Source organism: Ceratotherium simum, chromosome 39 (assembly GCF_057802395.1).
Source record: "Ceratotherium simum simum isolate JZ-2026a chromosome 39, ASM5780239v1, whole genome shotgun sequence".
NCBI classification, from domain to species: domain Eukaryota; kingdom Metazoa; phylum Chordata; class Mammalia; order Perissodactyla; family Rhinocerotidae; genus Ceratotherium; species Ceratotherium simum.
In genome coordinates, this window is record NC_141938.1 from 5,317,087 (window position 1) to 5,552,040 (window position 234,954).

The 234,954-nt window shown below is 54.6% G+C and overlaps 16 protein-coding genes, 1 long non-coding RNA gene and 2 pseudogenes across 38 annotated transcripts; 11 read left to right on the forward strand and 8 right to left on the reverse strand.

The window, feature by feature from the left end:
- The first annotated feature begins 3,613 nt into the window (after positions 1-3,613).
- LOC101398405 (large ribosomal subunit protein eL39-like) lies at positions 3,614-3,768 on the forward strand (annotated as a pseudogene).
- A 25,230-nt stretch (positions 3,769-28,998) lies between these two features.
- ACP5 (acid phosphatase 5, tartrate resistant) lies at positions 28,999-32,745 on the forward strand. 3 transcript variants are annotated; one of them, XM_004442667.3, is made up of 6 exons: positions 28,999-29,415; positions 30,471-30,557; positions 30,823-31,083; positions 31,273-31,400; positions 31,495-31,840; positions 32,233-32,745. In XM_004442667.3, the coding sequence occupies exons 3-6, from the start codon at positions 30,823-30,825 to the stop codon at positions 32,503-32,505; spliced, it is 1,008 nt and encodes a 335-aa protein (XP_004442724.1). In that variant the 5' UTR covers positions 28,999-29,415; positions 30,471-30,557; the 3' UTR covers positions 32,506-32,745. The 3 variants fall into 3 exon arrangements, with proteins under 3 accessions (XP_004442724.1, XP_087281535.1, XP_087281536.1); XM_087425409.1 differs by having other exon boundaries at positions 28,999-29,232; XM_087425410.1 differs by lacking the exon at positions 28,999-29,415 and adding an exon at positions 29,480-29,619.
- Positions 32,746-38,401: 5,656 nt separating this feature from the next.
- Positions 38,402-43,692, forward strand: ELOF1 (elongation factor 1). Its single transcript, XM_087425412.1, has 4 exons — positions 38,402-38,459; positions 42,403-42,536; positions 42,696-42,766; positions 43,059-43,692. Exons 2-4 carry the CDS (start codon positions 42,421-42,423, stop codon positions 43,121-43,123), a joined length of 252 nt encoding a protein of 83 aa, XP_087281538.1. The 5' UTR covers positions 38,402-38,459; positions 42,403-42,420; the 3' UTR covers positions 43,124-43,692.
- A 2,702-nt stretch (positions 43,693-46,394) lies between these two features.
- Positions 46,395-52,664, reverse strand: CNN1 (calponin 1). 2 transcript variants are annotated; one of them, XM_004442665.3, is made up of 7 exons: positions 52,526-52,664; positions 50,413-50,534; positions 48,369-48,435; positions 48,136-48,273; positions 47,843-47,953; positions 47,229-47,375; positions 46,395-47,147 (listed from the first exon to the last, which is right to left on the reverse strand). In XM_004442665.3, the coding sequence occupies exons 1-7, from the start codon at positions 52,586-52,588 to the stop codon at positions 46,902-46,904; spliced, it is 894 nt and encodes a 297-aa protein (XP_004442722.1). In that variant the 5' UTR covers positions 52,589-52,664; the 3' UTR covers positions 46,395-46,901. The 2 variants fall into 2 exon arrangements, with proteins under 2 accessions (XP_004442722.1, XP_087281537.1); XM_087425411.1 differs by lacking the exons at positions 50,413-50,534; positions 52,526-52,664 and adding an exon at positions 49,001-49,268.
- Positions 52,665-61,173: 8,509 nt separating this feature from the next.
- Positions 61,174-63,270, reverse strand: LOC147912125 (uncharacterized). The gene is made up of 3 exons (XR_015550188.1): positions 63,081-63,270; positions 61,797-62,069; positions 61,174-61,715 (listed from the first exon to the last, which is right to left on the reverse strand). It is a non-coding gene; the product is annotated as an uncharacterized LOC147912125 (long non-coding RNA).
- A 112-nt stretch (positions 63,271-63,382) lies between these two features.
- ECSIT (ECSIT signaling integrator) lies at positions 63,383-77,264 on the forward strand. Of its 3 annotated transcripts, none has more exons than XM_004442662.3 (8): positions 63,383-63,448; positions 68,771-68,889; positions 71,999-72,416; positions 72,721-72,944; positions 75,825-75,882; positions 75,976-76,124; positions 76,302-76,407; positions 76,918-77,264. In XM_004442662.3, the coding sequence occupies exons 2-8, from the start codon at positions 68,794-68,796 to the stop codon at positions 77,169-77,171; spliced, it is 1,305 nt and encodes a 434-aa protein (XP_004442719.1). In that variant the 5' UTR covers positions 63,383-63,448; positions 68,771-68,793; the 3' UTR covers positions 77,172-77,264. The 3 variants fall into 3 exon arrangements, with proteins under 3 accessions (XP_004442719.1, XP_087281541.1, XP_087281540.1); XM_087425415.1 differs by having other exon boundaries at positions 63,424-63,444; positions 76,350-76,407; XM_087425414.1 differs by having other exon boundaries at positions 63,425-63,444.
- Positions 77,265-77,742: 478 nt separating this feature from the next.
- Positions 77,743-94,220, forward strand: ZNF653 (zinc finger protein 653). Of its 2 annotated transcripts, XM_004442661.3 has the most exons (9): positions 77,743-78,041; positions 83,620-83,663; positions 85,461-85,676; positions 89,750-90,355; positions 90,478-90,655; positions 90,749-90,860; positions 91,862-91,976; positions 92,772-92,871; positions 93,019-94,220. In XM_004442661.3, exons 1-9 carry the CDS (start codon positions 77,743-77,745, stop codon positions 93,194-93,196), a joined length of 1,848 nt encoding a protein of 615 aa, XP_004442718.1. In that variant the 3' UTR covers positions 93,197-94,220. The 2 variants fall into 2 exon arrangements, with proteins under 2 accessions (XP_004442718.1, XP_087281539.1); XM_087425413.1 differs by lacking the exon at positions 93,019-94,220 and having other exon boundaries at positions 92,150-92,852.
- A 141-nt stretch (positions 94,221-94,361) lies between these two features.
- Positions 94,362-110,408, forward strand: ELAVL3 (ELAV like RNA binding protein 3). The gene is made up of 10 exons (XM_087425277.1): positions 94,362-94,707; positions 95,561-95,782; positions 96,082-96,303; positions 96,502-96,714; positions 102,305-102,547; positions 103,036-103,139; positions 106,778-106,931; positions 107,052-107,277; positions 108,076-108,114; positions 109,518-110,408. The coding sequence occupies exons 1-10, from the start codon at positions 94,362-94,364 to the stop codon at positions 109,867-109,869; spliced, it is 2,121 nt and encodes a 706-aa protein (XP_087281403.1). The 3' UTR covers positions 109,870-110,408.
- A 3,002-nt stretch (positions 110,409-113,410) lies between these two features.
- On the reverse strand, positions 113,411-127,810 carry PRKCSH (PRKCSH beta subunit of glucosidase II). 2 transcript variants are annotated; one of them, XM_087425416.1, is made up of 18 exons: positions 127,687-127,809; positions 127,186-127,293; positions 126,869-126,985; positions 126,307-126,402; positions 126,155-126,212; positions 125,182-125,299; positions 123,599-123,728; positions 117,680-117,764; positions 116,679-116,757; positions 116,011-116,097; positions 115,550-115,717; positions 115,383-115,479; positions 114,836-114,905; positions 114,499-114,588; positions 114,255-114,329; positions 114,069-114,168; positions 113,825-113,988; positions 113,411-113,742 (listed from the first exon to the last, which is right to left on the reverse strand). In XM_087425416.1, exons 2-17 carry the CDS (start codon positions 127,259-127,261, stop codon positions 113,842-113,844), a joined length of 1,593 nt encoding a protein of 530 aa, XP_087281542.1. In that variant the 5' UTR covers positions 127,262-127,293; positions 127,687-127,809; the 3' UTR covers positions 113,411-113,742; positions 113,825-113,841. The 2 variants fall into 2 exon arrangements, with proteins under 2 accessions (XP_087281542.1, XP_087281543.1); XM_087425417.1 differs by lacking the exon at positions 114,255-114,329 and having other exon boundaries at positions 127,687-127,810.
- Positions 127,811-128,308: 498 nt separating this feature from the next.
- On the forward strand, positions 128,309-135,966 carry ODAD3 (outer dynein arm docking complex subunit 3). The gene is made up of 13 exons (XM_014796963.2): positions 128,309-128,581; positions 129,600-129,721; positions 129,852-129,929; positions 131,328-131,498; positions 131,584-131,685; positions 131,784-131,909; positions 132,117-132,239; positions 132,775-132,927; positions 133,807-133,967; positions 134,052-134,277; positions 134,757-134,912; positions 135,354-135,438; positions 135,608-135,966. Exons 1-13 carry the CDS (start codon positions 128,341-128,343, stop codon positions 135,724-135,726), a joined length of 1,863 nt encoding a protein of 620 aa, XP_014652449.2. The 5' UTR covers positions 128,309-128,340; the 3' UTR covers positions 135,727-135,966.
- A 509-nt stretch (positions 135,967-136,475) lies between these two features.
- Positions 136,476-152,378, forward strand: RGL3 (ral guanine nucleotide dissociation stimulator like 3). Of its 5 annotated transcripts, none has more exons than XM_087425420.1 (19): positions 136,476-136,524; positions 136,919-137,032; positions 137,630-137,853; positions 137,971-138,024; positions 138,143-138,357; positions 142,583-142,725; positions 142,804-143,019; positions 143,726-143,829; positions 143,935-144,019; positions 145,401-145,481; positions 145,588-145,674; positions 145,844-145,876; positions 145,956-146,077; positions 146,713-146,808; positions 146,908-146,976; positions 147,065-147,161; positions 147,846-147,998; positions 148,078-148,192; positions 149,196-152,378. In XM_087425420.1, the coding sequence occupies exons 1-19, from the start codon at positions 136,492-136,494 to the stop codon at positions 149,312-149,314; spliced, it is 2,160 nt and encodes a 719-aa protein (XP_087281546.1). In that variant the 5' UTR covers positions 136,476-136,491; the 3' UTR covers positions 149,315-152,378. The 5 variants fall into 5 exon arrangements, with proteins under 5 accessions (XP_087281546.1, XP_004442712.2, XP_087281544.1 ...); XM_004442655.3 differs by having other exon boundaries at positions 145,425-145,481; positions 149,196-152,377; XM_087425418.1 differs by having other exon boundaries at positions 137,630-138,024.
- A 64-nt stretch (positions 152,379-152,442) lies between these two features.
- EPOR (erythropoietin receptor) lies at positions 152,443-158,796 on the forward strand. The gene is made up of 8 exons (XM_004442653.3): positions 152,443-153,577; positions 154,420-154,555; positions 154,884-155,062; positions 155,141-155,298; positions 155,799-155,952; positions 156,038-156,125; positions 157,393-157,480; positions 157,568-158,796. Exons 1-8 carry the CDS (start codon positions 153,463-153,465, stop codon positions 158,177-158,179), a joined length of 1,530 nt encoding a protein of 509 aa, XP_004442710.1. The 5' UTR covers positions 152,443-153,462; the 3' UTR covers positions 158,180-158,796.
- Positions 158,797-159,329: 533 nt separating this feature from the next.
- Positions 159,330-160,879, reverse strand: SWSAP1 (SWIM-type zinc finger 7 associated protein 1). Its single transcript, XM_004442652.2, has 2 exons — positions 160,634-160,879; positions 159,330-160,037 (listed from the first exon to the last, which is right to left on the reverse strand). The coding sequence occupies exons 1-2, from the start codon at positions 160,877-160,879 to the stop codon at positions 159,534-159,536; spliced, it is 750 nt and encodes a 249-aa protein (XP_004442709.1). The 3' UTR covers positions 159,330-159,533.
- Positions 160,880-160,960: 81 nt separating this feature from the next.
- Positions 160,961-165,931, reverse strand: LOC147912126 (uncharacterized; annotated as a pseudogene).
- PLPPR2 (phospholipid phosphatase related 2) lies at positions 165,222-173,574 on the reverse strand. Of its 6 annotated transcripts, none has more exons than XM_087425425.1 (11): positions 172,833-173,574; positions 171,583-171,745; positions 171,153-171,208; positions 170,803-170,882; positions 170,151-170,264; positions 169,889-170,024; positions 168,828-169,099; positions 167,733-167,909; positions 167,031-167,153; positions 166,676-166,727; positions 165,222-166,542 (listed from the first exon to the last, which is right to left on the reverse strand). In XM_087425425.1, the coding sequence occupies exons 4-11, from the start codon at positions 170,866-170,868 to the stop codon at positions 166,199-166,201; spliced, it is 1,284 nt and encodes a 427-aa protein (XP_087281551.1). In that variant the 5' UTR covers positions 170,869-170,882; positions 171,153-171,208; positions 171,583-171,745; positions 172,833-173,574; the 3' UTR covers positions 165,222-166,198. The 6 variants fall into 6 exon arrangements, with proteins under 6 accessions (XP_087281551.1, XP_087281549.1, XP_087281550.1 ...); XM_087425423.1 differs by having other exon boundaries at positions 170,151-170,339; XM_087425424.1 differs by lacking the exon at positions 171,153-171,208.
- On the reverse strand, positions 173,570-179,343 carry CCDC159 (coiled-coil domain containing 159). Its single transcript, XM_087425278.1, has 12 exons — positions 179,196-179,343; positions 177,585-177,703; positions 177,265-177,494; positions 176,505-176,538; positions 176,094-176,182; positions 175,930-176,011; positions 175,559-175,754; positions 175,030-175,097; positions 174,876-174,952; positions 174,464-174,585; positions 174,157-174,239; positions 173,570-173,850 (listed from the first exon to the last, which is right to left on the reverse strand). The coding sequence occupies exons 1-12, from the start codon at positions 179,339-179,341 to the stop codon at positions 173,570-173,572; spliced, it is 1,527 nt and encodes a 508-aa protein (XP_087281404.1). The 5' UTR covers positions 179,342-179,343.
- A 219-nt stretch (positions 179,344-179,562) lies between these two features.
- Positions 179,563-181,867, forward strand: TMEM205 (transmembrane protein 205). Of its 3 annotated transcripts, none has more exons than XM_087425427.1 (4): positions 179,563-179,681; positions 180,157-180,265; positions 180,369-180,532; positions 181,502-181,867. In XM_087425427.1, exons 1-4 carry the CDS (start codon positions 179,568-179,570, stop codon positions 181,805-181,807), a joined length of 693 nt encoding a protein of 230 aa, XP_087281553.1. In that variant the 5' UTR covers positions 179,563-179,567; the 3' UTR covers positions 181,808-181,867. The 3 variants fall into 3 exon arrangements, with proteins under 3 accessions (XP_087281553.1, XP_087281556.1, XP_087281554.1); XM_087425430.1 differs by having other exon boundaries at positions 179,572-179,706; XM_087425428.1 differs by lacking the exon at positions 179,563-179,681 and adding an exon at positions 179,688-179,831.
- A 1,382-nt stretch (positions 181,868-183,249) lies between these two features.
- RAB3D (RAB3D, member RAS oncogene family) lies at positions 183,250-193,917 on the forward strand. 2 transcript variants are annotated; one of them, XM_087425433.1, is made up of 5 exons: positions 183,250-183,401; positions 184,756-184,996; positions 185,606-185,724; positions 185,812-185,936; positions 191,045-193,917. In XM_087425433.1, the coding sequence occupies exons 2-5, from the start codon at positions 184,769-184,771 to the stop codon at positions 191,230-191,232; spliced, it is 660 nt and encodes a 219-aa protein (XP_087281559.1). In that variant the 5' UTR covers positions 183,250-183,401; positions 184,756-184,768; the 3' UTR covers positions 191,233-193,917. The 2 variants fall into 2 exon arrangements, with proteins under 2 accessions (XP_087281559.1, XP_087281560.1); XM_087425434.1 differs by having other exon boundaries at positions 183,326-183,350.
- A 4,264-nt stretch (positions 193,918-198,181) lies between these two features.
- TSPAN16 (tetraspanin 16) lies at positions 198,182-214,009 on the reverse strand. Of its 3 annotated transcripts, XM_004442681.3 has the most exons (7): positions 213,941-214,009; positions 211,663-211,860; positions 209,494-209,568; positions 207,735-207,842; positions 205,052-205,204; positions 203,042-203,125; positions 198,182-198,359 (listed from the first exon to the last, which is right to left on the reverse strand). In XM_004442681.3, exons 1-7 carry the CDS (start codon positions 214,007-214,009, stop codon positions 198,312-198,314), a joined length of 735 nt encoding a protein of 244 aa, XP_004442738.1. In that variant the 3' UTR covers positions 198,182-198,311. The 3 variants fall into 3 exon arrangements, with proteins under 3 accessions (XP_004442738.1, XP_087281557.1, XP_087281558.1); XM_087425431.1 differs by lacking the exon at positions 209,494-209,568; XM_087425432.1 differs by lacking the exon at positions 203,042-203,125.
- Positions 214,010-234,954: the final 20,945 nt, after the last annotated feature.

The following is a 234,954-nucleotide window of genomic DNA, read 5'->3' on the forward strand; positions in this document are numbered from 1 at the left end:
TCAATTCTCCCCAATTTGAACTGTAGATTCAACACAGTCCCAGTCAAAAGCCTAGCGTGCTATTTTGTGGATAATGACAACTGATTCTAAAGTGTATATGGAGAGACAAAAGACCCAGAATGGACGACACAACACTGAAGAAGAACAAATTCACATGATTGATACGACCCGACTTCAAGACTTACTACAAAGCTACAGTAATCAAGACAGTGTGGTTTTGTGAAAGAATAGACAAATAAATGAATGGAACAGAACAGAGAACCCAGAAATAAACTTTCACATATATAGTCAACTGATCCTTGACAAAGAAGCAAGGGCAACTCAAAGGAGAAAGACCTTTCAACAAATGCTCTTTTCAACAAGCAGTGATGGAAGACCTGGACATCTGTATGCAAAGAAGTTAATTAGACACAGACTTTACAACTTTCACAAAAATTAACTCAAAATGTAAGTCATAAACCTAATTGTAAAATGTGAAATTTAAAACTTCTGGAAGATAACATAAGAAAATCTAGACGACCTCGGGCTTAGCAATGAGGTTTTAAATACAACACCAAAAGCATGATTCATGAATGAGAAAAATAGTAAATTGAACTTCACTAAAATGAAAGTTTTCTATTTTTCAAAAGACACCATTGAGAGAATGAAAAGACAACTCACAGACAAAACATTGGACAAAACATTTGCAAAACACATATCTGATAGAGGATTGGCATCAAAAATTTACAAAGAACTCTTAAAACTAAGATAACAAACCATTTAAAAACGGTAGAAGATCTGAAAAGAAGCTCACCCAAGAAGATATACAGATAGCAAATAAACATATGACAAGATGCTCAACATCATGTGTCACTAGAGAATTGCAAAATAAAACAACGGTGAGGTACCACTGTACCCTAGAATAGTGACTAAAATCCAAAACACTGACAAAATCAAATGCTGGTGAAAATGTGGAACTCTCATTTATTGCTGGTATAAATGGAAAATAGTACGGCCACTTTGGAAGACAGTCTAGCATGCTCTTACAAAACTAAACACAGTCTTATCACACAACTCAGCAATCACAGCCCTAGGTATTTAACCAAATGAGTTGAAAACTTATATCCACACAAAAGTCTTCATCAAAGACTAGAAGTGCCTTTCAATAGATGGATAGATAAACAAACTGTGGTACATCCATACAATGGAATATTATTCAATGATAAAAATAAATGAGCTATCAAGCTAGAAAAAGACATGGAAATACCTTAAATGCATATTAATAAGTGAAAGAAGCCAGTATGAACTGGCTAGACACTGTACGATTCCACTTATATAACATTCTGGAAAAGGCAAAACTAGAGAAACAGTAAAAAGATCAGTGGTTTCAAGGGATTTGGCAGAGAGAGGTGGACGAGGAGAAGAGTGATGAATAAGTGAAACACAAGGGATTTTTAGGGTGGTGAAACTATTCTGTATGATACTGTGATGGTGCATCCATGATATCATGCATTTGTCAAAACATATAGAACTGTAAAACACAAAGAGTGAACCCTGTTGTAAACCATGGGCTTTAGTTAATAAAAATGTATTAGTTCATCAATTGTAATCATCATCAAATGTAATATATTGGTTCACCAATTGTAACAAATGCACTACACTAATGCAAGACATTAAAAACAGGGGAAACTGTGAGCTAGGAAGAAGGGGTACATGAGAATTCTGTGTAATATTTGCTCAATTTTTCTGTAAACCTAAAACTGTCCTTAAAAATAAAGTCTATTAACTAAAAGAAATGAATAGATTACCATTCTATGGAGGATTCATAACTGTATAAAAATGAAACATGACATACAATAGTACATACATTATGATGCCATTTGCATAAAAAACATGCAAAAATAAAATATATTGACATACGAATGCATACACAGGTTATAAAACTATACAGAAAAGCAAGGAAATTACTTCACAATTCACGATACTGCTCCATCTGAAGAGAGACGGAATGATTCTTCCTTTAGGCACCATTTCAAGTGGGATGGGTGGTATGAAGGCATCTTCCAAGTCTTGGCCAAGTTGTCATTACACAGATTCCTTTATAATATTTTGGTTGACTGTGCAATTGTTTTATGTATTTTCTGCATATGTAATATTTTTAGTAAGTTTCCAGAATGCAAACTCAATACAAAAATAAATCTCAATGCATTTCAAATTATTAGCAACAAGCCACTGAAAGCAAATTTTTAGAAGATAACATAGCCTATAAAACTAATTCTCTTGAAGTCCTAAAATATGTCTAATGAAGGATATTAAATGGTTATAATAGAAAAAGTATACATTGAGTGACATCAAAGTATCACGAAATAAATGTTAAGATGGCATATGTCCTTAGAAAGGAGACTGAATATCACTGTGATGTAATCATTCCCAACCAGATCTAGTGATTTACTAAATTCCATTATATTCACAACCAGGTTTTTGTTTTGTTTTTGAACTTAAGAAAAACTCCTTCTAAAAACTGAAATAGAAGACAAATGTCTATGAATAGCTGAGATTTTGTACAGAACACTGTTAGGGAGAGTAATGGACTGAATGTGTCCCTCAAAATTCATATGTTGGGGGCCAGCCCAGTGGTGCAAGCGGTTAAGTGCGCGCTCCACTGCAGTGGCCCCGGGTTCGCCGGTTTAGATCCTGGGCGCGCACCGACGCACCGCTTGTCAAGCCATGCTGTGGTGGCATCCCATATAAAGTGGAGGAATATGGGCACAGATGTTAGCTCGGGGCCAGTCTTCCTCAGAAAAAAGAGGAGGATTGGCATCAGATGTTAGCTCAGGGCTAATCTTCCTCACACACAAAAAAATAGTTAAAAAAAAAATTTCATATGTTGAAATCCTAACCCCTAATGTGATAGGATTAGGAGGTGGGGCCCTTGGGAGGTAATTAGGTCATGAGGGTGGAGCCCTCATGAATGAGATTAGTGCCCTTATAAGAAGAGACACTAGAGATCTTGCTTCCTCTCTCTGCTCTCCACCACATGAAGACACAATGAGGACACAGCCATCTGCAAACCAGGAATCAGGTCCTTACCAGACACCAGATCTTCCAGTACCTTGAACTTGGACTTCCCAGCTTCCAGAACTGTGAGATATAACTGTTTGTTGTTTAAGCCACACAGTCTAGGGTAATTTGTTATAGCAGCGGGAACTGACCAAGGTAGGGAGACACGTTCCCTGGCACATATCAAGACCTTTAAATCCACAGTATTCAGGATAATATGGTATTAGCAGAGATATGGACAAATAGACAAATGGAAAATAGGAATTTCTCAAAGAAGAGCATCTATTTAAGGTACAAGAGCCTATGGCAGGGCAGATAGTGATAGAAATAATGGACATTTTAACACTTGGAGCAGTGACAAGTGGTTATCTATAGTAGACTAATGAATCATCTATCATCTCCATATACAATAATCAATTATTGTAGAGTTACCTGTCAAAGACAAGAGTAGAACCCTTTCAGAAGTTACAGGCAAATGTTTTTTATGACTTCGCAGTAGGGAGAGTTTTCGTACATGATAAATTAGGCCCTTTCTCCACCATCATGGTATGTGTGGTTGACTCTGTTCTTCATCATGTCTTCTCACAAGACTTTTAGAATCAAGAGATTCCTGGCCAAGAAACAAAAACAGAATTGTCTCATTCCCCAATGGATTCAGATGAAAACTAGTAATAAAATCAGGTGCAACTCCAAGAGGAACATTGGAAATGAACCAAGTTGGGTCTATAAGGAATTGTACATGGGATGGCATATTTACACCATATCAAGATCACTAACATCTTACCATATCACGCTGAAAACATCACCACTATCCCTGGATGGTTGGAAGTGTTTTATTGGAAAAATGATTTTTCTCTTTGTTTCTATGTTTCTGCACTTGTAGCTTGGTTCAGTAATAAATATGTGAGACCTTGTGTTTGAAAAAAAAAAAAAAGGAAGAAAAGAAAGTAAGCCCAAAGGAAGAGATTGACAAATTCAACTCTATTAAAATTAACAAGAGTCCATTAAAATGTAGAATTGAGTGAAAAGATAAACCAGAATCTGGGAGAAAATATTTGTAATACCTATAAATGACAAAGGATTCGTGTGTAGAATAGTAAAAAAGAAAAAAAAGAGTAAGAAAGCAATAAACATACAAATAAATTAAACATGAGAAAATGAGGGAAAACTATTTCACAGATGAAAGACCACATAGGAAAAATATTCAACATCAATGGTAATCAATAAAAAGCAATATATAATCACAGAAAGATTCTGTTTAACACTGGATAGGCAAAAATAAATAAGTTAAATAATTCCAAGTGTTGACAAATCACAAGGAATTAATAAATGGAAGTGCATGAATGGTCAGATAGTTAATCCACACACTCCATCAGCATGTGCTAGTAAATTTGAATTTATCCATAATCTACAACCCAGTAATTTTTTTCCAACGTGTAGAAAATTTAATGATGCATTAGCTCTTGGAAACAAAGACAAGAATGACATTGTTAATAAGATCAAAAAATAAACTTCAAACAACCCTGTCTATAAGCAGTGAAATGGGTGAGTAAATTGCGGTGACCCACAGCCTCACACAGCAGCATGCATGAAAGAGACTGAGGCAAAGAAACCACCAAAAAAGCCTTTTCGGCATTCATTAATATGAATGGCATATTAATGGTAATGTTAACTATTTAAAATTCAAAAGAGGCAACACTTTACTTCATGATAAATAGATGGTCATTATATAAGGTTGAAAGGGTCAATTCAATAGGAACATATAACAAGTTTAAATATTTATGCACCTGACATCAGAGCACCTAAATACATATAGCAAAAATTAACACCTGAAAAGAGAAATTGACAGCAATATAACAATAGTAGGAGACTTCAATACCCCAGTTTCATTTTTTTTTTTTTTAAAGATTTTATTTATTCAGTTTTTTCCCCCCAAAGCCCCAGTAGATAGTTGTATGTCATAGGTTCACATCCTTCTAGTTGCTGTACGTGGGACTCGGCCTCACGTTGGACGGAGAAGTGGTGCCTCGGGGCGCTCCCGGGATCCGAACCCGGGCCGCCAGCATCAGAGCGCGCACACTTAACCGCTAAGCCACGGAGCCGGCCCCCCCAGTTTCATTAATGAATAGAACATCCAAACAGAATATCAATAAAGAAACAGTGACTTGAAAAACACTATAAATCAAATGGAACTAACTGACATATATATGCAAAGAACTTCCCACCCAACAGCAGAAGAATACACATTCTTCTCAAGTGCACAAAGAACGTTCTCCAGGAGAGATCACAGGTTAGGTCACAAATGAGACTTAACAAATTTAAGAAGATCAAAATCAATCCAAGTATCTTTTCACATGGTATGAGATGGTATGAAACTGGAAATCAATAACAGCAAGAAAAATGGGGAAAATCACAAATACTTGGAAACTAAACAACATATCTTGAACACCATTGGGTCAAAGAGGAAATCAAAAGGGAATTTTAAAAATATCTCAAGACAAGTGAAAATGAAAATACAACATACCAAAAACATATAGAATGCAGCAGAAGCAGTATAAGGAGGAACGTTTATAGTAATAAACACCTACACTAAAAAAAGAAGAAAGATCTCAAATAAACAACCTAACTTTACACCGTGAGGAACTAGAAAAAGAACAAACTAAGGCCAAAGTTAGCAAAAGGAAGGAAACAATAAAGATTAGAGCAGAAATAAATGAAATAGAGAAACAATTTTTAAAAAATCAACAAGTCTAAGAGTTGGATTTTTAAAAAAATAAACAAAGTTGACAGACCCTTAGCTAGACTAACTAGGAAAAAAAGAGAGAAGACAGAAACAAAATCAGAAAGGAAAGAGGAGACATTATAATGACATCTCAGAAGTAAAAAGGATCATAAGAGACTATTATGCACAATTATATGCTAATAAATTGGATAATCTAGAAGAAATGGATGAATTCCTAGAAACATACACTCTTAAAACTGAATCAAGAAGAAATAGAAAGCCTGATTGGACCAGTAATAAGTAAGGTGATTGAAGTAGTAATCAAAAACCTTCCAACAAAATGCAAATCAAAACAACACTAAGATATCACCTCATGCCCGTTAGAATGGCTATAATCACCAAGACAAAAAACTATAAATGTTGGAGAGGATGTGGAGAAACAGGAACCCTCACACACAACTGGTGGGAATGCAAACTGGTGCAGACTCTATGGAAAACGGTATGGAGATTCCTCAAAGAATTAAAAATAGAAATACTCTATAATCCAGCTATCCCACTACTGGGAATCTATCCAACAAACCTAAAGTCAACAATCCAAAGAGGCTTATGCACCCCTATGTTCATTGCAGCATTATTCACTATAGCCAAGAAGTGGAAGCAACCTAAGTGTCCCTCGACTGATGATTGGATCAAGAAGATGTGGTATATATATACCATGGAATACTACTCAGCCATAAAAAAGACAAAATCGTCCCATTTGCAACAACATGGATGAGCCTGGTGGGTATTATGTTAAGTGAAATAAGCCAGAAAGAGAAAGACAAACACTGTATGATCTCACTCATACCTGGAATATAAACCAACACATGGACAGAGAAAACTGTATTGTGGTTACCAGGAGCAATGGGGGTAGGGGGTGGGCACAAGGGGTGAAGGGAGACATATATATGGTGATGGACAGACAAAAATGTACAACCCAAAATTTCACAATGTTATAAACTATTAAAACATCAATAAAAAAAAAAAAGGATGAAAAAAAAACCTTCCAACAAAGAAAATCCCAGGAGCAGACAGCTTCACAGGCGAACTCTATCAAACATTCAAAGAATTTACACCAATCCTTCTTAAACTCTTCCAAAAAAATAGAAGAGGAAACACTTCCAAACTCATTTTACAAGGCCAGCATCACCCTGATACCAAAGCCAGACAAAGATACTACAAGCAAAGAAAACTTCAGGTCAATATCCCTGGTGAACATAGATGCAAAAATCCTCAATAAAATACTAGCAAAACAAATTCAACAGCACATGAAAAGGATTATACACGATGACTAATGGGTTTCATACCTGAGATGCAAGGTTAGCTCAGCATACACAAATTAATTAACGATATACACCACATGAACAGAAGATCATCCCAATAGATAAAGAAAAAGCTTTTGACAAAGTTCGACATTCATCCATGATTTTAAAAACTCTCAAAAAAATAGGTATAGAGGGAACTCACCTCAACACCATAAAGACCCTCAATGAAAAACTCACAGCTAACGTGATAACCAACTGAAAGCTTTTTCTCTAAGATCCAGTACAAGGCACGGATGCCCACTCTGGCCACTTCTATTCAACATACTACTGGAAGTCCTAGCCAGAGCAATTAGACAAGAAAACTATAATACATTGATGAAGGAAATTAAATATGACATAGATAAATGGAAAGACATCCTGTGTTCATGGATTGGAAGAATTAACATTGTTAAAATATCCATAATACCCAAAGTCATCTACAGATTCAATGCAATCCCTATCAAAATCTCAATGTCATTCTTTACAGAAGTTGAAAAAACAATTCTAAAATTCATGTGGAAACACAAAAGACCTAGAATAGCCAAAGCAACCTTAAACAAGAAAAACAAAGCTGGAGGAATCACATTGCCTAATTTCAAGATATACTACAAAGCTATAATAATCAAAACAGTATGGTACTGGCATAGAAACAGTCATATAGACCGATAGAACAGAATAGAGAGCCCAGAAATAAATCCACAAAATTTATGGCCAACTGATCTTCTACAAGGATGCAAAGAACACACATGGGGAAAGGGTAGTCTCTTCAATAAATGGTGTCAGGAAAACTGGATGTTCACATGCAGAAGAATGAAATTGGACCCTTGTCTCACACCATATACAAAAATAAACTCAAAACAAGTTAAAGACTTAAACATAACACCTGAAACTATAAAACTACTAGAAGAAAACAGAGGAAAAGATTCTTGATGTTGGTCTGGGAAATTATTTTTTTGGATATGACCCCAAAAGCACAGGCAACAAAAGCAAAAACAGACAAGTGAAATTGCATCAAATTAAAAATTTTCTGCACAACAAATAAAATTATTAACAGAGTGAGGTGACAAACTAAAGAATGGGAGAAAATATTTGCAAACCATACATCTAACAATGAGTAATATCTGGGCCGGCCCCGTGGCTTAGAGGTTAAGTGCGTGCACTCCACTGCTGGCGGCCCGGGTTCGGATCCCAGGCACGCACCAACGCACTGCTTCTCCAGCCATGCTGAGGCCGCGTCCCACATACAGCAACTAGAAGGATGTGCAGCTATGACATACAACTATCTACTGGGGCTTTGGGGGGAAAAAAAAAGGAGGAGGATTGGCAATAGATGTTAGCTCAGAGCTGGTCTTCCTCAGCAAAAAGAAGAGGATTAGCATGGATATTAGCTCAGAGCTGATCTTCCTCACAAAAAAAAAAAAAGAGTTAATATCCAAAATAAATAAGGAACTCAAAGAACCCAAATGCAAAAAAACAAAAAAATTTAAAAATGGGTAAAGGACCTAAATAGACATTTCTCAAAAAAAAGGCATACAGGGCCTGGCCCAGTGGCGTAGCAGTTAAGTTTGCATGCTCCGCTTCGGCAGCCCAGGGTTCGCAGGTTCGGATCCCGGGCTCAGACCAACAAACCACTTGTCAAGCCATGCTGTGGCAGCGTCCCATATAAAAGTAAAGGAAGATGGGCACGGATGTTAGCCCAGGGCCAGTCTTCCTCAGCAAAAAGAGGAGGATTGGCAACAGATGTTAGCTCAGGGCTGATCTTCCTCACACACACACACAAAAGGCATACAAATGGCCAACAGAAGTATGAAAAGATGCTCAACATCACTAATTATCAGAGAAATGCAAATCAAAACCACAATCAGATATCACCTCACATCTGTTAGAATGACTATTCTCAAAAAGACAAAAGAGGACCGGCCCCATGGTGTAGTGGTTAAGTTTGGCATGCTCCGCTTCAGTGGCCCAGGTTCACAGGTTCAGATCCCAGGTGTGGGATCCACTCATCAGCCATGCTGTGGTGGCATCCCACATACAAAATAGAGGAAGATTGGCACAGATGTTAGCTCAGGGCTAATCTTCTTCAGCAAAAATGAAAAAAAGACAAGATATAAGTGTTGGTAATAACGTGAAGAAAAGGGAACCCTTGTACACTGTTGGGAAGTAAATTGGTAGAACCATAACGGAAAACAGTATGGAGGTTCCTCAAAAAGTTAAAAATAGAGAGCCAGCCCTGGTGGCCGAGTGGTTAAATTCTGCATGCTCCACTTCAGTGGCCTGGGTTCAGTTCCCAAACACGGACCTACACCGCTTGTCTGCCAGTGGCCATGCTGTGGCAGCAGCTCACATACAAAAAGAGGAAGATTGGCAGCAGATCTTAGCTCAGGGCAAATCTTCCTCAGCAAAAACAGATAAATAAGTAAATAAGGAAACTTCCCCTTTAAAAAAAATTAAAAATAGAATTACCGCATGATCCAGTAATCCCATTTCTGGGTATGTATTCAAAGAAAATAAAATCAGTATCTTAAAGAGATATCTGTACTCCCATGTTCATTGCAGCATTATTCACAATAGCCAAAATATGGAAACAACCTGTCAACACATGAATGGATAAAGAAGATATTATGTAGAGATATAGAAATAGATACAGATACACACACAATGAAATATAATTCAGCCTTTAAAAAGAAGGAAATCCTGCCGTTTGTGACAAGATGGATGAACCCAGAGGACGTAAACCGAATGAAATAATCCAGACGTAGAAAGACAAATACTGCATGATCTCACTTATATGTGGCATCTAAAAATGTCAAACTCATAGAGGCAGAGAGTAGAATGTTGGTTGCCAGGCGTTGAGGGATGGGGAAATGGGGAGATATTGGTCAAAGTGTGGTAACAAGTTTCAGTTATACAGAATGAATAAGTTCTAGAGACATAATGTACAGCATTGTGACTATAGTTAATAATACTGAATTGTATACTTGAAATTTGCTAAGAGATTAGATTTTAAGGGTTCTCACCACACACACAAAAAAGGTAACTATGTGAGGTGATGGGTATGTTAATTAGCTTGCTCGTGGTAATCATTTCACGATGTATATATATATCAAAACATCATGATGTACACTTTAAATATGTACAGTTTTATTTGTCAATTATACCTCAACAAAGCTGGGGGAAGAAAGAGTCTTTGTCAACAGCAATATTCTGTAAAGGAATCAAAAGGGGAGAAAAGCAAACATTTGAACTAGCTCAGATAAGCACCCTGCTCCACCCACAGTGCACAACGGAAACCCACATTCAGAAGGTTAAACATGTTCCCCAGCTTGGGAGTGAGACTCTGCTGAAATGCAGTTCCAGAGTGGATCAAAGTTTTGTGTCGGTCTCAGCCTATTCATAGTGATGCTGTGGCGAGCCCCCACAGACATTTCCCAGACTGCAGCCAATGCTGTGGCTGGACCAGCCCTTGTGGCTCTTATTATGATTGCAAGATGCAACCATCAGGGAACTTTGGAAAACAAGGTTTATTAGTCACAGGTCCTAGAGGGTACACAGCACACCGAGGGCCACACAGCAAGGTCGCAGGGAGAGAGAAAGCACAGACCTGGCATTCTGCTTTTATTGGAGTCAAGGATGGGGTTGAAACCCAGGGCCAATGTGCTTTAACTAAGTTAGTTGTCTGTTTGCAAAAGTAGTTAGATAACGTATTACTAAAGCCCACCAGGTACATAACATCTCTGATGCTTGGGTCACCATGGTAATGGGTGGGGTGCTTAAGTTTTTCCGGAACTGGAAGTTGACTCCTTGTCCAGTTCAGGCCTATTGAGACCACCAGCTCATCAATGGTGCCGCATGGATGACTGATAAATGACCTTTTGACGTCAAGGAGCTGAAAACTCCACCCTCAGATGATGGTAACGCTGCCATTTTGTGAACATGAGTCCTTGAAGAGCCATGAAATTTGACTATGCTTGCACAGATCATCAATTACCTCACTTCTCCTCTCCGCCAATCATCTATTCCCACTTCAGACTGCCCAGCCCTTCATCCTGTAAATCTCCCTAATCCCCATTTTCAGGGAGGCAGATGTGAGATTGGTTCTCCTGCTTCCTTGCTTGGCTGCCTTGTGATTAAATCCTTTCTCTTTGCAAGCTCGTCGTCTAGGTGATTGGCATAATTGTGCGGTGGGCAAAACAAACCTGCTTCAGTAACAGGGTGCCTAGAGTTTCCGGTGTTCACTCTTTATTGGCAAATTCAAAATATAAAAGCAGAAATTAGGGCTTGGGAAGGGAAAAGCAGAGTCACTCAAACAGTCAGTTATCTAGGTCACCCAAGGATTTCTAAAAGAGGAACTTCATGAGGGGATGGCCTGGTTTCTTATTTAGTTGTTTTACTAGAAGCTATGTCATATGACTGGCAATATGTTTATTAGAGATGGATGTCTTTGAAGTGGATGCCTTCGCAATCAAAAGCTTAATCTTGAGCCAGCCCTCATGGCCTAGTGGTTAAAGTCTGGTGTGCTCCACTTTGGCAGCCCAGGTTCAATTCCCTGGCACGGACCTACGCCACTCACCACCATGCTGTGGTGGTGACCCACATACAAAATAGAGGAAGATGACCACACATGTTAGTTCAGGGCGAGTCTTCCTTAGCAAAAAAAAAAAAAAAAAAAAAGGAAGCCAACAGAGTCATGGCTTTCCTCCTGTGTTTATGTATATGGTAGAGGAGGAAAATTCTAAGATACTGTTTATGGATAAAAATACTGGCAAATATCTCTTTGAGACAACAAAGCTGCCAGTAAACTACTGTTTTCGCATTAACAAATTGCTATATAAAACAACTAATCAGGCCATCCCCGGTGGCCTAGTGGTTAAGTTTGGCGTGCTCCACTTCAGCGGCCCAGGTTCAGTTCCCAGGTGCAGACCTACACCTCTTGTCTGTCAGTGGCCGTGCTGTGGCAGCGGCTTACATACAAAAAGAGGAAGATTGGCAGTGGATGTTAGCTCAGGGCCAATCTTCCTTGGCAAAATAAATAAATAAATAAATAATCAAATTTGAACTCTCCCCTTTTTCCTCTGCTTTGATGTCACCAGGTGCTCTGTGCCTAGGGATTACCTGTCCCGTTTATCCATTTGAAACTCTCTCTTAACCCCACTCTCACCCCCATGGACCCATGCAATCATCTCTGTAGCTAAATCCAAAGCATTGCTTAAATAGCTTTCTCTGTCAAGCAATGTACCTGGCCCCAGGTTGAATCCACCTACAACTCTCTAGTTTCCCTCAATTTCACTTATTAATTTGAGGGCCAGCCCCGGTGGCCTAGTGGTTAAGTTCAGCGTGCTCCACTTCAGTGGCCTGGGTTCCGTTCCTGAGCGTGGACCTACACCACTCGGCCCTCGGTGGCCATGCTGTGGCGGTGGCTCACATACAAAAAAAAAAAGAGGAAGATCGGTAGCGGATGTTAGCTCAGGGCCAATCTTCCCCACCAAAAATAAATGAATAAATGACTATCTTGGATAAACACCACATCCACTTTATTTGCTTCTGTTCCCCCTACCCTCAACCTCCACCTGCTCACTGAGGGCACACACGGAATATTTTAAACTGACAGCCTCTGCTGTACCTGGAGGCGTGGGTGTTAATGCGGCCCTCACCACAAGAGGGAGCTTCACTCTTTCCCTTTCAGGAAAATAGTTCAAGCAGTTTTTCGGATGACTTTTATGTAAGGGTATACAGTTGATAGAAGTAAAAGTAACACTGTTCAATTTAGTTTCATTTACGTGATTTAATTTTGCATAGGTTGTTAAGGAAGCAATAAACCCTGTGAAGTTTGATTGGATTTTCTTATTTCTGAAAAGTACAGTGAAAAAACCTATAGCTACAAAGAAGCAGACGTAAAGGAGGTGGGAGGAGGGACACTCTCTGGGGAGGTGACATTAGGGATGAGACCTGAAGTAATTGATCAGCACAGTAACAGAGTACAAAAAGTCAGAGCAGAGCATTCTGGGAAGATGGCAGAGGAATCTGTCTCCCCACCTAGACAACAGTTTGCACCAGCAGAGTCTGTCTGATGTAACTATTTTGGAACTCTGGGGTCTATTGAAGGTTTGCAACGTCTAGCGGATGGTTTGGAAGGTAAATTGAGGGAAACTGCAGTTAATTTCAGTAAATTTCAGCTCTTGGCACAGTAGCAGCTACCCATTCTTCACCCCCTCGCCCTGTGGCAATAATCTGTGTACCTGTTCCTGGAGTATCTTGCACACAGCTTACGGGAGAAAGAGTGGACAAAAGGGAGCCTGTCCTCCAAATATTGGGCATCTGTGCCCTGAAGGCTGATTGCTGCTTCTGGTCATAGAGGTGCAGATAACAATACTGAATTATATACACAAAAACCTTTTACGAGGGTAGATCTCATGTTAATTGTTCTTACCACAATAAAATAAGATTTTTAAAATAATAATAATAGAATGAGACTACAGCAAATGTTGAGAAGGTAATTCTAAAAACAACAACAAAAAAAAACCTAAAGTTTGAGAAATGCTGCCCTAAACAAAGAAACTACAAAAGTTGACCATCCTTTATCAAAGACATGTCTTTCTCCACTCATCAATAATTAAAGAGAATTAAATACATTTTTCAAAATTAAATGGGACTAATACATTAAAAAAATATCAGTCTAAAAGCTAGTAGTATTGTAGCTTTGGTTTGTAACTCCACATTTTGTTTTTCACCTAATTTAAGAGACTAGTGCATTAAAAAATTGTTTATATTTTTGACACCAATGTATAAAGATGTAATTTTGTGACATCAAAAACTGAAAGGGGTGGGGATGGGGCTGTAAAAAAGCAGTTTTTGTATTTATTAAAATTAAGCTGGTATAATTTCAAATTAGAGTATTATAACTTTAGGATGTTAAATGTAATCCCCATGGCAACCAAAAAGAAAATAGCTATAGAATATACACAAAAGGAAATGAGAAAGGAATTTAAACATTTCACTACAAAAAAATCAAAAAATCAAGAAGACAGTAATGCAAGAAATGAGGGACAAAAAAGCTATAAGGCATATAGAAAACAATAGCACAATGACAATATTAAGTTTCTCCTTTATCAGTGCTTACTCTAAATGTAAATGTATTAAATGCTCCAAACTAAAGACAGAGTTTGGACTTTGACTTTGAAAATATTAGGGTTTCCCCATTGTTTTGTGAATTAGAAGTACTAGACATAAAAGCATTATATCTGGAAAACATCAGATGATCAGCAAAACATCAGATGATGATTAATTAAAATATCTTTAATCCACTTGTAAAAGCTGTCACATTTTCTGCCAGGGTAAATGGGCATGTTTGGAAAATGAGACAAGATGACTGAGTATAAGGAATGAATAGATGATCCTGTTTCCTTAGAAGACTAGACACAGAGAGAAAGAAAGAGAGAGAGAGAGAGAGAGAGAATCTAATATTGGAGGGCACAGTGCCATTCCTGAAGGATAAAATACCACGCTGGAAGATGTTCCTTCCTTCACCCTTCATGTTAACTGCCCCAGGAATAATGTTGTGTTTATTTGTTCCCAGAGAGCTGTTTAGAGAAAGGGCAGTGTATTCAACTAATGGAGGGGGGATGTTTATTTATGGCTTCTGTGTATTTTTACAGATTGCAGCAATTAAACAGTTAATTACTGTGTTGACTTAAATATTTATGAAAACTTTCAGATAAACTTTCACGTTTCCATGATGCAAAAAAAAAAAGAAAAAAAATTCAGGAATGATTATTCCTGTGAGAAATTATAAACTAAATCCAGGGAAAAGCTTAGAAACCTGTAGGTAGAGGGCTGGAGATGAGCTCTGAGAGGTTACATTTTGATGGGGAATTTTGGGACTGGACAACACACAGGCACCAAAATTTGCATGTAGCGGTTCGAACAACGGAGAGAACATCTGGGTTAGGTTCTTCACAGTCGACTCTGTGGCAGCAGCATGTGTTTTTGCCTTAAGGTGTTTCATTTTGATGTTCTTTAAAAAAAAGAAAAATCTGTCCCCACCCCCTCATTCACAAAGACATTCTCCAACATCCACTGCCAACTTTATATTTGTACTTTTCACCATTTCAGTGTGAGTTAATTGTAATGTATGGTGTGAGGTAGGGGTCTCAGTGCCTCTTTCTGCAGGTTAACACGCATTGTCCCGGCACCATGTTGAAAAGACTCTCACCATTGAGTTGTCTTGGCCCATTTGTCAAAAATCAATGGACCATGGCCCGGCCCCATGGCTTAGCGGTTAAGTGCGCGCGCTCCGCTGCTGGCGGCCCAGGTTCGGATCCCGGGCGCACACGGATGCACCATTTCTCTGGCCATGCTGAGGCCACGTCCCACATACAGCAACTAGAAGGATGTGCAGCTATGACATACAACTATCTACTGGGGCTTTGGGGGGAAATAAATAAATAAATAAAATCTTAAAAAAAAAAAAATCAATGGACCATAAGGTAGGGGATTATTTCTAGACTCACTTCTGTCCCATTGATCCATACATCTAACTTTATGCCAGTACCACACTGTCTTGGTTATTGTAGCTTTGTGATACGTTTTGAAACACACTACAGTTCACTTCCTCCTGCTCTAGACCCTATTCTTCTCCTCTGAAAGCCAGTGACTCTCCTCTTCCCTACTACTCCACCCGGCTGAGATCCTGCCCTTCCATCCTACATAACTCCTCCCACTCTGCTCTTCTACCCACTCATACCACAGGATTCAGCTGTTCCTCCCTCTGGAGCCCTATTCTTCCTTTCTCTGGAAATCCACTCTTTGCTTCAACATTCTATCTCTTCACTCTCATTCCCAGGACCTCCTCTCCCCCCTCAGGCTACCCAGTCTCCTCTTCCTGAGATGGTTCCCCTTCCTTGGGCAGAACTCTGCCCTGGGTCTCTCTGTCTGGGTCTGTGTACAGTGTTCCTGTCTTCACAGAGCCTCCCCCTGGGATGGGCACAGCAAGAACTGGCCCCAGGGGTGCACGGCTCACAAACATCTCCGGGGCTGTTGCCTCAACCCCTCCTTCCTTCTCCTGTCCATCACCTGGTATCCTGGGGCTAACTTGGGGACGGCCCCGAGAGTCTAGGAGAGGGGACCTTTTACCCGGGAAAGGAAAGGAGCTGGAAAGATCAGATGGATGCTCTTCGTAGAAAAGACAGTACACGTGTGAACTTTGACTAAATCACACAGTTCATTTGTAACACCAACTTTCACCAGCATCTAATCTGTGCCTCGTCGGGCTGTAGCCTTCAAGCAGAATGGGACACATATCACTTATTAAACTACCGTGTCTCAGGTTCGATGCCACCGCTATATCTTTTTGTGTGTGTTGCTGGAACCGGGCCTCAGCAAACCTTGCTTCTGCTTTCCGTCTGGCTCCACGCTAGTCGCCACCAGTGGAGGGTGACAGAGAGAGACCAGAAGGCTGTAGGTGGGAGAGGGGATTTGCTTCCTCCTGTTTCTTGTCACACCAGCTTATTCAGCTCGGCAGAGGCAGTTTCTCCCGGCATCAACTGCGGACCCCAGTTTGTAGTTTTCCCATCACTTACAAAGCCAGCCTCACTGAGAGTCCTAGGAGAAACCAGCACCCGTCAAGCTGCACCCCCTTCTGAAGACTCTGAGTTCTGTATCCCCCCTCTTCCAAGTTTCTAAGATCTAATATATCATCTTCTTCTATTTGATCCCCCAGTCCTAGAGAGAAGAAAATGCTTCCTTTCTACGGATGTTACCTCCTTCATACCTTTGAGTTTTCTGCTTTTCAGTTCTTCAATGACTGGTCGATAATTTTTATATTAAATTCTCCTTATTAGTGTAACTCACGTGGTTTCTTTCTTCTCACTGGACTGTGGATGAGATAAAGACCATCCTCCAACTCCCTCAAGTCTACACATGCCTCACCAGCCCCAGGTGCCAAGGGAGTTGGAGCTCAGAGGCAGACTCTGCCTCCACCGGGCCAGTCTCATGATGGGGCCTTTGATTCCGTGTGTTGGCTCTCAGAAGTTTCTTCTTCCTCTATTGTGGCCTCTGCCTCTCCTTGATCTTACACAGGATATTCCAAATTTGGGACCCTGGCCCTTGAACTGAAGAGCGGACCTCATTCACCAATCGTTGTGTAGGTCTGTTCTAACCTGTGTGGGGGATACCTGCAGGGCTGATGCAAGATGCCTGTCTCTCTTTAGCTTGACTCAGATCTCAAGCGGGAAACGCAGCAGACGCTGCTCATAGAAGCTGCATGGCCGACTATAGACCCACAAATGCCCGGGGCAAGAGATTATCGGGTTAAGACATAGAATAGACTGCCTGAATCCTGGAGCAGTGGAGTGAGATTCTTTGGGAAACTGGGACATTCAAAAGCAGCTGTGTGGGAAGTGATATCAGGGAAGAAAGTAGAGGAGAACGACCAGGTGCCTGTCTGTCGCCTAGACAACTGCACGGCCATGAACTGCTTGAAGTTAACTATTTTGAAATGATAAAGTCTATTTGAATTTTTTTTTTTTAAAGATTTTATTTATTTTATTTTTCCCCCCAAAGCCCCAGTAGATAGTTGTATGTCATAGCTGCACATCCTTCTAGTTGCTGTATGTGGGACTCGGCCTCAGGATGGACGGAGAAGTGGTGCCTCGATGCGCACCCGGGATCCGAACCCAGGCCACCAGCATCGCAGCGCGCGCACTTAACCACCAAGCCACAGGGCCGGCCCAAGTCTATTTGAATTTATGGCTTCCAGGAGAAAGCTTGGCTGCTAAATTGTGGTAATTTCAGTCCATTTCAGCCTTCAGAGCAGGAAGGACTACCCCTCCCCCATCATCTACCCCATGGCAGACAGCACTGGAGACAGCAGCCCATATTCCAGGAGCTGCTTGCTGGAACCAAGGTGGGACAAAGGGACCCGGTCCTCCAATTATCTGGGTTCATGTTCCAAGCGCTGATTACTGCTTTGATCACTGAGGTGCAGACACCGAGGCTGGCTGCCACTGTTTCCACCCCCACCAGCTGAAGTGGCTTCCAGGAGATTTTAAGGAACTGCATCTGTTTTTATTTTTTGTTGTTGTTGTTTTTTCTTTCTTTCTTTTTTCGCTTTTGGGAGGATTACAATACTCACCAGCAACAAGGTATATGGGGGAATTTGGCAAGCCACTGCACATGCCCAGGAAAAGACACAGAATCAGAAATCTTGCAAAGCTCTCAAGCTTCCACCTCAGGCTGATCCACAGCAGAGACACACTGCAACAATTTAAATAAAATTGTAGGCCGGCCCCGTGGCTTAGTGGTTAAGTGCGCACGCTCCGCTGCTGGCAGCCCGGGTTCGGATCCCGGGCGCGCACCCACTCACCGCTTGTCCGGCCATGCTGAGGCCGCGTCCCACATACAGCAACTAGAAGGATGTGCAACTATGACATACAACTATCTACTGGGGCTTTGGAGGAAAAAAATAAATAAATAAAATTAAAAATAAATAAATAAAATTGTAAAACAGCCAACCTTGGGGGAAGGGTGAGAATCTGATTTCCAGAGTTACCACATTGTAAGGTTCAAATTTCTAGTTTTCAACAAAATATTACAAGTTAGACAAAAAAAAAAAAAAAAAACAGGAAAGTATGGTCCATTCAAAGAAACAAAATGAATAAGCAAAAACAATTCCTGAGGAAGCCCAGATGTCGAAATCACTAGACAAAAAACTATAAAAGAATTATCTTAAATATGCTCAAAGAACTAAGGGGAAACATAGACAAAGATAGGACACAATGTGGGCCAGCCCCGTGGCTTAGCGGTTAAGAGCGCGCGCTCCGCTGCTGGCGGCCCGGGTTCAGATCCCAGGTGCGCACCGACGCACCACTTCTCCGGTCATGCTGAGGCTGCGTGCCACGTACAGCAACTAGAAGAATGTACAGCTATGACATACAACTATCTACTGGGGCTTTGGGGGAAAAAAATTTAAAAAAAAATTAAACAAAAAAGAAGAGGAAACTCGGTGCCTAGACTAGTCCGAGCCTCTTGGGGGAAAACAAAAAGATAGGACACAATGTATTGAAAAAAAATGAGAATACCAATATAGACAGAAATTATGAAAAAGAACAAATGGAAAGTGATGTCAGTATCATGGTGGCATAAGATGCCCCTCGTTATTGTCCCCCCCCAAAAAAACCAAAAATTTGGCATCCATCCACAGACAAAAGTGCCTTTGAGGGTTCTGTGGGATCCGGCACCATATGCCAAGGCACCTGGGAGGAGTCTTGCCCACTCATGCATCGAGCATCAGGTAATAGGCAGATGGACCTCATTCCCAGCTGTGGACCCTGCAGTGGCTGTAAACTGGCCCCAGCCCCTCTCAGCCATGGTCTGGGAGCCCCCGGAAAACAGTGACCCAGACAATCACCCATGGACGAGAGAGCCTTGTGGAACTCCAGGTTTCCAGAGAAGTTCCAGCACTCTGTTGGAGAAAAAGAAAATAAGAGTTTGGATGCATTGAAGAAGGTCAGAGGAACCGTTCGATTTTACCCAAATCACCATCCCCCAAGGCAGCACAGCTTAGGGCCAAGAGAGATCTTCTTGGCCTGTGATTTGTCCCGAGGGGGAAAGGAAGAGCATGAGAGTGAATATCTGGCTTCTCTAGCTGTGCAAGACACTACCAAAGGGGCTCATTTCTCTCTTGCCCCACCCAGAGCACTGAATTGTGAGCTACATGACTGGGGGTGGGAAGAGGTGGGGTAAGGGGAGACAGGACTCTTGGAGGACATTAAAGGGACATGGATCCTACTATCTGCCTCACAGGTTCCATCAAGAAGCCTGACCATGAGCTGCTGGGAATTCCTCACCCGTGGATCCTCCCAACCGGCCCACAGGCACCCCCAGGGCTCTGCATACCTCGCCCACACGCCCCCACCTTGTGGCCAGCTCTCCATGTGTGCTGTTGGCAGCAGCAAGAGAGGGCTTCAGCAGACGGCTAGTGAACACGTGCAAAAGTCAGCAGAATCTGTGAGCCAGGGAGAGACCACAAACTTGAGCGTTAGTGTCACCCTTGGGAAAACAAAAGAGCACTTAACCTAGTGTGTCACAGGATCCAGAGAAGGCTTACAAGCTCAAGAATTCTGCCACAGGGCCGGCCCTGTGGCTTGGTGGTTAAGTGCGCGCGCTGCGATGCTGGCGGCCCGGGTTCGGGTCCCGGGTGCGCATCGAGGCACCACTTCTCTGTCCATCCTGAGGCCGAGTCCCACATACAGCAACTAGAAGGGTGTGCAGCTATGACATACAACTATCTACTGGGGCTTTGGGGGCAAAAAATAAAATAAATAAAATCTTTAAAAAAAAAAAAAAGAATTCTGCCACAAGTTGCAGCAAGAAGCATGGAGCAGATGTACTCACAGAAGGTCTGAGATGCCTCAGAGTCTCTAGCAGGGCTGACAGAAGGTCTCTGTCTCCTGAAGGCAGTTAATAAAGAGGAGGAGGTGACCGCTACTTCAAATGCAGACAGCAATGAAAACCTCAAAGAACACGAAAAATCAAGGCAACATGACACCCCCAAAGGATCACAACAATCTTCCAGTAACCAAACCCAAAGACAAGGAGAGCTGCAGTTTACCAGATAAAGAATTCAAAATAGCCTTTCTAAGGAAACTCGATGAGCTACAAGAAAACACAGTAAGACAATTCAATGAAATCAGGAAAAGAACACACAAATAAAACAAGATGTTTTACAAAGAGATAGGAATCATTAAAAAGAATGAAACAGAACTTCTGGAGCTGAAGAATACAACGGATGAAATGCAAAAATGCAATAGAGAGCATCAACAGCAGACTTGATCGAGCAGAAGAAAAAATCTGTGAGATGGAAGACAGGAAGTTTGAAACTATCCAGGCAGAGGAGAATGAAGGAAAACAATGAAGAAGAGTGAACAAAGCCCACATGATCTATGGGAAACCATCAAAAGACCCAATTTGCAAATTCTTAGAGTTGCAGAAGGAGAAGGGGACAGAGAGCTGATTTAAAGAAATAACAGCCGAGAACTTCCCCACACACAACAGGAAGGTGGGCTTCTGCAAGCCAGGAAGAGAGCCCTCACCAGGAGCTGAAGTGGCCAGCCTCCAGAACTGCAAGAAATAAACGTCTGTTGTTCAAGCCACCCAGTCTATGGTATTCTGTTATAGCAGCCTGAGCTGACTAAGACAGAGGAACAGCAAGGAAATTAAGGCCATCACACCAGAAATTTGTCACAGAGGGGACAGATAGTCGGGGTTAAGCCTAAGCTTTGGCAAGAACTGAGTTCCCCTGTAGGCTGGTGGTCTTGGATAAGCCCCTTGAGTTCTCTGAACCTCAGCATGTCCTTCTGTAAAATGGGGATGATAGGCTGTTGTGAAGACACCTTCAAACTGCATGTAGGCCCTCAACAAATAAGGGTAGGTGCTGTTATTGTTATCATTATTGCTTGTGTAGTTGTTCATGCTAATGATTTGATGGGGCAAGCAGGCTGGGTCTTTCATGGCTTCAGGTGCCAGGCTGGAGGACTTGGACTTGCTCTCCAGAGCACTGGGGAGCCCTGGGAGGTGTGTGAGCAAGAGAGAGATTCCTTTGGGACTGGGGTGAGTGACTAGGAATTGAAGGCTGGGACAGGCGCCCAGGGGCTGGGTGTCTGGCCCTGGAGCGTGGCCATGGTGTGGTAGGAGGGAGAGGAAGAGAGGCGTTCAGGATGAGTACTGAGCATGGGGCTCAAACGGTGATCCCATGACCCAGGTTGGGAGGAGCAGTTAAGGGGGGTGAGGGATGTACCCGGAGTTCAGTTTTGACCTTGCTTTGCACATGCCCTTCCCTCTGCCTAGGCCCTTTTCTTATTGTGCCTTCCTGAAAAACTCCTACTGGTGCTTGAAGACGCCGCCCAAAGACGAGGACTCTGAGAATCTCTCTGGAGCAGATGCGGTTTGCAAATTCCTGAGAAGCCGGCTGCAAATGCCTAAATCCCTGCGCAGTTCACTCATCCATCCTCTGGGCGTTTCTCTGGGGCCGTCCTTCGCTCGATCCGTTCCTGGACCCTCCACGCCCCGCACAAGGCGGCTGGAAGAAGCCTTTGCTTACCAAGAAGGAAACACGGTCTGCAGGATGTTGCTGCAGTTCAGGCTGTGGCCACGCGGGGGCAGCAGTAGACAGGCCAAGGATCTGAGACAGGCACCCAGGCGTTCTGGTCCCTGCTGGCGTCCCCGCAGCTTCCCAAGCTAAGCCCTGGGCCTTTTTTTTTTTTTTTTTTTTAATAAGTAGGGGGGAAACCCCCAAGACTCGGTTTTTCCCACCTGCCTTACCTACCCAGGGGCCGTGTCCGGCAGCCCAACACCTGGTGGAAATTATGCAAAATCTAAGCTAAAGTCCCTCCACTGCTGAGAATTCTCCATAGCACTCACCTCGCCACCTCGCTGGGGATAAAGACCCCTTCCCCTCAGCCCCCGCAGTCCCCCCCCCCTCGCCCAGTCTGCCCCACACACCCCCTCCTCACCTCCCTGCCTCCGTCTCCCGCTTTCTCCATCGCTCCCTCTGCTCCAGCCCCGCCAGCCTTTCAATTCCTCGAGCTCACCACAATGTCTAGGTTTGGGGCAGCTTTGGTGCCTAAAAAAAATCCGTCACTGTGGTTACTTTGTAAATGTATAGTCAATTTAAATTATACCTTTAGAAACACAGTTTCCCTTAAGCCTTTAGTTTCAGCTATAGCTGTTGTGTAGCTACTATGTTACCTGGCAAAGTGGACTGTCGCTTACAAAGATGCCATTAGATACATATTTGGGTCCATTTAGAAATGTAGTGGGTTGAAATCACATCAACATTGTAGACGGCATTTATTAAAGTGATATATGTTATTCCTTAATTTTAAATGCTTCCACCAAGCAAACTCTTCTGAAGGCCTTAGCAGTTATTACAAATTGGAAAATTAAACATATAAAGAGGGGGAAATTATGTTCTCTTAAATATTTTGATACTGCTTCTAAACTCAGCCAAATTATGGTAAACTTTTCAACTTGAAATTGCCAGCCTGAAATCAATTCTTCGTGTGGCGGTACGGGTATTTTAGGGATTATTTTCTGTGCTTTTCTGGGTTTTTTTTGTTTTGTTTTGTTAGTAAAATACATAACATACAATTTAGCATCTTTACCATTTTTAAGTGTGCAGTTCAGTGGCATTAAGCACATTCACATGGTTTTGCAGCCATCACCCCCATCCATCCCCCAAATTTTTTCACCCCCCCAACTGAAACTCTGTGCCCATTAAACTGTAACTCCCCACCCTCCTCCCCCAGCCCCTGGCACCCACCATCCTACTTCCTGTTTCTATGAATGTGACTCCTCTAGGGACCTCCTATGAGTGGAATCAGACAGACCTTTTGTGACTGGCCTATTTCACTCAGCCTAATGTCCTCGAAGTTCATCCATGTTGTAGCATGGGTCAGAGCGTGTCTGCGTTTTTCAAATTAAACTTAAATTAAAAATACAAAATTATGTGCACATGATTAAAATAACTGGGACCTCTTGCAGGGCGTGTAATGAACAGCAAACACCTGTGGGGGTCTCAGCTTTCTCTCTGGTTATTCTCATGGTTCTGAATGAGTTTCTCACCTGCTGTTCCCCCGCAGGTGAATGGAGCCCTCATCTGCTGATTTTCTGTGGCGCTGGGTCAGATTTAGCTCACAGCCTCCCTGCCCCTCAGCTGCCTCCCCACACCCCGTGTAGATCTAGGCTTAAGTTGCTGGGATGGCCGTCTTCGAAATTTTTCAGCTACTTTCCCCTTTATGTCCTCTTCTACCAACTGTAATTTCTTTGTCTGTTCCAACTGGCTAATATTAAAAGTGAGTGGTTTTAAGGCACTTCCTAGGTGCCAGGGACTCCTGGGTATTTCTACATGGATTAGTTTAATACCCACAACAACCACATCAGATCTCAGGTAGGTATCCTTCCTATTCCCATTTCAGAGATGGGATGCTGAGGCCCAGATAGCTTAAGTCACTTGCTCCAGGTCACAGAGCTTGACACGTGGCAGAGCCAGAGCTGCATCCTGTGACTTTTATTTTTTGTTTTGAATCTCACCGGGAAAGAATAAGTCAATTCTTTAATGGCTCTAGCTGAGGTTTATCAGAACTCAGCCAGTGTACACTTAAGTCTTGTGCACATCATTGTATGTAAATTTGACATCAAAGAAAAGAACTGTAAACACACATTGAACTCCAGTGAATGGTATGAGTGCTGAAGTATGGGGAGGCAAGCCTGCAGAAGTCAGCGACATGTTAAAATGGGTAAAAAGCAAAATGGATGCATGGATTGATCAATATTAAAGCAAATATATTCAAATGTGAATTGCAGGATCTGGGAGTGAGGATGTGGGTGTTCACATACTTTCAACTTTGCTGGACAATTCTTTCAACTTGGCTGGATGCTTGAAATATTTCAGAATAAAATGCTGGGCCCCTGTCCTGAGCTCCCCACAGGAAAAGCCGTCTTCTCCCACCCGCCCAGGCAAGACCCCCGCACACTCAATGCATAACTCTCAGATTTGCCCACTTCCCCAAAAATGGTTCCTCTCCTTGGGTTTCTTCCTTGGGGGTGGATTCTCAGTCACCAGACCAGAAAGGGGAGTTGCCGGATTCCTCTGTCTCACCATTGGGTCTCAAGATTTATCTTAGGGTGAGTAGTTATCTTCCCAGTTTACCCAAGACTGAGAGGGTTCCTGGGGTGCGGGACTTCCTATGTTAAAATCAGGAGGGTCCTGGGATGAGCTGGTCCCCCAACCTATCATTTCTGCCTCTTCAACATGTTCAGTTTCTCCAAATTGCTGCTGCCCTAGTCTATAGTAATAATATACATATTGGTGTTGATAATAATAATAAACAGTGGCAGCTGGCTTATGGAAAAGGTACTGTTCTGCACGTTTCATCTGCGGCAGGTCTTTTGATCCACCCAACACCCTGCACTGAACAACTGTAACCTCATCCGTGTTAAAGATGAAGAAATAAAGCACAGAGAGGTACAGTCCCCAGCCCACAGTCACACAGCTAAACAATAGCAGAGGAGCTGGAATCTGAACCCAGCAGACGACTGCAGAGCCCCCAAGCTCAACTACATTTGAAGAGCCATCCTGGACTGCTGACTAGACCCTACAAGCCCCCTGGGGTCCCCCTCACTGTGGGCTCACCCTCGATCAACAGTCATCTGTGCTTTCATCAGAATGATTATTTAGGTAAATATTGCTTCTCTGATGACAAAAATATTACCAGCTTATAATTCTTAAAGATGAATTCAATAAAGACATCAATCAAAAGTAATAATTTCCCATAGCAACCCTCCCCAGAGGACACCACTCTTAATTTCGTTCCTGTTGGCACCAGAATTTCTTCTTGGTGTGTAGCAACTGGGCACTTATGGTTTTGTATCAAGATATAGAGTGATTTAGAGAGAGATAGGGAGATAGAGGTAGAGAGATAGAGATCAGTAGGTAGATAGATAGATAGATAGATAGATAGATAGATAGATAGATAGAGATAGGCAGATAGAGATAGAGAGATAAAGAAAGAGAGAGAGAAATGATAGATGATGGATGGATGGGTGGGTGGATGGATGGTTGGATGGATAGTTATATAGATGGATAGATAGACAGACAGACAGACAGGTAGGTAGATAGATAGATAGATAGATACATACATACATACATAAATACATAGATACATAGATGGATGGACGGATGGACGGATGGATGGATGGGTGGGTGGGTGGATGGTTAGATGGATGGATAAATAGATAGATAGATAGACGGATAGATGATGGATAGATGGATGGATGGATAGATAGATAGATAGATAGATAGATAAATATAGATATAGATACAAATCTGTCTTTGACTTGCTTTTTTCCAGACTGATCTTGTGAGAACACATCTTGGACCACATCCTCCAAACCTGTCACCCTCCAGATCGAGTCCACACTCCGTAGCTGCAGGCCATTGTTTCTGTGGCCCCTTTAACCCCTTGACCCCCCTCCTGATACTGTGGAGCCTCGCACCTCAGGCTCTCCTCACCACAGGTGCCAGTCTGGAGCACACCTCCCCCCACTGACTTGTGCTTGTCAGAAGCAATGTTAACCTCATGCTCCCAACTGCCCCCATTGAGTACATGTTGGTTGTCCACTCAGACTCACTTTTATGGGAATTCCTGGTGGGAGGAATGGGGGGGTTGACAATAATAGAGACTGGGGAGTGGGTGACAGGGATGGGGTGCTAATTGAGTCAAGGTGTCAGGGTAGTCTGAGGAGGTGGCTTTAAGCCAAGTACTCAGTGACAAGAAGGCGGGGGAGAGTGGGCCAGTGATGGGAACAGCATGTGCAAAGGCCCTGAGGTAGGAAGGAGCTGTCCTTAGTGTGACTTGAGCACTGTGACCCAGATGGGAGACAGATGCAGAATGGAATCAGGGGTCATCAAAATAACTCCAAGAGTTGTGTCCTGGGCAGATTATCAAAACAACAACAACGTTAGAATTGAAGCAAGCCATAAACGAGTTGGTGGAATCCACTCAAGGGGTGAAGCCAGGAGACTGGGGGGAGGCTGCACGTTCAGACCAGAGGGAAGAGTGTATCCTGAAAGGGCATCCCTTCATTCCATCATTCCCCAAATAATTCCTGAGCAACCGCCTTTGTGTGCTCTGGATTCCAAATGCCAGAGACACCACAGGGAAAGGATGGAGAAAGTTCTGGTCCCCTTGGAGTTCATTCTGGTGGGGAGACAGACCAAAAACAAGATAAGCAGGTGTGTGGTTTGTCAGGCGGTGATAGGGCTACAGAGAAAACTATAGCAGGAGGCGAGGAAGTCAGGGATGGTGCATTTCAGATAAGTTAAAGGAACTTGAATACAATGAGGGGGGTGAGCCACAGGGGTATCTGGAGTAGGAAGGGCCTTCTAGGAAGGTAGGACAGCAAGTGCCACGGCCCTGAGGTCAGAGCATGCTCCTATTCCAGGAAGGGTGAGAAAACCAGGGGAGTGGTGAGAGCTGGGAGAGCGGGAGGGCAGGGCCCCACCACGCTGAAAGGGGAACTCAACCATGAGATTGACGTTGGTGTTGGGAAGCAAGGCAGGAGCGGAGGGAGAGGGAGGCTCTGAGCCAAATCCTGATCCACCAACACAGAAAACCAGTGTCACAGGGCTCCCCTGGGCAAACGGAGGGAGGAGAGCTTATTCAGAACCCCAGAGGTGGCCAGAGAGAGAGAGCCAAGAATCCACAGGTCTCATCACACACTCTGCACGGTCTGATTTATTTTAATCATGTGCTTTTGTACTTTTTCATTAAAAAAATAGAGAAAGTGTCAATGTCTTCAAAAGTTATAAAATGGTATCACAAGCTTCCCATTTTTCTGAAGACAAACACAAGCATAGGAAAATTGCTGGAAACAAATTCATGGATAGTGACTCTCCGGGCGGGGGTATTACTGGTGAGTAGAATCCATTTCTTTGTGCTTTCCAGTATCTTCCAACTGTTCCATAAAGACTAGGTATGACAATAGGACAATAAATGTTATAATTTTTTGTGATCTCAAAACAATACAGAAAGCAGAAAAAAATTCCTAAAACACCCCTGTACTTGCCACACGAAGAAGCCAATGCAGACATTTAGTCCTAATTGCTTCAGATAAATTTTCATTTCCTTTTTTGTGAAAGAAGGCAGGAAGGATCAAGTTGAAGCCCCTTTCGAGACTCTCCTTGTCCCCAGTCCCAATCCCATCCCCCTCCCGTCTCCCCAGAAAACAACCACAGCCCTGAATCTGGAATGAGATCTTTTGTTTTTGTGTTTACATGTGGACTGAAGATATGTTAAGAGAAGAATTAATTCTGCTGACGAAATAACTAACAGGGCAAATATCCAAAGAGCACATAAATTATAAAACGGAAAGAGAATGCCACGCCCCCAAAGGAAAGTAATTAACAAGCTAGAATGTAAATTTCTCTAGCGTGTGAGCAGCAGCAGAGCAAGTTTTCCTGTCTAGTCTGTTCACTGCTGGGTCAGCCAGTACTCAGCATACAGTGGGTGCTCAATACATGTGGAGCAAATGTTTAAGTTTCTTGGATCATGCCCATCTCCCAAGTAAACTTTTTTATTTTGGAATCACTTTAGATTTATACAAAAGTTGCAAAAAACTGCAAGGCATTCCAGTATACGCCTCATTCAGTTCCCTCTATGGCCAACACCTTCTGGACCGTGACACACCTGTAACTACAGAGAAATTACGTTACTTCATTGTGTTGCAATTCACGAACTGCCATTTATCTGGCTGTCACCCCGTTTTCCACAAATGCCCCTTTTCTGGTCCAGGGTCCCACATTTCATTTGTCCTCATGTCTCCTGGGTCTCCTCCAGGTAGTAACAGCTCCTCAAATTTTTCTTTTTCGTGACGGGGACATTTTTGCAGAGTACTGGTTGGGTATTCCGTAGCATATCCCTCAATTTGGGGTGTATCTGGTATTGTTCTCATCTTTAGCCTGTCCTTACGGGTTGTTGGGAAGAAACCCACAGAGGTAAGGGGCCCTTCTCATGAGATTATGTCGAGGCACCTGATGTTAATGAGACATCGTTAGGATGTCAGCCTGGATCATTTGGTTAAGGCGATGTCTGCCAGGTGTCTCCCCTGTCAAGTTCTTATCTTTTGCTTTTCCATACTTTATTCTCTGGATGAGAGTCACTAACTCAAATTTTGAGTCTGGCCCACACTCAAAAGGAGTGGGGGAGGGGTTGAGCCTGAGCTCCTGGAGGGACATTTCAATTTATATTATTTAGAATTCTTTCTAAGGAAGATTTGACTCTTCTGCCTTCACATCCATTTCAAAGACCAGGAAACTGAGGTTGAACACAAGACTTCCTCTCTAGATGGTGGCCCGGCCCAGGGGGAGGCTGCACCCAGAGCTGCGATCTGGGGCTGTGGGCGCCCCAGGTGTGCAGGCTGGTGGCGTGGGGAGAAAGGGGGAGGAGATCGGGACCCCGAGCCGCCCTCTGGGGTGCGTCACCCCATTTCACAGATGCGCTGCCTGCGCCCCGGAGGCGTGGCGGCGTCCGGTGGCTGGGCAAGGTTCCGGGGCGCAGCCGGCAGGGCCAGGTAGGAAGTGCGGGGACCGGGAGGCCGAGGCGCCCGCCCTCCCCACCGGGCATCACCTGGGCCGGCCCCGGGACCACGGGCAGGGGGGCCGGGCTGCGCCTCCTTAAAGCCGGGGCGGCCTGACGGCGAGCGCCCGGCGCCTCTGCGGCTCGGCTCCCGGGACCCCCGCCTCGCTGACCGCAGGTGAGACCAGTGTCCCCGGGGGAGGGGTCTCCGCCCGCGCTCGTGACCCACTTCCTGTTTGTCCCAGCTGCGGGGACGGGAGGGACAAACAGCCAGCCCGCGCTGGGTGGCCCGGGGCAGGTCACTGCACCTCGCTGAGCCCGTGACCTTGGCGTTGAATGAAGGGCCCCCCTGCATTCTCCCAAGGGACTGTAGGGACCTGTCGTGAGTGTGCAGGGCGGGAGGAGGGACGCAGGGAGGTGAGGGGCAGGTCACACAGGCAACAAGCGCAGGGGCCCCACTGCCCCAGTGCCTGCACGCCCCTCTCGGGGGCTGCGGTGACTTGGGGGGCCTGTGGGGAGCTGCTGAGGGTGTGAGAGTCCAAAGTCGATGGTCACATGGCGTGTCACCAGCTGCCTCCTGCCCGGTTCCTCCTGCAGGGATGGGGGTGGGGAGGAGGGGAAGGTGTGGGCAGCACTTCCCGGAAAAGGGAGACCCTGCTGTCTGGGGGAGGGGGGTGAGCCCAGGACACGCACTCCAATGTTGTCAAACACACCTCACGTTCGTTGGAAACACAACACAGACACACAGTTCGGCTCAGGCACAACACAGGGCCGCACACACTGTGGCCCCGCGCAGTTTCACTTGAGATCTCAGGCCCACGTCACAGGCCCGCCACCCAGGCCCGGCTGCCAGCTCAGTGTATACATCACAGGGACACAGGACTCCAGGCCCACAGGAGACAGTGACCCAGGCAGGCACGCTCGGCTACACACAGGAAACAGCTCAGACACACCCAGACACAGGCAGACAAACACGGACACACACGGCACGTGGGCTGGGGCGCCCAGATGTGGCCACACAGCCAGCACTCAGATAATGGGGCGCCTTGGGCCCACGACACAAACAAGATGAATCGGGCAGACACAGAGGCTGCGCTCGTGGGCCAGACCCCCACCCCGAATCTCGTGTCCAGCGCTGGGGAACTCCAAGCTCACATGACCCAAGGGGAGGGCTTCTGGAACAGTCTGCGGAGAAACTGCATCATCCTCACTAATGATCCATTTCCGCCCCAGGGAATAAAGGCTGGGTGACCGGCCAGTCGTGCCTGAGCTCACCTGTCTCTCTGAGCCCCCTGCGAACTGGCTGGTGCCTCTCCCAGGGTGAGTGCTGGGCCGCCATGAGGGAGGATGGAATGGGAGACTGTGGCCACTCTTCCGGGCCCCTGGCTGGACCCCGCCCACCCACTGACCCTGCCAGCCCTTGCCCTGAAGTCCTGGGAACTGGGGCACCACCAAGGGGTTCCCGCGGGGCCAGCTCTGCAGGGAGTGGCTCCTCCTCTCTCAGAGCAAGTCAAGTGGGGGTCTCCAGGGCCTGCTGCCCATGTCTCAGCCCTGGGCCCCCAGACGCTCATTTCTCCCCTCCCAGATGGACACATGCACGGTGCTGCTCATCCTCCAAGCCTCGCTGGTGCTCTCCCTGGCTGACGGGGCCGCCCCCGTCCTGCGCTTTGTGGCCGTGGGGGACTGGGGCGGAGTTCCCAACCCCCCGTTCTACACAGCCCGGGAAACGGCCACTGCCAAGGAGATTGCCAGGACCGTGCAGGTCCTGGGCACAGACTTCATCCTGTCTCTGGGGGACAATTTCTACTACGAAGGCGTGAAGAGTGCTGATGACAAGAGGTTCCAGGTGTGCGCCCCTGGAGTAGGGGGGCATGTGGAGAAGTCAGGCGACCTCTTGACTCTGGAGAGGGCAGAGGGAAGTTGACACTGTGGGCACCTAGAGCATTCAGTGTCTCCCTAGTCCCCTGACTTGGTGGGAGAGTCCCGGGGGAGCTGCTTGACGCTGGGGTGGGGGTGCCCTTGCTGTCTGCTGCAGGAGACCTTCGAGGATGTCTTCTCGGCCGCGTCCCTCCGGAAAGTGCCCTGGTACGTGCTGGCTGGCAACCACGACCACCTGGGGAACGTCTCAGCGCAGATCGCCTACTCCAGCATCTCCAAGCGCTGGTGAGCCTGCCCCCCGCCCCTTCCCATCCCCCAAGCCTCGCCCAAGTGGACACAGAGGCCCAAGCCGTGCGCCCACCGCCCTCTCCCCCCACAGGAACTTCCCCAGCCCTTTCTACCGCCTGCGTTTCAAGGTCCCGCGGTCCAACGCGTCCGTGGCCATCTTCATGCTGGACACAGTGACGCTGTGCGGCAACTCGGACGACTTCAGCAGCCAGCAGCCCGAGAGGCCCCGGGACGCGGCGGTGGCCCGCACGCAGCTGTCCTGGCTCAAGAAGCAGCTGGCGGCCGCCAAGGAGGACTACGTGCTGGTGGCGGGCCACTACCCCATATGGTCCATCGCGGAGCACGGGCCCACCCGCTGCCTCGTCAAGCAGCTACTGCCGCTGCTGGCGCAGCACAAGGTCACCGCCTACCTGTGCGGCCACGACCACAACCTGCAGGTGAGCGGCCCGTGGGTGCTGCGGGGAGCCAGGTCAGGCTGCCCCGCCCCGCCAGAGTGCCACACGGCACGTGGGGTCCCCCTGCTGTTTGCGGGTCTCCTGAATGGCACTGTCCCTCAAGCTCTATGCTCTAACTGGGAAAAAAAGTTCCCCCAAAGCCATCATAATAGCTACCCATTGCCCATGGCTTCCCCAGGGCTCGCCTGTGAAGTAGGATCAACCCATTCCTCCAGGTGAGGAAACTGAGGCCAGGGCGGGTGATGTTGCTTGCCCAGGGTGACTCTGGGGTTGGGGACAGACCTGACCCTGGACTCGAGACAGGGGGGCGCCACGCCCGTGGTCCACCGCACTGAGGGGCCGGGGTCCACTGACCCTGCTGCTTCCGTCCACAGTACCTTCAGGACGAGAACGGCATAGGCTTCGTGCTAAGTGGGGCTGGGAACTTCATGGACCCCTCGAAGAAACACATGCACAAGGTCCCCAACGGCTACCTGCGCTTCCACCACGGGGACAGTAACTCAATGGGCGGCTTTGCCTACGTGGAGATCAGCCCCAAAGAGATGAGCATCACTTACATCCAAGCCTCGGGCAAGTCCCTCTTCAAGACCAGGCTGCCAAGGAGAGCCAGGCACGCGCGCCCGCGAGGGCTCCACCCTCGGGCCTGAGGCGGACGGGCCTCCCTGCCAGCGGGTGGGCAGGCTTTCTCAGGGGCCGCGTGGCCCTTGTGGCAAGGATGCCCACGGATGTGAAAGAAGCATGGACACCGGCCAGAGTGCCATGCCCTGTGGCGCGGCTCGCCCAGCCTGACTTCTGGGCAACGGGGGGTAGGAAGGGAAAACTTGCTCCTGGATCAAGCATCTTTCTGTCGTGGCCGAATATTCAATAAAAGAATAGTTGCAAAGGCTGCACGTGTGTCATCATGTCCCTTCCCTCACCTCACTGGCCAGTTGTAGCACCTGGGTTTGAGGGTGCCGGGGCCCCCCCACTCTGTGCCTCCATCTCTTAGCCGCATCCACAATCAACTGGCCTCATACGTGGATGAGATTTTAAGTGCAAACCACGCAGAAGGAAGGTACTGCACGAAGCAAGCATTCCTCCCCCGGGCCTGCCTCCCTAGGGGCATCCACCATCATCCTTGTCTTTCCTTCCCCAAACCATGCCTCCATAATAAAAACATCCCCGTTTTTGTACACAAAGCAGCATGATACACACACAGTTCTGCACATGTCCTTTCTACTCAACCACAATGCTTTCTACTTCGCAACTGGACTGTTCATAACAGAACATTCATTTTTGTTCATTTCAACATGGCATCGGGGATGTATTCATAGGGCTTGAAAATCTAAAGTTTATAGAAAGTGGAACTCTCTCATCCCCCTCCGTGTCCTGCCCTCCCCCTCTCCGAAAAAGAAAGAACTTCTTCTAAATGCTTCGTGTTTCCTTCCAGCATTTCTCTACACAAGTGAAATTTTTGTTTTTTTCCAAGCAACTTGATTGAGGTGGAATTGACACATTTTCAGGGTGCAGGGCGGTAAATTCTGACACAGGCACACGGCCACAAACACACAACCACAACCAAGATATAGGCATTTCCCACACCCAGAAAGGTTCTCTGTGCACTCTGCTGTTTCTGCCTGTTAAACCTGGAGATCTGCCCATCAACTCTCGGGGGAGCTTCTCGCTCTTTCTGAGGCCACAGAGGCCCCACTGCATGCCAGACCTGCTGTCTATCTAACCAGCCAACTACCGAGGGAAGCCTGGATTGCTTCCCATAATTTTGCTCTCCTCAAACACTACTGCCATAAATGACCCTGGACATTCGTTTCCTACGTGTGCAGATATGTATGTAGGATAAATAAGATACATTCCCAAGAAAGGGTTGCCCTTCTTTTTGACAGCCACGAAGCTTCCGCCTATGTCACTGGCTCCTTGATGGGGCCTGTGGAAATCCTTTCCAATCTTTCCCTCTTATCAGCATAGCTGCCGTGGACACCCCCGGAGCCAGGCTTCTGTATATCTGTGCAAGTATGTATGTAGGAAAACTTCCAGAGGCCTGGCAGTTTCAGGGCCTGATTCTTATGATGGATGCTGAAAGCAGAACGCTCATCGTGAGCTGAAAGCTGCAGAGCGGCCTAGTTCCTCTCTCCGGGGAGAGTTGAGTAACACCCCCCCACCCACAGCCTAAGCCACCCAGTGCAAAGCAAGTCACAGAAACTGATCCCTTGGCCTACCCTCAACTGTCACTTCAGCTGCCACAGGGCAGGACCCAACTGTCTGGCTGCAGCTGCCAGCCCAGCTGAGTGACACAAAATAACAACTTGGACAAAACGTAACAGATTACCTCTGGGGAGAGGAACTTTTGCTACTTTATAAATGTCAATACTGTTGAATTTGTTACAAGGCACATGTGTTACTGTTAACATTAAGCAAAGCTATCTTACCAAAAGGCCAGCCCTGAGTTCCTGCCAGCTGCTGTTTACCTGGCTGGCGTTACAATCGGTCAAGCTCTATGCCTAAAAAACACCGTCTCCCCTAATCCTGGCCCACCAGGCAAGAGCCAGAATCATCCTCGCTTCTCAGAGGACATTATGGAAATTCGACAGATTAAGTGTCCAAGGTCATGCTGAGGAAGTGGTAGACCCCCAATCTTAACCACGACCGTCCAGGCAGCTCACAGCCACCTTGCCACTTCCCAGTGACTCAGAGGCTCCGGGCAGGCAGGGGTCTGAATCAGCGGTCAGCCCAATGTCCCCGTTCTCAGGACCTGGAGTGTGGAATTAGCCCAAAGTCCCCGTTCACAGGGCCCAGAGCATGGAAAAGAGAAGTGACACATTCAAGTGGACACAGGGAATGAATGGCAGGGAGGGGAATTGGCCCCCTATGCCACAACGACCAAGCACTGCTACCAAGCACCAAGGACTAAGTCCTGTCCCAGGCAGCTGGGGACCGAAGGAACACCCAAAGGAATAAGGCAGGGTAGACATCGCCCTCAGAGGGCTCCCGTCCAGCTCAGGGACAACGCCAGCCAGCACACAGCAATTGTTAGAAAGATGCCACCAAATGCAAAGAACAAGATGGCAGAATTCCTCAAGACCAGTCACAAGTCCCATCTCTTCTCACTCTTCCCGAGCAACTAACTGCATCTGATTCAACCAGCACAGATATTATCATCTCCCCTCCCTCACACCAGGTGCTCGGACAGGCCCCAGCATCCTCACGCAGCAAGCAGACTGTCACCAGAGAGTCAGGCCACACCCACCTCGTCAACAACCTCCAAGGCCGAGAATCATAAATAAGAAGGTGAGAGGCCTGTCTCATGAAACAGCAAAATGCGCAGTCATCAAAACAGACGACACTGGCTCTGGGGAATTCCGGAAAGAAACTCAAGAACACACAAGAACGTGATGTAGGTTGAAGGTTGTGTTGCAACTTCCCCGGGGAAAGGTGTTATTTGCCTTGTCAATTTGCCCAGAAGAAGAGAAAGCCTGAATCTTACTTCAGGTCATATACAAAAATGAATTCCAGAAGAGTTATATATTTTAATGTAGAAAGCAAACGCAGTAGAAGATGAAAATGAACAATCACACAAAGATCTGAATGAGATGGTTCATAGTTGCTTTTTTCATAATTGTCCCAAACTGGAAACAACCCCAATGTCCATCAGTAGGTGAATGGATAGACAAACTGTGGTCCATCCATACAGTGGAATACAACTCGATGATTAAAAAAGAACAAATGACCGATAGACACAACATGGATGAATCTCGAACATAGTAAACAGAGTAAAGGAAGACACACTCAAAAGCCTACATAGTGGATGATTTTTTTACATGACTTCCTGAAAAATACAAAACTATAGGGACTGAAAACAAATCAGTTGGTGTCAGGGGCTGGGAAGGGGGGAAGGAATTGACGACAAAGAGAGACAAGGAAACTTCTTGGGGAGATGGACACATTCACTAGCTTGATTGTGGTGATGGTTTCAAGGGTGAACACATAAGTCAAGACACGGAATTTCATAGTTTAAGTATGTGCAGTTTATTGTCTGTTAATTATATCTCAATAAAGCTGGGAAGGAAGGGAGGGAGGGAGAGAGAGAGAAAGAAGGGAAGGAAGGAGGGAGGAAGGAAGGAAGGAACCTAGCAACCAGGGGCAAATATGGGACTGTCCACATATACTATGACAGTCACACTATGAATTTTGCAGCTACTAAAAACAAGAGTTTCCTGTATGCGTATTGACATCAAGTGGAAATAGCAGGTTGCGAGGTAACGTGTATAGTAAGACCCCCTCTGTATGTGTCCATTTTGTACAGCACTGAGCAGGGTCCTCCAGAGAGGCACTGCCAACTTGGCAGTTCCAAGGATAACACTGCCCCCTCATGGACATCTTGAAGACAGGTCTATTTCAAATACATCTCATTCCAAGTTATTTTCCCGAACACTCTTAAGGAAAACAGCTCTTATCAAGGTCACCAGTGACCAAACGCTTGCCAAAGTCAACAGTCAATTCTCTTTCCTCATCTGACTCAAACTCTCAGCCACATGTGACACAGCTGGCCGCTCTCCCCGTCTTGAAATACCTTCTTCTGGGGCCTCTGGGAGACGGCATCCACTTCCTTCTCCTCGTCCCTCACCGGCCTGCCCAGTCTCTTGCTGGCTCCTCGCCCTCCTGACCGCTAAGGTTGGGGAGCCCCTGGTCGCCTTCTTAGCCCTCTTCTTTTACTCTACTTTGCTCCTCACCCCTGAAACCAGGTGACCTCCCCTTGCCCCAAGGCTTCAAATAACCTCCATATGTGATGGCTCTCAAAATCACATCCAGATCTTTTTCCTGAGCTCCAGACTCCACTTCCAACGGCCTGTTGCATAGCTCCACTTGCTTGTCTCAATCTTATTATGGCCAAAACACAACCCTTGACTTCTCCTCCAAATCAGCTCGCCTGAGCCTTCCCCAGCTGAGTAAGAGGCAGCACCCAGGGGCTGCGGACAGTAGGAGTCATCCTGGACCATCTTCTCTCCTTCACTCCATCATAAGTTCTGTAGGAGCTGGTTATGTGTAACTCCTACTCAGGCTTCGGATTTCAACCCGAGCATCAGCCTTCCCTAACTTCTCAGACTGGTTTGGCAACCACCTCCACCCTCGTATGCTCTCAGAGATCCACACACAGTCCCCTGCTGCACTGAAGAGTGTGGTCATGGATCCTTTATGTCCAGCCTTTTCACTCAATTGTGGGAATTGTGGAGCCTTGTTTCCCCTCCCCCAGCTCCAAAACGGGGCTTGGAGTCATATCTAGACTTCTAGAGGTGTAAACTTCTGTCATCACTACCCTAGTCCAGGCCACCACCATCTTCCATCCAACTACTGCTCCAGCTTTCAAGCTGGTCTCCCAGCTCCCCTCTATTTTCCACCGGCAGCTAGAGTAGGCTTCTTAATTTGCAGACCAAACATCACTTTCATAAATAAATGACAAGCAACAGGATATATGAGGAAGCCATTTGAGTTAACACTAATTCGGCCTGACCTTGTTTTTCCAAAAGGGCCTGACGGGGCCTGTTGAGCATGCATTGTACATCTGCTTTAAACATTTACAATGTCCCAAAGCCAAGAATGATGCCCCTAAAGATAGGGCTGTAACTTCCCCCCATATCTGCATTTCTTTAAGGATAAGCTAATTGCTGACCTGCTGCACTAAGCTTGTGACCACCGACCCACTGTGTTCACCGAATTGCTGTGCTGGCAAAGCAATCTGGTGAGTATTGTAAAAAGGACATTGCTTTCATTTATGATGTATGGTCTTTGTTCCAAGAAGGTATGTAACCACTCTGTATACCCACTTTTTTGGTGCCCTTCTTTCCTTGGGGAAGTAAGGCCCCAAGCTAGTCCTCAGATCTGGCTCATAATAAACTCACCTCAATTTTGAGTTATAGATTGATTATGGGTTATTTGCATCGATAACTTCTAGGCTCAAAATCCATTAAAAGGCCTTAACACGGCCCACAAGACCCCAAGTGACCCGGCCCCTGCCTGCCTATCCAACCTCGTCTATCGTAATCTCACCACTCAAAGTGTGATCCGCGGACCAACAGCATGTTAAAGCTTCAGAAGAGCCTCTTACTAGCTTCCCCCTCACCCTGATTCAGCCAGCCTGGTATTTGCAATTCCTTAGCACTGGGATATTTGAATGTGTCCGAAGTTGGGGAGACGCTGGTGGGCTGCGAGGGTCTGGGGCTTGAACTGGGAGAGAAGGTAAGCGAAGGTGCTGCGGCCAAGAGCGAGGCTGCCTTTCCAGCGCTGGTATGGCCCGGCCCACGGGTCCTGAAACGCGGGACCGCCCACCCCTGGAAACTCACCAGAAGTACAGGCCGGCAGTGTGCGCTGCAATAGACAAACGCGAGCAGGTCCTCGCGCAGGCGCACTGCGACCCCGCCGCCGGCCGCCCCTCCCCCCGCCAAGGCGAGTACGCGTGCGCACTGGAGGAGGCGGGGCCTGCTCGTGGGGCGGTCCCGGCCATGGGTGGGCGGGGCGTGAGGGGAGGAGAGGGTTTCCGCTTCCGCCGAGAGCCGGAAGTCACTGTCTCCCGGGTGAACGAGGCTGTGGCAACGAGGGGCGGCGAGTGCAGGTGATGGTTCGCGCGGGCGGGCGTTGGGGCCGGGCGGGCCTGGGCGCTGCTCCACCCCGGGGCGCTCACGGGGTCCTGGGGAGGCGCCGAAGACCCCGGGCTTGGGGGGCAGCCCATCGGGGAGCTTCTCTTCCCGGGCCCCAGCCCGGTGAGCGGGGCTGCTCAGAGGCGGGAAGCGACGCCGAAGCCTCGGGGAGCCTGGAGGGACCGCCCACCCGCCGGCTCCTGAGTCACAGCAGGGTCGGGGGCCGAGCCCCTCGGCGCGCTTGGACTTAGGTGGCCGCGGAAGGCCGGGCCGAGGCCCCTGGAGCTTTAGATGCATCCTTTTCTGGGGTGGAGGTGGGGGTGCTGCTGTAGTCACCGGGTGAAATGAGATCCTGGGGCCCATCTGTAGCTTCTGATTCAGGACTTGTTTATTCATTCAACAAACAGTTATTGAGCGCTTAATGTATACCACTCACTACGTGTGTTGAGGATTCAGCAGGGGGCAAATCATGCTCCCCCCTTGCACACCTGACAGTCTAGTAGGGGGGAGCTTCAGAAATCTGCATTTTTTGAGCACCCCCAGGTGATTCTGTTGCGGATGGTGTCCCGGGCGGGCTTTGGGGAAAAAAAAAGAAATAAACACTGCCCCTGCAGGAGAGAGAGCGGGCTACAGCTTACTTTAGTGCAGGGTCTCGTGGGGTCAGCCTACTGCTTTTCTGTCGCATCTCATACCTTTCTCTTCATCGCTCAGTGAGCTTCAGCCCTACCAATCTTCTTCCTCCAGAACAGCTGCTTCTGCCTCCGAGCCTTTGCGGGTGCTATTTTCTCTGCCCGGACTACCTGACGTGGTTGCCCTCTCCCAGCATTCAGGCCTCAGCTTGCCCAGAGGGTCTTTGCCGCTCCACCCTTATCTCAAGTAGCCCCGTCCTGGAAGTGTTCACCCAGCCCTGTTTGTTAACCTCATAGGACTTACCAGTATTTGAAATGATTTCGCTTAGTAGTTAACTTAAGGATCTGTCTTCTGTGAAAATGTGAGTTTCACAAGCGCAGATGCCTTGCCGGCCTTGATGGCAGCATTGCTGTGGTTTAGCGGAGGGCCTGGCACAGGTTCATTCATTCATTCAGCAAATATTTGTTGAGCACCAGCTCTGTGCAAGAGCAGCTCTAGGCTCTGGGGATACAAAGACAAGACAAAAATTCCTCCCCTCAGGGAATTTACATTTGGAGGGTGCGGGACGCGGTTGGAGACGCAAGGAGACCAATGAGGAGGCTGTTGTGATAATCCAGGCCAGAGATGACCTGGACTCAGGACTCAGAGCACAGAGCTGGCTCTGGGGGTGGTGAGAAGTGGTCGGATCTGGATATAGAGTCATGCGTTGCTTAATGAGGGGGCCACGTTCTGAGAAAGGCGTCGCTAGGCGATTTCGTCGTTGTGCGAACATCATAGTGTGTGCTTACACAGACCTAGATGGTACAGCCTCCTACGCACCTCGGCTCTGTGGGACTAATCTTATGGGACCACAGTCATATATGCAGTCCATCGTTGGCAGAAACATCGTTATGCGACGCATGACTATTTTAGAGGTAGAGCAGCTGGATAGTATTGTATAAGGGGTGTGAGACAGAGTGGAAGGAATTGAGGATGAGTCCAAGGTTTTTGGAAAGATGGTCTTGCTATCTGCTGAGATGGGGAAGACTGGGAGAGCAGGTTGAGGTGTTAGGAGCTCGGTTTTGGACGGGTGATGTTTAAACGTTTGTTAGCATCAGGTGGGGAGGTGTGGCTGGGGCAGGTAGACGGGCGAGTCTGCCGTTCAGAGGAGACATGAGGGTAGAGGAGGCATTTGAAGCCCTGAGACTGGGCAAGCTCTCCATGGGGATGAGCTGAGGCACAGAGGAGAGGGGCCCAAAGATTGAGCTTGTGGGCTCAGGTATCGTTAGTGAATTGGGGGAGGGGGTGTAGCAGCAGCGGCAGAGGCTGAAAGAAGCTGCCGGTGAGGCGGAGGTGGGCGAGTGTGGGTCCTGAGAGCCCCATAGGAAGGGTGGGAAGAGGAACCAGTGTGTCCAGTGCCCTGAGGAGCGGGGACTGCCCCTTGGGATGGGCCACATGGGCGGGGGAGCAGAGAGAGAATGGGAGGGAACAGAAGCCCACAGAGAACGAAGGCACTGTTGTTTTTAACAATGGGAGAGGTAATAAGAATGTATCTGTTAATGATCCAGCAGGGAGAGAAAATGTGATGTTGGGATCCAGGGCCCAAGGTAACAAGTGGTTTTTGTGGCAAGCGTGGACATCCTTCCACAGCAAAGGAGAGAGGGCAGAAGGGGTGGGCCTGGGGGCTTGTGGGTGTTCTCTGATGACTGTTTCTCAGTGATTTGGAAGCACCGTCAGTTAAGAATGAGGATGTCAGGGCCGCCCGGTGGTGTAGTGGTTAAGTTTGCACACTCCGCTTTGGCAGCCCGGGATTTGCAGGTTCGGATCCCAGACTCTGGCCTACATACCGCTCATCAGCCATGCTGTGGCCGCGTCCCACATACAAGATAGAGGAAGATTGGCACAAATGTTAGCTCAGGGCCAATCTTCCTCACCAAAAAAAAAAAAAAAAAAAAGAATGAGGACATCACATAGAGAGTGATGGCTAAATATGAATGAAACTCTGGTCTTTCTTCTGGCGGGCTACTGACCTCCCCTGTCGTGGAGGCACGATGCTGGAACCAGCAGTCGAGTGTAGGTGGTGTGTGTGTGGTGGTGGTGGGAGGGGAGTGCCTTGGAAGGTTCAGGGATGGCAAACCACGGAGCCCTGAGCCCAGCGCCTGGCATGGGAAATGTGCTCAGTGGTCTGTGCTCCGTGGTAGCCCCCACCTCTGAGACATCTGTCCCTGGACGTCCCTCTGGCACCTGACGCCATCATTTCCCCCTACACCTTGTTCTTCCTATTAGACATCAGAGAATGATGCCGCCATCTCCCCCTGCCTACCCACTCCAGTCCCCCCACAACCTTAGGAGTCACCCCGGGCCCTTCCTTCTCTCCCCGTGCTTGCTCGCTTCACTGACTTGTCCCCTCAACCTCTCGCCCACTGCCGTCTCACCACCCCGAACGGCCCTGTCCCCGTTCTGACTTCGTCGTCCTCCAGACTCTTGACTCCTCAATCCCTTCAAAATACAAAGTGATTTCATCCTTTCTCTCCCAATGGCCTCCAGGATCCACCCAAACCCCTCCCTCCTGCCCTGTGCCCTCTTCAGCCTGCCCCTCTCCCCCACCTGTGTGGTCCCCAGATGCTGCCTGGGGCCCTCAGACCCCTGCCCCTGGGCCTTTGCACGTGGTGTTTCTTTGCTCAAAACACTTGTCCCCTCTTCTCTGCCCGACAGCTCCTCGTCTGTGGAGAGGCACCCAGGGGGCCCACCTGGAGGCTCTGTCACATGCCCCGGGTACCATTCCGCCGGGTAGCACTTGCGCGTCCCTTCCACAAGAGGAGCAGCTGCGCCTAAAATGACCAACTTTTGAGCACTTGGGTTCTGCGTGGGCCTGCGCAGTGGCCTGTCGCAGAATCTGTCACGTCATCCTCCCCAGGAACAGTGGTTTCCTGTGCAGGTGCCACAGTGGATGGCAGGCCCTGTGCAAGCACTTCACTTACCATTCATCGTGTCGGCCCCACAAGAGCCCTCTGAGATAGCAGCCTCATGTATTTTATAGGCAGGAAACTGAGGCACAGAGACCTTAAGTAACCTGCTCGGGGTCACACAGTCATGGGGGGCCGGGGTTAGAACCCAGGCCGCCTGACAGCAGAGCCTGCCCCCACCTCCTCCACGCAGGGTTGTCCGCCTGCCCCGGAAGGCACCGTTGTGCAAGTCCCGCTTCACTATGGGCCAGCCAGGCCCTCCCTCCGGCCTGCTTCCTAGAGCGTCGAGCTGGAGGGCTGCGTGGGTCCCATGAGTCGCTGACTTCTGCCTCCCTCCCCCCAGGGTCGCCTTCCTGCAGACATGGGGCGCCGAAAGTCCAAACGGAAGCCGCCTCCCAAGAAGAAGATGACAGGCACCCTAGAGACCCAGTTCACCTGCCCCTTCTGCAACCACGAGAAGTCTTGTGACGTGAAAATGTGAGTGGGGCCGGGGGCCGGGGGTCCTGCCTCACGGGGCCTCCCGCTCCTCCCTCGGTCACCGTCCTCCTTTCTGCCCGGGCCTCCCCGTTAGCGGGACTGTCACCCCTAGACACAGGTGTCCTGGCTCACCAGCCCCCCCACCTCCTCCTGTTCCAGGGACCGTGCCCGCAACACTGGAGTCATCTCTTGTACCGTGTGCCTAGAGGAATTCCAGACGCCTATCACATGTATCCTTGGGAAACCTGGCGTTTTCCAGGGGGTGGGGGCGGGGTGCCCTGGGTGGGCTGCTCAGGGGCACCTGGCCAAGAGTGAGGGGGCCGGAAGCCAGCCCCTACTCCTCTGGCCCCCATGTGCCCTGGCACAGGGCTGTGGCCGCCCAGAGGAACCCAGTGCCGCCTGCCGACCTATGTGGGGTGACAGGGTGCAGGACAGGGCTCTGGGTACAACGGCGTGAGCAGCAGAGGTGTGTATGGGGAAGGGGTCCAATGCCCCCAGTCGCCCTTGACCTCAGTGGCTCAGATCTGTCAGAACCGGTGGACGTATACAGCGATTGGATAGACGCCTGCGAGGCGGCCAATCAGTAGCATCGCAGAGGAACCGCCCCCGTGGCAGCCCCGCCTGCGTGTGCCCGCCCACTGGGTACCAATCCAGAGACATTCCAGGGTCCAGGGGGTGGGTCCAGGGCCTATGCAGCCCTGTGTGTGTGTGTGTGGAGTGGGTGTGAGTGTGTGTGTGTGGCCGTGGGGTGTGCTTGTGGGTACAGGGTGGAGTTGAGGGGGAGCTGCTGGGCCCCGGGGGCCTGACCTGCCTCCCTTGGCTCTGAAAGTCTTGGACTTGCTCCCTCCCGTCCCTGTGCGGCCTGCCTGGCTCCTCCAGGCCGGCGGGCGTCCTGACATCCTGGGCCAGGGCAAGCCCCGAAGAGGCTGCCTCAGGACTCTCCAGCCTCCTCCCCCACTCACCCGTCGGAACTGGACTGCCTGCCCTCCTTCCCTGCCTTCCAAGGCCAGTGGCCCGGGACTTGAAGCCACACTCCCACAGGCCCCCTGGCAGGGCAGCCCCCGGGTCATTTTTAGTTGCTTTTGTAGAGGAGGGAGGGGCTGGTCCCGGGCAGCTGTCAGTCACGCACTCTTAAATAAAGCAGAGATACAAACTCCCGGCTCTCTGATTTCCTGCGTTCTGGGGCAGCCCCAGGGGCTCAGCCGGGAGCAGGAGGGAAGGGGAAACTGAGGCATTCAGAGGCCGCCTGGCGGGCCATTGGAAGTGGGGTTTGGTCAGTCCTTCAAACTGCCCAACGTTTCGTCCACTCGACAAGCATTCGGGGTGAAACCAGGGCAGTGCTGGGCTCCTGGGACATGGATGAACCCACAGCCCTCAGGCCAGGCGTGTATAGTCACAACAAAGAATGGAGCTAACAGCCCAGGGGAGCTGGGGTAGAATGGGGCGGGGGGTCCTTCCTGGGTACGGCCGGATGGCGACGTCGCTCAAGGGCCACCCTGTGCCAGACGCTGCTCTCAGGCTGCTTGCCTCACGCCCGTGCCCCAACAGCTGCCTGAGACAGGCGTCCCAGGTTCGTGGATGAGGAAACTGAGGCCAGAGGGGAGGTTGCTGGCCCAAGGTCCCCCAGCTGGGCCTTGAACCCGGGAGGCCTGGCTCCACAGCCCGACAGCCGGGGGGGCTTACTTCATCATGTGTCCAAGGTCCAGGCTGAGAGATCAGCTCTCGGCTTCCTGGGCGCTGTGGGGAAGCCGTCTCCCGTTGGAGGAGAGTCAGGGTCCACGGCAGAGACCTTTGTCTGAGGTTGGGGCTCAATGCGTGTGTGTGCTCGAGCGCTGTTCCTGAGTTATATCCTTTTATAATAAACCAATAATCTAGTGAGTAAAATGTTTCAGAGTTCTGTGAGCTGCTCTAGCAAACTGATCGAACCTGAGGAGGGGGTCATGGGTCAGAGGCACAGGTGACAGCCTGGACTTGCGATTGGCACCTGGTGGGGGGCAGTCTTGTGGGACTGAGCCCTTAACCTGTGGGCTCTGACTCCATCTCCAGGTGGTTGGTGTCAGAATTGAGTTAATTGCTTGGTGGTGTTGGAAAAACACGCATCAGAACGTGGCTGATGGTGAGCCCTCAGGTGCTGGTGCCCTCAGATCATGTGTGTGTGACGGACGTCCTGCTGCTCCGCGCCTGTGCTGGGGCGGATCCAGCTTCTCCACTGAGCCTCGGGGGCCTGGGCGGCAGCTGACCTGTGCTTTGGATTCGTCATCGGTACAGTGAGAAGGATGATGGAACCTTCCTCCCGGGGCCTTGCTGAGGCGGGAGGCGCCTAGCACCATGCCTGGCATGGTTCAAGAGGCTCCGCACCCACCCGGGGCATGAGGGATGTGAACAGCCGAGGAAGATGCCGAGCTGGCTGGGAGCCCTGGCCACCAGGCCCAGCCGGGGTCTGGCATGTGCCCCCCAAGGCCCACCCTGCCCTGACGTGGCCCTCCCTGGCGTCCCCACCTGCCCCTCTGAGGCCCCAGATAAGGTCCTGTGGCCCAGGCAGGAGCCAGAGGACATGGCAGAGCGGTGGACAGGTGCCTGGGTGGGGAGTGCCCTCCGGGGTCCAGCAGAAAGGGGGCTCGTTCCTCTGGCATCAAAGGCCCGCCCACCCCAGTCTCCCAGGCCAAGTGCTAATATGGTGCTGTTTTCCGAGGAGCCAGGGCCCGGGGCCAGCCATGGATCCTCCTCGGCATAGCTTCCCCGCCCCGGCCCTGGGGGAGCAGGACTTGCAGTAGCCAGGCCAAGAGCGCCTGGAATCCGTTTACGAGGCCCCGGGGGCCGTGTGCGTCTGTGCATGGGAGTCTTCTGGTGTGTCTCTGCAGGTCCCCGTGTTCCAGCCTCGTGCCCTGGGGAGGGAGGGAGGGGGGAAGCCTGCTCTGTGAGCCCCGCATGGCTGCGTCTTCTTGGAACCCTGACAGTGGTGGCTTCCAGGCAGGATGGCTGGGGCCCACACCATGGGGAGAACAGGGTCCCCTCTGAAATGTGAGGAGGTCGGGGCCCTGTCCACAGACTTCTAGGGGCCTGGGCTGGCAAGCCAGACTCGGGGACCAGCCTTAAGGAGAAGGGAGAGAGTGAGCTGGGCTCACAGGGCAGCCGCACCCCGCTGTCAGCTACTCCACTGCTCTGTGCCAGTCAGTAAAGGCCTTCACTCTCGGCCCCCGCGGTGCCCACTCGCCCACTGCCCTGTCCCCTCAAACTTGCCCACAGTCCACTCCAGGGCCACGGGTTCCCCCTGCCCACAGGGGCCTCCAGGACCCGGCTTGCTGTCTGTCCATTCTCACTGATCGGTGCCAGATGTCATCCCCCACCTGGAGGCGTCATTTCATTTAGGCTTCCCTATGACCCCTTAAGCCTCACTGTCCCCATTTTCCTGATGGAAAACAGGCCTAGGCAAGGGAAGTGACTTGCCCAAGGTCACCCGGCTAGCGAGCAGCAGAACTGTGATTCACATCCGGGCCAGCCTGGCTGTTTCTCAATACAACTCACAGGCTCCCCGGGAAGGTACGTGGGTGCCGAGCATGTGCGTGTGGACCTTATGTACATGTTCGAGGGTGTACTGCATGTGTGCGAAAGGGCAGCGTGTGTGTGGCTAAGGCTGCAGAGAGCGTGTGCACGCCCTACACACGTAATGGTGCGTGTGTGCGGATTTGGGTGGGAGTGGGTGCCTGCCCTGGGTCCAGCGAGTGGCTGTGAGCTCCGGGTGTGTGTCAGGGTGCGTGTGAGCGTGCGTGCGGGAGACGGAGTGTATCTGAGCAAGGCTGTTTGCGCGTGTGCAAGAGCCACGCAGGCCCTGGAAGAGAGCAGCCCTGGGTCCTCGGATGATTTTACAGCCGTTTATTGTGCTCCAGTGAAATAGAAAAAGAAAGTGCTCGCGTCACAAACGCCGCTGTCACATCCACGTACGCCAGTCGCTGAAACCAAACCGCGTGTGTCCGCTGGGTCTCTGGGCATGCAGTTGGCTCCCACTGCGGGAATGGGGCGGGGGCAGGCCGAGCCTGGGCTCTGGGGGCTTCGCTTGGGGGGCTTCTCGTCCTGGGGGGACCCACCTGTGAGGGAGTGGGGGGACAGCCGGAGTAGCTTTGCTCAGTGCGTCCTTTGGGTGCTGTTGGGAACACCCGGCTCGATGGTGGACCCTGCGGAGGGCGCTCCAGGGAGGAGGGCCCCTCCCCCCGCACAGACCCCCCAGGCTGCTCCCCCCAACGCTAACCCTGTGGCAGGTGCCAGCGGGCTGGAGGGCGCCATGCAGGGGGAGGGTTTGGCGGGGCCGGGCGGGGCCCTGCCGAGAGCAGCAGCCAGCCTCCCCGGGGAAGGCCGGGAGGCCCGGGCCTAGGCAGAGTTGTAGTAATTGTGCAGGTGGTGGTTCGGGGCCGGCTCATCCAGCTCCGGGTACTCGGGCGTCAGGCAGTACTTGGGGTCGTAGACCTGGCGCGGCAGCCCGTACACGGTCATGCCCCGCTGCGAGGCCCCCTTGTTGCTGCCCATCTGCAGGCTGACGTTGAGCGTGTCGCAGTGCTCCATGCCCAGCCCCGGCTCGAAGATCTGCCGCTTGGTCCCCGGCGCGGTCATGCCCGCCTGCGGGGGGCAGCGTGGTCAGGCCGTGGAGATGGCCAGGGCCACGGGCCCCGCCAGCCCGCCCCGCAGCCCCCCACACACCTGGCTGGCTCCCTTGTTGGTGCCCATCTGCAGGCTGATGGTGGCCTGGTCCAGGGGCTGGTCCGTGCCCAGCTTGGGGTCGTAGAGGTGGCGCCGGGTGCCATAGGCGGTCATGCCCTGCTGGCTGGCAAACTTGTTGGTGCCCATCTAGGGAGCCAGAGGAGAACCACTCGGGGTTACAGAGCCTCACCATGAGCCACGAGATATACCAATGTCTGGGGACACCTACATGGCCCTGTTTCCACCCTTGGGCTACAGGCTGGAAACAGGCCCAGAGAGGGTGTGTCACATCACCAGTAAGTGGCTCTGAGCACCAGGGCCTGACTTCCAGGGTTCAAGTCCCAGCCCGGCTACTCATCACCTGGTCGATCCTGGCGAGAGAGCTAGCTTCTCCGGGCCTCAGTTTCCGCATCTTTATAAAGGGTATGATCATAACAGTCCCACCCCCCCACCCAGAAATGCGGGAGGAGTGAGGCAGCACAGCGGCTGGCATATAGCTTAGTTAATGCCAAATATCGTGTCGCCAAAAGCCCTCAGGGACCAGGGGGCCCTCCCGGCCTCCTCCACCTCCCCCTCAGCTCAGCAGCGTGGGCCGGGCACGGAAGGGGCGGCACCTGCAGCCCGATGATGTTCCGCCCTTCTCGGAGCTTCTCCGGCTCAAATTTCCGCTCCTGCTTCTCTGCGTACTTCACGCCCACGTTCACCTTGTTCCCTTTCGTCTTGGCCTGGGGAGGGCGAAGGGGCGGGGACTGACGAGGGAGCCTCCGGGCCGCATCGTCCCCTCAAGACCCTTTGCAGCACCCGCTCTCCCCCAACCCACGCTGGGCCCCGGGCACGAGCGGCCCCACTCCCCTCCCGGCCCAGACCGCCCGCGGCCCCTGCCCGGTGCCCACCCTCCCCCACTCACCATGCTGGCCAGGGCCAGGAGCGTGGACTGCACCTGGGTGTGGTTGGTGTTCTCGAACAGGTCGTTGGCCTCGAAGATGTCGTGGGGCTTCACCCCGTACTTGGTGATGGCCTTGATGAAGTTGCCGATGTTCTCCAGCTGGAGGGGAGCAGGCGGCAGTCAGTGTGTGGGGGGACACGGTGGAGGTCTGAGGGCCAGGGGTTGAAAGAGTTAAAAAAAGAGCCTGGACTCACCTGGTGCCAATTTTGGGTCGACTCATTGACCTTCTTCACGGAGCCCGGCTGGAGTTTATTGATGAACCTACGAGGAGTGGGGGAGGGGAGTGAGAAAGGGACCCCTGTGCCCCCTACCCATGCCCAGCCCAGGCGCGGGACAAGGGCTCAGGATGACAGCCGGTGGGCGATACCCATTTTGCTGTTTCCCACTGCCGTCAGCTCTCAGCCGCAGCCCACCCATCCACCGCACACACAGGCAGGACCGAGATGGGAAGCCAACCCCAGGACCAGACTCGGGTCTTGGGGCAGAAAGGCTCTCATCCAGGGTATGTGGGGGTCTCCTGCGGTGCCCCCGCCTCGCTAGCGACCACGGTTCAGCCTCCTTTTCCCTCTTGGACCTCTGCACCGTGGAGAGCCCGCAGCTCAGGCCTGAGACTTCCCTGCCACCCTCACCCCCCATGACCTCATCCAGGCTCTTGACTTGAAATGCCTTTGGTACCCCAAGGACTCCCCGCCCCGGACTGCTGACACCCACCTCTGCCCACAGAGCTCCCTCCATCCCCACCTCCAGCTCAGGAAACCCACCCACCCTTCGAGGTGCCCAGGCAAAGCCCTCAAACTTGCTCCTGGCTCTCCTCTCCCTTTCTCACCCCACACCCAGTCCCTCAGCCAGTGCTCTGGCTCTGCCTCCTGAAGACTTCCAGAAGCCCACGGCTGGCTCCTCGCCACCTCCAGCCTGCTCTGAGCCCCCAGCGTCTCTCTCCTGGGCTCTTGAAGTGGCCTCCCTGTGGGCTCCCGGCTTCCACCTCATCCCCTACAAACCCTTCTTCATCTCGCAGCTAAAATGGCCTTTTCAAAACAAGTAACTTCCCAGGTCAGAACTCTCCTATGGTTTCCCACTGCCTTCAGAATAAAAGCCTAATTGTTAGCATGATTAAAAGTCCCTACCTCATCTGGCCCCCTCCACTTCCCCTAACTCACTCGGTGCCGGCCACGCTGGCCTCCTCGCTGTCCCATGAACATACCAGGCATGCTCCCACCTCAGGGCCTTTGCACTGGCTGGCCCCCCTGCCTGGTCCACTCTTCCCTCAGATGCCCTCCCAGCTCCCTCCCTCACTTCATCCAAGATTCTGCTCACATGTTACCTTTCTAGACCATTCTATACAAGCAGCAACCCTTCACCCCACCCGGCCCTCCCATCCTCCCCAGCTCCTCTTCTCCGTGGCCCTTCCCACCCCAGGCAGGTATGTGACTGTTTCATCGATTATCTGATCCACCTCCCGCACTAGGACTAAAGCTGTGTGTTCAATACCCCCAGTGCCTAGAACTGGCACACAGCAGGAGCTCCGTAAATGCTTGTTTGGAGGACTGAGTGGGTGGCTGGCTCTGCCCTCTTCAAGGCCAGAGCAGCCTTGTCTGAGCTGGGACACCAGGGCGTCCCCTATTCCTTGTTCCCATTGGATGTGGTAGAATAAGACATACCCCCTCTCCCTCCAACTTTCCAGCACCTAGGGTTTGGCAAGGCCACGCCTTCTGGAAGCTTCCCAGGGCACACTCTGGCCCGCAGGTCACCCTGCCCTGGGTCAGACTCTGGAATCGGAGCTTGGGAGCTGTGAGGGTTTACGTCTCCCTCCGTGATTTACGTTCTGAGAGGAGTAGAAAGTCGGGACCTACTTCAGTTACCATGGCACGTCCCTCATGTCACCAGCGAGCGATGGACAGCCACTGTTGCCCATTGCTTTGTAGCCGTGACCTCCCTTTCTTGGGACCCTGGAGGCCATAATTGGGCCTGCCCTGTCTGTGTGGTGATTCACATTCTAGATCTGGAGTTATTTCCACTGGAACAGCACGGGACTTGGGCGATGGGTTTTACCTAATTGGGCCTCAGTTTTCTTTCCTGTCAAATGGGCACAATGATTATTTGCCACCTCTGAAGACTGTTTCCAGGTCTCAGATATGAAGTCCCCAACCCAGCTCTGAGCTCATGGTCATTGGAGGTGTTGAGGGGGTAGACATGAGTGCCCAGGTTGGGGGGCAGCCCAGGGCAGTCTGCCCCACTCACTCGCAAAGAATGATGCCATCTTTGAGGCCGTCCATGAAGTTGTTGCCGATGCGGCGTCCTGTCACCCCCTCGATCCACTCTCGAAGTTCCTGCTCCCGCTGGTGGTCATACTTCTGGGCCAGCTGGTGGATGGGGGGTGCATAGAGAGGGTGGTGAGGACACAGTGGGGAGCAGGCTTGGCTCCCCGGGCCCAATCCGCGGCTCCCTAGGGCCTGGTCCTCATCCCTTCCCAACTAAGGCAATTCTGCCCCAGCGTCCATGGGGGGGGGGGCCCGGGCTGAGGTGGCACCTGCCCAGGGGGCCATTCCGGGCATTCTGAGGTTTGGCACCAGAGACTGAGGACGAGGGGGGTGGAGAGCAGGACACTTAGAGCTGGGAGGTGGCGCCTGGCCTCCCGGTTCCCCCTCCAGGCCAAACTTGGGGCTTACTTGCCCTGGCCCTGCCCCCCTCCACCCCCCTGCCTGACGCCTCAGGCAGAGGAGGAGGAGACCTAAGGAGGCGCCCTTGAATGTCGCCTTGCAGGGGACAGCTCTGTCTTGCATCTCTGTCTGTGTCAGCGTCTCTCCAGGTCCTCATCTCCCGGCCTCGGCCTCGGGCTCTGGCTGGGGGTGGGGGCTTATGTCTTCCTCCTGGCCGCTTGCGTCTGCATTTCTGCGTCTCTCTCCCCATCCCCCGGGTCCCGTCTCTCTCTCCCCAGCTCTGTCTGTCTTTCCTTGGCCCTGCCTTCCGTCCCCATCCCTCCGCGTCTGGCCGGGGGTGGGCGCAGGCTCGTCCATCTCTGCCTCTGTAGGTCTGTCTCCGTCCCCGACTCCAGGTTCCCTGCCTCGGGTGGGGGTGGGGCTCGTCTGTCGCCCCTCGCTGCCTCTCCATCCCTGTCTCAGTCTTATCTGGCTCCTGGCTGGCCCTCCCCCATCCGTCTCTCTCCTGTCTCCGGCTCCCAGAATCTCTGTCTGCGTCTCTCCCCCTCCCTCCCCTCCCCTCCCCACTTCGTCCCCCTCCGTTTCTCCAGAACCCTCTTCCCCAGCCCAGACAGGCTCCCGGCCCCTGGGGGACCGGGCTGCCCCTTCTCCTGGGGGAGGGGGTGGTGGGAGGGGGCGGCCCCCTCACCTGGCCCGGGCCCTGCCGCCCCCTCCCGACCAGCCCGGCTTTATAAAGCAAACCGGCCCTTATATAGCGCGGCCCCGCGGGCCGGGCTCCCCGAGGCCGCCTTATATGGCGCGGCGGCTCCGCTCGGCTCTGGGGCCGGCGCTGGGGGGGAAGGGGGGGCGGCGCGGCGATCTGTCTCCGGCCCGAGCACCCGCCCCCCACCTGCCCCCTCCGCCAGCCCCGAGGGTCCCCCGACTCAGGTTCTGATCCCAGCTCCCCACCTCCTCGCTGTGGGACCCTAGGAAAAGCCACCCTGAGCCTCAGTGTTCCCCTCTGTCAAATGGGGCTGGTGCTTCATCTCTGTCAGTGCTCAGGGGAGCATTCCAGCGGGTTGGGGACTTCAAGTGGGCTGCCCTGGAGAAGCTGACCCCATTCTGGTGTGTGGGGGGGGCGAGTCCAGGGTCCCAGCTCTGCACCTACCACATGTAGGACCCTAATTACTTGCCTCCCCTCTCTAAACCTCAGTTTACCCATCCATAGCATGAAGGTGGTGTCCCAGTGTCTTCCAAACTCCAAAATTAGGAGACCCCTGTCGTGTCCTGCTCTCTGCCCTCCCCAACTGTCTCCCTCTCCCTTCACAATCTCCCACACTTTCTGAGCCTTGCCTCGCAGGAACCCCAGCTCTCCAAGACTCCCCAATTTCTTTGTCAGGCTAGGGGGGTGGAGAATCAAGTCCGTCCCCAGCCCCCTAGGAACACAAAGGGTTAAAAGGGGCCTCTGATCAAGTGGGGTCTTCAAAATGGACCGACCACCTCAGTTGACCTGTGGCTGCCTGCATGCCCCCCATTGCACCCCCTAACAGTAGCTGAGGGCTCTGGGATGCTCAGGAGGGGGAGGAAGGCAGCCCCGACCCCACACTTGTCCCTCTTCCCTCTCAGGTTCCAGGCCACAGGGGATAGGCAGGAGGGCCCCAGGAATCCCAAGAGCAGGGCCTCTGGCCTGGCAGGGCATGTGGCCCCAGCCCTACCTTGTTCTTGACCTCAGCAGACAGCCCGTAGGCGGGGCCTCGGTTGAAGTGAGCAGAGGACATGCTGGCCGGTGGTGGGCAGCGGTGGCAGTGGCGCTGAGGACCTCGGCAGCGGCTGGGGCTCCGTCTGCACCCTCTTCCCTCCTCACAAGTTTTTGAAGCTCCGGAGGCGGCCCGGGCCTCTTCCAGGGCCGTCCCATTGGCCGCAGGGGCCTGCCAAGGGGCGGGGCGCCCCCCCACCTCGGCCACCCCCCTCTGATGTCAGGGCCTTGGTATTGGGAGCTGATTGTGTCATTGTTTCCACCTAGGGGGGCGGCCTGGGTTATTCTTTTGGGGGGGGGCTTGGCCAGACAGAGACCAACCTTTCCCCACTCCCCCCGCACCCCCTACTGTTCACTGGGCCTCTGGCTGGGTCTCCAAGTCTCTTTGTGTCTCTCTCTGGCCATCTCGCCATGTCTCTGAGGTCATCTTTCTCCAGTCTTGCGGCAGGACTGCCCCCCGTGGTGGTGTAGCCAGCACCAGCCTGAGTTTAACTCAAGACACCAGCCATCTATCACTGTAGGCAAGTCCCTTCCCCTCTCTGAGCCTCTGTTGGCACATCTGTAAAATGGACTCATGATACTGCCCGTCTCCTGAGGGTGTTAGGAGGGTCAGAAGAAATAATGCCTCCCATATCCAGTGCCTGGCACAGGGCAGGACTCAGGGAATAGCAGTATTTCTGCTCGGAATCTGGCACCCCACTTCTGTCCCCTCCAGCCCCTCATAAGGACCTGAGGGAGCAGAGATCCTGGATCTCACCCTCTCCGTCCACCTGTGGGTTGCCTGAGTCGCAGGGTGACTGCGTTAGCAGCTTGCAGGCCATGGACACCCCCCGATGTCCCTGTCCCAGCCACACTGGCCTGGAGGGAACCCCCGCAAGCAGCCCTGCCCGGCCAGATCTCACCCCTGGAGCACAGGGATGGATGACATGCCCGCATCATGCACATATGTCAAGGCCATGTTAGTGACACTCGGTGACATATCAGCAACCTGCCATACACATATGTTAAGGACACACAGTTTGTGGGCCACATGCTTAGGGCACAGCTTCCATATGCTAATATGACAGCAGCCCTATGTCGGTCCCTGTTCCAGGCATTACATATATCAGTCCAATCCTCACAACACCCTCAGAAGCGGACACAGTTAATATACAAACTTTACAGAGGGGAAAACTGAGGCACAGGGCTGTGGATTGCTTTCCCAGTATCACACAGCTCACCAGGGGTAGAGCAGAATTGGAACCCAGGCCCGTGCCCCTAATGCTCTGAGGCTAAGGCAGGGTTTCTCAACGTCGGGGTTGGATAATTCTTCGTGGTGGGGGGCTGTCCTGGGCATTGTAGGAATTTAAGCAGCATCCCCAGCCTCTACCTACTAAATGCCAGTAGCACCCCCAACTTAGTCTTGACAAACAGAAGTACCTCCAGATATTGCCAAGTGTCCCCGGGGGCCAGAGGGCCAGGGAAGGAGGGCAGATCTCCCCCATTTGAGAACGACTGCGCTAAGGCAACTAAGGACAAGTTGATGGTGTAAAATATGTTGAAAATACACTAAAATACATAAAATGAGCTAACCATTAGCTCCTGCTCTGTACTAAGTGCTTTGGATCTGTTAACTCATTCCTCACAACAGCCTTATGAAGTGAGGTCGAAATGAGGCACAGAGGGGTGAAGCCGACTGCCCAGAGTCACACAGCGCGACGGTGGCGGAGCCAGGATTCGAACGCACGAATTCCGGGCTCCTGCTCACGCTAAGCGGCCCTCGGCGGCCCAAGGTCGCTACTGCGCATGTGCAGACTGGCGCCCCGCGGCCGGCGCCCCCTGGCGGCCCAGGAGGGGCGGGGCGGGGGCGGGGCCTGGCGGGGGGGCCCGGCGGCGGTGACGTCACGCGCTGACTCACTCGGCCCCGCCCCCGGCCGCGCCGCTTGGCCATTTATAGCATCCGCGCGGGCTCTGAAGTCACGGCCCAGGCACGACGCGGGCGGGGCGGGGAGCTCTTGGCGGCCCCCGACGGGGCAGCCCGGGGTCTCCCTGGAGGGCAGCCCTTTCTGGGTGTGCGTCTCTATCTCTGGCTGTTTCTGGGTCGTTCTCTGTCCGTCTGTCTGTGTCACCAGGCTTTTTCTGTCCCAGCCTTTGTCTCTCTGAATCTGCCTGTCTCACTGTCTCTCTCTTTGTCCCCATGTCTCTTCTCTCCGTTATCTCTCCATCTCTGTGTCTCTGTTTCTGTTTCACGTCTCTGAGTCACCGTTTTTCTCTCTCGATGTCTCTGTACTGTTTCTGTCTCCGTGTCTCTGTCTGGTAGATGGGGGTAAAGGCGGAGAGAGGGGGCTGATGCCATCGAGGTCCCCACCCCAGGGAACGCCCCCATCACTGGCTGTCTGGGGTGCAGTCCCCTACTCAGCTCCTATGTGACGTTTCCCTGGCCCCAGCCCCTCGGTGCCTCAGTTTCCCATCTGAATGAAAGAGTGAGATCTTGCAAGGAACAGGACTGTCAGGAAAGCAAGACTGTCCCTGCCTCTCCTCATCCTTGGGAGACCCCTAAAACCTTCCTGACTCCCAGAACACACACAGAAACACACACAACTCTGTACCTGTGTGTCCCCAGCAGGGAGTGCCAGCCCCCGTCCCCCTGTGCCTGCCTATCTTAGCAGCCCCGCCCTGCCAGCCCCCTCCTCACTTATCTTTCTCCTCCCCAAAACAGGCAGAGGCTGTTGTTCATAAACGTTTCAAAGTTGTTTCTGGAAGGCTCTCTCCATGCCAGGCACAATCTCATTTAATCCTCACCACTGCACTCTGGGGGTGGAAACTCGTAGGCCCATTTTATAGATAAGGAAACTCAAGGATCAGAGAGGCCGGGCCATTCTCTCAGGGTGACGCTGCTCCCAGATTCTTCAACATGTTTCTTGAATGCTCAAGCACGCTCCTACCTCAGGACCTTTGCACTGGCAGTCCCTTCTGCCTAGACACATTTATGCAAGATGTCTGCCTGGCCTTTCCCTCCCTTTCTCTGCTCAAATAACAGCATCCTCCACCCCCAGACTGACTGTGAGAGGATGGGCATGCGGGAGCTGTTCACTTAAGAGTTTGCACCTCACAGTGGGTATGTCTCCCTCCATAAAAACTTTCATTTTAAAAGCCCCTATATGCCTATTATCTGCCTTATCCTTCGAGAACAGAAACTCCACGGGGCAGGGCTTTGCCTGTTTGGTTCACTGCTGTATCCCCACTGCCCAGTACAGTGCCTGCGCACAGCAAGCGCTCAAAAAATGTTCACTGAGTCAATGGAATAAGAGTGGGTGAGCCAGGACTCAAACCCACGTCTCTCTGAAATGTTGATGCTTAATTCCGCACAAAGGAAGGACATAATTCCCCAGCACCTCCTGGACTGAGGGCAGTTGAGGTGGGGGTCCCCATTGTGTTTCCATTCCCACCCTCCCCAGAAGAACAATTGGAGGGTGGAGAAGGGGTTGGGTCACAGGCTGTGGCTGGGGTTATTCCAGGCCATTCTACAGCTGCCCACTCCCTTGTCCAGCCTTGAGCTTTGCAAGAAGGTGCTTTATAGGAAAAACATCTAGTTGAACAAGAGCTTTTTAAAAAGAGTGGACAGATGACTTCCAGATCGGCAAAAATCAGAACATCTGACGACACAGTGCTGGGGAGGCTGTGGGAGCATTGTTGATGGGTGTGGGCAATTTGTCCATAGCTTTAAATGACAAATGTCCTTACCTTTTCTCCTGGTTAATTTTATGTGTCAACTTGATTGGGGTACGGGATGCCCAGATATTTGGTCAATTATTCTAGATGTGTCTGTGAGGGTGTTTTTGAATGAGATAACATACTCATAAAGGTAGACTGAGTAAAACAGATTGTCCTCCCCAATGTGGGTGGGTCGTATCCAATCAGTTGAAGGCCTGAATAGGACAAAAAGGCTGACCCTCCATTGAGTAGAGGGAATTCCTGCCTGACTGCCTTGAGCTGGGACATCAGTCTTTTCCTGCCTTCAGACTGGAACTTAAACAACAACTTTTCTTGGGTCTCCAGCGTGCCAGCTCTTGGACTGGAACTTACACCGTTGGCTATCCCGGTTCTCAGGCCTTCACACTCCGACTGGAACTCCATCACCTGCTCTCCTGGGTCTCCAACTTGCCAACTATCGATCTTGGACTTCTCAGCTTCCATAATCACATGAGCCAGTTCCTTGTAATAAATTAATCTCTTTCTCTCTCTCCCTCTCTCCATATATATATTCTATTGGTTCCATTTCTCTGGAGAACCTGTCTATCTAATACACCTTCTGAACCAGCAAATCTCTTTAGAATATTCCTAAGAAGTACACGTGTAATTCTGAAGAATGACATGTGCAAGAACATTTATTGCAGTGGCCTTTTAATAACAAGTCACCGTACAGATCCATCAACAGGGAACAAGTGAGAAAGACAAAGACGAAGGCAGAATATGCAGCCCTTTGTTTCAATTAAATAAAGGCACTGTGGTGCTGAGGTTAAAAGCGGGGGCTCCGGATCCATATTCCATGGGACTATGCCCTGGTGCTTCCTGGCTGTGTGACCTTGGACAAGTGTCTTAACCTCTCTGTGCCTCAGTTGCCTCGTCTAGAAAAATGGGCATCTCAATAGTGCCTGCTTCCCAGGTTTCTTTGTTTTTAACTTTTTATTTTGAGATAATTTTTAGACTTACAGAAAAGTTGCAAAAATAGCAGAGAGAATTCCCATATACCCTGTTGCCCCGGCTGTAAACATCTTACATAACCATAGTACATTTATCAAATCAAGAAATTAACTTTGGGACACTACTATTAATAAACTACAGACTGGATCTGGATTTCTCCAGCTTTTCTACTCATGTCTTTTTTCTGTCCCAGGACCCAATTCAAGATCCCTCATTGCATTTAGTTGACATGGTTCCTTACTCCTCTAGTCTGTGACAGTCCCTCAGTTTTACATGCCTTGACATTTTTGAAGAGTAAAGGTCAGTAATTTTGTCAACTGCCTCTCAATTTGGTTTGTCTTGATTGGATTGAGGTTTTGGCCTTCCTGGGAAGGATACCAGAGAAGTGATGTTGCCTTCTCATATCAGGGGCTTATGATGTCATTGTGATGTCACTATGACTCATTGCTGGTGATGTTAACCTTGGCCTCTTGCTTAAGGTGTCGTCTGCCAGGATCCTCCACTGTGAAGCTGCTCTTTTTCCTAGGATTGTTTTGAGGATTGTGTGCTAAAAGGTTTACATCAGGGCTTCACACATACTTTTGTGTTCGGTTAAATTAAAAAAAGAAAAAAGTAAATACGTGTGTTTGAATCCACTACTTCTGGAAGAGGAAAATAGAGGCCGTGACTGCCCCCAAGAGGGGATACTGGGGACTCTGACGGTGGCAGCCAGGTCAGCGACCCCACCACCTGCCACACACGCTCCAGCTGAGCAGAGCGAAATGCGCCTGCGCGTAGCTGGCACGCCGGGCAGAGGGCGGTAGCGCGCCCAGCCGCTGCCCACGGTGGCTGTCAACGTTCTGGGGAGGGGTGCGCAAGCCCTCCTGGACCGGCCGCTGATTGGCTGCGGCGCCTCTCAGATCGGCCAATCACAGGAATCTTGCTGAGGCAGATGTGCTGCGGCTGCGCAGAGCCGTTGAGGTATCCTAAGGGAGCTGCGTGTGTCCTTCTGTCCGCGTGCCGGCGCCGTGCGTCATGGAGGCCAAGGGGCTGCAGAAATGGCTTTATGGGGGCGGATAACCATCCTCGCCTGGCACTCTGCTACTGCCAAGCTCCCGTTTTATGTGCTAATCCACTTAGGTTATTAACAGCCTAAAACCGGGGCTTTCTGGGGGAGCCCATGAGCCCCGCCTTCCGCTGTGACCTAATCTCTTATCACATTCCCCTCAATTCACTCCACTCTAGCCACACAGGGCCTTCGCAGTTGCTCCTTGTGCCAAAGTGTTCCCCGAACTTCCAGAGGCTTCACTCACCTCCTTGACACAAAGGTCACCTGCTCAGTGAGATCTTCCTGGAATAGCTGATTTCAAACTGTAAACCCCTCTAGCACCTCCTCCCTTTCTCTGCTTCATTTCTGTCTACATTACTCATCTCTTTGTAAGGAGACTTTTAAAAATATTGTGGTGAAATATATAACATAAAATGCACCATTTTTAAATGTACAGTTCTGTGGTATTAAGAACATTCACGTTGCTGTGTAACCATCACCATCATCCGTCTTCAGAACTTTTTTCATTTTCCAAGACTGAAATTCTGTCCCCATTAAACACTAACCCCCCATCCCCCTCCCCCAGCCCCCAGCACCCACCATTCTACTTTCTGTCTCTATGAATGTGATTCCTCTAGGGACCTCATGTAAGTGGAATCATATAGTATTTGTCTTTTTGTGACTGGTTTATTTCATTTAGCACAACGTCCTCAATCCATGCTGTAGGCTGTATCAGAATCTCCTTCCTCTTTAAGGCTGAATAATATTCCATTGTATGTCTATACCACATTTTATTTACCTGTTCATCTGTCGACAGACACTTCAGTTGCTTTGGCTATTGTGAATCCAACTGCTATAAACATGGTGTGTAACTATCTGTTCGAGTCCCTGATTTCAGTTCTCTTGGGTATCTACCCAGAAGTGGAATTGCTGAATCATATGGTAACTCCATTTTGAATTTCTTGAGGAATGCCGTGCTGTTTTCTACAGTGGCTGAACCAGTTTACATTCCCACGAGCAATGTACAAGAGTTCCACTTTCTTCACATCCTCGCTAATAATTGTTAGATTCTATTTTGTTGATAATGGCCATCCCAATGGATGCGGAGTGTTTAAATAGACTTTTAAAGTATATCATACATATAGACGAGTGTACAAATTATAACTCAGTGAATCCATGATAACTTTTAAAAACTTTTAAATTGAGATATTACTCAAATGCACAAATCTCAATGGAGAGCTCAACGAATTTTTACATACATATAGCCACGTAATCGTCATGCAGTTCAAGCTATAAAATATTTCTTTTTAAAAAATTCTTAGGGCCGGCCCCGTGGCTTAGGGGTTAAGTGTGCGCGCTCCGCTGCTGGCGGCCGGGGTTCGGATCCCGGGCGTGCACCGACGCACCGCTTGTCTGGCCATGCTGAGGCCGCGTCCCACATACAGCAACTGGAAGGATGTGCAGCTATGACATACAACTATCTACTGGGGCTTTGGGGAAGAAAAAAAGGAGGAGGATTGGCAATAGATGTTAGCTCAGAGCTGGTCTTCCTCAGCAAAAGGAGGAGGATTAGCATGGATGTTAGCTCAGGGCTGATCTTCCTCACAAAAAAATAAATAAATAAACAAAAAATAAATGAATAAAAAATTCTTAATCTATTTGTTAATATCAACCATTTTGTTAATCACATGTAGCATTTTACATTTCTTTTTTTTTTTCCCAAAGCCCCAGTAGATAGTTGTATGTCATAGCTGCACATCCTTCTAGTTGCTGTATGTGGGACGTGGCCTCAGCATGGCCGGACAAGCAGTGCGTCAGTGTACGCCCGGGATCCGAACCTGGGCCGCCAGTAGCAGAGTGCACGCGCCTAACCACCAAGCCACGGGGCCGGCCCTACGTTTCTACTTCATGAACATATGCCCTTTCTTGGAAACAAATTCTAAGCACTTAAATTTATTTTTCTTTTTTCAATTAATCTTATATTTCCTTCTGGATCTAGCACCCAATACATATTTGTTTTAAAATGCATATAAATGTTTGTTGAATTAATGAATGTATTTTGATGCTTTGAGATGACAGAATGATGGAAGACAAATCTAACTATCTAAATTAATACACAGAACACAGAGAATCAACTTCTACACACAAGCAAAGAGGGATTAAAAATGCTGTTCATGGGCCAGCCCCAATGGCCTAGTGGTTAAAGTTTGGTGCACTCTGCTTCGGCAGCCCGGGTTCGGTTCCTGGGCACGGAACCACACCACTCAAGTGTCAGTGGCCATGCTGTGGCAGTGGCTCACATAAAAAATAAAAAAGAGGAAGACTGGCAACAGACGTTAGCTCAGGGTGAATCTTCCTCAGCAAAAAAAAAGAAAATGCTGTTCATTTCAAAAGGTAACATGTTCCAAGTTCAAAATAGATTAAGGTTAACAAGATGATAGACAAAGTCATATCCTAAACAGTTTTGAAGTTGTACTTAATTTTTTTCAAGCTACGAATAGTTGTAAAATATTTCTATAGAACATGGGTCTTTTGTCCATCTCCTCCACTAGAATGCCAGCTCCCCACGGTCAGGAATCTTTTTTTGCTCACTCCTGTTCCTCAATGCTTTGAACAGTGCCTGGTACAAAGGGGGCACTCAATAAATACCTGTTGAGTGAGTCTAAGCCTTCTCCTGGTGGGGTGGGCACAGCCTCAGGCTCCCAGGGACAACCTCCCCCACTGTGGCCCTGGGCCCAAGTCTGTAGCACGGTTGAGGGAAGCTCTTGCACATCTCTTCAATCCCTTCCCACACTCTGCTCTGGAGCATGAGGGTTCCCCTGCCTCAGGCCCTGGACAGCACGATGATTTACATCCACAGGATGTTGAGAATGTCCAGCATAACCAGTCAACACCTCTCAAATTTTAGAACTTCATTACAGCGATGCCAGCTACATAGACTACAGCCATGGACACACCAGTCAGCAAGGTCATTAGCGAGTTTCGGGGGCAGCTCACTGTACTCAGCAACCAGTTGTGGACAGCAGAGTGGGGGTCAGGGGTGAGGGAGGGGGAGAGGGATCCAGGAGAGGAGCAGGAAGGCCCCCACAGGTCCCCAGACCCAAGTATCCCAAATTGGCAAAGGGCTGAGAGCAGACACAAGTTGGCACACAAGTCTGCGAGCTAATGCAGCCTCCTGGGGCTCACTCTGAGAACCTTCCTGGAGGCGTCTCTTCCTCACCTAGACACCCTCAGCAGTGTCCACTCCCCCCACACACACCCATGCTGCCAGCTCCCCACCCCGACAGGAGCGCAGGGTAGGGGTGGGAGTGAAGTGGAGAAGGTCCACCTGGGCCCAGCTGCCTCTTACAGAGTGAGGTTGGTGCTGACTGTTTCCGCGGAGAGCAGGTTGGACTGGCCGAGAGCGCTGATGGCCGGGGAGAGGAGAATGGACACATTCCTGGAGCGCAAACCGTGGCCAGTTAGGCCCCGCCCATCTCCCACGCGTGGCCCCGCCCCTCAGGCCCCGCCCCCGCAGTACTTGGCGTCCTATTGGAGGCGTTTGCGCGAGTCCAAGGCTCTCCCACGCGGCAAGAGGCTGCGGAACATCCGCTGGCTGAGCGCCCAGGGGCTCATTTGGTGCAAGATGAAATCAGAAGGCTGAACCATGGGAGCGGGGCGCCATAGGGACAGGCAGGGATGGTCATTGCGCTGTGGCCACTTCCACGCCCCAGGTACCTCCTCTGCCCGACTTCCCAGCTCCTGCAGCCGGCGGGCCGGATGCCAGCTGCACCATCTCCAATGTTGCCACGCCCTGAGGCAAGAGGATTATCGAGGGTCACAGGCCTGCCGCACACAGGGAATCAGAGACTCTTACCATCACAGACACATGCTGGTAGACACAATCACACGCAGAGAGACAGATATGGGGTGTCACACACGGTCACATGTGCCTCGACGGTGGAACACAATCATTTATCCACAAGTTCAGAACACAAGAGGCATCACAAACACAGTCATCGACCACCGGTGTTCAGACACACCATCACACACACATTACGGCAGGCGAATGATCACAGAAATGTTGACACACCTACTGCCAGCCCCTCAGAGTCGTGCGACAAATTCCACCCACCCCCTGCATACATACACACAATCACAGACACCCAGAAGCTGGTACAATTACAGGTGCCCATGTAGCTACTGACACGTGGACACACAAGAACCTGCACACACCAGTTCCCAGACTGGCCTGGCTCACACTGACACACACACGGGGACCATCCCTGACCCGCACTTACACAGCCACACATACACCTAGACACCTTTGCTCGAGTTTTGAGACACTACGAAAACGCATGAAAAACCCCCAACTCTGTCACCCCAACATCGCAGTTACACACACACACACACACACCGCGGCCACAAGACACAGTCATGAATTGTGTCTCACAGGACCCTCAGCCCTCAGTGAGGGTGGCCCAAGGCGTCAAACTAGACGCCATACCATCCCAGTGGGGGAGGTGGAGGGAGGTGTTAGCGAGGATCCCCCATAATAACAATAGCAAGCTCTTATATGGTTGTTCTGCATAGATTCACTTAATTAAACCTCAAAAACCCCTATGAAGTTATTATAATTTGCCCATTTCAGAGGTGGGACAATCGAGGCACATTTGGCTTAAGCACTGGCCCAGAGTCACGGAGCTAGATTAGCAGAGCCTGTCTCCTTCACTGACGTCAGTGCCATATCCTCAGCGCAGTTAGCACACAGTAAGCGCTCAATAAACGTTTGTTGAACAAATGAAGGAATCCACATCACTCCCACCTTTAATATTTCATTCCATTTCAGGTGGAAAAACTGGGGCCGCTAGCTGGATTCACAGGTCCCCCCAAATCCAGCGTCCCAGCCCGGGAACGGTCCACTCACTCCTTCCCGGGCCGTACTCCTCAATTCCCAGGTCGGGGGTGCGGCCTGCCTCTTTAGGGGCGGGGCCTGGATCCTTATGAGGCGGGACCAAGGTCTTTCCGCCTTCCTATTGGTGTTCCTCCCTTTGGGGCGGGCCCTCTCTAAACTGGCGTTCTCGATTTGCTGTCTCCCTGGCGGTCCATGACCCGGAAGCTCTCTGGGCAAAATGGCGGCGCCCAGCAGCACGACAGAGCCGGCCCGGAGTCCGCGGCCGGCCGCGTGAGTAGGTAGGTTGCGCGTGGGGAGGCGAGCGCGAACTGCTGGGTCCCGGGGCGGCCCGTTCTGGGCCGGCAGGGCGGGAGGGCGGCCCCAGAGGGGCCCGGCTGGAGGGCCAGGGCACCGTGACCTTTGGGAGTGTGGGGCGGGGACGTGCTGGGAAAGGCCGCCCTCCGGGTACCCGCCTTCTCACGTCCCTGATTTCCCATTGTACGGATGAGACAGCTGAGGCTCAGAGAGGTTAAGGCTGTCTCCAGAGGTGACCCCGCCAGTCGGCATCTAGGCGGGAGTTCGAACCCGCGTCTGCCTGTTTCCCCCCAGGGACCCGGAATCCTGCCAGCCAGCCCCAGAGTTGCTGTAGGTGCACCCTGCCTAGGGGTTCAGATTTATAGAAGTTTTGTAGAAATTTAGCTCTTCTTCCCATTCAACTGATAGTTGTTAGGTACCTGATATATACCAGGCACTGTCCCGGGTGCTGGAGACATAGCAATGAGAAAGACAGACAAAAAATCCCCATTTCCTGGGGGAGCCAAACTTTGAACAAATCAGAAATAAACGAAACAGGTGATTTCAGATGCTAATAACTGCTAAAAATGCATTCATCAGGGTGATGGGGGCTGTAGAGTGGGAGTGGGGCAGTGGTCAGGGAAGGCCTCTTGTTTGAATAGAGACCAGAATGACCAGAGACAGTTATGGACTGATCTAGGAGAAGAAATTTCCAAACAGAGGGAAAGCAGCTGCAAAGGCCCTGAGGCTGAAATAAACTTAGCTTGTTTAAGGAACGGTATAGCTGGAGCTGCCAGTGATGAGAGTTGAGTTTGGAGGAGTAGACCCTGTCTGTTTCTAAGTGTGATAGACTATTAGTGATTTTAGGCAGAGAACACTGACTTTAGTTTACATTTTAAAAGCTCCCTCTGGCCATGGTGGGGAGAACTGACGGGAGGCAGGTAAGGAAAGAAGTGGGAGGCTGGGTGGGTATTCTGGAAAGAGGTCATGGACTGGAGTGGTGGCCTGCAGATAGAGAGAAATGGATGCGTTTGAGATGGATTTGGAAGTAGTTCCCAGGACCAGCTGATGAACTGAATAGGGGAGTGAGGGACATAGTGGACTCAGAAACAACTCCTCGGTTTGTGGCCTGAATGACTAGGAATGGTGGTGTCATTGGCTAGGATGGGAAGGAAGAAGTTTAAGCAGGGATATCAGTTTGGAGCAAATTAAGTGTGAGACGGCTGCGTGTACGCCAGGGTGGCAGCGAGGTATGGGGGCTGGAGCTCAGAGCCAGCCATAAGCCTTTGGGAGCCATCAGCACATACGTCATCGCTTGTCAGACGTTAGCACATGTAGGAGATACCTGGACTCCTGGATTCTTGTTAAAATGCAGCTTCTGAATCAGTAGGTTTGGATTAAGGCTGAGATTTTGCATTTTCTATAAGCTCCCAGTTGCTGCTGCTGATGCGGCTGGTCCCTGGAACACACTTCAAGTAGCAAAGGTTTAGATCAAGGTCTTACTCTTAGCTGCACATTACAGTCATTGGAGTGCTTTAAAATGCTGACGCCTGGGCCCTACCTCTAGATATTCTGATTTAATGTGTCTGGGGGATGGCCTGGGCATGGGGATTTCTTAAAGCTCCCCAGATGATTCTAATATGAACAAAATTTGAGAACCATTAGAGCTGCCTACAGGAATACAGAGAAGAGGGGAACAAGTTGAATGACACCTCAGGGAAGCAGACAGACCAATCCAGTATGTGGGACTCTTTGCAGCCTTACTACGCAAAGTATGGTCTCCGGACCAGCAGCATCAGCATCACTCAGAGACTTGTTAGATGTGCAGAGTCTTTAGCTCCACCCCAGACCTGCTGAATCAGAATCTGCATTTTAGCAAGATCCCAGGTGATTCATCTATGCGTTCATGTCTGCAAACATTGCAAACTCTAGAGAAGGAGAAGGTCCTGCTGATTGGCTGAGAAACAGGCCCGGGTGCTAGGAAGAAAATCAAGAGTGTCAAGAAAGTGGGAGGAGGGCCCCACTCGTGCCACATGCTTCTGAGAAATTGAGCAAAGTGAGGCCTGAGAAGTAATCACTGGCTTTGGTGAGTGTAGAACACACAAGGGGCATTTATAAGTGGTGTCAGTGGGGTTTTGGGGCTGCAGCCAAGTTGGAAAGAGTGAGGAAGGAACATAGTTTGTAGACACCTCTCAGGAGAAGCTTTGCTGTAAAGAGAACAGAGATGTGGAGCAGAGGCTGGAGGGAGACTTCAGGTCAAGATGGGAGATGCTAGAGAAAGTTTAAATGGTGATAAGAATGATCCAAACACTTTCCACTGATTTTATGAGACCTGCGTTACCCGAATACCAAATCAAACAGACACTAAAAGAAAACTACAGACCAATATCTCTTATGAATATGGCCGCAAAATTCCTCAACAAAATAGTAGCAAACCAAATTTTAGCAACATATAAAAAGGATTATACACTGTGACCAAATGGAATTTAGCCCAGGAATGCAAGGTTGGTTTAAAATCTGAAAGTCAATGTAATATACCATGTTAATAGAATATAGGACAAAAACCACATGATTATTTCAATAGATGCAACTAAATGCATTTGACAAAATCCAGTACCCTTTCTGATAAAAACACTCAGCATCCAGTATAGAAGGGAATTTCCTCAACCTGATAAAGGGCATCTTTGAAAAACCCACAGCTCACGTCATACTTAATGATGAAAGACTGGATGCTTTCCCCCTAAGATCAGGAGCAAGACAAGGATGTCCGCTCTCACCACTTTTATTCAACATTGTACTAGAAGTTCCAGCAAGGGCAAGAAAAAGAAATAAAAGGCATGCAGATTGGAAAGGAAAAGGTAAAACTATCTCTTTTTGCAGATGACATGATCTTGTATATAGAAAATCCTAAGGAATCCAATAGAAAGCTATTAGAACTAAGAAATGAGATCAGTAAGGTTGCAGGATACAAGATCAACATATAAAAATAAATTGTATTTCTATACACTAGCAATGAACAATGTGGAAATGAAATTAAGAAAATAATCTTATATACAATAGCTTCATAAAGAGTGAAATATGAGTAAACTTAACAAAAGAAATAAAAGACTCATACACTGAAAACTATAAAACATTGTTGAGAGAAATTAAAGAAATGGAGAGGTATCCCATGTCCATGGATCAGAAGATATTATTATTAAGATACCAGTATTCCCCAGATTGGCTAGAGATTCAACACAATCCCTGTCAGAATCCCAGCTGGCTTTTTTTGCAGAAACTGACAGCTCATTCTAAAATTTATATGTAATTGTGAGGGACCCAGAATAGCCAAATAATGTTATAAAAGAAAAGCAAAGTAGGAGGACTTACACTTCCTGATTTTTAAACTTACAAAGCTACAGTAATCAAAACAGTGTGGTACTGGCGTAAGGCTCAACATGAAAGATCAATGGAATAGAATTGAGAGCCCAGAAGGAAACCTTTATATTCATGGTCAATTGATTTTCAGCAAGAGTGCCAAGACAATAAAATGGAGAAAGAATAGTCTCTTCAACAGATGGTACCATGGGGCCAGCCCAGTGGCGTGGCGGTTAAGTTCTCGTGCTCTGCTTCAGGGGCCTGGGGTTCACCGGTTCGGATCCTGGGCGCACACCTACTCACCGCTCATCAAACCATGCTGAGGCGGTGTCCCACATACAGCAACTAAAAAGATGTGCAACTATGACATACAACTATCTACTGGGGCTTTGGGGGGGAAAAAGGAAAAAAGGAGGAAGATTGGCAACAGATGTTAGCTTAGGGCCAACCTTCCTCAAAAAAAAAAAATGCATAACACAGTTTGCATTAAAAAAAAATTAAACAAATGGTACCAGCACAACTGGATATCCACATGAAGCGAACCCCTGCCTCACACCATACACAAAATGAATTCAGAGTGGATCATAGACCTAAATGTAAGAGCTAAAACTATAAAACTATTAGAAGAAAACATAGGAGTAAATCTTCATGACCTTAGGCTCAGCAGTGGTTTTTTAGATAGCACATCAGAAGCACAGCTATAAAAGAAATACAGATAAATTGGACTTCATCAGAATTAAAAACTTGTGCTGCAAATGATAACATTGAGGCAGTAAGAAGACAACCCAAAGAGTGGGAGAAAGTATTTGTAAATCATTAGAGTCTAGTATCTAGAATATATAAAGAACTCTTACAACTCAATAATAAAAAGAGAACCCAACTTTGAAAATGGACAGAGGATCTAAGTAGACATTTCTCCAAAAAAGATACACAGTGGCTAATATGCACATGAAAAGATGCTCAGCATCATTAATCATTATGGAAATGCAAAGCAAAACCACAAGGAGATACCACTTCACACTCACTAAGATGTCTATAATCAAAAAGACAGTAATAAATGTTGACAAGGATGTGGAGGAATTGGAACCCTTACACATTGCTGGTGGGAATGTAAAATGGTGCAGCCACTTTGGAAAACAGTTTAGCAGTTCCTTAAAACGTTAAACAGAGAGTTCTCGTATGTCCCAGCAATTTGACTCCTAAGTATGAACCCAAGAGAAGTGTAAATGTGTTTATACAAAAACTTCTATGTGAGTGTTCATGGCAGCCTTAGTCATAATAGTCAAAAAGTGGAAACAGCCCCAAATGTCCGTCGGTTGATGAATGGATAAATAAAACGTGGTCATATCCATACAATGGGATCTTTTTGGCAGTTAAAATGAATGAAGTTCTGATACATGCTATAACATGGATGAACTTGAAAACATGCTAATAAGCAAAAGAAGCTAGTCACAAAAGAGCACGTATCATGATTCCATTTATATGTAGTACCCAGAGTGGGCAAATTTATAGAGACAGTAGACTAGTGGTTGCCTAAGGGGGTATGGAGAGTGGCTGCTAATGGGTATAGGTTTTTTTTGGGGGGGGTGACAAAAATGTTCTAAAATTAGATTGTAGTGATGCATGCACAACTCTGTGAATATATGCTAAAAAACAGAATTTTACACTTTCAAAGGGTGAACTGTATGGTATGCAAATAAAGCTATTTAAAAAAAAAAAAAGAATGATCTGTATTTAGTAGGGAGGGGGCCCCTGCAGGAACAAATTCCTTGCGATAGTGAAGGGTTTGGTCCAGCGGAACAGAGACCCTTTACTAACAGTCAACTCAGCCCCATCTGGTGGATGAGGAGACCAGTGGGGCTGGTGAGTTAGCCATGCAGTCTAGAATGTGGCCTCTGCCCAGGAGAGGGGTCTCGTCTCTGTTGGCAGGTGGGATGCCAGGCTGATGCTGTCTCTTCTCTCTCGGCCAGGTAGTTGTTTGACAAACAGAGGCATGAGCTGGGCCCGAGTCATCCTCCTGGCCCGGGGCCTGTCTCGGGGCTGGGGAGGCATCTGCAGGGCCGCCCTCACAGGAGCCCCCTTCGCTCAGGTAACCACCAGCTGGACAGTCGTCAGGGTGGAGGGAGGCGGGCAGGCCTGGATGTGCTCCCAGCCCCTTCAGAATGCACCCAGGGAAGCCAGCTCCGGGGAGTCTGGCTGGCCTCTCCGCTCTGAGGGCCCGCTGAACATGCCTTGTTCATTTTAAGAAGTGCTGGTGCTCTTGTGGGTGAGGGGTTGAATTTGAAAATAAGGATGTATGTGCTAATGCATCTGCATGGTGACCGTAGGTAACTCCTGCATCCACTTGTAGAGATGTGGGCAGAAAATGGAACTTCCATCCCTTGGACCAGTTGGCCCAAGCCAGTCAATGGCCTTGGGTACCAACAAGGATGCTAATGGTGCTGATGACATTAATAACTCCCTTACTGAGCACTTCCTCTGTGTCAGGCCCTGTGCGATGCATTTCATTATATTATCTCCTTTATGGTGTCTCCCCTTCTTTGGTACATTCTAGAGCTTCCTGATTTTGGCCCTATGCACCTACCACCTATAGTATTAGCTGCCTACAATTTCACTTAAAATGAACGCCTTTTTGTTGTTTTTTTTTTAACATCACCTTATCTAAGCTGGACATTGGCATGGCTGTGGCGGGCAGCAGAGTAGAGGGCTGAGGGCCCTCCGACCTCAGCTCTGCCGCTTTGCAGCTGTGTGACCCCAGGCATCCCACTTTACCTCTCTGGGCCTCTGTTTCCTCATCTGTAAAATGGGTACACTAATCGTGCTCCCTCATTGGGCAGCTGGAAAGACATCTGCCGCTTTGCAGCTGTGTGACCCCAGGCATCCCACTTTACCTCTCTGGGCCTCTGTTTCCTCATCTGTAAAATGGGTACACTAATCGTGCTCCCTCATTGGGCAGCTGGAAAGACAAAATGAGACTCACACTCCGAAAATGCCCAACATTACCTAGAACATAAGAATATTCAGTAAATATTAGCTCTTATTAGCTGTATGTTTTTATTTTTATTTATTTTTTTTTAAGTTTTTTCTTTTTTTTTTTTTTTTGTGAGGAAGATCAGCCCTGAGCTAACATCCATGCTAATCCTCCTCTTTTTGCTAAGGAAGACCGGCTCTGAGCTAACATCTATTGCCAGTCTTCCTCCTTTTTTCTCCCCAAAGCCCCAGTAGATAGTTGTATGTCATAGTTGCACATCCTTCTAGTTGCTGTATGTGGGATGTGGCCTCAGCATGGCCGGAGAAGCGGTGCGTCGGTGCGTGCCCGGGATCCGAACCCCGGGCCACCAGCAGCGGAGTGCACGCACTTAACCGCTAAGCCAGGGGGCCGGCCCTAGCTGTATATTTTTAAAGATGCCTCATGTATAACCATTCTAAATTAAACATTCCATTTAAATTAAAATAAAATTTGGTAGTGTACCACCTAGAGCAGGGGTCAGCAAACCTTCTTGTAAAGGGTTCAATAGTAAATATTTTTGTCTTTGCAGGCCACATGGTCTCTGCCATAACTCTCCCACTGTAGCAGAAAGCAGCCCAGACCAGACAACAAATGAGCATGGCTGTATCCCAATAAAACTTGATTGACAAATGCAGGCCGTGGGCTGTAGTTTGCCAACTTCTGTTCTAGAGGGATCTGGTCTGTGCCCAGCAGCATGCACTCCCCACTCAGGAACAAGATCTCCTTGACCTGAGGGAGATGCCATCACAGCAGATGGGGAAACTGAGGCCTGAGCAGTCAAGTGGGTTGTGGGCATCATCTGGCCAGTCAAGCCGAGACTCCTGCTGACTCCAAAATCTGCATTTTTGTTTTTTAACTCAATTTTTGAAATTTATCTTTTGACTAGGTGATACAGTTAGTTCCAGTGGGCAATACAGCTCGAAATTCAGAAAGTTCCGAAGCTACATCATGACAAGCGTCTGTCCCTCTCTTGCTTGGCCACCACTTAGCTCCCCTCTCTAGAGGCCAGAGATGTTACCCGCCTATTGCATTTCCTTCCAGAGATATTTCACAGAAGAAAAAAATATATATATACAGTCGATTCTCATTATTCGCAGAAATTACGTGCTATAAAGTCATCTCATTCACTGAATTAGTGAGTACAGACCCGGTGCTCCCAGGGGAAATAGGAGGTAGGGTTCCTCTGAGCCTCTGGTCACATTTTCATCAACCAGTTAATACATAACCTTGTTGTATTTGTGTTTCAGTTTAAAGACATCTTATTTAACATATATAGTTGATTCATTAACATCAGACTCACAGCCAACAGCACTATAGCTCATGCCCGAAGGAAGCTTCTCTACCACGTATATTTTCTCTGTAAGGAACAGCAGAGCCTTCTTGCACATAGGAACACTTGACAGCACTTCAGCACTATGCCTGGGGGCCATTTCAACAGCAAAATCACCAACAAAAAGATGCGAAAAACGTGCACTACATAAACCTCTAAAAGGAGACTTGTTGACAGTATGAGAGACAAAACAAGAAGGCAGAGCGTCGCCTTGTTGCATCTCAGCTGGGAACGTGTCCGCAAATGACCGCGAAAGCGCCGAGTACTGATTACAAACACATTTTAGCCGGTAGGCAAATTTGCAAATACCGAATCCGCGAATAATGAGGATCTACTGCATAGAAGTTGGTTTTTTTTTCTTCACACAAATGGGAACCTACTCTACACACTGTTTCACCCCTTGCTTTTTGCATTTGATAATATACCCTGGAGCTCATTCCGGGTCACGTGAGACCTCAGTGGGTCTTACGGCGGCGGGCAGCGGGTGCTCCTGGTCTGGGTTCGCGGCCATTTGCTTAATTATTTCCCTGCTGATGCACATTCCGGCCGTTTCCACGCAGAGGATGCACAAAAGTCATTTGACGCCGGTGTGTTTATAGCTGTCAGATTTAAATACCAGATGCGGGAGTGCTGTGTCAGAGGATGTGTGAATCTTGCCGAGTTCCCTCCGTGGGGGGGTTACCATTGTTTTCCCACGCTTTGTAATGGTGCCTGATCTTGGGTCTGTAACCCCAGCACTGCACTTCCTCGGAGGCCCTTGGGGATGCCCATTGGCACCTCTCCCAGGATGGAGCCAGCCCGGCGGTCCCCCCGGGCAGTGGGAGGTGCCAGGTTCCAGCAGCGGCTCTCTGTCCCCAGGTGCCCCCCCAGGCCCCGCGGGGCCTGCACTGCAGCACAGCCGCCCACAGCTCCGACTCGTCGCTGGTCCCCCGCCCCCCTGAGCCCCCGCGGGGGCCCGCCAGGCCGCCGGCCCTCCACGAGGAGCTGTTCAGGCAGGCGCCGGACGGGGCGCGGGACAAGGCGAGCTTCGTGCGGGCTGTGCAGAGCTTTGGGCAACACAACGTGCACAAGCGCGGCCACGTGGACTTCATCTACCTGGCCCTGCGCAAGATGCGCGAGTACGGCGTGGAGCGCGACCTGGCCGTCTACAACCTGCTGCTCGACGTCTTCCCCAAGGAGGTCTTCCGGCCGCGCAGCATGTTCCAGAGAATCTTCATCCACTACCCACGGCAGCAGGAGTGCGGGATCGCTGTCCTGGAGCAGATGGAGAACCACGGTGAGGCCCGCGCCGCTCCCTCTCCCGGCTCTGTCTCTGCCCGTCTGTCTTGCTCTCTCTTTCTTTCAGTCTCTGTTTGTGTCTCTCATCTCTTTGCTCTCTCCCTCTGACTTTTCCTTTAAGTTCTCTCGGATTCGGTTCTTCTCTCTGTCCTTGACTTCACTGCCCCCTGTCTCTGATTCTCTCCAGCCGGCCCTCCCCCTGACTGCCTCTTGGTCCCGGCCCCCTCTGCTGCTCTGTCTCCCCGTCTTCCCTTCCCTGCTCCGCCCCGGCCTGAGGCTCTGCCTGCGTCTGCCCGGCACAGGGGTGATGCCCAGCAAGGAGACGGAGTTCCTGCTCATTCAGATATTCGGCCGTAAAAGCTACCCCATGCTCAAGTTCGTGCGCATGAAGCTGTGGTTCTCGCGCTTCAAGAATATCAACCCCTTCCCCGTGCCCCGTGAGCTGCCCCAGGACCCTGTGGACCTGGCCAGGTTGGGCCTGCGGCACATGGAGCCCGACCTCAGCGCCAGGGTCACCATCTACCAGGTATCCGCCCAGGGACGGTCCCCTTCACTGCCGTGAGTGATTGTGGTGACACAGGCCGTGGCCCCAGGCTGAGCCCTCCTCGCCACAGCTTGACCTCTGACCTCTGCTCCTCCCCCTCTCCCACACTCACTCTGTTCCAGCTGTCTGCCTTCCTCTCTGTTCCTTGAGCATTCTGTGCCAGTGCCCTCCTCAGGCCTTTGCACTTGCTGTTCCCTCTGCCAGGAACACTTGTCCCTGGGGACTGCATGTTCTTCCCGTCTCAGCTCCACCATCCCTTCCTCAGGACCCCTTTCCAGACCACCCTGGCTGAGGGACCACCCCTTCCCTGTGCTGAGCTTGGTGGCTCATTCACTATGACTCAGTTTCCCCTATGTCTCCCAAGGCCCAGCACAGGGGCTGGCACAGAGCTGACACTCAGCAGTTGTTTGTTGAATGACTGAGTGAAATATTCCACACCACCCCCCCCCACCAGGCCCTGGGGGCCCCCACTCATGCCAGGCCACACGGGGGATCCCAGGAGAGCCCCTCATAGCACTTGTTGTCTGGTCCTGGAGGCCAGCCCAGATGACACGGTTTCTCTCAGCGCTGCTGGTTCTGAGATGGAGAAGCCCTGGGGGCTGTGGGAGACCAGAAGGGGCAGGGGGCAGGGAGGGCTTCCTGGAGGAGGTGAGGGTGAGCTGGGCTCAGGCAGGACAGAAGAGGCAGCGGGGAGAGCATTCCAGGCAGAGGGAACTGTGTGGGCCAGGGCTCAGAGTCACTGGGGACGCAGAAAGGGCTTCCTTTGGCCCGTGCAGGGGATCGGGGTGGGGGAGAAGAGGCAGGAGGACGCCGGGCTAAAGAGCTTCGTTTTGAACTTGGTCGGGGGAGAGAGCCACAGGGAGGTTTTAAGAAGAGGATGGATGGGATGGGAGTTGTGCTTCTGGAAGGATTTGCAGTTTCGAAAGCGCCCTCTGGCGGCGGTGTGGATGCTGTTGGATGGGGAGGGCGCAGAGGACAGAGGGGAAATCAGAGTGCATATACCTCTTCACCTATTTTCACAAAAAATAAATAAGGCACAGATGAGTCAGAAACGGGTAGAAATTATCTCTGGGCAGGCGGGGGAGATGGGGTAGACAGAACAGGAATGGAAGAGACATCTATTTGATATGGGTTGGCTGTTAAACTATGGAATTGTTTAGTGCATTAAAAAAATTATAAAATTGGGGGGCTGGCCCGGTGGCGTAGTGGTTAAGTTTGTGGGCTCCACTTCAGCGGCCTGGGGTTCGCAGGTTCGGATCCCAGGCGCAGACCTGTGCACCACTCATCAAGCCATGCTGCGGCCACATCTCATATAAAGTTGAGGAGGATGGGCACAGATGTTAGCCCAGGGCCAGTCTTCTTCAGCAAAAAGAGGAGGATTGGCATCGGATGTTAGCTCAGGGCTGATCTTCCTCACCATAAATAAATAAATAAAAATAAAATCAAAAAAGAGGGGAAAAAAACCACCAAGATTGAAACCAAAGGAAGACAAATGATGTGGAAAATAGTTAACTGATAACCAATGAGAGAAAAACGTTACTCTGAGCCACTGTCATCCAACTGCCCATTCTTAGGGGCATGTATTCTAAGAACAAACAAGGTCTGCAGAGAAATCCCAGACTTAATCCCACAGCGTTATAGTTAGTAGTAATATCGAAACTATTTATGTATATTGATGGACAAGTATACTGCTGATAGGAACCAAGATTTTTAGGATGAGAGAAAAAGAGATATAAATATACAATCAAAATATTTAAAAAAAGAAAAACTCCATAGTGTGGAACTTGAAATGAAAAAATCAGTATAAAAATCTTGTCCTGTAAAAGGGCCCAGGAGCAAAAGATACACTTTTTCCCCCAAAAAAATATATACATTGTTTTTTGGCTGAGGCAGATTCGCTCTGAGCTAACATCTGTTGCCAAGCTTCCTCTTTTTGCATGTGAGCCGTGGCCACAGCATGGCCACTGACAGATGAGGTGGTGCAGGTTCGCGCCTGGGAACCAAACCCCGGGCCACTGAAGCAGAGCACACCGAACTTAACCACTAGGCCACCAGGGCTGGCCCCAAATATATACTTTTAAAAAGAGTTCTCCAATGGCAGAGCATTATCCATTTGCCTTTTGCAGTGGGTGGGAGCCCATTCTATGTCCATCCCCATTAATCTGCCTCAATTCTTTTTAACTTGAAAGGATGGACGCTATGTGTTTCAATAATTGTCCTATCTCAGACGCTTTGGTCAAAGAGTGTGTGCATTTTTTAAAAAATTAAAACTCATTTAGGTTTTTGAATCACGTTCAGAGTGTAAAATCAAAAAGATACAGAAAGGTATTCCTTTCCCCGCTCCACAGAGGCAGACACTCTGATTTGCTTCTTATGGCTCCTTCCTGGAATATTCTGTGCATGTGAAATTATTTTTCTTTTTTAAATTTCACAAGCATGGAGCACTCACTTTTTGCCAGGCAATGTTCTCTGCGTTTTAGAACCATCTCAAGTAAGTGCTGTTGTTATTATCCCCATTTTGCAATTGGAGAAACTGAGGCACACAGGTACAGTGACTTGGCCAAGGTCACACAGCCTAGCAGAGCTGGGATTTTAACACAGGTGGGTGGGCTTCGAGGTTCCCTCCGTGTGAGCATCTTAACTGTTGCTGGCCATTGCCGAATTGGATGGAGGTGAGGAAGGGGTTACTGGAGTGACATGTAGGAGGCCCAGCAGGTGGGCCCAAGAGGGGCTCTGACTTTGCTGGGGTCCCCCTTCCCCATTTCTCCCTCCCCAGCTCCTCTGCTGGGGTCCCCCTTCCCCATTTCTCCCTCCCCAGGATCCTCTGGGAGCCACAAGCTTCCACCCCCTTCTTCCTTGCAGATGCCTTCGTCCAAAGACTCGACGGGTGCAGCGGACCCCACCGAGCCGCACATCGTAGGTAAGGCCCTGTGCAGGGGTTCTGCTGGGTGGGCTCCCTGGGCCTTTGGGCAGAGCCCCTCAGCCAGGGCCCCCCGGTGTGTCTCCACCCCAGGAATCCAGAGTCCCGATCAGCAGGCCGCCCTGGCCCGCCACAACCCCGCCCGGCCCATCTTCGTCGAGGGCCCCTTCTCCCTGTGGCTCCGCAACAAATGTGTCTATTACCACATCCTCAGAGCTGACTTGCTGCCCCCGGAGGAGAGGGTGAGGGCCCGACGCGCGAGGGGAGCTGGGGGGCTGGGCTGGCCATGCCCAAGGGTTCATGGGAGGGCTCAGAGGCGCAGGATGGGGGAGGGGGCTGCTCCTGGTGGGGGCGGGGAGGCGGCAGGCGGCTGCAAGCTCCTGGGCCTGTGCCCCTGCCTGCGCCCCCTCCCGGGGTAGGAAGTGGAGGAGATTCCGGAGGAGTGGAACCTTTACTACCCGATGCAGCTGGACCTGGACTACGGGAGGAGCGGCTGGGACGACTACGAGTTTGACATCGATGAAGGTAAAAGCTGGGACGGCAGGACTCCGAACACCGCACAGGAGGAGGTGCAGCCTCGGGGTCCAGCGGTGGGGCCCAGGCTGAGACCCAGCAGACGCCTCAGTACAGGCACACACACACACACCTCGCGTGCCCCAGGGGCCCCAGGCTTGTCCGCCCTCGGTCCTTTCCTCCTTCACGCATTTGTGGAGCACCTCTGTGCTGGCTACTGGGTGTGACCAGGACTGGCCCTGTTCCTGCCCTTGGGCAGCTGGGACCAGTAGGGGAACAGGCAGGTGACATTCTTGGGGCCCCAGGGGAGGAGCAACAACCCAGCCTCAGATTGGGGGTCGGGAGGGCTTCCCAGTGGAATCTTGAAGAACCAGGCGACAGTACCCAGGTGAAGCGTGGGGCGGGCAATCTGGGCAGAGGGGCTGGGTTCAAGGCCCGCCCTTGGCCTCCAGGGATGTGGGGAATGGGGGGGCTGCTCCAGCCCCCACTGCACGAACTCTGAGGGCCCGTCTCTCCCAACAGTGGAGGAAGGCCCAGTCTTCGCCATGTGCATGACGGGTGCCCACGACCAGGCCACACTGGCCAAGTGGATCCAGGGCCTGCAGGAGACCAACCCAGCCCTGGCCCAGATCCCGGTGGTCTTCCGCCTGGCAGGCTCCACCGGGGAGCTCCTGGTGCCCTCCTCAGGGCTGGAGGAGCCGTCCCCGCCGCCACCCGAGGGCCAGGAAGACGAGGACGACAATCAGCAGCAGCGACAGCAGCAGGGCCAGAGCTGAGCCTGGGCGGTCACGGGGGCCCAGGCCACGGACTGGTGTGAAAGCATGAGATGACCTTTGAGTGTACAGCAAATAAAGGTTTTCCCGCTCGCGGCTGCCTCCCCTCCTCTCTGGCCGTGTGGCATCCCTGCCCCTTTAGTGCCCGGGGACACGGCTTTTCAAGGGCTCTCCAGCATCCAGGACTCACGGGTCGGACCCAGGCCTTCACCTGGCAGCTCCCACCCTTCCCTCATCATCGCCAGGATGCCTTCGGGATAAAGGCGTGGCGGGAGACGTCCCCACTCCCCACGGTCTACAGGCTCCTCTGGCTCTTTCTTCCCGGGCCTGGCCTCCAACCTTCTAGCCCTCCCTCCGTCTCTGCCAAGTTAGAAAGTTTAGGAGAGAAAAGGAGTAAGAAGAGCGTGGGATGGGGCTCGCTTGTTGCGCGCATGCGCAACTTTCGGTCCTGGTCTCCTTTTGGCGCCGCGGGGCAGTGAGAGTCCATGAGAAATTTCCCGGCGGCGCGGAAGATGCGCGCCACTTCCGGTCGGGCTCCTAACAACGGGGGAGGCTGGTAACCAGGGAGGGGGGGATGGCGGAGCGGGCGCCCGAGCCCGAGGCGGAGGCGGAGGCTGAGGCGGGCGCAGGCGGGGAGGCGGCGGCCGAGGAGGGCGCGGCGGGCCGCAAGGCGCGGGGCCGGCCGCGGCTCACGGAGTCGGACCGGGCCCGGCGGCGGCTCGAGTCCCGGAAGAAGTACGACGTGCGGCGCGTGTACCTGGGCGAGGCGCACGGGCCCTGGGTGGACCTGCGGCGCCGCAGCGGCTGGAGCGACGCCAAGCTCGCCGCCTACCTCATCTCGCTGGAGCGCGGCCAGCGGAGCGGCCGCCACGGGTGAGGGGGCCCGAGGGCGGGAGGGAGCGAGGGAGGAGACGCCCCCATCCCCCGCCGAGCCTGGCCCCGCCCCTCCGCCTGGGCCCCGCCCCCGGCACCTGCGAGCCCCGCCCAGCGGCCGGCTGCCGGCCTGGGTCTCGCACTGCCGGTCCTGGGACGCGCCTGGCCCGCGGCCCCGCCTCCCCGAGCTCGGCTGCCCAATCCCGGGATGCGCCCGGCCTCTCGACCCGCCTCCGGGCGCTCGGCCCCGCCCGGGAGCTCCGCCTGCCCAATCCCGGGGCGGGCCCCACCTCCCGGCCTTCTAACTGCCCAGTCCCGGCAGGGGCGGCCCCGCCTCCCGCGGCGTCAGTGGCCCGAGGTCCCTGCTGGCCACTGTGATCTCCCAGGCCTCATCCCCTAGCAGCCCCACCATGTAGCCTGGAACTGTGACCGGACGCCCTGGACCACCCAGCCCTGCCCCTCATGAGGCTCCGGTGCCCCGCCTGGGACTGGGTGGCCCCGTTCCCACAACTCCAGGCCCCGCACACCTGGAGGACCCCTCACAGTCCAGATCGCACGCCCCTAAACCTCTGGCTCCTGGGGCGCAGCTCTGCCCGGGGAGACGCAGGTGAAGAGGAAGCCCCGAGTTAGCGGCTCAGCTGGAGGGCAGAGGCCTTTGCAGAGTCTCAATCATGAGGATGAGCAGTGGATGGAATTTTTCCCTTCCTGCCTTATGCGTTGATGTGATGATTAAATGAATTACAGTACAGCAAAGGGCGTAGAACAGTGCCTGGCACATAGTGAGCGCGCCGGGTCTCAGCTGTTAGGAAGATGTCTGTTCTCCCTCGCGAGCAGTGCCGCCACAAAACCCTTGTTCTGCCCTGGTCTTTGCTTGCACACATTTGCACGTTTCTCTGGGGGGAGATTCTGAGGGTCAAGAATCAACCAGAACCTGCTGAATTGTACCCACGCCCTCCCCAGGGTGGCAGGCTCGTTTATATGCCAGAGAGCAGAGCAGGAAACACTGGGCACTTAAAAAACCTGAAGCCGATGTCCCACTATTGGAGTTCCCGATTCAGTCTGAGTGGGGTTGCAGACGCTGTATTTTTTACTGCAAAGCTTCCAGGGAGACCTGGTATGTGGCTGGAGTTGAGTGCCACTGGCCGCAAGGAGCCCCTGGAGGTCTCTAAGCTGAAGGTGGCATTGCAGAACCTTGGTTTGGCTGAGCCGGAGCGGCGTGGGCCTGCAGGACTGGGGCAGGGACATTGAGATGCCCCAGGTGGCGTGTGGCAAAAACCTGGCCCCGGGGGGCATGGGTAGACGAGAAAATACACTAACCTGAGTGAGGGGTCTCCTGTGGGGAGTGGACATGACCAGAGATGGAAGGTCAGTTATTTCAGTTGTTCAGTTGTTTATAACCTGTCTTATACCTGGAAGGATTTCAGTTCAAGGGCTATAAAACATGCACAAGAAGGCAGAAATGAAAATCAGGGTGAAAAGAGAATGGAAAAAAGGAGACACAGTGGGGCCAGGGTCAATGCTGCTGGATTGGGGCAGAAGTCACAGGGGACATGACAAGGGCAGTTTTGTGGCATGGTGAGGTAAAAACCCGACCAGAGCGCCAGCCCAGTGGCGTAGTGGTTAAGTTCGCACGCTCCACTTTGGCAGCCCGGGGTTCTCAGGTTCGGATCCTGGGCGTGCACCAACGCACTGCTTGTCAAGCCATGCTGTGGCGGCATCCCGTAGAAAGTAGAGGAAGACGGGCACGGATGTTAGCCCAGGGCCAGTCTTCCTCAGCAAAAAGAGGAAGGTTGGCAACGGATGTTAGCTCAGGGCTAATCTTCCTCACACACACAAAAAAAAAAAACAAAAAAAAACCTGACCAGAGAGGTTCAAGAGCCATGAAGAAGTGGCAATGGCAAATGGGCCATGAATTTGTCTTGGAGCTTCCTAGCAGCCAGTGGGAAAAGGGAAACAATGGTCAATAGTAGAATTTCAAGTGTCCTTTCATTAATTTGCCTCATGGAGCTGCCATTTTAAAGGGCAGAGGGCAGAGCGTGTCTACTGCAGACAAGCAACATAATAAAGTGTGTAGTATGTGTGAAAGTGATAGAGGCTGTGGAAAAAACAAAGGTGAAATAGGGAAAGAGGAATGAGGAGTGTGAGCTGGAAGTTTAAATAGGGTGTCAGGGTGGGCCACACTGAGAAGACAGCATTTGAGTAAAGACCTGAGGGAGGCCAGGGAGAGCCGTGCAGATACTCAGGGGAAGAGTGTTCAAGGAGGAAGGAAAAGCAAGTACAAAGACCCTGAGGCAGGACCCTGCCTGGTGTGTACATGGGATAGCGAGGAGGTCCGTGTGGTTGGAGCAACATGAGTGAGGGAGAGGAGTGGGAGAAGACGAAGACGGGGAGGTGACAGGGCAGGGAGGTGACAGGGCCTTGTGTGCTGCAGGGAGGACTCTGGTTTTTCCTGCCAGTGAAGTGGGAGCCTTGGTAGGAATCTTTTCTTTAGCACAGAATTTTGACCAGAGAAGTCCCATGTCTGGCTTAGATTTTAAAAGCAGCACTCTCCAGCGTGTGTGGCAGTTGGAATGGGCGGGGTGTGAGTTGAAACAAGGTGGGCCGAGAGTTGACGGTCACGAAAGCCGGGGATGGTTCAAGGAGGGTGGCTCTACTGTTCCCTCTAACTTTGTGTGGGGTCGAATTTTTCTTTTTACATCTTAAAATCTTAACGAGAAAATCAAAAGAATCCTACTGACACCTCTGCTGAGACTGTGGGGGGAGAGCAGGAAGGAGGCGACTGCGCTGGTCCCCGTGAGCGGTGGCGGGGCTGGGCCCGGGCGGGGACCCAAGGAGGTGGTTCAGGTTCGGGCCAACAGAGTTTGCTGATGGGTGGATTAAGAGATGCCCCAGGTTTGGGTTGAGCACCCGGGAAGTTGCAGTTGCTGTTAACTGAGAAGGGACAGGTTGGGGGGCAAGGTGACAGCTGGCGTGTGAGATGCCTGGGAGGCCCCTGGGGGGGGTGTCGGGGAGGATGTGGGGGTGGTGCTGTGAGGAGAGGGCCAGGCGGGCAATCCGAATGTGGGAGTTGCCAGGGCGGTGATGGTTTGTATAATGATGGGGATTACCAAGGGGCCCCGTGTAGACGGAGCCCGTGAACCCGGCACCGCTCTCCGTGCTTGGAGAAGTCGGGGAGATGAGGCAGAAGCCGGCAGAGGAGCCGGCGAGGGCTGTGTCCCGGAGGCCAAGGGAAGGATCGAGATCTGCGCTGAGCGAGGTGGCCTCCCTGGTGGCCATAATCGGTCAGCTCACAACCTGTTTTTGTTGAGAAAACCCCTGACTGCAGGGGTTCAAGGGAGATGGAGGAGAGGACGTGGGGACCGCAAGTGTAGACAGCTCGGGCACAGTGGCAGAGGGATGGGGCGGAAGGTGGTCGGGAAGGGGCTCAAGATCATTTTGTTCCAAGACGGAAGAAATACTAGTGTGTTTGGGTGGGGGGGAATGATGGAGTCCAGAGTGAACAAAGGCAGAGGAGGGCGAGGGAGGGATGCTGGGGCCCCATCTGGAGGCTGGCCACCGAGAGGAAAACACGGCCAGGCCCCCGAGAAGCCCCGGCAACTGCTGTCCTCAAACCAGGTGGCCACCAAGGTGGCAGAAGTTGGAGAAGTGGGCAGGGGTGGGAAGGTTTGTGGAGAAACTGCTGCGTTAGGGTCAGGGGGTGGCCTGACCTCGGTTGATCCCCACAGTGACTCTGTATCAGAGGCACTGCCGTTATCCCACTTCACAGATGAGGAAACTGAGGCTCAGAGGGCACACGACCTGCTTGAGGTCACACAGCCAGTCGATCGCGGAAACGAGACTTGAACTCGGATCTGAGTGACATCAAGGCTGTCCCCGCCACAAAGTGGCCTTCCCAGCACCCCAGCCACGGCGAGGCCACGGGTGGGCGGAGGTGGCCGGGGCGTTTGGACTGGGGTGTGGCTGAGGGTCTGGGCAGCCAGCCTGGCCCCTTGCAGAGGAGGGGATGAGGCTCCTGGGATGGGCGAGGGGGAGCAGAGCCCCGGGCAGAGGGCAGAGCCTGGGGCAGGAGGGACAGAGGAACCCCAGCTGCTGTCCCGGGACTAGACGTGGGGTGTGGGGGCTGAGAATTGTCATCAGGCTGGGCGGGGGTCGGGCGGGGTGGACGGTGGAGCTGACGAGACCCTGGACTGGCTGTGGCGAGAGCGTGGCCCGGGCCACGGCGGGGAGGCCGGTGTCCCAGGCCTGTCCCTGGCCCCGTGATGACACTGATGATCGCCCTGATCACTGCTGCCCTTTGCTGAGCGATGCCTGATTGCCAGGGGCCACACCAAGCTCTTTACAATGCACGTAACCTCGTGCCGGCCCCCCGAGGGCGGTGCGTTATGACCCCACGCTACAGGTGAGGAAACTGAGGCACAGGGAGGCAAGCTCACTCACCCAGGGTCGCTCCCCGAGGCCTTAGCTCACCGGGGTGCTGGGCCCCAGCCAGAGGGGGGGAGGCCCGGAGGCAGGTGGGCGTGATGGCCGGGGTGTTGGGGCCTGGGCTGGCTGCAGGGGCAGGACTGCCGGGGCTGAGGGGCACAGTGCCTGGGGTCCCCGTAGAGCAGGCATTTAGGGTCGGAGTAGGGCCCTCAGTGCACCAGCCCTCCAGGCTGGACTGACTGTCTCCCCAGGGCTTGGGCAGCCTCAGGGGGCAGGACCTGGATAGGGTGGCACGGGTTCTGTGCTGTGTCACCAGCCACCGCAGACAGTGGCTTCAAACCACACACCCTGGTCATTGCACGTTTCTGCGGGTCAGGAGTCCGGCACACTCCAGCTGGGTCCTCAGCTCAGGTCTCACAGGTGGAAATCCGGGTACCAGCCAGCTGCACCTTCTCCTAGAGACTCAGCCAGGGAGAGATCTGCTTCCAGACTCCCTCCCAGTGTTGGCAGAAATCACATCCTCGGGGTCGGAGGGCTGACATCCCCGCTGTCTTGCTGGCTGTCGGCCAGGACTGCTCTCAGCTCCTGGAGGCCGTCTCAGGTCCTTGCCACGTGGCCCCTCATCGGCCCCCTCACATTCTCAGCCTCAGTCTCTGACATCAGCAAGGCCCTTTTAAGGGCACCCCTGATTAGGTCAGGCCCACCTCCATAGGCTCTCTCTTGATGAATTCCAAGTCAGCTAGCCAGGGAGTGGTATCTGTCGTATTCACAGGCCTGCCACACTCATGGGGAGAGGATTATACAGGGCATGTGCCCCGAGGGTGGGAATCGTGGGACCGGCTTGGAATTCTGCACACCACACCGACCTCCTGGACCCCTTTTCTGACCTCTCGCTCCCTGGCCACGGGACCCAGGGCAGGTGGCCTCGCCCCTCTGAGCCTCAGTTTCCCACTCTGTGAGGTGGCTGATGCTACTAGACACCCCCCCAAGGTTGGTGTCCATGGTGTTGTGAGCCCAGGGGAAGGGCCACGAGAAATGCAACAGGCCGGAAAATAAGCTAAAATTCTGCCCCGAACCAGGAGGAGCAGAAGCCCGAGCTGCTGTCATTGTCATCCGTCAGGCCCTGCGCTCAGTCCCCTGCCTCTCTCTGTTACAGGAAGCCTTGGGAGCAAGTCCCCAAAAAGCCAAAGCGGAAGAAACGTAAGTTGGGCCACAGTCAGGGGGGGCAGGAGTCATCCGTCTGATGGCCCTTCCCTCGTTTGTGATTTCTGGTCCTTCTCTCAGCGACCGTTAGTCTCGAGGGAGAGACGGGACAGGCTGAGCAGGGCCGGGAAGGGGTGGAGGGGCACTGGGGCCGGAGGGGGGGCCTGACCCAGCCCCCCGGGGTGCTCTCCTCTTCGGCTCGCGCAGAAAGGCTGAGTCGCGGCCCCAGGCCGCACAGCCGGCAGACCAGGTCCGGTGTGTCCCGAGGGGTGCCCGTGGCTCCTCCGCTCCCCTGCCCGGTGCATGGGAGTCGGCCAGGGGAGAGCCGGGCAGAGCAGAGGGGGCAGCTTGTGCCAAGGCCAGGAGGGCAGGTGGCGTGCCAGACTCGAGGGGATCAGGCGTAGGCGGTCAGAGCGGCGGCCTGGAGCACGTCCCCCCTCTGTGACCTCTGAGCCCCGGGGCTGGGGGGTCTCAGGCCGTGTCCAGCAGGGGGAGGGCCAGCGCTCGGGGGACAGCCATCTGGTGGCAGTGAGCCCCTCCCCTTTTCAGTTCTCGGAGGCAGGGGCCGAGCTGAGGCTGTGACCCCCAAATCCCAGAGGGGTGGGCAGTGAGATAAGGTGGCAAGTCCCGGCTGGAGAGGGGGCTGCTGGTGGGGCCCTCATGGTCGTCACTGGGTTGGAGGCCCAAGGCCCTCTCCTGGGCATCCTCATCTCCCAGCCTGGAGGGTTGAGAGCGCACCTTCCTGCCTCTCAGCCGCGGGACCAGGAGCATCACACGTATGGCAGGAGCCATTTCTCGGGCACTCGCAGCGTGCCCCGCCCTGGTCGGTGCCCTGTCAGTGTCTTCACTCCCTAACCTCCTCCCTGGCAGCCCTCAGGGAATGGGGACCCTTATTCTCCCCTGGCCCAGAGCCGGCAACTGAGGTTCAGAGAAGCCAAGACACTTGCTGGGAGACACCCAGCTAGGAAATGGCAGAGCCAGGATTCCAACCCTGGCGGTCTGGCTCCACTGTGCCCACCCCCTCGAAGCATTCCGTCATCCAGCAGCCCCTACTGTGTGCGAGGCCCTGTGTCAGCACTGGGGACACAGAAGGAACAACAGAGTTGAATACCCTGCCACTGGGGAGCTGATGGTCTAGTGGGGGAGACACAGTAACATGGAAACAAAAACCATGATGGTATCTAGGTGCTGCCTGGAGAGAAAGGGCAGCAAGTCAGGTCGGCTCCAAGGACAGCAGGGAGGGTGTGGTAGACTGAGTGAAGTTGGGGGCAAGGCAGTTCCCTGGAGGAAGAGGACGCAGCCTGTGCAAAGGCCCTGAGGCAGGACCACGCCTGGCTCGTTTGAGGAACAGGGAGGAGGCCATGTGGCTGGAGTGGAGTGAGAAGGGGAAGCGTGGCAGGAGGTGACGGGGCCTTGTGGACCTCGGGGAGTACTTGGGCTTTGCCTCCCAGTGAGGTGAGTGCCCTGTGGATTCCAAGCCGAGGAGGGATGCGACCTGACTCGAGTGCTCACGGGCGCCCTCTGGCGGCTATGGGGACAGCTAGACTGTAGCGGGGAGCGAGGGTGGGAGCAGAGAGCCCAAGCCAGAGGGACCGAGGTGGTCCAGGCTGGAGACGGTGACTTGAGGAGGATGGCTATAACAATCACGAGCGCTACTGCGTACCCACTCACCCAGGGAGGACGGTCTGGCCAGTCTGTGCTCCCCAGGGTGGGTCTCAGCGTCCGTCACCCGGGCATAGGCCGGGTGGGTTCCCGGGGCGGAGCCCGCCCTGACGGCGCGGCCCGTGTGCGCAGGGCGGCGGCGGAACGTGAACTGCCTGAAGAACGTGGTCATCTGGTACGAGGACCACAGGCACCGCTGCCCCTACGAGCCGCACCTGGCCGAGCTGGACCCCACCTTCGGCCTCTACACCACGGCCGTGTGGCAGTGCGAGGCCGGCCACCGGTACTTCCAGGACCTCCACTCGCCGCTGAAGCCGCTCAGCGACTCGGACCCCGACAGCGACAGAGGTGGGTCCGCGGGGCGGGGCGCGGCGCACAGCGGGGGCTCTGCAGCGCCTCCGGGGGGTCGCCCTGGGCTCCCTGCCCTCCTCGGTCATCACGGCCACCAGAAAGGCAGTGGCGCGGGACGGACTTGCAATCTTGAGTCCTTATGGAGCCCAGAAGGCGGTCCCCCTCTTACAGAGGGACAGCTGAGGCCGGGTGTGGGCAGGGCTGGGGTCCGGGGAGGGGCAGTGGGCCTCAGACTCGCCAGGGCGGTGCTGTTCTCCTAGCCCCTTCCTCCACCTTTATTTCTTCTGGATCTTTCTTGGTTCCGGGTCTGTCTCTGACAGTCTTATCCTCTTTCCCTCTCTCCAGCCTGTTCTCCTTACTCCCCATCTCTCCGCGAATCTCCCTGTCCCTGCCCCTCTCCTGCCATCCCCTGTTGGTCACACTCGTGTGCTGGCTGCCCACTGAGGACTGGGAGGACCCAGGTGGCCCTGGTGGGGGAGCAGAGGGGCGCTGTGGGTGCTGAGGGGCTGCCCGCCTGCCTCGGGGGCTTGGTGTCAGCCAGGAGGAGCGTGGGACCTGCTGCCAGCCGCCCTGCAGGGCAGAGGGTGGGGACAGTCACCGGGGCTGAGCCCGCGCTGGCAGGCGTCTCGGAGCAGGTGGCGTCCCAGCTGGCCGAGGGGAAGCCGTGGGCGAGAGGTGATCCGGGAGGGCACCCTGGCCAATGGCTGTCCCGTTGGGCGTCGGCCAGGCTCCTAGCATGCAGACCACCCCTCGGCCATCCTGTCCGGTGCCCCTCTCCAGGCTGCACCCCAAACCACGCTGAGTTCTCCCCACAGCTGGTCATCAGCCCTGCTTAGCAGTTGAGGAAACCGAGGCCCTGGGAATAACGTACCTGGCCCATCTGGTGATGGGTCAGGCTGGGATGGGGTGGCACCCAGAGATGCCCCCTGGGACCCCAACCCCACCTTGACACTAGCGGCTGCCGGCTCTGGGCTCTGGGGAGTGAACGCTGGGATCCATCAGCTGGGTCTGCTCTGGGCGCTGGGGGGCATGGCTGCGTCCCTGTCCCAGCGCTGTTCCCTCAGCAGACCCGTATCAGCCCTGAGCCTGGGGTGGCCCTGCCCCCTCACTCAGAGGACTTCCCACCAGGACTGGGAGGCCGGGGGCGCACGGCCCTTTCTGGTTAGTGTTATCATCATCGGGAGAGAAGTCCAGGGTTGGCCTTAACAGCCGGGCCCAGACGCACGCCCTGGCTGCACACCCTGGCCGTACCCCCAACCCGCAGTGACTGCCCCTCCTTCAGGGTGGAGCCAGGGGTCAGGCCCCTGCAGATTGCAGGGTGTTAAGAGGAGCCGCCCTGGCCGGGAGGCCGGGATGGGGCATTAGGATGCTAATGATAGCTGGAAAGTGGACGGGGCCTCACTCCAGCTAGGTGCTGGGTTAAGCCCTTTACGCGTATTCACTCATTAAATACCCCGAGGTAGGTGCCGCGTTATCCCCAGGCCCAGAGAGGTAACCTGAGGCGCCCGCGTTCACACAGCTGGAGGAGTGGGCACCGGGATCCCCTGGCGGTCTGGCTCCGGAGCCTGCGCCCTCCACATGCCCCTTGGCGGTGTAGGACACGTCGTCCCCAGCCAGCATCCCCCAGCTGTGTCCCAAGTGTGTGACGTAAGGGCCAGGCCTTCACTTTTCCCTTCCCCCGTTTCTCCATGTGTGTGGACATTAGCACCAATGCCCCGGTCAGGTGTCCATCCCTGGGGCCTTTGTCACAACCTGGGCCTGAGATGTGTTTGTTTTTGCAAACGTGCGCTCTCTGTGTACCAGAGGCCTGTGCACAGGGACCCCGTCCTTGTGGAGTTTATGGTCCAGAGGGGAAGCAGACAGTAAACAAGATAAACAAGTAAAATTTAGAGTCCCCTGGAAGGTGGTAAGTATTTGGGGAGGACATAAAGAAGAGAAAAATATGCTATTTGAGACAAGGTGGTCAGAGAAGTTCTCCCTGAAAAATACTGTTTGATGAAGGGCCTGATGGAGGCGAGGGAGAGAGCCCACGCAGGTGTCAGAGAGAAGGGGCTTCAGGCAGAGCCAATGGCAAGTGAAAAGGCCCTGAGGCACGAACCTGCTTCATGTTCCTCAGCACAGGAGGGAAGCCAGTGGGGCTGGAGGGGAGGCAAGGGCTGGAGGTGACAGGTGTGGCGGGGGTGCAGATATGCAGGCCACGTGGCCGTGGTGAGGGCTTGGCTGCTCCGCCAAGTGAGTTGGGAAGGGTATTAACTGTGGTAAAGCCAGCTGCTGGAACAGACACGCCCCAGCTCTTGTGACCCAGCGTGGTAGTTTGGTTCCCACTGGACACGAAGTCCAGTGCTCCCAGCCCGCACACTGTCTTCCATCCCAGGTCCCAGGTGCTTTCCGTCCTGTGGCTCCAGCCTCCTGAGTCCTGGCTGCCTGCTGGGCACAGAGATGTGGAAGCTCCATCACTTCCACTCACACCCCACTGGGACGCAGCTGTATGGCCACACCTATCTGCAAGGGATGCTGGGAAATGTAGGCCACCCGGGTGCCAGGAGGAAGAGAGGGGTTTGCTGAGCAGCCAGCCTGTCTCTTCCATAGGAAGTGATGAGCGGGTTCTCAGTCGAGGAGGGACGTGAGCTGAGCAGGTGTTCACAGGCTCCTCTGGCCCCAGTGAGGAGGACAGCCAGTGGGGGCGAGGGTGGGAGCCGGGGGACCACGGAGCGGGGACCGCATGGTCCTGGCAGGGGGATGAGGGGGCTGTGACCAGGGTACCCAGGGAGCTGGGAGGAGCCGTCGGCCTGCGGATGAATTTCGGATGAGGCGCCAACAGGTTGTGCTGACAGATTGGAAGTGGGTGTGAGAGAGAAGTCAGGTAGCCCCGGGACTTTGGCCTGAGCAGCTGGAAGGACAGACAGAGCTGCCATGGGCTGAGGCGGGGGGGACATCCGTGAGCGGTGCGGGCTCTCGCTGAAGGAAGACTCAGAGCCCAGGGTTGCTGAGCGGAGTCTTAGGTGCCCGTGAGACCCTCAGGGGCAGCAGAGGAGGCAGTGGGACGCGAGAGTCCGCAGCTCCACGGGAGGTCCTGGCGGGAGCCGTCCCCATGGAGGCCCCACGATTTGGGTGGCGGCAATACCCCAAAAATCAACATTGCCTCTTTGTCCTGGTTCCTGGCACCGAGCTCCTAAAACCCGTGGAATTTCCCAGGTGAAAGGAATGTTTGTCGTTACTCATCATGAGCCCTTTCCCAGGGCGCCCCTTTGAACAGACCTGCATCTGTGCTAATGGGGCCACTCAGGCAGGGGCCCCTAGATAGCTTTAGGGTGGGGGCTGGTCACCAGGAAGACCAAACACGTGATGAGAGGGCGGAACCTCTCAGCCCCACCCCCACCCCTGGGGAGTGGACGGGGCTGGAGATGGGGTGATAAAAAACTTTTGAACAGGGAGATTCCGAGAGCTTCCGGGTTGGTGACCACCTCGAGGTGCTGGGAGGGTGCCCCCCCCATACCTTGTCCTACATATCTCTTCTATCTGGCTGTTGCTGAGTCGTATCCTTTATAATAAAACTGTAATCAGAAGCAGAGCACTTTGCTGAGTTCTGTGAGTTGTTCTAGCATGTTATCAAACCTGAGGAGGGGTCGTGGGACCCCCAACTCATAGCAGAAGTAGGGGTGGCCTGGGACTTGCGACTGGCATCTGAAGCAGGGGCAGTCTTGTGGGACTGAACCTTCTCACGGGGTCTGCGCTCTCTCCAGGCAGACGGGGTCAGAACTGGGGTGACCTGTCGGACGGTATTGAACATCGTGGGCCTGGCCGAGACCTGGGTGGAGGGACTGAGGGGAGGCCCTGGCCTGAGCCTTCCGGACCCCTAAGAACACAAGAGGCTGAGAGGGAGCCGCCAGGAAGGGCCTGGAAACCAGAGTGCGGGTCTGGAGGCTGAGGGAGGAGGGCGTCTCCGACGATGGGGACGCAGAGCTGAGCGCTGTTGGTGGCAGTGGGGGCGTCCCAGCGCCCAGCCCCTTGTGAGCCACCGACAATACCAGCGGCCACTGCTGTAACCGCCCTCTCCTCTGTCACCACAGTGGGCAATGGCCTGGTGGCCGGCAGCTCCGACTCGTCCGGCTCCGGCTCCGACTCTGAGGAGCCCCCCGAGGGTCAGCCGGCCAAGGTGACAGCGGCCGCGGCGGCGGTCACCCCGGCCAGCCCAGCGGGCAGCAGCGGGCTCATCACGCAGGAGGGCGTGCACATCCCCTTCGACGTGCACCACGTGGAGAGCCTGGCTGAGCAGGGCGCCCCGCTGTGCCCCAACCCGGCGGGCGGCGGGCCCGAGGGCCTGGAGACGGTGGTGTGTGTGCCCGTGCCTGTGCAGGTGGGCCCCGGCCCTGGCACCCTCTTCGAGAACATGCCCCAGGAGACACTGGGCGAGGTGGTGGCAAGCTGTCCCATGCCCGGCATGGTGCCCGGCTCGCAGGTGATCATCATCGCGGGCCCCGGCTACGACGCCCTCACGGCCGAGGGCATCCACCTCAACGTGGCAGCGGGCAGCGGGGCCCCCGCTGGGGGCCTGGGCGATGAGGTGCCCTGCGCCATGATGGAGGGTGTGGCGGCCTACACGCAGATGGAGCCCGAGGGCAGCCAGCCTGGCACCGTGGACCCCGCCGCCATGGCAGGCGTCGAGACCAAGAAAGGTCTGGGGGCTGTGCTGTCTGGGGGCTGCGGTGGGGCCTGGGAGGGGGAGGGCGAGGAGGCGCCCCGAGCGGGCTCCGGACAGCCTTAGTCCCACGGCCACCCGCCCCGTGTCCACCCCTAGAGAAGGAGGGCCTGTACACGCTCAAGAAGGAGAAGGAGGAGCCGGTGGCCCCGGAGCTGGCTGAGCTGGCGGCCACAGCGCCTGAGAGCGCAGAGCCCGAGGCCGCGGCAGACGGGGAGGAGCTGGACGGCAGCGACATGTCGGCCATCATCTACGAGATCCCCAAGGAGCCTGAGAAGTGGGTGCCGGGGCGGGGGGCAGGGACGGGGAGCGGCCGTGGGCCCACGCCCGCCTGTGTGGGAGCCCCGACACCACCGCCCTTCCCCTGCAGGAGGCGGCGGAGCAAGCGGGCGCGGGTGACGGACGCCGACGGCCTGCTCGAGATGTTCCACTGCCCCTACGAGGGCTGCAGCCAGGTCTACGTGGCCCTTAGCAGCTTCCAGGTGAGGCCGCCATCCACGCGGGCCGCGCGGGGCCTGCTGCTGTGTCCGGCGGCCTGTGCGCTGGGGTCTGGGCGGCCTTGCTCGTGGAGGACCCCACCGGGCCCCGGGGGGGCAGGTGTCGCCTCTGTGCCTTCCCTTCCTGCTCTCCACCCACCCGTCCCGCCTCAAGCAGCCCCCACCTCCCTCTGCACACCCCGCTGGCTGCTGGTCTTGGCTGCCCTCTCCAGCCTCCTGAACGCCCCTGCCCTGGTCCAGGCCCCCGTCGGCTTAGGACGCCTCCTCTCCAGGCTCAGCTCAGGACGCCCCTCCACCAGGAAGCCCACACTCGTCCCCCAGGGCCGCTGGGGCCTGTGAGTCCCAGGTCTCTGCCCCGCCAGGACGTCCTGTAGTTTGCCCTCTAGAGCCTGGACAGGATGCCCCGAGGGCAGGGAAGGGGTCTTGTCGTGTCCGCACCCCTGGCACAGCAGGTGGCACCAGTGGGCCTTGAATTTGCCGAGTCATGTTCTCATTAAGTGAGGATTGAGCCCCTGCCGGGTGCCAGGCCTGATGCTGGGCGCCGGAGCTGCAGTGCTCCTCGTGAGTTGAAGAAGGAAGGGCTGGGGGGCTGCCTGCTCCAGGCCCTGGGGGCAGCGCAGCACCGTGGAGAGAGCCCCACTGTGGCGCCGACAGCCCTGGGATCCAGGCCCAGCCCTGCCTCAGACCACGCCACGGAGACTCAGTTTCCACATCCATAAGCTGGGCTAACAGCCGGACTCTTTCATATATTAATGCCCCAGCCCAGAACCGGGCTGTAGCAGGGGCTCTGAAAGGCTGCTCTGGGACCCCGTGGTGCCCTTGGGCCCCAGCTGGGAGCTGGGAGTCCCTCCTGACAGCAAGCGCTCCCCTCTTCCCTCCTGCAGGGAGGCTGGCCTCCCAGCTGCCCTGGTCTGTCCCCACCCTGGAGAGCCCCAGAGGTGGGCCCCCAGCACCCACAGCCCCGCTCCTGCCCCTCTCACTTCCAGAACCACGTCAACCTCGTGCATCGGAAAGGGAAGACCAAAGTGTGTCCCCACCCCGGCTGCGGCAAGAAGTTCTATTTGTCCAACCACCTGCGGCGACACATGATCATCCACTCAGGTCAGGCCGGGGGCGGGGCTGGCAGCGCAGGGGCGCAGGGCCTGGGAGCCAGGGCAGGGGCAGGCGGGGCGATGCCCGGGCACGGGACTGCCCCTCTTGGAGCCTCCCCTGTGCCCTCACCTGGGCTGCTGTGAGATGGTGGAAGTAAAGCCCTTAACATGGCGCCTCCCCAGGGTTCTTGAAGTGGAGCTGCACGAGTCACAGTGACACGGACTGTTATAAACCCCATGGAGCAGGGCAGGGATCGGCTGTCTCTTCCCCAGCTGGGGGCCCCTCGGCCTCCCCACTCCCATGAGCAGGTCTTGTGTGGAAGTTGTTCCAGCGCTGAGGGGGGACAGTGGGCCCCCCCCAGATGGGCACGGTGGGGAGCAGACCTGTTTCCCCTCGTGGCAGAGACGTGGGTCTTCTGCTCCAAGTACCTCCCTGACCCAGAGCCAGCTGCGAACACGGTGGAGAGCCGTGGTGGCTGGGCCTGGCGGGAGGGGACACAGCTTCGGATTTTTCGAGAGGCTGGAACTTTGGATTTTTCTGTGACATCGCCCCGAAGTTCAAATATTGGGGTCCAGTTCAGACCCATCTTGGCTTGGCAGTGTGCCCCACGTTCCAGCTCTGCCCGGGCGCCCATGCGGGGCGGGGAGCCGCCCTTCGCATTAGCTGCTGTCGTGACTGCAGGCGGCACTGGCGCCCGGAGGATGTGGGGATGGCTCTGTCTGCGCCCAGAGGCCCGGGAGACTCGGGGAGACGGGCCCCCAGCCCGTCCGCGAACGGCGGTCCTCAGCCTCGCGTCTCCCCCAGGTGTCCGGGAATTCACCTGCGAAACCTGCGGCAAGTCCTTCAAGAGGAAGAACCACCTGGAGGTCCACCGGCGCACGCACACCGGCGAGACGCCCCTGCAGTGAGTGAGGGCTTCCCGTCGGGGGGCGGTGGCTGGAGGGAGGGGCCCGGGGCTGGACCGGGGGGGCGGTCCCAGGGCGGGCTGCACGTGCGCTCCCCGCCCGGCCGGCCCCGCCCCCTGACCCGCCCGGGCGCGCCGGCCCGGCAGGTGCGAGATCTGCGGCTACCAGTGCCGGCAGCGCGCGTCGCTCAACTGGCACATGAAGAAGCACACGGCCGAGGTGCAGTACAACTTCACGTGCGAGCGCTGCGGCAAGCGCTTCGAGAAGCTGGACAGCGTCAAGTTCCACACGCTCAAGAGCCACCCGGACCACAAGCCCGCCTGACCGCCCGCCCGCCGCCCGCCCCTATTTATTCGTCCGCTCGGACGCCACGCCCGGGCCCGCCCGGACAGCCGCCGGGGCCGCCCGCGCCGCAGGCCGGAAGGGGGCGCCCCCGCCCCGCCCCAGGGCTGGGCCCCCGGGGCAGGGCCCCCACCCCGCCCCGCCTCCGGAGCGGGCGCCTGGGGCCGCGCTGCTGGAACTGTGTCGAGAGAGAGAGCAAGATTAAAGAGCGAGAAAGGAGATGCCCTTCCCCCAGGCCTGGATGATTTGGGGGGGCCGGGCCCCTCTCTGTCTCCGACCTGGTCCCTTCCTGAGCAGGGCCGGGGCGGAGCGGGGGGACATGCCCCTACATGCCCGCAGGGCCCTTTCCTGTCAGCCTCTGCTACCTCACCAAGCAACCCCCAACACGCCTTCCTCGCACAGGGTCAGGGGTAGGGGGTTGGAGGCCCAGAGAGGCCACTGGACATCGCCCAGAACTCGATCCTGATGCTCACTCCCAGTCCTTCACTCATTCCCCATCCTCAGCGCAGGGACCAGTTGGGGAGACGTTCAGCGAACCCCTAAATAAGACATCTACAGCTGTGACAAGCGCCGTGCAGAACAGAGAGTGATATATTAGTTTCTGGGAGTGATGTTTAGGTCGGTGGTCAGGGAGGGCCTCTCTGAGGAGGTGGCGTTTGAGCCTAGACCAGAATGACAAAGAGATTCCATCCCCGAAGAAAGCTGGGGGAGGCAAATCCCAGGCCAAAGGAACAGCCAGTGCCCAAGTCCCGAGGGAGAACCGGCTCGGCGTGTTCCTGGAACAGGAAACCGCGGGGGGAGGGGAGTTGGCGGCGGCGGGGCGGCTGCCTTGGCCCCATTTCCCGGAGGAAGATGGTGAGGCCGCCTCTCCTTCTCCTCCTCCTCCTGCGGGCCGCCAGGGAGAGAGGCGGGCAGCGAGACCAGGCCGCGTGGCCGCCAGGTGGCGCGCGAGCCGCGTGGGCCCTGGTGGCCGCAGCCACGTGACCCCGGGGACCGCAGCCGCGAGCCGGGGCAAGTGCCCGGGGGAGCCCTGTGGCGCCACTCGCAGATTGGCCCCGCCAGCTCCTCACCAGTTCGTGGGGGCGGGGCCACAGCTAGGCGTCATTTGGCGCTCGGACCCCGGCCAGGGACGGAAGAGTCGGCGAGGATGAGCAAGTCTGGCCGCTGGGGCCACCCCCGCCAGCCGCCCCCTGCAGGTTCAGTCCCCTTCACTATCCCCGCACAGCCGGAGCCAGCAGTTTCCATGGGAACCGCAGCCGGGTCTGCGCGCCCAGGAGTAGCCCGCCTCCCGGCCCGGCACGGCTTCCAATCCGACGGCAGCCGGGAGGAACACGGGTGGGGAAGACGCCATCGTTCAGGATCCCCAGGTCATCCAGGTCGCCCCGGCACACCCAAGAAGGGCCACCGCGGGACCCGCATCGCCACTGCCCAGATTGCGCGGGCCACTATGATTGGCCTGGCTTCTCTATCAGCGTGGCGGCGCTCTCTGCCGGGTCCGCTCTCATTGGCTCCATCTCTAGGGCCTCCTCCCGCAATTGGTTCTCTCGAGGGCCGTCCCTGATTGGCCAAATTAGGCTCTCCTTGCTGGGGTTGATGGCACTCACGGAGCCCAAAAGGGCGTGCAGGGACGAGGGTAGGGTGGGGGCTGCGACTCTTGGGTTAGGGGGTCCAGACTATCCCGCCCACAGCACCCTCTACCGGGCCGTCGGACCGCTGTCTGTGGTGCTGAAGCCTCACTGGAAGGCGCCCCTGCCATAGTTAGTGAGAATATCTCGCTCCTGATGGCCGCCTCGACATAAACGTGCGCTTGCGCCCGCGCACCGAAGGAGGCTGCGCCACCCCCATCGCCTTAGAGAGAAGCCAAGTCCCCACTAGCAGAGAGGAAGCGTGACTCCACGGGCAGACCAATCACGAGCCCGGAAAGCCAGGATATTTACATGGCAGATCCGCCCACCCGAAGTTCACGGGGACCGAGAAGGCCCAGTGGTTTCCCGGGGCTGCAAGGCACCAGCGGGGTTTGCCTGAAACCCTAAGCCCCAAACCTCTTCACCCCCTTTGGAGCAGTGCCGAGTTCCCCTGCACTGTGGGGTGCCAGTCTCCACCCTTTTGATCCCTAGAGACACCTAGTCGACTCAAAATCTACAGGGTTCCAGTTCCTTTTGCAGGCAGACTAGGGCCGCAACGACCCCCACCTTCCTCCCTTGGTCCCCCCAAATCTGGAGACCCAAGCCTCCGCCCCTTGAAGTCTCGGTTCCTCGTCCCTTTCCAGTCCTCTCGGTGGACAGCAACTCCAGAAGGTCGTACGATCGGGCCACCAACACCTCCTCGCCCTCTTCGCTCCTCCAGCTCCGGGTGCTGGACAGAGGAGGGGAACCCGCCTAGTCTTCCGGCGAGAAAGCCCGCCCAAGAAGGGGCGCCAAGGCAGGAAGCAGGATCTGCGGGGTCGAAAGGGCCCAAAGCTGGTGATCCGAGCCCCCAAGAAGTGCTTTCTCGGGGCGCGGGGTCCTGGCCAGCGCGCGCTCGCTTCCACCTGCCGCGCCGTCGGGCGCCGCGAGGAGGCGGGGCTCAGTGGCCGCAGCCAATAAGCGACGCCGGCGCTGGCAGCTGCCGCTATAAAGGGCTGGGGGCGGCGGCTGCGCGGCCCAGAGCGCGGAGCGCGCAGCGCGGGCCGGAGGGTGGGAGGGAGGGCGGGCGAGGGGAGAGGACTGAGCACCGGGACCGGACAGGCCGGGCCGAGGGGCGGCGGCGAAAGGCAAAGCGCCGCGATCTCTGTCGGGAAGCGCACCCTCCCCGGGCCCCGCGGGGCCGCGCAGGGGGCGTTCTCAATCCCGCGCCCGCTCCCTCCTTCCATCCCCTGCCGCCCGCAGACCACCCCGGGGCCCTGTTATCCGCGGGCGCGTCCCCGGGCTCGGGCCCGTCCCCGGCCCTCGAGGGAGCCGCCGCCTTCACCGACACCTCTGCAGCGGCCGCGCCAGAGGCCGCCCGGGCAGGACCCCGGCGTGAGCATCGGGCGCCCCCCAAGGAGTGCACGACCCCCGGATCCGCCCTCAGCACGGACCGCGCCCGCCGGGCACACAAGAATGGTCACTGTAGGTATTCCCCTGTGGCTGAGAGGGAACCTGGTCGGTGAGGGGTTAGGCACAGGCTCCGCGGAGATGGAGGGGGGGGTAGGACCAGGCCTAGCTAGGCCCGGGTGGGGGGGTAGGACCGAGCCTCGGGGCCTGAGAGTGGGCAGGGCCGCGCCCAGAGTGCTGAGGGCGCTTGGAGTCTTGCCCCAGAGGCCTTAGGGAGCCGAGCTGCGATCCGGGGGGCGTCCTACGGCGCCCTGGGGGCGGGATTGCCCCCCTCCAGCAGGCCTGATGGGGGAGGGGCCGCGGCGGCGGAGGATGCCTCCTCCATCCAGGCCCGGACCCCGCAGGCCGCCCAGGCTAACGCAGGGCCCCGATCGCTGGTGCTGGGCCAGGACCAGGCGGCCAGCCGTCCCCGAGAGCCCCGGGGAAGCGGGTGGCGTCGGATGGCGCGCCCCAGGCCTCGGCCGCGCCCGGGATCTCGTCCTCGAGCCCGTCGACCTTGCGGCAAGCGGGGAGGGGAGAGGAGGGGGCGCGCCCGGAGGCCCCGCGGGCCCGCCGCCGCCGCCGCCGCGTCCCTTTGTTTCTCGGCGCTTCTTCGCGGGCCGTAGCCTCGCGCGGGCGCCTCAGGCTGCCGGGAGGGGGAGGGGAGAGGAGGGCCCGCGGGGGGGCCTCCCAGCTCCTGAGCCCCCGCCCCCCGGGGGGTGGGGAAGGGGTCCGAGGCAAGCCCACTAGGCCGGGTCCGGGCGCCGCACCCCGCCAGGACTCTGGGCCGCGGGGTGACCTTGAGCGCGCCCGCCCGCCCGCGCCTTTCGCCCGGCTCCCGGTGCTTTCAGCAGCCGCCGAGCTGGTCAGCTCCCGAGTGCGCGGCCACGCCCGGCCACGCCCGGCCTGGCCCCGCCCCTGCCCCGCCCATCTAGGCCCCGCCCCCCAGGGCCCCCGGGGCCCGGCCTCGCCCGAGCCCTCGGATTTCCACTCGGCAGCCCGGGCGTGTCCCGGGGGCGGGGCCGGCCCGTCCTAGCCCCTCCCCGGCCCCACCCCCGCCCCCGCCGCGCGACTCCGCTCCCCGCGCCGCCGCGCGTCCTTTGTCTGGTCCCGGCGCCCGGGCCTCCCTTTTCCGCTCCTCCTGTCTCTCGAGTCTCTGTGTGTGTGTCTCTGTAAGCTGTCTCTCTCTCTGGGCCTCTTTTTCGAGTGGGGGCGAGCAGTGAGTGGAGGGATGCTCTGCACGCCCTCCAGGCCTGGGCCTCTCCCCTCCTGGACCCTGGGACCCGCCCACCTGGCTCTGAGAAATGAGGCCCCAGAGGCCACACTTCCCTGCTGTGTGACCTCAGGCCAGCTCCTTCCCCTCTCTGGGCCTCACGCTGCTCACTCAGGTCCAGGAACGTGAGTGTGGCCTCCTGAGGACCCTCAGAACCCTCACAACAGCCCAGCACCCGTTCCTCTGATCTGTTCCCTCAGTTGAAAAAGGGAAACTGATGCACAAAGAAGGAGGGCGTAGTCAGAGGTCACACGGGGCCATGAAGCCCTTAGCGGCCTGGTTACTCTAACGAGGGCGCTCAGGCAGAGGCCCACCACGGGACAGGCTGGGCGAAGCGAGGGATAAACTGAGACAGTGAGGGCCCTGCATGGAGGGAGAAGGGCCCCGAAGTGGGAGGCTCAGCTAACACCACGTGGTGGCCCAGCCTTACCATGCATAGCCACTCAATGCCCTATTGTCGCCAGTATCCAGGCATCTGTCACTGTGACTGGGGCCAGGGGCGCAGCTGGGGGCCAAGGGGGTCAGACACAGGAGGAGCTACACAGCAAGTGACCGAAGGTGTGTTCACGGCAAAATCCGTATGTAAGATGTATGTGCAATGGTGCAAAAGAGTTGGAGAAAGGGTGACAGAGGAGGGGGGAGACAGAGAGGGGTTCAGAGGGGAGAGATGGGGAGAGGGGAGAGAGAGAAACAGAGGGGAAAAGAGAAAGAAATAGAAAGAGGGAGAGACACGGAGGAAGAGCTGGAGAGAGTGGGAGGGAAGGTTCCATTGCTCCCAGTCGGCCTCCGCCTCTCCATCTTTGATCTGCCCTCCTCCGCTCTGACTTCACCCCTCCATCCCTGTCCTGGGACAGCCCTCGAAGGTCTCTGTGATCCCCGTGTCACCCCAGGCCACGCATTTGCTGTGGGCTGGAGCAGGGCAGGTGTGGCCTCCACCAATCCGATCCCCATTAGCGGCTCAGCCGGCTCAGCCGCGGAGGAAACGCGACAGTGATCCCGCTAAGCTCTGGCACAGGTGGGAGGGAGATGGGGTGATGGCGAGATTAGTAGGCGGGGCCTCGACATCCTGGGCAGGAACCCCCAGTCACCTCTTAACCCCATCCGCGTTGAGGACAGCTTGGGGGGGGTGGAGTCAGTAACCCTGAAGGCTCTGGGGTCATCTGATCAGGAGTCAAACCCTGATTCTATCACCGCCACCTCCCGCTGTCACCTTGGGCAAGTCAGGTCCCTCTGACCCTCAGTTTCTCCAGCCGAGAAATGGAGAAGATGGTCTCCAGCTTTCAGTCTGATTGTGGGAGTCAGCAAGAACGTTGCGCATGCTCAGTGCCGGCACACAGTGAGGGTTCCGAGGCTGGAAGCTGGCGTGTCCTGAAACAGTGGCTGGGACTGCTGATTGCTTTTCGGGCTCCCGTAGCAGACATTATCAATCAATCACAGACCTCTAGCTGGCTGAGCCTGGACAGGAATTCAGAATCCATCTCCACATGTGCGGACCTCTGTGCCATACCTTTAGTGGAGGGACAGTGGCCCACAGAGGCAAGGTGAGTGTCAGAGGACACAGAGTGAGGAGGCTGGAGCCAGCAGCTGGCACGTGGTGGCCCCCAGGAAATATTTGTTGAATTGAATGAGTAGACTCGGCCAACAGAGTGGGTTTCAATGCAGTGGCACCCAGGGCATGGCGTAGAGTAGGTACTCGGCTTTGCTTTGCTGTTATTATTTTTACTATTATTGGATTTTTCATTATGAAAGGGGGCTCTGGTGTCCAAACCCTGCATTTGGATTCTTGGTCCACCATTTACCTTCTGCCCAACCTTGTGCAAATCCCTTCATGGAGACTCCGGGGAATTGCCTGGAAATTTTCACATAAAGAATTTTCCCTGGCACATATCAGGCCCTCGATACATGGCGATGTTATTAGTAAAGTATTAAATAGTATGAGACCGGGACGCAGATCTGTGGGGTCTGCATTACTGCTTTATCGCAGGCCCCTGTGGCAGACCTTGCTAATCAACCCAGTGCATGTTCCTGCCCAGCCTGGACGTGGCTTCAGAATAATCGTCCAGGCAGCCACTCGCAGCCAATTGGAGATGCAGGGGAGTTGACCCCCAGTGCCACCCTTTTAATAAGAATAAATGGAAAGGAAGCACAGGGCCCAAAGAAGAGCTAAGATCATCCCTGAGGACACACAGCTATAGGGTGGCAGAGCTGCCCCAATGCTTTGGCCACAGTCGTTAAAACCAGCTCTGGGGTCCAACACATCCAGGTTTGAAATGGAGTTCCCCATTTATGTGACCCGACATCTCTGGGCTCAGCTTCCTCACTTGTGAAATGGAGAATGTGCTGCTGTCTTTCAAGATTGTTGGGAGAAATAAGTGAAATGGTGCCTCGAGGTGCTTCTCAGGGTGCCTGGCACACGGTAGATACTCAGTGGAGTAGGAAGGTTATTAATCACGGTATTATAAGGCAGGGATGGTGGATGTGACAAGCTGGCTGCCACTTCCCATGACTGTGCACATAGCAGACATGGCTAGCTGATCGCAGAGTGCTTTCCAGCTGCACCCACGGGCAGTTGTAGATCCCTCCCTACTCATTTTCCAGTAACTTGGATTTCACAGCAAAGTGGAGCAGAGGCCCAGAAGCTTTAATTGGCATACCTGAGGACACACAGCTGGGAAATGTTAGACCTGGGACTAGTCTTGTTTGGCAGTGAAAGTTGGAAATACAGACCCAGGATCATAAAAGCTCATGTGCAAATCCCTGATCCACCATTTATAGGCTGCATGATCTTTGGTAATTTTTCAAACATTTCTGAACCTCATTTCCCCCCTCTGTTGTAGCTCAGGCTGCTTATAACAAAATACCATAAACTGGGTGGCTTAAACACCAGACATTAATTTCTCATAGTTCTGGAGGCTGGAAGTCCGAGATCAAGGTGCTGGCTGATCCGGTTCCTGGTGAGGGCTCGCTCCCTGGTTTGCAGACAGCCTTCTCCTTGCTGTGCCCTCACATGGTGGAGAGAGAGATCTCTCTCCCCTCCCTTTTTACAAGGGCATGAATCCCATTCATGAAGGCTCCACTCTCATGACCTAATCACCTCCAAAAACCATCACACTGGGGGCTAGGAGTCCAACATATGAATTTGGGAGGACACAAGCATTTAGTCCATAGCATCTGTGAAGCAGGGGGAATAAAATCTTCTTCTTTTCAGGGTGGTTGTGAATAAGAAAAGAAAAATTGCCTCTAGAGGGCTTTGCACTGTGCCTGGCACCCAGCAGTGCCCAATATTTGGGAACAATTATGGTATTGTATTTTGGGTCAGGGATGGCTGAGAGGATGTGTACCTGCTGACTCTTTCTAATTCTGTGGCCAAAACAGACATTGCTAATCAATCACAGTGGAAAGACCAAAGGAAATTCTGGCTGTTTTGCCTTCCCATGCCCATGACAGACAATACCAATCAATACTAGCACTGTTTCCTGCTGAGCCCAGATGTTGCTTTAAAATTCCTCTCCATGTGGCCCTTACATATAAAATAGATGTAGAATATATTTAAAAATTGCTTAAAGAGTAGATCTTAAAAGTTGTCGTCACAAGAAAAAAAACCATAACTATATATAGATAGATGTTAACTATAAAAAATTATAACTATGGTGATGGATGTTAACTAGACCTATTGTGGAGATCATTTTGCAATATATACAAATACTGAATCATTATGTTGTATGCCTGAAACTAATATAATGTTCTATGTCAATTATATCTTAATTTTTAAAAAGAGATGTAGAAAAAAACATTCAATAAAATTCAACATCCATTCTTTGAAAAAAGTCTTGTTAGGTTACTAGGAATAAAATTAAACATTCTTGGGGCCGGCTCCGTGGCTTAGCGGTTAAGTGCGCGCGCTCTGATGCTGGCGGCCCGGGTTCGGATCCCGGGCGCGCCCCGAGGCACCACTTCTCCGTCCAACGCGAGGCCGAGTCCCACGTACAGCAACTAGAAGGATGTGAACCTATGGCATACAACTATCTACTGGGGCTTTGGGGGGAAAAAATGAATAAATAAAATCTTTAAAAAAAAAAAAAATAAATAAAATAAATAAATAAAATTAAACATTCTTAACCTGATAAAGGCCATCTACAAAAAGCCTACAGCAAACATCATATTTAGCCGTGAAATGTTTAAAGCATTTCCTTTAACATCAGGATTAAAGAAGGCACTGTCGCGTTGTAGCCCCTGCAATAAGACAAGAAAAATAAATAACAGGTATAGATTGGAGGTAAAGAACTAAAACGATCATTATTTGCAGGTGTTATTATGCTACACATAAAAAAACGAAAGAGCTCAGTGGGGAAACTGGGGGAGTAAATGCCTGGTGGGAAAATTATGCATGAAGCAAAAGAAATATTAACACATTTGGGATGTGAGTTACCTTTGCTCGGAGGAGGGAATTCATATGAGGGCTTCAAAGCTAATAAAAATGTTATATTTCTTATTCTGAAGACAAAAATGTTCATTTTATTATTCTGAAAATGCACAGATTTGTTTTAGGTAAACAGGCAAACATATATGCAAATGGACATAGGTGGCATTTATATATGGAATTTTTCACAGTGAAGTCTTTTGCTTTGCCTGGTCGGTGCTCAAGGAATGGAAGGGATTATCAGGATAATGCGTTGTCTCCTCCCCACGTTCAAGGCCATGTCAGACATGACACGAGCCCCTCCTACCTCCCGCTGGCCCCTGGCATGGGGACTGGGCCGTGAGCGGGTGTGGCCTGTTGTCTCCAGCAGATACTCGGGGCCATGGAGTCTCAGGTGGCGGGGGGCCCGGCCGGCCCAGCCCTGCCCAACGGGCCACTCCTTGGGACAAACGGAGCCACTGACGACAGCAAGACCAACCTCATCGTCAACTACCTGCCCCAGAACATGACCCAGGACGAATTCAAGAGCCTCTTCGGCAGCATTGGCGACATCGAGTCCTGCAAGTTGGTTCGGGACAAGATCACAGGTGTGGCTGCTGGCAGGTGGGAGTGGGGGGCAGACAGAGCCGTAGCCTCAAGAGGACAGGTGTGATGGGAGCAGGTGGACCCTGGGGGTCTGAGGTGTGATGGGGAGACAGGTGTGATCCCAGGTGGGAGCTCATGGGAGCAAGTGGACCCTGGGGGTCTGAGGTGTGATGGGGAGACAGGTGTGATCCCAGGTGGGAGCTCATGGGAGCAGGTGGACCCTGGGGGTCTGAGGTGTGATGGGGAGACAGGTGTGATCCCAGGTGGGAGCTCATGGGAGCAGGTGGACCCTGGGGGTCTGAGGTGTGATGGGGAGACAGGTGTGACCTAGGTGGGGTGTCTTGGGGTGATGGGGGCAGGTGGTACTCAGGGAGATCAGAAACAGGTGGGTCTTGATTCTCATAACCTTGAGGGGGCCGTCAGCCTCTCAGGCCTGGTCTGCGAGGACACTGGCAGGTCCAGGGGGGTCATCATCTGGTCCTGCCCACAGGGCAGAGCCTCGGCTACGGGTTTGTGAACTACTCTGACCCCAACGATGCAGACAAAGCCATCAACACCCTCAATGGCCTCAAATTGCAGACGAAGACCATCAAGGTTCGTGCCCTCCTTCCCCACTGCTGCCCGTTCCCCGTTACTGTCCACCTGGGCTGCCCCCTTCACTGCCACCCATCCCCCGACTGCCACCATCCTCCCCACACACCCATCCCCCCACTGCCACCATCCTCCTCTATGGCTCATCCCCTAAGGGGTTCAGATGTCTCCCCCAAGGCTTCCTGGCTGGGCCCCCGGGGGCCAGTGGCTCTTCCTCTCTGAACCTCAGTTTCCGCATTTGTCATTGGGGAGAATATTAACCCCACATTCTCTGGTGGCTCAGGGCGGTACCCACCCCGTCGGTGGAGGAGCAGGAGAGAGTGACCAGGGTCCAGTGGGCAGCACCCCCACGCCTTTGTCATGGAAATGGGGGAGAGGTGGGGGCCCATCTGCCATCTGGAGCCTAATTAGGGTCTGAGAGGGTGGGATTAGGGGTGGGCCCTCCCCCATCTTTGTGCAATGCCCCTCCCCCCACGGCCTCCCTTCTCAGCAGCTGCAGCTGAGACCCTGCGAGCCCAGGTTCCCTGGGGGGGGATCGCCATGGAAACCCCCCTCTCCGGGTTCGCCTGGGGGTGTCTGGGCTCCGCCCCACAAATCTGCTCCCGAGCCCTGGGGGAGGCGGGGCTGTGGGAACCCATCTGGCCCCCAGTTCTCCATGGGAACAGAGGTGCAGGAATCTCCTCCTCTCTCTGCTGTGGGGGGAACGGGGTCATGACCTGATGGGTCCCTCCATGGCCCACTGGACCCAGAAGGCCCAGGGCATGAGAGTGGACCCTGGTGACAAACTAAGACCCAGAGGGCCACCGTGCATGTGTGATGGGGTGAGTGTGTGTGTGTGTGTGTGTGTGACCGTGGGCTGTGAGACAGTGTTTGTGGGACTCTGTGGCTATGAGAGCGGCTGTTGTCACACAGTTTTGGCTATGATGGACTCTGGGTGTCACCATGTGGGAACATGGTGTTTATTTGACAGGTGCTTGGTGACACACTGCGACTCCGGCTATGACCTGATGGGGCTGCGTGGGTGTGTCTGGCTGTGACAGGGTGTTTGTGTGTCACGGTGAAGTTGTGTGGGTGTGTCTACCTGGGCCCCATTCAGGGTGGAACACGTGTGATGTTGTGGGCTTGTGCAGTGGTGTGACAGGTGTGTGGTTCTGCGACTGTTACTGTAATTCTCCAAGACCCCTGAGTTGCCGTGAATGTGGCGGCGACCTGTGTTACCTTCCTGCTGGTGGAGTCACTGGGGCTGTGCAGCGAGTAGTGTGTGTGTGTGTATGTGTGTGTCTGTGTGGGTGACTGTCTGTGGTCCATCCCGACTGGGTGCTCCGGCAGATTCTGCCCCACAATATTTCCAGCCGCCCGCCATGTGCCAGGCCCCGTCCCGGTGAGGGGGTGTGGGGAGGCCACCTAGGTGAGGGACCAGGTCAGCCCACATCATGGAAGGCCGAGAAAGGCCCCTGAAGACCTACTCTGTGCCTCAGATGACTCCTGACCCCAAACACCCACCCAGGAGCTCAGACTCAAGTCCTCACCCCTCAGAGCTCACAACTGGAGACAAAAAAGGAGCACATACATGCCTGTGAGGTTTTATTATTATTCCAGAAATAACAGCAGCCGATGTGTTTGCCTTTTTTCTGGAGGACCCCAGGTGTGCACAGTCGCATTCATTAGAATCCCCCCACCCCCACCCCATGAGCACCCTCACCCTCAATCCCCCCCCACCGGCCCACTTAAAAAAGTAATATGCCCTCACTGCCCCGAATAAAAGCCAGACCCTTGACAATGACCTGTGTCTACCCAGAGGTTAATTTAGAAGAGATAGAAAATAGACATCAGCAGAAATCAGAAGAGGAGCTTATGACCCCTCCCTGCCCCCCCAGCTAGAGGTCACCCTGTTAGCATTTGGGGGGGGCCCTGCAGACCACGTTTCCCGGACATTGATAACACACAATGAGATGGGGTCACTCCTCGCTGCTCTGTAAATAGACTTTTCTTTCCCCCACCTTACAATACTCCCCACTGTTTCAGGGAAATAAATCTACGTGTCCACCATTTTTTAAACAGCTGCAGTTTCATTGTGGGGCTGGACCATAATTCATGACACAAATCGGATGATCATACTAAAACGTGTCTGACTCACAACTGGGAGAAGTGCTCTGAGAGAGAGTAATGGGGGTAGGGGTGGAGGACCAAATTCAGGTGGGTGAGGACAGGGAGGACATCTCAACTGAGACCTGGAGAAGACGCGAGAGGAGGGCAGTTCCAGGCAGAGGGAACAGCCAGTGCAAAGGCCCTGAGGCTGGAGCATGCCTGTGTGTTTGGGGAACATGGAGAAGGTCTGTGTGGCTGGAACAGAGCGATTGAGGGGGAAAGTGAGTGGACATGAGGGCAAAGGGATGATGGGGTAGGTCAGGCAGGGCCTTGTGGGCTATGGGGAGGATTTTAACTCCGAGGAAGGTGGGAGCCACAGAGGGTTCTGAGCAGAGGAGGGATGTGACCTGGCTCAGCTGCTCACAGACGCCCTCTGGCTGCTGTGGGGGAAACAGACTGTGGGGGACGAGGGTGGAGACGCTGCACTGGTCTGCGGTGAGCAATGGTGGGGGCTGGGCCAGGGTGTGGCGGTGGCAGTGGGGAGAAGAGTGTGGATTCTGGATACTGAGGAAGGCGGAGCCCCACAGGGTTGATGGTGGACTGGGTGTGAGTGCGAGAGAGGCCTCAAGGACGCCCCAAGGCTGGTGACCTGAGCACCCAGGACACACAGCTGCCGTTACTGAGTTGGGGCAAGTTAGGGGGCAGTTAAGAGCCGGATGCTGCCACGCTGAGTGTGACCCCCCACCAGACCCCCTCGTGGGGCCCCTGGAGGCCGGAGTCACACAGGTGCGCAGCTCGGGGGCGGGGCCCACACTGGGGATGGACATTTGGGAGTTGTCAGCTTTGAGCTGGTGGCTGAAGACCTGAGCGCCCCAGGGGCCCAGTGCAGAGGGGAAGAGAAGGGCCAGCGTCCCAGGCTCACTTCCTAAAGGAGCGGGACATGTCGACGTTGACGGAGTGTCCGGTGTGAGAGCGTGAGCTGGGGATGCGAGGGTCCCCAGGTCCCCAGGGAGACATGTGACCCCCCCCCCCCCCGGGGCACTGCTTCTCTGGCCTCCTCAGGCGACAGGTCCCCCATCACTCTCTGTAGGCAGGGCCGCGTTGTCTCAGCCACGGCCATGTCCCCTCCCCCAAACCCTGCCCCCCCCCCCCATGGTGACGACTCAAGAGAGATTTGTTGGGCCGGCCCGGTGGCACAAGCGGTTAAGTGCGCACTCCGCTGCGGTGGCCCGGGGTTCGCTGGTTCGGATCCCGGGCGCTCACTGATGCACCGCTTGGCAAGCCATGCTGTGACGGTGTCCCATATAAAGTGGAGGAAGATGGGCACAGATGTTAGTCCAGGGCCAGTCTTCCTCAGCAAAAAGAGGAGGATTGGCAGATGTTAGCTCAGGGCTGATCCTCCTCACACACACAAAAAAAAAAAAAAAGAGAGAGATTTGTTGAGCGAGCAGATTAGGCGTTTCTGCAACTCAGTGGTACCTTGGGTGTGGCCTCACTCTCCACGTCTGCGGCATGGGTCTTCCCCTCACCCCGTCCCTCTGACCCTCCCGCAGGTGTCCTACGCCAGACCCAGCTCTGCGTCCATCCGGGATGCCAACCTGTACGTCAGCGGGCTCCCCAAGACCATGAGCCAGAAAGAGATGGAGCAGCTCTTCTCCCAGTACGGCCGCATCATCACGTCCCGCATCCTGGTGGACCAGGTCACAGGTCAGGCTGCCGGGGAGGCCGCGTCCGGCGGGGCCCTGGCAGAGGCACCGAGGGGGGGCCAAATGTGGGGCCGCGCAGGAGTGGGGGGAGGGTCCTCACGACGCCCTGGCGCCCTGGCAGGTGTCTCTCGGGGTGTGGGCTTCATCCGCTTCGACAAGAGGATCGAGGCCGAGGAGGCCATCAAAGGACTGAACGGGCAGAAGCCGCTGGGTGCTGCCGAGCCCATCACGGTCAAGTTCGCCAACAACCCGAGTCAGAAGACGGGGCAGGCCCTGCTCACGCACCTCTACCAGTCCTCCGCTCGGCGCTACGCGGGGCCTCTGCACCACCAGACGCAGCGCTTCCGGTGAGCCCCTGCCCCTTGCCCCCTGGACATCCCAGACCCCCAGATCGGGGGCCCAAGGCTTGCCCACCCTCCTGAACCCCTTCCTGCAGGGCAGAGGGACACAGGGACAGTGCCCATACATGGGGGCTGCTGAGGGCAGCGAAGGGGAAATGCATGGGTCTATCAGGTGTTGAGGCCAGGCCCTTGTATACAGCAGGCACTCAATGTGTGCAGGGCACTGTGAGAGGCATTATGGGCATTAAGAGTTTTGACAGTCGCCTGATCGAGTCCAGCTCTGACTGTCCCCTTCTCTCTCGGGCACAAGGCTCCAGCTATCTGTGCCTCAGTTTCCCCATCCACATTTCATGAGTGCTTAATAACATGCCAGGCACACCTTTATTCTGCACAGCAACCTAATGAGAAGGGAGCTGTCTTGTCCCCATTTTAAGGACAGGACTCTGAGGCACAGAGAAGCACTGTCACCAGTCCAGCCCAGGCACAGTGGAGAAGAAACTCGAACCGTACCTTCTGGGGACCCGAGCCCTGCAGGGTGGGGGCAGGCGAGCAGGCCCGGCCGGCCGGGAGGGGGAGGACGAGGACGTGGGTGCAGGCCGGGCAGCGGCAGGGCAGGCGAGAGGCGGTGCCTGAGTGACCACGGTTCCGTGCCAGGCGGTGTCCAGCCGGGCGGGCAGCGGCGGGGGCAGGGCTGGCGCTGCTGGCCCGCGGGGTGGGGGCGGGGAGGGCAGGCAGCCGGCCGGCCGGCGTCACAGCTGGGGGCGTGCCCGAGGCCACCAGTGACCACTCCTTCTGCCTCCACAGGCTGGACAATTTGCTCAACATGGCCTATGGAGTCAAGAGGTAACAGTGCCCCCGCCCCGCTGTCCCCTCAGACCCTTCCCTGCTGCTCCCCGTCCCCGCCTCCCCCAGGACTGCCAGCGTCCACGGGTCTGCCAGTAGCACGGCCATTAAGAGACTTGGGGGCGATCGAGCCTAGTAAATATCTAGGAAGAGCTGCTACAAAATGTGGGTCGAGGGGCCTGTCTGTGCCCTCTTAGCCCAGTGGAAGGTGGCAGTGTTGCCTGGGATACAGCCGTGCCCCTGTTCCCACGTTAAGTCACCGAGTGCCACCGGCCACTGCTGATCGTCGTTGCTGAGGGTCACAGAATGCCACTCCCGTGGTCATTGTTACCGTTATTAAAGATCCCCGTCCAGCGGGGGAGGAGACAGAGAGATGCACAGCGATCACGGCCATGAGGGGGCAGGAGAAGGGGGACCGTCTGAGGTGACAGAGTGGAAGCCAAGTTCCTGGCAGTGGGAACAGCCTGTGCAAAGGCCAGGAGGAGGGAGCAAGCAGTTAGGCCCCAGAGCCCAGACTGAACGGGTCGGGCCCTCGGGGCCCCCTGAGTGGAGTGGAGCGGCAGGAAGGAAGGCAGCCGCTGAGCAGTGTGGGTGGAACTAGTTCTGTCCTTTCCTTCACTCATTCGCTCGACGCTCGACACGCCCCTCCCCGGTGCCTACTGTGTGCTGGGCTGTCCTGGGCTGGGGCAGCATGGGGAAGACAACTTGGCAGGGCAGAGGGAGCTGATGATAAATGTGTGACTGGAGCCACACAAGGCCAAGAGGGCAGAGGGAGGCGGGGGCCTCCTTCTGGGGCAGAGGAGGCCACCCTGAGGAGGTGACAGCTGGCTGAGACCTGAGCAACGGGAGGGAGGTGCTCGAATGGCTACACACATGTCCCGGCTCCCAGTGCCGCCCTTCCAGGGCCGGCCTCCAGGGGTGGCAGGGCGGTCAGGGGGGCAAATGAGACAGTGTTGTCAAGGGCCGGGTCACGGTGGGGTCAGAGCAGGGCGAGGGCAGGAGTGCGTGAGAAGATGTGCCAAGGTAAGGGTGGTGTCCATGGAGGGGGAAGGGGTCAGAGTGGACAGAGCTAAGGACCAGGTAGGGTCAAAGGTCATGGAGTCAGGGTGTAGACTGGGCTCTGGGCAGGATGAGGGGTGAGGGCCTCAGTTCAGGGAGGGTCAGAGGTCAGGACAGGGATACAGGTCAGGATGCAGTGGGGGGGCTGGTGTCTCAGAGCTGGGCAGAGGGTGTGGATTTCAGGTGGGGACACAGATGGAGGTCACGGGATGGTGGCAGGGTCCGGACAAGGCAGGGGTCCCCAGGTCACAGCCCAGCCCCAGGTCATGACAGTGTCAGGAGCCACAGGGGGATCGGGGGCATGCCAGGGGGTCAGGGCAGAGCCCGCGTGACCCCCAAAGTAGTCCCCTGTCGCTCATCGCCAGGTTCTCGCCCATCGCCATCGACGGCATGAGCGGCCTGGCGGGCGTGGGCCTGTCGGGGGGCGCGGCGGGTGCCGGCTGGTGCATCTTCGTGTACAACCTGTCGCCCGAGGCCGACGAGAGCGTGCTGTGGCAGCTCTTCGGGCCCTTCGGGGCGGTCACCAACGTCAAGGTCATCCGCGACTTCACCACCAACAAGTGTAAGGGCTTCGGCTTCGTCACCATGACCAACTACGACGAGGCGGCCATGGCCATCGCCAGCCTCAACGGCTACCGCCTGGGCGAGCGCGTGCTGCAGGTGTCCTTCAAGACGAGCAAACAGCACAAGGCCTGAGCCGCCCCACCCTCCCCGGGCAGCAGAGAGAGAGAGAGAGAGAGAAAGAGAGAGAGAGAGGGGCCCGAGAGAGACAGCGCAGGCAGACCACCGACGGACGAGGCCCCATGTCCCCGTGGGGGCCACAGGGTGAGCATGCGGGTCAGAGGGTCTGCAGGGAATGGGGGGTGCCTGGGGGTCCCCCACCCCGTCCTCCTGCCCCCCACACCCCAGGCTGGGCTGTTCACTCTCTCGTCTTGGTTTTGTTCATGGCGATGGCTTTTGTTTCTTTTTTCGGCTCACGAAAGCAGATGTGCCCCCACCGCACCCTCAACCTCCCTCCATCGGACGGCTTGGGGTGGGCGCTGGGGGTGCCCTCCCAGGCCCCCTTGCCCAGGCCTCCCCAACACCTAGGTGAGCCTGAGGGGAGCGGGGAACAGGTTTAAAAATCCCCAAAAGAGCGCAACGTGAGCAGGGATGAGGGCAGCCCCAGCCCAGAGCCCCCCTGGTGGGGGGGCGTGAGGAACAGGGGGAGGGGCTGGAAACAGAAACAAATTAAAAAAAAGGGGGGGGTGGGAGGGGAAGAAAAACTCTATTTTTGTAAAAAGGGAAAAAAGACCTCGTGGAGAATTTTTACTGGGGATTCTTGAACTTGAAAAAAAAACACAAAAAAAGACAAAAAAAAAAAAAGAAAATATTTTGGCAGGTTATGTTTACCAACTGGGGCAGGGACGGGGAGCAGGACCTGGGAGCTGGGGGTCCTGGAGGCCACACGGAGAAACACAGCCACGCAAAGACACGCAGGGACACGCACACGTGCACACACACCACAGGGACACGCTCCAGACACATCAGGAAATCACTGGCCAAACACATGGACAAACCTGGATGAACACAGGAGACCCAAGGATGGGGCGATGTAAACATACGTGGACGTGGGCAAAAGTGGCCACGGGTGGATGTGGCCGTGGACACAGGCACATGTGGCCGTGGGAACACTTCCACACATACACATGGACGCGTGTAAGGGGAGACAGATATATTTGGACACACAAATCTAGACACCCAGTCACGGAGAAACAGACACGCAACATCGAGGGACACAGACATGCCCATAGCATCCCCCAGGCCCAAGCGAGAGGTCGCAGCCCAGACCCCAGCCCAGTCCGCCTCCTCCAGCCAGGCCGGCCAGCCCCTCTCGCCCCTGCACCGGGGTCTCTGCAGAGCTCTCTCCTGGCTCATCGATGGTCCCTGCTGCCCACGAACACAGGCGTGCGAACACGGCATCCATGCACCCAGACACACAATACCTCGTTCCACTTTTGGCATCACAGTGGGCTGGAGGCAGCCCCCCCAACACTTGAGGCCAAAGGATCCCCGTCCCCGGGGCTGAGCCTCCCTGGGCCGAGCAGCAAGCCCCCCCGCTCCCCGCCAGGCCAGGGGTGGACGGGCCCAGGGGCCCAGCCCCACATCCCCTTCCCGTCCACCTGTGACCTATTTCAGTTTGTTGGGTTTTTGCGTCTTTCCAGATCAGTGAGGGCAGTGGACGCAGCCCCCAGCCCCGGCCCCGGCCCCGGCTTCTGTCTGGAACTTTCCATCCTCCTAGTTTTCATTCTTTGTAAAAAAAAAAAAAAAATTCCAACAGAAGCCAAAGGCCGGACCCCCAGGGGGGCCCTTGCAGCCCCCCCACTCCCGCAGCGGGCCCCATCAGACCTGAGAATCGCAAACCCCAATTCTCAGCTTTGGTCGCCCTTCCTCCGGTGTCCCCACGTTTGGTGTCGGGCCATGCCCCATCTGACTGCCCAGCTCTCTCTCCCCACCCCTCCCCGTGTTGTTATTAACCGTCTGTGGAGCTTCTGCTGCAAGGAACAAAAAGAAAAAAAAAAAAATCAAAAAAGCGACAAAAAAACACAAACAGAAGAGAAAAAAAAAGCGACACAAAAAGGAAGAAAAAAAAACAGAAGAGATTTTAAAAAAAAAGGAAAAAAAAAAGACATAAACTGGCACCAGTTAACTTTCTTGTACTTTTTTGCCGAATTTAGCTTCTTGTAGTTTTAACTTATTGCTATGTTAACTATTTATTCTTATTGTTGCTCTGTAAGGACATTTGTGTATATTTCTGTTCCTCCATCCAGTTTGCAAGTTTAAGGAACCACGATGTTCTTTGTTTCTTTAAGTTTTGCGGAGACGTGATTATGCCTAATTTATTTATAAGAGGGGAAGTGGAATCATTAAAGTAATAATAATTATTAATAACAGTAACGGTAGCCAAGCGGCACCCGGGGGGCGCGCGCGCTCTGCGGGGCGGTCCCCGCGCAGCCAGCGGCGTCCGGGGTCTCAATGGGATTATTTTTGCTCGTCTTGAGAATTTTTTCAGTCCTATTTAGCTGGTGAAAACCCTAGCTTGTTCTTGATACACGAACCTATTTATTCTTGTGGTTTTTAAGTCCTCTCAGATCTCCCCGCTCCCCTCCAGCAGGGCAGACCCCCGGGGGTCCATCCCTCTCCCTCTGCTGTTTCTGGGGTCTCTCTCCCCTCTGCCCTCCGCGCGCGGGGACACGTGTGCACACGTGGGCAGCGTGGCGGAGGCGTTTGTGAGCAATAAGGGCTGGGTTTGTCCCCCATCCTGGGGGGGGCCAGGCTCTGGAGAGGGGGCACCTCCCCAATCCCCCCCCCCCCCCCCCGAGGCCCAGGCCCCTGCTACCCCCAAGACTGGGAGGGGATTTCTTTTTCTAAAACACAGAACTCAGCCCAGCCAGGCCCCCTTCCTGGAGGCGAGCCCCTCACCCCAGGGGAGGGGGCCTGGGGTCTTCCACATCGCTGGGGGCCAGGGCCAGGGCCGTGGGGAGGGGGGTCAGCCCCTCCAGCCCTCCCTTCATCTTATTTATTCGGAAGGTTTCCAATCAGAGTCCGTGTTGGAGGTGATAAAGAACTGTAAAAAAAAAAAAAAAGACAAAAAAAAACACACAAAAACCCAAAACCCAACAAGAACACTTTGCGTTGCGTTTAGACTATTTATTACCGGGATTACAGGCCTGGCCGCGGTAACAGACTTTTACATGGAATTGTTTAATTATTTGTACTTTTCATGCCAGAAAATAAAAGTTCAGAATCTTACATCCTCGGGTGTCTGTGCACTGGTGTGCGAGGCATGTTGGAGTGTGTGCTGTGGGCCCTGGCTGTGTGGCCATGTGCAGGCTGCTGTCCCTCTCTGGGCCTGGGTCTCATCTGGAGCCCCTTCGCCTCCTCACAGCACACATGAGACTCAGGGCAGGTGGGAGACCAGACCAGGCGGAAAGCCAGAGGGAAATGTTCCAGGGTCCCTCTGTTCTTTGGTGCCGGACATCTCAGGTGTGAATCATCCCAGGTGTGAATCATCCCAGGTGTGACTCACCTCAGGTGTGAATCTGAGATGTGTGTGACTTGGGGTCTGATGAAGCCCCACCTGTGGAACCAGCCTGATGGTGGAGGAGGTCCTCACATGATCCGCTTCCCCTGCGTTCTACCCTCTGCCCCACCATGGCCCATCTCACACCCCAGCAAAGCAAGGCAGACACAGACCTTCGGGGGGATCACGTTTATTGTTTCGAGGTCACAGGTCAAGTCACTCGTCCCCACCAGGAGGGGAGGCAGATGCCCTGGGCAGGGGGCGAGGCGGGGGTGAGCCACCAGGGTGGGGACCCAGGGAGGGCCAGCTCCTTTATTCCATCTCTGGAGGTGGATGGGGCCTGGGAACATGGCTCTGCCCCCCTGGATCCCAGAGGGCAGGACACGGAGCCCCACACGGTTTCTGGCCCCTGGGGAGGGCAAGGAGACCCAGAGGAACAGGCCTTGGTCCACAGACTGAAGGGCGGGTGGCCGGCACTGCTGGGGCTGGTTCCATGCCTTGAGGTTCTGGGGCCAGAGAAAGAGCGAATGAGAAAGATGGAGATGGAGGGAGATGGGCGGGAGGGCAGCAGCCCCGGCAGACACCCACCTCTGCTCGGGGCAGGGCTAGAGCTCGTCGTGGTCGCCGTCGGCAGGTGGTTCGGGTGGCGGCTCTGGGCAGGCAGCCGGTGTCGTCAGCTCCATGAGGTACTCGCAGCGACTGGGCTCCGTAGTGCTGGTCACCGCCGTCTCCTTCCCGCACAGCAGGCGCACCTGGGGTGGGCTGGGGCTCAGGTGGGCTGGCTTGGGCCTGGGTCGCTCCCAGTGTCCCTCCCTGCCCGCCAGGCACTCACGGTGGTGGAGCGATTGGGGCCCTGCCAGCAGCCCGTGCCCTGATCGTACTTCATGGCGCTGAACTTGTTGTGCTCGGGGCCAGCCCACGAGCCCCAGGTGCTGCAGGAGAGCGGGGTGCTGAGGGGGGCCGGCTGGCGGGGCCAGGGGCTGGGGGAAAGGGGGCCTGGCCTAATAAGCCCACTCACCCGAGGTTGGTGGGGGAGCCGCCTAGCTTGGGTTTCTGGGAAACCAGCTTGAAGGGACAGAGCCGGTAGACGTACCTGTCACGAGATGGGGCCGGTGGGTGGGGGCCACGGGACCCCAGCCTCATCGAGGTCCCCACATACAGGAGGCTCACTGGCACCTCCGACTCCACTCACCGCCCCAAGGCCGCCCCCCCTCCTGGGGCCCTCCCCAGTGCCCCCACCGGCCCGCCTGTAGGGGACGCACTCGTTGGTGGCCAGCTCGTAGCACTGGCTGTACAGGTAGGCAAACTCCCCGTCGGGGCCAAAATCGAAGGAGATCTCCTGCTCCAGGTTCCTGCAAGGGAGTGCCGAGCAGTTCAGGAGACACCCCAGCCCGGCTCAGGACAACTCGGGGAGACCCACTCCAGCAGTGGCGGTGGAGGGCCGCATGGGGGCTGGGCTCCCCGCCCCTGGGGACACTCCCTGCAGGAGCCACGGCACCAGCGTTGCCTCGGCAACTCCCCATCACCGTCTCCTCCGGGGGCCCAGCAGCGGGTGGCTGCGGGGCAGGTGCAGCCGCGGCCAGACGCACACCCCCATACCTGATAGACTCCTCCATTTCCCGCAGGGACCGCTCGGCCTCCTCAAACTTGCTGCGGGCCTCCTGGGCGGCTGGGGGAGCAGGGCGGGGGAGTCAGAGGGGCCCTACTGCCATCCAGGAAGACGGGAAAGGGGGTGCCACAGACACACCTGCTTCCCCGGCCTCCCAGGCCTGCTCTGAGCAAAGACTGGGCCCAGGAGGGCGCCATGGGCCCCGCCACCCCAAGGGCAGCCCCCAGCCCGCTGCCCAGGCTCTCGGCTCCCCAGGGAGCAGGACCAGGGCTCCCGGGGCCCAGCTGGCTCCTCGCCCGCCAGGGGTGGCACAAACAAGCGACAGCCTGAGAAGAGGAGGGAGGGCCTCTGGGGCTGGTGAGGGGGGTGCTGGCTTCCCCAGGCCCTAGACGCCCCCTCCAGGATATCCCAAGCGCCCCCAGGGCTTGCTCAGGGCCAGCCCAGGGGAGCAGTAGGGCCCACTTCTTGGCTGCAGGTGCAGGCGACGAGGGAGGGGGGTTAGGGCAGGGGCCCCTCCCCGCCAGGCCCGGCCCTCACCATTGATGAAGGCCTGCGTCTGCTCGTCGTAGGGTGGCATCGTGTCCTCCTCGCTGGGGCTGGCCGCCTGGGGGGGCACCAGTGGGGGCGGGGCCTCCTGGGGGAGGGGCACATCAGCAAGGGGCCCCACCCCCACCCCAGCACCCCCTTCTCCCCCAAACACACACCTTGGGCTGCTCCCCCTGCCCCTGGGTATCCTCCTCCTCCTCCTCCTCCTCTTCCTCGTCCTCCTCGTCTTCCTCGTCCTCCGTGGGCGGCAAGGGCACCGGGGGCTGCTCCTCCTCGGGCTCCATCAGCTCAGGTGTGGAAGGCGCCGGTGGCTCAGTGGGCAGCGCCTGACGGGCCAGCGGGGGGCTCAGCGCCGTGGACTCGGGGTCCACCCCCACCCCTGGGGCTCAGGTCTACACTCACACCATCGCCCAAGGGGAAGGCTCCCTGTCTCCGCCCCTTCCGAGGGGCCTGGAGGGAGGGAGCTTCCGAAGCTGGGGGTGGGGGCCCCGGTGGAGGATGCTGGGGTCACCCAGCCAGCCAGGGTGGCCGGATGCCAGAACTGGAGGCGGTTCCTTTGTGAGGCGAGGGGGGCAGGGCGAGGGGGGCTGAGCATATCCCCTCCCTGCCCCCCACTGACCTCGGACCGGTACTTGTCCCTGATGGCAGCCCAGACGCGGTCATAGAAGGCGGCGGCATCCGTCTGCGCGTCTCCCCCGAGGAGGGCCTGTGCGTCGGGGTGGTGTCGGCATCAGGGCCTCCACGTGGCCCCTGCGCCCCGGGCCCTCTCGACGGGGGCTGAGGCTGCGGTGCCAGGCACCAGCATGCCCTGCCCGCCCACGGCCAGGCTGGGTGAGGCCCAGCAGCCAGAAGGGGGCAGCACAGGCCTGCGGGACAGGGAGGGACGCAGCAGGGGAAGCGATGCACAGAGGGACTGAGGAGCAGGGATCCAGGGAGCCGAAGGCCTGCACGTGAGGAGGGGGAATTGGGGACACACACCTAGGGGAGCACTGAGGGCATGTGGGTGGAAAACCGGGCTCTCTCCCCATGAGACGCCCCTGCGGCACCCGCGTGACCCCACCAGGCCCCAGAGGGCAGAGAGAAGTGGCACCGGGCAGCTGCCCTCCTGGCTCACCCAGGCGAGGCCGGGCCGATGGGTCACGCCAGGCGCCCCAGCAGCCCTGACCGGGGCCAGCGGGGAGCTTTCCAGGGGAGCCGCCCGCAGCCAGCCTGTCTCCTACCGCCTGGCCCTGAGGTCACCTGGGGCAATCCTTCTAGAAGTCTCAGGCCAAGGGGCAGAGGGGGTACCTGGGCCTCCCCTTCTGACAGCGCCCCATCCCCATCCGTGTCCAGCTCCGGGTGTGTCTGCAGCTCAGTCACCGAGACCCTGCCGGGGAGCAGGCAGAGGCCGACGGAGGGGTGAGGCCCGCTGGGTGCTGGCCAGCTGCCCGCTCCCCCTGCCAGCCCCCCCCGCAGGACTTGGTGGCAGGAAGTTGGGAGAAGGGGGCTCTGGGGTTGGGCCCCCCAGCCTCCACTCTGGGGAGGAGCAGGTCCCGGTCATCCAGTCCCCTGCCTCCCACCCCTCCTGAGGTCTCCTGAAGGGGCTCAAAGGAGGGAGGGAGACAGGGGTGGGATTAAGAGACACTGGGACCCTCCCTGCGTCCCCCAAGACCCCCTCTCCTCCCAACCCAGCCAGCTTCCACTTCCTTCCACCCTCAGAACCCAACACATGGAAGCTGCCCTCTGCCTGGCACCCTTCACCCAACAAAGCCCAGATACGCACGATGGCCTGGGCACCACATCCTGCCCCCCACCCGTCACCATCGCCATGTGGGGGGTGACCCACCCTGCCCCTTCTGCCCCCTGGGCCCCTCTGAAGTCCCTGGCCCCTCACCACCCCACACCTCCCACCAGGGGGTACCCAGCCTCCTCCTTCCCAATGGCCCACCCTCAACTGAGCCGCGTGCGGGGGCTCAGCCAACAAGGTCAGGGACACAGCCGGGATGCAAAGCAGGTCTGGCTTTCACCAAAGTGTCCCAGGCCACAGAACAGGCCTGGGAAAAGCAGTGGGGTCTCCTGTCACCTCGTGCAGCTCCTTGGGAGGAGGGACCCCAGCTCCTCGACTTCCCCAGCTCCTCCCCAGGCCGTTTTGGACCCATTTCACACGTGAGTGAGCAGAGGCTCGCTCAGAGAGGGCTTGGGCCCAGCTCAGGCCCCAGCAATGGGGTGGGGCTCTGGCTGGTTTCTGAAGGTAGGGGTAGGGGGTGGGAGGAGGGACCCCAGGCCCACGGCAGCACGGGCTAACTCACGCCCCATCCATGTCGTCGTCCAGCTCCTGGAAGGCGTCGGCCGCCAGCTCCTGCTCCCGCTGGGCCTTGGAGGCGGCCTGCTGCTCTGTGGAGGGGTCAGCTCTGTCACCCTCCGCCCTGCGCGCCGGTCCCCGCCACCCCGGCCCTGCCCTCCCCCAGCACCCCACGGGGCCCTGTGCTGGGCGCTGGGGCCCTGAGTCAGGCCACTGTGGGGACAGACTGGGGGCGGGATGATAAGGGCTGCCCAGGGCGGGGGCCGAGGAGGAGGCGAGAAGTGGGGAGATTCTGAGGGGGAGCTGACGGGGTCTGCAGATGGGGGGCACCAAGGACACCCCTGCAACTTCTGGTTTGAACAGGTGGGGGCTGGCAGAGACCGTATGAGGGGCAGGCAGGGGACCACGCATGAGGTTTGGGAGGCCCCCACGACAAGAGCAAGCACCCCGCCAGGCTCGCTCTCCAACATGAAGGAGATCAGGGCCCGGAGACTGGGGTGGGAGTGCGGCCAGGCGAGGGGGCTCCCCGGGGCTCCAGGGGAGGGTCTCAGGAGAGGGGGGGCCAGCTGCACAGAAGGGAACTGATGGTATCTCCTCGGCCTGCCTCATCCCCACTGGGATGAAAGGGAAGCATCCACAAGTGCAGCTCCAATTATTAAGCTCCTACTGTATACCAGGCCTCAGCTAGGCCCCCTATAACAGGACCAGGTGTGACAAGTGGCGTGCCCTCTGCCACGCCGTGGGTCACCCTGGGAGATCCCACAATGCCCCAGCAGACCCGGCTGACACTGTGCCTCTCTCAGATGACGGCATCAGGCTCGGCCGGGTGAAGGGAGCTGCCTACGGTCACCCGGCTGGCAAGGGGCAGAGCCGGGGGCCCAAGCCGGGCCACCAGCCTCCAGAGCCCATGCTCGTCCCCGCTGCCCTTGGGGAATCGGGGTCAAAATGTGGTGTGCGGCCTCCGATTCAGCAAGTCCACATGAGGACACGTGCCAAGGGAACCCAGGCGTGAGGCTGCCCAGGCCCATGTGCAAGGATGTGCAAAATGAGGGAAACAGAGGCAAAGACAAGACGAGTGAATTCACTCCCTAAAACACAGCCGGCAAAGAGCACCAAGAACTCAGCACCCAAGATGAACGGTGAGAAGGGAGAAAGCATTCACGACTTAAGTCACACAGGGCCGACCCTCTCATATATAAAGAGCACTTAGAAATGATGAAAACAAAACCCCCAAAACCTGACAGAAAAAATGGTAACTGGATAAAATAAATCCTGCTAGAATTATGCAGTGGTATATACACAGCTGTTAAAAGTGAGGTCCTGACACAAGCTACCACACGGTGACCCTCAAAAATGTTATGCTCAGTGAAAGAAGCCAGACACAAAAGGCCACATAAATGTATGGTTCCATTTATGTAAAATGTCTTTTTTTTTTTTAAAGATTTTATTTATTTATTTATTTTTCTCCCCAAAGCCCCAGCAGATAGCTGTATGTCACAGCTGCACATCCTTGCTGTATGTGGGACGCGGCCTCAGCATGGCCGGAGAAGCGGCGCGTCAGTGCGCGCCCAGGATCCGAACCCCGGCCGCCAGCAGCAGAGCGCACGCACTTAACCGCTAAGCCATGGTGCTGGCCCCATAAAATGTCTTTTATACAATGTTATAAACCAATGTTACTGCAATAAACAAAATTAAAAAAAAAAATTAATAAAAAAAACCTCACATAGACATTTAAAAAAATTAATTAATTAAAAAAATTAAAAAATAAAATGTCTACAATAGGCAAATCCATAGAGACAGAAAGTAGATGACTGGTTGCCGGGGGCTGGGGGAGGTGGTGGAGGGTGGGGAGTAACTGCTTAATTGGCAAGAGGTTCCCTTTTGGGGGGATTGGAATGTTCTGGAACTACATAGTGGGGATGGTTGCACAACACTGTGAATGTACTTAATGCTACTGAATTGTACACTTTAAAATGCTTGAAATGGTAAATTGTATGTTACGTGGGTTTTACCACAGTAAGAAAAGAATGAAAGATTAAAAAAAAAAAGGAAATTAGGTACATAGGACATAGCACAACACTCATATACTGTGTAGACCAGTGCTGTCCAATAGAACTTTCTAGAACGACAGACATGTTCTACACCTGCGCTGTCCAAAACAACAGCCACCAGCTACATGTGGCCACCAAGTGCTTGAAATGTGGCTTTAGAGGCGACACTGGGAGTTACCAAGCTCTGCAGAATCGCATCTCTGTCTGGGACAGGCAAGAAAGGTCTGGAAGGTTTCAGACCTCTTGCATAGAGGTTAGCCTGGAGGAAAAGACTCTCCCTTTCTACCTTATTACCTTCTAGATTGCTATATAAAAAAACATTCTGGGCCAGACCCCGTGGCCTAGTGGTTAAGTTCAGCATGCTCTGCTTCGGCGGCCCGGGTTGGGTTCCCTGGCGCAGACCTACACCCCTCGTCTGCCATGCTGTGGCAGTGGCTCACATACGAAAAAAAGAGAGGAAGATTGGCAATGGATGTTAGCTCAGGTGAACCTTCCTCAGCAAAAGAAAAAAAAAAAGTTCTTTTTAATGGAGAATATGGAAATCAGATGGAATATTTAAAATCAGATGGAAACTAGGAATAAACAGAGCAGACAACTCCCAGTCTCCTTTCAAGGCCCCCGTCACATCCCACATCTCTTGTACCCCTGATGATCTGACCTTGGAATGAACCACCCTTAAAAGTCCAAGCTGGGAAACCCCAATGCTTGGCCCTGGATGAGTCTGCTCTGGTCACCAGTTACTCAGTCCAAAACCCAGGAAGGCAGAGCACAGCAGGAGCGACAGGACCATGGGGAAGGAAGGCAATCTGTTCCAGCGAACTCCCCCACCTGTTTACAACTTCCCCTCCTCCATTTCCCTTGGGGCGTGGCAGGGTTGTTCCCATCTCCCGCCTCCAGGGATGGGCATGTATCCCAGGCCTGGCCAATCAGAGCCTGCACTGTACCCCCTGGCCCAAGGCATTGGTTCATGGATGGCCATGTGACCTGGGACAAGCCAATGGGAGCCTGCCCTGGGATTTGTGCTGGGGCCTCTGGGAACGTGGTACTCTTTACCCGCTGGGGCTGCTGAGGTAGGAGATAAGCTGGGCTGCCTGTGATCGTGCTGGCACAGGTGGGCAGAGCCCAGAGGTGGAGGGAGGACTCAAGCCATCCCAGGAGTCCTGCGTCCCGCTGGGCCGGAAGCTTCCACTTTTCATGAAGTGGGTTCAAGTTGGGTTTTTGTCACGTGTGACCAGAAGGGCCCTGATCTCTAGGGGGGAGCTGGAAAATCTTTGTGGAGGCAGTGACATCCGAGGGGTTGGGGCACAGCGGGACTGACTCACTGATGTGCCACTCCCATTTAACAGTGAGCGTGGGGCAGCGGAACGGGGCCTCATGTGTCACCGCTGAGTGCTCAGCACTGGGCCTGGAGCCCAACAGACACCTCTCTATTTGCAGTGGGAACAGCTGGAGCAGAATCCTGGGAGCAATAGAGAGCGGTATGTTTGCGGGAAATGGCCATCAGACCGACGTGACGAGGCACAGGGCAGGCAGAAGCACTCGGCCGGCAGGGGGCATCATAACCAGGCAGCGGAGGCCCCGAATGCCATCCCTCCCAAGGCACTGGGGAGCCAGGAAGGCTGCTGGGCAGAAGAATGGCGCGGTGGAGGAGGCCAGAAGGGTGATGCACGGCTCTGAGCGAGACAGTAACAGACGGGTGACTCGAGTCTGTGTTTAAGGGACCAGGTCTGTGAACTTACTTGCTACACCCCCAGGCCGGCCCCACAATAAAACTTTATTGATACAAGCAGGCAGGGGGCCAGATCAGACCCGTGGGCTGCAGCTGGCCCTCGGGCCGTAGTTTGCCAACTCCTGGTCTCTATGTTTATTTAATTCTGGCAGCGTCACTCAGAGGAGGGAAGAAGGGTTGGAGGATGAGGGGGCTGACCTGGTGAGTCTGGGGTCCCTGTGGGACATCCAGAGGCAGGTATGTTCAGGGACGGTTGGGTTTCCGGGTGGAGAACCGAAGAGGAGAGAAGATAAAGGTCAGAGTCCCAGCCCCGAAGAGGCCCCAGGGTCTTGGGCCCACTGAGCAGATGGAGTAGAGTGTGGGCCGCCAGGAGATAGGGCAGGAAGACCCCCGCATGGAGCAGTGGCTTCCATGAAGGAGGAGGAGAAAAAGCTCACAGACTCCAGAAAGGGCCCTGGGGAAATCCGGGCCTCAGAAGCCAGGAGAACAAGGGGGTTTAGGAAGCCAGGCTCCCTAAGGATGAAGGGAGACAAGAGGCCCCAGGGAGTGGGAGATGGTAGACATCAGGGCCTGGGGGTAGAACGGCCTCTGCCAAGGAGGGAAGGAAGAGGGGAGGGGAGTCTGTGAGGTACCCCCGCCCAACGGGGCCACTGGGATTCTGAACGGGGAGCCTGTCTGCTCACTTGCCTCAGGGCTGGGGGAGGGCGGGCAGGGAGAGCTTCACTCAGCCTTCAGCTTGTATCCAGAATCCGCCCACCTCTCTCCACCTCCAGAGCCCCCACCCTGGTCCCAGCCCCCTCCTCACTTGCCTGGACCAGTGCAGGAAGCTCCTCCCTGGTTTCCCGGCTTCTGTCCCTCCTCTGCTCAGAACCCTCTATGGCTCCCATCTTACATGGGGTAAAAGTGCAAGTCCTCCCCGTGGTCCCTGAGGCCCTGCACGGCCGACCCCATGGGCACCTGCTCTTGTATCCCCCACCCACTCTCCTTGCTCACTCCCACCAGCCACACTCCTCCTTGCTGTTCCTAAAAGCCAGACGTGCTGCTGCCTCAGGCCCTTTGCACCTATTCCCCCTGCCTGGTGCCCCCTCCCTCTGCAGGCAGTGGGCTTTCTCCGTCTCATTCAATGCTGTATTGCTGGAACCTGGGGTGTGCATGGCACAGCAGGTGCTCACGAGTGAATGACTTAATTACTGGTTATGAGAAACGAGGGAGGGCCCATTGGCAGAGAGAGGCAGGGAGGGAAGGAAACATACAGCAGTGCCCAGAGAGACCAAGGAGATCAACAACATGGCCTCGGGGGGCTGCCCAGTTCCTGGTTACCAGCCACGCAAGCAGCTAGGGCCACACCTCCAAACCATCCCAGCAACGCTGCGTCCTTCAAGGAGTCTGGAGTGCATTTCTGCCCCACCTCTCCCTCCCATGCTGCTTGCGCGGCACGTCCCCCACCTCGCAGACTGAGAACGAGGACCAAGGTTTCAGAATCCCCGTAATGGCAGCACGACCTGCCAACAGCCAGCAAACGCGGGACACAGCGTAAAAAGTCATCTTAAAACCAGCCACGGCAACAGGAATTGCAGGCAAAGAGGAACTCGGGAAGGAAAGAGAAGGGGGAAGCTGCTTCCGCCCTGAGGGACTCTGCCAATCCTGGCCAATGTGGATGCCTGTTCTGATGACAACTTGTGAGGCGAGGGAGACGGAAATCGAAGTCCAAGGTGAGGGGAATAATAGCATAACCATCCCCCCTGAAACTAAGCTGGGAGCCCAGGAGGCTGTCCCCGCAGAGACAGCCTGGACCAGAAATCACGCAGCCTGTGCTCGGATCTCAGCTCACGCTGCCTGAGAGGCTGGAGGAACCTCAGCCCTGAATTGGGATTCGGGGCATCCCCAAGTGGTAGCGCTGCCACGCGGCTGGCAGAAAGAAAAGCCCTTCGTCTCTAGAGAAGCACGTCTCATCCTGGGCTGCAAGTTATTCCCGTAAATGACTGTCAAACATGATGACCAACACACAGTCAAAGATAACTAGGCACGCGGAGAGCTGAGGCATCGTGATCAACAGTCGGCGGAGACAACAGACAATAGACAACAGGCAGTCTCCTGGGCCCACCCAGCGAGGAGCCAAGGCGGGTCACGCCACCCCGTCACCTACCTTCCCACAGCTTCCGGTGCTGGTCTTTGGCCTCCTTCTCTGGCTTCTCGGCCTCCTCCTTCACCGTCCGCAGCATCTCCACCTGGTCCTCCAGGGATTTCTTTCCGTCCTGTAGCTCGAGGAGCTTTTTCTGGGTGGGCAGAAGGCAAGGGGCCAGCTCTCCTTCTGTTCTGCCTTTTTCCTCACCAGCTGTCACCTCCCTGCCTCTACTCCACAGGGTGGCTGTGGGATTTCCCAAAACACACACCTCCGTGGGTCTCCCCCCTGCTGTGGTTCCCCACGATCCACTGGAGAAAAACCCAAACCCCTCGATGCAGCCCCCGAGGCCCTGCGTGGCCAGGCCCCTGCCCACCTCCCCAGCCCCCTCTGCCCCATTGCTATTTTAAACTCGAGGATCCAAGTGCTCCGACATTCAGACCCCCACTCTGCCTCCAGTTCTTCACACAGGCTTTCCTCCTCTCTAAAACACTCTGCCTGGCTAACTATGAATTACCCTACAGATTTCAGCCTAGATAGATGCCTCCTCCTCCAGGAAGTCTTCCCTGCTTCCTGCTCTGAAGATGGGTGGTGGGAAGAGGGGGACTGGACAACAGTCTCCCTATGCCTCACAGCCCCAAATGTCCCTTTTCTTAAAAGCTCTGGGCGTCACTCTGTCTGTCCCTCACTCTAGACAACATGCCCGAGGCAGTTCCAGGTCTGCCTCCAGCCTCATGCCCGGTGCACGGCACATCCCGGGCCTCGGTGGACATTTCAAGAAGAAACGAGCGTGTTGGGCTCCAGCCTAGGGAGCCGGCCCCAAGCTGTAGGGTCTCAGGCCAGCCCCCATGGGATCACTTTTCTCCCAAGACCTTGGCTGACACCTCAGCCTGGCCTGCTTCCCGAATCCTCCGACCTCCTCAGAAGGGCAAAGGTCACTTGGAGCCAACTGCACCACATGGCTCCCCCACTATCCCCTGAACTCAGGAAGGATCTCACTGCCTTCCGAACCTAGGAGGGGCCTCAATGCCCCGTAAATTCGGAACAGACCTCACTAGCCAGGCCGTAGGGGTGGGAGAGAAAGATCTGGAACCTGCCATGTGCAAAGAAACAGAGCTGGAGCCTTTGCTCAGTGGGTCGGGCAGGAGCCCAAGAGCAGCGTTGAAGGGCTGTCTACCCCTTCAGACTGGCAAGAAGGTGGCGGGCAAGGGAAGGAGAGACACACCCCTGGGGACACATCCTCCTCCACCCCACCCCCACCCCACTGAACTAACCCAGCTGCTGCTGACACCGTCCTGAGTCCTCCCCCAGAACCGGGGAGTCATACAGTCATTGGCCCATCTTACAGACCACAGAACCACAGAGCCGGGATGCAGAGGGGCATCCCTCCTGTTCTAGAAGGCAGCAGGGCTCCCCCGAGCCACTTTAGTCTGCTGCCCAAGGCTCTGGTTAACCCACGACTAAACGCCCAGTGGACAGATGAGTAAACCGAGGCACAGAGACAGTAACTGGCCCCAGGACACCACTAGTCAGGAGCAGATGTAAACCGGGCCCGGCCTCGCCAGCCCATGCTCCAGATCGTGCTGGGCGGCCCCCCCGGCCCTCACCTGCTTCTCTTCCCTGGCCTTCTTCCAGTCCTCAATCAGGATCTTCTTCAGGCGGAAGCCCTCGCGGGTAACTTCTGCCATCTGCTGCAGGGTCTCTCTCTCCTTCCGGCCCTTCTCTCTGGGGTGGGGGTGCGATCAGGGGCAGTGAGGGCCCACCAGGTCGGCCTCCTCCAAAGGGGCTCAACTCACTGTTGCCGCCGCCCTCGGGTTGGGAAAGAGAAACAGCAACCTCTCCTCCCCCCACCTCCCTAGGCTCTCTTGGTCTCAGAGGCCCTCATCGCTGTCCTGGGAGGAGGGACAGTGGGCAGGGTTCACCCACCTTCGGGGTCAGGGGAGGGACTAAGAATGCTGGGATGTGGGGCTGGAAGTCAGCTCCCAAGAAAGAAAAGAGAGAAACATAGAGAAGTCAAGACTCCTAGACAAAAAGCAATCTGGCCAGTAAGCACGTCATGCTCGATCCATCTTCTACTTAAAAGATCTTAGATCCGGAGGGTTCACGTAAGTATCACCGTTTTCGCCTTCTTTGAAAAACGAATCTGGCCCTGCCACCTGCCATCAACTCACAGGAGTCGAGGGCAGCTGTCCCTTCACATGCCACAATCCCCACCACTCCCTACTGCCTCCTACTCCACCCACTTCTGCTGTTTAGATTACCTGCCTGTGGGTGTTTCAGTTTTCAGAGTGCACCTATTAAAAGCACAGAGTCTCAGGTTTGACGGACCTGGGTTTGTATCCCGGCTCTTCTAGCTCTTAGCTATGTGACCCTCGGAAAGTCGTTTTCCTTTCTAAACTTGAGTTTCCTTATCTGTTGAGTAGGGAAACAATTGCACCTGCTTCCCAGGGAAAGCTGGTGATGTGGCGCTCATAAGGTGCCTGGCACTGAGTGAGTACTTGATACACAGAAGTAGAAGAGAAGGGGCCTGATTCACTGGGTGGGGCGAGGCAAGGTCCTGGGGTAGGTGTCACCACGTACTTGCAGGTGTTCTCACAGACGGTCCCGCTGTTGTACTCGTCGGTCCCATCACAACAATCTGAAGGCAGAGGTGGGGGCACAGTCAGACCCCGCCATCCCTCCTCCCTCCACCCACTGTCTCTTTCCCCAACCCTGGGTGCGATCTTATTCACCGCAAACTCCATCGTTGACCCATCTGGAGGGGATGTACAGGGGCTTGTAGCCAGTGTTGGTGCAGTGGAAGCTGCCGTTAGGACAGGCAGCTGTGCCTGTGGGGAAGAAGGGAGGAAGGGTTTGCGGAGTGTGCTCAGGAGATGGCTGCAAACTCAGGACCTGAAACAGAAAGTTCCAGTGCTGCCCCCTGCCCGTCCCCACGGAGGCCCTCAGCACAGGGACCTGGCAACTGCTCCCTCCCTTGCCTTCACCTCTGCTTCTGTCTGCCCTTCAGCCCCACCTTCTCTCCCACCTCTGGGCGTTGGCACACCTGGCCCCTCCATTGGCATTTGGGATTCCGCGGAGACCTCACCTCCTCACCCCAGGCTGGGTGGGGCCTCTCTGGGCCCCACAGTGCCTGCCACTCTCCTCACGAAACCACTGACCACTCGTTTCTGTGCCTGCTTCCCTCGACTCAACAGGGAGCCACGCGAAGGCAGGATTGGGTCTATCTGACCGCACAGGACCTGGTCATTTAGTGTATGAGGGACAAACGAATGAGTGAACGGAGAAAAAGCTCACCGGGCTCATCCGAGCCATCCTTGCAGTCACAGTAGTCATCGTTGACCTGATCAAAGGAGATGGTGGCCGAGCCATCCAGGCAAGTGAAAGGCTTGGACTCGTCGTAGAAGTGATGGTCTGGGGAGGGGGACAAGGGGCTCAGCTCAGGGCAGGAAGAAGCCCTCTCAACAGGACAGCACCTCTGCCCCCCACCAGCTGAGCACTGCCACCTTCCCCAACCAGAGGTGGGGAAACTGAGGCAGAAGGCCGTAACTGCCCGTCCAGGGGCCCTCCCACACCCCACCACCACCTCCAGGGACCTCCAGCGGCGGACTCACTGGTCAGGGAGACGCCCCGGGGCCGCTTGACCTCCACGGCCCAGCACACGGGCAGCAGCAGCAGCAACAGTAACATCTCGCCGGAGGCTCGGAAGCCGGAAACGGGTTCTGTGGGAGGAAGCAGGTGCGGGGAGAGGTGCTGGGTCCCCACGCCGCAGCAAGAAGGGGCGCCGGTCAGGGCAGAGAGCTACTGCCAGCCAAAGAAGGCTCCCCTTCCTCCAGCCAATTGCATTCCTCCATCGCTTCCGGGCAATCAGGGCTCACTCTGCTTCCCATATCGGGGGGTCTCCCCAATCCTGCCCAGTGGAGGGGAGTCCCACTTTGCTCCTATCAATGGCGGGGATCTCAAAACCTCTGCTTCCTACGGGGCAGGGGGTGAGCTATCCAATTCCCGCCAATAGGCCGAAGGGCTTAACAGTCTCCCCCTCTCCCGACGCACACCCTCCGGCTGCCCCCCACAGGAAACTAGGATGCCCTCCCGCCCGCTGGTTCATCACTTACACGCGGCCGGGGCAAAGGTCAAGATCCACCGCGCCCCCGGGCCCAGAAGCAAACGGTGCCTCCTGCAGAAAGAAAGCGGAAATGTGTGGATGCGTCACTTCCGGCGTCGCGCTGCGCACTCGGAACGGCGGCTCGGGGCCGCCATGTTGGGAGTGGCAAATGGGGGTGTGCCGGAACTGAGGCGGCCATCTTGGATGGGACCGTGAAGCCTTCCAGGGGCTAGTTCGGAAGGTTCGCGCTTAATGGCGGCGCAAGGTGCCTCCATCTTGGGAGTGGCGGGTTCTGCAGCCGGAAAAGAAAGTTCCTGAAAAATGCCCGGGAACTCCCGGCGGAGTTGGGGAGGAAACGGGATGGCCACGTGAGCCAAAGTATCCACTCCGCCACCATCCCGTTGCGCGATCTGCCCCGCCCCCTGTGGGACCGCCCCTCCGCGCAGCGTCAGCCAATGAGAGCGGTGCTGTGGAACGCGGGCGGTTTCCATGGGAGCGCTGGAGGGAGGAGGGGGAGGAGGTTACCTAGCAACCGGGAGATGCTGTGAGGCCCCGCCAAGCGGTCGGAAAGTGCATTCCCAGAGTCCGACGCTGACGGATCCCGGACAGGGGCGATTCCTAGTCGCCCCCCTAATTCCCAGGGGCCCTCGGCCCCAACCCAATCATGACGTCTCCCTTGTGCAGGGCGGCCTCCGCCCACGCCCTACCTGTTCAAGGCCAGACTTCGACCGCCTCCACGGTCAAGGGTAGTCAGGCTCAGGCCAAGCACCGTCACCCGCGAGGCACTGCTGCAGCACAGGCCTGGCCCCCACTCCATTCCAAGGCGAAACCCCTCCACGCCAGCGGAGGGAAGTCCGCTCTGCAGGCGCAGGTGGCTGAGTTACAAAGGAAGATACAACTGTTAGGTAAGATGGCTCCAGAGGGCACAGAAGGGTCAAGAGTCAATTGTCCACTCAGCCCTCTGACCAGGCATGGTGTGACAAGGGCGTTTCACCGGGTTTCCTCCGGGTGGCCAGTTTCTGGAGGCAAAAACTCATACTTGTTCCTGGTTTTCCTCATCTCTCATAAAACTTTTTCTGGGCTCAGAACGAACTGGACTGTATTTCATACTTTTGCGTAATTTCAACTCTTCTATCATCCATGGCGTGGTGAAGAACACCGATTCTAGAGGCAGATTTTCTAGGCTCAAATCCTGGCTCTGCATATTCTAATTGTTTGATCTTGGGGGACTGAGAGTAACCTAATTGCTCTCAGTTTCTCCATCTGTAAAATGGGGATAGTAACAGTACAACCCCATAGGTAGTTGAAACGTGTAAAGTTCTTAGAACAGTGCCTGGCACATACTAAAGCAGTATCAAGTGTAAACCAGTGGTTCTCAATGGAAGAGGGCTGTTTTGCTCCCCAGGGAATGTTCAGCAGTGTCTGAAGACATTTTTGGTTGTTATATTGTTGGGAGGGGGGTCTACTGGCATCTAGTGGGTAGAGGCCAGAGACGCTGCTCAGCATTTTACGATGCACAGAACAGCCCACCACAGCAAATAATTATGCATCCCAAATGTCAGTCATGCCAAGGTTGGGAAATCCTGGTGTAAAGCATTATTGTTATTTTTGTTTTATTATTATTAGGACGTAATCTTTCATAGTGTTTGAAGTATGGGCTCGGGAGTCAGACTGCTTGTGACCTTGAACAATCTAATAAGCCTCAGTCTTCTCATCTGTAATATGGGTATGATACGTATATGGATTTGCACCTATTGACATACGGTATTTGATACCTGGAAAGTTCTTAGTCTGGCATCCAACACAAAATAAATGCTGAGAGTGAAGTATTGTTAGAATATTAAGTTGATGATTACCAAAAGGTCTTCCCTCTGGGAAGTCCCCCCGCCCCTGCCCCCGGTTGACACTCTGGTCGTCTGCCAGAGGGTGACCGGAAGGCCTTCTATGAGAGCACCCAGTGGACCATGAAAAAGAATCAGGAGATCATCAACCAGCTCCGAGAGGAGACCCGGGAGCTGCAACTCCAGCTGACGGACCTGCTTCAGGTGAGGATGCACAAGTGGGTGAAGAGGTTCCAGGTCGGGGGCAGCATCCCTGGGGGCAGCGTCCCCAGGGGCGGGGCGCCACCTCAGCTCGAGGTGGCCTGGATGAGTGGTGACGGGGCTCTTCTTGCAGGGAGATGAGAAGGTGGTCCAGGCGGTGATTCGGGAGTGGAAGGCCGAGAAGCCGTACCTGAAGAACAGGACAGGCCAGGTTTGCCTCTCCCCCACTCCACGGACCTTGCTGCTTCCTTTCCAGCCTGGGTCCCCATCCCAAGGGGCTCCCTGCCTCCCATCCCACCCGCTCCAACCCTTTCTCCACACCCGCCGCCGTTCATTGATTCATTCCATTAATCTTTAATCATGCACTGACTGTGTGCCTGGTGTGATATTAGCTGTTGGGGACCAGGCTGTGAAAAAAACAGACCAAGTCCCCACTCCCCAAAACCCCATATCCTAGTGGAGAAAACAGACCAAAAAAATGCCACGAACAACAAACATAGAGACAAGGTAATTTCCAGTAGTGACGAGAGAAACAAATAAAACAGAATGGCTTACTAGAGATGTATGGGGACAGGGGTTTGCACTTTTGATTAAAGGGTGGGGGACAGCAAAGACCCCTCTCTCTAAGAAGGTGATATTTGAGCTGAGAATGGGACAGACAAGAAATGATCTGGGGAAAAGTGCTCCAGACAGATGGAACAGCAAGTGCAAAGGCCCTGGGATAGGAAGAAGCATAGGGTGTTAGAGGCCAGTGTGGCTGGATGGGAGTGAGTGAGGGGGCTCTGTAGGAGGTGAGGTCAGGGAGGTGAGCAGGGGCTGATGCTTGCAGCAGGCTTTGCTGGCCACGCTGAAGAGTGCAGATTTTATCCTAAGAATCCGAGAAGTGGAAAATAGACTGTGTGGAAGCAAGAGTGGAAGCCCAGAGGAGGTCATCCAGGTGAAAGATGGTGTTGACTGCACTAGAAAAGTGGTGGAAAAAAGAAGAAAGAGATATCTCTGGGGGAACCTTTGAAATAGAACAGAGAATTGCTAAGAAATTGGATATAAGCAGGAGAGGAAAAGAGAAGATGAGGATGACATCAAGGTTTTGGACTTGAGCACCTGGAAGGATGGAGTTGTCATGAGCTGAGAAGGGGAAGATTCGAGAAGAGCAGGTTTGGGGAATGATCAAGTGCTCAGTTTTGGACACGACGGTTTTGAGGTGCTTATGGAGACGTCTGGAAGGCAGCGTGGATATGGATATGGATATGAGCCTGCAGTTCAGGGGGAAGGCTAAACCTGGGTGTCTTCAGTGCGTAAAACCTCAGACCTTTAAAACGCGGAGACTGGATAGGACCACAAGGGGGTGGGTGTGGACAGAGGAGCGCAGAGCCTGGGGCTGCCTCCCCAAGGGCAAAGGAGACGGAGAAGGAGCAGCAGGGAGGTGGGCAGAAAACTGGGGAGTATGGGTCCTGGAAGCCAGCAAAGAAGAGAATCTGCAGGAGGGGGGATCAGCCAGATCACACGCTGCTAAGAGACAAGGGAGACGAGAGGGGCCAAGACAGGGGAGAAGCGAGGGAAGAAGGACTAGGCGGGGGCTTCAGGCCCTGCCGTGGCTGCGTCCCTCCAGCAGGCCCTGGAGTACCTGGACCACCGGCTGAGTGCGAAGGTGAAGCAGCTGAACGCTCTGCGGCACCAGGTGGTGCTGCGGCACAAGTGGCTAGAAGAGCTGCAGCTGCAGCACAGCCTGCGCGAGCTGGAGATGGCCGAGGCGCAGGATGGCAACACGGAGGTGGCCAAGGTGGGGCCAGTGAGGTCCGCGGGGACTTGATCCCGGGCAGGGACCGAAGGGGGAGGGGCCTCAGCGCAGCCTCGCATCCCTCTAGACCATGCGGAACCTGGAGAACCGCCTGGAGAAGGCCCGGATGAAGGCAGAGGAGGCGGAACGCATCACCAACGTGTACCTGCAGCTCAAGAACTATCTGCAGGTAGGGAGCAGGACAGCCTGCGGGGCGAGCAGGCAAGTGGGAGGGGCAGCCTGGCCAGGGACGGCGGTCACAGGCCTGCCCCACCTCGCACGCCCCAGGAGGAGAGCCTTCACTTGGAGAACCGGCTGGACTCCATGGAGGCCGAGGTGGTGAAGACCAAACAGGAGGTGGAGGAGCTGCACGTGGTGAATCAAGAGGCGCTCAACGCCCGGGACATCGCCAAGGTGCCAGCCCGCGGCCCCTGGGGGCCTGCCCAGCCGCCGTGGTCTCCTGGCCCCGGATTCTGAACCCGGCTGTCCCCGAGCCCCTCCCATCTGTCTCCCGGGAGCCTGCAGCCTGGCCCCGCCGTCTAGAGTCGGGCCGCGGCTGCAGCCCTGAGCCGCGGTGGGTGCCAGCTGGTCCCGCTGTTCCCCTGCCCGCCCGTCCTCCAGAACCAGCTGCAGTCTCTGGAGGAGACCGTGTTCCGAGAGCGCAAGAAGCGCGAGCGCTACTTAACCGAGTGCAAGAAGCGCGCGGAGGAGAGGAAACTGCAGAACGAGCGCATGGAGCGCAAGGTGGGCGCGCCCGGGGGTGCGGGGCTGCCGCCCCAGCGGGGGCCTGGCCACGCCCCTACGTAGCGCCGCACCCTGTACCCTTCCCCACCCCTGACGTTTCTCCTGACTCTGCCTCCATTGATGCCAGTGTCCCTCCCACATCCCTGACCCCGCGCTCCCTTCATCTGACTGCCCTGCGGGAGGAGTCTCCAGCCCTCCTCCTACTCGGGGGTCGGTCTCCATCCTTCCCCACCTGACTTGGCCCTCGCGTCCGAATCTAATCTGGCCTCTAGCCCGCCCCCTGCCTGTAGGCCACGCCCCCGCGCTGGTGACCCCGCCCCTCTGCGCTGCCTCTGAGGCCGCCCGGCCCTGACCGAGGCCCTGTCCCGCACGCCTGACTCTGGCCTGGGTGCCCTTACCTGGCCCCAAGCCTTTGTCGTGGCCCCCAGTCCAGGCCCCGCCCCCTCCCTGACCCCTGTCCCGATACCCCTCCCGGCCTCCGCCCTAAGCCCTGGGCACCGAGCTGACCGCGGCCCTGACCTCACCCCGCGAGCAGACCCAGCGCGAGCACGTGCTGCTGCAGTCGGACGATACGATCCACGAAAGCCTGCGCGCCAGGGAGGAGGAGCTGCTGCGGCGCTGGAGCACGTACCAGATGGAGGTGCTCTTCGGCAAGGTCAAAGACGCCACCGGCGTGGCCGAGACGCACGTGAGTGCCGCCCGCACCCTCCCCTCCCCAGCCGCCCGGGGAAGCCGGCACACGCAGCCTCCTCTGTCTGCCGGCTTGACTCAGCACACAGACCCGCGCTCTTCTGAAAAGACACCCCCCGGACATCCAGAACCTCCTCCAGCTACTGCCGCGTTTCTCTGCTGCCCCTCACGAGCTGTCTACACTCCCCATCGATCCCTCTCCTCTGTTCGCTCTGACGCGGGCGTTGGCTTCTTTGGCACGTCAGCTGTGCCAGGATTGGGGGTTTTGTTTCTCCTGTGTCTCCAGCGCCTGTAACATGGTCTGGGCACAGGAGACTGCCCAGTGGCACCCTCAGGGCAAGCCGGACCCCTGCCCTGCAGCGGCTTCCTCGAAATTTTCTAAGACCCTTATGTCCTCCGCCTGCAAACACCGATCCCACTGGACCCCAGGCCGATTTCTCCCCTTGGGGCCTCTCCCACCCACAACTCCTCCCATGGGGTGGCCCCGAGGAGCTCCGAGCCTCGGACCTACGGGGTCATCTGGGGCACTGTGGCTGGGCGCCTTTCCAGAAACAGGCCTGGTGGGCGGATGGCTCACGGGATTGGGCGATAAAGAATGTTGCTGGCACGTTGATTTTGGAAAGCGGCTGTGTCTACTGGTACCCTGCCCTGCACGCTGATTTTGGCTGATTCAAATTCCCCATATAGACAAGGAAGGGGCCTGCAAAAATTATTTGCCCAGGACTGCACGCCTTTGAGGCAGCCCTGAGTCCGACTCCCTGAGTCCCTAAACATCGCTGTGCAGAAGCCACCCGTCCTGTGTGCCCCAGCGGAAGGAGGAGCGGTGCGCCCAGGCCTCCCCAGGCCCTGGCTCTGACTGCGGCTGGGTGGCCCGCAGGCGGTGGTGCGGCGGTTCCTGGCGCAGGGCGACACCTTCACGCAGCTGGAGACGCTCAAGAGGGAGAACGAGCAGGAGCTGGTGAGACTGGAGCAAGAGAAGCAACGGCTGCAGCGGGAGCTCGAAGACCTCAAGTACTCGGGGGAGGCCACGCTGGTGAGGTGAGGCCGCGGTGGGCCCCAAGGGAGAGGGCGGGGGCTGCGGGGTGGGCAGCGCTCCCACGGCGGCCTCCCCGCTCCCTGCAGCGAGCAGAAGCTGCAAGCCGAGTTGCGGGGGCGCCTCAAGGCGGAGGAGCAGCGGCTCACCGAGGCCCGGGAGCAGTTGGAGCGCGCGCTGCGGGCCATGCGGGTGACCAAGGAGGGCCTTGAGCACCTGGCCGGCAAGCTGCACCACGTCCCCGTGGCAGGCCCCGCCCCCGAGGAAGCCCCGCCCCAAACCTCCCAGGACCCAAGTGGCGGCGCAGCCACTCAGGTGGGGTTCCCACCATATAGCACACTCAAGGGGGACATCAGAGGCCCGCCTGCAGAGGAAGCCCCTCCCCATGTCCCGAGTCCCCAAGGGGCCCAGGACTTGAGACCCCGTCCCTTCCCAAGTCCCGCCCCCATGGGAAGGTCCCATCTTGCCCCCTTCTAAAACCTGAGAGACCCCGCGCCAATCCTGGAACGGCCTGAGACAGGAGAAGCCCCACCCTGCCCGCAGCAGAGTCCCATTTTTCATAAGGTCATCCCCGCAAAGACTTCTCTCGAGTTATTACCCCGCCACCACTGGTCTTGGGTCCCTGGAGTTCAGAGGCTCTGCCCCCAGAGGCGTGGCCCTTGCTCAGAGACCCCGCCCCACGGAGGATAGCACCGCCCCCGTTGGGGCCCCTCAGCTCGAAGCCCCGCCCTCGGGTGGCACCTGCTCCCAGAGGCCCCGCCCCCCGGCTGACCCGGCTCCGCCCCTGGGCGCAGGAGGCCGGCCGCTTGGCGGGAAAGGAGCTGGATCCCAAGGCGGGTGACTATCTGCCGAAACTGCTGAGCCTCGTGGAGGAGAAGCTTCTGAAGCTGCAGGCGCAACTCCAGAGCCACGACGTGCCGGAGATGCTGCGCCACGTCGCCGACCGCGAGGTGCCCAGGCCGCCAGGGGCTGGGGCGGAAAACCGGGGAGCCGGGGGCAACCCTCGGGAGACCAGGGAGGGGGCCGGTGGGTCGGGAAGGGGCCTTAGGGTCAACAGGTGAGGTTTGAGGAGCCAGGGATGAGCTAGGTGAGCTTCCCGAGGACACAGCTCGGGGGATCAGGGGTCGGGGCTCGAGGGGCCAAGGGGGGCGCCTAGAGACCAGGGGCGGGCCGGGGGTAGGGGGGGGGGGACAAGGAGGTGGGAGTGGGTATCAAGGTGCGCGCTGAGGAAGAATGAAGGTTTTGGGCCTGAGAAAAACTAAACAGGAGGAGTGGGCACAGGTGCCGAATGGAGTCAGGTGTATCCCGGAGGGGGATGGGCAGGAGGGGGAACGTGACTTCCCTGCAGCCCGTGCCCCGCCCTCATGCTTCTCTCCCGCCCCCCCTCCCAGTTCTACTCCAGCCTAGAGGGAAAGCTGCCCGCGTACAACACCCGCATCGCCCTGCCCCTTTCCACTCCCAAGGACAAGTTCTTCGGTCAGTGCGGGCAGGGGAACGGGGCGGGGCTGGGAGCCCAAGCCGAGCATCCGGAGGTGGTCCGAGGCCGGGCCTGGGGCCGAAGTGGGGGTGGGGTCGGGTGGTAAAGGCTGGGAAGGGACCTCTGCGGCGGGGACGGGAACCTGGATGCACCCGTCGCCCTCCGCAGACGAAGAGGAGAGTGAGGACCAGGACAACGACGTGGTGACCCGCGCGGCGCTCAAGATGCGCTCCCAGAAACTGATGGAAACCCGCACCAGAAGGCGCAGCCGCTCGCGGAGGTCCTAGACTCGCCCTCGCGCCCACCTGGCGCCTCCGGGCCCCTGTGGAGCCCCCGACCCCTCTGGGCCCAGCCGCGCGGGCCCACGGGGCCCCTTCAGGGCTGACCGCGGCCGAGACGTGGGAGGGAGCGGGCCGGCGGCGCCCAGAATGGAGAAGGGGGCTGGGCCGCCGGACGTTCCCACAGTAAATCTCCCCAGGCGGGTCCGCGCCGGCCTCGGAATCGCGCAATAAAGGTCACCGACCAGCCCCTTGGGTATTCGCCTCTGCTTGAACCGGCACCGCCCCAAAGACAGCTTGCCCCTCAAACCCAGGGCCACAGACCCAGCCCCCTCCGACCTGGGGAGCGACGACTCCCAACAGCTGGGGACACATGGAGCTCTCCCCGCCCCTCCAGAGAAATGGGCGATACCCCCACACCTGGGGCGCACCAGCCCTCCCCATCTAAGGACAGGGGGCTCTCCGCCTGGGGACGCAGACCTGCCCCCCGCTTAGCTATGCACACTAGCTCGCCCCACCTGGGGACACAGCAAAGAGCCCTCTCCTGGGAGACAGGTGGCCTTGCTCCTGGGCACAGGTTGATACGCGCCTATAGGGAGAGCCGGGACCTCGCCCCTGTGGGCCTGGGCAGGGCGCTGGGGTCCGGCTGGGGGTCTCGGAGAGCCGTGGGTCCCGCCTGCCCTATCCCGCCCCGCCCCCCGCCGCCCCGCCGCCCCGCCCCGCCGGCCCTTCCGCCTCACTCAGCGGCGCCACGCAGCGGGACGCGCACGGGCCATGGCGCGGACAGCGGGCAGGGAGCTAGCCCTGGTAAGGGGGCCGGGGCCACGGGACCCCATATCCCTGGCGACCTCCAGGTCCCCGCCCCTTGGGCCTCCTGGCCCCTGACCCAGTGAAGTGGCTGGTTCCTCTTAGGGACGGAGCGGGGGGGTGAGTGTCTCGGGCTCGTCTGCAGTAGGGGACAGAGACAGACTCTGTGAGCCTGGACACTGGGACGTCCCCAAATGCCACCCCATCCTCCCAGGCCGAGGGAGGAGGGTACCCGCGGAGCCGAGGGGGCTTCTCTAGCCTGGGACCCCGCCCCGAGTCTTGCTGAGTCCGGCCGGGAAGGGAGGATGGAGCGGGAAGGGCCAGCCTGAGTCCGCGCGGGAGAGGGGGGCCGAGGCCCGGGGACCTGTCGCCCTGAGCTCGCCTCCGCGTCCAGGCGCCGCTGCAGGACTGGGGCCAGGAGATCGAGGACGGCGCGGTGTACAGTGTCTCCCTGCGGCGGCAGCGCAGCCAGCGCTGGAGCCCGGGGGAAGGGCCCGGGGGCAGCCAGGTGAGGAGTGGGGGCGGGGCGGGAGGCGACCAGGTGGGGGCGGGGTTACGTGGAGGGGCCTGGAGAGAAGGAGGTGGGGGCAGAGTGGAGAGGCGGAGCTGGGGATCAAGAAAGGGCGGGGCTTAGAGGCGGCCAGGTAAGGGCAGAGAGGGGCCCGGGGACGGCCAGGTGAGTGGGGGAGATGAGTGAGGCCGGGCCAGGTGAGGGCGCGGTTCCAGCGGGATCTGGGGACCGAACTGGACGGCAGGGCCCGGGTAAGCCAGGTTTAGCGGGGCTGAGCTGGAGGGGGAGGTGGTCTTTAGAAGGAGCCAAGTGAGAGCGGAATGGGACGGAGGGCAGGGACCAGAACAGCCAGCGAAGCGTGGCTGGAGAGTTGAGAGCAGCCTAGGGGTGGAGGGAAGGGGACAGAGGGCAGGGCCTGGAAGGACGAGGGTGTCCAGGGCGGGTTGCGGGCGTCATCTGTGCCTGGGGCAGGACAATGAATCCAGGGGGCGGGATGCAGAGGAAAGGGCAGGATCGGATGCAGGAGCGGCGCTGGAGGTGGGCGGGGTCGGAAAGGGGGGGCTCCGGCGGCCACTCCTCCGTGTCCCGTTGCAGGCCCCCGGCCCCGCGCCCGACGCCTTCCTCCATTACCGCACCAGCAAGGTGCGGGCGCTGAGGGCGGCGCGGCTGGAGCGGCTGGTGCGCGAGCTGGTGTCCGGAGACCGCGAGCAGGACCCGGGCTTCGTGCCTGCCTTCCTGGCCACCCACCGGGCCTTTGTGCCCACCGCCCGCGTGCTGGGCCTTCTCCTGCCACCGCCGCCGCCGCCCCTGCCGCCGGGGTCCGTACCCATCCCCAGGCCCTCACCTAGGAACCCCCCTAACTCCAGAACCCTCCTTCTAAGCCCCACCCCCCGTAGCCCCCTCTTCTTCACCTGGATTTGGGGGGCTCTTCCCAGGGTAGTGATAAAGAAGACAGAAGAACGAGATCTGAGCTTCAACCAGAACCTGAGGTGGGTCTCCCATCTGGTGGGGGGGGGGCCCTAGAGGTCAAAGGTCGGATCTGAAGTGGAGGGGCTCGCCAGGTCCAGAGCAAAGGGCTGAGCTCTGAGGCCCCGCCCCTCTGGCCAGGGCTGTGGTGTCGGTGCTGGGCTCCTGGCTGCGGGACCACCCTCAGGATTTCCGGGACCCCCCTGCCCACTCGGACCTAGGCAGTGTCCGCACCTTTCTGGGCTGGGCGGCCCCGCTGGGCGCCGAGGCCCGGGAGGCTGAGAAGCTGCTAGGAGAGTTCCTGAAGGAGGCTGAGCATGCGCAGGAAGAACAGGAGCAGCCCCAGGCGTGGGCAGGTGAGGGGCCTCTGAGCAGGCCTTTCCTGCATGTTCCCTCCCCCATGGTCCTCCTCTCTGCTCCCGGAGCTACAGATCTTGGGCAAGGTTCTTAACCCTGTCTGAGCCTCAGTTTCCCCACCTGTAAAGTGGGGATAATAACTCTCTAACGTATTAGCATTTGTCTAGCGCTTCCCCCAACCTCCTCCTTCCTAACTACAAAGATACTTCACCACTGGGTCAGGACGCCCTGTGTTTCTAGCTACAGATCATTGCATTGCTACTTGCCTTAGGAGCCACAGAGTCCTAGGTTCAAATCCTAGTTCTGCCATTTGCTGACTGTGTGACCTTGGATAAGTCACTGCACCTCTCTGAGCCTCAGTTTCCTTATCTGTGAAATGGGCCAACCATGGTACTTACCTCATTGGCCTCCATCCTTTCAACAAATATTTGGCCATGGGCACCTAACAATGGATGGGAGCTCCTGGTTCCCTGGGGAAGACAGTCAGTAAACAAGTAAATAAACAATGAGGGCTTGGCAAGGAGTATAGTTTTTGTTATTATCACTGATTCTTACTTATTAGCTGTCTGCCACTTATAATGAAATATATACAAGAAGCCAGACATATTTCTTGTAGAGTAGGTGTCAGCAAACTATGTGGTCCTTTCTAGAAGGAGTTTGCCAACCTATGTTGTAGAGAGCTTTTGGCAGAGGGAAAAATATCCACATTCTTCATTCAGGTCTCCATCCAATTGTCACCTCCTCCGATATGCCTTCTCTGACCCCCTCCCAACAAACATATCCATCCACTCTGTCCTCTGAGCCTGCCTTATCTTTCTGTTTTTTTGTTGTTTGTTTGTTTTGTTTTTTGTTTTTTTGTGAGGAAGACCAACCCTGAGCTAACATCCAATGCCAATCCTCCTCTTTTTGCTGAGGAAGACTGGCCCTGGGCTAACATCCGTGCCCATCTTCCTCTACTTTATATGGGACGCCACCACAGCATAGCTTGACAATCGGTGCAACAGTGCGCGCCCAGGATCCGAACCTGTTGAACCCCAGGCCACCTAAGCCGAGCGCACTTAACCACTGCGCCACCGGGCTGGCCCCTGTCTTATCTTTCTGTGTAGCTCTCATTGGTCTTGTCCCCGGTTCTGTCCCCAGGGGCAGGAACAAGGAGGATTTGTTGAATGAATAATTGCATCCTGCTTATAAAGTATCATCTTTCACCCATCTGTGTCCGATCTGATCCCTATCACAAAAGCATCTATATCCCTAATCTCCATCCGCTAATCCTCAGATAAAGCGGCCACATTTCTCTCCACTTTACAAAAGAGCAGCTGCTTCTCTCTCCCGCAGATGACAAAGTCTCAGTTATTTACATCGATTTTATCATTCCATCTTCCCTCCTGGTTACTAAGTGTCTTTCTTCCTCTGCCTTCAAGATTTCACCAGCTGATTCCAAGTCACTAGAACTACATACTCCAGGGCCGGCCCCGTGGCTTATCGGTTAGATGCGAGGTTCCGCTGCTGGCGCCCGGGTTCGGATCCCGGGTGCGCACCGACGCACCGCTTCTCCAGCCATGCTGAGGCCACGTCCCACATACAGCAACTGGAAGGATGTGCAGCTATGACACACAACTATCTACTGGGGCTTTGGGGGAAAAAATAAATAAAATTTTTTAAAAAACCAACTACACAGTCCAATGGGGTAGCCACTAGCCCCACGTGGCTATTGAAATTGAACTGAAATTAATTAAATTGAACTTAAGTAAAAATAAAAATTCAGTTCTTTGGTTGCACTAGCCACATTTCTGGTGCTCAGTAGCCACATCGGACAGCACAGGAAGAAAATATTTCCAGGAAATTCTATTGGAAGTGCTGCCCTGGCTATGAGTTCTTGAGGTCACAGGAGAAAATGAACATATATTGAATACCTACTGTGTGCCAGGCTCTCAGAACATTAACATCTTTATTTTTTGGGTCCCTTTTTTTTTTTTTTTTGGTGAGGATGGTTGGCCCTGAGCTAATATCCATTGCCAATCTTCCTCTTTTTGCTGAGGAAGATTGGCCGTGAGCTAACATCTGTGCCCATCTTCCTCTATTTTGTATGTGGGATGCTGCCACAGGATGGCTTGATGAGCAGTGCATAGGTCCACACCCGGGATCTGAAGCTGCAAACCGAGGGCCGCTAAAGCAGTGTGCGAACTTAACCACTATGCCACCGGGCTGGCCCCAGCACCCAAGTTTAATCAAACCTTCGGATCTTACAGCAAATGTAGGGGATAGAGGAATATGCCACGTGTCACTAAGAGAAAGCAAACAGGGAAATAGAGAAGAATGTGACCTTCCTCAGGATAAATGACCCATTTTTTCCCTAATGACATTAGCAAAAGGCAAATAGGGACTGTCACAGAATAAAAGTGACATAAGAAAGGAACAACCGAATGCCTTGAATGGATCTTTGGATTTTGAAGAAACAACTGACACAGGGGCTGGCCCCGTGGCGTAGCAGTTAAGTGCACGTGCTCTGCTGCTGGTGGCCCGGGTTCGTATCCCGGGCACGCACCAACACACCGCTGGTCAGGACATGCTGTGGCAGTGTCCCATATAAAGTGGAGGAAGATGGGCACGGATGTTAGCTCAGGGCCAGTCTTCCTTAGCAAAAAAAAAGGATTAGCATAGATGTTAGCTCAGGGCTGATCTTCCTCACCAAAAAAAAAAAAAAACTGTAAAAGAGACAATTTAGGGACAATGGGAGGATTTCAATATGGACTGTGTATTTCTTGACATCAAGTGATTATTGATGATTCTGTTGGAAATGATCGTGGGCAAGAAGGTTACATATTTTTTAAAGTCCTTGTCAATTAGAGGTACACACCAAAGTTTTTAAGTGTGTAGTGACCTATGTTTGGGATTTGCCTTCACATCATCCTGGAAAAAAAATTTTTTTTAGTCAAATTGATGACTGTTGAAGATAAGCGATGGGTGTTTGAGTGTGGTTTATTTATTTTTATTTTTATTTTTTGTGAGGAAGATCAGCCCTGAGCTAACATCTATTGCCAATCCTCCTCCTTTTTTTCCCTTTTTCTCCCCAAAGCCCCAGTAGATAGTTGTATGTCATAGCTGCACATCCTTCTAGTTGCTGTATGTGGGACGCAGCCTCAGCATGGCCGGACAAGCGGTGCATCTGTGCGTGCCCGGGATCCGAACCCGGGCCGCCAGTAGCAGAGCGCGCGCACTTAACCGCTAAGCCACGGGGCCGGCCCCTTGAGTGTTGTTTATACAATTTTCTCTACTTTTGTAGAGCAAGTTCCCTGTTCATGTCCACCCCGTTGTGGCAAGATCCAACTTTCAAAATGTCCCCTAGGGGACGCCACCATTGAAACCCACTGCGGAAAAGTCATTCATGTTTATGGAGCCTTTTATGGCAGTCTGGTATGCATAATCCTGTCTGATTAAAAAAAAAAAAAGTCCAGATGAAGAAGCTGAGGCACAGAGACGTTGAAAGGCTGACTTTAGGGGCCGGCCCCGTGGCGCAAGATAAGCGCGCTCCACTGCAGCAGCCCGGGGTTCGCCGGTTCGGATCCTGGGCATGCACCGACGCACCGCTTGGCAAGCCATGCTGTGGCGGGGTCCCATGTAAAGTGGAGGAAGATGGGCACGGATGTTAGCCCAGGGCCAGTCTTCCTCGGCAAAAAAAAAAAAAAGAGGATTGGCAGATGTTAGCTCAGGGCCGAATAAAAGGCTGACTTTAGCTCACACAGCAAGCCCGGTGGACAAGCTTGAATTTGAACTTGGGAATTTTGGACAATAGCCTTCCCTTAACCACAGTTATACCACCTCTAAACAAAAGAAAAAGGACAGACAGATCTTATCCTAATACAAGTTCAAAGTCAAAAAGCCCTATTTTCTACTCTAGCCTTTGAGCGCGGCTTCAAATCTCTGCCTTGATGTTTACTGAACGCGTGACTTAGGGCAAATTATTCCTGCCTCAGTTTCCCCACCTGGAGAAGGTGGAGAATAGTACCTCCTGCCCCGGGGTAGTGTGCTAAATTACCGAGTTAATCCATGCTAGGTGCTCCACGAATGTTACTTTCGCTCTGACGTCCTTAAAAACACTCAGGGAGGTCTCCGTTTTACAGATGAGGAAGGAGGCTCAGAGACGCCAAGGGACTTGCCCAAGGTCACACAGCCAGTCCCGGATTCAAACTTGAGCGTTTTTAACCGGCTCTAATGCTCCCTCAGGACCTCCCGGAGCTGCCCGGACCCCCTGCCCAGACTCCCTGGAAGGCTGCTTGGAAGAGGAGGAGGGACTGGTGCCGGAAGGCCCCGAGCTCCTGGACTTCGGTGTAGACGAGGTGGCCGAGCAGCTGACCCTGATGGACGTGGTGAGGACCCGGGGCCCGCGGTGGGTGGGGGCAGGTCCCGCTGGGCTCAGGTCCTACCCACCCACCCCCTCCGCCCAGGAGCTCTTCTCGCGCGTGCGGCCCTGCGAGTGCCTGGGCTCCGTGTGGTCGCAGCGGGACCGGCCGGGGGCCGCGGGCACCGCCACCACCGTGCGCGCCACTGTGACCCAGTTCAACGCGGTGACCGGCTGCGTGCTGGGCTCCGTGCTGGGGGCGCCGGGCCTGGCCGCCCCGCAGAGGGCGCAGCGGCTGGAGAAGTGGATCCGCATCGCCCAGGTGCGTGTTGTGGGGGGCATGGGGCGGGGCCAAGGGACCCAGAGAGACCCGGTGGGCAGAAGGCAGAGGACAGGGGTCTGGGAACGAGGGGAGGGTTGGAGCTGGGAGGTGCCTAAGGGAAAGCCTGGGGGGTGGGCTGGCCGGCCCAGGGACAGCTGAGAGACGCTAGGCGACTCTAGGGATAAGAGGATGGGATGGGGGTGATGGGGAGGGATAGGATTGGAGGAGGGACCAAAGCCCAGAGAAGGGGACGTGGGTCTCGAAAGTGGCTGGATAGGGGCGGGGCAGGAGCCTCAGGGCAGAGAGGAAGAGAGAAATGGGGGGCCCAGGAGAGAGAGTGGGGGCGTGGCAAGGGGGGAGGGGAGGGGATAGAAAGTTGATGCTTGGGGGTGACACTTGGGTTCAGTGAGGAGGGGTCTGGGTCCAGGAGAGATGCTATGGGCACGTCTAGGGCTCAGGGAGAAGGAGTAGGGACAGGAGAAGCCGAGGTCAGAGGTAGGGGATGGAGGGGCAGCTGGGGGCGGGGCTGGGCTGCAGGGAGAGGAGGGGAGGGGCTCCTGGGGGAGGAGGCTGACTCTGGGTAGCTTGTCAGATGAGGGGCGAGTTGTAGGGGTCTGGCCAGGGGTCAAAAGTCATGCGATCAAAGGCAAATCATCCCTGGGGGTCAGACTTGAGGTCTGACCAGCGCCCGCACCCCGCCCCCCAGCGCTGCCGGGAGCTGCGGAATTTCTCCTCCCTGCGCGCCGTCCTGTCTGCTCTGCAGTCGAACCCCATCTACCGGCTCAAGCGCAGCTGGGGCGCCGTGAGCCGGTGAGCGAGGAGTGGGGGGTCTGCTGGGGTGGATTCTCCTCCTCGCCCCATCCCAGCTCTGACCCTCCCAGCCGCGGACCCCTAACCCCTCTCCTGTCCCCCTAGGGAACCCTTATCCACTTTCAGGAAACTTTCCCAGATTTTCTCCGATGAGAACAACCACCTGAGCTGCAGAGAGATTCTCTCCCAGGTATAGACGGGTGCGGACCCCGTGGGTACCGGGCCAGGAAGGGGACCAGGCAGGGCATCACTTGTCATTGTCATTCAGTGTCCTTTCCCTACCGCTCGGGAATGACCTTCCTCTTGTATGCAGGCGGCCCCGCCTTTTCCCTTTTCCCAGCCTCTGCTGCCCACCCGGTGACCACGTTCTTTATTCATTCAACATATGCCAGAAGTTACGGGGAAAAGGTCGCCTGAGGCCACAGTCACAGCAAAGAGCGAAAAGAAAATTGTGCCAGGGACTTGACTTTGATAAGCAAAATTGAAAAGAGTATGCCAACAGGACTGACTTATTGTAGGCAAGATTTAGGTTCTAACAGCAATGATGAGCTCAGGGAACAAGGAACTCTGCATTAAGCACCTACTGTGTGCCAGGCACTGTGCCAGGAGGCTCTGCCGTGAACCAGACACCGTTCCTGCCCTGGAGGAGACACACAGGGCAAGAATAAGTGCGCCAGCTATTGTGTAATTAATTCCCAGGCAGAGCGATGGTATGAAGGCCAGGTTCAGGGCGTTTCCAGGGGGTTGACGGCGGGCCTGTTCCACCCAGGCCCCTGACAAGGATTCTCACCTGTGTTAAGGTGGTCCCTGGGGGCCACAGCACCCACGAGCCCACCTCTGTCAACTTAGCCTCAAAACGAGTTTATTCCAGAACAGCCAAGAGAATTGCAATTGGGGATGTACATTCTAGGGCGAACCATAGGGAAATCCAGCAAACAAAGGAGGGGAGCTGCTTTATAGAGAAAAAGGGGGAGGAGGGAGGGGCTGCTCTAAAGGAAAGTCCACTGGGGGAAAGTAACAGCTCAGGGTCGCAATGACTTCTCATTGGCTGAGCTGCAGGCGTTTCTCATTGGCTGAGCTGAAGCGTTTCTCATTGGCTGAGCTGTAGCATTTCTCATTGGCTGAGCTGTAGCGTTTCTCATTGGCTGAGCTGCAGCGTTTCTCATTGGCTGAGCTGTAGCATTTCTCGTTGGCTGGGCAGTTGCCAGGTGGGGAGAGAAATCTTCCCTCCGTTGTGAAGTGGTTTTGCTCCCTGCGGATGATGCAAGTCCCTCTCTTCCTGTTTGGTGTAATTGAGGATGTGTGATAGGGCGTGAGGGCTCCCCCTACAGGCCTTCCTGACTCCAATTTAGTTAAGATTTCCTTTATTAATTTCATCATCCCTGGTGGGGCCGGCCCCTTCTGCTTATCTGCTCCCTCCCTGCCTCCCTCATGCCTCCCCTCCTTCCCCCTGCTCACTTTTCATTGGGAAACCTTTGCAACTGGTTTGTGATTGCTGAGAGCAAAATGAGTGTATATATGTTGAGGTGTCTTCCCTGAGGGTGGGTCGAAGAGACCCCAGGACTGCTCAGATCTGCCCCTGCCCCTGCCCCCAGGAGGAGGCCACTGAGGGACCCCAGGAGGAGGACAAGCCCCCAGGAAGCCTGCCCTCAGTGAGTGATGTGGTTTGGGATGGGGACCAGCGGGACCCTCAGGGAGGGGGTGGAGCATGATGGGGTCAGTGATGGCTGAAACTGACTGGAGTTCTGGGGGCCACAGAAGCTGCCCCCAGGCCCTGTCCCCTACCTTGGCACCTTTCTCACGGACCTGGTTATGCTGGACACAGCCTTGCCGGACATGCTGGAGGTCTGACCCCTGCCTGACCCTTGATTCTTGACCTCAGTGCTACTCGCCCTCAGCACAATAGGCCTCCTGACATCCTGCCCTTGACCTTGCCTGAACTGACCCCAGCCCCTGACCTTGACCCTCCATCCTTGACCCTGGAGGCTGCAGTTCAGACAAAGTTTGCCTGCAGGGGGATCTCATCAACTTTGAGAAGAGGAGGAAGGTGAGCGGGCACTGGGTGGGTGTGGGGGGTCTAGGGTGGGGGCAGGGCAGGGGCGGGGTCTCAGAGGCCACTCCCTCAGGAGTGGGAGATCCTGGCCCGCATCCAGCAGCTGCAGAGGCGCTGTCGCAGCTACCGCCTGAGCCCCCACCCGCCCATCCTGGCCGCCCTGCGCGCCCAGCAGCAGCTCAGCGAGGAGCAGAGGTGACCACCCTGTGGCCTGGCCTGGCCCCACCCTGGCTGACCCTGGATCGCACACTGGATCTGTTTATCCCATGCACCTCCCCAGCTCCTCCTAAGACCCCCTCCTGAGCCCTGACCCCCCCCAACCTGTGACCTTGCATTATTTCCAGCCCAATCGAGTGCCCCAATCGATCTCTGACCTCAAACTTTGACCCCGTCTGACTTTCTGACTTCAGCCTTGAACACGCGGCTGGCCATCTGTGCTCTTCCCACCTTCTGGCCCTGTCTGACCCGTGACCCCATCGTGACCCCTCATCTGACTCTCTGAGCCCAATCATTGACCCCCCAGTTCTGAGTAACTGACTTCATCTCAGATGTAAATTCAAGCATCCAACTCAATTAATCTAATTGTTTCCTTTCATTCTATTGAATCTATGACCCTAACCATTGACCCCAATGATTGCGTGACCTTGAACTCTATGTGCCAACCAGGCCATCCCAAATAAGACCCTGATTCTCAGGGCCCCATTTACTGCCTTGGCCCTGACCTCTGGTGCCCAACCCCAGGCTGTTCCCCACTGACCCCCCCGAAACCCAGCTTGATTGTAACGCGTGTCTCCTCATTCCCTGCTGCCTCCTGCCTCCTGCCCCCTCAGCTACCGCATCTCCCGTGTCATTGAGCCGCCGGCCGCCTCCTGCCCCAGCTCCCCACGCATCCGGCGGCGAATCAGCCTCACCAAGCGTCTCAGTGCGTGAGTCTCGGGGAGTGTGTGTGGGGTGATGTGGGCAGAGACGGGGGCTGCTCCTTGGACTGAGTCTGCCTCAGCCTCAGCCCCTGTCCCTATTCTCAGGAAGCTGTCCCGAGAGAAATGCTCGTCCCCTGGCGAGAGTCCCGGGGACCCCTCATCCCCCGCCTCCAGGTGAGCATCCTGCTCGGTGAAGGGGCTGGAGACGGCAGAGTCAGAGGTCCAGTCAGCCACCCCACCTTCGGTTCTGTGTCTCCCCTAGTCTGTCCCCGGGGTCCCCCCCGTCCAGTCCTGGAACCAAGGACCCTCCTCCTGGCAGCCCCCCGGCCTCTCCAGGCCCGCAGGGTCCCAGCACCAAGGTACCGGGACTGCCCCTGCATGCATGTGGGGCTGCGGGTGCCGAGAGCTGTGTGTGTGTTTGTGTGTCTGTGTGTGTCTGCGCGCACGCACGTCTGTGTGTGCACCCGGGATTTCAGGGCCAGCCATGTACAAAGGAGCCTGTACACACAGTCAGCTCAGCCCTCGGGGTGTCTGTCCAGGGGAACATGTGCATGCCCACGGCCCTGTCTGAGAGATTGGCCCTCAATCTGGCTGGTGCTCAGGTCTGGACCCGTGTGTCCGCTCGCCCACAGGGCACTCCGGGGTGCAGTCACAGACTTTTGCAAGGATATGTGTGTCCCCAGGAATTTGCATACCTTAAGGGGAAACGTGGGCACAAATATGCACAGGACCACACGCGAGGCTGTTCGTGGGCGTGGGCTTGTGCGTGTACAACAGGTGTGAGCGTGTGTGTGTGCTCGCTGCTCTCTGTGTATGCAGGACATCTTGCGTGTGAACGTGGGTTTGTGTGTTTATCGGTCATGTGTGAATGTGTCTGTGTAACGGGGCACGGAGGTCTGTATAGGATGAGATTGCGTAGATGCGGGCGTGTGGGCACCCTAATGGCGTGTCCCCAGGCTCCGGGGGTGTGGGGGGATGCGTTAGATAGAATGAGGGGGGCTAGCGCTCTCCCACCACTCAGCCCCCACCCCCACTGCCTACAGCTGCCCCTGAGCCTGGACCCGCCAGGCCCCCGGCCCCTGGCCTTGCCCCTGAGTGGCCCTCGCGTCCCCCCCCCGGGGCAGCAGGGCTCGGAGGCCCGCGTCATCCGTGTCAGCATCGACAACGACCACGGGAACGTGTATCGCAGCATCTTGGTGAGGGGCTGGGCGGGGACCTGCCGGGGGCAGCCCTGCCCTTGGGGCTCGTGCTGTCACATCTCACCTCTCTTCCCAGCTCACTAGTCAGGACAAGGCCCCCAGCGTGGTGCAGCGAGCCTTGCAGAAGCACAATGTGGCCCAGCCCTGGGCCCGCGACTACCAGCTCTTCCAAGTCCTTCCTGGGGACAGGGGTGAGCGGGGACTGCTTGGAGGGTGGCAGACTGACCAGGGGCAAGGATGGCCCTAACAGGGCCATGAGGTGGTTCAGGCACAGAGTAGGGGTAAGATAAGCAGGGTGGGGATAAAAGGCAGTAATATATTTGTGCCTCAATTATGTGGGGTCATGAGGTTGTCCTGGCTCAGCATGAGGGAAGGGGGCACCAAAGGTGTCTTCCTAGGATTTATGGGGGAAATGAGATTGTCCAGGGCCAAATGGGAGAGGGAGTGTAGAAGGTTGTCTGGGCTTAAATTTGTAGGATTGTGAGGTTGTTCAGGCTCTACTGTTGGGGTGGGAGACTAAAGGGGATCTGGGCTTGGATTTGAGGGGAAATGAGTTTCTCCAGCCTCAGCATGGGGACCCTGAAGTTATCCGAACTTGGCTTGGGAGAGGGCGACATGGTATTGAAATTCGGAGTAGGGGAGCATGAGGTTGTTCATTGTAGACGGGGGTAGGAGGTTGTCCAGTTTTCAAGAGGGAGAGGCAAGAGGTTGACATGTAAAAGGACATGCCATGAGGTTGGCCGGACATTAGGCAGGAATACTTGAGGTTGTTTACATGTCAAGTGTGAGGGCCAGAGGTTGTGCGGGCTGGAAGTGGGAAGTCAGAAGTTGTCAAAGTTCATGGCGAGAGCAGCATGAACTTGGCTGGGAATTGGCTGCTGGGGAAGGGTGGGGAGAGCAGGAAGTTGTTTGGGACTAAGTTTGCCCAAGCTTGTAGTATAGGTTATCAAGACTTCAGGGAGAAATGGCAGGAGGTTGCCCGGGTTCGTGGTGGGGAGGAGACTTGAGGTTGTGTGGGCTTCGAGTAGGAAGTTGTCCAGGTTCCTAATGAGAGGAGGGTGAGGTTGTCTTCGCACTGGCTAAAGGGACCCAAGGTTGTTCAGGCCCTGGGGTGAGTAGCAGGTTACCTAGGTCCTTTGTGGGGGAAGTACGAGGTTGTGCGGGCCTTTCATCATCCTCTCCGCCTCTGGCCAGAGCTCCTGATTCCAGAGAACGCCAATGTCTTCTATGCCATGAGTCCAGCCGTCCCCGGAGACTTCGTGCTGCGGCGGAAGGAGGGGGCCCCGCCCACACCCTCAGTCTCCCCGACCTGAGGTGGCCTGCTCCTCCCTCCGGGATGCAGACCCCACTGGCAGCTTGGGGCCTGGCCCCGGATAGCTTCCATTCCCCAGTAGAGCCCATCGTGCTCCATACCCGGTGACCCCTCCCCCCTACTTGATTGGACCCCATCCCTCTGACCCTCCTGGCACCAGACCCCTGTTCCAAAGACATCAGCCCCCAGGGTGGCTAGTTAAACATAGAAGGGGGATCATTGGGGGGGTCAGACCCTTCCCCAGAGAAATCTTGTAACATTAGAGACGCATCAGAACTGACAGAAGTGGATGAAAATAGCGACCAAAGTTATGGACCAGGAGTGAGTCTTGTTTGTTCTGCACCATGCTCCATGTTCACTCCTCATCAAGATAAAAAAAGAGAAACATTTTGCTGCAAGGGAGGCTGTTAGTGTGGTGTTTTACTTTGGTAGCCAGCTAAAAATCAGTGGTTCTATTACCATAGAAAAAGGTGATTGGATTTGGGGGGACAATGACTGTCTCAGTCTCAGAGCAAATCAGAGCCAGGAGACAGCAACAAAATCCCGATGATATCTTTTGAGTCCCTAGATCCAGCTATGTCTGAAGCTGGACCCACTGAACTTTTCGATTACATGAGCCATTAACTTCCTAAGAGTCCTAAGAAAGGGGGTGGGTGAGGCATGACCAGGTGACAGAGGAGGGCCCTGTCACGCACACAGGGTTCAGGACTCCCTCCACCAACATTTTGAGGTGATATGCTTCTTTTCTGCCATGTATATAGGAAAGTGGAGAAATGAAATTCCATCGGAATCAGAGATAAATAACATCAATGAAAGGAGAGGGATGAGCTCTCTATCAGTATTGGGGAAGGAAAAAGAAACAGGTAGAGAAGGCAGAGACGAAATGAGCTGTAGGGTCACCTGCAACGTAGTCATAACAACAACAATAATAAGATGACCACTTATGAACCCCCACTCTATGCTGGACACAGACTAGGGGCTTTATATCTCACTGTATTAATCAGGGTTCTGTCTGTTTCAAGTGGTCAAAAACCCAACTCAAACAGGCATGTGCAAAAAAGGAAATTAATGGCTCATGTAACTGAAAAGTTCAATGGGGCCAGCTTCAGGCACAGTTGGATCCAGGGACTGAAAAAGATGTCCCTGGTTTGTGTTGCTGTCTCTTGGCTCTGATTTGCTCTGAGACTGAGACTGTCATTGTCCCACCAAATCCAATCACATTCTTCTATGGTAATAGAACACTGATTTTTAGCAGGCTACCCAGAGTAAAAACCACACTTCCAGTCTCCCTTGCAGCAAAATGTGGTCATGTGAGTAAGTCCTGACCAATGAGATGTAAAGGGAAAGGAGGTGGGCAAATTCTGGGTCCTGCCCTTAAAGAGAAGGAGTGTGTCCTCCTCTTCCTCTTTTTCTGCCTCCTGCTGGTTAGAATGAAGACACAGAGTGGATTATGTTGGATTGGGTGGTTCGCATCCTCTGAATAATGGAGCAACAAAATGGAAGGAATGTGGCTCTCTGAGACCAGGGAGCTGCCATATTGTATTACTGCTACTTAGATTGTTACATAAGAGAGATGTCTATCTTACTTAAAGCCACTATTATTTGGGTCTCTGTTACAGTAGCCAAAAGGACATTTTAATTAACATAGCGTATGGGCCGACCCTGTGGCTTGGTGGTTAAGTGAGCGTGCTCCACTGCTGGCGACCCGGGTTCGGATCCCGGGCGCGCACCGACACACCGCTTCTCCGGCCATGCTGAGGCCGCGTCCCACATACAGCAACTAGAAGGATGTGCAGCTATGACACACAACTATCTACTGGGGCTTTGGGGGGAAAAAATAAATAAATAAAATCTTAAAAAATAATAATAATAATAATAATAATTAACATAGCGTGAATCCAAGGCAGGCTCACACCTCCTGAGGGCAGTGCCAGGCCAACATCCTACCAGCTCCACCTTCCCATGCAAGGAGAGCCCCTCCTTCCCATCCGCTCCAGCAAAAGTCTCAGAGCAGATGCCCATTGGACCAGCTTGTGTCACGTGGCCACCCGTGAACCAATCACTGTGCTCAGAGGATTGTAATACGCTAATTGGCCAGGCCTGGGTCCTGTGCCCATGCTTTGAGCTGGCAGAGAAATTTCAAATCACAGGAGTGGAGTCTGGGAGGGCACAAAAATGGAAATTACATTTGGATGCCATTACTAGGAGAAGGGAGAATTCTGGTGAACGGGCATAAAGCAATCCCTAGGGTTCTAAACTTTGCCCCTGGAGCAATAATAGGGGATGCCCAAGCACTGTGTAAGGTGGGAGAGGAGACAGAAGAATCTAAGCCTCATGGAGGGTCTGATAAAAGATCATGGTATGGCTACTTTACAGGCTTTTTTTCCTCTAAGTATTAAGACCTTAAGATCAATCAATCAGAAGTCAGTAGCAGCATCCTTCTGAAACTAGCTTAAGCAAATAATTGCTATCCTTACTGTACCCACTATTCTAAGAACTTGACATAATCTATTTCATAATCTTCATAATAGCCCTATGGAGTAGGCACCATTATTATGCCCATTTTATACACGAAAAACTGAGACTAGGGAGGGTTAATTACTTAGGCAACGTGGCATGATAAGATTGGGGCTCAGACCTGGATGATCTGCCTTGTGTCCAAGCACGTGCACTTAACCACTGGGCTGGTTCGCCTCTCATAATCACAGCTTATAGTTTCTGCTTCTCTCTCACACACACGGTCCAAGTGGCAATTTCCTGAGGAAGAGATTCTCATAGAATCACTTCTGTTTTTTAAAAGTGCAGAGGTACTCAGGCACAGCTGTATCCGGTGACTAACACAAGACCCACTGTTTCTTTACATCTTTTACTCCACTCATATTTCTTGAGGTCCTACTGTGTGCCAGGCCCTGTTCTAGGCGCTGGGGATGCAGAAATGGACTAGTGAGGGAGGCGAATCAATAACATATCAAATACATGTTAGGTGATAATAGCAGAGAGGATGCAAACTAATAATAATAAAATAATGATGATAAGCCATTCGGGGTGACAGGGATTGTGGGATGGGCGGGTTGCTATTTTAAATAGGGCGATCAGAGAGGGCTTCATTGAGGAGGTGACATTTAGGCAGAGGTTTGAATGAAATGAAGGAGTGAGACGCAGAGGAACAGCCTTCCAGGTAGAGGGAACAGACAGTGCAAACGCCCGTGTTGGCTTCACCATCAGGCAATTTCTTCCTTGGCTATTTTATAAGCCCAAAAGAAAGCGGCACCCCCTTTCCCAGGTAAAGTCCCAGGATGGAAGCTCGTTGGATCCATTTGGATCACATGCTCACCCTGAACCAATCACTGTGCTCCAGGGACTGAAGCACTCTGATTGGCTAGTTTAGGGTGGGCAGGTACCATGAGGTAGGTAACGATCCCTCCCCTGGGCATGTACCTCTGTTGTGTGTGTGGGGGGTTACTCCCGTCTGAGACACTCAGCCAAACAAATAGCTTTTACAGTTTGTTCTAGAATTACTTTCCAGATCATTAAACGAACTGCACACTCCTTGTAAAATAAAATCCCAAGTATATAAAAATTGTAAGCAGTAAAAAAAATTTTTTCCAATGAATCACAAATGAAATCTCACTCTAGAACATATGTGTTTTACAAATACAAATCGTATGGTGCATACTGTTCAGCCCTGTGCGCTCAACCGCTAGTCACTATTACGATCATTGTTTATTCCTACCCAGACTGGGAAGAGATGTTGATTACCACGATAATATCCATAGTTTACATTTTTGGAATGTTTGGCATGTGCCAAGCTGGATTTTACAGATGAGAAGACTGAAGTTCAGATAAGGTAAGTCACCTGTTCCGGGTCACACAGCAAGAAAGTGTGTCTGATGCAAAACCCTGTTCCAGCCCCAGGAGGGCCCCTGCCCCCTCCCGCGGGGCCGGGCAGGGCGGCCGCCTCCCGCTTATCTCAGCCCAGGCTGCCTGCTGGGCCCGCCCCCTCCGGGAGCTGCCACTTGGGGCGCCTGGCCGGGAAGGGCCTGGCCAGCTGTGTCCGGCGGAGGCAGCTGCTGACCCAGCTGCGGACTGTGCCAGGGCTGGAAGGAGGGGGAACGGGAGCCCTGGACCCCTCCTAGCGGGGGCGGCATCATGGATCACCTCGGGGCGCCCCTTTGGCCTGGAGTCGGCTCCCTCTGTCTCCTGCTGGCTGGGGTCGCCTGGGCTCCCCCACTCAACTCGTCGGACCCCAAGTTTGAAAGCAAAGGTAAGGAAGGAGCTGTGCGTGGACCCCCGCACGGTGTCCTGGACGGCAGTGCTGGGGCCTGAACTTCCCGCCTGGGTCCTGGGGGCCATGCTGGCTTCTGGACCTCCACTCTGCGTTCTGGGGGCCAAGCTGGTGTCTGAACCCCTAGACCGGGTCCTGGTGGGGCATGTTGGGGTCTCAGTCCCCAGACTGGGTTCTAGGGGGGACACTAGAGAGGGACGTGGGTTCCTGTTTCATCTTTTTAGGGACATGCTAACTCCCCATGGGGCAGGGGCGGTGCTGGGTCTAGGTCCTGCGGTCTAGAGTCCCTAAAGGGAGGGGACCTAGCGGACCCTCCAGTGGAGGAGGGAGGATAAAGCCCGGATCCGAGTCCGAGGGGCCGGGCTGCAGGCGACTGTAAACACGGTTTGCATGCGGGCGCCAGATCGCCTGCCCTGCCGGGATGAGGGAGGGGGCGGGGGACACGGTTGGCGCTATCGGGCAGCGGGGAGCCTGCCGGGGCCGATAGGGGGCCCGCCTCCTCCACACACCCACCGGCACGCAAGTCCTGGGCTGGGGCGGGGCCAGGCGCGGGAGGCGGAGGCCTTGAACGCTGCGCGCAATTCAGCCCATCGCGAGGTGGGTGGGTGTGTGTGCGGGGCACAGTAAAGCAAGCAACCTGCGCTTGGGAGTTCGGGGGGCAGCACCTCTGCGGACCCCTGGAGGGGCCTCGCTGGAATAGAGAGCGGGGCGGGGCTCTTTTCTTATCGGTCCGCACAGGCGGCGGGAAGAAGGGGGAGGATGCTGCGGCCCGAGGACGGGGCTGGGCTCCTCTGAGCCCCTCGCCTTGCGCCCACCCCCAGCGGCCCTGCTGGCGGCCCGCGGGCCCGAGGAGCTTCTCTGCTTCACGGAGCGGTTGGAGGACTTGGTGTGTTTCTGGGAGGAAGCGGCAAGCGCCGGGGTCGGCCCCGACAACTACAGCTTCTCCTACCAGCTCGAGTGAGTCCGACCCGGGAGGCGGAGCGCCCCGGAGCTCGTAGCTTGGGACGCCTCCTGGTGCCAGGGGCCGGATGGCACCGCCCTGATGGGAAGCCCGCGGGGTCGGGGCTGACACGTCCCCTAGTGGCCGGGGCTGGAACACTCCCCTGATCGCCGCTGGAGCGAGACCCCAAACGTCAGGGCTGGGACCACACCCCTCCAAATCGGGACTAAGGCGTCGCGTACGTCGGGGCTGGGCCGCCCCGTGGTGGCCGTATCCAAAGAGCGCCCACCGTCCGGGCAATACCTGCCAACTCGCTCCCTTCCCTCCCCGTCCCTCGGCGCGCAGGGGTGAGCCGTGGAAGCCGTGCCGCCTGCACCAGGCGCCCACGGCCCGCGGCGCGGTGCGCTTCTGGTGCTCGCTGCCCACGGCCGACACGTCGAGCTTCGTGCCCCTGGAGCTGCGCGTCACGGCGGCCTCCTCGGGCGCTCCACGCTACCGCCGCGTCATCCAGGTCAACGAAGTGGGTAAGTGCGCCGGGAACGGGGGAGTGGTCGGGGGACGGGGTCCCGGTCTCCGCCCGCCTGAGCATCCCCTCTCGGCAGTGCTCCTGGACCCCCCCGCGGGGCTGCTGGCGCGGCGGGCCGAAGAGGGCGGCCACGTGGTACTGCGCTGGCTGCCGCCGCCTGGGGCCCCCATGGCGAGCCTTATCCGCTACGAGGTGAACATCTCGGCAGGCAGCGCCGCAGGGGGCGCGCAGAGGGTGAGGCCCGCCCCTACCGCCCAGCCCCAAAGGCTCCGCAGTCCACATCCCCGCCCCGCCCCTCTAAGCCCCGCCCAGACGGTCACCACGGCCCCGCCCCCATGGCCTCGCCCCTCCAGGTCCCGCCCCTGACGCCCGACATCCCGTTGCCCTGACGCCCAAGACAGCTCCGCGCCCACCGACAAGGCCCGTTTCTCAATGCCTCCGCAGCCCACCCGAACCCAACCCCACTTACCCCGTAGTGCCAAACTCCAGACTCCTTCAGGGCCCCGCCCCTCTGTGCTCTGGCCCCGCCTCCCGCCACCTGGGGCCCCTGCCCTGATTGGCTCCGAGCTTTGCTGGGCCCCGCCTCCTGCTTTCATTGCCCGCCCCCTCCTCCCGCCGCGCTTGGGCACCGCCCTTCCTTTCTCTGATTGGCTGTCCCTCAGGGCCCGCCCCCACCCCCCCTCTCTGCTCCCCGCCCCCGTTGGCCACGCCTCTCACCCGGGCCCCGCCCCCAGGTGGAGATCCTGGACGGCCGCACCGAGTGCGTGCTGAGCAACCTGCGGGGCCAAACGCGCTACACTTTCATGGTGCGCGCGCGTATGGCCGAGCCGAGCTTCGGGGGCTTCTGGAGCGCCTGGTCCGAGCCTGCGTCGCTGCTGACGGCTAGCGGTGAGGCCCCAGGCAGGGGGGGCTGGCAGGGCTGGGGCGGAGCCTCGGGCAAGCCCACCGCCCTGACGTCCTCCCTGCTCCCCAGACTTCGACCCCCTCATCCTGACGCTTTCCCTCATCCTCGTGCTCATCCTGCTGCTGCTGGCTGTGCTCGCCCTGCTCTCCCACCGCCGGTGAGCGCCCCGTTCAGGCACCTGGCCCAGACTCCTCCCCACCAACGACCGCCTTGCGCTGTGGAAACCTAGGCTCAGAGAGGGGAAGACCCTCGCCCGAGGTCACACAGTGAGGAGTGGGTGGCAGGGCTGGGATGCAAGGCGGACCAGACCTAGGCTCTTAGTTAAAGTTCTCGGGGAACATTCACCTGGTCTTCCTTCTACCTCAGTGGCTTCTCCTTCTGGAATTCCTTTGCTCATTCTTTTTCCCAATTTCATCAACTTTTGTCAAATCCATCAGATGGGCTGAATGGAAACATTTAACCCCCCAAGTGCCTCCCGCCCCTGTTGTCAAGCCTCTCAGACGCTTTATGATATGACCAGCCATCCTGAGGTTTTCGTAATTCCCAGCACATACCCTGTGGTTTCACACCCCCAAGCCTTGGCACATGCCGTTCCTTCTGCCTGGTCCCCCAGGCAATCTCCTAGCTGTCTTTCAAGGCCCTGTTCATTTACTTGGTTGGAAAATACATACTGAGGGCCAACTATGTGCTAGGCTCCGGGGAGAAAGTGGAGAACAAAATTGACATCTCCCTGACCTTGTGGATCTCACAGTTGAGTCAGACAACGGACAAGGGAACCAACAGATATTTGATTATAGATTGTGATGAATGATATGAAAGAAACAAATGGGGTGTGGGGACATGACAGGATGGTCAGGGAAGGCCTCCAGGAGGCGACATCAGAGCAGAAACCTGATGGTTGGAAGGAGGCAGCCACTTGAAAAGGGGGGAGAAGAAACAGCAAGTGCAAAGGCCCTGAGGTAGGAATGAGTTGGAACATTGAAGCAGCTGCAGGAGCCCTATGGCTAGAGCATATTGTGTAAGGAGAACTGGTGGATGATGAGGTGAGGGAGGTGACAGGGATCAGAACACGCAGTCTCCACAGGGCTGTGGGGAGGAGTTTGAAGTTTATTCTGAATGCATTGGGGAACCATGGAAAGGAGTGAGAAGGGAAGTAATATAAGGAACCTCCAGGCAAGCCTGGGCCAGGTTTAGAGGGAGCATGAGACAGTGTATATTGAACGCCTATGCATCCTTCAAAACCCTATTCCAGTCACCCTTCTGTAGGGCCTTGCAGATGCTACAGCCAGAGCCCCTGTTCCTCAGCCCACATGCACTCGTCTGCCTCCATCATGATCACGAGGTGCGAGGAGTATCTGTGCCCCTGTGACTGGTGCTGAGGGGTTGTTGGTGAGTGTTGTGCTCGTTTCTTTTGGCATTACCAGGGCTCTGAAGCAGAAGATCTGGCCTGGCATCCCAAGTCCCGAGAGCGAGTTTGAGGGCCTCTTCACCACCCACAAGGGTAACTTCCAGGTAGGTGGCCTGGTCCCAGGGCCTGCGGCTTCCCTGCTCCCGTGGCTGAACCGCAGGGCTCTGAGCAGGGTGCTGCTGTTTCCCCAGCTGTGGCTGTACCAGCATGACGGCTGTCTGTGGTGGAGCCCCTGCACCCCCTTCCCGGAGGACCCCCCCGCCTCCCTGGAAGTCCTCTCTGAGCGCTGCTGGGGGGTGACACAGGCAGTGGAGCCAGGGGCAGACGACGAGGGGCCTCTGCTGGAGCCGGTGGGCAGTGAGCACGCCCGGGACACCTACTTGGTGCTGGACAAGTGGCTGCTGCCTCGGAGCCCGCCCCGCGAGCACCTCCCACAGCCTGGTGGCGGCTTGGACACAGCAGCCACGGAGGAAGGCTCGGAAGCACCCTCCTGCTGGTCTGCTTTGGCTCTGAAGCCTGGCCCGGAGGGGGCCTCGGCTGCCAGCTTTGAGTACACCATGCTGGACCCCAGCTCCCAGCTCCTGCGCCCGAGGGCACTGCCTCCTGAGCTGCCCCCGACCCCACCCCACCTCAAGTACCTGTACCTCGTGGTGTCTGACTCTGGCATCTCAACTGACTACAGCTCAGGGGGCTCCCAGGGAGCCCAGAGGGATTCCTCCAACGGCCCCTACTCCAACCCTTATGAGAACAGCCTCGTCCCAGCCGCCGAGCCTTCAGCCCCAAGCTGCGTGGCCTGCTCCTAGGACGCTTGGGGACCCAGCATGACCTCAAGTGCTAGGCCAGGCCCAAGACTTATCGGGCAGGGTCGGCGAGGCCTCACTCAGGACTAGGGGCATTGCTGACGTTGGCTTTCTGCCCCATCCTTCCTGCTCAGGAAGTCATGACCTTGCAGTATTTTAAAATGTATAGTTCTTTGTATAGATATATATATGTAAGTTTTTCTATCATGACTTCTGCAAATGGCCTGTAAGCCCCATCTGTCCCTGGGCCCAGGCCATAGGGGCAGCAGTAAAAAGCCTTGAGCTCAGTCTGAAATTCTGGCCCTGGCAATCTGAATGATAATCCTAATAAAATGAATCAGTCAGTATAAGTTATGCTAGCTGCCGTAACAAACAACTCCCAAATCTGCATGGCTTAACATTAAATGGTTTCTCTCTCACATCTCAGTTCAGGCAGGTGGGCAGCCATCCCTGGGATGAGTCAGAAGCCCAGACTCTTCTGGTCTGTGGCTTCACCATCCCTCAAGGCCACCCTCACATCTTTGGATGGATCCTCTGTATCCTTCCAGCCAACAAGCAAAGAGAGAGACAGCAGAAGATTCTGTGGGCCGTTTTAGGAATCTAGCCTAGAAGTGGGTACCATCTCTTCTTCATAAATCCCACTGGCCAAAAACAGTCATGTGACCCCCCCCCCCCAGCTAGTCCCACAGACTGCTAGGACATGTAGTTTAGCTGTGCATCCAGAGGAAAGCTGTTTCATGAACCTCTAGCTTGTCTCTGCCACTAATAATAATAACATTAATTCATATGGCTTTATTCTGTGACAGGCCCTGTTCAAAGAAAGTACTCTGATGACACTAAGTGTCACCAAGTGGTTCCATGGGAGTTCTGGTTTAATCATTTTTTTAAAGTTTCATATAACCTAGGAAAGCTGAACATATGCATATCTTCTGCTCCAGGAATCCCACTTCTAGGTATATACCCTAAAAACTCTCACACACATGCACCAGGACATGTGTGCAAGAATGTTCAGAGCAGTAAATAAGTCAATCTGATGATTAAATTGGGGTATACTGGAACTATACCCAGGAGGGAAAAAGGAATGCACTAGAAAATGTGGCTGAGTCTTAGTAACGATGCTGAGTGGGAGAAAAGGAAGTCTCATAAAATTACATTTATCACAAAACTCTTTTTATAAAGTTCAAAATAGCAAAACGAAACAATATGTTGATTGAGCATAATATGTACACAGTAATACTACTTTTAAAAGAGAAAAAGCACTTTACATTCTTTAGGTCTTGGAATCTGCACATTTCCCTGGGGGAAGTATTCCAGACACAGGAAACCAAGGCATAGAGAGGTTGTCACATACCAAAGCTCAAGGCTGCCCTCCAGAGCTTGAACCCTTGTCTGAGCTGGGGTCGCCAGCCTGGGTAGGCCACGGGGTGACTGTCATCTCTCCATCTGGTCGGAAAGTCACCCACCACTCTGCCCTGGGGCCCAGCCCACCTGGCTCCAGGCTGGCTCGGAGGCGGTGCTGTCCTGGGCCTGGTGCATCTGGCTGCAGCCAGCACTGGGCAGGGAAATACCGCTGGAGCAGTGACAGCTGCAGGGCGTCCCCAATGTCTCCCTCCTCCTGGGTCTGGAGGGTCACAATGAGCCCACAGCCACCACCAGGCCCAATTCGGTGGCTGAAGTGGGCAGCTGTGTCCAGAAGCAGGGCAGCCAGGTAGGCGGCTTCCTGGGGCCCCGGGTCTTCAGCTAGGTACTCCTCCAGGCCATCGAGCAGCAGGAGGGAGGGGGCTGGCCCCCGGGCCTCATGAGCAGAGCACAGGAACCGGAGAAGCTCACGGGTCGAGGGTGGGTACTGGAGGCGGATCTTCTAGAGGGAGAAAAGAAGGAAAGGGCCAGATTCAGCACAGGAAGCCAGATTCCCAGCTATAGCAGCCCCGCTTCCTTGCATAATTTCCTGGACAAGGCGCTCACTCCCCGGACAGCTGGTACCAGAGTGAAGCAGTTCACAGCGATCCAATATTCTTTTGCCCTCTCCCCCTCTTATTATCCAGCACTCATCACTGCCTGGTATTAGCTGAAAACAGGTATGTCTTTTTGCCAAATCTCTAGGGCAGTCTTTCCACGGAAAACCCACCCGTGGCGTCCCCAGTGTGACCCCACCATTGACTCAGTTCCACTGGTACCAACTCCCGTCCAGGCTAGACCTAAGCTTAGCCCCGCCCCTTGCTCGCCCCTGACTCCACCCTTTCGCTAACTCCGCTCCATCATTGGACGACATTTCAGTCAATCTTAACTAAGCTTCGCATGGTCCCCACCCCACCCCGGCTCGTTCCTGACTCCGCCCCAAAATGGCTGCTCCGGCTCGTCCTCCCTTCGTCCCCGCAATTGGTCTGTCTACCTGTCACTCAATCGTCGATCCGCCCCGCCACTGGCTGGCCCGCCTCTGATCCCGCCCTCGGTTACCTGCAGGCGCAGGTGGTCGAGCGCTGCCCTCGTCCCGCGAGGCAGGCTTTGCAGAGGCCTCCGGGTCAGGAAGAGGACGGGCCCTCGGCCCTCCCCTGCCGCCTCCAGGGCCGCCGCGAATAGCAGCGCTGTCTTTCCAGAGCCGGGACCGCCGAGCAGCAGCAAAGGCGGCCCAGCCTCGGCTGTGTTCTCCCCGGACCCGGCCGCGCTGCCCCGGCTTAGCACCCGCCTCAGCGTCTCCGCCATTCGCAATGTAACTCTGTCCAATCGGCGGCCGTTCCTGCCCTTAATCCCGCCCAAGACGAGGCATCATTGGTTACAGCGCATTTAGCGTCTCCACTGGTCCATGGATCTGTCCATCAACGGTAGATCGGCTTTTGCTAGCTCCTCCCCTGGTGAAGCGGCAAATCGCCTAGTCTGAGGGAGGAGGAATGCGGGCGTTTGAGGGAGAAAAGGCTTTTCTTTCCCTTAGGTGAGCTGCTGAGGGAAGCAGCACGAATACTATTATTTTGAACTAGTCAGCTAATCAGACAGATAAAAGGGTTGAGAGTTGGAGGGAGCAAGCCCTAATCGCTGACATATTATTTAAAGTCTCCTAGCCTCAGTTTGCTCACCTGTAAAATGGAGCTCCTGATGTCTCAGAGGAATATCGTGATGGGCATGTGTCTGTGTGTGTTTCCGCTGAGGTCACCCAGTGACAATGGAGAAGTGGAGGGATGGATGAGCTGTGTGCTCGTGTCTCTCTGCACCCGAGTACCCGCACAAGTGTGTGTCTGGGGCTGCAGGCTCGGCGACATTCGTGTGCAAAACAGCAGCAGCCATCTCTGAGGGGCTGTGAGGAGAGGGCTCTCAACTGGCTTCCTCATTGGCCTGGGGGTTCCTTGGGTCCTGCTCGGGGTACGGGGGAAGGCAAGACCATAGACCAAAGAAGGCACTGGGCGACACAGAGACAGGGCCGGGGAGACTGAGGGAGAGCCACGGCAGGGATCTTGTTTGTCTTGTTCATTTCGGTATCTCCGGCGCCCGGAACAGTGACTAGCTCATTGTAGATCCTCAATATGTGCTCATTAAGTAAATGAATGAAGAAAGGAAGGTGGGATTGATGAGAAACTGGGAGAGAAGGAGGAACAAGGTGAGCGATCGAGTGATCGCTGGCTGGGTCTCCTCATCCAGACTTCGCCCCAGAGCTGCCACTCACGCCCCTGTTGCCCTGGCAACTCTGTCTCTTGGTAACTTCAAAGTGGTGCCGTTGCCGGGAGACCCAGGGGCAAGGCGAACTGAGATTTCCTGGGCTTTCTCTCTCCCTCTGGGGCCAGAACACAGCTCCACAACATCCCCCAATCCACCCACTCACACAGCCGGCACCCCCACACCACTCTACACACACACACACACACACACACACACACACACACCACGGCATCTCTGTATATATTCTGCTTCCAGAATCCCATCACCCACATGCTCGCAGCCCTGTCCTACCCTGACACGAAGCATCCCATACACACTGTCTCCCACATTCATGCCCCACATCCCTTCCCTTGCACACACGCCAGAACACACTCTAATACAACCATACCATTGCCGCTACACACACATAGTCACGTTTCCTTTCAGCTGATGTGCCTACAGCTCTTTACACACACACACACGGTACACTGTTATACTGCCTTGTCAGACGCACCGCCTCAGCCCCCCCAAAAGATGCACAACCCCTCACTTTGCAACACCCCAAATGCGCAAGCACTCAGTAAGGACACCTGTGTCACACAGTCCCTCACAGTCGCATACACGGGAGCATGCTGAACACAGCCCCACTGCACTCGCTGTTCCCTTGCTGAGAGCCCTCAGCTCGAAGATATCCCTGTGGCTCATTTTCCCATTCCATTCAGATCTCTGCTCAAATATCACCTACTCAGAGAGGCTCTCCCTGACCACATGTGTAAAATCGCACACCCTTCATTCTTTGTGTCTCCATTTTTATTTCTCTTCGAATAACTTAACCCTTCCAACGTTATGTATTTTTATTTGGGTTTTATTGCCTCTCTCCTGACTACAATGTCATATCCACCAGGATAGGGTCTCTGTTTTGTTCACTGCTGGGTCCCCAGTGCCTAGAACAGGGCCTGGCACACAGTAGGTGCTCATAAATGTAGGCTGAGTGGGTACACTGGCAGAGATGCAGGTGTTTGGCATATCTCTCATGCACACAGTGCTTCTTTCTCTCACTTCTCAGAATCCCATCTTCATATCCTGACAGTAGGACCCTTGCCATAGAGGGGCTTCCCAGAGGAGGAGGACTGAAGGATGAGGGGACCGGGAAGTGGACAGCTCAGGGCCAGTCTGTGCTTCTTCCTGGTTTATCAGCATCCTGAGTGATTAGTTCATTCATTTAGCAGATACTTATTGAGCACCTACTGTGTGCCAAATCAGTTTAAATAGTCTATGAGCAGATGGTAAATGTATGCCAAAAAAAAGTTTGCACAGGGGAGGGAAGTCAGAAGGGCCAGTTTTGTTTTTTTTTTTGACATTTTGGATAGGGTGGCAGGGACAGGCCTCAGTGAGAAGGTGACATTTGAGAAAAGGCTTAAAGGATGTGAGTGAACCATGCAGAAATGTGGGGGAAGAGCATTCCAGATGGAGACACTGGCAAGTGCAAAGGCCCTGAGGCATCGGGAGAACTTTGGTTTTTACTTAGAGTGCCATGGGGAGCCATGAGAGGGTTTGAGCAAAAGAGGATCATGGTCTGACTTACTTCCTAAACTGGAGCTCAGATTTGATCGAGTTGAGTTTAAGATGTGAGACCCCCCACGGGGGCACGTTGATGAGGTTTTTGAATAAGCAAGTACACCTTAGTCTGGGTTCTCTACCTGACACTATCCATCCTGGGATGGGGGTGTGGGCAAGGCCAGGGCTGCTGTCGCCACCCTCTCTAGCCCCCACTTTACCCTTTCTTGGCCCCCGCTTAACATCAGAACCATGGACAGCGCCAGGTGGGCTGGCCAGGAGGCGCTGTCCGCCGTGCTGAAGTTTTGCTTCTTTCCTGGCCCGCGTGGAGGCAGCTGTACGACAGGGGGACCATGGGTCTCAGGGGTGCGACCCCTGGAAACAGGAGCTCTGGTCGGTGAAGCGGATTCTCTCTTTCCTCTGCCTCCAGCCCTCTCATGCTCCCATCTCCTTCCCCGTGCCCCACATCAGCACCATCACCTCCCCCTCGCTCACTCCCCTCCAGCCACACGGGTGTCCTCACCTCCCGGACCACAGCAGGCACGTTCCCACCTCAGGGCCTTGGTGCTTGCTCTCCCCTCTGCCTGGAACGCTTCTCCCTCCACCCCTGATGTTTTCATGTCTCCCTCCCTCTCCACCTTCACACCTCATCTCCAGCGCCATCACTTCAGAGACAAGGACCCTGATCATCCTCTTTAAGTTGCAAACCGTGTCCCCATCCCATAGTTGCCCCATTGCCTTCTCTAGCTTGAATTTTCTCCTTACCACTTATCAATATTCAACATATCAGAGATCCCAATCCTTGACCTAAATCCTTGATCTTAGAGTTTGGAATTCAGACTTATTCAGATTTTCAAAAGGTACTGTCGTGTAAATACTATGTATTGCATAAGCCCCTAGTGGGTCCTGGGATAACATCCCCAAATGAAACGCTTTATCTGCAGCAAAACAAGAATATTCACAAGTTAAATAAATAAGAGCTACACATAACCTCATATCAGCCTCACATAACCTCATGCACAAATGAGTTACAAAACAATTTTTGGTTGTCAGACCTTTTTAAGATTTGGGATTGTGGCTCTGTATAAAACTTATTTATCTTGTTTATTGTCTGTCTCTCACATGTTAGAATGCGAGCTCCGTGAGGGCAGGAATTTGTGTCTTAGCCCCTGTGCCTAGCGAAACAGCACCATACAGTAGGTGCTCTGCAGTGTTTGTTGAATGAACGAATGAGGGGGAAGGGAAGCAGACTCCCCTTTCCTGGTTCCTGGATGACTCTGTGCCCTGAATTGCCTGTCTGAAGCCCCGCAGAGCCGTGGGGGGTGGGGTCAGTGGCTCCCTGCCCCTCCTGCCCTCCCTGGTCTCTGTTGGGCCCTCAACGGTTGGGACTCAGCACAAGCTCACAATCAGAACCCCTGCTCTCATCCCTGCAGCCAGGGGTTCAGCTAGAGGTTCCTAGTGCCCTCAGCATCCCCCTTTGCTATTAGGACCCTCAGGGTCCCGTCACCCTATGCCCTCTGCACCCTAGCTGTGGCCAGAAGCAGGCCAGCTGCCAGGGGAAGACAGTCACGTGAGGCCCATCACCGTGAGCCTCACGTGTGGCTTGTGGGGCTGTTCACATCGACAGATGAAGAAACAAGGGCACAGAGAGGTTAATTAACTTTCCTGAGGCCACACAACCAGGAAATGCTGAGCCAGGATTTAAACCCAAGTCGCTAGCCCCACGACTCCATACTGTCTCTCCACAATCGCCCTCGGACACACTGGGACAATACACCCCCACCCAGCCCCACAGACACCCAGACGCAGATTTAAGTCCTCCACATCTCGCCACCTGGGAGAGGAAGACAGGTGGCCACACTTCTGTTACAAACAGGTCTTTATTAAAGATAAGGAGAGGGCAGGAAAGGGGGGCAGTGTCTCCTCTGCCCACTGCCTTTGAGTGCCCAGGGAGGGGGAGCCCTCTCTGCTCCACCCATGCCCCCTATGATGGCACAGCTGCAGGAGGCTGAGGCATGGGGAGCAGTGTGAAGAAGAGGGGTGGGTTCCAAGAAAAAAAAAAAGTCCTTTCCCACAGCCGTAATAAATAACAGAAGGGTTTGGGGTGATGTGGGCACAGGCAAGAAGACACACAGCACCCTGAACCCCAAAACCTTTGAACTGGGGCAAGCCCTGCATAAGGAGGGAGTTAGGAGGGACTGGGGGAGAGGGTACATGTGGGGGAGGGGCTAGGGGGAACGGGTGCCCCGAGGTCCCTGCTGCGGGGGATCCTGCCCCCCACCCTCTGGCTGGACTCTCTGATACTGAGGAGAGAGCACCCGATGACAAAGGATGACCCCATCTCCCTCCTCTCCCTTGCACGTGCTTGGCCATGGGCGGTCCCCCATTGACTGGTATCATACCCACCCACCCTAGAAATTCTGAAAACCAAGGACTCCTATTCGATGTTCAGACGCTCAACACTGGCCGGAGTTGCCCTCTTGTCTAAGGATTCTAAGAAGTGAGAGGGAGGCTCCCATTGGCTGCTGGAAACTCCTTTTGGTTAGAATTCTGAGAACTGGGGGCTCCCATTGGCTGGGCAATGGCCAATGGGGTCAGGCTTAGGCCCTTAAAAGGGCAATCGTAGGGGCAAGGGCCCACCTCCCAGTTATGCCCGCTTGGATGTCCCAGGGGGACAAGAGAGGCAGGGGGTCCCCCAAGTGTCCTTCCAGCCCTCCTCTGATGTCTGGGCCTGGCTGGTTCGGGGACCGGGGCTTTGGCACTCACACAGCACACGCACACACACGTGTGGCAGGGAGGAAATGGGGACCGGGCGGATTGTGGGTGGGCGGTGGGAACTCACAGCAGGTGGTCACGGCTGGCAAAGAGGTAAGGGCTGAAGTTGTCCCGGTGGAAGGGGGAGGGATAGAGTCCGCTAAGGGTGTACAGGTCCCGCAGCAGGGGCGTGGGCAGCAGCAGCTTCCGGCCACGGCCGCCACCCCCACCCGGCCCCCCAGGCCCAGGGGAGGAGGGCGAGGGGCCCTGGGTGGGGGTGGGTGCGGGCAGAGGCAGGGGCAGCGGCAGGGGAGTCGGCTCAGACCTCAGTCGAGGGCGGGGCACACGGGGCGACGAACACATGGCTGGGGCCCTGGAGGACACGCAGCTGGGGATCAGGTGGCCACGGCGGGCGCAGTTCTGCGGCTCTAGGGGTCAGGAGTCACAGGTCAGGGGATCAGAAAGCTCGGTGGGGGCCACGAGAGCATAGGCGAGACCTGTGCGGCAGGGACTGCCATCTGGAAGTCCCTCCATTTATCCTCCCACTCCCTCGACACTCACTGGATGGGGTGAGCCGTGCCGGTGTCGAATGCGGCCTGCAGGCCTCGGGTTCCTGAGACAAAAGAGGCAGAAAGAAGGGGCTAGCGGCCCCCCGGGCCCTGCCGGCCACAGCCACGAGGGGCTCATCAGGCAGTGAGCCCGATGGAAAAGGCAACCAATGTCCCCTTAGGAGGGAGAGAGGGGCACAGCCTTCCATCCTGTGGGACTGTCCCCAGGACCTATGTCCACAGAGATGAGCCATCCCTTCACCTCCCCATGGCCGTGAGACCCCCACCTCTCGCCTGACTTCCTGCCTCCTTGGTCCCCCTCCACCCACCACCCTCTCCAGCCGGGAGCAGCCCCCGGCCCCCCTTACCTGGGCTACACTTAACTTTTCGAGGGGGCTGTCCATGGTGGGGGCTTGGCCCAGGTCCTCCCAGGGGGAGAGCCTTCGGCCAGAGGGTGGCCGGCTCTGGAAGTTGTGCACGACGCAGGTGACCTGGGACACGGGGAGAGGGGCATGTTGAGGGCTGAGGCCAATAAGGTGAGAGTTGTGTAAATACCATATCCATTTTTCAGATACAGAAACTGAGGCTCAGGTTTTCGAAAACAGCAAACACTTTTACGGTGCTTACTATGTGCCAGGCACCATTCTCTGCACTTTACTAAGAGGTGGGTACTATTATTATTCATTCCACAGGGCTGGGACGAGGGGGAGGCGAATAAGGCCGAGTTGTGCACAGGCGGGATCCCGTCTTCATGTAAATGTTTGATATTTTGTACATTATGGGGTTTTTACATTAATGTTGATTTTTAAAAATGTTTCATTAAAATATTATTTATCTTGATCACTGTTTGGGGCACCCTTAAATGTTACGCTCAAAGCGAGTGCCTCCCTCGAGCGTGGTCCCAGTCCTGTTATCCCATTTCACAGATGAGACCATCCAGGCAAGGTAAGGGTAAGGGACTTGCCCAAGGTCACACAAAGTCCACACCCTTCACCATCATGCGGTCGGTCCTGCCTCTCGGGACCTGATGGAGGGTCTCCCATACCACCATGGGTGTGAAGCGGGCTCACCAGAAAGGTGGCGATGGCGGCCCCGGTCAGGAAGCCGGCTAGCACGTCGGACCAGTGGTTGCGGTACTCGGCCACGCGGACCACGCCCACCAGGAAGGCGGGGCACAGCAGGGCCAGGCAGAGCGAGGGTTTGACCAGGCGCGAGCCCTTCACGCGGAACACGAGAGTCACGTACATCTGTGGGAGCAGAGCTGCTCAGGGGCCACGTGGCAACGCAGCTGCTGGACCCAAGTGGCCACTGCGTTCGGGGCTAGGGGCTGTGGCCAGAATCCCCAGGAGCGGCATTGGGGCTGGGGTGGGGCCAGGGGCTCCGGAGAACTGAGCCAGGGGGTCAGGCGTTCAGAGGATGACTCATGGACTCCTGGTGGGCCCCTGCAAGGCTGGAGGCGTGGCCAGAGAACCAAAGAGCAGTGGACAGTGGGGCCCAGGTCTCCCGGGGACCAGTCACAGATGGGGAAAGAGGCTTGCTGGGCCACAGAACCAGAGGGTGGAGTTAGTGCCAAAGGGGTGGGTCCAGGAACCCCAGGAGGTGGAGTCCCCAGACGCCAGGGGACCACCGACAGGGTTAGAAGTCCCAACACCAAAAAAAGGAGTCGAAACAACAGGAGACGCGACCAGGGAAGAGCAGGGACAGAGTCATGAAGTCCCAGCCGAGTAGAGTCAGGCGTGTGGCCAGGTCAATGAAGGGCGAGGATGGGGCGGGATGAAGACCCCAGGGGGGCGGAGCTGAAAGCCCCCCCGCCCAGTCTCCCAGCCATTATCCAGGACCTGTAGCATCCTGGGGACATGGCTAGGCTCCAGGGAAGGTATCCTGGTCCCACAGGGCGGAGCCAACAGGCTCCTCGGGCGTGGCATTACTGCGTCAGGAAGCGTGGCCAGACACCAAGGGGCAGTCCAAAACAGCACATCAGACTCGGGGGCGTGGCCAGGATCCGAGGGGAGGAGCCAGGGTCTCCAGGCGGTAGACTCCGCCCTGGGGGCGGAGTCACAGCGCGGGGCGTGGCCTCACCCCGCGGGGGAACTGGAGACTCCAGCCCAGGTGGCCTCCTGCCCACCGGGCACCCCCCACCGCCGCGCCTCCAATTCGGGGCTCACCGCTGTGTAGGTGACCGCGTAGGCGCAAAGGGCCGCGTCCTTGCAGGGGAAGGCGCGGCGCGCAGCGGCCACCAGGCTGGGGCTGCCGGCGCAGGCACCCTGGTCGGTGACGAAGCGGTCGGGCCCCGGCCGCTCGGGCGAGGGCGGCGGGCAGCCCAGGGCCGTGTAGTTGGGGCGGCACACGGACAGGAAGTGCGGCGTGGGGTTACCGGTTACCACCTGTCCCGCGTTGGCGAAGATGGTCGTGGTGAAGAGGCCAAAGGAGTAGACCCCTGGGGTGGGGTGGGGGAGGGGGTTCATGCCTGGGCCCTGATGCCCCAGTGACCCTCCTCCTGTGAGCCCCTTTATGGCCCATCTGGGCCTCTTGTCTACGGTCCTCTTCCCTCGGGACCACCATGATGGCACTCTGGGCCTCTCGCCCCTGGGACCCTCATTACAGTACCCCTGCCTCTGTCCCTCTGGGATTACCACTATGTCAGGAGTGGGCCCTCCCTGGAACCCCATTACAGCTGGGCTGGGACCCCTCAACAGCGTTACATCAGGATCGGGCCCATGCCAGGACCTCCTAGGACACCCCGGATGGCATTTCTGGGCTTCTTTATACCTGCCCCTGGACTCGCTATTACTGAGTTGATCACACTTCCCCTGGATCACTGATCAGGAAGAGCTGGATCCCCCACCCTCTGCCGCAGGGATCACTGTTAGGATGAGCTCTGCCCCTCCCCTAGCCCACGGCCACCCCTTGCGGCTGGGACCACTCTGAAGCACAGCTGGGGGCTCATCTCCTGCTCCAGGGCCCCTGCTGTTTGGCCTGCACCTGTGTCCCCCTTTTCCGCCTGAGACTCTCCTTGTGGCAATTTGGGGACCTCCTCTTACAGCTGCCATTATGGTTGGTTTAGGTCCCACGTGTCCCTAAAACCTCCACTATGTCTGGCCTGAGCCCAAGTCCTCTTTGCCCCTTGAAGTCGCCATCCTGGCAATTCTAGGCCCTCTTCCCCCTGGAATTCTTATAATGGCTGAGCCTGGCTTACATCTCTCTGACCCCTGGCTGCGTCACTCACCCAGGAAGCGGACCAGCCTCCGCAGCGGGGGGCTGAAGCGGCAGCAGGCCCCAGACACGATGGTGCTCTCCCCGATGATGGGGATGGTGGAAGGTGGCGCTGGGAAAAAGGCACGCGCCAGCTCCCCCAGCAGGATCTGTGGGCAAGACCAAGGCGGGGTCTTCCTGGCCTTCAAGCCCAGCCCTTGGCCCACCACCACCTGGCCCTGGTGCCTCCTGGGAGGTCCTCCCCACAGTCTGACCCAGGCTACCCGCTGTCTCACCGTGAGGGTGGGCCCAGCAGTGACCAGGGCATAGATGAGTGCGGGAGGCGCTCGGCTGGCAGCCTCAGGCCCGGGGTAGGGCTTGGCGTAGGTACTGTCATAGCAGAAGAAGCCCTGGGTGTGCACGGGGAAGGTGTCTGTGAACTCCAGGCGGTAAGCGAGCAGGACCACGACGCCCAGAAGCACCGACTGCCGCCCAGCCAGGGCCGGGAAAGAGAGACAGACAGAGAAGAGAGAGGGTCAGGCCCAAGCCGGGGCCACAGAGACAGAGACAGAGATGGAGAGAGACAGAGACAAGGGAGAGAGAGACAGAGAGATCAAGACTGAAGGAGATCAAAAGACAGAGAGAGACAGAGAGAAGAGGGGAAGGGGGGCGAGAGAAGGGTCAGGGGCAGCTCCCACAGGTATAACCCTTACTGTGGCCGGGGCGTCATACTAAACCTCTTCCCCGAATTAATACATTTTACCTTCATAACAGCCGTAGGAGAGAGGGACTCTAATTATGCCCATTTGACAGATGAGGAAACTGAGGCTCAGGAGGGTACGTGAGGCCCCCGCAGTAAGGATGGGCAGAGCGGGGTTGGAGCCCCGGACTGACACTTCTGAATGCGCCTCCTCCCCCTGGCAGTCTGGGGGATACCGGGCTCCTCACCTCCACAAAGACAAAGCAGGGAATGATGGAGAAACTCCTCTTCAGCTGCGGTCTCCCTCCCGCCATGGTGAAGGCCGGGCCTGCGGAGGTGGGGAGGGAGTGGGGCCGCCAGGGCGGGGCGAAGTCCTCTGGCCACACCCCCGGCCCCACGCACTACTACCACGCAGCCCGGGCCCCGCCCCCTGAGCCTTCTGGCCACGCCCCTGCCCATTCAAGCACCGGCCTCCCCTGAACAACCGGCTCAGCTCAGCCTCTGCCCGGGACCCCCGATTCTATAGCGGTCTTCTCCCCCCACAGCCTACATCAGAGATTCCCACCCCATACCTTTTAGGAAGGCCTGTCCCCCTTACCAAGCGGCACCCCTCCCCTCGGCCTTCAGAAGACTTCTCCAGCTTAATGGGGACCCCTCCCCCAGAGAGAAAGGTCCATTTAGAAGGGTCCTCCCCACCACTAGTTTTTAGGGGACCCCATCCTCTTTCCCAACACGCTTTACAGGGGACCCCATGCTCTGTGTCCCCCACCCCCGCCAGGAGCCTCCCCCCACGGCCCGCAGGCGCACCTCTCTCCAGCACCCATGGGATGAGCCTGACTGGTTCGGGCTGATGGCCGGGCCCTCCTTCTCGCCCAGCTGCCTCTCCCTCTCTCCTTCCTTCCCCCTCCTCCCAGCCCGTCTGCCTCCCTGGATGTATCTCCCCCCCACGTGCTCCCCCTCCCCCAAGTCCAGCACAGAGGGGCCAACACAGTCCCAGCTGCCTGACCCATTCTCCCAGCTGAGCTCACCTGTGAAAGGGCCCTATGGCTTCCCACAGGCCGCCGCCACACCCACAGACTCACAGCCGCTCCTGGCGGCCGGCAGGGCAGGGATGGTCACCCCCATTGCACAGATGTGGAACCTGAGGCCCCCAGGCGCTCTGCATCCAGTGCCCCATCCACGCAGCTTGCTCTGAGGTGTGACATAGGGGGTGAGGGTCGCCAGAGATCCCAGGTGCCCACCTGGCCACAGCCCCCTGACCCTCCCAGAGACACAATCAGACACGCTGGCACCCCCAGAGTTCACAACTCAGCCACAGCCTCCATCTCAAATACCACACTCACACACACACACGGCACAGTGTGCACACGGCCTGTCACAGACACCCACACAGATCAAACAACTAACCCCCCACACACACACAGTCACAGGGGCACAACAGGAGGTCCTTCACACACCTCGAAGCCCCACATACCGCCCCACACGAGCCCTCACCCCACCACCGTCAGGGACATAGACCTAGGGCTGTCAACACACTTAAGAGGCACATCAAAAAGAGAGGCACCACACACAATGGGGGTCACAGAACCGGCCACAGCATCACACCCCCCGTTACAAGGCACTCAGTGACAGCCACACACGTTAACAGTCTCTCGTCCACACTGACAGACATAGGTAGACACGGTGCCATCCACAACCTCAGCCACATGGCCACCCAAGGGCACAAACGTGGACCATGACAGACTCACACACAGAACCACACAGCCACACATTGGAACACAAAAACGGGCCCCGCACACCATCAGAAGGAACACACCACAGCAGCCACATCACGACAGTCATAGGCACACAGCCATCCAGACACCAAGACAGCCACACAGTCACGGTGAGAGCAGTAATACAACACAGCCACACACACACCCGCAGGGTGATACCCACGACAACAGCCACACAATGACAGCCACAGGAGACACAAGCACACACACACACCACACGGACACCCCCGAAGCCACACAGTGACAGTTACACAACCACACACTGACACCTAATGACAACCACATAATCACAGTCACCCTCCCCACCGCCGCCTGGCTTCTCAAGACCCCGGCTGGGGTCCCCTCCCCACACTCCCCTCCGCCAGCCCCAGCTCGCCGCCTCCCCTCCCCCTCCCCGCGCTGGACCTGCAGGGGACCGAACCCCGGCCGGACAGACAGACAGACCGGGGATCAGGAGCCCGCGAGATGGGGTGCAGGGGTCGCCCCACGCCCCTCCCCCTCACCGGGTCGAGGCTGCCGCCGCCTGAGCCCCGACTCCGCCTAGACAGCCCCGGCGCGGCGGGACGGACAGACAGCCAGCCGGCCCGCTGTGCGGACGGAGAGATGGAGAGGCCGAGGGCCGTGCCGCCCGCGCCGCGCAGACTCAGCGGCTGGCCGAGGGGCGGGGTCTCCAGGCGCCTTATTTGCATACCCCGTGGGGCGGGGCCTCGCAGCGCCTTATTAGCGTAATCCGGGGCGGGGCCTAGGCTGCTCTCTGGGCGGGGCGCGTTAGAACAGATTCGGGAGAGAATGAAGAACGGAGGTTGACAGGGAGGACCCTGGGCTGTGGGGGGAGGCTGAGGGGAAGAGGAGGGCGGGCTGTCAGAGCGTGACCCTGGGCCGAGACCTCCCTGGACCTCAGTTCCCCCATTTGGGCAGCAGGGCCAGCAGGCCAGATCGCCAGGGCCCCCCAGAAAGGAAGGCTGGTGGCTAGTCTGGTCCATCATATCTGGACAGACTGCCCTCTGATCTTGTCATGTACTAAATCTAGCCTCACACTGTCCCCTGACCCCAGGCCCAGACATCCCGAACAGGCCCTGTGGTCTCTGCACGCTCCCCAACACTGGGGAGTAAACCGGTGGGGGTGGGGGGGTCGTTCCCAGGCACAGGCACAGCAGGAGCAACAGTCCACGGTGGAGGAAGGTCTCGGCTAGTTTATTTTCTCTCTGGAGGGGTCTTCGGGGAGAGCAGTCCCGGCTGCTCAGGCTGTGGAGACAGAGGGCGGGTCGGAGCCTGGCCTGGTCCCGGGGACCCCAGGGCTGGAGGTGAGGGAGCAGACGCCAGGTTGGGAGCTGGGAGGGTGCAGACTGTGGGACTGCAGGGCAGGCCAGGAGGGGAAGGATGGGTGGGGCAGAGGAGGATCCGCACCAGGTGGGAAGGAGCGGTTCTTGCTGAACCGTGCCTGGGAAGGGTCCGGGTCAGATTCCGAGTCTGAGTCCCAGGAGGGAAGTGGTGGGCTCAGGCATCGGTGTCCCTTGTAGCCTGTAGGAGGGATAGGTGCCATTCTGACCCTTCATGCTTGAACCCAGAATACGACCTTTGAGTGGCCTCTGAATATAAACCAGTGTCCCTTGAATGTGACCCAATGTGCCAACAAATACGACCTCAATGACCCTTGAATTTGACCCCATTGATCTTTACAAAGATCCCAGTGACCCTGAGTGACCCTTGGATGAAACCTCCAGGGACTCCTTAAGGTGACCCCAGAATAAGACCCAACAGATGTGCCCCCCAAATATGGCTTCTGAACGTGACCGCCATGCATGAAGCTGGAGAATGACCCCTCACCTCTGAGGCTTGCGGCCCTGGGGTGGCCCCCCGAGGACAGGGTGAGGCTGTCAAAGGAGTTTTGCAGCACGTGCACAGCGGACCTGTGGGGAGGTGGGGAGATGGGGAGCTGGGGAGCTGGGGGTCCCAGGGGACTCTGGACTGTTCAGGGCTGGGGTAGGGGGCTGTAGTGGGGGCAGGGGCAGAGGAGAGAGAGGTCTGGACTAAGATGGGTTCCAGGTTCGGGTGGTTGCTGCTTGATTTGATTGGGGGAGGGTGGGGCAGATGAGGGTCGGGTTTCAGAGGTGACAGAGGAGCTGGGCATCACCATATGTCACTCAGCTCCTTCTGGAGGTCATCCCTCCAGGAGCCATTGCCTCCTGGTGGCATCTGCTCGGTCTCTGGCCAGCTGGATGTCTCACACCCCTGCTGCTTTATCTTAGTCAGGACCTGGGGCCGGGGGGACGAGAGGAGAGCAATAGTAATGATGATGCTGGTGACAGGTGACCATTCCACAGCACTTGCTACATGCACCTTCAGGTAGGGATGTGTTGTTACGCCCATTATACAGATGAGGACATTGAGGCCCAGAGAGGCAAAGAAACTTGCCCACAGTCACACAGCAGTAAGCGGCAGAGCTGAGATTTGAACCCAGGCCTTCTGGCTCCAGTCCAACGGTGGAGGCCAGCAGAGGTCCCCACACCCCCAACTCACGCAGGGTGCTCGTCCCGTCCACTCACCTTGCGGCACTTCACCTGCGTCTTCTGCATCTTCTGGATGTTCACCAGGTTGTCTGTGATCTCCTCCTCCTGCGCCTCTGTAGGGGGAGGGGACTCAGGGGGGCCGGGGCAGCAGAAGGACTCCCCCTCCTGGCTGTGGGCTCCAGGCACTCACGAAGCTTTTGATAGATGAAGGTCACCTCCTCCCGCAGCAGCTCCAGCTCCTCCCACAGGAACTTCTTGCTGAGGGGACAGTGCAGCTTGGACCCACACGCCCCGCCCAGCCCCTGGCTCCCATTTGCCTGCCTGCCTCCTCAACAGATCGGAGTCTTTTCAAGCACCCATCTCTCATCCTGGCCTCCATCTCCCCGTCTTCTGCTCCCCCCGACCCCCCACACCCCCAGCATCTGCCCCCATCAACCTCCCCTCCCTCCAGCTTCCCACGCCACCCCCTGGCCTCCCTCCCCCTCCCCCCCCCCCCCCCCGCTCCCTGTCTTCCCTGCCTTCTGGCCTCCCAGTCTCCCGCATCTCCCCCACTGCCTCCCGTCTCCCTCCTTCCCTTCCTCTTAGCCCCCAGGCCTTCCAGGGCCCCCCAGTCCCCCTTCCCCAGGCCTCTGCCGTGTCCTGCACCCCGCCCTCAGTTCCCTCTCCCTGGCCTCCCTTCCCTCCCGCAACCTCCAGGCTGCCCTCCGGGCATCGCCCACCTGTCCCGGATCTCCTGGGCCAGCAGCTGCAGGCAGCGGGTGGTGCGGGCCCGCTGCCCCTCCTCACTGTCCCGGAGGGTCTTCCGCAGCCCCTGCAGACCTTGCGCCAGCGCCCCATACAGCTCCTCCCGGCCCTGCTCCGTGCCCCACTTGTGACCTTCCTTGTCCGTCTGGTGGTTCAGGGGGCTCAGCACCTCTGCAGATCGGGTAGGACCCTGCCTGAGCCCCAACCACATGCTGAACCCAGCTTTAAACCCAGCTCGCCCTAACCCTGGCCGACCCCGACTCCGAACCCAGACTCACCCGACTTCTCTCACCCTGACCCGGCTGAGCAGCCTCCAGCCTGCCCTTGACCCTCGGCCCGTCCTTACCTTCAAGCTGTTGGATCTTGATCTGCTGCAGACAGCTCTCCTTCTCCAGCATGGTCACTGAGTGGTTTAGGAACTCGAAAGCCTGGGGGCAGAGGTCAGGCCTAGGGACAGGAGTGGGGGGGGCAGGGGCAGAGGTTGCCGGGGGCCAGGCCGAGGCGGCTCACCTTGGTCTGGGCCTGTAGCTGGGTCTTGAGGGACTCCAGCTCGCATCGCAGGAGCTTCTGCGAGTCGGGAATCATCATGAGGGACTTAACTGTGGGCAGAGGTGAGGGTCAGCAGAGGCTGGGGGGGTGGGGGCAGGGGCAAGAGCAGGGCAGAGGTCACCAGAGGCTCAGGGGAGGGCGAGGGGACAACTTAAGGAGCCGCGGAGGTTTGCCAGGGCTGAGGTAGAGACAGGAGTAGGGGTCAAGGTCAGAGACAGGGATGGAGGGCAAGGGCAAGGGCAAAAGTCAGCTGACGAGGGGCAGGAATGAGTGAGTGGCAATGGCGGAGGTCCGCCAACACGGAGGCAGAGGGTGGAGGTAGGAACTGGCAGGCTTTCCGCACACGGTCTTGTTGGGAGGAAGGGTTCTCACCTTTGACTTTGGAAGAGTTGGTCTCCAAGGGCTTCTAGAGAAGGGGGACAGCAGAAATTCATCCCTGGCTGCCTCTCCGATCACCCCAACCCAGTGTGGGGGTATGGACAGGAGCTGGGTCTGCTGAGTTCTGAGTGTCCCAGAGCGGGAGTGCAGGTAAAGCTGCCTCTAGGCACATGCATGCACCCCCCTGGCCTGCACATGCTCAGAAGTGCACTTGTGTGGCTTGTCCCCTACCTGTGTGGGCCTGTGGGCTGCCCCTGACAGCACACGCCCTGTGGAGCCCCGTCTCTGGCTTGGGCTCAGGTAATGGCCCTCCTACTTAGGGGCAAAGGACACTGACAACGTTTGCAATGGACACCAATAACACACAACCACACACGGTCATTGAAACACAACCCCAGCCACACAGGCACACAACCTCAGACACAGCCATGCACACTAAGTCATAAGACCCAGGGCATCCAGTCACACCCATCTCAGACACACAACCACAACCACACACACACAGGCAGTGACACCCACAGACAATCACAGACAAGACCCCACTAAGATACCCAAGCACACGTCTGTTCCATTCATTCCTTCATCTATGCATTTAAGACACTTTTAGTGCCAGCCTGCTGGGCGCTGGGCGCCATTCTGGGCGCTGAGGACACACCATGGGAGGGTTCTGGAGGAGGACCCCTCTGTCCCCACAGCCTCCCCCCCGCAAGCCCTACAGCAGTGCGGCAGGAAGGGGTTTCCAGGTAGGAATGACCTTAGTGATGACGTTGTGTTGCCTCTTCAGAAGGTCCTGGTCATTACAATGCTCCTGTGAGTCTGGGTTGGGGACAAGGGGAGACCCGTGCGACCGAGGCCTCGAGTCCCTCCCTGGTTTCCAGTCGCCACTGGTCACTGTGTTCTCGGAAGCAGCCGGCCCCAAGGCGTCTGGCTCCGGGGTCCTGGACCAGTGAACCATATAATCCAAGGTCTTGTCCGAGGAAGAGGCTGGGGACAGTGGGGGGCTTCCTGAGGGCCAGCCCAGAGCACTCCAGCTCCTCCCTGCTCCCCACCCCCCAGGGCAGTCCCTCAACAAACCCGAGTACGTGTCACTCTTCCTGTTAGCAGGTAAACCCGCGTTGGAGGGTGAGGGAGGGGAGCAGAGGCAGGGCCTGGAGAAGTCGGGGTCCTGGGGCAGGCCGGCCAGAAGAGGGTCGCTTCCAGGAGGGGGACAGGGGGCTGCACTGAGACCAGTCCCCATGTCCCAACACTCCCAGACCCTCCCTGATGCCCCAGAGAGGCCTCGGCTCTGAACACAGGGCCTCTCACTTGTGGATAGGAACCCCAACTGGACGAAAGATGATCCCAGCCCCCAGGGGGTGGGCTGGGCAGTGAGAAGGACTCAGAAGACCCCACAGGAGGAAGTGAGGCCTCAGAAGAGCCTACAAGAAAAAAAGGATCTTAACATTTGGCCCTACAGAAAGGGAGCTCCTGGCAGGAGGCAGCGTGTGCACACTTGGAAGGTGGAACCAAGTGCTGGGAAATTCAGGATGGCTGGAGGCAGGGTCCCAGAGGAAGTAGCAGGAGGTTGGCAGGGCAGCACAAGGGGGCACTGAAAGCCAGGCAGGGGAGTTTGGACCTGGCTCCCCAGGTAGATGGGAGCCATAGAGTGTGAGCAAGAGAGGCAGGACCTATCAATTCAATAAATATTAGCTGAATTGGGGCCCAGGCCTGTGCTAGGTGAGGCTGGGAACAGGAAAGAACTCAGCTCTGTGTCTCACATTCACACTCCTTGCCTTTCCAGGGTAGTCAGGGCTGGCACAGATGGACAAACCTGGGGCAGGGCTGCCTGGAAAAATTTCCAGGTGAAGGGCATCTCATCCTTAGCCACACTCAACCAGAAATGCCACACTCTAGGCCTTTCTCTTTTTCTAGATATCACACTTGCTAGGCCCTCTGGTATCCTTCCCCCGGCCCAGACCTCCTGGAAGACTCCTATGCACCCTTCAAAACCCTATTCAGCATCTCCTCTGCAAAATCTTCCTTAATCCTTTTTTCAGCTCATATTTTCTGAGCACTTTACTGAGTGCTGGGCACCACCCTAAGCACTCACCGGGTCTTCACACCCACCCTGGGGTGTAGGAGTTATTCTTTTGCCTGAAATGTTCTAGGCTACCACTTCAAGAGTCACTGCCTCAGGGAGGCCCTCACATCCTGTGAGCATGTACAGCATGATGATTAAGCAAGGAGACCCTCCAGCTGGATAGCCTGGGTTCAAATCCTAGCTCTGCCCCTTCCCAGCTGTGTGATGCTGGAAGAGTTACTGAACCTCTCTGTGCCTCCCCAACTATAAAAATGGGATGTCATACTATCCACCTTCACGCGTCCTTGTGATTAAGTACATGAATCCATGCCAGTGCCTGACATACGGTAGTGGGAAGCTCAGTGTTTGTCCTTGGATGTCACGCCGAGAACCTGGGACCTGGGGACCATGGGAGCCCTGGGAGGCTTGGAGGGGAAAAGGGAAGGCGCATTTCTGAGCGCCAAATGCAGGCGCGTCCCCAGTCGAGCCCACATCAGCTGTTCCTCCCTTGCCCGTCCCGGGAGAATTCTGGAGGGAAGGGGGCGGGGTCATTAGCCTGGGCCCCGCCCCCCAGGCCGTGAATCCTGCGCCCGCCAGGCTCCCGACCGCTTTCGACCCCCACCTACCACATACCACCTGCTCCTGCTCTCCCATCGGGGACCGCGAAGCCAGTCCCCAGCTGTGACGCTGAAATTTGACCCCGTGGGGACACCATCGTATTAAAACGCGCAGAGCTCAAAGGCAGAGTCACAGAGAGGGGTGTGGCTGGCATTTTACCTCCGCCCCCGCCGAGGCAGCCCAAGGCCTCATTGGCGCCTTCCCGCTTCCGCGATCTCAGGAGCCGCGCTGTAATTGGATAAAAGCCCGCGAGGGGGCGGGATTCCAGCTGGTTTCCGCTAGTTGATTAGTCGATATCTAAGAGGCGGTACAGGAGGCGGCAGATCTGCGATCCGATTGGCTTCGGGCTTAGGTGGGAGGCGGGACGAGTTCTTGGCCCCATGAGGGGAGGTGACCGAGGAGGCCCGCGGGCCACTCGGGAGCGCGGGAGTGAGGAACGGAGTTCAGCCCGCCTGGCCCCCCAGATTCAGCCTCTGGTCTCGGCCTCCTGGGTGGTGCGAGTTGACGTCCAGTGGTGGGGTCGGTGTCCCCGGGATGAGATTTGGGGTTTCCCAGGATTACATGGGGTCTCTGGCAGTGCTCTGGGGATCTTCGTCGTGAGAGCTGGGATCCTGTTATGAGAGCAGGAGTCTTTGCTGTTCGAAGTGGGTCCCTGGGGTGATATTTGGGAGCCACTGGGGTGATCTCTGAAAACCTAGGGCTGCAAGCTTGAGTTTCTGGGGCTGAAATTTGGGGATCTCGGAGGTGGCATGGATGTTGGGGTCCAGAGAGCCTGAGATCTTGGGGGCTGACATTTGGGGAGACGGGGTCAGGGGTTGTCACAGGACAGCTCTGGACCTTCCCAGCCCCTATGCCTGGCCTGCTCTCCCTGGATCTCTGCTGGATTGGCTGCGACCCTGAGCAGGCTCACGGGGTCCGAAGGCCACGGGGCAAGGTCAAGCTCTGAGCCACCCGCTACCTCCTTCCCAGGCCTGCAAGATGGAGGAAGGCGGGAACTTGGGAAGCCTGACTAAGGTGGTCCATCTACTGGTCTTGTCCGGGGCCTGGGGCATGCAAATGTGGGTGACCTTCGCCTCAGGTAGGGACCCTCGGCCTGGGCGTCATGGGTACCCAGGTGGGGACAGGAATGAGGGGGGACCTAGAAGTGTCCTAATAGGTGTGTGATCCCCTGCACCCCCCAGGCTTCGTGCTTTTCCAAGGCGTTCCCAGACATACCTTCGGCCTCGTGCAGAGCAAACTCTTTCCTTTCTACTTTCACATCTCCATGGCCTGTGCCTTCGTCAACCTCTGCATCTTGGCTCCACAGCGCGCCTGGGCTCAGCTCACATTCTGGGAGGCCAGCCAGGTATGTGGGCTTGGGCTCCACTACACTCTGGGGACTTGTTCCCGGGACCCCACTGAGCACTTATAGCTACACTTTTGTGAGAATTTAAAAAAAAACAAAAACTGCCCCTTCTTCCTGGTGGATGCAAAACTAGGCTCTGAATACCCTTGAGCAGTGCACAGCCTGTACCACCATCCCCGGCAGCCCTGTCTGTCCCCCAGTGTCCTTCTGCTGGCTGCTGCTCCCTCTCTTCCCCGTGGCTGGGCCTGCTGCCAAGCTGTGGTGACTCAGCTGGGCTGGGGCACTGACCCCAGCTCATTGTTTAAAAACCAGCCTGACTGGGAATTTACACTCCCCTACCCACCATCCACACATCTTCTCAGCCACAAGGCAAGGAACCTTCTCTGCATCTAGTGTTGGTCTATCCTGCCCTCCTCCTGCCCCCATTATATTCCTCAGATGGGAGCAGGTGAGGCTGTCAGGTGTTTCAAGAGTAATCCCACAGAGACAGGAGAGGATTATGGGTAACTGGAAGTTCGAGGACTTTTTATTTCCTCCCTGTGGGCCCAGCGTCAGCTTCTGAGGTCTGGGCTGGGGCCCTAGAGAACACAGGCCCTGTCTGAGGCTCTCTGTTTTGGGGGAATGAGGGGACAGTCATGGTGCTTTGTCCCAATTTGGGGAAGAGATTCTGCTCTGAGATACTCTCAGTTTTGGGGGACAGAGGAGGAGAGGAGATAAGGCTGTGTTCTGGAAACTTCTAGGATCAGAGGAGAGGATATTCACAAGGTTCTAGGTGGATAGAGGACACGGTGAAGGAGCCTTTTCTTAGGAGCAGCCAGTTTCAGGGTGTGAGAGGTGACTTTTTGGGGTCCCTAGTCTGGGTTTGACCCAGGGCCGTCCCCCATCTCTCTCTGGGCTTTGAGATGCAGAAGGACACTCCCTAGGGCCGCTCCTGCCTCCCAGGCGTGGCTCACCTTTTTCTCCCCCCAGCTCTGCCTGCTGCTCCTGAGCCTCACGCTGGCCACCATCAACGCCCGCTGGCTGGAGCCCCGCACCACGGCTGCCATGTGGGCCCTGCAGACCGTGGAGAAGGAGCGGGGCCTGGGCGGGGAGGTGCCGGGCAGCCGCCAGGGCCCCGACCCCTACCGCCAGCTGCGGGGGCAGGACCCCAAGTACGCCGCCCTCCGCCAGATCTTCTTCCAGTACCACGGTCTGTCCAGTGTTTGCAATCTCGGCTGCCTCGTGAGCAACGGGCTCTGCCTCGCGGGCCTGGCCCTGGGCCTCAGGAGCCTGTAGCACCCCCTGCCTCTCTGTCCCGGCCAGGGCCCCAGATGTCAATAAATGCTTCTTTGGAAATGGCTGCTGTCCTTTTTCTCCAACTGGGAAGAAGAGGGAGGGGCGGGCAAGGGTAGACGTGAGGGCCTCAGTTTCCCCATTTGTGGCACGAATATTTGGAGTGTCAGCTATTCCAGCCCTTGTGCTCTTCCTATAATGGTGCTCATTTCTTTCTTTCTTTTTTTTTTTGCTGAGGAAGATTGGCCCTGAGCTAACATCTGTCCCCATCATCCTCTATTTTGTATGTGGGACGCCAACACAGCATAGCTTGATGAGTGGTGCATTGGTGTGTGCCCGGGATCCAAACCTGCGAACCCCGGGCCACTGAAGTGGAGCACACGAACTTAACCACTAGGCCACCAGGCTGGGCCCTAATGGTGCTCATTTTTTGAACACCTGCTGTGTGCTGGGAGTGGTGCTCACCACTGCACGTACCGTGTACAATCGTAACAATAGCTGGTTCTGATCCCTAGGGGACAATCGTATTTCCCAGCCCATTGACATTGGGGGTGGCCCCTTGCCTTGCTTTGGCTAATGAAATGTGAGCAGAGGCAGCACAAGTCACTTCCAAAGAGAAGTGTGCCAGCCAGCATGTGATTTGCCACATTTTTCCCTTCGTGACGATGACTGGTGTGAGCCAGAAGCAAACTTTGGGTGTGGGGGCTGTGGAAGCTTTGGGGCTGCCAGTCACTGAGCATGTGCTGGCCCTTCCTGACCGATGCACGTCATCTCAGTTCATCCCTGAGGCAGCCCTTGGAGGTGGCTACCCCTGTTCCCATGAAGCAATGGGGCTCAGAATTCAGCAAGTGGCTTCAGGTAGAGTTGGGATTCGAACCCCGGCAAAGCCTGAACTATTATAACGCACATCTTCTCCTGCTGGCTTGAAGAAAATCCTGGGACCACAGCCGGGCCTGAATGCCAAATTTCTTTACTGTGTGTCCTCAGGCAAGGGGCTGCCCCTCTCTGATCTTCAGTTTCCTTATCCTTGAAAGGGTGGTTAATTCTAAAGGTGCGAGCGTATTTGGCAAAAGGGTCTAGCCCACTGCCGTTTGCAAACACTAACTCAGAGCAGAACCCCCACACAACCCTGTGAGGTGGGGACCCTTGTTCTGGACCGCTTGAGGGATGGGGAAACTGAGGCCCAGAGAGGTTAAGTGACATGTCCAAAGTGACCGAGCTAGAAAGCGGTGGAGCTGGGATTCGAACCCGACGCCGGAGTCCACGCTCTTAACCGCTGTGCGCACAGGAGCGCTGCACAGAGTCAGGAAAAGTGGAATGTTTATTGCGGGGGGCGGGCTCCAGACGCCGCAGGGGCCCCGCCCCCTCCAGCCCCGCCCCCGCCCCGCCCCCCCGGGAGCGCCTCTCCCCCGCCTGGGCGGGGCCGGCGCGGGATCCGGGTGTCTGCGGCGGCGGCGGCGGCGGCTGCGGGGTCGGGGTCGCGGCCGAGGCCAGGCCGCAGCGAGGTCGGAGGCGGAGCGCCCGCGGGCAGCGCCCCCCACGCGAGGTGACCCCCTGGGAGCGAGCGCAGCCCGCGCGCACCTCCGCGTCCCAGCAGGTCTGGGGGAGCAGGGGCTTCGGAGCAGGGCCTGGGAACAAAGTGGGGCGGCGGGGGACGCCTCTTCCCTCGCCCCCCGCCAGCTGGGCGCGGCGGGGAGCGCTAATGGGGCGCGGGCGGCGCGGGGAGCCCAGCTGGGGACTGGAGATCGGACCATATGGTGATGGGAGGGGGCCCTGCGCTCCCCGCGCCGGCTGGGGCGCCCCGCGTCCCGCGGAGGGGGACAGGGCCCAGCCCTCGGGGACCCTTCGCTAGTGCCAGGCGCGAGGGAGGGTCGGCAGATGGTCAGAAAGAGGTGGGACCGGCTGACAGGTGGGGCGGGGCGGGGCCCCAGCCTGGCCGCCCTGCCCGGCGTGGGGAAAGGCTTCCTGCCTTTTCTCTTCCCCCCTCAAACTCGTTCTCCCGGAACCGGGGGTGGGGCGAGGGCTGGGCGGGAAAGGGGGGCCGGTTGGGCCCTCCTTTCAAATGGAAAAAGGCCCCACGGGCAGTTGAGAAATAGCTCGGCCAGAGCTTCCTCGGCTGGGGCGCCCTCCACTCGCCCCGGCCTTCTGGAGCTTTCCTGTGTGGCTCAGGGCGCAGCCATAGACGGCTGGGGAAACTGAGGCCTCCGGAGGCAGTGAGCGCTGAGGAGGGGTCCTGGACCCAGATGAAGCAGCCTGGCTGTGGGGACAGATTGCCAGGAAAGGAAGGACCAGGGTGGCAGTGGGGTTGGTGATTACTAGGTGGCTGGGGTGGTTTCGTTCCATTTGAGGTCCGGGGGCTGGGGCTGGGGCTGGGGCTGGGGCTGCGTGAGTCAGCGCTGTCCGGAGGGAGGCGGCCCGGCCCCTTTGACAAACAGAAGGTGGCAGTACCCAGTGGGGGTAGAGCTCGGCCTTATCCTTGGGCTGTATCCACTGAAACACCCCTCTCCCCGTGGGGGTCAGGGAAGGGGTTAAACTTGCCTGGGTGGGAGCAAGGCAAGCACCCTGGTGGCCCACACCTGCCAAAGTCAACAGGCAGGCCCCGAGGGGGGGCTCTATCCAGCTGGCAGCCCCCCTCTGCCAGCGCACACCTGGGCCACACCAGCTGCTCACCCTGGGCAAAGTCCACACCTGCGCCTTCCACAGGGTCTGCTTCCTCAGCGGCCAGAGGAGGCGCCTCATGCCCCCCCCAACCTGGTGCATTTGGCAGACACCCCCATTTTCCAGAGGAGGCCACTGAGGCCCAGAGAGAGCAAGGGATGCATGCAGGGTTATTTGGCCTCCACATGGCAGAGCCGGGATTTGAACCGAGGTCTGGCATACACACTAGAGCCGTTAGTGGTGTTCTATGCCTCCCCGCCCCCTCTGAGCATTTCTGGCCTCCCCGCCAGCAGGCTCCCTGCCGAGATGGCGTCAGCAGGAGACCCCCCCACGGGCCCTCGGGATGCAGCCGACCAGAACTTCGACTACATGTTCAAGCTGCTCCTCATAGGCAACAGCAGCGTGGGCAAAACGTCCTTCCTGTTCCGCTACGCCGACGACTCCTTCACGCCTGCCTTCGTCAGCACCGTGGGCATCGACTTCAAGGTCAAGACCGTCTACCGCCACGACAAGAGGATCAAACTGCAGATCTGGGTGGGTCTGCGGCGGGGGGGTGGGGGAGGCCTGGGGTTCCTTGGGGGATGTCCGTGTGAGGATGTAGGGCTGTGCGGAGGGGACCTGGCTGAGTGGCCCAGAACTGGGGAGCGCGGAGAGTAGCAGGGTATTATCTATGAGGGGAGTGCATCAGGAGGAGGGGGTATGCTCTGCCCCGTGGGGTTTGAGGGGGACAGTACTAGCCTGAGATGGGTTAGATGTCCTGGTGACTGTTGGGGAAGACATTTGGGTACCATCTCAGGGGCCCATTGAGCCTACCTGGTCTTCAGAGCCACGCCCCCCTCCCAACCCAGCTGCTAACCGTTGTCATGGTGACGAGCATCATGGTGTCTGCATCAAGGCACCTCTGGCCCAGGTGGCTCTTGTTTGTGGTCATTGAGTTGTTCTTGGAGATGTTGTTGAAGGGGCTTATAAGTCTCTGAGAGGCCACTGACCCCACAGACTGGGAACCCCTCAAGGGTAAGGCCACGTCTCCCCCATCAGACTGGGGCTGTGAGGACAGGGTGCTGCCCCCCACTGACAGGGCCCTGCAGGGGTGGGGTGGGGAAGAGGGTGGCTTCCAGCCACCTGACCCCACTGTTTGCCCAGGACACGGCGGGCCAGGAACGCTACCGGACCATCACCACAGCCTACTACCGAGGAGCCATGGGCTTCCTGCTCATGTATGACGTCGCCAACCAGGAGTCCTTCACTGCTGTGCAGGACTGGTGAGTGCTGGCTGACCACTGACCCCTTGACCTTTGTCCTCTCCCCCGACCCCTAATCCCTGGCCTAACGCTCCTCCAACCCCACAGGGCCACACAGATCAAGACCTACTCCTGGGACAATGCCCAGGTCATCCTCGTGGGGAACAAGTGTGACCTGGAAGACGAGCGTGTTGTGCCCACCGAGGATGGCCGGAGGCTCGCCGATGACCTTGGTTAGTGCCCAGCCTGTGCCACAGGCCCTGGACCTCCCAGAACCAAATCCCCATCCCCACCCTCAGGTCCTAGGTCCAACCACAGTCACCAACCCTTTGCCCTTTGAGGATCTGCCCAGGTAAATACCCACATGCCGCCTTCCCCATTTAATTTCAGAGGATTCACCCACAGATAGTGCCCCCACACACTGCCCTGGGAACCCAGACTCAGCAAAGCCATTTCTGGAAATTTATCCTATGAACATCTGCACCCATGTGGGAAGTGGCAAATGTATCAAATTGCGGACTGTTAGTAGGAGGGAACCTTGGCAACCCCCCAGATGTCTCACTGTGGGGGAGGCAGCTAAGCCTAAAGTATATTTGCACAATGGAATATTATGCAGCTGTGAAAAGGGATGAGGGTGTTCTCTATGTTCTGCTATGGCAAAATCCCTGGCATATATGGTTAAGCGGAAAAAGCAGAATAGTGCGTATGGCTGCTTCCTTTAATCCAAGAGGGGGCTGGCCCCGTGGCTTAGCAGTTAAGTGCGCGCGCTCCACTGCTGGCGGCCCGGGTTCAGATCCCGGGCGTGCACCGATGCACCACTTGTCTGGCCATGCTGAGGTGGCGTCCCACATACAGCAACTAGAAGGATGTGCAACTATGACATACAACTATCTACTGGGGCTTGGGGGAGAAAAAGGAGGAGGATTGGCAATAGATGTTAGCTCAGAGCCGGTCTTCCTCAGCAAAAAGAGGAGCATTAGCACGGATGTTAGCTCAGGGCTGATCTCCTCACAAATAAATAAATAAATAAATAATCCAAGGGGTCAGCGAACCTTTCCTTAAAAGGCCAGATAGGGGGCCGGCCCGGTGGCGCAGCAGTTAAGTGTACGCGCTCCACTTCGGCAGCCCGGGGTTTTGTAGGTTTGGATCCCGGGTGTGTGCAGACGCACTGTTTGTCAAGCCATGCTGTGACGGCATCCTGTATAAAGTAGAGGAAGATGGGCACGGATGTTAGCCCAGGGACAGTCTTCCTCAGCAAAAAAGAGGAGGATTGGCATCGGATGTTAGCTCAGGGCTGATCTTCCTCACACACACACACAAAAAAGGGCCAGATAGGAAATATTTTCGGTCATGAGGTCTCTGTCGCAACCACTCAGCTGTGCCTGAAAGCAGCCATAGATAATACATCGATGAATGAGCGTGACTGTCTGCCAGTAAGACTTTATTTACGAAGCAGGCAGTGGGCCAGGTATACCCTGCGGCTCCAAGTTTGCCAACCCCTGCATTAGTGTATAAAAAGGGAATGAGAATGTATGCTTATATTTGCCTAAAGAAACTCTGGAAGGATACAGAAGGATCTAGTAACAGCAGTGGGCTGCGTGTCTGAGAACTGGGAGGCTGGGGCACCAGGGTGGGAGGGGGACTTCTCAGTCCCCATTTTCAGAGCAGGTGAATGGATTATCTATTCAAAATTTAAGCTAAACAAAAATCTTGTTCTGGAGTATTCTGGTGTTCTAGGCTCTCCCGGGACACCCCTTGTGGGAGGTGGTGTAGCCACGGCAGGGGAGGGCGTGTTAGGGACCCAGACTCTGGAGCTAGAATCCCAGTCTGCCGCCCACTAGCTGTGTGACCTTGGACACATCGCCTCCCCTCTCTGTGCTGCCATTTCGCCATCTAGGACACAGAGGTGAAAACCAACCATGTCTACTTCATCGGGCATTTAGAAAGATTAAATACACTAATGCTGGCCCCAATTGAACATGAGCTCACATGATTTCTCAATCGCTCTGTCATCTTGTACCGGTGACTTCAGCTCTCCAGGCCCGCACTTCCTCCTGGGAAATGAAGAGAATAACAGCCCGCCTCCTCGAGTTGTCTCGAGGGTTAAATGAGTTACACCGTACGAAGTGGGTATGACAGAGTCTGGCCCACGTGTAGTTGCATCTAAGTGTTAGCACATTTGTGAACTACTTTTTTTTCTTTTTTTTTTTTTGGTGAGGAAGATTGTCCCTGAGCTAATTATCCGTGCCCATCCTCCTCTACTTTATATGGGACGCCGCCACAGCGTGGCTTGACAAGCGGTGCATAGGTTCGTGCCCGGGATCTGAACCCGCGCACCTCAGGCCAGTGAAGTGGAGCACGTGACCTTAACCACTACACCACCAGGCCAGCCCCCTTGTAAACTATATTTATGCTTGCAAATAAAACTCTAAGCGCCATATGGCCTGCAAAGCCTAAAATATTTACTATCTGGCCCTTTACAGAGACAGTTCGCTGGCCTCTGGGCTGTAATGGCCCCCTTCCTCTTTTTTTTCCTTGCCATCCATTTGTTGGAGAAACTGGGTCCTTATTCTATGGAATGTCTCCTGTTTGAGGTTTGGCTCCTTGCTCCCTCGTGGTGTCATTTAATCTGCTCCTCCGTCCCTGGGTTTTCTGGGAACTCCAGCCTGGGTCTCATTTCCAGGTGTGCTGGGGAGTCAACTCTGGGGCAGGCCCTAGACCCCCAATTTGCCTGGAAAGGGTGAAACCAGCTATGACCCAGGTGTGCGCTGGAATACTTGCGAGTGTTGCCCACCCCTTCTTACAGAGACCATCTAGTAACTGGCGGTGAGGGGGCTTCCCACTCTGTCATTAAGTTTTTTTTGTGTGTGAGAAAGATCGGCCCTGAGCTAACATCTGCCAATCCTCCTCTTTTTGCTGAGGAAGACTGGCCCTGGGCTAACATCCGTGTCCATCTTCCTCCACTTTATATGGGATGCTGCCACAATATGGCCTGACAAGTGGTGCGTCGGTGTGCGCCCGGGATCCGAACCTGCGAAGCCCGGGCCACCGCAGTGGAGCGTGCGCATTTAACCGCTTGTGCCACCGGGCCGGCCCCGTCATTAAGTTTAAAATATCGGAGTACAGGGGGCTGGCCCTGTGGCCTAGTGGTTAAGGTTGGTTCCTGGGGAAGGACCTACACCACTCATTTGCAGCCGTGCTGTGGCAGCGTCCCACTTACAAAACAGAGGAAGATGGGCACAGATGTTAGCTCAGGGCAAATCTTCCTCAGCAAAAAAAAAAAAAAATCGGAGTACAAAGCAGGAGATAGAATTTGATCCCAATTTTGTAGGAAAAAAGCCACACACATGCACATACACACACCCCCTACAAACCCAACCCCAACAATTGTGTATTTATAGTAAAAAAAAGAGTAGAAAGCTAAATATCAAAATTACCAATACTAATGGTTTCTGGGTGATGAGATTACAAATTACTTGTATATCTGTCTTGATATTTTTTAGTAATTTCACACTTCTCCAGTGAATATAATCAGAAAAAAAGTGTTTAAAAAAAAAAAAGAGAGGCCAGCTCCGGGACAGCATAGTGGCAGTGGCGTGCTCCACTTTGGCAGCCCAGGTTCTTAGGTTCGGATCCTGGGTGCAGACCTGCACCGCTCGTCAGCCATACTGTGGTGGTGACCCACATATAAAGTAGAGGAAGATTGGCACAGATGTTAGCTCAAGGCGAATCTTCCTCAGCAAAAAAAAAAAAACAAAAAAACAAAAAAACTCAGATTGCTTGAGGCAGAGCCCCACACGGATAAGGAGAGGCCAGATTTGCCCAGGAAGACAGCGAGGTGATGCTAATGATCGCCAGGCTCAGAGTAGGAGGTCTGAGTTGGTGCCCTGCCTCTGTCGTTCATGCATCTATCCATTCATTCATTCAGCAAATAGTTTCCCAGAGCTTGCCATGTGCCAGGCACGGGGCTGCGGTCGTGGACAAGGCAGACAGAAATCCTGCTCTCTGAGAGCTGATGGACTAGCAGAGACAGACAGTAAACAGATAATTACACATATAACTATTTAATTACGATTACATTTTTTTATAGTGCAGCCTGACGGGTGCGGAGATAGAGGCCCGTTTCCCCTGTGCTGTGTGTAATATGGGGGCGTCTGTCTGAATGTCTGACGCACCTGGGCAGATGTGGCAGGTGGGGACACATCAAGGACCATGCAGGGACAGCTCCCTGCAGGTAGAGCCTGAATCACTCTTTTAGGGGCACAGGAAGGATTGTCACATACGCCCTTATTTTCAGGTTGATGGGCCACTTTTTGTAGCCAGGGGACCTTGGGCAAGTCCCCAGAGCATTTGTACCACCTCCCACCCTTGGGAGGACCCGCATTACTTGACAATGATCACTAGGATGCTGAGAATATATTTAAAGGCACTTCACGTCCCCCCGTCCCCAGAAGGAGCCAGCCTGCCCTCCCTCCCAAGGCCCAGGGTGGTACAACAGGAATATTTGTTTATATCTGAAATATTTCTTTGCTATTTATTACCTATTGTTATTCGAGCCAGGCAGCCTGGGTGTGAATCCCAGCTCTGCCGCGCGTTACCCATGTGAATCTGGGTGAGCGACTTTCCCTCTCTATAAAATGGGCTCTCATCCTAGGCACCTCAGAGCGTCGTGAAATGAGTTTATATAAAGTGCTTAGAAAAGTGCCTGCCACGTAGTAAGCTGCTGTAAGCACTGTCTATTATTATTATCACTGCCGTATTCACTGCATTCTGTAGGCCGGGAACTGTGTGCATTGCATGCTCTCAGCGAACACGGGGAAACCCACCGTTATCCGCTTGACAGAGATTGCAAACTGGTGGCCCCCGGGCCAAAGCCAGTCCTCAGTCCTCTGCTTTATTTGATCTAGAGCACATTTTCCAGAACAGGTGAAATACTTGGCTCCATGTAAAAAGTCCACATAAATATCCAGCGTTGTGGACTTCCCATGCAGCAGAAATTGGATGGAAGATGAGCCGCACCTCCCCAGGGGCACCCCCATACCCGTGGGCACCAGAGTGGCACTATCTGGACTCTTGCAGCCACTGCCTGGTGACCAAGGGATTCTCAGGATGGTTCAGACCAGGGCTGCCACAGATTTTTATCCTGCATCAGCATCAGCAGCATCACTCGTCCCACTTTACAGACAAGCAAACCGAGGCTCGGAGAGACCAAGGCACTCAGCCAAGATCCCACAGCTGCATAAAGGACAGAGCTGGGCTTGGAACCGGGATTAGGGGATGTCACAGCCCAGGCTCTGCCCCTCGGGGGTCTCACGGGTGTCCCCACCTCATGTCCATCCAGGTTTTGAGTTCTTCGAGGCCAGCGCCAAGGAGAACGTCAATGTGAAGCAGGTCTTCGAGCGCCTGGTGGACATCATTTGTGAGAAGATGAACGAGTCCCTGGAACCCAGCTCCAGCCCAGGCAGCGATGGAAAAGGCCCGGCCTTGGGGGACACCCCGCCCCCCCAGCCCAGCGGCTGCAGCTGCTAGAGATGGCCCCCAGCCCCCCACCCCCTCCTGCCTCAGCAGGGACTATGACCGAGGCGTGAGCCACAAGGGCTGTTTCCAAGCTCAGGGTGCCCGCTCCCTCCCATCAGCTGTCAGCTGCCCCCCACTCCTGCATGGCTCATTCTCGCCGTGGCCGCCAGCCCGCCCAGGCAGCCCCTGTCGCAGGCTCTGGACCCTGGGGCCTCTGCCTTGCAGGCAGGGTCTGGGGATGTTGGCGTGCACGAGCTTGCTGCTTTCCAGGCGTTTTAATGGGGGGAGCGTGGGCTGCGTGTCCGCCCGGTGGAGGGGCGTCCACAGTGCCTTCTGGGTTAGACCCCCTCTCCACGTCCATTGTGTGGGGTGCATTGCCTGGAGTTCACGAGCTGGCCGAAGATGGTTCGTCTTCTCTCTCCTGCGGTGTGGGCTCCCAGAGTCCACCCCTGGAGATATGGGAGGCGGCTCCCTTCTCAGGGTCCCCCGGGCTGCGCCCAGAGCCTGCCTGGGAACCTCACAGACTTCAGGGTTCCAAGGGGAGGTGATGCTTTTGGCCCTTGCGGACCCCTCCCTTCTGGCCTGCAAATCCTCTGCCTGGGACAGCAGTATTAAAGTAGCTTTTCCTGTTGCAAAGGGTTAGGTAGTCAGAGCCCCCTAGATTCAGGGACCCCAGAAGTGCCTTCTGAGCTTCCCCAGAATTCCCCGTCACCCACGACCCTGCCACTGTTTCGGCTTAACCACCGAGTCCGGAATTGAATTCTGGAACCATGAGCTGCGTGAGAATCGCCCGACCCCTGGCCTCCCTGCTCAAGGCTTTTTGGCAACAGTTCACCTCAGAGCCGGGAGCCTGGGCCCTCCTGCCCAGACCTGCCTCCCCGGTGCCACGTTTGGCTGGTCATGTTTTAAGCAAGGTCTTTCCCCATCTTACATCCTGCTAGAGAAGGAAATGAAGCAATGTTCCCGTAGCCTGCGCTCGGTGGCGACTTTCCAGTGTAAAGACATGGGTTCTTCCAGCTTGAGGACCCAGTGTCCCTCTCCCGAGCCATGTCGTCGGTGCGGCCCAGCCATCTGAGGTTTTCTGCTAACAGAGGAGGAATTTTCTGCTAATTCTAAGGAATGCTTTGGGGTTGGGCCGGAGGGGCGAGAAGGCAACCTTGTGTAACTGCTGTTGCGGCTTGCTCTTCACAGATAACAGCTTGTGGGTGACAGGCTGAGGGGGGATGGGCTGGGATCAGGCTGGGGTCCCCAGCTGCCAGGGCCTCCTGCTGGGAGGTGATGTACACGTTGAGGATCTATATCTTCAGCCCCTCCCCGACCAGCTCAGGACCCTTCCTGCCCCCCAAAGTCCAGACTGCAGTGGCGTGGCACCCCTCTCTGCCCTGGAGCCCTAACTGACACCCCATAACTTCGCAGACACTGTGAGGACAACCTAAGTGCATGGTTTGTGTTCCTAACTCCAGTCTCCCAGCCCTTGCTGCCAAAACGACTCCTGTAGCCTTAAAGATCTCAGCCTCTTCCTTCCGGGAGTGGGGAAGGCCTGGTTCAAGTTTATTGTCCTTCTTCTCTTTATAGAAACTCTAGACGGAATTTATTTCAAGAGGGTCCCATTCACCCCATACCACAGGCTGCCCTTAGAGCTTCAAATGAGGATATCTTTGTACACCAACAAATTGGACGACCGCAGTGAAATAGACGAGTTCTTGGAATCACACAAAGTGAGAGTATCTGAATGTTTGGGGGCAGGAGTCAAAAATGTTAGTTAGTTTAACATAAAAGTGAAATTAAGCAGCTAAAATAAGGCTTCTTAAGATGCACCGTGACCTGTCAAGATTCTGTTGGCCAGTCCATTTTCCTTAAGCTGCTGCCTGAAATAATGGTGGATCAGAGAGCTGTTCTGAGGGACAAGCCGGTTTGTCATGACCTGTGTGATACAGAACAGCTGTGGCTGCATCTGGGACCTGACCTGGCCTCGGCTTTCTGTTTACACACGATTTTTCAACAGTTGAGCTGCAGGTAGCAACAGAGACAGCTGCTTGTGGGTTCTCAAGACTGGGAATAATGTGGGAGAATTTTTTTTTTGTTTCTTCTAAAAATAATGCAAGTTTTTATTTTACGATGTTTTGAGGGGAGGTGTAACTCACGATGGTCTCTGGGGAACTGAAACCGATGTCCTCGAAGATGACTAGGGGGATGGGGGTACATTGAGTTTGCAAACAAAAATTAAACCAAAGCCCGTGGGAAAGCCACTTCCCAACTCCAGGGAGACTGAGGTCTGGAGAGGTCGCCTGAGGCTGGGTCCTGTGTGAGCGTCATCGCGTCTCATCACGTGCTGTTAGCAACTTGTCTTTCCATGGCAGATTCGGTGGGAAATTGCCAGACCGTGGTGGTTTGGGGTTCTGCTTTTTTCCTTCTTTCTTTTTTTGGCTTCTCTGGGGATCATGTTCTTGTGTCTCACTCTCCTCCTACTGCACTTAAAAAAACAAGTCAGGGGTGAAATGTGGTCTCAGTGTTGAAGCGCTAATTCCATTACCTGGCTTCTCCCCTATGATGCCAAAACACACTACGGAGTGAGTGCTCGACCTGGTCATTTATATCCCGGATGTAGTTCCCTTATGCAAGCCGTTCTTGATGTCCACTTGGAAAGACGTGCACTTTTCTTCACAAGAAAAAAAAATTAAAGTGGTTATGGCCAAATGCATTTGTTCTCTTATTTCCATTAGTGGAATGCGGTTTCCAAGAAGGGGGGACTGAATCGCAGCCAAGTAAGTGGTTGGTTGAGGGCCATGCATGATGCAGCAGAACCCAGATCAGGCCAGGGAAGCTTGGGCCTAGAGCTGCCTCTAGCTGGGCCTCATGGCCACGGCCTTGGCCCCGGAAGGTTCCACTGTGTGGAGGGGCAGGGAGGATGATGTTGCCCCTACTAATCCTAGTGAGAAGGTCTGTCCTTCCCACAGCAGCCAGAGGGCGCGTGTGAATACCCAAGTCAGGTCGCTTTACCTCCTCTGCTCAGAACCCTCCATGGCTCCCACCTGACTCTGAGTTAACGGCCAAGTCCTCCCCAAGGCCCACAAGGCGCTGCATGATCTGACCTGTGACCTCCCTGCCCTCGACTCTTCCCACTTGTCCCCCACACTTGCTCTGCTCCAGTTACATTGGCCTCCTTGCTGCTATGTGTCGGGGGAAGAGGGAGAATCTCCCTCTGCCCTTTTCCTTAAGGTTCTTATGGCTGGCCAAATAATCAACAAGACAGGTTAGCAGGAGAAAATAATACCAAGTTTAATAACATGTATACATGGGAGAAAGCAGGGACACTGCGTTTCTCAACACCATAGCAGAAATTCTCGTCTTAAATACCATGTTCAGCCAATGACAAAGGAGGATTTTGGGGGTGGGGGAGTCAGTTACAGGAGATTACCACTAAAGCACAGTAAACAAGAGTGAGGTTATTATGCAGATTTAAGGCCTCACCTTCCACATTGATAAGCCTCTAGAAATGAGGCCACCCCCCCCCCTTTGAGAGGGAGATACCTTTACAAATGGAGATTTCCCTTATAAATGTAAATGATTGTCTGGCAACTCCTCGCAGGGCCATCCAGAGAATGTGGCCAGAGAGACAGAACTTTTGATAAGAGGGGCTTGTTGGTGCGTTTTTTATTGTAACCTCTATCTTACATTGTCTTTACAGCCATCATGATAGATCTGTTCCAGGAAGGAGCCACTATGTCAAATTTTTTAGGCAGTTAGTGGGGGAGGTCAAATGTCTCTAGAGAAAACAACCAAGGTAAAGAGATAGATTTCAGGGTGGCCACATCTTGATCTCCCACATATGTGAACACACCAGGCCCCTGCCTCAGGGCCTTTGCACTGGCTGTTCCCTCTGCCTTGAACTCTCTTATCCTAGATAGTGACATGGTTCCCTTCACTCACCTCCTTTTTCAGGTCTTTGCACAAATCTCACCTTCTCGTTGCCCCCCTCCCTCAGTACTGCAATCCCCCCCAGCATTTCTAATGTCCTTTTCCCTGTGTCCCTCTCCCCATAACCCCTAGAATCTAAAATGCTGTGTAATGTATGCGTTTCACTTAAACAAGTGTCTCCTTCACTATAATATCAGCTCCTCAAATGCAGGGATTTTTAATTTTTCACCAGCGCTGTTCCTGTCGGATACAATAAAAAAGAAACATTTGATCTTTGTAAGTGGTTCCTGGCACAGAGCTTCTAAAACCCTCGGAATCTCCGGAGAGATAAGAATGTCTTTGTATGCTAATGAGAGGACTGGTGCTGGGGCCCCTTGGTAGCTTCAGGATGCGGGTTGATGGCCAGAAAGACCAAGTTGTGATTAGAGGATTGGACCTTTCAGCCCAGAGGGGATGGAGACTGAGTTAATTACCAATGGCCAATGATCTAATCAATCATGCCTACATAATGAAACCTCCGTAAAAACCCTCAACAGTGAAGTCCAGAGAGCTTCCGGGTTGGTGAGCACGTGGAGGTGCTGGGAGGGCGGCATGTCCAGGGAGGGCATGGAACCTCGGTGCCCCTTCCCCAGACCTTCCCCATGCATTTCTTCCATCTGGCTGTTCCTGAGTTAGATCCTTTGTAATAAACTGGTGATAGTAAGTAAAGCACTTTCCTGAGTTTGGTGAGTCATTCTAATGATCAAACCCGAAAGGAGGGGGTGGGTTGTGGGAACCTCCTGACTTTGTATTCATTGTAGTCTGTAGACAGAACTGTGGGTCACCTGGGGACCTGATACTTGCAACTGGCATCTAAATGGGGACAGTCTTGTGAGACTGAGACCTTAAACCTGTGGGGTCTGCTGCAAACTCTGGGTAGAGAGTGTCAGAAATGAATTGAATTGTAGGACACCCAGTTGCGACCTATAGAAAATTGCTTGGTGTGGACCCCCTACCACCACATTTGGTGTAAGAAGTATTGTGAGTAAAAACAGTTCATTTCTGACATACAGCAGGCACTCAATAGATGTTTGTTGAGTGAATGCATAAACTGCAGAGCCCAAGAATGAGCTAGGTCCAGGGACTTGCATACCATCCAGGACTCTCAACTCTGCTCTCCTGCCTTCTCTCTGCAGCCCCGTCCCCATGAGGTGGCCCCTCTGAGCCAGGTGAGCTTTGGGGGAGCTGCTCTCTCCTGATCACCCTAGCTCAAGTCCCAAAACGAGTCTCTTGGCCAGCTTGGGTCTCACACCGTACCTGAACCAATGACTGTGGTCAGAGAGATGGCACGTGCTGATTGGCTGGCTGGGATCACGTGCCCACTGCTGGCTGCGGGATGGAAATCTGAGAGGTGGGATGGTTTCAAAGAAAACTGGGTGTGTCCTTGCCAGAAATGAGGATAAGTGCAGTGATAGCAAATATGGTACATGCCCATTCTATCCTTCTCAAAACCCCCCAAAAGAAAGATGGAAGAATTAGATGAACCATCATCTTGCAATCCCCGATGAAAGAATTGATTCAGGCCCCTATGGTCATTGGGTGAAGCCCTTGGTTTACTGACTCTCAGCCGTGACCACGGCCACCCTTTAGAATCACCTGGGGAAATGTAAGAAGTCCCCAGGCCCAGGCCACAGCCCAGTCCAATTATATCAGAAGATGGGGAGACGGGGTTCAGACTTGGGTATTTTGTTAAATTTAGCTCCTGGGGGATTCTAATGTACACCCGGGGCTGAGAACAAGTGACTTATAGGAGATATGAGGGGGAAGAGGAACAAGACAAGGGCACCACAGAAGGGCAGCAGCAAATCCAGAAGGCGTGGCACTCCCCAGCATACCACACTCTTTCTGCAGCAGACCGAAGGTAGGTGGGGTTGGGGAAGAGGAGGAAGAATCTAGAGTAGCCGTTCTCAAAGCGTGTTCCCTGTACCAGCAGCATTGCCTGGGGACTTGTTAGGAATGCAGATTCCTGGGCCCCCTCCAGATCTCCTGAGCCAGAAGCTCTGAGCATGGGGCCCAGACACCTGTGCTTCAACAGGACATCCAGGGGATTCTGATTTATTCTCTAATTTGAGAAGTCCTGGGTTAGAATAAAAGGAATGTAGGAGACCTGACAATCAAACGTGATGTGTGGGCCGTATTTGGATACAATTCAAAGAAACCAAATGTAGAAAGACATTTTTGAGCCAATCAGGAAAATCTGATGAAGGCCTGGGTGTTGAGTGATGCCAAGGAACGGCTGTTAATTGTCTTAGTATTGTCTTAGTCCGTTTGGGCTGCTCTAACAGAATATCATAGACTGGGTGGCTTACAAACAACACAAATTTATTCCTTACAGTTCTGGAGGCTGAGAAGTTCAAGATCAAGGCATCAGCAGATTCCGTGTCTGGTGAGGGCTCACTTCCTGGTTTGCAGACGGCCGTCTTCTTGCTGTGTCCTCACATGGCAGGTGGGGTGAGGGAGCGCTCTGGAGTCACTCGTAAAGGCACTAATCTCATCCATGAGGGCTCCAACTTCATGACCTAATCACCTCCCAAAGGTGCCGCCTCCTCACACCATCACCTTGGGGGTTAGGTTTCAACATATGCATTTTGAGGAGACACAAACATTCATTCAAGTGTGATAATGGCATTATGGTTGCAAAATATAATATGCAAATAAATAAAAATGCAAATATATACATTTTTAGAGATGTGTGCTGAAGTCTGAAGGGGGAAAATGACATTGTCTGGGATTTGTTTTAAAATACTTCATCAAGGGGAAAAAAGGGATAATGAAACAAATATGTCATGCTCTTGGTGATTGTTGAACCTGGGTGACGAGTATGTGGGGTTTCTTTGGATGAGTTTTCTTGGCTTATGTGAACATTGAAGATTTTTTTCACAAAATGATTTATAAAACAAGAAAGCTGCAGGAGAAGGAAGGCTGTGTCATCCCATTCAGGTACTTAGAACTAAAATCATTGCCAGCTGGTATGGAAAATAAAACGAAGGAGAAGGAGCCAGGATGACAGGGGTTCCCAGAATCTTTTATTATCAATCTCCCTTCCAGAAGCAGTGAGTGCCACAGAGGAATAAAAATGAGACCGCTTCTCCAGCAGCCAGGCGGGTCCTGGTGTTCTGTCCTCCCTGGGTCTGTCAGCCCAGCTTGACGAACAGCAGCAAGGTGGCAAGAATTCCTGGCAGCTGGAATGGGAGAAGAAAGAAACACTGAACCAACTTGAGAGATCTCCAAACCCAAATCAAATCAGTTACATGGATGGGGGAGCATCATGTTCCAGAAAGGTAAGAGGCAGGGATTTAAAGATGGCGGAACGTCCTTCAGAGCCAAGTGGGAGATAATTTGGACCTGTTAACACAATCAATCTCAGCTGTGGGTAGAAGGTGGCGGCCTTTCATGATGCACATCAGTCATTCTCTCTTTCTTTCCCCTAGATCCTATCTCCATTCTCTTCTGCTCTCCCCTAGGTCCTGCAAACTACATTTCCCAGAATCCCCTGCTCCCTCACTTCCTGTTAGGTTTGGCCAATAGGAAGCACCAGCAGGAGATGGGCGGGCTGGAGGAAAGGTTGGAGTATTTCTTCCTCAATCCCTCCCTCTCTTCTGCCCGTCCTGAGCTCTCCATGACCCCAGCTGTGAGCAGAGGGCCCCACCTCCTTGGCTCATGCTGTCCCCACCTCTTCAGGCCTAGAAGTAAAAGGTCCCCACGTTGGTAGACCCTGAGCACCTCAACATCCCTCATTTTCTTTCATCCTGCCCATGCCTCTGCAAGGAGGCCCCTGAAAGCTTCTTAAAAGGACCATCTGGGGGCTGAATTCTGTTTCCTGCTGGGATCCTGACTGTTATGACCTCCTTGGGGAAGAGGGTGTGGTATGGTTTGCAAATACATATTCAATATTATAAATGTGTACAATGAAAGAAATCCCGTTTCAAAAACACAAATCAGACTAATGAGAATCATCTACATTTCAGCTGGTGGTGATCTAAGAGGTGTGTGTGTGTATTCCTTAGGATTCCTATATACAAGATCGAGTCATCTGTGAACAGAGATAGTTTTCCTTCTTCCTTTCCAATATGGATGCCTTTTGTTTCTTTTTCTTGCCCAATTGTCCTGGTTAGAATCTCCAGTACAATGTTCAATAGAATGGCGAGAGCGAATATCCTCGTATTGTTCTTAATTTTAGTGGGAAAACATTCAGTCTTTCACCATCAAGTATGATGTTAGCTACGGATTTTTCATTGATGTCCTTTATCAGGTTGAGGACGTTCCCTTCTATTCCTGGATTGTTAAGTGTTTTTATCATGAAATGGTATGGATTTTGTCGTATTTTTTCTGCATCTATGGAGATGACCATGTGATTTTCTCCTTTGTTCTGTTAATATGGTGTATTGCATTGATTGATATTCTTATGTTGAACCAGCCTTGCATTCCTGGGAATCATCCCACTTGGTCATGGTGTATAATCCTTTCTATATGTTGCTGGATTCAGTTTGCTAATATGTTGTTGAGTCTTTTTGCATCTATATCTACAGGAGTTATTGATCTGTAGTTTTCTTTTCTTGTGACATCTTGCAATGGCTTCATAGAATAAGTTGGGAGTTATTGCTTCCTTTTCCATTTTTTGGAAGAGTTTTTGAAAAAAAATGTTAATTCTTCTTTAAATATTTGGTAGTATCCACCAGTGAGGCCATCTGGGCCTGATCTTTTCTTTGTGGGAAGTTTTTTGGTTACTAATTTAATTTCTTTATTTTTTATAGGTCTATTCAGATTTTACATTTCTTCTTGAGTCAATTTTGGTAGTTTATGTCTTTCTAGGAATTTATCTGTTTCATCTAGATTATCTAATTTGTTGGCATACAATTATTCACAGTAGTCTATTATAGTTTTTTTTTAATAAAGCCAGTAGTGATGTCCCCTCTTTCACTCCTGATTTTAGTAATTTGAATCTTCTCTATTTTTTCTTTTCAGTCTAGTTAAGTTTTGTCATTTTGTTGATCTTTTCAAAGAACCAAAGTTTGGTTTCATTGATTTTCTCTATTTCACTTACTTCCACTCTAATCTTTATTATTTTCTTCCTTTTGCTTGCTTTAGGTTTAGTTTTCTCTTCTTTGTCTAGTTTTATAAGATGAGTGTTAGGTTATTTATTTGAGAACTTTATTTCTTTTTAAATATAGGCATTTTACAGCTATAAATTTCCCTCTGAGCACTGCTTTAGCTGCATTCCATAAGTTTTGCTTTCAAGAGTCTTTTTCTTTTTACAGTTTGATTATACTATGTGTAAGTGTGAGTCTTTTTGGTTTATCCTACCTGGAATTCATTGAGCTTCTTGGATGTGTAGATCCATGATTTTCATCAAATTTGGAAAGATTTTGGCCATTATTTCTTCAAATATTCTTTCTGCCTTTTTCTGTCTCTCTTCTTGTCCTGGACTGCCATTGTGTGTATGTTTGTATGCTTGATTGTGTCCCATGGGTCTCCAAGGCTCGGTTCATTTTCTTCATTCTGTTTTCTTCCTGTTCCTTCACTGGATAATCTCAACTGACCATCTTCAAGTTCACTGATTCTTTCTTCTGCCAATTCAAATCAGCTGTTGAACCAATCTCCTGAATTTTCCATTTCAATTTTTGTACCTTTCAACTCCAGAAATTTCTATTTGCTTCTTTTAAAAAAGTCATTTCTGTCTCTATTGATCTTCTCTATTTGATAAAACATCATTATCATTCTTTCCTTTAGTTCTTTAGACACAGTCTCCTTTAGTTCCTTGAACATATTTATAAAAGCTAATTTAAAGTATTTGTCTTGGGCCGGCCCCGTGGCTTAGCAGTTAAGTGCGTGCGCTCCGCTGCTGGCAGCCCGGGTTCGGATCCCGGGTGTGCACTGACACACTGCTTCTCTGGCCATGCTGAGGTCGCATCCCACATACAGCAACTAGAAGGATGTGCAGCTATGACATACAACTATCTACTGGGGCTTTGGGGGGAAAATAAATAAATAAAATTTAAAAAAATAAAAAAATAAAGTATTTGTCTAGTAAATCCAACATCTGGGCTTCCTAAGGACAGTTTCTATTGACTGATTTTTTTCCCTGTGTATTGGCCACATTTTCTTGTTTCTTTGCCTGTCTCATAATTTTTTGTTGAAAACTGGACATTTTAAATAATATAATGCGGTACCTTTGAAAATCACTCTCTCCTTCTCCCCAAGGTTTTTGTGTTGCTGTTTGTGGTTGTTGCTGCTGCTGTTTGCTTGTTTAGTGACTCTCTGAGACTAATTCTGTGAAGTCTCTGTTGCATGCAGCCACTAACGCCTAGTGGTTGGGATGAGAGTTTTCTTTTTTCAAAAGGGAAACCTGACTTTTGAAAGTTGAGCAAGATTCTGCCAATATTTATTGCTTCATCCATTCTGCCTATCACGAATCATCTTTCATTTTATTTTTACAATCTAGGTAGTGTGAAAAACAGGGCCAATTGAATCGAAAAGAACTTCCATTTACTGCCCTGGCTTATTGGTTGATTCTTTTCTCCCTGGGGCCTATCTGGGCTGGGCTCTGAGCAAAGATTCCTCCTTGGACAGGGCTCAGGGTTGAGAATAGCTCCTGTACATAGTGTTTCCATGGTGAGTGGCCTTTGAGCATCTCTAGTGGTGCATAGAGAGCTCATCACCTTTCTGCCACTGCCTCCCTGTGATCCTTGCCTTGAGTTGATGACAATCGGGACCTCCCTAGAGTTGAGAAAATAATTTCCCAGAATCAGTTCATGCTTGCTGATTTCCCAGAATCAGAGCATTGTGCAAAGCCTCTGATGTATTCCACCTCACAAATGACTCTCAACAATTGGGCAGCCCACTTTACAAATGACGGAGGCTGTGGTCCTGACTCTCAGTCAGAGAACTAGTGCGGGACATAACTAGGACTGGGGTTCAGAGCCCCAGCACTTGCCCACCCAGGCCTCCTACCAGGTAAGTGAAGGCCAGACTTGACTGCTGGAAGGAGAGGGCATATCCCTAGATTAAGTTGCTCCTCATCTGAATCAGGTCTGAGGCCCCCAGAGCCCTCATGCCTTCCCTCCTTTCTAGGTGAACTATTAATGACCACATTAATTAATCACCCTGCTTAAAATGACCTCACCTCTCCTCTTCCCAGCTGTATCGTTCTCCTTAACACATATCACTATCATGTAATATATTTCCCAATTTAAAAATCATATTTCTTGTCTTTCCCTGCTGATTTGAAATGTGAGCCCCATGACAGCAAGGATTTTTGTCTGTTTGGCTCATTGCTGTATCTCCAGTGCCTACAACAGTGCCTGGACACAGTAGGTGCTCAATAAAGTTTGTGGAGTGCAAAAGTGAATGTTAAAACCCTTCAGATGGCTTTCCAACATGTTCAGAATAAAAGCCAAGCCCCTCTCTGCTGCCCACAAGGCCTTACATGGTCTACCCCATCAGCTCCCTGCCCTCATCTCCCTCTCCCGCCCTCCTCACTCACCCTGCTCCAGCCACAAGGGCGTCCCTGCTGGTCCTTGAATAAGCCAAGCTTATTGCTGCCTCAGGGCCTTTGCAGAAGCTCTTCCCTCTACCTTCTCCCATATACACACACGGCTTTCCCTCACCTCCTCAGATCACTGGCCAAATGTCACCTCCTCAGGGAGGTCATCCTTGATTCCCTTCCCTATCCCATCACCAAGTTTTACTTCCTTCTCAGCAGAAATCTTTAACTGAAATGATCAGCCATCCCCCTACTTCAATGTCAGCTCCACCATGGCAGGGATTTAGTTTTTTGTCATTGCTGTGTCCCCAGGACAGTGCTTTGCAAACAGTAGGTGCTCAATAAAAGAGCTCGGTGTGTCCCGGAGGGGCTGCTCCTTACCTGGATCACTGCTGCCCCCAGCGAGCCCCCACTCAGGTTGAAGCTCTGAGTCTTGGTTATTTTCAGGAGCTTAGGGAAACAGCCCTGAGGATACAAACATCAAAGCAGGTGGGGCGGGGTGAGGGGCTCATGAACTCCAAGTCCCCGTCAATGCCCACCCAGTGGGCCACCCAAATTCCTCTCGGATTCAGGCAGGAGAAGAGGACAAAGACACAAGGAGCTTGGCTCCTTCTCACTTGACTGCCCCCCACCCCACCCCAGCATCTCCCCTGGTATCCTCATTGCCCCTCACTCCAGAACATACCACTCACCCCCTGCATCCATCTGTGCTGACACCCAACTGTGGTGATTAAGAGTATGACCAGATGTCCCAAATTATTGCTAGCTGTGTGACCTTGGAGGAGTCACTACACTTCTCTGTGCCTCAGTTTCCCCAACTGTAAATGGGACCAAGTGGATCTGCCTCACAAGACTTTTGTGAGGATTAAAAGAATCTCATGAAGTACACAGCAGTGGCCTGACACACAGTCAGCATTCAGTAACTGTTAGTTATTTCTGAGTGCTCTTTATATATGAAAGTGCCTTCTCAGCCTTTACAAGTATTTTCTCACTCAGTTCTCACTACATCCCCATGAGGTGGGTACTATTCTTTTCTCTGTTTTATAGGTGAAGAAACTGAGGCTCAGAGAGATTAAGAGACCAGACATAGTGGGTAGGCGGGGCAGCCACCTGCAGAGGATGGGACCTCCATTCCCCTTTCTGCAGTCACTGAGATGCTCCTCCCTCTAGGCCCCTGGCACTTCTTGTTTCTGGAAGCGTGGGCTGCCTTGAGCTTGCTGTTGACACAGTTCAGTGCCCCCCCTTCACTCAATAGGCATTTATTAAGTGCCAGTTGTGTGCTGGGCACTGAACTGGGCACTGGGAACCCAACAAGGTACAAAACAGACGAAATTTCTGCCTTGGTGGGACCGATATTCGAGTGGGGAAAAGAGGTAATGAGCAAGGACGGCAATACCATTGTCAGGTGGTGATCAGGCACTGAGCAGACACTGAAGCAGGGAGAGGAGATGAAGCGTGATGGTGAGTCGGGGTAGGGGGGTCCTCTTATAGAGAGGAGATTAGGAACAGCCTCACCAAGGAAGTGACAACTGAGCACAGATTTGAAAGAGATGAGGTAGGACGACATTTGGGGGAACAGTGTTCCAGGCAGAGGGAATGGCCTGTGCAAAGGCCCTGAGGCAGCATATGTCTGGTGTGTTTGCATGTCAGCGAGGAGGCCAGTGTGGCTGGAGTGGAATGAGTGGGAGGAGACGAGGTGAGGAGGTGACAGGCAGGTTGTACAGGGCACATTGGGCCAGTGTGTGGCCCCCATGTCCATCTCTGAGGCCCTGGCCTTGGACTCAACCCGGCCAATTCATAGGGTCTGGCTCCCAGTAGGAGCCGTTCTGTGTGAATGGATGAATTAATGAATGGTTCCTACTTCTTCCCTCAGGGAAGACCCTTGTGGTCACTCACCACAGCAGAAGTTATGGGGAAGCTGGGCTGGGGTTGGAAGGGAACCTCTCTGTGCCTCAGTCTCCTCATCTGGAAAATGGGAGAAGAGCAGTCCCCACCTTGAGGGGTGCGATGGGGATTGAACCCACAAAGCGAGTGCCCGGTCGAGTGGCTGCCATCACTATTGTTAGGATGATCAAGTGTCATCATTATTGCTGAAGTTCAAGAGTACGGCAGGCGGTGTGGCCCAGACAATGGACTCAGGCCAAAGTGGATTCAAATCCCAGCTCTTGAACCCGTCACGTCCCCTCCCCGAGCCTCAGTTTCCCCATCTGTGAAGTGGAATGGTAACACAACTCCCCAAGGCTGTGTGGTCGAAATGAGCTGAACACCCCATGAGAGCTGCTTTCTTTCTCCCCCGACCCCCTCTGCTGGAGTCACACAAATATGCAATTTTTGTAAAAGTCATCAGCCTTGGGGTCTGTCTAAGTGACACCCAACAAAATCTCGAGTTACCTCCCAGTGGACGATGTCTGTAGACGCGTTGCGCCCATCACAGGCCACCGTCCCGATGGACTTACAGCAACTCCTGGGGTAAGTGTGGCCGGTCGTCATTTCAAAGGAGGAGCCGGAAAAATCCGTGTGGTTCTTCACTCCACAGCACTTCAGCTGCAGAGAGGAGAATAAACACTTGAAGCTCCCTTTTAAATATTAAAATAATAAGCACAATAGAAATCACAATCACCATGGCTACAATATTCCAGGCCTACGCTAACTGCCTCCCTTACTCTCCCCCATCACGGCTCAGAACCCTCCATGGCTCCCATCTTCCTTGGGGTAAAAGCTGAACTCCTCACCAGGGCCCACAGGCCCCGCACAATGTTCCCTGTCACCTCCAGGCCCTCATCTCCCCTCACTTGCCCTTTCACTCAGCTCCAGCCACACCAGTCTCCTCACTATTCCTCAAACACACTTATCAAGCACCAGCCTCAGGGCCTTTAGACAGGCTGTTCCCTCTTTTTAGAATGCTATTCCCTCAAATATCTGCACGGCTCCCTCCCTGACTTCATTCAGGTCTCTGTTCAAATGTCCCTCCTCAGGAAGGCCTACCCGACCCCTCTTTCTAAGTCAGCCACAACCCTGTATCAGTCAGACTGGGCTAAGTGATGCTGCGTAACAAGCAACCCCTCCATCTCAGCAGTTCATTTCTCACACCACACGCCCATCACAACGTGGCAGGGCAACTCAGTTTATCAAAATCACCCAGGGACTCAGGCGGATGGAGTGGCCACCATCCAGATGGTTCCACTTTGGTGGCAAAATGAAAGAGAGCTCTGGAGGGCTGTGCACTGGCGATTAAATAATTTGGCCTGAACACATCTCACTTCTGTTTATAGCTCACTGGCCAGAACTCGTCATGGGACCCCTCAACCAATTATAAAGAGGCCAGGACGGGCCATCCCACTGTGTGCATAAATAGGTGATGCATAGCACTTATGAGCAGACAAAACCCTTGCTCTCTAGGACCTTTCCTGGCCTTGTTTTCCTTCATAGACTTATCACCCCTGAGACCAATGTTTACCTAGCAATTTCCTGTCCGTCTCCCCACTCAAGTGTCAGCATCACAGGGCAAGGATTTTGTTTTATGCCCTCCCATGTGTCCAGACCCCTGAGCAGTGCCGGCACACAGTAGGTGCTCAAGAAGATTAGTTGAGGGCCATATGAATGAAGGAGAGAGAGTCTCTACCATCTCAAGTTTGAGAAGCCAAATTGGGATCCACTACTATCGGGGGCCCTTCCCAAGCCTGATCACGACCCCATGGCAGTTCCTGGGCCCAAGACTCGCATGTGAAATGCCCCTAGAGACAGGCAAAGGCTCTTCCCATCCACACCCGCCCTGGGCCTCAGACCCCTTCCTCGACCACCTGACCCAGGAGCTTAGGTGACACATGGAGGCAGTCCTGCTCCTTAAACACCAAGACTCAGGATGCGAGTCTCACCACATCCCACCCAGGAGGATGGCTACTATCAAAACACCAGAAAAATGGGGCCAGCCCCATGGCGTAGTGGTTTAGTTCAGCACGCTCTGCTTCGGTGGCCCAGGTTCATGGGTTCGGATCCCAGGCGGGGAACTACACCACTCATCACCCATGCTGTGGCAGTGACCCACATACAAAGTAGAGGAAGATGGGCACAGATGTTAGCTCAGGACCACTCTTCCTCACACACACACACACACACACAGAAAATAACAAGTGTGGACGAGGATGCAGAGAAACTGAGACCTTTGTGCTTTGCTGATGGGAATGTGAAATGGTACCACTGCTGTGGAAAACAGTATGGAAATTCCTCAAAAAATTAGGCATAGAGGAGCTTGCCCTGTGGTATAGTGGGTAAGTTCCCACACTCTGCTTCGGCGGCCCAGGGTTTGCAGGTTCGGATCCTGGGTGCGGACCTATGCACAGCTCGTCAAGCCATGCTGAGGCCGTGTCCCACATACAGCAACTAGAAGGATGTGCAGCTATGACATACAACTATCTACTGGGGCTTTGGGGAGAAAAAGAAAGGAAGAAGATTGGCAACAGATGTTGGCTCAGGGCCAATCTTCTTCAAAGAAAACAAAAAATTAAGCATAGAATTACCATATGATCCAGCAATTCCACTTCTGGGTATAAAGCAGGGACACAACAGATATTTGCACACCCGTGTTCATAGCAGCCTGATTCACAGTCGCCAAAAGGGGAAGCAACCCAAGTGTCCAGTGACAGAAGAATGGATAAGCAAAATATGGCATTTCTATACAACAGAATATTATTCAGCCTTAAAAAGGAAGGAAATTCTGACATGTTACAATGTGGATGAACCTTGAGGACGTTATGCTGAGTGAAAGAGGCCAGACACAAAAGGACAAATACTGTGTGATTGCACTCATCAGAGGTCCCTAGAGGAGTCACATCCGTAGAGACAGAGAGTAGGATGGTGGGGCCAGGGGCTGGGGGAGGGGGCTGGGGAGTCACTGTTTAACGGGGACAGAGTTTCAGTCTCAAAAGATGAGAAAGTTCTGGACATGGATGGTGGGGATGGCTGCACAACAATTTGAATGTGTTTAATGCCACTGAACTGGACACTTACAAACGGTTAAAATGGTAAATTTATGTTATGTCTATTGTACCGCATTAAAAAGCATCGTGAATCTCACCTGTTCCATGACCAAGTTCCACTCCATGGAATAGTCGTCCGGCTCGTTGAAACCTCTATAATTCTTCCTCAGGGTCACGAAGGTGTGCTCCAAGGCCACCTCTTGAACCTCAAAGATGGAAGAGGAAAGCATACAAAATAGGCAGGTGTCCCACGTGGTGAGGCTCCTTGGGGACAGGGCCGGCAGGTGTGGGTTTCCTTTCTGCTTCCTTCACGTTCCCTGCCCCCAGCCATGGGCCTGCGCTGGAGGGGGACAAGTCAGGCTACCATCGCCCCCGAGAGACGGACCCTGGGAGGAGTGTGGGTCTGGAGCCCATGGCATCTGGTGGTACCCATCACAAACGAGTCTGAATCACTTGCTCTTTCTAATCGCCCACACACCCGCTACACCCCCGATTTGGCTGTAACTCCAATAAAGACTTGAATATCGTCTTTAGCAACAGCATCTCTCTCTCTGCACAAAGGAGCAAATTTAAGTTTCTATTTTTTAAATAAAGGTCTAAACAAAAAATTTTTTTCCAAAGAGGTGATATAGTCACACAGTTCAAAATTCACCAAGCACAGAGGGGGACACCACGAAGTCTCCCTCCCACCTTTTTCTCCCAGCCAACCAATTCCTCCCCCTCCACAGCGATGACTGTTACTGCTTCCTGTGTCCCCAAAGAGACTTTGTATGTGTGTCAAAGCGAAGTCTATTCTCAGCATTTTTCTTCTTGCTTTCTACTACTCTCATTGTTCTGCCTCTGGCTGTTCGTAGCAAGAGTAGCAATTGCTCCGGGGGCCCCGCCCGCCGTGTCCCCGGGGCCGCTGTCCTTTCTGTGCACGCTGGCCTGGCCTGGCATCCCACTGCCAGCGATGCAGAGCTCCCGGGCCCTCTCGGGCGCATGCGCCCTGGGAGGGCCCCTCAAGCCATCAGGGATGGTAGGCGGTGGATCAATACCGCAGCTCCCTCGCCCCTCGCATGGGGAAACAGCAGCGTGTTCTGCACTGCATCGCAGGCGTCCCCCAGCACGACTGAGCCCAGTTGCCCACAGGGTCACCTTTTAAGGACTGCATTCCCCTCCCTGCCTCACTTCCCTGTCCCCTACGCGTGTTTCTTGAGATCTCCTCTCAAATAAAGCACGAGCCTTCCCACCCTTGTCTCAGGGTTAGCCTCTGGGGGGACACAGAAGAGGACAGTCCAATGTCCTGGAGAATGCACCCTCTCCTGCAGACAGGGTCTCCTCCTTCCTTCTTTCCGCCTGCATCAGACTCCCTTGTGTGGATTATTATAAATTAACCTCCCTGCCTTTGATGCTCACTAGGCTGGCGGCAATCTTTTGCACATCCTGGTATGTATGTCATTCTGCACCTGAACAAGCAAATCCTTGGATAATTCCTAGAGATGGGATGGTTGGGTCGAAGTGTCCACGCTTTGTCATTTTCATGCATTTTGCTAAATAGCCCTCTGGTTTGAACACATTTCAAAACTCCAATAACTTTTGCAGCTTTTCCCATTGCGTCTTCCCCACCCCCCCACCCCAAAGGCAAGAGAGGTGGTGGAATGAACTCGGCCTGTTTCTTGAGACCTTCGAGGGGAGGGCTGCGGTTTTCGGCTTTCACACCATCTCCGGAGGCCGGATCTCCGGCCCCGGGACCGGTGGGTCGGGCCATCACTGGACCTCCAGGAGCATGCGCAGAGCGTGGGTGGCTGGGGGTGGGGGGCCTCACTGATTCTGTTTCTTTCTAAAGCCGACTGGGGGAAGCAGCGCTGTACTCACGATCGGTAAGAAGGCCAGGACCACTGTGGCGGCCGTGATTTCCACGAGGAGAATGACAAGCATGAACGAGAAACACTGGAAGACACAGAGGGGGCCGGAGGGGGCTGGGAGCCTGCTCAGCCGCCTCCGTGCCGGGGAGGGGCTGCCTCTCCCCCCACTCCACTCCCAGGCCACGTGGCCTCTCCAGTTGGAAAGAACTCACGCCCAGGCTGGAGGCGTTTCTTTCCTGCCTTGCCTTCCTGCAGGTGGTCCAGGATGCCGGCAGGGCGGTATTCTTAGGAGCCACTCGCTAGGCGCCCATTTCACGCCCACCGCTTTCCGGAGGTCCAGGAGGCCTAAGTGGGGACCTCCTGGTGAGGTAAAGGCTGTGTGTGCAGACAGCAGGGGCCGGTGGAGAGGCGGGAGGGACGGTGGGGAGGAGAAGCAGACCAAGAACCTCAGACCCCCAAATGCGGGGAGAGGTGACAGACTGAAGGGCCCATCCCCGGCCTCAGTTTCCCCATCTGTACAACATGGGCATGGGATGAGCTCAAGGGGTCTCAGTGGGTTCTCTGGAGCTTCTGGAGGCAAAGTAAGGTCAGCTCCTGGCTCCCTTCCATCTATTTCCATCTATGCCTATTATGATTATGATTATGATTATTAAAATCTATTTGATCATTCAGGCCTTGAGTCACTAGATTAGCCAATGGCCAGGCTTATCTTACCTTTACACCCAGAGGCAGGAAAGCACAGTGGATACACACCGGGGCTGTCCCCACAGCCGGCAAGGGCAAACATGAGTTCAGGGCTTAGCAGTTGTGGGGCCCCAGACGAGAGTGGCTCACGTAGCAGATTGTGAAGATTAATAATATTACTATCTCCCGGCCTCTGGGTGACTCAGGCGGCCAGAGGACAGAGATCCAGGCGTCAGCAAGTCCTGTCGGCTCCACCTTCAGAATCTAGCCCAAATCTGCCCACTTCTCACCCCTCCATGGATGGCCCCACCGGGTCCCACTAGGACCAGCACAGTCCCTCTGCCCACGTCCCTCCACAGTCTGTTCCCCCACCGCCGCCAGAGGGCGCCAGTGAACCCCTGAGTCAGGGCATGTCCCTCTGCTCAGAACGCTCCCAGGCTCCCACCGCCATCAAAAGGACTTTGCTTTTCTGAGTGATATCTCAGAAGCTTAAGAGATCAAGAGACACATGCTGAGGGTAAAGCTGATCGGATTTGCTGATGGTTGGACATGGGGTGTGAGAGAGAGGACTCTGATTCCTCCAGGTTAAACTCTGGATAAAATAGTGTCCACATCATACTGAAGATAAATGAAATACTGCAGGGTCGGGACCTGTCCAAGAAATATTTGCTGAACAGAGTAATTAAGAAGGAAAACAAGAGGTGATAGAGCTTCAGAGAGGAGGAGGGTGGGGCGGGTGCTTTTAACAATGGAGGTCGTCTATGCTCTGGGAGACGAGTAGGGAAGATGCTGGGGACAGATTAAACCAAGGTGGGATAATATGCTTAGACAAGATTCTAAGGGAAGTGGGGAAGCTAGGAGCTGGATTCTGGGGAGATGTTTAACCGAGGCTGGATATGAAAATGAGTAAGACATATAAAATCTGTGACATGCTGTCTGCACAGTGCTGGAAACTTCCATACCCCATGTACTTGAAGATGTCTTTGTCCATGCAGGGCGGTTACAAAGGTGTTGTGTTAGTGGAGGAGGTACACATGGGTTGATGGAACAGAGCAGCGTGCCCAGAACAGACCCAAGCACAATGGAAAGAGTGTAGACCATGGAGTGTAGACAGAGGAGGACTGGATGGGCCACTCAGTGAGGGGGACAGTATGTCACCCAGCTGGGAAAAAAATGAATAAAATCAGACCCCTACCTCACACCACACACACACAATCAAACTCCCGAGAGCTAAAGAGCTAACAATGAGAAAGAAAGCAAGACTTAAAATTATTGGAAGAAAACCTAGGAGAGTGTAATTTATGACTCTGGGTAGGGGAAGAGTTCTAAATGAGACAGATCCTAAAGGGAAAGATGGATACATCTGACTCCATCAAATGAAACACCAAAAACACTGTAAAACAGTGGATGCTGATGGAAGGGGGTTGCAGCCTGTGCAATGAAGGATTCATACAGGAGGGGGAAGTTTTGGTGTCTGTGTGCAGATCTGACTTACGAACAGGAGAGTGCCTCTGCTTTCTTTGGTGGCCCCGTACCACCCAGCAAAGCCGAGCAGGACCGTGATGCAGCCCATCACCAGACACAGGTAGCCGACGTGATGCAGGTATGCAGAGCACAGCCCGAGGACCCTCGTCAGGGCAGCCCCTCTGAACGTGACATAGATGCCCAGGCCAATGAGGACCACACCAGACATCTTTGGAACAGAAATAAGACAGAGAAAAGCAGGCTGTTAGCTGCATACAAATAGAACTCTCCTGGGGGAGGAGGGAGGAGGAGCAAAGGTCAATAAAATCAGCAAAAACACTTAAAAATGATAATACCCAGTGTAAGCGAGGATGTGGAGAAACATTCTCATACGTGGCAGCCAGAAACAGAGTTTTTTGGGGAGAGTGGAGGAGGACACTTTGCAATTCATATTTAAAACCTTAAACGTTTTATGGTAAAAATCTTTACCTAGAAATTCCATTTCTAGATACTCAGACTAAGGAAAATAGTCACGTTATGTGCCTCAGTACCAGGATGCTCAGGGATGTTTGTTAAGGACTAAACATAAAACATAACTGGAACAACCAATAATACAGAGTCGGTAGGTAAATCATGGTACAGCCATGCAATGGGACCCTAGGCAGTTACTTTAAATGATGCTATAGGACAGGGTTGGCAATTTTTTTTCTGAAAAGCCCCAGATATTGTGAGCTTTGCAAGCCATAGGTCTCTGTTGAAACAACTCAGCTTTGCCAGTGTTGCTCAAAATCAGCCATACACAATCCATAAACAAATTTATTTTATTTACAAATAAATTTTATCTATTTACAAGGCTGTAGTTTGCTGACCCCTATTGTAGGAGAATGTTTATTGATACGGAAAGATGTTTTTAATGTCTTAATAAGTTTTTTACAAAGTGGATTGTTGGCAGCCAGGCTCCTTGGTATTTACCCAACAGAGATGAAAACTTATGTCCACACAAAAACCTGCAGGTGGATGTTTCCAGCAGCTGTATTCACAATTGCCAAAACTTGGAAGAAACCAAGTTGGCCTTCAGCAGGTGAATGGATAAACTGTGGTCCATCCAGACAATGGAATATTAGCGTTAAAAGGAAATGAGCTATCAAGCCTGAAAAGACATGGAGGAAACTTACAGGCATACTGCTGAATGAAAGACACCAGTCTGAAAAGGCTACATTGTGTGTGATTCCAGGAGTGTGACATTCTGGAAAAAGCAAAACTATGCAGACAGTAGAAAGATCAGTGGTTGCCAGGGGTTAGCGGGAAGGGAGAGATGAATAGGCAGGGATTTTTAGAGCACTGGAACTATTCCATACGATGCTAAAATGGTAGGGACGTTTGTGAAAAGCCATAGAAGGTACACCAAGAGGAAACCCTAATATAAACTTCGGACTTTGAGTGATAATGATGTGTCAATGTAGGTGCATTAATTGTAACAAATGTACCACTCCGGTGGGGGATGTTGATAATGTACGGGGGCAGGCGGTATATGGGGAATCTCGAATGTACCTTCGCTCAATTGTGCCGTGAATTTGAAACTGCTCTAAAAAAACAAAATCTGTTCAAAAGGGGGAAAAAGCTAAATTTTTTTAAAAGGGAGGAAAAAGTGCATTGTAAAGCGATAGCATGCCCCATGTTTGTGTTGCTGTTTTTAAAAGATAGATAGAAAGTCTGGAAGGATACAATCATGATGATGAGATTTATTGAGCAATGTGCCCATGACAGGTATAAGCCGTTTAAATGCCCTGTTTCATTTAAGTCCCATCAAAATGTTACAATACAGGTAACCAGATGAGGGGGGAGGAGGGATACTTAATATCCTTCTGTTTCCTGGCAGCCCTTCCTTATACTGTTCTACTGTAAAAACAATTCCTTCTTCAACAATGAACATTTCAGGTTACTTTTGTAGTAAGAAAAAAACGTTTTGAAAAATTTAAAGGACAGAGAAAATAACCACTCCCTCCTGTCTTTCCCCAGACAACCTAGGTTTCTGCAGGATTTGATTTAGAGCCAAGCTGTTCCGCCACTGACCCCTGGGGTCTCCCAGACCACACTCCTCTGGCTCGATTTCACCAGCTCTGGGTCGATGGAGGCTGCGCCTGTTCCCGTGTCCTGCTCCTCGTCTGTCTGCCCTACATCCCTCCTGCTTCCCTGGGGACCACAGATCCGGATGCCAGGAATTTGGATCAACTTATTTCTGTCTTCGAGGGAGCCAGCCGTGCAGGAAGGGCTGCGAAACCCCAGGGCCTGGGTTGTGACACACTTACAGCCGTGATGCCATTGAGGAAAGATAACAGCTTCTTCAAGGAAGCATACGGAGTGTGCATTTCAGCCATGTTGGCCAGACGGGGGTGACTTAAACATTTAAGTCGGCATCTTCTGGCTACTGTTTCCCAAGATGGTAGAGGTCTGGGGTGGGGGCACCAAAGCTGATTTGCTCTGCCCCTGTCTCTCCTGGCTGCCTGATCTTCTGCCGGGGAGGGGGCCCAGGGGCTGCCCCTCCTCAGTCATCAGCCTTTGTCACATCACAATCGGATGTTGGAGCAAGGCTCACGGTGCCAGGGAAGCAGGTGCCCCAAACTGCTCTCTGCTGGATCCTCATCTGGCAAAGAGGACCCAGCAGGGGTGGAGAAAAGGCTGCCCCGGGACCCTCCAGATGCGACCTGGACCCTGTGGGCACAGTGCTCGGAACTGACCACTCATGTGGTTGATGCCCCCACTAGACTGGGGACTCCAAGGGGGCAGGGGCCTGGGCTGTCCTATTTACGTCTGTGAGTAGGTGTTCAAGCAACTGGTGTGCAGTAAATGAATCAAGAGGCTCTATGGAGCAGGAATCCAGCTACAAGCCATCCGGTCCCCCCACTCCCCTACCTACACATTAGCTCACTCGGCTCATCCTTCTCACAGGGCTCAGAGAGGCCAAGATAACTGCCTGAGGCCACACAGGAAGCAGGGTCAAGGCTGGTTTTGAAGCTCCAAGAGTGGCATGAAGGTGGCAACCTGGGACCCCCCCTCCCCACCCCAAGAGCCCATCCTTTTTCTGTCTGAGGGCTGCTCTGCCAAAGCTGGTGAAGCGATTGTCCTGGAGCCCCTGTGTCATTGATCACTGGGCTTTTCCTGATGATGACAGAGGCACAGAGGGCATTTCAGGGTGAAAAGGGTGCACGTGGGGCCCTGGAAGCCCCCAGGCCCAGCTCCTGCAGCCCCCAGCCCACATCGCCTCCCCGCCCCCCACCACATCCAGGGCCACCTACCCCAGCCGCGCCCCTGCTGTCCAGCCCCTAGAGGGCTCAGGGCTGTCAGAATCTCGTGACCCCCGGGGCCCAGCTCAAAGAGAGAAAACACTGTGCTTCACACTTGAATTAATTGAATAAATGTTTGTCAAATGGCCTGCTTCTTGGAGCAGGGAGAACTAAGCAAGATGTTCATGGAGGGTGACTGTCTCCTTCCCGGACCGTGGGCCACGTTCACAGCTAGGAGCAGTCCTTGCACGTCCTTCTCTAAAAGGTCACTTGAAATAAGGGGCCTCAGAGCCAGGGGCTGAGGGCCGGAAAGTGGAGGTGCAAAAGAGGGCGAGGAAATGGGGGTGCAAGGGAGCATGGGACAATGCAGGGTGCAAAGGAGGGTGGAGAAAAGGGGGACACCGAGGAGCGGTGGGGATGGAAGCAGGGATGCAAAAGGGCGGGAAAATAAGGGACGGAAAAGGGCGGTGAGGGTTGGAAGCAGAGAGTGGTGTAGACACAGGGGCGCGGTGGAGCCTACCGTTCAACGGGGGCGGCCCGGGCGGGAAGCGCCCCCGCGGCAGCCCCGCCCCCCGCGGCAGCCCCGCCCCCCGCGGCAGCCCCGCCCCCGCGGCAGCCCCGCCCCCGCGGCAGCCCCGCCCCCGCGGCAGCCCCGCCCCCGCGGCAGCCCCGCCCGGCTTCCCTGCAAGGCAGCGGCCCAGGTCCCGGCCTCGCACGCCCCCTGGCGGTCGTCAGCGGAAGCTCGGCCCTACGTGCCCCCAACTCTGGCGTCTCCCAGCCAGACTCAGCCGACGCCGAGACGGAGGGACGGGCCCCCACCCCCAAGTCCCCCCACACACGCCCTTTGAATTGACGCGAAGAGACAGAATTGTGCAAACGCCCGGCGAATTACAAAGGCAAGACCTTTGGTAAAATAGAATGCAGAAAACCAGTTTATCAGAAACAGTTCAAAGGTTCTAGAAAACAGTGACAGGCTCCCCTTGAAGTGGCGCTGCAGAGCCATTAGGAGGACGCTGGAATACCGCTGCAGAAATAACGAAAGAGCCATGCCGGGACTTTAATAACAGGGCTCACGGTGTGCTGCGAGAGTCCTAATTTACTTCTCCACGTGCTCGGTCGCCTTCCTTATGTTTTAGGAGATGTTTTTAAAAAGCAGGATTTCCAAGAAAATCGAGTGTCTTAAATACACGCACACACACACACACACACACACACACACACACACACACACAGAATTTGTCAGTGGCCCATGTTGGTCTATGAACTGCCCTTAAATTCCTGTATTTGTCATCAACGGCAGCAACAGGGGGCCCAGGAGAGAGGTTCATCTGGTCGACTGTTCGTGTAAAATTTGCAGCATTCATATATTTGTGTGTTTAGACCCCACAACACCTGGATCCACCCCTGACGAGGAGACGTTTTATGGTTTAAGGTATTTCAGTGACAGTCATTGGGAGAGGAGGTGACAAATCAGAATCCACCATCCAACAGGAAGGTCTGGAGTGCAGGAAAGAAAGGCGTTTGTCCATACTGAGGCTGGTCTACTTTCTTGACGTCATTCGCTCGCTCTGGGGTTCCCAGGCCACGGGCTTCAGCCCTCAATGAGGATGAGCACATGCTGTCACCAGGTTGTGACATCATGGGCTGAAATGTTTGAGGAGACAGTAGAGGACCATAGGGACAATCATTGCTGCCAATTGAAAAGGAAGCAGAGAGCATGTCCACTGTTAGAGATATTTTTGTTTGGCTAGATGGTTTTTAAAATTCTGTTTGTTTCATCTTTTTCACATTCTGACCTATTTTAGAGCCTTTGTGCTCTGAGTGCTGAGGGCTTGTGGGTTGGGAGGCGACAGGGAGGCCCCTGTCTTGTAGGGACACTTATTGTTCTCCCCAGGTCTTCTTTCTTGCCACATAAAAATCTAGCATTTCTACCTCTTCAGCCCTGCAGAGTCTTAGCTTCTGGAAAGGAGAGCCATTAATCAAGGAGCACCCAGAGATTCTGGATGATGTTCAAAATAGCCACAAAGTACTGCCCAGGCAGCAATGAGCCAGACAGAGCAGAGCATCTCAGGCATGTCAACGCTGTAAGGCTGGGAGGCCTGGGGGTCCCGGCAGAGGGTTCAGGCAGAAGCAGCTGCCAGACCAGCGGGTGCAGGCAACACTTCTCGAGGGGTCTCCCATTCTTGTTAGCATGTGGATCTTGGGTTATGGCTTGTTAGCATGTGGATCTTGATGTGGTGGCTTGTCCCAGCGTGGCCAAGGCTGTTCCCATCCCACATGCCTCAACTCTCTCAGTTAAACACACTGAAAAGCTCATAAATAGCTTTTAGAGATTTTGCACCTTCCATGTCTCAGGGAGGACCTGTAACAACAGCAAATAGTACTTTTTAAAGCATACGGGGAGCATTTCCCCTTCTAGGAATTTCTACTACAGATTTATTCAAACACTTATAGACCAGGGCTTAACAAACTTTTTCTGGAAAGGGCCAGGGAATTCTTTTTTTTTTTTTTTTTTTGGTGAGGCAGATCAGCCCTGAGCTAACATCTGTGCTAATCCTCCTCTTTTTGCTGAGGAAGACCGGCTCTGAGCTAACATCCATTGCCAATCCTCCTCCTTTTTTTCCCCCAAAGCCCTGGTAGATAGTTGCATGTCATAGTTGCACATCCTTCTAGTTGCTGTATGTGGGACGCAGCCTCAGCATGGCCGGAGAAGTGGTGCGCCGGTGCATGCCCGGGATCCGAACCCGGGCCGCCAGTAGGGGAGCGCACGAACTTAACCACCAAGCCACGGGGCCAGCCCAGGGCCAGGAAATTCTGACACATGCTGCAACATGGGTGAACTTTGAAAATATCATGCTGAGTGAAATCAGCAAGTGTATTCATCAGCTAGGCTGTGTAACAAAGTACCCCAGACTGAGTGGCTTCAACAACAGAAATTTATTTCTCAGTGTTCTGGAAGCTAAAAGTCAGAGACCAAGGTGTGGGCAGGGTTGCTTTCTCCTGAGGCCTCTCTCCTCGGCTTGTGGACGGCCGTCTTCTCTCCACGTCCACACATGGTCGTCCCTCTGTGCGTGTCTGTGCCCTCATCTCCTTGTCTTATAAAGACACCAGTCATATTGGATTAGGGCCCATCTGTATGACCTCATTTAACCTTAATTATCTCTTTAAAGGCCCTGTCTCCAAATACAGTCACATTCTGAGTTCCCGGGGGTTAGGACTTCAACACATGTATTTGAGGAGGACATAATTCAGCCCATAACAGCCAGTCAAGAAAAGACAAATACTGTGTGATTCCACTCATAGGAGGTCCCTAGAGGAGTCACACTCATAGATACAGAAAGTAGGACGGTGGGGCCAGGGGCTGGGGGAGGGGGGTGAGGAGTCAGTGTTTAATGGAGACAGAGCTTCAGTTTCAAAAGATGAGAAAGTTCTAGAGATGGATGGTGGTGATGGTTACATGACAATGGGAATGTACTTAATGCCACTGAACTGGACACTTGAAAATGGTGAATTTTATGAGTAGCAGGAATACAGGCCTCCTGGTGGGAGGAGAGGGAGACGACTGGGTTCAGCACACAATTCCGTTCCTGCAGCTCCTGTAGAATTTCATCTCCAGCCCCGATCACGCTGGGCAGTGTAGTGGGAGGAATATTGTGCCCCCCACAAATTCGTGTCCACCCAGAGCCCCAGAGCGTAACCTTATTTGGAAATAGGATCACTGCAGATGCAATTAGTTAATGATCTCGAGATGAAATCATCCTGGATTTAGGTTGGGCCCCACACCCAATGACTGGTGTCCTTATAAGAGAAAGGACAGGGAGATTTGGACACAGAAAGGACTCAGAGGCAGAGATTGGAGTGATGCGGCCACGAGCCAAGGGACGCCAGGGGCCACCAGAAGCTGGAAGACGCAAGGAGGGGTCCTCTCCTGGAGACATCGGTGGGAGCGTGGCCCTGCTGCCAGCTCAGTTGCAGACTTGTGGCCTCCAGAACCGTGAGAGAATAAATATTTGTTGTTTTAAGCCTCCACGCTCCTGGTAATTTATTACAGCAGCCCTAGGAAATTAACACATGCAGGAAACAGCCTGGGAGATGGCATGTATGTCAGCTTCCTGTGCGAGGAGAAACACAAGGTTTGGGAAAAGGGTCCCCTTTCGGGGAGGGGTCCCTTTCTTTCTTAAGACTATGATCCTGTTCAGATCTTGCTGGTGGCTTTGGCTTTTAAACAATTAAAACGTTTTCAATGGAACATCCGGATTTGGGGCTTCTCTTGGAAAATCCAGAAATGTGGCTGTGTGGGATCTGCCCTCCTCCCCTGTGGCCACATGTGGCTGAGCTGAGTGACTGCTGTCCCCTTCCTGGAGGGGGTGTGGGGTCACTTTCCAGTCTGCAGTGTGCCCCCACCTCCCTCGAGTTACCTGCCACCCAGGTAGGCATCTGAGTTGTGGCCCCGCAGACAAGACGGCCTCCTGACTGGGACGTCCAATGGGAGTCCCCGCAGGGAGGGCCCGGCTGTAGCCACTGGTAGAAGGAGGGGGCCGTCAGAGGGGACAATGGTTGGCTAGTCCAGGTGGCTGCAGTTGCCTTCCCTCATGAAGAGATGGAGGGCGGGATCCACCCACCATTAAGATCATTCAAAACCCAACCACTTTGCACCACCTTCCAAGGACCAGTCCCTGTCATTGCTCACCTGGACCAACAGTCACCAGGGCAGGTCTCCTGGCTCCTGCCCTCACCCCCCACAGCCACCAGGGGGCGCCTGTGAGCACCTGAGTCATTTAGGTCCATCCTCTGTATAGAATCCTCCATGGCTCCCACCTCACTCAGAACAAAAGCCAGAGTTCTCCCCGAGACCCACAAGGCCCCACAGGATCTTCCTGTCACCTCCTCACCCTCACCTCCTCCTGTCCCCTCCCTCCATCACTCTGTTCCTGCCACACCGGCCTCCTCGCTGCTCCTCCAGCACAGTGAGCTCCTGCCTTTCCTCTGTCTCTTTGTGGTTTTCTAGGTTCGATCCTCCTGCCCCTGTGTTCTTGCTTCTAGCAAGTCACTCACCAGGAGGCAGACCCGCAGGCAGGCCAGGGTGCCGAGACAAAACTGAGGGTCATTCACCAGCCAGGCAGAAAGTTAGGCAGGGATGGGACCTACACGCCCCACTTCTTTTTATCATCAGTTTCTGAAATCTTACAGGATCGTGGCTCAGCCTATAACAGGCCAGAGGACATATTCTTCACAGAAATATATTTTCTGCAAAGAACGCAAAGCCATTAAAATCAGCAGAGCTACTGAATCCACAGCGTTTCTTCTAAAAAAGGAGGACGACTTATTTGTGAACTTGAACTGCCAAACTGCGCTGGAGTGATTCACAGCTGCTGGTGTAGATTCTGGAGCTGCCCCCCTGAACAACTCTAGGGGGCGCCACTCCAACAGAAAACAGTATACATGGCACCTCCTGGAACTTTCTAGCGCTGCCATCCACACCTACAGGGATACATAACCATTCCTGCTGACTGTGTCAGGCCTTCCCTCTCGGGCAGGTGGATGGGTCAGTCTTTTCTTCTTACTGATGGCCTAATGAAGTCCCTGGAAACCTGTCCATGGGGAATTAAAATATATGGTCAGGCAGAGGATGTAAATTGGTACAGCTGAGAGGAAGGGGGTTTGGAACTAGGTAGTGAAGTCAGCATCCACCAGCATTTCACCTTCCAGCTTCCATCTCTTCTAAGGAAACCCAAAACTGTGATTCTAGAGCTGTCCACCACACTGTCATTTATAAACGTGAAAAGGGGGAAGCAACCTAAATGTTGTCAACTTAAAAAGCAGATTTGCCTGTTATTTTATCTCAAAATGAGTTTATTCAGGAGCAGCACAAAGAATTACAATTTGGGATGTGCATGCTATGGTAAACCATAGGCAAATCCAGCAAATGAAGAAGGGGAGCTGCTTTTATAGAGAAAAGGGGGATTGGGAGGGGCTGTTCTAAAGGAAAGTCCATTGGAGGAAAGTAACAGTTCCTGGTGGCAATGGCTTCTCATTGGCTGAGCTGCGGTGTTTCTCATTGGCTGGGCTGTGGCGTTTCTCATTGGCTGAGCTGCGGTGTTTCTCATTGGCTGGGCTTTGGCTTTTCTCATTGGCTGGGCTGTTGTTGGGTGGGGAGAGAAATCTTCTTTCAGTAGTGAGGATGTGTGATAGGGCATGAGGGCTCCCCCTACATGCCTTCCTGACTCCAATTTAGTTAAGGTTTTTTGTTTTTGTTTTTGTTTTTGTGAGGGACATCAGCCCTGAGCTAACATCCGTGCTAATCCTCCTCTTTTTGCTGAGGAAGACCGGCTCTGAGCTAACATCTATTGCCAATCCTCCTCCTTTTTTTTTCCCCCAAAGCCCCAGTAGATAGTTGTATGTCATAGCTGCACATCCTCCTAGTTGCTGTATGTGGGACGCGGCCTCAGCATGGCCGGAGAAGCGGCTCATCAGTGCGCGCCCGGGATCCGAACCTGGGCCGCCAGCAGCGGAGCGCGTGCGCTTAACCACTAAGCCACAGGGCCGGCCCTAGTTAAGGTTTTTAAATTATTTTTCACAGTTAATAATGATGTATCAGTATTGGTTCATCAGTTGTAACAAATTTGTCACACCAAGGCAAGATATTAATAATAGGGCAAACTGTGTGTGAGGGGAGAGGAGATATACAGGAACACTGTACTTTCCATTCAATTTTTCTGTAAGCCTAAAACTTTTAAAAATAAGCTCTATTAATTAAAAAAAAAAAGAAACCTAGTAGTGGCATCTATTTTTTGCTCCAAACTCATTTGCGCTGTTTGACATTTAGTTTATTTTTTAAAATCTTCTTTAATGAGGAAATATAACATAAATCCAGAAAACCCCATGTGCAGGTATGCCTGATCTAATGAATCATGACAAAGCAGACAACATTGTTAGCTTGTTTCGTAATTTTATATATATAACATAGTACTGAAGGTGTGATTTTTATGAGTTGCTGGGAAGGCAGTGTGGTGCGTTTGTGGAAATTAATAAAAGAAACCTTAACTAAGTTAGAGTCAGGAAGGCCTGTAGGGGGAGCTCTCACACCCTATCACACCTCATCGATTACACCAAACAGGAAGAGAGGGACTTGCATCATCCGCAGGGAGCAAAACCACTTCACAACGGAGGGAAGATTTCTCTCCCCACCCGGCAACAGTACAGCCAACGAGAAACGCCACAGCTCAACCAATGAGAAATGCCACAGCTCAGCCAATGAGAAATGCCACAGCTCAGCCAATGAGAAATGCTACAGCTCAGCCAATGAGAAACGCCACAGCTCAGCCAATGAGAAGCACCACAGCTCAATCAATGAGAAGCTGTTGCCACCCTGAACTGTCACTTTCCCCCAGTGGACTTTCCTTTAGAACTGCCTCTCCCTATTCCCCCTTTTTCTCTATAAAGGCAGCTCCCCCTCCTTTGTTTTCCAGATTTGCCATGGGTTGCCATAGCACACACATCCCGAATTCCAATGCTTTTGGCTTTTCCTGAATAAACTCATTTTGAGGTTTTTGAAGCCAACATGTTCCTTAAGAACATGGGAATCCCTTCTCTGCTGTTGACTCACTGTGGGGCCCAGGGTTGCTGTGAGATTAAATGAAATAACATATCCCCATTTTACAGATGAAGAAACTGAGGCACAGAGGTTTAAACACCTGGCCAACATCACAGATTCAGAAAGTGGTGGGAGCCAGAATTTGACCCCAGGTCCCCAGTCTTAGCCAGCACGCAGATGTATTTGGTGTATACTCACCCTTCCTTTCCCCACACAAATGTAGATACAGACTTTCTTATCTTAAAATGTGGAATCCACCACCGCCTTGGAGGTTCAGTGGTGTGGAAAATGATCTCAACGCGTTGCTAAGAGGACACAGCACGTTCCAAAATTGTGCATTCAGAACAATCCCAACTTTTGAAAAATTATCATGGATACTTGTTCCGTAGAGAAAAATGCCAGAAGGCAATCCACAAAAACATCAGCATTGGTGGGCTTTGGGGTGACTTATTTTGTTCTCATGTTGTCTTTTCTGAAAATGTTCACAAATTGTCTATAATGAGCATGTGTTCCTCTGGCATGCAGAAAAAAATGCTCAGAAAATGGAGGGGGCAGCTGGCCTGGTGGCCTAGTGGTCAAGTTCCTGCACTCCGCATTGGCAGCTCAGGTTCACAGGTTCAGATCCCTGGCGCAGACCTACACCACTCATCAGCCATGCTGTGGTGGCGTCCCACATACAAAATAGAGGAAGATTGGCACAGATGTTAGCTCAGTGACAATTTTCCTCAGGCAAAAAGGGGAAGATTGGCAATGGATATTAGCTCAGGGCCAGTCTTCCTCACCAAAAAAAAAAAAAAAAGGAAAAAAAGAAAAGAATATGGAAGGATGTTATGATTGTTTGTAAAAAGTGCCCCAGGCGATCAGAGGATAGATGCCCACGCTGAATGACCATCTTCAACCGGGGCCTCTGCATTCTTGGGAGGGTTTTCTCTCCATCTCAGCGGATGCTCCTTGCTGAGTCTGGCAGGGACATTGGAAACCACGACCTCATCTTGGACCAGGCAAGGGAGAGAGAATTTGCAGAAACAAAGAGCAGCTCTGACCTGAAACTTAGCCAGGACCTGAGGGGTCATGGAAAACAATCCCGCCCAGCACAGGAATTTCCTTTGCAGCCTGCGTTCAGACTGTTTTCTGTGGTTCGCTCTTAAAAGATCTGAGAGAGTTGATGTATACATTTCTTGGAGCCATTACTCCATGCATGGTGCTTAACAAATGGTCTGGAATCTTCCCTCCCATACTTGGAGGTAGCTGCCATTGTTACACCCATTTTATAGATGAGAAACCAGAGGGACAGTGGGGGAGGGCTCATGCCCCAGGCCGCACTGCCGAGATTTGAAGGCTGGTCTCCTGAGTCTAAATTCGGGGCTTTCTTTTGATGGGTGGTGTTTGCCCGTTCACTAATTCATTCAATTTTTCATTCAACAAGCAACCATTGAGCACCCAGTGTATGCCAACCGCTGTGCCAAACAAGACAGACGCAGCCCCTGCCATCCTGAACTCAGATACTTTAAGGACCCAGATGTGTCAACAATCACAGTATTGGACCTGGCTTCTTTCTGACAACATGGGACGGCGGGGATCTCACTCCCTGTTAAAGGAACCTGGTCCGTTATTGGTGGACTCCTGTCTGACCCCTTCTTCCTCAGGAAGTGCTCAGGCTCCCCTAAGGCAAAGGGGACTCTGCACCCACAGCTGTCCCATTTGGAAGTCCAGCCTAACCTCTGCGTCATTGTCCCCTCCTGCTGAGCCTGGCTCCCGGAGTCTGCCAGGGGTCGCCTCTGGCCCTCGGCCCTCAGCCCTCTAACAGCCGGAGACCCGAGAGCCATCAGCTGGCACCGATGTCTAGCTTCACTATTTAAAAACAAAATGAAGTCTGGCCATTTTTCATCACAATATTAGCCTGTGCTATGATTCCACTTATAGGAACTATCTAGAAAAGGAAAGGTCATAAGACAGAAGGTAAAATGAAGGTTACTGGGGTGGGGGGAGGAAGGAATGAGGAGTTATTGCTTAATGGGTGCAGAATTTCTACTTGGGGTGATGAAAAATTTTGGAAATGGACAGCGGTGACAGTCGCAAGACATTATGAATGTAATTTATTTTAAGGCTTTTATTTACTTATTTTTTGCTGAGGAAGAGTGGCCCTGAGCTAACATTTGTGCCCATGTTCCTCTACTTTGTATGTGGGACGCTGCCACAGCATGGCTTGATGAGCAGTGTGTAGGTCCACACCCGGGACCCGAACTGGTGAACCTGGGCTGCCAAAGTGGAGCACGCAAACTTAACCACTACCCCAACCAGGCCGGCCCCTATTTGTTTTTTTAGATGATGAAAATGTTTTATAGTTGACCAGGATGAAGGTGGCACGTATCTGTGAATATGCTAGAACCCACTGAATTGTACACTTAAATGGAGCATTGTATGGTATGTGAATTACATCTCAATAAAGCTATTAAAAAAAAAAAAAGAGCAGTTTTTGCTTCTGAGGTGGGGGTGAGGAGAGGCTGCAGGCCGAGGGTGGCCCGCGGTCAGCTGTCCATCCACGGGAGTAAGTCTGGGAGACTGAGGAGGGAAAAGACCCAAAAACACCCCGGAAGGCTGAGGTCAGCTCAGCCCAGCCCCGAACCAGTAACCATTTCCTCTGTGGCTTTGAAGAGAAAGGCTGCGACCTTACTCTGTGGCCTGAAACCACAGACGAGGTTCCTGCTATGGGGTCGCCCCTCCCACATCAGGAGTGTTTCCCCACAGGCTTTTGGGGCAGCCACAGTTCTGAGGTCTGGCCCTGACACCCCTCCTCTCTGCCTCACTCCCGCTGGCCTCGTAATCCCAGTCCCCTGGGACTCTCTTCTCTACCCAAACCACCATCTGTAGCCCGGGCTGGCTCCGTCTTAATTTGCCCTCATTTTAACTTCATTTCCTTTTTAAAGACCCGACCTCCAAATACAGTCCCATTCTGAGGTCCTGGGAGTGAGGAGCTCCACATAGGAATTGAGGGGGACACAATTCAGCCTGTAAAAGGAAGTGAGACCGGGAAGGGAAGGCAGCTAGCAAAGGGGGTTCTGGGGCCAGTTACCCTCACGGGCAGCCGGGGGCTCAGCCCCGCTGGGGCCCTCTGGGAGATAGCATGGGACATGGGCCTTAGTCATCCCACCTGTGGACGAGGGAGCTGGGGTATTTATCCACCACCCTCCGTTAGCCATTGCTGAGGGCTGCTCCCCGGGGGCGTGAATTCTGGGGCACTTCTCCCCAGCTCCGTGCAGCCTCCAGAGAAAAATCATCTGACAAAAGCAACCACCATCTGGATGTTGGTGTGGAGCCTGAGAGGGTCTCAATGGCAAGGTCCACGTTTACCGCACTCCTATTCATCCCTCAGCTTTCAGCGTCACCTCCGCAGGCAGCCCTCGATTTCTCCACCCTTTTTATACACGCTCCTCAAACCCAGGCCTGTCTGATTCCAGAATATAAGCCCTTAATCCAGTGCTACAGTGGTCCCCAAGGTCACATCAGAGGATAAATGACCACTCCTCTGAGTCTTGGTTTCCTCATCTGGAAAATGGGAGCGATGTACCAGGGACAAAATGGAGGCGGGCTAGGTTCATAGCACAGGACTGAATGTGGCCGGGAGCTGCCCACAGGACCCCAGGACAACTTGCCCCCCACTGCAGGGTTTCCCCTCTGCCTCCGGGGAGGCACAAGCAGGATGGTTCTGAGCCCAGGGCTGGACTCCCAAAGGACTGGGTTCAAATCCCAGCTTTACCACTTCCCTGCTGTGTGGCCTTAAAAAGGTGACCTCTCCTCTCTGAGCCTTAGGTTGAGCAGCTGCTATGTGGCAGGCTGTGTTCTAGGACTGGGGACACAGAGGTGAGCAAGACAGACAAACGTCCCTTCCTGCCTGGAGCTGACATCCTCGTGGTTGTCATGGTGATGCGGGAGCTGGGGGGAGGGGAGACCACAAACAGATGTGTAATACAATGTAAAATGTCTAAATAGAGAGATGCCCCAGGAAAAAAATAAAGCAGATGTAGGGGAGCACTGTCTTCTACTGGATGATCATGGAAAGCGCCTCTGGGGACATGACCTTGAAATAGAGACCTGAAAGAGGAGGCAAGGGAGGAGCCCTGTGGGTACCTGAGGGACAAGCATTCCAGGCAGTGCAAACAGCCAGTGCAAAGGCCCTGGGGCTGAACAGTGTGTGGAACAAGGAGACTGGTGTGGCTGGAGCTGAGTGAGCGAGGGGGAGAGCGGGAGGAGGTGAGGGCAGGGAGGGGACGGGGCAGGTCGTGCAGGGCCTCGTAGGACACGGGGACGACTTTGGGTTTTATTCCAAGTGAGGTGGGAGCCATGGAAGGTTCTGAGCAGAGGAGGGAGGGGACCTGACTCAGGTGCTCACAGGCGCCCTCTGGCTGCTGCAGGAGGCACAGAACGTGAGAGGTGAGGACACGAGGGCGGGACGTAAAGGTGACCGCAGGGCCAAGCCAGCAATGGAAGAGACTGGCCCAGGGTGGGGGCTGAGACATGATTGATTGATCTGATACATACCTGATCAATTACAGGAGCCATCGCCCCCCAGTCCCCCGTCCTCGTGGCTACAGAAAACTTTTAATTATCTTGGCACAAGCTCATTTGCTTTCACCCAGCACACGCGCAGGGCAGGGCAGAGCACCATCCTGCTGTCTAATTTTGGCCAATATCGTAGCTATACAGTGATGCCTTGTTTAAATCTGCACGTTTCTCGTGATCGGCGAGTCTGAGCATCTCTTGGCAAGCTCGAGCACCTTCGGGGCTTTCGTTTATTCAAACCACTTTGCTGAAGTATGAGTGATGTACACACGTAATGTACGTAACAGGATGAGTTCGGGTGGGCTCCACTTTTGTGAGTTACCCGTTCCTTTCCTTGGCCCAGTTTTCTGTATAGGTCGGGGTGTTGTCCTTTTCTGGCTGATTTGCAGAAGTTCCTCAAGCCTTTGTTGGTTTGGGAACTTGCAAGTGTTATTTGTTGTAACATAGGCAACTGGAAGCCACTTTCGATTAAACACGGGTCCCATCCCTTCTGCCTCCGAGTCTCCCTTAAGCCTGCCCACTTCTCTCCACCGCCAGCCCCTGGCTTTGCTCTTCAGGCCGCCACCATCTCCCCCTTAACACCTCCAGTCTTCTCCCTTCCAGGTCACCCTCCACTTTAGATCCAGAACAATCTTTCTAAGAGAAGATTTGGAAAGGCTGACTGCCTCCCTCTCCTGCTCCAAATTCTCCCATGGCTCCCTAGTGCCCTTGTAATAAAGTCTGGTTTGATCCCACCAACTTCTGCAGCCTCCTTGCTCTCCAGTTTTCATCTCAAAAATGGATGAATCTCGTGACAACAAGAATGGACCTTGAAGGTATTATGCTAAGCGAACTAAGCCCAACAGAGACAGACAAACACCGCGTGATTTCACTCACATGTGGAAGATAAACAAACACACGGACAAAGAGAACAGATCAGTGGTTACCAGAGGGGAAGGGAGTAGGGAGAGGGTGAATGGGGTAAAGCGGTACATGTGTATGGTGACTGATTAAAATTAGACTATTGGTAGTGAGCACGATGCAGTCTATGCAGAAACTGACCTGTAATAATGTACACCTGAAATTTATACAATGTTATACGCCAATATGATCTCAATAATATAATTTTTTAAAACACATAATAAAAACATATGAATATTAAATCAGGAAAACAATGAATGAATCTCAAAAAAATAATAATAATAATTCAGTACCCCAGTCAAATAAATGCCACCCGATTTCCTGAATGTCTCTCCTCTGGGCGTCTGCTCATGCTGTTCCTTCTACCCGGAAGGCTGTTCACTGCCTGACTTCAGCATAGACTTTAGGTCTCAGCTTAGATGCTGCCTCTTCTGAGAAGCCCTCCGGCTGGGTGAGACATTGCCTCAGGGCTCCCGCGGTGCCTGGGATCCTCCCATGATGGCCCCAATTACTGGGTCTTCATTGTCTGCTGTCCTGCCAGCCAGCTCCCAAACTCTGAAACACCCCGAAACTCCGGGGGGCTACCCTTTGTGGTCAGCCCCTCCCCCAGCCCCAGGCAAACGCTGATCTCCTCTCCCACACTAGAGTTCTGTCTTTCTGAGAACGTCATTTAAATGGAGTCATACAATACGCAGCCTTTAGGTTCTGGCGTCTTTCACAGCAGCATAAAGCATTTAAGCATAAAGCATTGTATCAATAGTCTGTTCCTTTTTGTTACTGAAGAATATTCCATTGTACAAGGATGATGGACCCGAGTTTGTTTCACATTCACCCATTGAAGGATAATTGGGTTTTGTCTAGCTATTGGTGATTATGAATAAAACTGCTATAAACATTCATGTACAGGCTGTTACGAGAACATAAATTTTCAATGCTAAATTCTCAGCAGTGGAATTGCTGGGTCGTATGGTGGTTGCACGTTTAGTGTTTTAAGAACCACCAAACTGTTCTCCAGAGCAGCTGCACCATTTTGCATTCCCACCAGCAGCATCTGAGAGGTCCAGTTTCTCCGCATCCTCGTCAGCACTTGGTATTATCGGCATTTTTTGTTTAGCTGTTCTAATAGGCACGAAAAGCCTTTTAAGGCTGGCGTCGTGAGCCGAGGTGCAGAATTTGAACCCGAGCATCTGAGCATCTAACCACTGTGTGGTGTTGCCTCCTTTCTTGGCAGAGCTGTTTTCTAAAGATAAAGGGAGATGCTGGCGTCAGCTTAAAAGGCAAATTTGCCCATTATTCTCCCCTTGAAATGAATTTATTTAGAAACAGCCAGAAGAATTGCAATTCAGGATGTGTGTGCTGTGGCGAACCATAGGCAAATCCAGCAGACAGAGAAGAGCTGCTTTCATAGAGAAAAAGGGGGAGTAGGGAGGGGCTGTTCTAAAGGAAAGTCCATTGGAGGAAAGTATCAGTTCAGCATGGCAACGGCTTCTCATTGGCTGAGCTGCAGTGTTTCTCATTGGCTGAGCTGCAGCATTTCTCATTGGCTGGGCTGTTGCCAGGTGAGGAAAGAATCTTCCTTCAGTAGTAAAGTTGTTTTACTCCCTGTGGATGAAGCGAGCATCCTGTCCTCCTGGTTGGTGTAATTGACTATGTATGATAAGTCGTGAGGGCTCCCCCTACAGACCTTCCCGACTCCAATTTAGTTAAGGTTTCTTTTATTAATTTCCACAACTGGTTTGTAATTTTGAAACACCAGCTAATTTGTCCTTCATTTGACATTTACCTAAGGACACCTCTGATGGACACAAGAATCATATTTTCCTGAAACAAACCAGAGGGTGTCCCTGCCCTGCTCTGTGCCCCTCCATGGCTCCCCACTGCCCACAGGGCTATGCCCAGGCCCTGCAGGACCTGGCCTCACAAACCCACCACCCTCGAGTCTCACCTCCTCCACCCTGCCCTCCCCATGGGTGACCTCTACTTCTCTCCATCTGTGCTTTGCTGGTCCCTCTACCTGGAACTTCCTCCATCCCCACTCAGCCTAGCCAACACCCATGTGAATTTCATGTATCAGGGCTGACATCACCTCCTTCCAGAAGCCCGCCCACCATGCCTGACATACAGCAGGTGCTCAATAAATGCTGGTGGAATGAATGAATAAATGAATGAGGCAGGAAAGGGGAGGGAACAGGCTTATGGGACTGATGGGGGGGTCTCTAGGCCACAGGGAGGAGCACGGCTCCCTTCTGGGGCAATGGGGAGCCACAGCAAGCTTTCAGCAGGGGAGAGGGGTATCAGAAAATTCCTCTTATTTGCAGGGGCACCTTTTTGTGCTGTGGAAATTAATAAGGGAAACCTTAATTAAATCGGAGTCGGGAAGGCCTGTAGGGGGAGCTCTCACGCCCTATCGCACATCCTCCGTTACACCAAACAGGAAGAGACAGAAGCTTGCATCTTGGACAGGAAGTAAAAGTACTTTATTACTGAAGGAAGATTTCTCTCCCCACCCAGCAACAGCCCAGCCAATGAGAAACACCACAGCTCAGCCCATGGGAAACACTGTAGCTCAGCCAATGAGAAATGCCGCAGCTCAGCCAATGAGAAGCCATTGCTGTCCTGAACTGTTACTTCCCTCCAATGGACTTTCCTTTAGAACAGCCCCTCCCAATCCCCCCTTTTTCTCTATAAAAGCAGCCCCCTCCTTTGTTTGCTGGATTTGCCTATGGTTTGCCGTAGCATGCTCATCCTAAATTGCAATTCTTTTGGCTACTCCCGAATAAACTCATTTTAAGATAAAATAACAGGTGAAGTTTCTGTTTAAGTTAATGGTGTCATGGGCCCTGATGAGTGGAAGTTTGTAAGTGCATAAAATAAAACACTTTGGATGGTAAAAGAAACCTATTACAAATCATTACATTGGGACACAGTTATTGACATATTTTTTTTTAATTGATGAAATGCACTTTTTTCTTTCTTTCTTTTTTTTTTTTTTTTTTTGCTGGGAAAGATTCACCCTGAGCTAACATGTGTTGCCAATCTTCCTCTCTCTCTCTTTTTCTTTTTCTTTCTCCCCAAAGCCCCAGTGCATAGTTGTATATTCTAGTTGTGGGTCCTTCTAGTTCTTCTATGTGAGCCACTGCCACAGCGTGGCTAGTGACAGACTAGCGGTGTGGTTCCATGCCCAGGAACCAAACCCGGGCCACCGAAGTGGAGCACACCAAACTTTAACCACTAGGCCATCAAGGCTGGCTCTTGACATGTGTTTTAATGGGAATGAAATTTGTGCATCTTTCTTGACACACTAAATAGCAAAGCCTCGCGGCAGGTCTAATGACTGTTATCATTATAAGCAGGGCTGAGCATGAGGGATGCGTTTTTCCCTTCCAAGTTCATGGACCCCCCTGAATTCTGTTTGCAAACACCTCGGGTGTCTGGGGACCCCAGTGAAAACCCCCTGGACGTTGGAATAAGGCGAGAGACCCCGGAAAATGAGCAAACTTGCCAGAGGTGTCACTGAGAGGGATAAGAATGATTTCCAGGGACGAGGGACAACATCCAGACAGACAAGCATCCGGCAGCTGAGCCATCTGTTCAAATAAAAACAGGAAGCCTGTGGCCGGCCCCTCCGGCCTCTCTGGACCCAGCCTTTGTCTTTGTGACTTAAACTCCCAGAGGCGGGCCTGGACTCCCCAAGCTGGCTTCCAGCTTCCTTCCCCAGCTCCGGAAGCAGCGGGAAAAACAATCTGACAAGGCAGCGTCTCCTGGGTTCTGTGCTCTCCTGACAACACCTCGCTGGCCCCCATCACAGCCCCATAGGGTCAGCTCTGAGGGTGCCATCCCCACTTGACAGATGAGGAGACTGAGGTCCAGAGAGGCCCCAGGTCACCCAGCCTGGCTGTGGCCAAGCGGGACTGGAATCCAGGTCTCTTTGGATTCCAAGTTCTCCCCGTGAGCATTCCTACTCTGAGTTCACCACTGACCACAAGAAACCCATTCATTCATTCATTCATTCATTCATTCATCTTGTGATTCCCCAAGTTGCCAAAATGCATCTGAAGAACCGGGGAAGGGGTTTCCCTGAACACAACAGACCCAAGTTCAAGTTCTGCAACTCAGCTGTTGCGTGACTTGAGACTGGCGGCCGCCCGTCTCTCAGCCTTGGTTTCCCGCCCCTGTAGGTTGATGACCTAGTGACGACAGCACCTCCCTGGGTTGGTCAGAGCCTGCACACAGCAGGTGCTCAGGAGATGCTTGTTGAATGGATGTCCCTTGCACCCTGTCCCCCGACCCGGTCGTACCTGCTTACTCCCCCCACTCACCTCTGGTGGCAAGAGGAGGAGAGCTGGGGGCAGGGCGGGTGTCCTGGGCTGGCTGGTCCTGCCACTCCCGCCACAGGCACCAGGGGGCAGTGGGCACCCGCATTCCATCTCCCCTCACCTGCCCCCGCACCCGTCAGTTTGGGGAGCTGGGGAATTGATCCCCCTGCCATCAGGCTGGTTTCTCCCACCACAGTGATGCTGGAAACAGTAGACACCCAGGGATAGGGAGGCATGAGGGTCCTCTGGCCCGTGGACCCCGAGACCACTCTGCCTCATTCATTCTCTTCTTGAGCACCTACTGTCTGCACAGCCCTGTGCTGGGCGCTGGGGAGACAGCAGTGAATAAGACAGAAAAATCTTTGCCCTCATGGAGCTGACATCCGAGAGGGGGAGACGGATACCAGGGAACCAGGCAGTCATAACTGAGGGCGATCAGACCTGTGACGGGGAGACCCCGGGGCTCAGGGAGGGGGGCCTGGAGGAGCCTCTGACCCCGTTGGGGCAGGGGAGAGAAGTAGTTAAGAAAGGCTTCCAAGAGTCGGGAGATGTGAGCAATGAATAGAAGTTTGTTCCAGTAAAGAATACTGTTCCAGGCAGAGGGCACAGCCCATGCGGAGCTCTGACAGCAGCTTCGCACCCCCACCCCCACCCATACCCACACACAGAAAGGCGCGAAAGCACATTATAATACCACACTGATTCAAACAGCGAGTTTCTGGAGCAAGCACTGAGCAGCAGATCAGGAAAACAGAAGAGAGAGGCCAGAAATGGACATTTACAGAGTGCCAACCATGTGCCAGGCGCTGGGGACCTCTTGGAGACGGACAGCTAGCCCCTTGGACACAGCGTGATGGGGGCTGTCGGGGGGACGCACAGGTAGCTGTGATGTCCAAGCTGAGATTTAAGGGATGAAGGCGAAGTCAAACGAAAGGAGTGGGTGGAACAGCATTCCAGGCGGAGGGAACAGCATTGGGCATCGGCGCGAAGACTTCATCTCGCACACAGATGTTCAACCTGCCAGCAAGTCGATCTGCCCAGAACCCACCGACTTCTGGCATCTTCTCAGCCCCACCCCTGCCCAGCCCAGTCATCTCCCACCTGGACCCCTTCGGTCCCTCCTCCCAGGTCCGCAGGCTCCTGCCTCGTACCCCGCAGTCTGTTCTCCCACGGCAGCCAGAGGAGGCCAAAGTCCCTGGCAAGCTCGGCCTCTGTTTGAGCAGCTGCCGAGGGCGCCCCGGCCCCTCCCGGCTGAGTCAGGCCTGGCCATACTCTGAAGAGGAACCGCCTCGCCAATCAGGTCTGGCGGGTACCGGGGCGGGTAGCAGGCTCCAGGCAGCCGGGGCAGGGCCTTTACGTGGAGGGATCTCGGAAGCCGTGTCACCGGCCTCACAGCCCCCGGCTCCTGGGTGGAATCAGTTCCCACAAGGGCCTGGAGCTTGGTGCTGCCCATGTCCGTGCCCCATGCTGTGCCTGACCATGAGCCCTCATGGAGCAGCCGAGGAAACGCAGACTCAAGAGAGGTTGAGGCATTTACCCTGGGTCACACAGCCTGGTCTGGATTGGCACCCGGCTGGTATTTAGAGACAACCACTTTGGGGTCGGGTTTTCCCGATCAGAGATCTGACACTGATTCACTGGGTGAATGGGGCAAGTCACTCTCCCTCTCTGGGCCTCAGTTTCCTCATCTGTAAAAGATAATGATGATGGCACCCGCATGTGAGAAGGGGAGCAGCATGTGCAAAGGCCCTGCAGTGCAGCTGTGCCCTAGTGTTTGGAGGAACATTGAGGAGGCGGGCAGCTGGAGTGGAGTGACTGTGGGAGAGAGGGGGAGAGAGGAGGACAGGGAGGCGACAAGGCAGATCATGCCGGGTCTTGTGGGCTACAGTGAGGACTTGGGCTTTTACCCTGAAGAGGTGGGAGCCATGGAGGACTCTAGGCAGAGGAGGGACATGACCTGACTTGCATGTTCCCAGGCTCCTCCTGGCCACTGAGCTGGGAACAAACTGTGACTCGAAGGGCAGGAGCCGGGAGACCAGGTACGATGGGGGCTGGACCGGAACGAGGCGGAGGGGCGGGGCGAAATCTGCCAATCTTTGCTCATCTCCATGCTTCCTGCCCAACCCGGCTGCCACCGGCCGGAGAGCCGAGCAGGGACTTTAGCCTGGGCGGCTGGGTTGAGGGTGACGCGAGGTGGGGCGCAGCCAGGAGTGAGGGGCGGGGTCACACCTGGCTGGACCACTCAGGCAGGCCGTGGGCCGCTGACACTCCTGTGCGCATGTCACATGCCAGGCTGGAGCAACCCCTAGCTGTGCCCTCACTAGCCTGGGGCTAAGTGGCAGGGTGTGAGTGTTCTCCCACAATCCAGGGCTCCCTCCTGTGGGCTCAGGATCTGACACGGCTCCACTGGGCAAGGGGAAGAGAACAGCATGTGCAAAGGGCCTGTGGTAGAGCTGTGCCCTGGTATTATTCAGCTTCAAAGTCCCCCTAACACATTTTCTGACGGGCTGGAAGGGCCATCAGGAGGCGGGTGCCCATGTAAGGCTTGGAGGTGAGCAAGACATTGGCACACCCAGAGGATGAGGGAGGGCCAGAGAATTCCCTAAGGCTGCTGCAGCAGGGCTGGGAGAGGGGCCACTGGAAGCGGATTTGAGACCACAAATTACCCA

Excerpts from the sequence above, each read along its gene's own strand:
- SWSAP1 (XM_004442652.2), bottom strand. The coding sequence starts at position 160,879 with ATGGCGGAGACGCTGAGGCGGGTGCTAAGCCGGGGCAGCGCGGCCGGG. Across the intron at positions 160,038-160,633 it reads TCGACCACCTGCGCCTGCAG|AAGATCCGCCTCCAGTACCC; the intron begins GTAACCGAGGGC and ends TTCTCCCTCTAG.
- TMEM205 (XM_087425427.1), top strand. The coding sequence starts at position 179,568 with ATGAGGGGAGGTGACCGAGGAGGCCCGCGGGCCACTCGGGAGCGCGGG. Across the intron at positions 179,682-180,156 it reads TGGTCTCGGCCTCCTGGGTG|GCCTGCAAGATGGAGGAAGG; the intron begins GTGCGAGTTGAC and ends CCTCCTTCCCAG. Across the intron at positions 180,266-180,368 it reads GTGGGTGACCTTCGCCTCAG|GCTTCGTGCTTTTCCAAGGC; the intron begins GTAGGGACCCTC and ends TGCACCCCCCAG.
- ELAVL3 (XM_087425277.1), top strand. The coding sequence starts at position 94,362 with ATGAGCAAGTCTGGCCGCTGGGGCCACCCCCGCCAGCCGCCCCCTGCA. Across the intron at positions 96,715-102,304 it reads TCCCCGAGAGCCCCGGGGAA|CGGGTGTGGCCTGTTGTCTC; the intron begins GCGGGTGGCGTC and ends CTGGGCCGTGAG. Across the intron at positions 103,140-106,777 it reads TGCAGACGAAGACCATCAAG|GTGTCCTACGCCAGACCCAG; the intron begins GTTCGTGCCCTC and ends ACCCTCCCGCAG.
- ELOF1 (XM_087425412.1), top strand. The coding sequence starts at position 42,421 with ATGGGGCGCCGAAAGTCCAAACGGAAGCCGCCTCCCAAGAAGAAGATG. Across the intron at positions 42,537-42,695 it reads AAGTCTTGTGACGTGAAAAT|GGACCGTGCCCGCAACACTG; the intron begins GTGAGTGGGGCC and ends CTCCTGTTCCAG. Across the intron at positions 42,767-43,058 it reads ATTCCAGACGCCTATCACAT|ATCTGTCAGAACCGGTGGAC; the intron begins GTATCCTTGGGA and ends TCAGTGGCTCAG.
- ACP5 (XM_004442667.3), top strand. The coding sequence starts at position 30,823 with ATGGACACATGCACGGTGCTGCTCATCCTCCAAGCCTCGCTGGTGCTC. Across the intron at positions 31,084-31,272 it reads CTGATGACAAGAGGTTCCAG|GAGACCTTCGAGGATGTCTT; the intron begins GTGTGCGCCCCT and ends TGTCTGCTGCAG. Across the intron at positions 31,841-32,232 it reads GCCACGACCACAACCTGCAG|TACCTTCAGGACGAGAACGG; the intron begins GTGAGCGGCCCG and ends TTCCGTCCACAG.
- TSPAN16 (XM_004442681.3), bottom strand. The coding sequence starts at position 214,009 with ATGGCTGAAATGCACACTCCGTATGCTTCCTTGAAGAAGCTGTTATCT. Across the intron at positions 205,205-207,734 it reads GGAACTTGGTCATGGAACAG|CTGAAGTGCTGTGGAGTGAA; the intron begins GTGAGATTCACG and ends TCCTCTCTGCAG. Across the intron at positions 198,360-203,041 it reads TGGGGGCAGCAGTGATCCAG|CTGCCAGGAATTCTTGCCAC; the intron begins GTAAGGAGCAGC and ends CTCCCATTCCAG.
- ODAD3 (XM_014796963.2), top strand. The coding sequence starts at position 128,341 with ATGACGTCTCCCTTGTGCAGGGCGGCCTCCGCCCACGCCCTACCTGTT. Across the intron at positions 132,928-133,806 it reads CCGGCGTGGCCGAGACGCAC|GCGGTGGTGCGGCGGTTCCT; the intron begins GTGAGTGCCGCC and ends GGTGGCCCGCAG. Across the intron at positions 135,439-135,607 it reads TCCCAAGGACAAGTTCTTCG|ACGAAGAGGAGAGTGAGGAC; the intron begins GTCAGTGCGGGC and ends CGCCCTCCGCAG.
- CCDC159 (XM_087425278.1), bottom strand. The coding sequence starts at position 179,341 with ATGCCAGCCACACCCCTCTCTGTGACTCTGCCTTTGAGCTCTGCGCGT. Across the intron at positions 176,012-176,093 it reads AGCTACAGGCCCAGACCAAG|GCTTTCGAGTTCCTAAACCA; the intron begins GTGAGCCGCCTC and ends CTCTGCCCCCAG. Across the intron at positions 174,953-175,029 it reads CTTCATCTATCAAAAGCTTC|AGGCGCAGGAGGAGGAGATC; the intron begins GTGAGTGCCTGG and ends CTCCCCCTACAG.
- PRKCSH (XM_087425416.1), bottom strand. The coding sequence starts at position 127,261 with ATGTTACTGTTGCTGCTGCTGCTGCCCGTGTGCTGGGCCGTGGAGGTC. Across the intron at positions 126,986-127,185 it reads CCGGGGCGTCTCCCTGACCA|ACCATCACTTCTACGACGAG; the intron begins GTGAGTCCGCCG and ends CCCCCTCCCCAG. Across the intron at positions 123,729-125,181 it reads AGGCCAGGGAAGAGAAGCAG|AAAAAGCTCCTCGAGCTACA; the intron begins GTGAGGGCCGGG and ends CTGCCCACCCAG.
- RAB3D (XM_087425433.1), top strand. The coding sequence starts at position 184,769 with ATGGCGTCAGCAGGAGACCCCCCCACGGGCCCTCGGGATGCAGCCGAC. Across the intron at positions 184,997-185,605 it reads GGATCAAACTGCAGATCTGG|GACACGGCGGGCCAGGAACG; the intron begins GTGGGTCTGCGG and ends CTGTTTGCCCAG. Across the intron at positions 185,937-191,044 it reads GAGGCTCGCCGATGACCTTG|GTTTTGAGTTCTTCGAGGCC; the intron begins GTTAGTGCCCAG and ends ATGTCCATCCAG.
- RGL3 (XM_087425418.1), top strand. The coding sequence starts at position 136,492 with ATGGCGCGGACAGCGGGCAGGGAGCTAGCCCTG. Across the intron at positions 136,525-136,918 it reads CGGGCAGGGAGCTAGCCCTG|GCGCCGCTGCAGGACTGGGG; the intron begins GTAAGGGGGCCG and ends CTCCGCGTCCAG. Across the intron at positions 146,809-146,907 it reads CTCACCAAGCGTCTCAGTGC|GAAGCTGTCCCGAGAGAAAT; the intron begins GTGAGTCTCGGG and ends CCCTATTCTCAG.
- CNN1 (XM_004442665.3), bottom strand. The coding sequence starts at position 52,588 with ATGTCCTCTGCTCACTTCAACCGAGGCCCCGCCTACGGGCTGTCTGCT. Across the intron at positions 47,954-48,135 it reads TCCTGGCCCTGGCCAGCATG|GCCAAGACGAAAGGGAACAA; the intron begins GTGAGTGGGGGA and ends CGCCCTCCCCAG. Across the intron at positions 47,376-47,842 it reads GGAACATCATCGGGCTGCAG|ATGGGCACCAACAAGTTTGC; the intron begins GTGCCGCCCCTT and ends CTGGCTCCCTAG.
- ECSIT (XM_004442662.3), top strand. The coding sequence starts at position 68,794 with ATGAGCTGGGCCCGAGTCATCCTCCTGGCCCGGGGCCTGTCTCGGGGC. Across the intron at positions 72,417-72,720 it reads GGAGCAGATGGAGAACCACG|GGGTGATGCCCAGCAAGGAG; the intron begins GTGAGGCCCGCG and ends TGCCCGGCACAG. Across the intron at positions 75,883-75,975 it reads CACCGAGCCGCACATCGTAG|GAATCCAGAGTCCCGATCAG; the intron begins GTAAGGCCCTGT and ends TCTCCACCCCAG.
- EPOR (XM_004442653.3), top strand. The coding sequence starts at position 153,463 with ATGGATCACCTCGGGGCGCCCCTTTGGCCTGGAGTCGGCTCCCTCTGT. Across the intron at positions 155,063-155,140 it reads CATCCAGGTCAACGAAGTGG|TGCTCCTGGACCCCCCCGCG; the intron begins GTAAGTGCGCCG and ends CCCTCTCGGCAG. Across the intron at positions 156,126-157,392 it reads GCCCTGCTCTCCCACCGCCG|GGCTCTGAAGCAGAAGATCT; the intron begins GTGAGCGCCCCG and ends TGGCATTACCAG.
- ZNF653 (XM_004442661.3), top strand. The coding sequence starts at position 77,743 with ATGGCGGAGCGGGCGCCCGAGCCCGAGGCGGAGGCGGAGGCTGAGGCG. Across the intron at positions 83,664-85,460 it reads AAAGCCAAAGCGGAAGAAAC|GGCGGCGGCGGAACGTGAAC; the intron begins GTAAGTTGGGCC and ends CCGTGTGCGCAG. Across the intron at positions 90,861-91,861 it reads TGGCCCTTAGCAGCTTCCAG|AACCACGTCAACCTCGTGCA; the intron begins GTGAGGCCGCCA and ends TCTCACTTCCAG.
- PLPPR2 (XM_004442649.3), bottom strand. The coding sequence starts at position 170,868 with ATGGCGGGAGGGAGACCGCAGCTGAAGAGGAGTTTCTCCATCATTCCC. Across the intron at positions 170,340-170,802 it reads CCTGCTTTGTCTTTGTGGAG|TCGGTGCTTCTGGGCGTCGT; the intron begins GTGAGGAGCCCG and ends GCTGGGCGGCAG. Across the intron at positions 166,543-166,675 it reads GGCACGGCTCACCCCATCCA|AGCCGCAGAACTGCGCCCGC; the intron begins GTGAGTGTCGAG and ends CCTGACCCCTAG.